The sequence below is a fragment of the Malaclemys terrapin genome, chromosome 12, assembly GCF_027887155.1.
Source record: "Malaclemys terrapin pileata isolate rMalTer1 chromosome 12, rMalTer1.hap1, whole genome shotgun sequence".
Lineage (NCBI taxonomy): Eukaryota > Metazoa > Chordata > Testudines > Emydidae > Malaclemys > Malaclemys terrapin.
Window position 1 is genome coordinate 30,594,325 of NC_071516.1, and position 238,750 is coordinate 30,833,074.

A 238,750-nucleotide genomic window follows, 5' to 3' on the forward strand; every position below is an offset into this window, starting at 1 on the left:
CTCCACCACCCCATCCTTCCTGCTCAGCCGCCCCAACCTCGCTGGGCCAGTCTGGTATTCCACCTTGGTGCCACAGTCTGCCCGGGATATCAGCTGGCAGCTCCTTCATGGAGCCAAGAGCAGGGGCATGTACCTGGAACGGTTCTTCATCCCCTCCCTGACACCTCTCCCTTCTGCGGCATGAGGGAGACCCTGGTGCACGTCTACCTGGAGTTTACCAGACTGCAGCCCCTTTTCCAGATCCTCCAGAACCTTCTCCTCAGGTTCTGGTTGCACTTTTCCCCGCACCTCCTGATCTACCCTCACCCCATCCATGGCCCCACAAAGTCACGAGACCTCCTCATCAACCTTCTCCTGGCACTGGCCAAGGTCGCCATCCACCATACCAGGAGGAGGAAGGTGCTTTGCGACTGTGGGGCCTATTTCTGCTCCTCCGTCAGATCACGTATCTGGGCAGAGTTCCTCTGGGCTGCATCCACTGGTTCCTGGAAGCCTTCGAGGAGCAGTGGGCGCTGTCTGGGATTCTCTGCTTGGTAGTCCCTTCCGGCTCCCTACTTTTGACCCTATGACCCTCACTCCTGTCCCCTGTTCATTAGTTGTCCCCCAACTTCAGTTCAGAACTTGGTTCAGTGACTCCTCCCCTTAGGCTTGGGAGGGGCCTTTAGAGCAGGATGGGCTTGCGCTCACTCTTCCCCAGATCTTCAGTAGGTACCTAACTTCCCACCCCATGTAAGTTTTTTGTGAAATGCTTATTGTCAGCTGTGGTGCAATTCTTTTTGCGATACTGACCATATCACCACTAAAGTCTGTTCTTCAGTCTCTCTAAGAGAAACACTGTCTTTGATGTAGCTGCTGCTATACAAGTTATACCCACATTGCAAACATTTACAAAACATCGTAAACATGGTAGGACTCGGGGCATGTGAGGGGCCTGCAGAAATACAGCAAAGAAGACACAAAAGAGTAAAGACCCTTCCTATAAAGCAGGGGTCTCAAACATGTGGCCTGCTGAGTTATTTCCTGTGGCCTGCCATAGGTGCCGACTGTGGGTGCTCTGGAGCTGGAGCACCCACGGGGAAAAATTAGTGGGTGCTCTGCACCCACCAGCAGCCAAGCTCCCCTCCTCCACCCGCCTCACCTCCTCCTCCCCCCCGAGCACACCACGTCCCCGCTCCTCCACTTATCTCCCAGCGCTTCCTGCTGCCAAACAGCTGTTTGCATGCTCCGAAGGGGTGGGGGAAGCCGGAATGTGGCGCACTCAGGGGAGGAGGTGGGGCTGGGGCGGGGATTTGGGGAAGGGGTTGGAATAGGGGCAGGAAGGGAGCGTGTTTTGCTGTTTGAGTGAGGTGGTTTGACATTCTGCTTTAGCTGCTGTCTGCTGAAGGTGGAAGGTTGCAGTGCTGTGGGATGAGCGATTTGGGTGGGAAGTTCTCTTCAGGGTGGCGGTTGGGTGGTTTTGTTTACTTGAATCAGATCAACGTGCCTCTATCCCACACGCTTTCAGGACAGCACCTCCTGCCTCCTGTTACAAGACGTGTGCTCACACACTGCACATGCTCCCTGCCTACAAACTGCAGCTGGCTGCTGCCTTCCCCTGCAGCATTGTCATTCTTTTGTGTACAACATGAACTAGGCGGCTCTTCCCCCACAGGAACGGTTACAACAGAACATCACCTTGTGGAAGCTAGTGTCCTCTTTGCCTTTAACCCCAGCCCAGGTGCTCAGAGCTGGGGGAGTCTCAGGGACTGCATCCTGCACATGTTGCCATAACTCTGGCCCCAGAGCCCTAGACTACCTTTAAATCAACAGACAGGATTCACAAGAGACTAGACCACCAGAGCCTAAGCTGAGACCAGCAAACTCATATCATGTAACATCAGTTTGGCTTTAAATCCTAGATTCAGGAGGTGAAAGCCAAGTGTCTTGCCCAGGCTCTCCATTTTCCCTTTCAGATCAAATCCCTCTTGGTGCCTCCAGAGTAGCTGACGGGGCAGGCGAGCCATGCTATGTTCAGCAAGCCCCCACAGGTCTCACTTAGCTGTAGTTGTTCATTTTTGACTATTCTTTTGTATCGTTGTATGAAAAGGTTTCAATCATGTGGCCCTCAAGCCAATGTACTAGTCCTCATGTGGCCCTCGTGGTAATTTGAGTTTGAGATCCCTGCTATAAAGCCTCCAAAGTACTTTCATGAATAACTCTCTGAGCCCTCACTTAAACCTTTCCCCACGCCTGGAGCCCCTCCAACATCTTGCTAATCATCATGGAAATCTGTTCACTGGGAGGATGGGGAAATCCATTTTGAGCCCTTTACCTTAATATGAACCTAACATTCACCTAATGCATGCACAACCTTCTGGTGGCTGGGCCCCAGCGGGTCTTTGGCTCAGTGGGAGAATTGTCCTTAGGAAAAATGTCAATACGTTGATAACTAGGGGAAAGCCTGGGGGAGGGGTCTGGTTTCAGAGCCTCAGGCCCTGCTCTTATAGATTCATAGATTCATAGACTTTAAGGTCAGAAGGGACCATGATGATCGTCTAGTCTGACCTTCTGCACAACGCAGGCCACAGAATCTCACCCACCCACTCCTGTAATAAACCCCTAATCTATGTCTGAGCTATTGACGTTTACATCATTGTTTAAAGACTTCAAGGTGCAGAGAATCCTCCAGCAAGTGACCCGTGCCCCAAGCTGCAGAGGAAGGTGAAAAAACCCTCAGGGCTTCTGCCAATCTGCCCTGGAAGAAAATTCCTTCCCAACCCCAAATATGGTGATCAGCTAAACCCTGAGCATGTGGGCAAGACTCACCAGCTAGACACCCAGGAAAGAATTCTCTGTAGTAACTCAGATCCCACCCTATCACAGGTCATTGGGCATATTTACTGCTAATAGTCAAAGATCAATTAATTGCCAAAATTAGGCTATACCATCTCCTCCATAAACTTATCAAGCTTAGTCTTGAAGCCAGATATGTCTTTTGCCCCCACTGCTCCCCTTGGAAGGCTGTTCCAGAACTTCACTCCTCTGATGGTTTCGTCTAATTTCAAGTCTAAACTTCCTGATGGCCAGTTTATATCCATTTGTTCTTGTGTCCACATTGGTACTGAGCTTAAATAATTTCTCTCCCCCCACCCGGTATTTATCCCTCTGATATATTTATAGAGAGCAATCATATCTCCCCTCAGCCTTCTTTTGTTTAGGCTAAACAAGCCAAGGTCTTTGAGTCTCCTTTCATAAGACAGGTGCCAATATACCCTGTCATAAATCCCAAATTGTTATTTAAAATGTTCAGATTAATCCAAAAAGTGGAGCGTACTATGGGAGCATAAACTTTGTCTCACACGGTTCATACACACACTCTTCTTACAGCCATGGTTTTGAACGCAGCCTCTAAAATTGCTCTTGCAAAGGCGTGTGTGTACAAAAACTCAGATTTGGATGTGCAAACTACATTTGCATGCATGCAGTTAGTAGGCCTCTAAGTGTCCAGAGTGAATGCACAGACACAGCTTTACACACACAAATCCACATTTTCTGTGTGCAGAAAAATGGCAGGCACCACTCAGAGTCTGCTTTGGAAAATGCCTTATTGAAAAGGTCCCTGTAGCCTGAGCCCATCTAACTGCAGGGTGAAGGCAAAGCTGTCTAGCTAGTGTCATTTATACAGAACTTTGCACCATAGCCTTTAAGCACTGATTAGCTTCAGGTTTGTAATGCCAGAGAACACAGCACCCAAGCTATTCCCTTTTCTCTCTGGAGGAAAACACAAATCCAGGCAAGTACTCTAGCAAGCTGCATTCATCTTTAATTTTAAATAGAGGTCTATGCACAATAGAGTTGGTTCCTAGATTCCTGGCAAGTCACCTATGTGGCCTCCTCACAGACATAATGTTTGGGGATCCCTACTTTACAGTACCCCAGACTTTATTGTAACCCAGAAGTACAAGAAAAGCCATCTCCACACTCCTCCTCTGCTTTCTTTAGTGCCAAAGGCTGCTGCTAAGACTCCCACGAATGGAGCAGTCACTCTGGACTTATCCAGAATGAGAGAGGGAGGGCCATGAGAGCCTCCCCTGCAGCCTCAGGTGACAGGACTCCACCTAGGAAGCTGCCATGGGTGACTAGGTCAACGTGACTATGCCTCCTGGTCTTCATAAAGCAGCTTTGCATCAAGCTAAGCCCAAGAAAAAACATCATTTCATGACAAGCCCAAGAGACCCTCATTCAAAGATTAGTTCAAAGCCTGCAATAATACCTTCAAAGAGCCACAGAGCCCACTGTCAACACACCAATGGATAATTTGAGGACACCTCACTGAAGCCTCATTGCTAGTCACAGACCCTCCATTACAGAGATGCACTAAGTACATAAGGATGAAGTCGTTTTTTTCCCCTTTGTAAAGCTGATGTTGTCACCAAGACCTTTTCTCTCCCCAGAGCTTGGGATGCAGTGTTTTCAACCTGGATGGATTCTCTGGGCCAGAAGGGCCAGTGCACCCCAGCATTTTACTGACTCACATAGCAAATGAAATCAGAATTTGCAAACATATGACCATAGTACTGTAAGGAACCTCCTGGGTCATCAAATCCAGTCCCCTGCTATTATAGGCAATGCCATCATATCATCCCATTAATCCATTTCCCAAACTCCATTCTAAGCCTAGTCAGGTTTCTTGCCCCCTACACTTCCTCTTGGGAACCTGTTCCAGAACCTCACTCCTCTGCTATTTAGAAACCATCTTCTGTTTTCCAGCCTACGTTTATTCATGGCCAGTTTATACCTATTAGTTCTTGTACCAATGTTGTCCTTCAGCTTCAATAACTGTTCTACCTTTATAGAGAGCAGTTTGTATTTATAGAGAGCATTAGATCCTCTCTCAGCCTTCATTTTGCTAGGCTAAACGAGCCACACTCTTTTAGTGTCCTCTGGTAAGAGAGGCTCTCCATTCCTCTGATCATCCTAGTAGCCTTCTCTGCACCTGTTCCAGTTTAAATTCACTCTCACCCCAGGGACCCCTCACCGATTCCCATGTCTCCTCCTCTCACTAGTGACTCTGCTTTGAGTTTATCTTCCCCAGATGCATGATCTCCTTTTCTTGGAGATGACTGTTATTTCCTCCCCCGTCTCTGATCTCTCCAGACCCCTTGCTGCTATTGCACGGCCCTGCCTGGTGTTCTCATTCCAATTTAGGACCAGCTGTGAATGCCATGAACATGCTGCTTGCTCCCTCTTCCAGACTGTTAGCAAAGCTGTTAAACAAGACCAGGCCTAACAGAGATCCCTCAGGTACCAGGGCCAGATGCCTCCTCACAGCTCACTACTTTCCCATCACTCCTTGCCTAGGCCCTGCTGCCAATGTTTAGTCCATGTGGCAGTGTTTATACCCAAGCAGATTAAAATGAATTGTGAGCAGCCTAGTTTCGTGGACCTGCTTTCCCTCAATGTGTTTATAGAAGCCTTTCTGGCTCCCCTGTCACCTCATTCCACTTTATTACCGCCTTAACCTTGTCCTGGAATTCTTAACAGAACTGGGCACTCTTTTTTGGTGCCTCTGCCTTCTCCCTTGCCAGGACAGAATTCCTTAACCTCCGGCCTTGGAGCAGCCGGTTACTGAGCCGTTTCTTGTTCCTAGCACTCTCCCTTGTCACAGGAGGTGCCAACCGTTGTGCTTTCATTGTGGTTTCTTTTACTATTCCTCAGCCAGTGAGTGGCCAGAGCGGGGTGTCTGAGGACTTTATGAATTGCTAGCAGCAGGTGACAATCCTAAACCAGACAGAGCAACAACCCCTGGACCTTAGCACGTCTTCCCTTCAGACTTCACTCACCAGATTTTTTAAAACCCATTTTATTTCGTCATTAACACACATGAACTTTCCATACAAGAATTAACAAACCTAATTCATAACTTGTATGTGTCACCGTTAACAGACCCACACTCACTACATTGAATTCCTCAGCACTTGCTTTCTGGAGTCTAATCTCTTTGTACACCAGACCGTGGGAATTACCAGCATGGATCAGACCCAAGGTCTATGGTACCCTAGTGTCCTGTCTCTGAGAGTGGTCAGTATCAGAGGGAGATGTAAGAACCATTCAGTGACCGATGTGGGCTTGTCTCATCACATTAAGTTTGCTGTGCTGTGTGCATCCTCTTTTCCTTCCTAGGATGAATTTCAAGCATTGATAATCCCTGGTTTCAAGAATATTATTTATTCTCACAGGAGAATAGGAAGACGAGGTGGATGAGGTAATATCTTTTATTGCACTAACTTCTATTGGTGAGAGAGACACAGAGCTCTTCTGCAGGTCTGGGAAAGGAACAGGAATAGAATAGGAAGGCAGGAATTGCCTGTCTAGAGATCCAGTTAGACTGGAATCCTTGTCTCCAACAGTGACCTGGACCAGATGCTTCAAAGGAAGATACAAACCTCTCATAAAGGACATGCAATAAACATGACTATGGACTATGTTTTTTTCCTACCCCAGGTAGGAACAGCCTGATCCAGAGCCCACAGAAGGCAATGGAAAGACTCCCACTGACTTCAATGGGCTTTGGATCAGGCCTTAGCAACTGGTTCACATGCTAAAGCAGGAAGGTTTCTAGCATTCATTATTTTATACCTCTGTCCCGTCTCCTCTCTTTCACCTCTTCCCTACACTAACCAGTCCTACTCCTTCTCTCCTGGGCTGGAGTTATTTCCATGCATCTAATAATTTTGGTGATGGGAGGTGAAAACTAAACCACAATATTCAAGCTGAGGTTGTGTATATAGTGGTGTAAGCCATGTTTAGTATCTCTCCATCCAACGTGGTGTCTTGTTTGTGTGTTTGACCACTGAGCAGGTACATCTCTACCCCGATATAACGCAACCCAATATAACACGAATTTGGATCTAACGCGGTAAAGTAGCGTTCCAGAGGGGCGGGGCTGCGCGCTCCGACCAATCAAAGCAAGTTCGATATAATGCGGTTTCACCTATAACACGGTAAGATTTTTTTGGCTCCCTAGGACAGCGTTCTATCGGGGTAGAGGTGTATTTTCATTGAGCTGTACACAGCAATGGCCTCGTCCTTCCCTGCATGGTTGCTGTTAGTTTAGAGCCCATGACTGTCTATGAGCAGTTCATACTGTTTCCTCCAATGGACACTACCATGCACTCGTCCACATTGACTTTCATTGGCCATTGTCTTGCTTTGTTAAATAATTCTGAAGTTCCACAGAATACTCCCTAGATGTGAGCAGTCTAAATCATTTTGTGCTATCCATATATTTTGCCAACTCCTTGTTCATCCCATCTTCCAGATCTTTAAGAAATATATTAAATACCCCTGTTCCTAGCGTGGATTCTTGGGACACCCCACTCCTGCAAACTGGCTATTTGTACATTTTGTTTCCTCTCTCTTGTCCAATCCTGACTGGACAGAGATGACATGGTCTGTGTCAGTTCCCTGTCATGGCAGTGTAACTCACAGAACCAGGTTTCCGAGGTGAATGCTCATTGATTTCTGCAAATATTCACCAATGTCCATTTCCAAAATCCCTGTTCATGCTAATTTTTTGCCAGTAAACCGCATAGTCCCAGAAAGCCAAAGGGACATAAATACGATCAGACCAAATTCATCTACAAATTCAAATTGATGTTTGGGGAAAATAGGTTGTAGGTCAGTCTGCTCTGCAGCTGTATCATTTGTATGCGGATGTCTCGTAAAATATTACATTACCAGAGTGTAAATTAAAAGGGGTATTTGGCTGTACTCAGGAAGTCCTGTGACACACACAGCAGCTGCAGGCAAAGGATGCTAAGCAATCAATGGCCCCATCACACTACTGTTGTCACTGAGCCAGGGGACTTGGTTGCAACATGGTTGTCTCCTGACCCGATTAAAACATGGTTAAAATTGTCCTTTAAAGGGAACCTAACCATGTCTGTGTGGGCAAGTTCAAACACCAAACTGCCCAGGGTTTTAACAGGTTACAAGGAATGGCTAGAGCCTATCTACACTACAGCTTATTACCACAGTGCAAATGAATCAGGAGACAGTGGTGTTGCGGCTGGGTCCACTGACCTGGTTGTAGCTGTAGACAGAGCCAATGTGTGCTAAGTGCACTGAGCAAGACGCATCAGTTAGAGACAGTGAAGGCCTGCTGGGGATGCGTTCTGAATGGCCAATAACGAAGAGCCTGTCTTCACCCCCCTGTTTATGAGATAAGCACAAGCTGGTAGCAGCCACGCTCTGATCAGTTCCTGTCGTTCCTGGACAGCGCCTGAATTCCAGCCCAGAAACTCCTAAGCAAAGACACAGGCATTTTATTGCTCTAGATTTGAACAGTGTGAAGGTCAAAAGGAAGAACAGCAGCGGAATCCCAAGAGGTGGGATATTGCTGGCATCATCTTCCTAGGGATTGAAACCAGCTGAAATCTCTACTAGAGCCAAAGATCATAGACAGCTGAGAAGAGGTATAGAGGGATTCATGTCTAACATGAAAGCTGTTGGAACCATGATGAAGCCAACTGATCAGAGGACAGCTTTATTTCTTGCAGTCGCAAGCAAGGAAGCACTTGAACTACAGAATTTGTTTTCAACTACAGACAGATAAAGAGGAAACTTTGGATTTGGATGTGTACTGTGTGCCCAGAAAACATGTGCCTTCTCGGAGTTGTGCTGTCAGCACGTAATGGCACCCCAGTGGGAGCACCAGGAAGGTTTGTAATTGATCTGAAGAACAAAACCCAGTCACACAGCCCTGGAGTTGGAGGGGAGTTATTTACTAGAGATGAAGCATTGAGAAAAGAAATGAGGAATGTTTAATGGGAAGTTAGATGATGCTGAAGCATGCAATCCAAATCCAGACAGACTGCAGAGTGCACTGAAGCCAGTGGAACTGATTTGCAAGATTTGCTGGTTAGTGTGGGTTTGAACCTATCTTTTCACATCCAAGATACCCACAAGCTAATGTGTAAGAACGGCCATACAGGGTCAGACCAGTGCTCTATCTAGCCCAGTATCCTGTCTCTGACAGTAGCCAGTAACAGCACTTCAGGGAAGCATGCAGAACAGAGTGATCCACCCTGTCTTCCCCTCTGGGCTTCACTCTGTGTCTGACCTTCAGTCCTCATCCTCCAAGGAAACCTGCACAACCCTTTCAAAAGAGGAGCCTGGGAGTTTAAATGCATAACTCTGCTAGACACTAAGGGTAGGTCTACACTTACCTCCGGGTCTGGCGGTAAGCAATCGATCTCCTGGGATCGATTTATCGCATCTTGTCTAGACACGATAAATCAATCCTGGATCGATCCCAGAAGTGCTCGCCGTCGACGCCGGTATTCCAGCTCGGCGAGAGGAGTACACGGCATCGACGGGGGAGCCTGCCTGCCGCGTCTGGACCCGCGGTAAGTTCGAACTAAGGCACTTCGAATTCAGCTATGTTATTAACGTAGCTGAATTTGCGTACCTTAGATCGAAGTGGGGGGTTAGTGTGGACCAGGCCTTTAAATCATGGACTGAACAGAGCACTGGATTTATGGCTCATTACAACAATTTGTAGACCATTAACCCCCCTTTTTGTCCTATGCCTGCAGAGGTGTTAACAGGCATGTTAACTCCTTGAATGGTCCCTTATATTGTGTGCTAACTACTTTATGCTAAACTGTCCGTTCCAGCTTGTATTTAGCCTCTCTGAGTATCTTTCCCAGACATGAAGAAGAGCTCTGTGTAAACAGGAAAGCTTGTCTCTCTCCCAAACTGAAGCTGGTCCAATAGAAGATATTACCTTGCCCACCTTGTCTCTCTAATATCCTGTGACCAACAAGGATATGACACTGCATATCTCCTGGCTTCTGGTAATCAGAGATTTAGGGTTTTCCAGAGCATGGGGTTGCATCCCTGACCATCTTGGCCAATAGCCATTGATGGACCTGTCTTCCATGAGCTTATCTAGTTCTTTTTTGAACCCAGTTATACTTCTGGCCATCACAACATCCCATGGCAATTAGTTCCATAGGTCAATTATGTGTTGTATGAAAAAGTATTTCCTCTTTTGTATTAAACCTGCTGCCTATTAATTTTCATTGGGTAACCCCTGGTTTTTGTATTGTTAAGGATAAATGTCACTTTCTGTTAACTTTTTCCACAACATTCATGATTGTACAGACCTCTGTCATATCCTCCCATAGTTGTCTCTTTTCTAAGCGAACAGCCCTAATCTTTTTAGTCTCTCCTCGTATAGAAGCTGTTCCATACCCTTGGTCATCTTTGTTACTATTCTCTGAACCTTTTCCAGTTCCACTGCATCTTTTTTGAGCTGGGGTGACCAGAAATGGATACTGAATTCAAGGTGTGGATGCACTATGGATTTTATAGTGTCATTATGATATTTTGTGTCTTATTTTTTATGTCTTTACTAATAGTTCATAACATTTTATTAGCCTTTTCGACCATTGCAATAAAACAAGTTTATTAACTACAGAAAGGTAGATTTTAAGTGATGACAAGTAATGAGGCATAAGTCAGAATTGGTTACAAGAAAATAAAAGGTAAAATGCAATTAATATCTAAGTTAACAAGCTACATGAATTCAAACCAAAGGTTTCTCTCACCACATACTTTAGCAGTCTTACTGGCTAGCTTCCTTTTTTCAAGGATGCCTCCCCAAGTTCAATGTTAATTTCCTTGTCCTTCGGGTGTTGTTGATGCCATGGGCAGAGAGAAAGGGAGAAGTATTTTGAGGTGTCTGTTCCCCTTTCTTATAAATTCTCTTTTTCTTTGAAAATCATCTCCAGTTAAGGTTCAGGAGACAGCAAGTCTGTGGGAATGGGAACCTCCAGCTGTTTCTTTGCCAAAATGTAGATTTTTCTAGCTCACACCCTTTTACCTGCCAAAAAATGGCCGATTAACCAGGTGATAGTCCATTTGATTTTCTTGACACCTGGCTGAGGTATCAGTTTGCCTTTTGTCTCTGGGGGACTGGTTTGTGCCTGCTTTTCTAAACTTGGAAGGTGTCTCAGCAAGGTCATACAGTAGAATTTTATAACTTTACATACGATGTTGCCACATGTATTTTATCATGGACAATAATGATCAACAAATTACGAGTTTTCAGGTGATACCTCACAAGGCATACTTTGTACAGCATTTATCCTAGTCTTGTAAAAAGGGTGAACTAGGGATACAGACTGTCACATTGCGGCAGGGGTCACTCATGAGGGTGTTGCTCGGTTTACCAGTGAGTCTCATTTCACAGGAATTGTTGGTATAATGCATGGCTCTCTGTGCATCTCTATAGCTGGAGGCTGCCTTGCGTCCCACAAGGGCTGCTGCTGAGCACTCCGTGTGTGCTGAGTGGAGGGAGCTAAGCCCAGCGTACTAGGCATGGGGTGTGTGTGATGCGCTGTGACGCTATCAGCAACAAAGACCTTCACTTCCAAAGTGCAGTTGGAGCACCACAGTGAGTCAATGGCACAAGGCCAGAGAGGTGGGCTGGGCTGGGCAAGGTGGGATGAACGGGCAGGGTTCTGAGATGCACAGTCGGGGACAGGGCAGAGTTTGCAGAGTGCTTTGAGAAGCTGCAGGGCAGTATGGAGCTGGGTTCAGAGGCAGGTAGGAAGCCAGTGAAGGGGTTGGAGGATGGAAGAGAGAGCAAGGGGGTGTCCGGCCACTATGTGCTGGAGTCCCAAGTTCAGAGATTTACACAGTCTACTAAAGGAGCTGTGATTCAATACCCCTGCATGACTGCACATGTCCCTAGGCAGGCCCCTGACCCATGGCTCCCTCCTTCATTAATGAAAATAATTATTTCTCACTCAAGCAGCAGTTAATTGCACCACACAGACATCCTATGTCTCTGGCCCTCATCTGACTCAGCCAATGCTGAGGGAAAATATGTAATGTACAAAGAAGAATCAAATTTCTGTGAGTCAGCCCAGCATCTCCCTGTGACACTCCCTCCCTGCGTGGGGCCCGGATCAGCATTCAGAGAGGAAGCCTCCTTTCCAAGATGCTGTAGAGAACCACGGCAGGGACCTGGGCCTGTTGCTCTGTCCCTGGGCCCAGTCCTGGTGTTTGTGACTTTCCTGCTGGAGTTTAGAGAAGGGCCAACAGCACCCTTTAGTACCCGGCCTGGGGACAACTGTTGTCCTTGCAGCGGAGCCTGACAAACGGATGGAGAATAAATGAAAGCTCCAGGGATAAAGGTTATAAATCATGCAGGAAATTAATGTAATGCAACCAGCCTGATTCTCCTCTCACCCTAACTTTACACTCATGCATGCCAATGACTTCAGCAAACTTACTCCCAGTTCACACTGGTGTCAGAGGGAGAAGAATTGGACCTGCTAACATCATCCTTTCTTAAAAACTTAAAGAGACTTTTTCCTTAGTGCAAACAAATTCACCCTCATTTGCTAGTGATAAACAGTGAGAATTACAGGCTCTGAGATTCTCTCTGTTCGGCAGGCCTGGCCCAGCCTGCCTTGGGAATGGTACTGATCTGTTAAACGAAGACCTCAGCTGTACCAGCCAGTGCCCTTCCCCCCACCACCACACTCATACCGAGCTCTCGGTCAGTTGTATTTGTTCTAACCCACCATGGAGTTTGCCCTGCTCAGATCCCCAGTCTAACAGTCGCTCATGCTCAGTTGCAGGGTGCGATGCAGAAGGCTGGTAGGGAGCAGACAGTGACAGCAACAGCCTAAAGAACCCACCACAGACGCCTGAAGTGTCAGCGCTGGGGTGTTGAAGGACATTGCACCAGCCAGAGTGACCATGGGTAACAGCATCGCAACAGGTGTCGTTCTGCAAAGTTCCTGGATATGGCTCAGTCCTACTCATCCATAAACCTCTGGGGTGGTCTGCAGGGAAGCGCCGGGTAAGATAAGGTCATGCCTCTCCTTCGGGTGCTCAAACTTTCCATTGACATGCGGTGTGCTGAGGTGTTTGTCATCCGGCACCCAGGTAGAACCCAGTGCTGTGCTGCCTCCACAGGTGACCCACCCTGTCACAAGCTTTCGCTTCGTCTGGACACGTGGAGGCAAGGGGAGATGCCCAGGGCAGAGGGCTAGGAGTGCCTCCTCCCAAATGGTGGAGACAGGCACCAGCAGCTCTGACAGTTTAAGAACATAAGAACAGCCTTGCTGGGTCAGACCAATGGTCCATCTAGCCCAGTATCCTATCTTTTGACAGAGTCTTGTGCCAGATGCTTCAGAGGCAATGAACAGAACAGGGCAATTATCGAGTGACCCTTCCCCAGTTGTCCAGTTCCAGCTTCTCACACTCAGAGGTTTAAGGACACTGGGAGCATGGGGTGGGTCCCTGACTATCCTGGCTAATAGCCATTGACAGATCTATCCTCCATTAACTTGTCTCTGTTCTTTTTTGAACCCAGTTATACTTTTGGCCTTCACAACGTCCCCTGGCAATGAGTTCCACAGATTGACTGTTCGTTGTGTAAAGAACTTCCTTTTGTATGTTTTAACATGCTGCCTATTTCATCAGGTGATCCCTGGTTCTTGTGTTATGTGAAAGGGTAAATAACATTTCCTTATTTACTTTCTCCGCACCAGTCATGATTTTATAGACCTCTATCATATCCCCCCTTAGTTATCACTTTTCCAAGCTGAACAGTCCCAGTCTTTTTAATCTCTCCTCCCATGGAAGCTGTCCTATACCCTTAGTCATTTTTGTTGTCCTTCTCTGTACTTTTTCCAATTCTAATATATCTTTTTGAGCTGGGGTGACCAGAACTGCAGGCAGCATTCCAGGGGGGCTATGGATTTATATACTGGCGTTATGATATTTTCTGTCTTATTATCTATCCCTTTCCTCATGGTTCCTAATGTTCACAGGGTTCAGCATCAGTTCCCAAGCACAACTAATTGGCTGCCCAACAAACTTGAACAAGCAATCATTGCTCCAACGGCCACAACGAAAAGGGAAAGTGAGGCAGAAAAACTCTGCCAGAAGCCGTATCCCCTCTCAGCGAGAGTGTCTGCAGCAGCCTAGCGAATCCTCTCTCAGGGGGAGGAGAGAAACAAGCTGGGCTTGCAGAGGGAGTTTAGGGGTTGAGAGCTATAAGAGCTGTAGAAATACTCCCCAGTACTGTGTGCTTTGGGTAGCAATGCTGCTGCTATAGGTTGCAGTGTGGCCTAGTCAATAGAGCTCTGGACTGGACCTGATGCTGCCGTACTGTATCAGAGAGGGAGTGCTGCATGGTCGAGCCAGTACAATTCCCAGCTCTGCCATTAGCCTGCTGGGTGACCTAGTCCTAGTCACGTTCCCTCTCTGTGCTTCACTTTCTCCATCTGTAGAATGGAAATAATGATACTGCTGCCCTCCTTTATAATGCGCTTTGAGCTCTGCTGATGAAAAGTGCTAGATATGAGCCAAGCATTACGATGCTGCTGCTGCTTTTGTGTCTGTCTCGTTAACCCACCCTTGTTCCATAGTACAACTCTCAAACTTCCTCAGTCACTCAGTGCTGTGAGCTCTGCCCTAGACGGGGCTCACATGCAGCGTTGACAGATTTGAACCTGAGTCTTGCGATAGGTGGGGTTTTCCTCAAGGCCCCGACTCCGAGGGATGGGATTCAGGAAGAAGCTCCGCTTGCGTTTTTTAAACAGCCATTGGGGGTGTGAAGGAAAGCGTGGAAACGCGACCGGGGTGTGATGCTGAAGGCTTAGAACGCAGCAGCAGCCCCACCGTTCCATTTTGAAATCTCATGATTTCTAAGTCAGTCTCGTGATTTTTGAATGCTCGTGGCTGGCAATTGCAGCACTGTCCATCGCTGATGCTCATTTCCAGGCCACTGCCAGCTCCTGGCCACGTGCCGCACTACTCCAAAGCTAAGGCCAAGGGACGCCCCTACACATTAGACCAGAGAAATACGGCTTTCACAGTCAACCTCTCCCAACCCCCTGGGCCCAAGGTGCACAGTCCTAGGCAGCCATTGCACACTCGCCCCCAGCCTGTGTAAGTCTTTGTGCCAGGTGTTGCTGAGCAGCCTGTCACAGTTCAGTTCCTATATGCTCTATCATCATCAGGTCTCCAGCCATGCCCTTCGCTCCCCAGGCCGTTCCCTGCCCCATTTCTTACCCAGGGAGCACCCTCCCCAAGAATCTCTGGACCTGCTACCCTCCTCCTCCCACTCCCCTCACTGGGATACGAGCGGAGCCAGCTGATAACAGCAAGGCAGGTAACCAGCTAGGACACTGCTTTGCTTAGTGTCTCCATTAGCCAGAGTAAATGACCAAATCCTCCCTGCACCTGCCCATTGTGCAGTGCTCACAGCTGGACTATGGAGAGCAGCCCCATGCTACTCCCCCCTCCCCCACTGCTTTGCTTGAGCCACCTGTTACCTCTTGGACTATTTGTCATCAGCTCTGTGGGGCAGGGTGCGTCTCCAGTGCCTCACACAGTGGGTCCCACCCTGGGTTACTGTAATGCAAAGAGTAAGGCAGACCCAGCCTCCAGAACGCCAAGCCATGCTGACAGTCTCCCATGTGCCCTCTGAGAAGTGCCAATACACTGACCTCCCACCAATGCAGGCAGGAGGGACAGGACCTTGCTGTACCATCCCTCCTCGCATGCAGGACCCTGACCTCTTGTACAGCCTGCTGCAGTGGGGCTCAAAGCCATGGCCCTCTGGCTTACAGAAGCAAGTGTGTGCCTACATAAGCCACATAGCCACCTAGGTTCCCAAATGGGTTTATGGGCAATTTAGAGCAGACCCAGTGGCTCAGGCCTAATGTTTCCCTCTTAATTCCAAACCTTGGGAGAGCTATAAAGAGACTGAAGGGATCTATGTTCCAATCGAAGGACTTGTAGGGTCTGTGGCAGCTCTCAGGGCACTAGGAGCTGCACATGCCTTCGCAGTGTTCATTTCACTGTCTGCAGATGGGAATTCCCTTCCGAGACAGAGCAGATACACTGAGTGTTTTACCATCAGCAGAGATCTTGGCTGCCATGAGAGCAGCAATCCCAGGACCTGCAGCTGTTCGCTGCCCATCCCAGCTCTGTCAGCTGAGGAACAAGAGCAGTGGGAGAGGGGATGGAAAATAAAGAATGCATTAGACTGAGGTATTGCAGCACTCATAGTGCCCGTGCTGGGTTTTGTCTGCCCACGTGCAGTGCAGAATTGATTGTGATCACAGGCGCTGACTTTCTAATGTGCCAGGGGGTACTCGAGCCCCGGCTCTGCCCCAGGCCCTGCCCCCACTCTACCTCTTCTTCCAAGGCCTCCCCACCCCATCCCTTCTGCCCCGCCCCACCCCTGCCCTTCCTCTTTTCCCAGCACGCCGCACCCTCGCTCTTCCCCCTCCCTCCCAAAGCCTCCTGCACGCCGCAAAACAGCTAATCGCAGCGGGCGGGAGGTGCAGGGAGGGAGGGGGAGGCGCTGATTAGCGGGGCCTACCGGCGGGCGGCAAACACTGCAGGATAAGAGCAGAGCTGATAGGGGGGCTGTTGGTGAGTGCTCAGAACCCACCATTTTTTCCCCGTGGGTGCTCCAGCCACGGAGCACCCATGTAGTTGGCACCTATAATTGTGACCCCATGTCATGACCAGGCTTGGGCAATTAGGCCTAGCAGGCGGAGCAGTGGCAGTCAGAGGCCAGGAATGGCACCCAGGGTCAGAGCCGGAGTCAAAGCCAAGGGTCAGGAACCAGGAGTCAGAGGTCCAAGAAGCAGGTCCATCACTGCCACTGACAAGGGATTCCACCTTGTTACACAGATGCTTCCTGGAGCTCCTCCTGGGCTTAAATTGGGTGTCTGGACTGAGTAGGAGCCACAGGGAAGCTGCCGGTCTGGCCTTCCAAGGCCGTGCATCCTGTGGTGTTTGTCTCCACGGGGTTTATATGATGATAGACAGGGCCCTTTCCTATCACAGCTGCAGGGTAGCAGCATGGAGGCAGACCCGGGCACTTGTCCTTGCAGAACCTCACTTCCCCATTGCTTTGCATTAATGTAAATGTGAAGTAGCAGCCAGCTCAGTGCAGCATGAGCCCTGGCAGTTCTGCATTGCTTGCCCGCCCCCAGCCACCTGCTGGGCTGCAGGTGCCCCTGCTCCTGCTACAGGCCTGTGCTGTGTGTCCGGAGCTGCACTACATCCTTCTAGCCCCACATGTGACGGGCGAGGCTGGAATGTTTCCTGGGGGTTGATTTGTGCTGGCTGGAAATGAGTCAACCCCTGAAGGTTCGGGCGCCCCCAGTAACCACAGAAAGGGCCCTGGGGATTTGTCCTTCCCAGCTTGGCTAGAGGGGAAGTATTCTTCCTGCCCTTGTCACATGACTGGAGGAGCCTCCGTATTCCTAGTTGATTCCTAAAAGAACTAACACAAACCTAAAGCTGAAGACAACCTAGTGAAGGTGAAATTCAGTGGTTTGCTGCCCTTGAGCCCACTAACAAAACGCTGGCCTATTCCCTCGGCTGTGGAGTTAGAAGGTGTTTTTGTAACAGCCTTAAGTCTCTCTTATATGATCGGGACTGCTTCCCCCCCTCCCTCCCCGGCCGCCCGTTGCCCTGATCTTCAGACAGGATGTGGACACAGCTGCCACTGCCTCCCCCAAGGCAAGGTCATAATCCTTCTCTGCCTCTAAGCAAGACTCTCCCATCACCATGGTCTGTTCCCAGGAGCCCCTGGACACTATAGGGCCAATGGCTCAGCTGGGGCAGGGAAGAGTAGTTATACTGATCTCCACACAGCAATGCACAGGGTCTGGCCCATACAATCCAAAATGTGCCCAGAGAAAAGGCCATCAAGGAGCATTAGAGCTGGTGAGACACATGGGCCCCAGCTGCTTGCCCTTCTCAGGCACCGCAACAACCTCTCGCATCACCCAGACAGGTCTTCATAGATGAGACCTGAGAAGGAAGGAAATCGGCATGTGGGTGGTAGAAGATAGACTTTGGCACAGATAACTCTTGTGAAAGTGTGTCACCTGCGGAAGGGCCGAGAGACCAGAGCAAAGTCACTCCCAGTGACTAGCACAGGATGAGATAGATAGATTAGATAGTGTAGTGAGGCGGAATGGCGTCCCTCCCCACTTGAGACCGAGGGACCACTACAGATAGATAGATAGTTAAGATTCTCAGTGCTGCACAGCCTTCGCCTTCTGTGTGGCCCTAGCCCTGGCCATTGTCTGTGTGGACTGGCCTGCACTCTGTTGCTGTGCACTCCTATCTCACCCAGGGCTAGTGAGCTGCCTGGTGCTGTCCCATGCACCGCTGTACTCTGCACAGTATCCTGGACACTGTTGTGCCTGCACAGGCGCTACTGGATGCCACGCACTGCCTGCTCGGTGCCTGTGCTCACTGCTGTCCCCCTCTCCTGCGTGAACTCCATGGTAAGCTCTGTGCCCCGGGATTCAGGGTTTGGGTCTGTGCTTGGCTCTGACCGGCTGCCACTCCTGCACAGAGGGTGAGCCCGCCTGCTGGGGGCTGTGGCTGCAGTGTGTGTGCGTGGGCAGCTCTCTTCCCATGGGACAGTCGCACACTCAGCAGTGAGCAGTGAATGTCCATGTGGTTGAAGAAGTGTCATCACCTGCACGACCTGAGGAAAGCAGCGAGGAGAAAGGGAGGCTCCCATTCCGTGAATGGGGGTCCCGCTGGGCTGCCTGGGGCTGGCTCTGGGACGTCCCATCAGCACTGGGCTCTGCACGTGGGCCATTGGTGTGGAAGCAGGCGGTGGCACAGAGGGACCAGAGGAGAAAAGGACTCTTGGATAAAAGCATCCCCTGGTGCCCTGAGTGGCTCCTCCATCTCCAGGGTAGCCTTTCCCTCTGTGCAGCTTTTCTAGCAGAGCCCGTCTCTCAGGGCTGTCGGCCTGTCACCTGGTCATTCAGAAGTGGGGGCGGACCCATTGCAACCATCTAGGGAGTACAGGGCAGAGCCTTATGCAGCAAGTGCCATTGCGCCGGGGCACGGCTATGCCATTCACCCTCTGGGAAGGCTCATTAATTCCCTTCACCCAGGAGCCAATTACCCTCCAGGAAGCTTCTTGTGTAGTGAAAGGGAAACAGGCTTTGAATAGCAAATGAGAGCTCAGGCTGATTGTACAGAGGGGACAGAGCCTTCCCTGCACCAGCACAGCACAGCTACTCACCAAAATGTCCCTGGACAGCTTTGCAATGCAGGCCTGGGGTGAGTTCTCCTTCCTCCGACCCCAGTCCCTCGGAGGCTGGCTGACACCCAGCATGCTCGCTGGCAAATATAATAATGCTGCTGCTGGTGGTGGCCTCTCCAGGCATTTTGGGCTGTTTTTATTTTAACTAAAGATGGACTGAAAGCAAAACACTGGATCCAGACCCCCATCTCCTCCCCCACACTTTGGGGAGGGAGCGTTGGTCACCAGAGCCGAATATTGCAGCTGGGCCCAACCCTGCTCTGGAATGGGCCAAACCTCAGCTCCCATCCTACCAGACTTTGGGGATGGGACATTCAGATCAGCACTCCAGCTCCATGGCAGAGGCAGCCACCTCTGGCACCAGGCCAAGAGCACAATCAGCAATGGGGGCGGCTGGGAGACTTTCATCAAGGTGCACAGTGTCCGTGTGGCCTTGGGAGGGGCGCAGGGACCTGTGGCAGGTGACTGGACCAGTGCCGGTGGAGGGGAAGGGTCAGGCACTGCTGCGAGAGCTGAGCCCATTTTTCAGTACCAAGTAGCTGGCATCCCCCCAATACCCCGCTGGGCAGGTTCCACCCTCTTCCAGTGGGGTGCAGCGCTTGATTAAGAGCAAGGCAATCACAGTCTTACTAAGTCTCACTTAAATGCCTGCTGGGAGCGTGCCAGCAAACCTTGCTCCCAGACTGAGGCTGGTGGCTGCATTCATGACCGCTGGAAGAGAGAAAGGGACGGAGCCAGGTTCCTGCATGAACCATTTCTGAGCCACCAAGAATCCACCTGAGCTGGGGAAAACCCTAGTGTGCCACAGTGAGAGACAGGATCAACATTCCCCTTGGGAGCGCTCAGACAGCACCAGGATTGTGGGCCTGGGAAGGGGTTGCCTCTACCACAGCATCAGGGAGCTTTATATTCCTCCCCACATTTGGCAAGGTGCAGGTGATTTGCTGTGGCAAGGCGGCCTGGAGAGCCCGGCTAATGCGAGACACAGAGGGGCCCCCCTCTGCAGCAGGCAGCACTGGGGCCACGTCAGCCTGGTTCATTGATTGTCTATTTTACTGTCTAGCCTTGAACTAGCTGCTCCCAAGAGAATTATTCAATAAATCTGAATTAACCGCAGGCAGCTGACTTTCTGAAGACTCAAAATGAAAAGCAATGAGCTTAACCAGCCCCCTGGGTCTTCAGCAGGCCTGGAAAACAGCCAGCCTAGAGCCTGGGTTAGACATGTCTGGTTGTGGGTGGCCGCATGAGCTTCCCTGTGCAGAGCGACAGGCCAGGCTCGGTAGCTGCTCTGCCATGGACAAATCGGCTGCAGAACACTCGTCCCGCTGTCCCTGCTGCCCAAGGACTGGCCAGATCGCCGCTGGCCCAGCATGGCCATAAGAGCCCGTGCTGCCCAACCGCAGGCTCAGGGCCAGAGAGGGGGGTCACACAGGGTCATTAAGGTTAAGGGAGCCTGGCAGGGGTTCCAGGGGACAGGGGAAAGAGGTGGGATGTCAGGAAGGGACACTGTTGCAAAGGGACTCTTTGTCCCACATCAGACACTCAGAAGAGCCTTTGCCAAAGGGTCAAGCATGCTGGTGCCCTGTCGTCCTCCTTTCCCCTGTCTCCTTGTCCCAGGGAGCCTGCATTCTGGGGTGAGAGTGAACGGGCCTGGACCAACGGCTGGTCTGGGGAGAACTGTGACCCTCCTTTCCCACAAAACATGTACACACATCCACACACACCTTGTGGTACCAACCCAATGGCCTTGTGAAACGAAAGCAACTTCTTGGGACCTGTTGCACTTCATGTCACTTTCCGAGTAAGAGTTTGTGTGATCTACTCGTTAGAGCAGGGTGCTGGCACCAGGACTCCTGGGTTCTATGCTGGACTTTGTCAATGACTTGGACAAGTCACTTATGCCAGCCTGCAGAATGGGGATCATAATGGGGCGACAGAAGGAGGGTTGGAGATAATCAGAGAATGGCTGCCCATGGCTTTCAGATCACAGGTGAGGGGCAAAAGTCACAGCAGTATCAGGAGACACTTGAACAGCTTCCCCTGCATCTGTCCATTAATTAGGCCCGTTGCCTCCCTCCCTGTCCAGACTCAAAGGGAGGGCGTCGGGATCAAGCTCACAAATCCTCTCCACAGTACCACCATTGACCCAGAGCTAAATCCCTCTGGCAGCACTTTAAACACTGCCTTTGGGGCATGGCTTTCCACTGGGACCCTGTCACGGGCAGGGTCTCATGCCCCAGCCTGGGTTTGCAGAGGCTGTCACTGTGGGTGTTAGGAACATGGATTTCCTGGGAACCTCTTTTCCTGGTAGATTCTGGGCTGGCTCTGACCCAGACACATCCCTTGAGGCTCTGGCTGGTGGCTGCAATGGGCGCTTGGCACTGGGGCACCAGACCAGGTGCCAGCAGCATGGGGAGGTGTGTCTCACTCCCCATGCCCCCCAGCTGTGCTCCCCAATGCCGCCAGTTCCTGTTAGCCCCTTCCCCTCACCATTGTGTGTCATGCTGGAGGCCTTTCCGGATGGCCACAGCATCAGACTCCAGACAATTGTCTTTCTCCGCTGCTGCCTCTAATCACTTGAGGGAGGGGGTGAGGGGGTGGCCAGTGTTATCTGATCGCCTCCCCCCTCCGCTGGGCGATGCAGCAGGCTGCCCGAATCCCATCGCCTGGACAATGACACAAACCTGGGCGCTGAATCCCTGCTCGCTCCTTACTACTGGGCAGACTGCCATTGCCATGGAAACCACCAGAGGCTCAACAGGGCCTGACTGTAGCAGGAAACCCTTTGACACGGGGGTGTTGCACATTGTGGGGCTGCTGGCATTACTGCAGGGAATGCTGATGGGGCGCCTGCCCCCCCCCCCGAACTCTCCCTCAGCCCCCTCACTACACTGAGCCTCCCCCGGATGCTGCTCCCACCAGCGCTTGACAGAAACGAACCGGGCGGCTGTGATGGAGTCAGCAACTCAGCATTAAAACAACGAGGAGTCCAGTGGCACCTCAAAGACTAACAGATTTATTTGGGCATAAGTTTTCGTGGGTAAAAAATACACTTCTTCAGATGCATGGAGTGAAAATTACAGATACAGGCATAAATATACTGACACATGAAGAGAAGGGAGTTACCTCACAAGTGGAGAACCAGTGTTGACAAGGCCAATTCAGTCAGGGTGGATGTATGCCTATGTGCCGGGGCTCTGTGCTTAAGGGCTGTGCAGCTGTCAGCCTGCCTCCAGCTCTCGCCAGAGCGTACCTGTCGCAGCACCCAGGCTGCAGCCAGGGGTTTCTGTGTCCCGTGCCATGTTACTGGAGCTGGGGGTGCCATGTGGGCACATACTATGTACTCAGAGTCCTTGCCTCATTTGTAAGCAAGGGCTGTGTTTTCATTGCACCTGCTTCTTGGGGCCAGGGGCACACCAGTATGCCCGCCCCAGCTTTGTGTGTGCCCACATGTGGCAGCCCCTTCTTCACGCAGGGGTGACTGTGCGCTTACACTACCAGCAGGCCATCTTCACATGCCCTGCTGGGCCCCCAATGGAGACCTCCCACTTGCTGTGCACTACTTGGCCCAAATGGCATCATGTGGCCCAGTGCAGCCAGCTGGGGGATGGCAGAGGAGGGCTGAAGGGATGGAGCAAGGGGCTTCCCACAGCAGCAGGGAGCATGGAGGTCCTTAGACAAATGTGTGCAATTTGGTCTGAGGGCTGGAAGCAGGTTCGGGTCATTTGTAGGCTGGGTTCCCATCCCATTAGCCCGAAGGGTGGCTGCTTGTGTCCCTGCTCAGACACCTGCTATTGCTGGCATTGTGACAAGTCCTTTCCCCTCCCGGTGCCTCAGTTTCCCCATGTGTAATGTGGGGGTGACAAAGCTGGTGACCCTTGGTGAGGATGGGAATTGCCAGAGAATTGCTTTGTGATGTTTTTGGTACTCTGCAGCCTTAGCAGAAATCTTCACTGAATCGTTCCTTCCTCCATCAAGCGTGGACACTGCAGTCCCCTCAGGTTCTCCTGGGCTGATCCAGAGCTGCTGAGTTGCAGGGTTAGCGATGAGCCCCAGCTGGGGAATGTGGGGATTATCCGCACTGGCTTGGACTAGAGCAGAGCAGACAGGCTGGGCCTGGGTTCATGTTTGGCCAATTCCTGTTCAATTCCAGACAGACCTGAATCAAAATCCCGGACACAACGTCCCCTGGCTTTGACAGGCAGCTCCATACTCTGCAATGGGCCACCCCCACCCCCAGATCTGAGCACCCCCAAGACTTGGGCCTCCTGTGGGGCAGAGTAGCCCAGCTGTTGGGGTGTCTGGGCCCATATGCACAGCAAGGCCTCCACGGCTGGCAGGCTCATTCTCAGCTCGCAGGGATGCAGCCACTTCACGGAAAGGCCACTGCCCCCTGTACCCAGGGATGGGGGAGGGGCTGGAATCCCTTTGGGGGCATGTATTACAGTGGGTGCAGCCGGAGTCACTTGAACCACCTGGTAACCTACAGGGTTCCTTCCCCTCCCTCCGTCTCTGGGGGCTCTCGCTGGTTTGAAGCTGTGACGTGACACTGTAGCTGCCCCGGGAAAAGCTGAGTCGAGCTGAGAGATACAGCATTTAAGGGGGTCCCACAAGATGCCTTCTGGCCCCACTACTTGGCGTGACAAGCCTGATGCGGCATGGGGGTCGGTGGGGCTCTGCAGTGAGCCCTCTGCCTGGCAGTGAGGAGCCAATGCACTATTTATATTCACATGCAGCGTGGCCCCAATTAAGGAGGGGGATCAAAGCTAATCCACTGCCCAGGATAGCCCAGCATGGTTCTGGCTCCAGGGCTAGCTCCAGGACACAGGATTATGGCTAACCAGATTAGCTGTGCTCAGGCAGAGAGAGGACCCAAAAGCAAACCAACAACAGAGGGGGGAACCCTGTCCCCATCTCGCCACAGGAGGGCAGCTGCTTCCAGGCTGGCATGCAGAGGGGTGGGTCCTGCCAGGGCTCCATGCCAAGGCCTGAGGAGAGCCCCTTGGGCACACGGGGCAGGGTGCCAGCAACAGGGGGAGGGCTGATGAGACTGGACTTGGGACTCTCCTTATTATAAAGCTCCTGGTAACAGGATGGCCTGGGGCTGCCCCCTCAGCCTCCTGCCAGCAACCCTGTCTGCAGCTTGGCAGAGACAGGCCTGCTGTGGGCACCCTATACCTTTAGCCACAGTTGCTAAAAGGAAATGGTCCCAACTCCTACTGCTGTCAGCTGTATCTGTGGGGGGAGGTGCAGGGGGAAGGGGAACTCACAGAAGGTCCCAGCCACTGCAGAGATACCCTCCATGGCAGTGAACAGGCTGCCTGGGAGAAACTGGCTGGGCCCATAAATACCAAGCTCCTAGCGCTAATCCTTGGCTCTTCCCTAGCATGCCTTGGCCAACCATCTCCAAGCAGGAGCATGTGGGCCAGCCATGCCCCAGGTACCCCGGAGCCCTAGAAATTTGTCTCCTTGTGGTAGAGGGGCACTGTCAGCCTGAGCTCCAGAGTGACAAGCGCTGCGAGGGGCTGCCCCCGCCCCAGCCAACTTCTGCCCTTCTACAACCAGACTCACCCCGTGCGATTCCACCCTATGTGACCCTTGGTTGCATCCAAAACATGGCCCCTCCTGCAGCACCGCGCACCGTGTGTTGGTTCCAGACTTAGGGGGATGACTGCTGTCACCAGCTCCATGCCCTGAGGTTCAGCCATTCAACACACTTTGTCACCATCATGTCGAAAGGTCCCCAGGGGAACTACCCTTAAATCAAACTCCAATACATTCTCAAGCACCATGTTTCTTACTTTGCCTCTCTGTACATTGGGATGATCAGCAATGGAAAGTGTTTCCATCGCTGTGCGCGTGTACGGAAAATCAACGTTCAGCAACATTCACGGATACAAATCGAATCCTTCCACGCCTCGTGGGAAGAGAGGCTCACCCATCCGAGGGCAGGCCCCATTCAGCTTGTGTAGTGCCGCACCCAGCAGGGACAGCAATAGAGGGGGATGCCTGCCCCAGAAAGGCCAGGGCCCATGGGATGCAAAGCATAACCTAGCCCAGGGGTTCCCAAACTGTGATACATGTAGTCCGGGAGCACACACGACATCTCTGGGAGGGATGCGGGAGATATTGTGTAATGGTGGCGTTTATTTATTTATTATTTTATTTATTGCATTTTCATAATAGGCTACTCAGATGAAGCTTTAAAACTCTGAGGGAATTTGTTATATAAAGTACGGTAGTTAATTTACTTCAAGATGTACCAAACGAGAACACAGATACACAAAGATGCTTATGTACAGAGCCCTCCCTCCAATCACCATACAGCGCGGATTCAGTTGCTCAGCAACTGTCCAGTCTTACACACGAAGTATCAGTAATGAGATAGGTATGCAGTCAGCCAGTAGAGCTGGAAGTGGGGGGACCGTACTTGGGCAGCTGGTAGAGCTGGAAGGGGATGTGATGGGTTCCCCCCAGGGTTCCACCTGAAACTGGGGTACCACTGAGCTCCCATGACCCACTAGCCTGGGCTGTCTCTTACACTGTACTGCTGTGACAAGCTGCCAGGACCTCCAGGCTCCAACCTGCACTTTCACCAGCACACATACAGGTAGGGACACACCCAGCTGCAGTTACATGCAGGCAGGCTCTCTGACCAGCCCCTGCCTGGGAAGGCTTCAGCTAGGGCACCTCCCAGCTCCTCAGGCACGCACCCCCTCTGGAGTGTAAACCCAAAATTATACCATCTTGCGCTGCATAGGGAACTGTACAGCGTAAGCTCATAAAATTCTCCCCCTCTCTCAGTGTGGAGAGGAATATACAACAGTTTTCTGCCCCAAGTTATGACTTCTACGCACTGGTTTAGACAAAGCAAAAATATGTTTATTAACTACAAAAGATAGATTTTAAGTGATTATAAGGGATAGCAAACGGACCAAAGCAGATTATCTAGCAAATAAACAAAAACGCAAACTAAGCTTAATAACTAAAGAGATTGCATATGAATAGCTGATTCTCACCCTAAGTGATGATACAAGCAGGCTGCAGATTCTTAAGGGGCAAGCTGCACTTGCTTTACAGTTTGGAATCCCCAGGTGTTCCATTCACAGGCCAAAAATCCCTTTAGCCTGGGTCCAGCACTTCCCCCCAGTTCAGCCTTTGTTCCTCAGGTGTTTCCAGGAGTCTTCTTAGGTGGGGAGTCAGTGAAGAACCACAATGATGTCACTCCCCTGCCTTATATAGCTTTTGCATATCGCAGGAACCCTTTGTTTCAAAGCTTGATTCTCACACCAGCCAGTGGAAGAATACTGACATCCCAAGATGGAGTCCAGCACCAGGTGACCTGGTCACATGTCCCTGTAAAGTCACAGCAGCCATCCCCCCACCTGCTGTTTGGAGCAGTCACAGGAAGGCTCGCCAGGTGGGAGATAAGCTTCTCCTAAGGCCTGTTGTTTCCCCTAATGGTTCATTAACCTCAATGGTCCCTTCCCAGCCAGCCTTCTAATCTGAGAGCATTTTGTCTAATGGGCGTTGCCCAGGAATAGCTACATTTGAAATAGATACATAGTCAATATTCATAACTTCGGATAAAAAAAGATACATGCATACAAATAGGATAATCATATTCAGCAAATCATAACCTTTTCAATGACACCTCACATGCCTTATCTTGCATAAAATACATCATAAATGTGATTTAACTATATCATATTAATATCACTATGAAGAATATGGGGTGCAGTGTCACAGAGGGTACCGTACATTGGCAGCCGGTAGAGCTGGAAGGGGGCACGTGAGCAGCCAGTAGAGCTGGAAGGGGGCACATGGGCAGCTGGTAGAGGTGGAAGGGGGACACAGGCAGCTGGTAGAGCTGGGAGGGGGATGCAGGCAGCCAGCAGAGCTGGTACAGGGACGCAGCCAGCGGCGGAGCTGGAAGGGGGCACATGGGCAGCTGTTAGAGCTGGAAGGGGGCACATGGGCAGCTGGTAGAGCTGGAAGGGGTACATGTGGGCAGCTTTCGTTATTAACAAGTAAGTGTCTTGCCCTGCTGATTGTGGAGAAAAGCTGGGAAATATGGCCTGAGTGCACCCTGCAGGCTCAGAGACCAGAAGGCAAAGAAAGAGAGTCCAACATTTGTGATTTTAAAAAACAAAACAAAACATGATTTTTTTAAGCCAGCTTCATGATTTTCGGTACCTGATTCAGTTTTTACACATCTGCAGTTGGCACCCACCCACTACCCCAAAACAGCTGAAAACTGCTGCTAGAATTATCAGGTGTGAAAGAGTTAACCATGTTGGGCTTTAAATAGTTATCATTAGGTGCCAGAGTTAACACCCCATTGTGATGAACAGGGGTGTTGCTCTGATTTTGTCACACAGGGGACAGAGGAGAGCCTGGCCCAGACCTGGGAAGGGCATGGGCATGGGACACTAGCTCAGCACTAGATTCTGTCCAGCTTGTGGTGTACAGAGCCATGGTGGGAGAGAGCCAAGGCTGCAGCAGGTGTCTGTTCCTCATCTGAGGCTGTCAGATGCACTTTGGATTAAGAAAATAACAAGCTCCTAACACAGATTGCAGGGTGAGCAGCGAAACAACAACATGAGCAGCTCCAGGCAGAGCCTTCTCCAGCAGCAAATCCAGCCAGTCCCTGTGAAGCCACAGAGGCAGATGCTGCAAATTTACACGAGTCAGTCTCCTTGCTGGGTAAGTTGCAAGAGGACAGACCATAGAGAGAGATGGATTCCTCCCACTGCCAGGGCTTAGAAGAGGCTGGGGGGCTTGGCCAGCATGCCCCCAACACTCCCAGTCTCTCTGATTTAGGAGGGCCACAGAAAGCTGAACAGCAAAGGCCCAGTTTCCACCCCACTGGCACCAGCGTGACACCAGTGCCACTGACTTCCATGGAGTTACTCCTTTTACACACCAGTGCAAGGCAGGACAAACAGGTCCCAATGGTGCAGGGCCCAATCCTGTGAAGGGTTCGATACCACTGACTTCATCAGGACACAAGGATGCAAGGTGAACACTGCAGAGACCGGAGCGAGGGCGGCACTGTGCCATCCAGAACTCCAGAGCAGCCCTACACCTGGCATAGTTAGACGCAACACAAGGGAATCTTCCATTGGCATAGTAGCGCTTTCATGACCTCAGGGCCAGCAATGATAGCCTTGCCTTGGGCCATGGTCACCTGGTTTAATTAGAGAGACCAGACCAGGGGTGCAGCCCAGCACACAACAGCCCCAGCATGAGGTGCATTGTTGTGGGGGGAGAATACCAAGGAAGCCCACCACAGTCATATATAACTTCCAAAAGGGGAACTACACACCCAAGGAATCTAACTAAACAGACATTAAAAGGAACAAGCACAAGAGTGAAATGTCTGCAAGCTGCAGGGAGACTTTTTTTAAACACCATAATAGAGGCTCAAATTTACGTGCATGCCCCAAATTAAAAAGAACAATAAGAAGACCAAAAAAAAAAAAAAAATGCCATCATGGCTAAACAGAGTAAAAGAAGTGCCTAGTGGCAAAAAGGCATCCTTTAACAATTGGAAGTCAAATTCTACTGAGGAAAATAGAAAGCAGCATAGACTCTGGCAAGTTAAGTGTAAGAGTATAATTAGGCAGACCAAAAAAGAATTTGAAGATCGACTAGTAAAAGTAACTCAAAATAACAACCAAAAAAAAAAAAAATTAAGTATATCTGAAGCAGGAAGCCTGCCAAACAATCTGTGGGGCCACTGGATGATCAAGGTACTAAAGGAGCACTCAAGGAAGACAAAGCCATTGTAGAGAAACTAAATGAATTCTTCCCATCCATCTTCAGTGCAGAGGATGTGAGAAAAATTCCAGCACCTGAGCCATTCTTTTTAGGTGACAAATCTGAGGAACTGTCCCAGACTGAGATGTCACTAAAGGAGGTTTTGGAACAAATCGATAAATTAAGCAGTAAGAAGTCACCAGGACCAAATGGTATTCACTCAAGCGTTCTGAAGGAACTCAAATGTGAAATTGCAAAACTACTAACTGTGGTATGTAACCTATCATTTAAATCAACATCAGTACCAGATGACTGGAGAATAGCTAATGTGACACCAATTTTGAAAAAAAGACACCAGAAGCAACCTTGGTAATTACAGACCAGTAAGCCTAACTTCAGTACCAGGTAAATTGGTTGAAACTATAGTAAAGTACAGAATTATCAGACAGATAAATGAACACGATTTGTTGGGGAAGAGTCAACATGGCTGTTGTAAAGAAAAATCATGGCTCATCAATCTACTAGAATTTTCTCAGGGGGTCAACAAGCATGTGGACAAGGGTAATCCAGTGGATATAGTTGACTTGGACTTTCAGAAAGCCTTTGACAAGGTCCCACACCAAAGACTCTTAAGCAAAGTAAGCAGTCATGTGATAAGAGAGGTCTTCTCATGGCTCAATAACTGGTTGAAAAACAGGAAACAAAGGGTGGACTAAATGGTAGGTTTTTAGAATGGAGAGAGGTAAATAGCGGGGTCCCCCAAGGATCCGTACTGGGACCAGTGCTGTTCAGCATATTCATAAATGATCTGGAAAAAGGGGTAAACAGTGAGGTGGTAAAATCTGTAGATGATACAAAATTTTTCATGATAGTTAAGTCCAAAGCAGACTGAAAAGAGTTACAAAAAGATCTCACTAATCTGAGTGACAGGGCAACAACATGGCAGATGAAATTCAGTGTTGATAAATGCAAAATAATGCACATTGGAAAACATAATCCCAACTATACATATAAAATGATGGGGTCTAAATTAGCTGTTACCACTCAAGAAAGATCTTGGAGTCATTGTGGATAGTTCTCTGAAAACATCTGCTCAACGTGCAGCAGAAGTCAAAAAAGCGAACAGAATATTAGGAACCATTAGGAAAGGGATAGATAATAAGACAGAAAATATCATAATGCCACTATATAAATCCATGGTACGCTCACATCTTGAATACTGCATGCAGATGTGGACATCCCATCTCAGAAAAGATATATTGGAATTGGAAAAGGGATAGAGAAGGTCAACAAAAACGATTAAGGAGATGGAACAGCTTCTAGATGAGGAGAGATTCAAAAGACCAGGACTTTTCAGCTTGGAAAAGAGATGACTAAGGTGAGATATGATAGAGATTTATAAAATCATGAATGGTGTGGAGAAAGTGAATAAGGAAGTGTTATTTACCCCTTCACAAGAATTAGGGGTCAGCCAATGAAATTAATAGACAGCAGGTTTAAAACAAACAAAAGGAAGTACTTCACACAACACAAAGTCAACCTGTGGAACTCGTTGCCAGGGGATGTTGTGAAGGCAAAAATATAACAGGGTTCAAAAAAGAATGAGATAAGTTCATGGGGGATAGGTCCATCAACGGCTATTAGCCAAGATGGTCAGGGATACAACCCCGTGCTCTGGGTGTCCCTAGCCTCTGGCTGCCAAAAGCTGGGACTGGACGACGGGGGATGGATCATTCGATAATTGCCCTGTTTTATTCATTCCCTCTGAAGCATCTGGCATTGGCCACTGTCAGAAGACAGGATACGGGACTGGATGGACCATTGGTCTGACCCAGTATCACCATTCTAATGTTTTTATGCTCCTTGGCCAGAGCAGGGGCCAGGGCTGGTGACCTGACACTCACCGAGCTGCAGTTCTTCAGCCTGGGGCTGCTGCTCTGCCTCAGGAAGGTGAGGGGGATGGGACACTGCATGCTTCTAGCACAGGCAGGGCCGGCTCCAGGAACCAGCTAAAGAAGCAGGTGCTTGGGGTGGCCAATACCAAGGGGCGGCAGTCCGTCCGCTATTGGAGCGGCACGTCCGGGTCTTCGGTGGCAATTCGGAGGCGGGTCCCTCAGTCCCTCTTGGAGCGAAGAACCTGCCGCCGAATTGCGGCCGAAGAGTGGAGCGGCGCGATTGCACTGCTACGGCTTTTTTTTTTGTTGCCGCTTGGGACGGCAGAAAACCTGGAGCCGGCCCTGAGCACAGGGGTGAGCAAACGACAGCCTGCGGGCCAGCTCCATCCCCTCAGGACTTTGGATCCGGTCTGCAGCGCCGCTGGCACCACGTCCCTGCAGCCCCTGGGCCGGGGGGGGCACAGGGCTCCATGTGTTGCCCTTGCCTCCAGGCACCGCCCCCCGCAGCTCCCATTGGCCGGGAACAGGGAACCGCGGCTAATGGGAATTTCACGGGAAGTACCTGGAGGTGCGACAAGGGCAGTGCATGCAGAGCCCTCCGCACCTCGAGCAGGGGCTGCAGCACTTCCTGGAGCGGCGCGGGGCCGGGGACAGGGCAGGCATGCAGGGAGCCTGCCTTGGCCCCGGTGCGCGCCACTGCCACCCCGGAGCCGCTTGAGGTAAACGGCGCCGGGCCGGAGCCCAAACCCCTCCTGCACCCTGTCCCCCAACTCCCTGCCCTAAGCCCCCTCATTCACCCCACACACCTCCTGCACCCCAACCCCCTGCCCTGAGCTCCCCGCTGCATCCTGCACCCCTGTGCACCCCAACCCCTTGGCCTGAGCTCCCTGCCGCACCCTGCACCTCTCCTGCACCCCAACCCCCTTCCCTGAGCCCCCCCATACACCCCGCATCCCTCCTCTGCCCCAATCCCTTGCCCTGCGCCCCTTCCTGCACACCGCACCCCCTCCCACACCCCACACTCCCTCCCGCACCCCAACCCCCTGCCCCGGCCCTGCATACTATTTCCCCACCCGGATGTGGCCCTCGGCCTAAAAAGTTTGCCCACCCCTGTTCTAGCATCAGCCACCTCCAGTTCAATCCCTAGCATCAGCTACCACAGAGGCAAGCCGTTCCGCACAGAGGAAGCTTGTCCTGAGCATCCGGGGCCCACAACATCCAAATCCCAGACACACCCTGCGTTCTGCGCTAGCCAGTGCTGCAGCCTGCGGAGCTCAAAGCATAGGCTTGAGCTATCTGAGCAACCTCTGTAGCTAAGCGCTGTCGTGCGGCCTGTGTGAATCACAGACATGTAACCTAACTTTTCCTCTGCCTCATCTTACATGGAATCGCTCTCAGCTGACAACGGTGTGCGTTGGTCCCATATGGTTTGCCTCTGAGCCGGGTTGCTTTCCTAGCAGTGCAGTGTGTATCAATCTCATTCGCTCGTATGTGCAGCAGTTCCCGTGTTAATGAACTAAACACAGTCCCAAGACAGAGCCTTCGGACTGGACAAAGGGAGAATGACTGTACTCCGCCTCAGTTCAGTGTGATCTGCTCACAGCGTTACCGTTTTCCTATTACCATGATGGGGAACAGTAATTATACAAACCTGCCCCATCCCCATCATCCCCTAAGAGTCAAAGCAGGGATTAGCCAGTGTCATTATAACCTGATATTAGGGTGTGACGAAGTGGGATTTTCCCTTGTTATGTTGTATGTGAGCCTATGTGTGTTTTACTATTTTGCATGAATACTGTGTGTGCCTCAGTTTCCCTACGTGCTGCACCAGTGCCTTGGTGGTGGGAATAGGGGTGTGTGACTGTGGCTGAGACCTTCTGGGGCAGGTAAGGCTGCTCCAGCTGCCTGCACATATGCTATGGCCGGTGCCCTTCGTAACCTGAGACCCAGGAAGGAGATGCAACCAGGTGAGGACCAGGTGACTCTTTACCTGGGAAGCAGGACAAAGACAAGGATGAGGAGCAACAGGGGTGTCTGAGGTCAGGTCTCTGGAAGCTAGGCAGTCTGCTTGAGGGGACTGGAAGAGGGGGAGTCCAGGGCGTCTGGCCCAGGACTCCCCAAGATGGACTTGGCTGAAAGTCAGATTTCTATGCTAACAAGTTCTGTTCTATGCTGTGTTCCGGTTGACCAATAAACCTTCCGTTTTACAATGCTGGTTGAGAGTCATGGCTGACTGCAGAGTTGGGGTGCAGGGTGCTCTGGCTTTCCCAGGAGCCCCACCCGGGCAGACTCACTGCGGGAAGTGCATGGTGTGGAAGGGGATGCTGAATGCTCTGAGGTCAGACCCAGGAAGGCCGAAGCTGTGTAAGTTTCTTGCCCTGGCGACAGTATGCTCAGAGAGATGAGGCTCCCCCAGAGTCCTGACTGGCTTCGTATGGAGTAGTTCCAGAGCATCGCCCGGTGACTCGGTGACATAGGGCCATTCAGTGACATTCATTTCCAGAAGTGTGTTGTCACGAAAGCCCCGTCTCCAGTGTGAAAGCAGCTCCCAAATGGGGCTTTCAATCCGATTAGCTGGATGAACGTTCACTATTCTGGGGATCGGGGGGCCAGGGGTGCATACCCTGGGCTGGCAACACATTCCACTGGGCCCTCGCATGGAACAGCCCCGCCCAGAGTCTCGGGGGATGAGTAGCCCACAGCATACCAGTGCTCCAGGGGCTGCTCCAGTTTGCCATTCGTGTCCTGGGGAGGGACAGGACTGGAGCAGTGTGCACGCTCAGCTGATACGCCAGGATTTGTGCACACACGGAAGCATCACCAAGCCTGGCCCGGCAGTGTCACCAGCCTGGCTAAAGATCTCTGCGATTAGCTCTGAGGGTCCCACATTTGCTGTTGTTCTGCCTGACACTTAACCCAAGTGGCAGAGAAATAAAAGCCTGGCCACAGTGGCCAGTCCCTCCTTGCCATCAGTGGAGCTCTGCCAAGCTGCACCAGCTGCGGTCCCCCATCACTGGCCCCAGATTACACCCATGGGCATCCTACAAACAGCTAGGTAACAGGTGGAGGGAGTCATGGTTAGCAATGCTGCCGCCTAGTGTCAGATAGGAGCTATGACAGCTCTGGGTAGCTGGGTAGGATCCTATTTCGGGCCCAAGGAACTCCCAAAGTGAGGCTCCTGTCCCAGATGCCTCTGTATCCTTCCTTTGGGGTGGGGTTGCCCAGAGTTCCCACCCACAAACTGGGGATCCCCTGAGATGTGTATCTCAGGGACCCCGCAGGGACACCAGGCAATGCCACTCTGGGCCCCTGCCTGGGATTTTCCAGCTGTCTCCTGTCTCCAGCACACACCTTTGGGGTCTCCCCCAATGGGGAGCTGTGAAATGCTTGGGAAAGTGAACGCAGCCTCTGGGGGGGACGATGTGCCAGCCCTCTCCTCGGCCCCTCCTCTGGCTGCCCACTGCCCTCCCTGGGGACCAGGGGAAGAGCAAACACTGGGCCCTTTTCTGTGGGAAGGGGAAGGCCTGTGCACAGGTGTCCCTCCGCACCTGCATCCCAAGATACGATTTGCACAGGGCTGTTGTTGCTGAGAGCCCAGGGCCATGCTGCGTTGTGTGTATGGTATAGACAATCGGACTCCCCCGCCATGCAGAGTCGTGTCCCTGCAGCAAAGAGCAGCCCTGCAGTTCTTGCAGCTGGGGGAATGGCAGTGATGGAGGCACTTGGGGATGGAGTACTCACTGTTTTCCCCTGTGTCACACACATAGCCAGCTGCCAGCCCTAGAGCGTCGCTCCCCCCCTGTATGGAGCTGCTGGCCGGGGCTGACTCTCACCTGCAACATGCTAGGGCACTGCACCCTGGCAGGAGCCAAGTGACAGGGCACTTCTGGATGAGGGCCACAGTGTGTGGGCCTGGGCCCTAGAGATCAGAGTGCCCTGCGACCTAGGATTCCTTTTGAACAGAAGGTGGTAGGATCAACACATCACAGTTTTTAGTTTTTCACCAAGAAACAGGCCCATTTTCAGGGGAAACACCAACATTTTGCTGCACCTGTTTTCTGAGATTTCACCAATTTAGAGAAATCAAACCAAAACATGAACCCCTGCCAACTGCACGGGGACTGGCTCACACAGCCCTGAGCCATTGATTGCCTTATTATCAGTTGCCTGGAAGGAACAGATGTTGGGGAAGATCTGACATTACAGCAGCACAAGCGCACCACAGCAGTTAAACCGCTTTTGCGCTTCAGTGTAGACGCTACCTATGCTGGCAGCTGTCCCATCACTGTCATTAATCCACCTCCCTGAGAGGCGGTAGCTAGGTTGTCAGAAGAATTCTTCCATTGACCAAGTGCTGTCCACACCAGGAGGTAGGTTGGCTTAACTATGTCTCTCAGGGGCCTGGATTTACACCTGTCAGAGACACAGCTATGCTGATGTATGTTGTCAGCATAGACCAACCCTGAACGGCAGTAGCTAGGTGGATGGAAGAATTCTTCCATCAACCTTGTGGTGACTACACCAGGGCTTAGGTCAGCTTAACTACAACTCTCAGGGGAGTGTATTTTTCACACCCTCTGAGCAACGTCGTTAAACCAACCTAACTTTTGGGTTTAGATCCGCCCCAAGTTCCTCCTTGCAGATCCAGGCGGATAGATAAAAACATTAGCAGGCACTTAACTCTACTATCACAGCAATAACCCAAGGATAGCAAATAATGCAGATGTGGAATCAGTGCTAGGGGACAACAATTCACCTTCCAGCTTGAGATATTGGCGGAGAGACAGTGGCTTCTGTAGCATATGCTGGTAGCATAGAATCATAGAAGATTAGGGTTGGAAGAGACCTCAGGAGGTCAGCGAGTTCAACCCCCTGCTCAAAGCAGGGCCAATCCCCAACTAAATCATCCCAGCCAGGGCTTTGTCAAGCCGGACCTTAAAAACCTCTAAGGATGGAGATTCCACCACCTCCCTAGGTAACGCATTCCAGTGCTTCACCACCCTCCTAGTGAAATAGTTTTTCCTAATATACAACCTAGACCATCCCCACTGCAACTTGAGACCATTGCTCCTTGTTCGGTCATCTGCCACCACTGAGAACAGCCGAGCTCCATCCTCTTTGGAACCCCCCTTCAGGTAGTTGAAGACTGCTATCAAATCCCCCCTCACTCTTCTCTTCTGCAGACTAAATAAGCCCAGTTCCCTAAGATTCTCCTCATAAGTCAAGTGCCCCAGCCCCCTAATCATTTTCATTGCTCTCCACTGGACTCTCTGGCCTGGCCTGACCTGGCCTGGGGTTAGAAGATGGACCAGTGGCTAGAATGTTAGCTTGGGATTTAAAAGAATAAGTTTCCAGTCCCTGGTATACTACAGGCTTCCTGTGTGACAATGGCCAAGTCCCACATCCTCTCTGGGCATCTGCTCCCCATCTGTACCTGGGGTGACAGCCCTGCCCTGTTGTGAGGACCAAGACATCAGGGATTGCGAGGTATCCTGATGCTGTGGTAATGAGGGCCTGTTGCAGGCAGCGCCCCCGCTCCCCCGAGTCCCTGCTTACAGAGTCCCTCCCCTGCCTGTGGCACACAAGGGGGTCTCCAAACCCAACACACCTGCTCTCACCTCTGAGAAAATCAAAGCCAAGAACCAAACGTGGTCAGTCTCTGAGGCAGGTGTGGTCACCCTTTGGGGTTCAGCGGATCTGTAGGCTCTAGTGTCCATGGTCAGGGCTTCCCTCTAGACCCCTTCTTTTGGTAGTCCCCGCTTTATACCAGGTCCATACAGTCTCTGGGGTGGCAGCGTCTGCAACTGTCTCCTCTTTGCTGCTCTGTCCCTGTGGCCAGGTGTCTCCAAGGCATGGTGGCCCTGAGCCTGCTCCACTCTAGAGTGAGGTGTCCCCTCCCCAGGCCATAGGAACCCCTTCCATAGGATTTCAAGTTCCTTGTAACCAAGTGCAGGAAAGTGACTGTGCAGATGCCTGCCCCTCCCCCCCCCCGGTTTTGTTTGGGCTGCAGTTCACCCTGTTAGTCACTGAGTGTGGCAGGGCCCTTTGCAGGCAGAGGGGTTAGCGTTCAGGTCAGCAGCACACGAAGAGAGACGAGGTTGGCATGACCCCAGCCTGCCTGGCAGAGGCAAGGAGCCTTCCCTTTGGCTCACCTAGAGCTGCTGTCTCAGTCAGGTGCTGGCTGCAGGCTGCACATGGTCCACAAGCCCAGCTGCTATCCTGCTAAGTGGTTCAGACCAGTCGAGACCCTAGTCACCAGTTGGCAAACCCAAGAGCTGCTCCTGGTTGCTGCTCCCCGGCAGGAAGCTGTTGGCGGCTTTTCAGCAGCCAGTCCATCATGTACAGGAACTTTCTGAAAATCAATTCTTCATGAAGGGGAGTGCTGGTGAATTGCCATGGCCTGAGGACATTGTTAATAGAATTTCACAATCTTTTTCCACCCAGAGGATTTGCACCAGACACTTCCCTGTGCTGCTCCGATATTTAGCACTTGTGGGATTTCAAATGGTGGTGGGTTAAAACCCCCAGACCCTCACACACAAACCAGATTAGTGCTTTGGCATGTGGACATTAATTATCCTTGATCTGTTTTGTTCCTAGTGAAGACATCCCCCAGTGGTTTCCCTGGGATCCTGCAGGAGGGCGTGAGGTGGGTTTTGATTAGCAAGGATTATCCCTGGTCTGAGCAGAGCCCCATCAGCCGTGGTGAGCACTGTGGAGAGACATTGCTGCTTCAGCTCACGATTGCCACATTCTGTATTTACATTTTTAAGCACATTTCACGCTAGGCAGAGAGCCCTGGAAAATGAAAATCTAGTGCTCCAGCCCAGAGCAGGCACAGCACAGGCAGGGGCTGGGCAGGCCAAAGAGGGGCAGTTGAGAGGGGGCTGTACCAACAGGGATATCTGCCGCTTTGGGAAATAGACTGAGACTGCCAGCTCATTTCCCTGGACAGCTAGAGTGTAACAATTTTCAGTCACAACTGACGACTGACCTAGGTTGGATTTGACTAGGGAAAAACTCCATATCCCATTCCCAGTCCCCAGCATAAGTCCTATTTATCATCCTCTGTTACGGAGTGTGGGGGAGGCAGGGCCATGCACCCCACACTTCCTGCGATTCACCATGACTCTCAGCCAGCCAGTAAAACAGAAGGTTTATTAGACGACAGGAACATGGTCTAAAACAGAGCTCGTAGATACAGAGAACAGGACCCCTCAGGCAGGGCCATCTTGGGGGGAGGGAGCCCAGACCCCGGTTCTGGGCCTCCCTCCATTCCCCCAACCAGCTCCAAACTGAAACCCCCTAAAGCAGTCTCACCTAGCCATAGACCCCAGCCTTTGTCAAGTTCCTGGGCAGAAGGTGTCACCTGGCCTCAACCCCCTCCTGGGCTCAGGTTACGAGCTCAAGTATCATCCCTCAAGTGAAGTCACACCCTGATATCCCACCACCATCTAATATTGATGCAGACAATAAGCTAGTAAAACTCCCATGCAACATTACCAGGTTAATACTCCCAGTCCCTACTCCGTCACATCCTCTAATGCAGTGGTTCTAAACCAGAAGCAGGTTTCAGGGGATCTGCCAAGCAGCCAGGGTTAGACTCCCTGGGGCCCAGGGCAGAAAGCCAAAGCCCCGCTGCCTGGGGCTGAAGCTCGGGGCCATGAGCCCCGCCACCCGGGGCTGAAGATGAAGCCTGAGCAATGTAGCTTCCCCCAGCAATTGCTTTCTTGCTACGCCCTAACACTGGTCCTGACTTTTATATGCAGAAAACCAATTGTTGTGGCACACGTGGGCCATGGAGTTTTTATAGCATGTTGTCGAGGGGGGGATCTCAGAAAGAAAAAGGTTGAGAACCCCTGCTCTATTGCACACATGGTCCTGGGCAGATGATTGAATGAGCCTGATTTCCAGGCCGAATTTGCACACCTACCATGTACACATGCTACCTCAAGTGCACATGCACATTTGGGGATTGCTAAATGCACAGGGCTAGAAAGGAATCTGTCCAGCCAGGCACGACTGCTCATGTGCGCATGCTGGGATGTGCACACAAAGCAGGTGCAGGTCTGAAAATGCAGCAAAGGCACGCGCAGTTTGGGTCTGAAAACCCCCCCGGACAGGTCGTTCCCCTCCCTGGCATCCGACACTCTGCGATGAACGTGGCCATCTTCTGAAGCACGGGGCACTGGCCACTGCCAGAGGCCGGGCGCCAGGCTAGACGGGCCATTGCTTTGCTCTGTACGGCAGTCGCTACGCTTCTTTTTGTTTGTGGAGCGTTCTCCCTGCTCTCCTGGCTTACCCCCCATCTAAAGCCTGACTGCTCTATGATCCCCCAGCTGGGCTCTGCAGCCAGGTGAGGGACCCAGGAGCTGAACGCCAGCAACAAAGTCCTGGTTTCCACATAAAGACTCGCAGAGAAAAACCGAGGGAGCTGTCGCATTGGGAAGAGGCAAGGCTCTAGCTGGCGTGTTGCGGTACCCTGGGGGGACGCTCTCTTCACCAGCTAGCGTCACAGCTCTCTGCAGAGATGTTCAGCTAGCCTCATCTCTAGAATGGCTCCACTGTAGCCATAGCAACCAGGCTGCTCTTGTGCTTCCCAGTTCTCTACAGGTGAGCACGTTCGCTTCTGCCACATTTCCTGCCATGCAAGAGGCTCTTGGGAAGAGACGCTCCCCCCTGCCCAGGCTGCTCCCTGCGGGTCGATTGCCAGTCAGTTCCCGATTTGGACCAGGAGGCTCTAGAAAGGAAAGGCAGAGATGACGGGCATTGCATTTGGGCTGACAGTGCACAGGGCCGGCTCCAGGCACCAGCTGAGCAAGCTGGTGCTTGGGGAGGCAGATTGTTGGAGACGGCATTCTGCCCAATCCTAGGGCAGCACGCTTTTGTTGTTGTTGTTGTTCTTGTTCTGCTCCGGCCGCCCTGTAGGGGGCGGCGGCGCAGAGAACCAGAGCGCCCTGCAGGGCAGTCCTCTTCCTTCCCTCCCCGCCGACCGGAGCGGAGCCCTCGCGGCAGACGGCAGGAGGCGGCACAGTGGGAGGGGTCGCATGGCAGCGCCCCTGCTGTAGCCCTGGCAGCCCGCTTCTCTCTCTCTCCCGCCCGCTCCCTCCCCCCAGCCGGTCCCCCTGCACCCGCGCTCCGGGTTTTTTTTTTTTTTTTTGCTTGGGGCGGCCAAAAAGCCAGAGCCGGCCCTGACAGTGCATCAGAGCAGCCGGGATGGCTGGAGCTGCGGCATTCTGGCAGCTCTCCACAAACTGCCTGCTGGGATGGGGAGGAGGCCTCGAAGCACCACAGCGTCCTGTGACTCTCGAGCTCCTGGGAGGCCAGACTTGTCCTTGGGGTGTAAGCCTTCTGGGGAGGGGAACGACAAACGCTCTCCCTGCACTGACTGTGGAATTGCTCTTCTGGCCAGAACATAAAAACCAGATTAGGAGTCGGCAGTTGGGGCAGGGGAGTAGGGACCGTGGTGGGAGATAAAGTGGGGCTGTGTTGAGTGGTTTGAGCACAGGACAGGCAGCCAGGAGATTGCTGAGGGTGAGCTCTGACACTTCAACCCTCTGTTTCCACTCCCCAGCTGGGAATGGTGATGATAACAGGGAACATCTCATCATCTGAAAGTCTCTGGTTGATGGATTTCAGCTCCCATCCAAATGCTGGATGGAGGGGAAAGAAATGAACCTGCACATCCCGTCCATGGGCGGGTCAGTTCGTTACCAACAGCGCAGCACTGTGAAGGTCAGTTGCGCTCGGCGAGTGCTGAGTGTGAGTGTGTGAGTGTTCTCAGATGCTGGCGGGACAATGACAGTGACATCTGGGGTCAGAACTTGTTCCTTGAGCATTTGAAAGATACCGTCACAGAGAGACACTGGCTCTTTAAGAGAGAAGAGGCCAGTGCCCCTGTGACTGGTCAGATGACCCCCGTCACTGGGCTTAAGGGAGGGCACCTGGGCTCTACAGAATAGGAGACTGGGAGAATTGTGTATAGGAGGTGCGGCTGAAGGTGTGGGGAAGGGCTGCAAGGAAGAACTGGCTGGAGTTGCTTGGGTGAAAGCTTCAGGAGACCCAGCAGAGATAGCTGAGCTTGGAAGAGAGCTGGGACAGGGGTGGTGGTGAGCACTGACCAAAGCTGGGGACCCCGAGGAGCGGATGGATCTAGGAAAAGCAGAAGGACTAGCTTGGTCAGGGGAAGCTGAGCTAGAAACAAGAGAGTTGTGGTGGAGGGTGGCTCCCCTGAGGGAGTAGGACTCACTGGCAGTGCAGCCTGGGGGGTGCAGCATTGCATGATGGGGAGTGCTTGGGGCAAAGGGCTGCGTGAAGGGCAGCAGGAGGACTAGTCAATGGGGCCCTGGACCAGGGGCCAAAGGAACCGAGGACATAGTGTTGCTGTTGACTCTTGGGTGGGTGACTTGCTGGTGATGTCCTGTAAGAGGGGAGTGGAAAACTGCTGTACTTTTAGATGTTTGCAGTGGGAACCAGAGAATAGTTTTACTGCAAGCCTTCTGGGAACTACTACACTGGTGAATCAATTATGCCCAGAGGCAGGTTTTGTATTGATCCCGAGAGACCATGCCCCTTTCACGTGTGGGGAAAAAGGGAAACTGAGGCTGGGTGCACCTGTTGTGCCCTGGCCTGACACTGGAGGGCGCTGAAGGCCAGGTTGCCCTGCCACATACCTTGACATAAAGATGCATAAGAAGGAAGCCATGGCAGCCCAGATTGCTGAGACAAAAGGTTCTGTGCCATGTAGCAGTAGCATTCTGTGGCCTTGGAAATAATGCCTTAACAAGTGTCTAGATGAGTAAACCCAATATACCTGAGCTGAACTTCTCTTACCCGCTTCCTAAACCGTTTTACATCACCAAGGCCACTGGGCTATCTTCCTATGGATAGCAGGTTACCACGGCTACACTCCACTCCTCTCTCCCCTTGGCAACATCTGTGCATAGCAACAAGGATGCGCACTCCCTCGTGTGCAGGGACGAACTTCAGCGAGCCTCTGAGCCAATCCAGTGCTTCCCAATCACAGACTTCCAAACTAGAGACCACCAGTCCGATTATTTAGCTCCTCCGACTGCCAGGGCAGGATTTCCATGCATCGCAGTGTGCGGTATATTGCCGAAGCTCATTTGAAATATTGCAAGCGATGGGGCTCCTAGATCTCAGTGCTGGCACGCTGCGTATACCTTATGGATGGCCCCTTCCACGTGACACTGTTCAGACTGCAGCCAACACAAATTCCTTTTTCAAGTGAGATTTCATGGAACAGGGGTGCAAGTCCAGGTGTACAGCATCCATTTTGCATCCCTTCATTTTAAAATTCTGTCGAAAAGAGCGATCGATGTGTCTAGCTGCAAGATCCAGTCTGCAAAGCCAGCAACACTTATTGCTTCATGTTCAGTTACTCTCTTGGCATTTAGGGCCAATTCTGGTACCTTTACTCATGGCCTACTTCATAACTAGGACCACCGATGGGGGATCAGACCCTGGCCCTTAGGATGTGCTCCATTATGTTACTTGGGTGAGCAGATGAAGGCACAATGGCTACCAGGACCACTCTTCTTTCCTGGTCTGAAAATTGGCACTAATTTGCTTTTCCCCAGTCCTTTGGTCCCTCTCAGCTGTTTTCTGCATATATGTAGAAATCCAGATGATCATAGCACCCCGCAGCTGCTCCCCTTTCTCTGGACTCCAGGCAAGAATGAAATTAATGTGAGGTTCTGTTTACACTCTGCGGTTATTTGCCGACTGCTGTCGCTTCCCCGCCCCCCCACACTTAGCCCAGCTGCACAGACATTGTTCTTCTGCTCTTAGCAGGATAGCTGGGCTGGATTTTCCCCCTAATCTGTCCCCCATCACATGCCCCAGTTCAGCAGTGCTAGAAGTGAGGGCAGGGCAGCCCTGGCTCTCGCAGGTGCTGCTGGCATTTAAACGTCATGTTGTTTAGCCCTGCTCAAAGCAGATGTTGCATGGTGGTTAAAACACTGGCGTTGCCTGCAGGGCCGGCTCCAGGCACCAACCTAGCAAGCAGGTGCCTGGGGCGGCCAATGAAGAGGGGGGCGGCATGTCCGGTCGTTCGGCGGCAATTCGGTGGCGTGGCTGTCACTCCCTCTCGCAGCGTAGGATTTGCCACTGAATTGCCACTGATCGCGATCGCAGCTTTGTGTGTGTGCGTGTGTGTGTGCGTGTGTGTGTGCGCGCGTGCGCGCTTGGGGCGGCAAAAACACTAGAGCTGGCCCTGGGTGCCTGGCATCACACTAGGACACCCCCTGAGGCAGCTGGCGAGGAATATTTTCTCCAAATCCCAGTGCCTCTAAAGCCTCCTGGAGTGGGTTAGGGGTGAGTGCCAGGGAGGGGGACGCCAGCCTTTCTCTAGCCAGAGCTTGGAATCATCTGCAGAGTCATTAGGTTACTGCAAACAGCTCAGAGACCATGAAAGCACAGACTGAGTCACTGAGCAAAGCAGCTCGTCTCCAAAAGTCTCCCGTTCCTTTCTCTGCCCAAGCCGGGCTGCCCTGGCTCGCTGGCTGCACCTCTCCTCACTCTGCTCCTTTCTGCCCTTTTCCCTTCAGCTAACCATCAACACCCCCCACCCCACCCACATTTCTGCCTCTAACCTCCTCTCTCTTTCTCCTCAGGGTCCATTCCCTTGTCTCTGCCCCCTCCCTGCGTGGCAGTACATCTCGGGGCCGCTTGGGTCACTTTCCCATTGAGAGCAGAGTCAGTGACGTGGTGTCAGGTATTTGCTTGGGGTCACAAAATATTCCCGTGTCGTGTGTCCTCACACCTGCTGGTAACAAATAACCACACAGCAACCCCCCTTGCAGAGCCCAAACCCAGGCACTGCTGCCCAACGTGTGGTACCTCCATCCCTCTCCAGTGCCTCAGCCCTGTCTTGCTTCTTCATAACCTCTGCACCTCCTTTCCTCCCTCAGCCCCTGCATTTGCTTGGGAAATGCTCAGTTCTAAGGCTGCTCACGTGGCTGCCTGGCATGGAAAGGTGGCCTGGGTATCCCACTCCTTTTGTGCAGCTGCTCTGATGGACAAAGCAATCTCAGAGCTTCGCCTGCTAGAGAAAGAGGAGCATTTTAACTCACCCAGCTCCCTTTCCTGGCCGCGGCTACTCACTGGGGTCAGTAGCTGTGCCTGTTTGGCGTTTCACCCTGAGTGTTGGCCATCAATGACTCTGTGAGACTTGTGAGAGTTGGCAACACAGTGTCTGGTGTTTTTCTTGAGGCCCCAGCTCCTGCAGACCTGTGATTATGTGAGTCTCTCAGCTTCTGTTTAGAACAAACAGTAAATTTCTAGAGTTGATGGTTGTGGAGCAAACCTTGAAAACGTGACCCGAGGACAGAACTAACGGCTCAGAAAACAAAATGAACGCCACATTTATTATTTTTAACAAACCTTCATCATTTTCAAGCTCAGTTCATGATGGTCGGGGCCTGACTCATGATTTTTGATTGCCAGGTGTTGGTGATTTACTGATGATCCCTAACGTGCAAGCTACAAGGAAACTTTGCCATAGCATCCCTGTGTCCCCTGGATCATAGAATCATCATAGAATCATAGAATATCAGGGTTGGAAGGGACCTCAAGAGGTCATCTAGTCCAACCCCCTGCTCAAAGCAGGACCAATTCCCAACTAAATCATCCCAGCCAGGGCTTTGTCAAGCCGGGCCTTAAAAACCTCCAAGGAAAGAGACTCCACCACCTCCCTAGGTAACGCATTCCAGAGCTTCACCACCCTCCTAGTGAAACAGTGTTTCCTAATATCCAACCTGGACCTCCCCCACTGCAACTTGAGACCATTGCTCCTTGTTCTGTCATCTGCCACCACTGAGAACAGCTGAGCTCCATCCTCTTTGGAACCCCCCTTAAGGTAGTTGAAGGCTGCTATCAAATCCCCCCCTCATTCTTCTCTTCTGGAGACTAAACAATCCCAGTTCCCTCAGCCTCTCCTCATAAGTCATGTGCTCCAGACCCCTAATCATTTTTGTTGCCCTCCGCTGGACTCTTTCCAATTTTTCCACATCCTTCTTGTAGTGTGGGGCCCAAAACTGGACACAGTATTCCAGATGAGGCCTCACCAATGTCGAATAAAGGGGAACGATCACGTCCCTCGATCTGCTGGCAATGCTCCTACTTATACAGCCCAAAATGCTGTTAGCCTTCTTGGCAACAAGAGCACACTGTTGACTCATATCCAGCTTCTCGTCCACTGTGACCCCTAGGTCCTTTTCTGCAGAACTGCTACCTAGCCATTCGGACCCTAGTCTGTAGCAGTGCATGGGATTCTTCCGTCCTAAGTGCAGGACTCTGCACTTGTCCTTGTTGAACCTCATCAGGTTTTTTTTGGCCCAATCCTCTAATTTGTCTAGGTCCCTCTGTATCCGATCCCTACCCTCTAGTGTATCTACCACGCCTCCTAGTTTAGTGTCATCTGCAAACTTGATGAGAGTGCAGTCCACACCATCCTCCAGATCATTAATAAAGATATTAAACAAAACCGGCCCCAGGACCGACACTTGGGGCACTCCGCTTGAAACGGGCTGCCAACTAGATATGGAGCCATTGATCACTACCCGTTGAGCCCGACGATCTAGCCAGCTTTCTATCCACCTTACAGTCCATTCATCCAGCCCATACTTCTTTAACTTGGCGGCAAGAATACTGTGGGAGACTGTATCAAAAGCTTTGCTAAAGTCAAGGAATAACACATCCACTGCTTTCCCCTCATCCACAGAGCCAGTTATCTCATCATAGAAGGCAATTAGGTTAGTCAGGCACGACTTCCCCTTGGTGAATCCATGCTGACTGTTCCTGATCACTTTCCTCTCCTCTAAGTGTTTCATAATTGATTCCTTGAGGACCTGCTCCATGATTTTTCCAGGGACTGAGGTGAGGCTGCCTGGCCTGTAGTTCCCCGGATCCTCCTTCCTCCCTTTTTTAAAGATGGGCACTACATTAGCCTTTTTCCAGTCATCTGGGACCTCCCCCGATTGCCATGAGTTTTCAAAAATAATGGCTAATGGCTCTGCAATCTCATCCGCCAACTCCTTTAGCACCCTCGGATGCAGCGCATCCGGCCCCATGGACTTGTGCACGTCCAGTTTTTCTAAATAGTCCCGAACCACTTCTTTCTCCACATAGGGCTGGTCACCTTCTCCCCATATTGTGCTGCCCAGTGCAGCAGTCTGGGAGCTGACCTTGTTCGTGAAGACAGAGGCAAAAAAAGCATTGAGTACATTAGCTTTTTCCACATCCTTGGTCACTAGGTTGCTTCCCTCATTCAGTAAGGGGCCCACACTTTCCTTGACTTTCTTCTTGTTGCTAACAAACCTGAAGAAACCCTTCTTGTTACTCTTAACGTCTCTTGCTAGCTGCAACTCCAAGTTTGATTTGGCCTTCCTGATTTCACTCCTGCATGCCTGAGCAATAGTTTTATACTCCTCCCTGGTCATTTGTCCAATCTTCCACTTCTTGTAAGCTTCTTTTCTGCATTTAAGATCAGCAAGGATTTCACTGTTTAGCCAAGCTGGTTGCCTGCCATATTTACTATTCTTTCTACACATTGGGATGGTTTGTTCCTGCAGCCGCAATAAGGATTCTTTAAAATACAGCCAGCTCTCCTGGACCCCTTTGCCCTTCATGTTATTCTCCCAGGGGATCCTGCCCATCTGTTCCCTGAGGGAGTCAAAGTCTGCTTTTCTGAAGTCCAGGGTCCGTATTCTGCTGCTCTCCTTTCTTCCTTGTGTCAGGATCCTGAACTCGACCATCTCATGGTCACTGCCTCCCAGGTTCCCATCCACTTTTGCTTCCCCTACTAATTCTTCCCTGTTTGTGAGCAGCAGGTCAAGAAAAGCTCTGCCCCTAGTTGGTTCCTCCAGCACTTGCACCAGGAAATTGTCCCCTACACTTTCCAAAAACTTCCTGGATTGTCTGTGCACCACTGTATTGCTCTCCCAGCAGTTATCAGGGTGATTAAAGTCTCCCATGAGAACCAGAGCCCGCGATCTAGCAACTTCTGCTAGTTGCCAGAAGAAAGCCTCATCCACCTCATCCCCCTGGTCTGGTGGTCTATAGCAGACTCCAACCACGACATCACCCTTGTTGCTCACACTTCTCAACTTTATCCAGAGACTCTCAGGTTTTTCTGCAGTTTCATACCGGAGCTCTGAGCAGTCATACTCCTCTCTTACATACAACGCAACTCCCCCACCTTTTCTGCCCTGCCTGTCCTTCCTGAACAGTTTATATCCATCCATGACAGTACTCCAGTCATGTGAGTTATCCCACCAAGTCTCTGTTATTCCAATTGCATCATAGTTCCCTGACTGTGCCAGGACTTCCAGTTCTCCCTGCTTGTTTCCCAGGCTTCTTGCATTTGTGTATAGGCACTTAAGATAACTCATCGATCGTCCCTCTTTCTCAGCATGAGACAGGAGTCCTCCCCCCTTGCGCTCTCCTGCTTGTGCTTCCTCCCAGGATCCCATTTCCTCACTTACCTCAGGGCTTTGGTCTCCTTCCCCCGGTGAACCTAGTTTAAAGTCCTCCTCTCTAGGTTAGCCAGCCTGCTGGCGAAGATGCTCTTCCCTCTCTTCGTTAGGTGGAGCCCGTCTCTGCCTAGCACTCCTCCTTCTTGGAACACCATCCCATGGTCGAAGAATCCAAAGCCTTCTCTCCGACACCACCTGCGTAGCCATTCATTGACTTCCACGATTCGACGGTCTCTACCCAGGCCTTTTCCTTGCACAGGGAGGATGGACAAGAACACCACTTGCACCTCAAACTCCTTTATCCTTCTTCCCAGAGCCACGTAGTCTGCAGTGATCTGCTCAAGGTCATTCTTGGCAGTATCATTGGTGCCCACGTGGAGAAGCAGGAAGGGGTAGCGATCCGAGGGCTTGATGAGTCTCGGCAGTCTCTCCATCACATCGTGTATCCTAGCTCCTGGCAAGCAGCAGACCTCTTGGTTTTCCCGGTCGGGACGGCAGATAGATGACTCAGTCCCCCTGAGGAGGGAGTCCCCGACCACCACCACCCTCCTCCTCCTCCTCTTGGGAGAGGTGGTCGTGGAACCCCCATCCCTGGGACAGTGCATCTTTTGCCTTCCAATTGGTGGAGTCTCCTCCTGCTCCCTTCCCTCAGATGGGTCATCTAGTCCACTCTCTGCATTAGTACCTGTAGAAAGAACATGGAAACGATTGTTCACCTGTATCTCCATTGCTGGTGCATGGACGCTCCTCTTTCTCCTTCTGGAGGTCACATGCTGCCAAACCCCTTCACAATCCTTCTGTCCCTGCTGCGCCTGCTCTGAATCTTCAGAACATTGTGGCCATAGAAGCATCTCCTGACGTCTGTCCAGGAAATCTTCATTTTCCCTTATGCAGCGCAGAGTAGATACTCGTTTCTCCAGCCCTCGAACCTTCTCTTCCAATATGGAGACCAGCTTGCACTTTGTACAGACAAAGTCGCTTCTGTCCTGTGGAAGAAAGACAAACATGGCACAACCTGTGCAGGTTACAACAGCTGATCGCTCACCTTCCATATCACCGTCCTCTTAAGAGCTTCCTCAACTGTTGCAGGAACTACTCAGAGAAACCTGTAGATGAAAGCCTTAGTGAGCTCTCCCCAGGCGAGCGCCCAGGCAAACTCCCTCTGTTAGCCTCTGCTGTTCGCCGCTCAGCTGGTTCACTGCTGACTGCCCTTATATACCAGTCAAGCCCACTCAAGGCCCACCTGGAACAAAGCACTCCCAAGTCACACTTTTCAAACAAACAAGCAAGCAATCAAGCACACGGTCAAACTGACCAACTGTCCCAGCAGCAGACACTCAGATATTCACCAACACAGCCCCCCTAATGCAGCACTTAGCGTACCTCCTCTCGGACAGCTCCCAGGCAAACTCCCTCTGTTAGCCTCTGCTGTTCGCCGCTCCTTAGCTGGATGGTTCTATCCATAGCACATGCTCCTTTCTGTCTCATCTGGCTCCCCACACACCCCACTTCAGCCCTCACCTCCAGGCTCCAGCATCCTATGTTGTCTCGTCTCCCCTGCCCCAAGCACCAGCCCTTGCTCTTCTCTGCATCCCTCTGCCTCTGTTTTCCCCGGCTCACTGGCCCTGGTGCCTTTGTTCAGCCAGTAGTGTCACCTTGCCTGTTTCCCATAGCCGAGCTATGGTCTCTCACTCCTCCTGCCACACAGGCCCTTGCCCTTTACTCCAGATGTCACACAGCCCCTGACCACTTCTGGGCCTTCTCACCTGCCAGGCTTCCCCCACTGCCCTGGTCCAGGGACACCAGCCCCCCATCCTCCTCCTACTTCAAAGGCCTCTGTCCTTCCCTCAATCCCTGTATCACCTCCTCCCTGAGCCCTGAGTCCTTTGCCCACCTCCCTCCAGCTCTCAGACCTAGGTCTTTCTCCCCCACCAACTCCCACCCCCATCTCCCCTGCTTGGCTCTCTGTCCTCATGCTCCGCAGTTCTGGGTATGAGGAGGATGGGGGTGGGGAGGAGGATGTGCTGTCTTGGCTTCCTCTTCCCTTGGATCTCTTCCACTGATGCTGCCAGGACAAGTGATGATGGGCCCTACAGGTGACAGGGAGGGGGGATGTTACACCTGGAGCCGGCAGACCTGCCTCAGTCGCTCCTCCCAGCCCCCATTGTTATGGTTGCTGTTCTCTGAGCTCTCTCCGGTTTCTCAGTGGCTCTGGCACTGGGGCAAGTCTTTGAATGATTTTTCCATTTTACATCACTTCAGACTCTCGCTGGGAGACTTGCCCAGAGCACTGATGAAGGAATGCGGGCACTAGGTAATTGCTGCACGCTAGGGGTACTGGGTGTAGGACCTTACACCTCCAAAAGCACAGCTTCCCCTTGCACTAAAGCGGTGCTCCCATGGCTGGTAAGGCTGGCAGGTTTCTCCCCTCAGGCTCGCATGCACAAGGCCAGTGTACGACATGTGCTGCAGAGCGCACAGGCCTCTCTGCCTTGCCTATGGAAGAGGCAGACAGCAGAGCAAACTAGCCTGCAAGTGATCGCACTTCTACAACAGAAGGGAAAATGGTACTTAGATCAATGAGCAGCCAGATCTGAGGCTCTGGCTATGAGTGCGGCATGCAGATTTAGCTTTCTGGAGACTCCAGATCAAAACCAGGTGTGCCTCTTGCCTTAAATAAAGAAGTTGGGTTGAAAGTATTCTGCCCATGTCCAAAATCATGAGAGGTAAATTTACACAGGCATGGAAATGGAATAGGATGAAAGTAGCTGTCACTATAACTCACTAAACATCTGCACACATAACATTTGGGGATGGGGGGCAGAATGTACTGCTTTCTTGGGAGTGGTTTTCACCAATACAGCCTGGCCTGCAGCCATTCCTCCTCTAGCCACCCTATCAGCTCTCGCTTGCTAAGCAAGTTTGGGTTGGATGACAACACGGATGAGCGATACCTGTCACAAACTTATGATGGTCCAAGAAGTGATGTCAGTGAGTGAGCAGGTGCCACTCTTCCTCTGAGTCAGTACTGAATTGATAGTGTTGAGAGGCATGGTGCTGCCTTCCAATTAGATTAAAGTTCCCATGTGTTCTCCACAACAATAGAGGTGTTAGCTCCAGGGTCCTGGATAAACTAAACAGCAAGTCACCTGGCTCAGGTGGGATGTATCCAAACATCTTATGAATGAAGTGGCTGTGGTGCTCACAAAACTATCAATCTTGCATGGAAATCTGCAATTGCCCCACTCCGGTGGGTAGGCTGGAGGGTAGCAAATGTTCTGTCTATTTTTAGAAACGGCTCTGTGGATCTGTAGAACCACAGACCTGTGAGACTTATTCCTGTACTTTGTAAACTGGTGACCAATTAAAAATAGAAATCTCTAGAAGGCCATGATATGACAGAGACTAAAGAGCCTGGCTTTTGCAAAGGCAAGTCACAGCTCACTCATTGATTCCTAGCTGTTAGGATTGGCAGGGACTACTGTAATCCTGCAGCTTGATCTCCCATGTCACACAGGTGAGAGAAGCCCACCCAGTAAATTCCTGCATCAAGCCCATGACCTCTGTTGAGCTAAAGCAGTGTGACATACCCAGGGTACAAGCTAGACTAGTGAGGAGCTGGATCACACCTGCACTCTAACCTGGGGTGCTGTTTACATCACTTTGCTGTTGTTGCCCCCACTCCTGGACTGCTCACAAACAGCCTCCAGCACGTAAATCACTCCCAGCTATGTCTGTGTGCACTTGCAGCCTGCCGGTCACACCCAAGCTTTTACCAGCCTGGATTATATTACAGGGTGACCCCAGCACATTCCCAGTCCCAGACTTTCCCCAGAAATATATGTTTTGTACTGCCCTGCCCTCTCCTGGACCATACAAGCTCATATACAGTCCGTCATTTTATTAATAGAAATGATATGCACAAATCTTGTTGCCCCAAATGGAGTTTCCCAGACATTTCAATTCAAATACTCTGGATTAGATAAAACAAGTAATGAGGCATAAAAGTCAGAAGTGGTTACAAGAACAATAAAGATAAAATGAAACTAGTGCCTAACTTAACAAACCATGTTCAAATCAAAGCAAAGTTTTTCTCACCACAAGCTCTCAACAGTCTTACTGGCCAAATTTCTTAGGACCCTGTCTTCTGTGTGATGGCTGCTTCCTTTGTTCCTTCTGGTGCAGTGAATCAATGGAGAGAGAGAGAGAGAGAGAGAGAAAGGAGGAGGTGGTATGGTCCATTGGAGTGTCTGCCTCTTATTTTTATAGTCCTGTCCTGCCTTAGAGAAGCATTTCCAGCTTGGAGCCTGGTGCCGAGCAGACTGTGTGGAAGAGAACCACATGCTGCATCTTTGCTAAGATGTAGATTTTCTGCCCATGCTCCTTTTCCTCTCAATGAATAGCCATTTAGCCGGTGACGGCCCATTGACCTTGTTAACACCTGGTTGTGGCATCATCTTACACTTTGTCTCTGAGGAACTGGTTTGGCCACTCCCCAGACTTGGAACATGTGTTAGTAACTCCACACAGTGGAATCTTATAACTCTACATAGAGTGTCGTCACATGTATTTTACCAGGACAATAATGATCAGCACATTATGAGTTTTCTAATGATACCTCACAAGGCGTACTTTGTACAAATTCTCCAGGGTAATGGTCTACACTGGAGCTGAATCAGCCCATTCTGCTGCATTGCCAGCTCGGGGAATATTCCATGGCAGGTGAGCGCGCCATCCAATCCCCTGTGACCTGGGCTTATCTGGGAGCCAGGAGTTCCAGCCTCACCTCTCCTGACTGCCATCTATTGATTTATTTCTATTTCAGTAGTAACCAAGAAGGCACCAATTTCAGCAGCAATAAAGTATTTGTTCATCTGGAACTTGGCCAACCATGCACCTACAGAGAGTCATTTCTGCCCCTTATCATTACAGGGAGCACATCTCCATCCCCCCCCCCGCCCCCCCATCCCCCTGACTGTGTGTTTGCAAACGTCACCACATGCTGGCTATTTCAGACCAGGGGTGGGAGCAAGGTCCAGAGCCTGGGAGCCCCACAGAGAACACCCAGACAGCCACCCCTTTTTTCATTTATGTTAATATTTCTGTACACTTCACTAAGTCCTCAAACCCCACCCTAAAAGCCCACCAAGCATTAGCCCCCACCTCCATTAGTTAGAGAGGTTAGGAAAGGGCACTTCAGGGAGAATTGGGAACAGAATCCAAGTTTCTAATCTAACAATAGGGAGGGGGAGTGACATTATGGCTGTATGTACCGGAATTTGTCCAGGTTTTTAAATTATTATTACTAAATAGGTTTATTTCATTCACCCAGAGAGAGAATAGCCTTCAAATGAGGTTTAACAGTTAAAATCTGTTCTAATTTGCTAGTTATGGTGTGACACGCAGCGAAGTCGAAGCATGGCAGCCATTTGTCACACATTTTAATTTCTGGTGTCACGTCGCACCAGGTCTGAGTGTTGAAGTCTGGTGGAAGGGATCCAGTAAGGGAGGGGGGGCTGTCATTCAGAGAGTGCAGGGGAGAGCAGGGCAGAGGAAAGCTAGAGGAGACCAATTGCCTTGGCTCCTGTCCCTCCCCTTTGAGTTCTTGGGGGCTGTGCCAATCTTTGTCCTCCAGGCTGTTGGGAAACCCTGTACCAAGTCAGCTTGTATTCAGCAGAGGGTAAATTAAGAGCCCTCATTCCAAACAGTGATGATTAAACGTTGCTCCAGAGTCCAGCCTCATAGTCCCCTGAGATATTAGCTCCATGAAATACTCCAAAGAGCAGGCCTCTCCCAGAGGATGATTGCGCTCAATAATTAAGCAGGGCAGTGCACATATCCTTCCCCTGGCCCAGAGCCTGCTGCTTGCACAGAGGACCCAGGCCAGAGATGCTAATCAGTGTCTGGGTACAAAGCTGCCTGGTTTCCCAACAGGGGAGTGACAGTGCCTGAATGCAAGGGCTGAAGCGTCAATCCAGAAGGGCTGCGACATCCTTTTCCTTTTCCCTTTTAGAATCCGCCCATGATTGCAGGTTCCGTGTTTGCTCATGGGGCCTCTTCTAACGGAGCAGCTGCTTCCCAGCTTGTCTGGGATGTTGAGCTTTCTCACTGCAGTGAAGGAGCCCCAGTAGAAATGTCCTGGGGTGGCTCAGCCATTGTCATGCTCCCCTGCACCCACCCCCAGTGGTGACAGCACAAGGCCTTTGGGATCATGCCCTGCTAGGTGCTGCCTGGGGTGGAAGCACAGGCTGAGCAGCCACAGATGGCCCTCTGCATTCTCTGTGCCGTGGAGACAATCCCCATGTTCGCAGGTGCTGAGGGTGCTGGCAGGGGATGGGAGGGGCTATCAGGGCCGGCTCCAGGCACCAGCCCACCAAGCCTGTGCTTGGGACGGCACCTGGAGGGGGGCGGCGTGGTGCGATGCTCCGGCTCCGGCCACCGGGGAGAGCGGGGCCACGGCCGGGGCTTGCCGCCCTCTCCCCGGCGCTCTGGCCGCCGGGGAGAGCGGAGCCCCGGCCGGGGCTCGCCGCCCTCCCCCCGGGGCTCCGGCCGCCCTCCCCTGCCGCGCAGGGGTGGGGGGCGGTGGCCGGAGGCTTTTTTGCCTGGGGCAGCAAAAAAGCCAGAGCCGGCCCTGGGGGCTATGTATCAGTCAGTGCATAGTGAGATGCTTCCACTGGCTGTATGCGAGGGAGAAGAGACCCCCTTGGTTATTGACTGGCCTTCAATATAGCTGAACAACCAGAACCAAGGAGAAGTACAAAAAGTGTCCACTCCCCTTGGTGATGCATCATAGGGGTCGTGTTTGCAGCATGGGTTGGTCACATTCAGTCCAAGGATGTCTCCATCTGTTTGCTAGAAAGTCCAAGTCTAATTGGGACATTACTCTAAGGATATAAGTCTTTGTTTAGGGCTAGGGTTGCCAGGTGTCCGGTTTTCGACCATTAGAAGTCCGGTTGGTGGTGCAGCAGGGGCCCAGGGCTAAGGCAGGCTCCCTGCCTACCCTAGCTCCATGTGGCTCCCGAAAGCAGGCGCCTGGTCCCTGCATCCCTAGACATATGTGTGGCCAGGGAGGCTCCATGCTCCAGCCGTGAGTGCCGGTGCCGCAGCTCCTATTGGCCAGGAACCACGACCAATGGGAGCTGCAGGGGCGGAGGCTGCAGACATGAGGGCAGTACACGGAGCCTCCTTGGCCACCCATACGCCTAGGGGCTGCAGGGACCTAGTGGCCGCTTCCTGGGAGCCGCAGCAAGTGCTGCTTGGACCCTGCCCCCCAACACCCCAATCCCCTGCCCCAGCCCGGAGTCCTCTCCTGCACCCAAACTGCCTCGCGGAGCCTGCACTCCCCCAACACTGCAACACCCTGTCCCAGCCCTGAGCCCCCTCCTGCACCCCAAACTCCTCATCTCTGGCCCCACCCCAGAGCCCGCACCCTCAGCTGGAGTCTGCACCCGCTCCTGCACTCTGAACCCCTAGCCCAGAGCCCCCTTCTGCATCCCAAACCCCTCATCCCCAGCCCCACCCCAGAGCCTGCACCCCCAGCCAGAGTCCTCACCCTCCTCCCGCACCCCAACCCCCTGCCCCAGGCCGGAGCTCTCTCTCACACCCTGAACCCCTCATTTCTGGCCTCACAAGGAGCCCGCACGTGGGCAGCAGGTATAACAGGCAAGGGGAGGCATTGCCTCCCCTAGCACAGCCGTCCCTGCCACCCGAAACCTGGACCGTGGTGGCCCCCTCCTCCCCCCGTCTCTTCCCCTCCTTGCTCTGACCCTTCCCCAAGGCTCCCACAGCTTGCTGCTTCTGCCTGGAGTCTTCCTCCTCTCCTCTCCTCTCCTCCCCTCCACCCCACCTTCTTCCCCCCCTCGGAGGTCCCCGCAGCTGCTGGCCCCGCGTGTGTATGAGAATGCGAGCGAGCGGGGAGTCAGTGGCAGACGGGGGAGGAGACGAACTTTACACAGTGAAAAACCTAGTAGCAGAGATCATGGAACCTGATAAAGAGCCATTAAAGTGGTAATGAAGCCATTAACAGACATATGCCAATGCCCAGGAAGCCTTCAGCCACATTCGCTGGCTTTTCTATTGTAGGAAAATGTGTTATTGGAACAGTTTCCAGATGATGACCCTTCTGTACCCGGAAGAAGTAACTTCTGACCTGGCTCAGGGAGGAGCTGACAGAGCCAGTGAGTTTATTTGTTGATCTAGTCATTTTATTGAAACCCAGTTTAAGTAAACGAGTCTGGCAGGGAACTCTGTGTAAGAAAGGTGATTAAACTACTGCCTTAACGCAGGCTGTCAATGACAAGCACTTTTGCAAAAGGAGAGATTAGGCTTCAGGTTGGCACAGGTAGCCTGGCTTTCTATGTCTCTCTATACAGCATACACAGAACTCCCTGCCACACAGAGGAAAATCTATCTAGCAATTCAGCTACACCTGTTGCCTGTTCAGTTCCCTTGGGGAATGTTATTAGTGCTTAAGGTGAAAAGGGGAGAGGGTGTCACGGGGGGGCAGCAGCAGGGTAAGTGACTATAACAGGATTCAAAAAAGAACTAGATAAATTCATGGAGGATAGGGCCATCAATGGCTATTAGCAGGATGGGCAGGGATGGTGTCCCTAGCCTCTGTTTGCCAGAAGCTGGGAATAGGCGACAGGGGATGGATCACTTGATGATTACCTGTTCTGTTCATTCCCTCTGGGGCACCCGGCATTGGCCATTGTTCGTAGACAGGATACTGTGCTAGACGGACCTTTGGTCTGACCCAGTGTGGCCATTCTTAGGTTCTTATGTTATGTTCTTATGTGAGGAGGCGAGCGGCAAGCCAGCTGCACAGCAGGTGCTGGTGGTGGGGGTCTCATGGTGGGCGGGGAAAGGGTCTGGCGGGAGGAGTGAGGAGGCGAGCAGAAGGTGGGCAGGGGAGGAGGTGAGCGGAGGTGGGGATCTTGGGGGGGGGAGAAGAGGTGAGTGGCGAGTCAGTGGTGGGTGGGGGCGGGGCAGAGCAGGGTGGAGTGTGGGAAGGGCTGTGGGCGGAAAAGCAGGACAAGGAGCTTGCCTCGCCCAGGGGAAGTTTCACCCACCGCCCATGAGCCCGCACCCCCAGCTGGAGCCTGCACCCCCTCCTGCACTCCAAACCCCTCATCCACGGCCCCATCCCAGACCCTGCACTCCCAGACAGAGCCCTCACCCCCCTCCCACACTCCAACCCCCTGGCCCACCCTGGTGAAAGTGAGCATGGGTGGGGAGAGCGAGTGACAGAGGGAGGAAGGATGGAGCGAGCGGGGGCGAGGCCTTGGAAAAGGGGCAGGACAGGGACAGGTCCTCGAGGAAGGGGCGGGACAGGGGTGTTCGGATTTGTGCTATTATAAAGTTGGCAACCCTATTTAGGGTCTGTCTCCCAAAGGACTGTTGCTTCTGCAAAGATTCCCCCCTCCACCTAAACCAAAATGGAACCAGATTGCTGGCACTCAAAATTAAAAAGGTTGTAGAGCAGTTTTTAAACTAAGGGCTGGGGGAAAGCCGACAGGTGCAGAGGAGCATGTAGTTCAGACAAAGACATCCCCTGGGGAGGATCTATTCATGGAGATTCTCTATGTCCTAGTAAGGAGGAGAGGATGGAAGATGATAAAATACAGGTAGGATCTGATGAGAAACAGTCAAATGAAAAAAAGTCCCATTCAATTACATCATGTAATGTCAGACAGCTAAAAAGTGACAAGTTTTTAAAGTGCTTAATATACCAATGCTAGAAGTCTAAATAATAAGATGGGTGAACTAGAGTGCCTCGTATTAAATGAGGATATTGATATAATAGGCATCACAGAAACTTGACGGAATGCGGATAATCAATGGGACAAAGTAATACGAGGGTACAAAATATATTGGAAGAATAGAACAGGTCGTGCTGGTGGGGGAGTGGCACTATATGTGAAAGAGAGCGTAGAATCAAATGAAGTTTAAAAATCTTAAATGAAACTGTACCATAGAATCTCTATGGATAGTAATTCCATGCTCTAATAATAAGAATATAGCAGTAGGGGTATATTACCGACCACCTGACCAGGATGGTGATAGTGTGAAATTCTCAGGGAGATTAGAGAGGCTATTAAAATAAAAACCACAGTTATAATGGGGGATTCCAACTATCCCAATATTGACTGGGTACATGTCATCTTAGGACGGGTTGCAGAGATAAAGTTTCTTGACACCTTAAATGACTGCTTCTTGGAGCAGCTAGTCCCGGAATCCACAAGAGGAGAGGCAATTCTTGATTTAGTCCTAAGTGGAGCACAGGATCTGGTCCAAGAGGTGAACATAGCTGGACTGCTTGGAAATAGTGACCATAATATAATTAAATTTAACATCCCTGTGGCGGTGAAAACACCACAGCAGGCCCACACTGTAGCATTTAATTTCAGAAAGGGGGACTGCACAAAAATGAGGAAGTTAGTTATACAGAAATTAAAAGGTACAGCACAAAAAGTGAAATCCCTGCAAGTTGCATGGAAACTTTTTAAGACACCATAATAGAGGGCTCAACTTAAATGTATACCCCAAATTAAAAAACACAGTTAAAGAACCAAAAATGTGCCACCGTGGCCAGGGCCGGTGCAAAGAAGTTTTGCGCCCTAGGTGAAACTTCCACCTTGCACCCCCCAACAGCCCTGCGGTAGCCCCCCACACCTCCCTGCCCTGAGGCACCCCCCCCCGCGGCAGCTCCCCCCTCGGGGAGCTGTGCGGCAGCTCCCCACCCCAGCTCACCTCTGCTCCATCTCCTCCCCAAGCACGCCGCCCCCCGCTTTAATTCTCCTCCCCTCCCAGGCTTGCAGCACCAAACAGCTGATTGGCGCCGCAAGCCTGGGAGGCGGGAGAAGTGGAGCGGCAACCGCGTGCTCAGGGAGGGGGCATAGGAATGCTGTAAAAAAAAATTGGGGGCACCACTTTTTGGCGCCCCCAAATCTTGGCGCCCTAGGCAACTGCCTAGTTTGCCTTAATGGTAGCACCAGCCCTGACCATGGCTAAACAACAAAGTAAAAGAAGCAGTGAGAGGCAAAAAGGCATCCTTTAAAAAGTGGAAGTTAAATCCTAGTGAGGAAAATAGAAAGGAGCAGAAACTCTGGCAAATAAAGTGTAAAAATATAATTAGGAAGGCCAAAAAGGAATTTGAAAAAAGCTAGCCAAACACTCAAAAAGTAATAGCAGTTTTTTAAAAAATACATCAGAAGCAGGAAGCCTGCTAAACAACCAATGGGGCCACTGGATGATTGAGATGCTAAAGGAGTACTCAAGGATGATAAGGCTATCAAGGAGAAACTAAATGAATTCTTTGCATCAGTCTTCACAGTTGAGGATGTGAGGGAGATTCCCAAACCTGAGTCATTCTTTTTGGTTGACAAATCTGAGGAACTATCCCAGATTGAGGTGTCATTAGAGGAGGATATGGAACAAATTGATAAACTAAACAGTAATATGTCACCAGGACCAGATGGTATTGACCCAGGAGTTCTAAAGAAACTCAAATTTGAAATTGCAGAACTACTAACTATAGTCTGTAACCTATCATTAAATCAGCTGCTGTACCAAATGACTGGATGTGATGTAATGTGATGCCAATTTTTAAAAAGGGCTCCAGAGGTGTTCCCAGCAGTTACAGGCCAGTAAGCCTGACATCAGTATCAGGCAAATTGGCTGAAACTACAGTAAAGAACAAAATTGTCAGACATATAGATGAACATAATTTGTTGGGGAAGAGTCAACGTGGTTTTTGTAAAGGGAAATCATGCCTCACCAATCTACTAGAATTCTCTGAGTGGATCGACAAGCATGTGAACAAGGGGGATCCAGTGGATATAGTGTACTTAGATTTTCAGAAAGCCTTTGACACGGTCCCTCACCAAAGGCTCTTAAGCAAAGTAAGCTGTCATGGGATAAGAGAGAAGGTCCTCTCATGGATTAGTGACTGGTTAAAAGACAGGAAACAAAGGGTAGGAGTAAATGGTCAGTTTTCAGAATGGAGAGAGGTAAATAGTAGTGTCCCCCAGGGGTCTGTACTGGGACCATAAATGATCTGGAAAAAGGGGTAAACAGTGAGATGGCAAAATTTGCAGATGATACAAAACTTCTCAAGATAGTTAAGTCCCAGGCAGACTGCGAAGAGCTACAAACAGATCTCTCAAAGCTGGGTGACTGGGCAACAAAACGGCAGATGAAATACAATGTTGATAAATGCAAAGTAATGCACATTGGAAAACATAATCCCTACTATACATATAAAATGTTGGGGTTTAAATTAGCTGTTACCAATCAAGAAAGAGATTTTGGAGTGATTGTGGATAGTTGTCTGAAAACATCCACTCAATGTGCAGTGGTAGTCAAAAAAGCGACCAGAATGTTGGGAATCATTAAGAAAGGGATAGATAATAAAACAGGAAAGATCATATTGCCCCATATTAATCAATGGTATGCGCACATCTTGAATACTGCATGCAGATGTGGTCACCCCATCTCAAAAAATATATATTCGAATTGGAAAAGGTTCAGAAAAGGGAAACAAAAATGATTAGGGGTATGGAACTGCTTCTGTATGACGGGTATGGAACGGCTTCCATATGAGGAGAGATTAATAAGACTGGGACTTTTCAGCTTGGAAAAGAGATGAATAAGGGGGATATGATTGAGGTCTATAAAATCATGACTGGTGTGGAAAAAGTAAATAAGGAAGTGTTATTTACTCCTTTTCATAACACAAGAACTAGGGGTCACCAAATGAAATTAATAGGCAGCCGGTTTAAAACAAACAAAAGGAAATATTTTTTTCACACAATGCACAATCAGGCTGTGGAATTCTTTGCCAGAGGATGTTGTGAAGAGCAAGACTATAACAGCGTTCAAAAAAGAACTAGGTAAGTTTATGGAGGATAGGTCCATCAATGACTATTAGCAGGATGGGCAGGGATGATGTCCCTAGCCTCTGTTTGCCAGAAGCTGGGAATGGGCGACAGGGGATGGATCACTTGATGATTACCTGTTCTGGTCTGACCCAGTATGGCCCTTCTTAGGTTCTTATGTTATGTTCTTATGTGAGGAGGCGAGCGGCAAGCCAGCTGCACAGCAGTTGGGGGGAGGGGATCTAGTGGTGGGTGAGGAAAGGGTCTGGCGGTGGGAGGGGGGGGATATTTGGCATCAGCCCCTCTTGTTCACTTTGTATTAGGTGAGTCAGGTTTTCCACTATTCCCCAAGTGGGGAGAAGTATTTTTCCCTGGTTGTTTGTTCCCAGCATTCTGGCTGCACCAAGGGTGCTGCGTGAATCCAGCTGTGCAATACCAGAACACTGAATGGCATGCATTCTGTTATCTGCTGAATCTCTTCCCTAGTGTTAAGCTAATATCACTAAACCAAATACAAAGCAAGCTGCCTCTCTGCCACCCCTCTGCAGGATAGAGCAGTGTATTACATAGATCTTCTGGTGCAAGAGGCCCCGCCCCCGATCCCCATGTCATTTTCTTGTACAAGACAAATGGAAGTGTCACGGCTTGTAGCTGTATTGTCTGCCAGTCCTCCTGTGTTCTCCCACTTTGTGCATCACTTGCCCATTTTTTCATGAAAGAACATGTGTCTGCAGGGCCTATTGTATACTAACCTGGAGATATATTTGAAATCAGCTTTCTGTGTCCTATCATTGCCGTGTCTTAGAGCTCAGCTTTTGTGTGCTCCTTTTTAGAACTGGGAGCTAGGTTATGTCTAATCTGCAAATACCGGGGAAAGGCTGGCAGAGGATTGTTCAGTTTATTTTTAATCCCCATGTAACTCATCACAGCATGTTTTTTTGTCAAGAAGTTGGTAGTCTCTTAAGATCTATCTTCTCCCGTCACTCAAAGCTATAGCTGAGTTTTGCGTTTAGGTATTAAAGTCTCCATTTCTTGCCCTGGGAGTCATAGGAAGCAGGAAAGAGCTAAATTGTCTGGGTGCCTAATCCTGTTATAATAAATAAATAATTTATCACAGATCGGTTATGGAAAACACACACACACACACCCCCCACACACATACACCTGGTCCCTAGCTCATTTCTGAGGTGATGCCCCTGGAAATGGCAGCCCATAAGATCAGTGTCCTGGGTTCATCCTGCAAATTAAAAATAAATAAAATCATTAATGCCAGCAGTGTGCATTAGATGTTCTCTGCACGCAGCAGTGTAAGCTGCTCAGCACACTCCCCTAGTGGTGATGCATTTGCACAAACAATCCATGCAACAGGCAGATCACACAGCCAATGACTTGTAAGACCTGATGATAGATAGTTGGTATCCGACAGATCAAAACACTGGATTTGTCCTGCCCCCTTGAGGATTCTGGGGAACTCTGTGAAAGATCTAGGGTTGGACATGCCCCTGAGGTTGGAGTTTGGGCAAGACACATAATTCAAAACTTCTGATTATTGATGTCCAACTTGACATACCATGAGCTGATTTTTCAGAGGTGCTGAGAACCTGCAGATCCCAGTGATTTCAGCTGGAGTTGTGGGTACATAACAGCTCTGAAAACCAGGCCTTGTATGGCCTAAATTGGGAACCCAAAAGCAGAGGTCACTTGCCTTGCCCAAGGTCTCATAGGAAGTCTATGGCAGAGGTGGGAAACAAGCCCAGATACTCTTGAGTTGCTGTCCAGTGTCTGCACCACAGACGGTAGGATTTACATAGTGCCTAGCACTATGTCCTATTGTTATTATTTATATTACCATAGTGCCTAGACATAGAATGAACCAGCTAGAGACCCAACAACCAGAATCCCTCCAAATATGACACTGTGGTGGAGCGTCTCAAAGCACTTTGAAGGGTTTAAACATATATCTGCCTTTGATTTTAAGGTGTCTGAATCCCCTAGACTGCTTTGCAAACCTCAGCCTGTTTTTACCCTTCATGCACAGCCCTTGTCTGACCCTGCTCTCACTTTTTCCTTTGGCAAGATGGGTACTTCCTGTGCTGTGCACCAGCTGGAGTCTGCCACCCTGAGTCACCAGCTGTGGCTGCCCTCCGGCCGTGAGCAGCCTATGCTGGGTAACTGAGTTATTCCTCACACCTACTCCATTTGTGTGCTTTCAGATCAAGGCTTGATTTTTACTGTCTCTATAATTTCCCTGCCTACCAACCATCCTCCCCTCTCTGTAGCTCTGCCATGATGAACAATTAGGAATCTGGTCACTTTTTACTGTCATTTATTTATATGCAAAACATTATTTTCAAAGTCGGGGCTTTTAGACAAGAGCAGTAGCACACTTTTATTTTTTAAATCCAGCTGTGTATTTCAGCCAACGCAGTACTTCAGTGACGCTCATTTCCATTTTGCTGTGCTACTTTAGCAGCCTTGCACGCATCGCTGTGGAGAAGAGTCTGTCAGGGCTCCCCATAGGAACCCCAATTTTCAGGGACTACATAACATCAGCAATAAATATTCTCCCCTGAGTGAGGGCTGCACATTCAAGGCCACCTGCTGACACAAGTGTCTTTGCTCACTAATTTGAGAAACTGATTTTTTGAGTTGCAAATAAACAAAGAACATTGCAGGTATAGTTTTAAGCACCTGTGATCATGATAAATCCCAGGGCACTTTGTGCAAGAATTTGTTGGGATGTTAACCCTGCAGTCCTAGCCAAATTCCTATTCAAATAATTCCATTCTGATTGTCTGCATTCCCTCCTCATTTCAGTGGTGGAGAAATGATTATACATTTCACACATATAGAGAAATTGCATGTGAGTTATGTAGCTTGAAGCTGTTATACTTTGATTTCCTGTATCCTGAAACTCTTTATAGACATCTAAGAATTCTGTCTCTGCACTGGCAGCAGCCATTTTGTTCTCAGAACTGCTGCAGCCTGTTGCAGAGGAGACTTACACACTGTGTTCTCTCCTGCAGACTGGATTCTTGTTTATTCTTTTTGCTGGTTTCCTGAATGTAAAATAAAAGTAGCTTTTGACTGATTAACGATGATTGTTCTTTGTGTATAGAAAACATAACACCTGGAGACTCCATATGTATTAGTGTCTAGATGCTCTAGAAATGCCAGGCATTATTACTGAATTATTGAAACCTACATTTTAAATGTCAAAAATGAGCCAAAAAAAACAAAAACACTTTTTTAACAAACAAAGAAATAAAAAAAACTGGTCCCTTCCTTGGGCATTAGAAAGAAGCCACAAGAGCACAGACTCGTGAGGCTCAATGTCTCTTTCCCCTTGCAGATCACCGTTAGGTCCCTCAGCACAGTCCGGGTGAATGCGATGCACTCCCAAAGTCTCAGTCTGAACTGGCTGTTCATGCAGTTCATAAAAATGCCATTGTGCGTTCCCTCCTGACCATGCTGGCTCCTGAGGGCTGTTAAACATCACTGAGAGGATGCACATTTATATGTTCTGGCCACGGCTCATGCTGTTGGGCTTCAGTTGTTGAACAACAGTGTCCGGTGAAAGAGTTGGCCTGGATTTAAGCCTTAACTGAAGTTTGTTTCAGTTACACAAAATCCATAACACATCTGTCTATCTAGCCAGATATTTATATTGGGCTCTCATCACTGCAGTACTGAGAGCACATATATATGGTGTTTGTGGCATAGAGGTTTTAGTATACCCCCATTACTGCTGGGTGGCAGATCCACCATTCTAGGCTATCTCACCTGAGTGCAGATAAAACTATGTCCTATGGATCCATAGGGCACATGGCCACCATCACGTACTCTGCGGGCACCGCTTGTGTTACAGAGAAATGGTTTATGAAAGTTTTAGAAAGTTTAAGAAAAATGCTTGGGACTATTCCTCACATCCCACTGCCTTTAAACAGCCAGGGAGCCCTGCACAACTTCTGAAACAATCCTAAAAGAGTTTTTCTGCACATCAGATTTTCCAGTCTTGTTATCTCTGTCACTTCCGGGGCTGGGACGGAGTGCTGGGAATTTGGGAAGCTTCCTATTCCAATGAGATAAAATGCTTGTATCTAGCTCTGTAGGTCCATGAGAGATCAGGACATGTTTATGTACAGAAGAGCAAATCCTGCTCCAGGACTGACTCTTGACAGGCAGGAGTGATTTGGAGGCAGGGGATTATTTTCCTAGATGGTTGTTTTTTTGTTTTTAGGCAGCTGTTGGAAGCTGCTTAGGGGTCTGGTTAGATTAAGTCCCAAGTGGACAGTTAGTGAGTAGATGGCAGAGGAAATGATCAAAGGTGAAGGATACAATTACTGATCACACTGCTCTGCAATTTAACACACAAATAGCATCTCTGTGTATGTACTGTTTCCCTTTTTGAGAGTAACCTTTTGGCTGAACCTATTCTGTACGAATGCAATGGTATAAAAGGACTAGCTACACCACCATCTAGTGACAGTTTAAGGTATTAGAGAGAGAAGATGGGTGAGGTAATGTATTTTACTGAAGCAACTTGTGTTGGGGAGAGAGACAAGCTTTCGAGCTTACACAGAGCTCTTCTTCAGGTCTGGGAAAGGTGGCACAGCTAAATATAAGGTGGAACAGATGGTTTAGCATCAGTAGTTAACACATATTGTGAGAGACCATTCAAGATGAAGTGGCCAGTTAACACCCCTACAGCAGTCATAGGACAAAAAAGGGTTAAAGATTGTTGTAATAAGCCATAAATCCAGTGTCTTTATTAAGTCCATGATTTTTAGTGTCTAGCAGAGTTATGAATTTAAGCTCCCTGGCTTGTCTTCTGATGGTGTTGTGCTGTTATCCTTTGAGGATGAGGACGGAGAGGTCAGATATGGAGTGATCATTTTGTGAAAAGTGTTCACCAATGGGTGATTTTGTCTTTTGTCTCTTCTCTGTGTGAGTTCATTCGAGAGCAGAGTGATTGTCTGGTTTAACCTACACAGTTGTTATTGGGTATTTAGTGCACTGGATGAGGTCCACCACATGTTGTAACAGGCATGTGTAGGACCATAGAACTTGAAACATGTTTTGTGGGGGTGTTGATCATCGGAGCAGTGGAGACATATCTGCAGGTTTTGCATCTGATGTTATAATTGGGTCTGGTCTATGATAGCTGCTTTGAGTTGTCCTGTTCTATGGAGATCTTGCTTCTGATGATGAGCTTGGAGAGGTTGTGGGGTTGTTTGAAGCCCAGAAGAGGGGGTTCAGGAAAGATTTCCTTCAGAATGTGATCCCTGTCAAATACGGGTTGTAATTGTTTGATACCCTGTATGGATTCCAGTGTGGGGTGGTAGGTGACAACTAGGGGTTTGTGATACAGGGTTTTTTTGTGTGTGTCCCTATTGAAGCAGGTTCTCTACATGACATTTTCCACTGCTATGACGATCAATACATGGAGCAGGTCCTCAAGGAATCAATTATGAAACATTTAGAGGAGAGTAAAGTGATCAGGAAAAGTCAGCATGGATTCACCAAGGGGAAGTCGTGCCTGACTAACCTAATTGCCTTCTATGATGAGATAACTGGCTCTGTGGATGAGGGGAAAGCAGTGGATGTGTTATTCCTTGACTTTAGCAAAGCTTTTGATACGGTCTCCCACAGTATTCTTGCCGCCAAGTTAAAGAAGTATGGGCTGGATGAATGGACTGTAAGGTGGATAGAAAGCTGGCTAGATCGTCGGGCCCAACAGGTAGTGATCAATGGCTCCATGTCTAGTTGGCAGCCGGTTTCAAGCGGCGTGCCCCAAGGGTCGGTCCTGGGGCCGGTTTTGTTTAATATCTTTATTAATGATCTGGAGGATGGTGTGGACTACATTCTCAGCAAGTTGCAGATGACACTAAACTAGGAGGCGTGGTAGATACACTAGAGGGTAAGGATCGGATACAGAGGGACCTAGACAAATTAGAGGATTGGGCCAAAAAAAACCTGATGAAGTTCAACAAGGACAAGTGCAGAGTCCTGCACTTAGGATGGAAGAATCCCATGCACTGCTACAGACTAGGGACCGAATGGCTAGGTAGCAGTTCTGCAGAAAAGGACCTAGGAGTCATAGTGGATGAGAAGCTGGATATGAGTCAACAGTGTGCTCTTGTTGCCAAGAAGGCTAACGGCATTTTGGGCTGTATAAGTAGGGGCATTGCCAGCAGATCGAGGAATGTGATCGATCCCCTTTAATTGACATTGGTGAGGCCTCATCTGGAGTACTGTGTCCAGTTTTGGGCCCCACACTATAAGAAGGGTGTGGAAAAATTGGAAAGAGTCCAGCAGAGGGCAACAAAAATGATTAGGGATATGGAGCACATGACTTATGAGGAGAGGCTGAGGGAACTGGGATTGTTTAGTCTCCAGAAGAGAAGAATGAGGGGGGATTTGATAGCAGCCTTCAACTACCTGAAGGGGGGTTCCAAAGAGGATGGAGCTCGGCTTTCTCAGTGGTGGCAGATGACAGAACAAGGAGCAATGGTCTCAAGTTGCAGTGGGGGAGGTCCAGGTTGGATATTAGGAAACACTATTTCACTAGGAGGGTGGTGAAGCTCTGGAATGCGTTACCTAGGGAGGTGGTGGAGTCTCTTTCCGTGGAGGTTTTTAAGGCCCGGCTTGACAAAGCCCTGGCTGGGATGATTTAGTTGGGAATTGGTCCTGCTTTGAGCAGGGGGTTGGACTAGATGACCTCCTGAGGTCCCTTCCAACCCTGATATTCTATGATTCTATGAATACCCGCACAATTCACCTTTCAAGATCCATGGTCCTACACATGCCTACCACAACATGAAGTATAAGACATCCAGTGCACTAAATGCCCCAGCAACAACTGTGTGGGTGAAACCAGACAATCACAACACTCTCAAATGATCTCATGCAGGAAAATGATGAAAGACAAAAAACCCTATCACCCAGGGGCAAACACTTTTCACAAAACGATCACTCCACAGCAGACCTCTCAGTCCTCATCCTACCTGGCGCCACCCTTAGGGACACCCCAGAGATTTATGGATTTGCAGGATTGAGCCAGATTTGGGAACTTCACTGTACGATGCCTGGTGTGACACCATCAACATGGTCACTCTGGCTGGTGCAACAGTCCTCAGTAGACAGCGTGTGTTTGATGCTGATGCTGATTTCTTTGGGATTGATATGGGAGTGAGGAGTGATATCTGGGTCATGGGACACTGTCACCTGCTCAGACCCCAAGATGTACCTACCTAAAAGGCAAGGAACTCCTATGCAGTGTCCCTGAAGGAGGTCTTACAGATTTAGATGTTAATAGTGGCTGTTTTTGTGCCTGGGGCCTCAGGAACCTAGATCCAGTGGAGTTCACTTCCCCTACAGGCCCAGTCTGTCCTGGGAAAATGATAATGTTAGAAAATGGGTTAACTCACATGTTCACATAACATGTTGAACATGACTTGGCATTTTACGTACATAGGGCAGATTGTATTTAAAAAACATGGTAGCTCGTGGGGACTAACTCTGGAGGGACTCATTTACCCACCTTTATAAACATGACCAGTCCTTGTCTGCACTAAGTGCTAATCTGTGTTAATTAGACACATTAGTGAATTTATTTCCTAACATGATGCATTTTCCCAGTGCAGACAGTCCCAGGTGTCAAGTCCGCAGGGACGGATACTGGCCGTGTGTCCCTTGTTCTGTTTTGCCAGCCTCACTGTGGGAAGCTGAGAAATCAATGCAGGTTTGTTTGCAAACACCTGCTTCAGAAGCAGCCTTCTCCATTTCAGAGCCAGAGGCCTGCCTGCTTGTGTGCCTGCAGTGCAACCAGGTGGCTCTGCTTGGCCTCATATCACAGCGCACTTGATGGCTTTGTCTAAATTCATCTCTCTCCCCACTTACCTGAGCCCATGTACTGCAGGGACTGCCTGGTCCTGTTTCTTTGCTTTCAGCTTTTACCTCAGTGGTGTGGGGAGCGATGTGGGGCCTTAAGCCTATCAGGGATTCAAGCTGTTCTGGGGCCCCTCAGATCGGACTTGAACCAAGTGGCTGAGAATATTTCTGTGAGTGGGGCCATGTTTGAGTCAAAGCTGTTTCCTAAAGCTCTTTCCAGTTCTGTAGCAGCCTCATTATTTCTGATGGTGATGGATTTCCAACTTCCCTGGGAGCCGCTGAATATTGCTGTCAAGAAAACAGCCCCGCAGGCCAGAGCCTGTCCCCAAGGTGTGTTCGTGTGGCACATATGACATATCCTGGCTGTGCACAATCTCAGTTTACTATTTATTTATTTATTTGTTTAAATAAAAGTTTCTGACCCTGGTGGCTGCAGACATCCTTCCAAAAGTGGAGTGAGTGTAACCCTAGAATCATAGAGCCGTAGGGTTAAAAGGGACTGCAAAGGTCACCTAGTCTAACCCCTGCCACAGTGCAGGATTTGTTGTGTCTAAACCATCCAAGACAGATGGGTATCCAGCATAGTCACCTACTCTGTGAGTGCTCCTGGGCTGGAGCACCCATGGAAAAAAAATAGTGGGTGCTCAGCACCCACTAGCCACAGCTGTTGCGCCAGCCCCACCGATCAGTTGTGCAGCTGGCCCTGCAGATGAGCTGTTCAGCGAGTGGAGGGAGGCAGGGAGAGGGGTTGGAGCGAGGGCGGGAAGAGGTGGAATGAGGGCAGGGCCTCGGAGAAGGGGCAGAGTGGGGTGGGAAGAGGCGGAGCAAGGGTGGGGCCCTGAGGGAAAGAGCACAGTGGGGGTGGGGTCTCAGGGCGGGGTGCGGGGTGGAGCACTAACCCGGAAAAATGAAAGTCTATGTACTCTCCAGCCTCCTTTTTGAAATCCTCCAGTGAATGAGCTTCCACAACCTCCCTAGACAGTCTATTCCATTGTCCTACTGTTTTTACAGTTAGGAAGTTTTCCCTGAGGTTTAATCTAAATCTGCTCTGCTGTAATTTGAACCCATTGCCTCTTGTCCTGCCCTCTGTGGCAAGAGAGAACAACTTTTCTCCATCTTTTTTATGGCAGCCTTTCAAGAATTTGGAGACTGCTGTCATGTCGCTCTTTAATCTCCTCTTTTCCAAATTAAACAGACCCAGTTCCTTCAGCCTATGCTCAGATGGTTGTATTCCATCCCCTTGATCATCCTTGTCACTCGCCTCTGGATCCTTTCCAGTTTCGCTACATCCTTTCTATACATTGGTGACCAAAATTGGACCCAGTACTCCAGCTGAGGCCTAACCAGCACCGAGTAAAGCGGCACTATCACCTCCCGTGACTTGCATGCTATGCCTCTGTTACTGCAACATAACATTGCATCTGTTTGTTTTTGGCAGCGGCATCACATTGCTGACTCATGTTGAGGTTGTGATCCACCACAGCTCCCAGACCCTTCCCAGCAGTGCTGCTGCCAAGCCAGTTCGCCCCCATTCTGGCCTTGGCTACACTGGTGCTGTACAGCGCTGCAACTTGCTGCGCTCAGGGGTGTGAAAACGCCCCCCCCTGAGCGCAGCGAGTACAGCGCTGTAAAGGGGTGTGAAAACACACCCCCCTGAGCGCAGCGAGTGCAGCGCAGTAAAGGGGTGTGAAAAAACACACCCCTGAGCGCAGCGAGTACAGCGCAGTAAAGGGGTGTGAAAACACACCCCCCTGAGCGCAGCAAGTACAGCGCAGTAAAGGGGTGTGAAAACACCCCCCTGAGCGCAGCGAGTGCAGCGCAGTAAAGCGCCAGTGGAATCAGAGCCTGCAGCGCTGCAAGCTACTCCCCTCGGAGTGAAGTCCTGAGTGTAGCCAAGGCCTTTGTATTAGTGTTTGGTTTTTCTTCCCTAAGTGTCGCACCTTACATTTGTCTTTGTTGAATTTCATTTTGTTTTCAGTAGCCCAGTTCTCCTATTTATCAAGATCCCTCTGAATTTTAGCTCCGTCCTCCAAAGTGTTGGCAACCCCCCAGCTTTGTGTCATCTGCAAATTTGATCAGTTTGCTCTCTATCCTACACCCAAATAATAAACACGTTAAACCAGTGCAGGGTGGGCTGCCTCAATCTGCAGCCAGCAGGGAACCGTGACTTGGGAGTTGGGGGAGTTCACCCCTCTGTTAGCGTGATTGGAATTTCAGCTCTGAAGCCCAGTGATGACACTTCAGTGTCATCATTAACTGTTTCATTTCATTTTAGCTGATGAAGGGGCAGGGGTTTGGAGAGAAGAGAACTGGGAGTTGCTACAGCAAAGGAAATGCAGAGGGAAGACTAGAGAAGACTCACACAGACAGAGCAGTGGGAGGGAAACAGAGGAAGTGAGAGGGAAGGATTAGCGGTGGCCCACAGAGAGAGCCCACTGAGTGATGAACGTAACAATGAGGCATTGAACAAACCATAGGCGTGCGCAGCACATTTCATTAGGGTGTGCACCCAGGGATTTTTTTTTTTAAAGGCGAACATCATAAAGGTTGGGGTGTTGGAGGGAGTGCGGGGTGTGGGAGGGGGTGCGGTGTGCAGGAAGGGGCTCAGGGCAAGGGATTGGGGCAGAGGAGGGGTGCAGGGTGTATGAGGGGGCTCAGGGAAGGGTATTGGGGTTCAGGAGGGGTGCGGAGTGCAGGAGGGGGCTCAGGGCAGGGGGTTGGGGTGCAGGAGGGGTGCAGGGTGTGGCAGGGGACTCAGGGCAGGGAGTTGGGGTGCATGGGGGTACAGGGTGTAGCAGGGGCCTCAGGGCAGGGAGTTGGGGGGCAGGGGGCAGGAGGGGGCTTAGGGCACGGGGTTGGGGTGTGAGGTGCAGGCAGGGGGCTCAGGAAGGGAGTTGGGGTGCAGGAGGGGTATGGGGTGCAGGCAGGGGGTTGGGGTGCAGGCAGGGGGTTCAGGGCAGGGAGTTGGGCGGTGGAGTGCAGGAGGGGTTTGGGCTCTGGCCCGGCACCGCTTACTTGCAGCCGCGCGCTCCCTGCCTGCCTGCCCTGGCCCCGGCCCCACGCTGCGCCACTCACCATGTCCCTGCGCGGCCCCGGGGGGGAGGAGGGGACACAGGGCTCCATGCGCTGCCCTTGCCACACCTCCAGGTACCTCCCCCAAAGCTCCTATTGGCCGCGGTTCTCTGTTCCGGGCCAATGGGAGCTGCGGGGGGCGGTGCCTGGAGCAACGCTCAGAGCCCTCTACCCCACCCTCGGGCCCCAGGGATGTGGTGCCGTGCCAGCCGCTTCTGAGACAGCGCTGGGCGTGCGGCACCACAGGGGGCAAATCCCGCGGGCCGGATCCAAAGCCCTGTGAGCACGCCTATGGAACAAACAATAAATACCCAAGCATTTACGTACTCCATAAATGCTGGATCCCCTTGATCTCTGAGCAAATGGCCATTGATTAATACCTGGGGGAGTAAACAACTGTGCATCTCTCTCTATCAGTGTTATAGAGGGTGGACAATTTATGAGTTTACCCTGCATAAGCTTTATACAGAGTAAAAAGGATTTATTTGGGGTTTGGATCCCATTGGGAGAGGTAACCTGCTGAGCTGTTTTTGGTTAAACTCTGCAGTTTTGGGGGCGTGGACCTGACCCCGGGTCTGTGTTGCAACACGCTAGTGTGTCTGACTCAACAAGGCAGGGTTCTGGAGTCCCAAGCTGGCAGGGAAAATGGGCTCAGAGGTAATTTCAGCACATCTGGTGACAGTCCCAAGCAGTGGACCAATGCCCCGCCAGATGGCGTGGAGCGTGGATGGGAGGGAGCCCACCTGCCACTCATCCCTGATTATCAGACCTGAGATCTTGACCCAGCTGACCCAGGTGGAGGAGGCCGATGCATAGATGGCTTGGGAAGTCTCCACCCATGCCAGGTCTCCCGGGTCCTGGGCCAGGAGAAATACCTCATCAGCAAATGCCAACAGGACCACCCACCAGTCCAGCTCCCACAACACAAACCCATCCTCCTCCTGATGAAGAGACAGATGAAGGGCTCAATAGCAATGATATCAAGCTGGCTGGACAGCGGGCAGCCCTGACGTACCCCTCAACTGCAGGGGACAGGTTTGGTGGAAGCCCAGTAGAGCAGACCACACACATTGAACAATGAGCATAAAAAAAATATTGACTAGCTGCGCATTCAGTGAGCACTGTCCAACCTGTGCACTGAATGAGGCAGGGTCCTCTGTGGAAACAGAATGTGTTAATGTGATTAAAAACTGTATCATAATACATATGGACAAGGGGGGGCAAATTAAAATTTCACAGGGAACCTTAATTCTGGCATTTCCTAACTATTGAGGGCTTGCCTTTACAACCTGGACAATGGTCCTCTAATGTCATTTGGGGTGTAACATATATTTATATAATTCTGGATGCAAGGAGATGAGGAGTGTTGTTGCAGGCTCCTTGGCTAATCAGAAATGCCTCTTGGTATGTCACCATGTGTCACCCTAGGAATGTCTCACCGCTGGTTCTATGTGCGTGTGAGAGAATCATAGAACCATCAGGTCAGAAGGGACTGCAAGGGTCATCAAGTCTGATCCCCTGCCAAGATGCAGGATCTGTTGTGTCTAAACCAGGGGTTGGCAACCTATGGCATGTGTGCCAAAGATGGCATGCGAGACGATTTTTGATGGCACGTGGCGGCGGGCTGAGCGGCTCAGCCCACCGCCGCTCTGGGGTTCCAGCTGCTGCCCCGTTGCCAGGGGCCCGGCCACCAGCCCCACTCAGTGCCCGCTGCTGGCCTGGGGACCCCCAGGGAACCCCAGGATGGCAGCGGGCTGAGCAGGCCAGCGGCTGAGACCCCGGCTGGCAGGAGTCGGCGGCCGGAACCCCAGAGTGGTGGCGGGCTGAGCGGGGCCGGCAGGGGGCTGAGCGTCTCAGTCTGCTGCCAGTCTGGGGTCCCGGCCACCGGCCCTGCTCAGCCTGCTCAGCCCAAACTGGCAGCCAGCTGAGCAGGGCCTGGGATTCTTATCTGGGGTTCCAGTCACCAGCCCCGCTCAGACCGCTGCTGGTCTGGGGTTCCATTCACTCAACTGGCAGCGGGCTGAGCAGGGCTGGTGACCGAGACCCCAGACAAGGATCCCAGGCAAGGATCACACTAAATTGATAAGATCTGCATTTTAATTTTATTTGAAATGAAGCTTCTTAAATATTTTAAAAACCTTATTTACTTTAAATATAACAATAGTTTATTTATATAATATAGACATAGAGAGAGAGAGACCTTCTACAAACGTTAAAATGTATTACTGGCATGCGAAACCTTAAATTACAGTGAACTTGGCACACCACTTCTGAAAGGTTGCCGACCCTTGGTCTAAACCATTCAAGGCAGATGGCTATCCAGCCTCCCTTTGAAAATCTCCAGCGAAGGAGCTGACAGGCCACTGGGAGAGGAGTGAGCCTCTGAGAGCAGCAGAGACAATATACATCTGGAGATGGGCACGCTGGCCCTCGGCTGAAGGGGGGACAAGGTAGACTGATAGCTCCACTAGGATGCAAAGGCAGAGGAAAGGAGATGGTGCAGCTCAAGGTCAGTTGAAAAGGGGCTGCGGCTTTTAATCTGTAATTTTAATAAATATTTTCGTGCCATCATTCCCCCTCTCTGCAAAGATACAGTTGGTCTGGCAGGTTTTATTCTTTACAACCCCCTGCCCTGGCCCTGGGGTGCTTGTTGCTGTGATTCATTGCAGGGAGGCAGCAGAGCCCTGCAGGAGATACAGCAAACAAGAGACACAGCAACTGGCTGCAGCCACTTTCTCACAGGTACCGGGGTTGGCTGGGGCTGCAGAAAGGTTTACAGCTAATACAAGCATTGCTACAGCAGTGTTACAAACAGCAACACTTACACAGACCTTCCTGTTGATCCCAAAACAACAGCCTGCAGCAAGCCTGCGCTACTGCACCCCTGGGCCACCCCACCCCAGCCAGCCTCCTCCAGCCCATCGCCCAAGGGGTACTCAGCGTGGGCAGGCTGGGGCTGGATCCTCAGATGAGGCTACACATGAGCTCATCCTGTCTGGGCTCTAGAACCACCTAGTGACCTTCCCCTCCTCAGAGCCTAGGGACACTAGCTCGTGGTGCTCTCCCAGCTCCTGGAGCAGCCGAAGAAGTCTGAGCTCTGCTGCGCTGTATGGACCCACAATGGCCAGCTCTGAAGAAGAGGCCCCGGGGAAGCCTTAGTGGAGAAATATTAACATATGAAGAGAAATGCTTCCCTGAGAAGGGGGCAGCTCAACTGATTCCCCCCCCAGCCTGCCAATAACAGGCAGAGTTCAGGCTCACACAGATCCCACAGACCCCTCCTATTTCCCCCACCCCCCGCACACACCCCAAAACCCCCTTCCTGTTCCCCCCTCGCACAGACCCAGTGGCCCCTTCCCATTCCCCCCTTGCACACACACAAACCCACTTCTATTCCCTCCTCACACAGACCCCACAACCCCCTCCCATTCCCTCCTCACAAGACCCTATGGCCCCCCTGTTACCCCCTCGCTTAGACCCCACGGCCCCTCCCATTCCCTCCTCGCACAGACCCAGCATCCCCTTCCCGTTCCCCCCTTGCACACACACACACACACACACAAACCCCCTTCTATTCCCCCCTCGCACAGACCTCAGAGCCCTGTCTTGTTCCCCCCTCACACAGAGCCCATGGCCCTCTCCCATTCCCCCTCACACAGACCCCACGGCCCCTCCCGTTCCCTCCTCACACAGCCCCCTCCCTTTCTGCCCCCCTTCGCACAGGCCCCACAGCCCCCTCTCATTCCCTCCTTACACAGACCCCACAGCCCCTCCCGTTCCCCCCTCACACAGCCCCCACAGCCTCCTCCCATTGTCCCCACCCCACACAGGCCCCACAGCCCCCTCAAATTCCCTCCTCACAAGACGCTATGGCCCCGCCCATAACCCCCTCACATAGACCCCACTGCCCCTCCCATTCCCCTCTCGCACAGACCCCAGAGCCCCCTCCCATTCTCCCCTCCCATAGACCCAGGAGACCCCTACCCGTTCCCCCCCTTGCACAGACCCCACGGCCCCTCCCGTTCCCCCCTCGCACAGGTTCCACGGTCCCCTCCCGTTCCCCCTCACACAGACGACACGGTTCCCTCCCTTCCCCCCTCACGCTGACTGCGGTCCCCTCCCAATTCCCCCTCAGACAGACCCCACGGCCCCCTCCTGTTCTCCCCTCACACAGACTCTATGGCAGGGGTAGGCAACCTATGGCACGTGTGCCAAGGGCAGCACGCGTGCTGATTTTCAGTGGCACTCACACTGCCCGGGTCCTGGCCACCAGTCCAGGGGGGCTCTGCATTTTAACTTCATTTTAAATGAAGCTTCTTAAACATTTTTAAAACCTTATTTACTTTACATACAACAGTAGTTTAGTTATATATTATAGACTTATAGAAAGAGACCTTCTAAAAAGTTAAAATGTATTATTGGCACGCAAAACCTTAAATTAGAATGAATAAATGAAGACTCGGCACACCACTTCTGAAAGGTTGCCGACCCCTGCTCTATGGCCTCCTGCCATTCCCCCCTCACACAGACCCCACCGTAGGCAACCCCCTGAAGTCCCCTAGGACAGCCCTTGGCATCAGGGACACAGGGAGGACAGACAAGAGGGGAAATGGCAGTTAGATCCTGACATTTGGAACCTCCATGGTGGGGAGGGTTAATGTGCCGTTGGGGTTGGTGTTTTCTGCTGAAGAGCTGATCCCTCCTGTCAGATCCTGCAGGGAGTCCTACACTATCCCATGGAGCTGTGCACTTCCAGCAACCCAGCTGCTTCGCCACCCCCGGCCTCCCCTTGCAGGACTCAGTACTCCAGCCACAGTTGTGGGGCAGGGGCACACAGTCCCAGCTCCACCCCAGCCCTGGGGCAGGGGCACACAGCCTGGGTCCAGCCCCGGTGGAAGGGGCGGGGCACAGACCAAGCTCTAGCTCTGGAGCTGACAGCTGAAGTCGAAGAAGTCACAGAGGTCCGGTAAAGTCACAGAATCCATGATTGCCGTGATCCCCATGACTGATTTGTATCCTTAGCAATGGATTAACTCCGAACTATCCAGTGATAATTTACAAATATTACCATGAAGTAAAGATAATACAGCCTCTGCAGAGGAGTGGTGCCCTGAGACATCAGACTCCTGAAGTGTCCTGCTGTCCCTGTGTCTTTCCTGCCCCTCCCCTGCTTAGAATCATAGAACCAGATGGGTAGAGGGGACCGCAAGGGTCATCTAGTCTAACCCCCTGACAAGATGCAGGATTTGTTGTGTCTAAATCATCCAAGACATGCTCTCCAGCCTCCTTTGGAAAACCACCAGTGAAGAAGCTTCCACAACCTCCCGAGGCGTCTGTTCCATTGTCCTAGTGTTCTTACAGAAGGAAGTTTTCCCTGAGATTTAATATAAATCTGCTGTGCTGTCGATTGAACCCATTGCCTCTTGTCCTGCCCTCTGTGGCAAGAGGGAATAATTTGCACACATTCCCACCTCGCTGGTCTGGCAGGGCCATCATTTGTGCATGTGTTTAATGGTATGCATGTGTAAAGCCAGACATAAGCCTTTGCAGGATGGAGGACTTCGACTTTACTCTCTGGAGGGCAGGTCCTGCCAGCTGTATGCTCTCTGGTAAGTGCACTCCTGTGGACGCTATCACATTGTAATAACAACAACTCTCCCTCCCACATAGATCAGAGATGGCAGCAAATACTGGATTTGTGGAATTGGAATGTTGGATATTGAATATTGGCAGAAAATACTGGACTTGTGATCAGCAACGAGCGTACTCCTGCTAGAGCCGAGCATCACATGAACATACCTTTAGCTCTGGCAGCCAAGTCCCCTAGACCCTAAAGGGCCTTGGTGAACTAGCATGAGCCCCACTCTGACAAGACATGAGCTGGCTCCATCAACAGATTTAGTTGGCTACCATAGACAGCAGCTCAGAGGCCTGGCTAGCTCAGGGCACTAGTGACGGACTATAGAGCTCTCTGTTGCTGCGGAGTCCATAGCACTCCGGTCTAACGCAATGTAGTCAAGGGTTTGGAGGTGCTAAGCTCCCACTGACTCAGGGAGAGCTGGGAATGCTCACCACCTCTAAAAATCAGACCCGTAGTGACCAAAGCCAATGGCATCTGATAGAGGTTCATCAGTCCCTATATGAAATGAGTTGGGGGGGTCTCCATCCAATGACCAGCCAACTGTCTGTATCACAGAACTAGCAGTTCAATAATTTGTCCCTTTGCTGGCTGCCTCATGAGGGCATCTGGGCATCAGCTGGGCAATGGAGCTGGGGCCCCTCCAGGTGATGTGTGAAACACATTGGCAGGGTGGTGTGTGGGGAGCTGGCAGTGCTGCTGCCCGCGTTGTACCTGCTCTGAGGGCACCGGGAAGCTCACATAGACCAGCACAGAATTCACTCAGATGAAGAAACAAATCCTGGAAGCTGAAGAACTGCAGGTTCCAAGAACTGCTTCCTGGGACAGGAGAGAGGAGCTGTCCCTTCAGGATCTCCCTTGTACACATGGGCAGGGGCAGTGCTCTAAGCTGAGCTCCCCACACCATGGCCCTGCGGAGCTCCTGCTGGTGGTTGGAAGAGCTGGAAGGTCTGTGGTGCTGCCTCGCTTCCTTTCCAGCTCAAGCCACAAAAGAGACAGGGACTGTCAAGGCTAATTCCCCACTCAGGCACTTTGAGTGCAGAAGGTGGGGCCTGCAAGGATTCTATACATTAATACTGGCCACTCCAGGCTTGTATCAAACTCCCAAGGTTACAGCTTTTCTCTGACCTTGGATTGGTAGATGCTGCAACCACCCAAGTACAGAACCTCTTTGAGAGCCCAAGAAGGTATACTTGGGAATTCCTTCCTGTGGGGTACCCTCAAGCCCTTTCACCCCCACTCCAGGGAAGAGCTGGGAAAGGAAATCAGCTGTTGCCACCAGCTAATTAAACAACATGCACAAACCTCATAAGACACACAAATCCAATTCTGTTCTTAAAAAAGATAAATTTTATTAATTAAAAAAAAAAAAGAATACATCTGGGAACTCAGACTATTGCTAGATTTTAAAAGAGCAAGTACAAGGATTAACCACCAAGAATAGCTTTCTTGAGGTCCAGCTTAAAGGTTACAAGCAAAACAAAAGCACTTGGGGTTAGCACGGAGAGATCCACAAGCCATAATGAAATAAAAGGGATAAACCTAATTGCGTCTTCCTAGCCATTATCCTGATCTACTTACATATCTGGGGTTTCACATGAGTAGTTTCTAGGTATGATACTGATGATTTTTTCATACCTGGGCCAAGCTTCTTACAGCATAGCTGCTGCCCTATCTGCCTCTCCCTGGGAGAACAACAGACCGACAAAAGGGAAGTCTTTTTTCAATTTTAAAAAGTTCTAGCCTTCCCATTGGTTCTTTTGGCCAGGTGCCCACTCACTTCCTTTTACCTATGCATAGCAGTGAGACTTTTTAACCCTTTACAGGTAGAGCAATCAGAGAACAGCTACTAAGAGGGATTTTATAGCTTCTGGCTGGGTGGGTATCCATAAAAGGGAGCTACCTCCCACCCCTTCATTTATCACAGGGATGGGGAGGAGAAAGGAAGAGGAACAGGAGATAGAGGGCTTCTTCTAGTTGCGCTCACACAGCTCTAGTATTACTGTCCTAGAGGCTCCAGTGAGGCCGTTGCTCTAGGGATGTTGTGTGATTAAGAATAGGAGGGGGGATGGGATGGGCAATGGGGAACTGGATGAGAGATGGGGGCCAGGCAGGGGGAATGGGGCCATGGGGAAGTGTGCCAGTTGGTGGGGAATGCAAGATGAGGGGTGGGCTGGGCCATGCAGAAAGGGAGGGGGTCTGGTTGAGAGAGAACAGGAATGAAAGTGGGGGCCAGCTGCTGGGGAATGGAAGGGAAGATCAGGCCAGTGAGTGTGGAGTGGAAGAGGAGCTGTATGTGAGATCATCTCTCTACAGAGCAGCGGGGCACTATACAGACAAATCTGGGAAGCTCTGCCGTTTCCTGGGTCTCTTTGTGGGGCTGACTGTATTCCGTGAGCACTGGTGTGTGTTTCTGTTGTCTCAAATAGTCTCCAGGTTGAAGCTTTCTCGGAAGTTGTCAGCAACTCTTGCTGATGCTTACAATATTTATACTGCTGTCAGAACAGCCCTCCGGGGTGGGGACTTTGCTCCTAATCACCTTAGCGTCTATTTGCCCAGGTTCACTTTCTAATTCCCTTTGCAGACTTGCTGTATTTCTTATGCCTTTAAAAAACAGAACTAAACCAAACCCCAGTGTTTCAACCACTTCTTTCTCCTTAAAAAAGTAAACCCACCTTCAGCATTCATAAGCAACCTGAGTAAGAAAGTACATGTAACCAGTCCTCCAATACCAAAGCAGGGTGCTCAGGTCAGTACCCATGTGAGACCCTACAATAACAGAGCCAGCTGCATGCAATAGAGGGAACAAGCATTGTGATTAGGAACCCAGTTTTGCTGCAGTTTTGTGAAGAGCTCTTTGAGACCACCATCAGGAAGACATTCATGTACAGTTACAAAGAGTTCAAAGCCCTTTAAACTCCTTTTTCCAATTGGAGAGAAGGGGTTTGATCTGTCTTGTAAACCCTCTGCAGGCACATGCTATCCAATGGGGCCCTGACCAGCAGAGGCTACCCACGGTTGATGAGCTAACTGCTGTACCAGGAGGTGGGAGAGCCCAGATAGAGGGAAGCAGTAAAGTCTGTGTTGTTTAGATGGGAGTGTTCTCAACAGGCCATTGGCAGGCACCTGCTTTCCCCTCCCCTGGGCAGCTCTCAGCAGTGAGCACAGCTCCATGCACCTGCTGCAGGACTCGCCCACACACCATGAAAGCTCTCCGTGGCGGCTACACTCTCCTGGTATGTACCACACCGCGTGTGCCCAGGGGAGACAGATGGGGGCTGAAACTCAGACCAAACTGCAGGCAGCTGTGCTCCATAACTTGCTTCTTTCCTTTCTGAAACAGGCTGATCAGGTCTAGCTGTAAGATGGTGCAATGACGCTAGCTCAGATTTACTGCTGCTGGGACATCGGTTACCAGCTAGATCGCATTGATTTTAACAAGGGGACCTTGTCCAGTGTGCATAGGCTGTTACCTATCAGATTGGTGTTACTCCTACTGGAGAAAGTCCTGACCCAAAACCCTGGATCCAAGTGTCCCCAGATTTGGGGGAACCAGATCCAGTCAACTCAATCTAGCTCCAAACACCCCTGGGCTACAGGAGCTGAGATCCAGAGCTTGAGTAAGAGGGTTGGGCCCATCTCTAAATCCCGGTGCTGGCTTTGAACTGTGCACCTGCAAACCTGCAACTCTCCATTACTGCTATGACAGCAGCACTGGCGGCAGGCTGGGTGCTGCACAAACACATGAGAGACACTCTCGCTGTCTCGCGGAAACTGCAGACGGAAAAGAACAGACAAAGGGGAGAAAGCAATACAACATACAGGCAGAGTGCCCTGGCTGACAGCCAACACAGGGCATAAATGTTTGGGTTGTTCTTCCTCCCCTTTAATATGGAAAGTGAAGGGTGCTTGTTAGTTACAGAGATCTGTCCTGCTCTCACTGCATCTGGTGCAAGCCTCAGTGTAGATGTAGCCTCAATGGAAAGGGGGATGATGGTGTGATAGACCCTGGTAATTTACCAGATTCACCTGCACTGGGCTGATCCCCACTTCACATCCATGTCATGTGTCTATATTAGGGGTTTGCACTATCAGTATCACTTCAGCTGTGCCGTGTCTCTAATGCAGACAGGGCCCAGCTCCCCTGGCCAAGGGCCCAGCCTGCAGCAGCCACCTGCTTTTTTAGTCACAGCCGGCTGCCCAATGTAATCTGATCCGTTTTCTTTTAAATTGTGATTCTTGGGTGCCAGGCAAGGCCAATCAAAACAAACAGGGACAATGTGGCTCTGACAAGCTCCAGCTCTGTTTACCAAACATCAGCACTGGTTCTGACCTGCATGTGAATCAACAGGGTCCCAGAGCCAGGGGTGCTGGCTTCTCACTGTGACAGGCACAGGGCCTGACTGCTCCAGGGCTCGGGCCTCTGCCTGGAACGAAATGTGATTTCAGCAGCCCAGCCGGGGTGCAAAATGCTGCTGCTTGCTAATTGTTTTCTGTTCCTGGTGCCCGTGGGATTTTCTGTCCATCCTTCACTGTGTTTTCTCCTAGTATGCGTGCAAAGGCCAGGGGAGAGAGCTGTGCCTGGGGAGGCAGGTTCTCATTAATATAGTGCAGAAAGAGAGTTGCTTTGCAAGTAGCCCAAGAAGGAAATGCTGAGGCAAGGAGAAAAGATGAGTCAGGAAAGCAACTGACTCTGCTTTCAGGCTTTAGCATAGTCCAGCTGGGCCCTGAGTCTTCACTTGAGCAGGTATTAGTGACTCTAGGAGATCTGATCTATGCGTCCTGCAATTTTTCCCTTGTTTATTTGTTTGCCTTTTCTATGGGGATGGGAACTCCCCTGAGTCAGGGAGTGAAGGTGAGTTTCTGACCAACTATCCCAGCTGGGGGAAAACAGCGCTGGGCAGTGATTTCTGCCTGACTCATGTGGCACAAGTGCTGTGAAGAGGCCTTAGATCTGCAGGGCTGAAATCTCTTGTGTAATATTGAGCAGGAAAACTATACCAAAGAGGAAACACGCCCTTCATAACTGGCCCTTCCAGACTCCGCAGATGCCCGACAATTATGCAATGTCCAAGTACTTGTCACAGCCGGTCACATAGTGTCATATAAATGTTTAATAGGCGCAGCTGCTAGTGCCACCTGTAGTAAAGGCTGTTCGACACTTTCACTGTTCTCAGGTCTCTGCTTCAGGCTGATTTAAAAACAAAAAAAACTTTCAGCTAAAATGGTCCAGCCATGTCCAAGAATAAGATTAGGGTGGGGGGAAATTTCCATGCTAAAAATATTCTTGCAATTGTTTAACTGAGATTATCTGGGGCCTCCATGAGTTAGAGCATGGCCTTGAAATCTGGTGTGTATTTGATGGCGTTGTTACCTTGGTGACAGGTATGTGCCTTTTGTTGTTGTTCTGAGTATTTGCCCAAATTAGGTCAAGTTATAAAACTATGAAAAAATCTCAGTTTGCACATGCTCATTAGAGACTTGTTAGAGTTTGGCAGCTAAATTCTCTAAGGATTCTGTCTACACTGAGCATGTTCCATTCCCTCAAAGTGCCTAAGTGCCAACTGCACAGGTGCCATCTCCAGCATGACTAAGCAGGCGCCATCCCAGGACTGCAGACGTTGAGGTGGGCTTTCCCTGCAATTGTTGCCCTACAGCTGCTAAGGCCACCATGGTGCTGAGTGCTGGAACTTTGAGCTGGGAGCCAGTGTCTCCTGTGCTCTCAATGCTCCATCTGCCAGTGCCCAGGCAGCATGGTGGGCAGGAGGAACCAGCCACATTTGAATGGGGTGAGAGGAGGCCAGGAGCAGGACCCAGGGGTGTGGGAGGAGCAGAGTGGGAGGGAAACGGGGAGTATATAGATGCTGAGGGTGGGGCAGGTTGGATAGGAGCAGAGTGGAGTGTAGGGAAAAGTCATGGGGCTAAGAGCTCTATAGGTGCAGAGAGAGCAGAAGCCAGGGGATGGGAGCAGGTGGCTGGGGGACAGGAGCACAAGGGGAGGAGGGAGGAGCAGAGACAGGCTAGGGAAACAGCAGTAGAGGGATCTACAACCACTAGATCACAGTCCCCTACAGATCCTGGAATAGAACCCAGGAGTCTCAGCCTTCCTCTTCTGTCAGCAAATAGCTGTGAAACTCACTTGTCCTCCTCTGGTCCACACAGAGGTTAACAGCCTACTGCTGCTGCTACCAGTTCCTCTGGTAGCTCAAGTATCAGAGGTCTGTGCTGTGGAGCAAAAGACCTAAGCCCTGCTGCTGACCCAAACTGGGGGTCAATATGAGGGATTTTCTGTTTTTCGGGGGGGGGTTGTCTTAAAAAAAATAGGAAATTATGCCCCCAAAACCATGTTAAAAGACTGTTAAAGTTGCCAAGTCAGGCACTCAAAAGCCAGAAAATGCCAGGATCAAGATTGCCCATGCAACCCTTATCCGGGTCCCCTGGGTGTCCGCATCCTGCATTTGAGTTGTACTCAGAAGCACCTGAGCAGCAGCGGGCAGTTTGCCCAGTGGCAATACAAAGCCTGGTGAATGCTGGCAGCAAGCCCCTTATCGAAGCCTGGGGGCGTGAGGGTGAGGGCAGGTGTCACGTTCTCAGAGGGCAGCAGTCAGCTAGGCATTGTGTGCAGGGTGCCAGCAAGTGTAACAAAATCACAGGAACAATGCTGAGATTCCCAGAGTGAGAATTATGCACCTGGCTCCCTATGTGATGAATGGGGAGACAAAGGTGTCTCACAATGCAATTCACAAAAGCCAACAGGGGAGGCAAGAAGCCACATAAACTATCCAATGGGAGAGGCCAACGAGAAGGGTGTGTGCTAAGCCCCGCCCTCTCTCTGCTTGCAATTCTCAGCTGCAAACCCTCACTTGGCAGTAGGTGCCCATGCTGTTAGCAAGAAGCCGGGGAGCAGGCCTCCAGCATGGCTTTTAGCCTAGTGGTTAGGGCACTCACCTGGAGCGTGGGAGACTCCTGGTTCAAGTCCCCCCACTGGCTGAGGGCGAGAAGGGCTATGGGGTATTCTCATGTGGGGCTCCCTCCAGGTCTCCTGTTGAAGCTGTTGCACTGGACAGAGTTGGCGTTGAGCCCTCGGGATCCATGCACACAGTGAAACAGAGCATGGTTAGTGGGGCAAGCCCAGGAGTTGGGACATGGCAGCCAGGCCCAGACTGAGGGGCGGGTCTGGCAGCCTCTTTATTCTGTGCCAGGAACAGAAAGGGACCATACAAAGGGAGAGCACTGGCCCAACACACAGCCCTATATGCCCCTCACTCCCACAGTTCCCAGTGTAGGGCAGTGATAGAGGGTGGGGCTGGGCTGGAAGGCGGGCACTTGTGTTTCAGCTATTCTGGGCTGTGGAGCAGCCCTGGGGTTGCTCTCTATCACTCCAAAGGCAGTGCTGTGTCCCGGAGCTCCCCAGACCTGGGGAAGCTAAAAGCCACCTTTGCCCCCTCTGCCTAGGGTCTGACCCACACACTGGGCCCTTGAGAGGCACAGGCTGGACCCTGCCCAGTGGGCTTAAAATGCCCCCTTCTACTGAAGGTCTCACCAGGCAGGGCGTGGGTGATGCCAGCCCATTCTCTGTGCACCAGCACTCTCCGGATGGGATGGCCAGGAGGGCCGTGGCTGGGCCCAAGGGGGAAGTGCTGCTCTTTGTGCTGGGGTCCCTTATCTCTTCCCCACATGGCGTGGGCATCTCCCCCCAGACTGGCTGCCTGGAGGAAGCCCAGCCCCTGCAGTGTGTCGAGACTGCTGAGCAGGAGGAGCCAGGCCGGGCAGGCGCGGGGGTGACAGCATCACCCCCAGAGGAGCCCTACCAGCCGGTGCTGAATGGAGAGAGCAACGTCCTGCATGGAGGGCAGGTCCAGCAGGTGAGCTCAGCGCAGGCTGCGGGCTCACCCCATTGCAGGGCTAGGTAACCTCACTGGGTCAGGCTCTGGCCAGGTGCTTGGCAGTTCTAGAACCTCCTCTGGCCTGGAGCTGGCCCCTCCACCCCATCCTCTGGACAGCTCCTCAATGGGATTGAGCCATTCCAGTGGGCACCCCAGGGCATGGAACTCGTTCCCCTGGCCAGCCCGGCCCTCCCGGCTTGGAAACAGGCTGGGCAGTGCTGCCGTGGGCTCCTGCTGTCATTTCCCTGGTTCGTAGCCTTGGATCGGCTCACCGCACAGGGCTTGCAAGGGCATTTCGTGCACCAGCACTGGGCCAGCTCGGACCACTTCTAACGCCACTGTCTCCAGAGGTCTGCCCTGTGGGATTCAGGGGACCATTCACCCCAGAGACAGTGTGTCACTGGTGAGGGTGGGTGAGCAGGGACCAGCCCCGTCTGGCTCAGGGCCCAGGGGTTTGCCGCCTGGCAGCTGGAGAGTACATCTTGGTACTTGTGAAAGGAGGCAAAGACCTGATACGGACGCACTGAGAGACCGCAAATGTGGAGTCCACAGAGCCACGTATCCAGGCACCCCGCGGAGCTGTGCCCCGTTGCCAAACGATAATAATAATGAGCAATAAATGCATCTAATAAATCATTCGCCCGACCTGACCATTACCCCTCATTCCTCCCTTCAGTGAATAGCCTTCCACCAGCTCCAGGGCAGGCCTGGACCACAGGGCGTGTTCACCGAGAGGGGTGATGTCCCGGGCAAACCCCGTTCTGGGGGTTCCCCCTTCTGGGATTGGGTCAGTGGGATTGTTCCACTCCCCCACACTGCGAACGCTCTGGCAAACATTACCCCAAACATCTCTGCTGCCCTGGAGCTGCATGGGTTCTTCACCCTGATGCCAGCAGGCCAGGAGCCGTTTGGGCTGGGCTCTCTGTGCAGATCACTTTCCTCTGGAGAAGCCCTGTCTGGGACAGGTGAGGGGGAGATGACCCCTGCAGATCCCTTTCACTGAGGCCCCTGGAAGTTGTCCCCTTGGGGGTAGGGTCTGGTCTTCCTGGAGCGTGTGTGGGAAAGGCCTGGCTGGGCCACCCCTAATGAGCCACAACGGGGGGAGCCCGCTCCTCTGCCCCCATGCTGCTCTGCCTGCAGGGCCGTGCTACCACTGGTGGGGCCCTCCAGGCTGGGAGGGGACCCAGCTGAGCTGGAAAGCTCTCAGGGGTACTAACAAGTCCTGGGGTGGGAGGGTGGAGGTGGTCTGTAGGAGATGATGCCATGAGCCAGCCTGTGCCCTGCTTCTCCCCTCCTACGGCCTACCCCTCCAGCCCTAGCAGAGCCCCTTCCATGCAGAGCCCCCAGGGAACATGAGGGGGGAGACAGAGCCCTGGAGCTGACACATGGTCAAGGTGAGGTTTGTGGGGAGGGCTCTGTGCGTGCAGCCCCCAGGGTGCCATCCAGCCCAAAGCCAGACACCCAGGAGAGGACAGCAGGGAGCGGTTGGGTGAGGGAGGTGTGGAAGTGACCGATGGGAAAGGCTCCTGCCAGAGGTCAGGGAGCAGACAGGGACCCTGGTGGGAACTGATTCCTGTGGCTCTGTTCCCAGCTGGCTCCCCACCTCCCGCCGAGAGTGACCGGGTACCCTTGGAACCTGCTCTACTGCACCGCCAGGGATGGCTTTAGCCTGAAGAGCATGTACAGGAGTATGAACAAGCTGAGCTCTCCTGTGCTGCTGGTCATCCGAGATACCGACGGGCAGGTGAGGCCAGGGAAATGGAATCGTACATTGCGCTGGGGCTGGGGTTCCCATGCGAGAGAAACATCCAGCTGCTACAGGCCAGCTCAACTCTGGTCCCTGCAGAGTAGGGCCATCCTGCAGGGTATGGCCCAGGAGCCTGGCTCCCCTTCCTGGCTGTAAGCCCCCTTCTGGGCCCAGGCATACCCCCCCTAGGGCTACCATACGTCCGGATTTTCCTGGACATGTCCGGCTTTTCGTTCTTTAAATAGCCGTCCGGGGGGGAATTTCTAAAAATCTAAAAATGTCCGGGATTTCCCCCCGGCCCTTTCCCGGCTCCCCCCATCCGCTGCAGCCTTAGCACGCCTCCTGGCCCGGCAGCTGTCCACCCCTCCCCCAGCTCACTTCCCCCTCCTCCCCTCCCCTGAACGCTCTGCCCCCCTGCTCCTCCCCCTCCCCTGCTTCCCGCGAATCAGATGTTCACGGGAAGTCTGAAAACAAGCAGGGGCAGGCGGGCAGCAGCAGGTAAGCTGGGGCAGGGGGGGATGCGAGGAGGAGGGCTCCGGGGAGGCGCGGTGTGGCCCAGTCCAGCCCTGGCCAAGCGGCTCCGGCCCCGGCCGGCCCCAGCGGCTCTGGCCCGACTCAGCTCGGGCCCCGGGGCAACGGCCCCGACCCCGGCCGAGCGGTGCCGGCCGAGCACCCCCGGCTCCGGCCCCGGCCCCAGTGGCTCCAGCCCGGCTCAGCTTGGACCCCGGGGCGCTGGCCCCGGTTCCGGCTGAGTGCGCTGGCCTGGCCCCAGCCGAGCATCTCCGGCCCGGCCCCAAGCCCTGCGACTCTGGCCAGAGCTCCGGCCGGAGCGCAGCCCGATTCCTGGGCTCTTGCTAAAGCCGGCCCTTGTCAGCGGACAGGGAGGGGGGGTTGGATGGGTCAGGAGTTCGGGGGGGGGCAGTCAGGAGGGCAGGGGAGTGGAGAGGGGTTGAGGCAGACAGGGAGCAGAGAGGGTTGGATGGGTCGGTGTTCTGGGGGTCCTGTCAGGGGGCGGGGAGCGGTTGGATAGGGCGTGGAAGTCCCGGGGGTCTGTCTAGGGGAGGGGGTGTGGATAAGGGTCGGGGCAGTCAGGGGACAGGTAGGGTTCTAGGGGGGCAGTTAGGGTGGGGGGTTCTCAGGAGGAGGCAGTCAAGGGACAAGAAGCAGGGAGGCTTAGATAGGGGGTGGAGTACTAGGGGGCAGTTAGTGGCAGGGGTCCCAGGAGGGGGCAGTCAGGGGACAAGGAGCAGGGGGGGTTGGGAGTTCTGAGGGGGGCAGTCAGGGGGTGGGAAGTGGGAGGGAGTGGATGGGGCGAGGCAGGGCAGGGGCGGGGCTAGAGCGGGGCTCCTCCCCCCCACACACAGTGTCCTCTTTTTTGATTGTGGAAATATGGTAACCCTATACCCGCCGGCCCCACACACTCTGTGCTGGCTCCCATTCCATCCAGGGCATGTCAGAAACACAAGGCAGGGAAGCTACTGCCTGGTCCCTAGGTTGGGTGGAAAACCTGCAGCCTGGTTCTGCTCTGTAACCTGACAAGTTGGCTGGGCAGAGGGTTTGTGGCCTGGAGTTGGGGTCTGTGTGGTTTATCCTGAGCAAGCTGCACTAAAGGGGATGGTGCTGAGCTCTCAGTGCATTTGCCCTGGGACTCCCAGAAGAAGCAGGCAGAGACACTGCTTCAAATATGTTTACCTGACCTTAGTGTGTGAGCTGGGGGCTGAGGAGAAGAGAGCCAGAGAGACGGACTCCTGGGAGATTCTGCACCAAAACATTAAAAATTCTGCACACAATATTTTAAAATTCTGCAAAATTCTGCAAATTTTATTTTCAAAATAACACAATAGAATCATGGCAGTTTCAATTATTTTGGTTATTTATTTCCTGTCAGCAATACAGACAACAAAAAAGACTCCCCCAGGAGTAGAGAGTTAAAGAAACCCCTACAACAGAGGTCCCCAAACTGTGGGACGTGGGCCCCAGTGGGGTGGGGAGGGAGCGCCACCCAGCCCTGGCTCCACGTCTGCTCTGGCCCTGCCCCCAACTTTGGTGCCAGCTCCCGGCCCTGCACCAGACCCCGTCCCCAGCCCTGTTGTGGCTCCGCACCCGGCTTGGGGCCCATCTGCCAGCCCTCAGCCTGGGGCGGAGGCTGGGGGTGGGGGAGGAGGTGCACCCAGCCACAGGCATGGCTGCCAGCCTCCACCACGGCCCAGCTGCGGCTCTGCTCCCGCTCCAGCCTTGGCCCCTGGCCCCAGACCCACCCTCAGCTGGGGCCCTGCCTCAGCCCCCTTACCCCTGTCTGCATACCCCCCTGGTGGCCCCACTCCTGGCCCTGGTTCCGGGTTGGGGCAGGGAGGCATGGACTGGGGGAATTACTTTTCATGAAAAATTGTGAAAAGAAAATGTCATTACATGCGATTTGGGGCCACGAGGCAATCAAAGCACGAGATGCTTGAAAATGTTACTGTAAGGTAAAGTAACAAAATCTCAGTCCCCGCACACCCTGACCCTTCCAGGGGAAGTATCCTCTGCCAACCCCTGGAAACAACCTGCCCCAGACCCAGGAAATTCTTAGCACGTTCTCATTGGTCCACTTTGTACTCCTACTTTTATAGTTAATGTAAAGGGGTGGGTTGTGAAGGTTTTTGACTTTGAATAAGGGGTCACCAATCTGAACAGCCTGAGAGATGCTGCTGTAGCCCACGGATCCCCTCTGGATCTGAAACGGAAAGGAACGTCCGTTAGTTCCAGTTCCGGGCTGTCCCTACTAAGCAGAGCAGCGGCAGGTCTGGAACGAGAAGGGTTTGTTAAGGAATTCCAGTACCCAGACTGGAGATCCAAAATGCAGAGTATGCTCAGTGCAGCCTGGCACACAACCCAGGTCCTTACAGTGGCGCTTGTCATTGTTTTGAACTGGCTGTGTGCTCTGTGCTGGCCTTGAAGAGTAACCCGGCAGCTGCAGAATCACATGGGATTTGACTATGTCAGCCTGCTGCTGAGCAAACACCAGCGGGAGTACAGATGCTGCTGACTGTGGCAGGCAGAACTGTCCTGTTCAAACATACCCGGGCCATCTGGAGAGCTTTTTGGTGTCTGCTAGTATGAAGCACTGGCAACCCATCTGTACAAACATACTAATTCCCCAGCACTGCACAGGAAGCATCCATGGGCCATGGCAAAGGCTGCAATGAAAGGCATGGTGCTGAGTCAGGGAGGGAGAGAGTTGGTAAGAAACTCTCCATAAACAGGTAAAAGCTGAGAGAGCTCCCTCAGGAGCAGAGATGAGCGCAGGAGGGGCTGGTTGGCAGGGCCCCCTGGGTAGCACTCTCCTTGGTCTGGGGGGAGAAACCCAGCCACGCCAATACATTGGTAGGAACAGAGGGGCCTTTCAGTAGCGGGGTGGGGAGTGCTGGGCTAGGGCCTGCAGAGCAGGGGGCTGGGATGCTGGAAGCAGGCCAGGGGCAGGCAGGGCACAGCTGAGGAGAGCGGGGTGGTGTAGCTGAGCTCTGTCAGGGTTTCTTGTAGTCTTTGCTGTCTCTCTGTAAACTCCGGACGTGGCCCAGGGTGCGAGTGAAACCTCCTGAACTTCTGGGCCACTAACTTCACTTGCATGCTCAAGCCCCAGGCTCTCCCCACTCTGTAGGGTCCGTGGCAGCCCCAGGATCTCCAGCCTGCCAGCCCGAGGGGCTTGTGGGATGCATTCGGAGTCCTGGGGAGTGGGAGGTGCTGGCCGACTGCTGGGGAGCACATGGGCTGTTTGCAATCAGGCATTCCCAGCAGGGCTCTCCTGACAGGCACTAGTGAGCACCCAGCAGCCCCCCGTCCTCTGGTCCGTCTCGGACGGCACCACCTTGTCTGGATTTTTATTAGAAGAAAAAGGACAAAGAAGCCGACCAGCGAATGAGCAGCAATGTCCTGCTCCAGGGCCTAGGCTAGCTGCCAGGCTGCACAACAATGGGCACCAGTCGCACTTGGAGAGACACTGCAGCAGGATCCTGCAGCCAGCTCCAGGCACCAGGGAGCTAGTGCCACGCCGGGAAGAGGCGGGTGGCAAGCAGTTCCCATAGTCCCAGGGATCGCAGGGTGGGCCTCTTAGCTACCAGCGATAGTGTCCTGGTGCCTGTGCACCTCCTGCCGCCCCCCATCCCCAGAGCCATCCAGCACCCCATGTTCCACCTGCTAGTTTCCCCAGCATCCCTTCCCACATCCATTGTGACCCTAGAGTGCTTCCCTGCTGGTTTGGCCCATCTCCAACGTCCTTGGTCTCCCCTCATCACCTGACCCCTCCTACATCCCTCCCTGACCCCCTAGGCGTGTGTTGCTCCCTGACCCACCTCTCCTCCTAGGCTAGTCCCACACCTTGCTGGAGGAGCCTTGCCCTGCCCCTAGGCATGTCCCCTGCCCCCAGATGCTCCTTTCCCCGGGTCTGCCCAGTGCACAGTGAACTTAGCCAATCAGTGAAGGGGAAACATGCCCCCAGCTGGCTCAGGGCTCAGCCAGGCCTTCCAGCACCTCCTTGACTGGGCCAGACTAGAGAGAACCCCCAGATGCCAGCCTTTTCCGCACCGCCACTTCCTGTCCCAGCTGAACCAGGGAGGGCAGAGGTGACCGGAATGTTAAACAAGTGGAGGAATTAACCCAGCATCTCTGGCGCGCACAGGTGGCAGGTCTGGGGTGACCGCACATAGCACTCATCTAGCCCTGGATAGCCAAACCTGGCATAAATCTTCCCTACGCCTCGGTACCCACAAGCCAAGGAGCAGTGCCACCCAGGTAGGGAGTGAGGGGGCCATGCAGCGCTGGAGTGCATGCTGGTTAATATACCAACCCTCCACTGTGTAGTGCCATGGGCAGCTCTGTACTCCGCACACCTGGCTCAGCCCCAACCCAGCGAGAAAACGGAGTTAACCCCTGAGAGCTCATCCCCTGTGCGCCCCCACTCACCATATCACACCCACAGCTACAGCACACATGCATCCTGCGGCTGTCCCCCCCTCCCTCCGCAGCACCCCCCTTCACCAGACTTCCCCCCCATGCTGGTAGTGGTGGGGTAGCACCCTGCTGTGCTGGGGACATGGGGGGGTAGGAGGCCAGCAATCCTAGGGGCAGTGCTTAGGCTGTGGGCCTGTGGGGTACAGGCGTGGGGAAGTGCTAAGGTAACGTCTGCTCTCTGTAGTTCACCTACAGCCAGTAACTCCTGCAGTGCACCTGGGCCAGGCTGAGCTGTTGGAGGGGATCAGATCCACTCGCAGTTCCCCACGGTTTTTGCATCCTGTGTCTGGCCCCCAAAACGCTCCTTGGAAGGGGCTGGGTCTGTTCTGGACCCATCCCCAGGTCCCCTGCCCATGGCGGGCGTTGGGGTGTGATTGTGTCTCCCTGCAGTGGCTGTCTCTGGTAACTGTACAGCCGGCTGCTCACAGCCGATGGAGCCACTCCTTCTCACACAGTCAGAGCCTGTGCTGCTGGTAATCAAGGTCCCATGTGTCAGCCCTGCCAGCAGCAATGGTCTTTGGGCGGAGCATGCGTGTACATGTAGCCACAGCCCCTGAGTAGCACGCAGACACCTGGCCTCAGGGAGCACCTGCCAGTGTCAGGGATTAGCCCAGCACTGGCTGGAGGGAGAATCCAAGGGGCGAGGCACCTTTCAGACTTGATAGTGATGGCTTTGTCCTGTCTGCTCAGCCCCTTTCCAGCTTGGCTGGACCCCGGTTACAGGCTACAGAACCTCCTCACTGAGTGATACAACCTGGAGCCACTGGTCCTCCCCACAGGACCTCCAGCATGGGATGTGGAGACGTGGAGGGGGCAGTGGTGCCATGGATTGGCCTGGGTAGTGACTGTGGGGTAACTGTTCATAATGGTGCCTAAAAGCCTGGGTGCACATTCCAGCAGCCTCAGGGTCCTAGATATCCTGCATTTGGGAAGGGAGCTGGGGCACACACAGCCTGCCCTGAGAGCTGCAATGGCTAGGAGAGGTAAAGACAGTGAACAGGCCTGCCCCGGTTACTTGCTGCTGCAGGTAACTGCAGAATTGACAGCCCCAGCAGTCGCACATCACGAGTGAGGCCTCCAGAAATCACTCATGCAATTGGTTTACAAATCAGGAGATTTTTTTAAATGTTGGATTCTTTGCCTTCCGGCTTTGTTTTGTATCTAATCCAAGCTGAGATTCTCCTGGAATCCCAGGGCTCGGGGAGCTGGGACTTTAAGGAAACCCCAATTACAGCGAAACTTGTGCTAAAACCACGAGCGCTGGCAGTGCTGTGATCTTCTCTCCTCTGCTTCCATTCCAGACGTTTGGAGCCTTCTCCTCCACCACCATCCGACTCAGCAGCTGCTTTTATGGGACAGGGGAGACTTTTCTCTTCTCCTTCTCCCCGGAGCTAAAGGTAACAGCGGCGCTCACGTTCTCGGTGGGGGGGCTTTGGAATCAGCCTGTGACGCTCTCTCCCAGGAGCGGAGACAGGGGCTTTTGCTGGCCAAGGCCCAAGTGCGGCGCAGGCCCAGGGCATGTGGGGGTGCAATCATGTGCGGGGAGGACAAGTCCACAGCCTTTCTGCTTCCTCTTCCCTGCCAGCAGTGTGCCCTTGTGGCTCTGCCCCCACCCCACCCCCAGCAGGAGCTCTGGGTCACTCAGCCGCTCTGTGGGCATGGGCGGGGGGGGATTTGGACTTCCCCTCCACTTCCACCCTAAAGGCCCCATAGTGCTGGTCAGCTGCTCCCACCTTCCTTCCCCAAAGAGTGTCACCGGTAGCCATGCTGGGAGCTGAGCCAGCGCTGGGGAGAGCATTCTGCACTCCTGGGAGCCCTGGGCCTGTGCTGGGTCCTGTGCCTCCTGGAGCACCCGCCTGGCATCCAAATGAGTCCTTAGTACTTCTCTTGCTCAGTGCTGAGCAGGCGGGAGCGTGGAGGGATCGAGAGGCTGCTGTTGTGAGGAAGGGAGCACATCACTAAGCCCCTCTTTAGCATTGCCCATCGTTAGCTCATGTCTCCTCTGACATCCATGCTCCACCCATCCCCTTCACATCCTGCGCTCTCGCCTCATACAGGGGCTTTGGGCTTGGCTTTGGCCGAACCCCCTGCAATGCACACAGCTGCTTTGTGCAACCTGCTGCACATCACACAAACCTGCAGGCCCTAGACCGCCCTGCTATGCCCGTCAGTGCCCACTGCTGCAACCAAGCAGGCTGCTCAACCAGGCCGCTCCTGGGAGCCTAGGTGAGAGGAGGCCTGGCGGGCCCAAAGTCCATGGCATGTGGCTGATTGAAGCAGCATGAGTCAGACTTGCAAAGCATCTCAGAGACAGCTTCCTTCCCAACCTGCAGGCACCGCCTGAGCTCAGCAGGGCACAGCCATTCCTTCCTCACTGCCTCTGGAAACGGCTGAGTAACCCCATCCCCAAGCCAGTCCCAGCCTCAGGGCTCCTTTACCTAGGAGGAGCGTTTAATTAATAGGAATAATTACCAGGAAGTAATTCCGCTCCTTAGTCATTAAATAGTGACTTAATTATAACAACAGACTTAAGTAACTGAATAATTCAGGCTCTGATTATGGACAATCACTTGACTTTCCTGCTAGTGACTGGCAGAGTCAGACTAACCCACGCTCCTGAGGGCGCAATCAGGCGTTGCTTGCGAGGCACAACTCCTCTGGAAGCTGAGTCTCTGAAGAACTGGGCGGAAACCTCCTCCTTGGGCCCCTACAAAGCCCTAGGGCTTGTGGCCTGGCTGGCTTCAGCGGTGTTTCCGCCTGACTTCTGGGAGGGCAGGGCCAGGCCCTAAGAAATCCCAATAGTCCATAATGCTTTTCTCAGGTCCTGACAAATCCACCCAGGTAGGTGTCACCCAGACAGGCATGCGCCACTCCCCCCACAACACTCGCTGCCCAAGCCCCGGCAGATACTGCTGCAGAGCCCCAGCCTGGGATGCCAGTTTGGTTAGGGTTACCATCCGTCCGTATTTCCCCGGACATGTCCGGCTTTTGCGTCTCTAAATAGCCATCCGGGAGGAATTAGTAACAAGGTTAAAATGTCCGGGGAGGTTTTCTCCCTCGCCTCCCTCCCTCCCTGCCATGCAGAGTGTGGCTGCTGATTGGGCGGCTAGGCCGATTGACCCACTCCCCTTGGCCTCCAGCAGCCAGAGCCCTCCCCTGCTCCCCCCTCCCTCTCTCTGTAGGCCTGTGTAACACACAAACCGACCCACGTGGAGCCAGAATGGTAAGAGGAGTCGGGGGGGGGGGGCAGTCAGGGAGCGGGGGAGTGTTGGATGGGTCCCCAGCCTCCACCTGCCATCCCCCCTCTGCGCATCCCCCCCTCCTTGGGTCCCCCCTCCCTGTCTGCCTCTCCCTTGTCTGCGTGTACTGCCAGAGCCAGCAGCAACTGCTGTCTGCTGCCCCCGGGTCCTAGTGCCCCCATCCACTAATGGGAAGACAGGCTGCTCTTATCCTGCCCTTCCACCCTAGCCCTGAGCCTCTCCAACACCCCAAACCCCCCAGCCCCAGCCCTCATCCCCACACACCCTAATTCTCTGCTCCATCCCTGAGCCCCCTCCTGCATCATGAACCCCACAGCCCTCACCCCTGCATCCCCTCCTATCCCCAAACTCCCTCCCAATCCCCCTCCCCCTTCCCACACACCCCCTCCTGCCCTCAAACTTCCTCCCAAAGCCTGCACCCCCTCCCTTTGTACCGCCTCTCACCCCCAAACTCCATCCCAGAGCCTGCACCCCTCACCCCCTCCTGCACACCCACCCCCTGCCCCAGCCCAGAGCCTGCACCCAGCACCCAAACTCTATCCCAGAACCTGCACCCCTCCTGCACCCTAATCCCCAGCCCAGGACCTGCACCCCAGACCTCCTCCCCCCACCCAACCCCCCTCCCAGAGCCTTAGGCAGGTGGGGTGGGGGGTTCTGGGCACCACCAAAATTTCTACAACCCTGCCACCCATGCGAGTGGATAAGGGTCAGGGCAGTCAGGGGACAGGTAGGGTCCGGGGGGGCAGTTAGGGTAGGGGGTTTTCAGCAGGGGGCAGTCAGAGGACAAGAAGCGGGGGGGGGTTGGGGTTCTGAGGGGAGCAGTCAGGGGGTGGGAAGTGGGAGGGAGTGGATGGGGCGGGGTGGGGCTAGGGCGGGGCTAGGGCGGGGCTTCCCCCCCCCAGTGTCCTCTTTTTTGTTTGTGGAAATATGGTAACCCTAAGTTTGGTGACTGATCAAATCAGAAGCTGCAGCCAGCTCCAGCCCTGGTGTAAGCTGCACTCACCAACATCAGAGCTGAGGTTTGCCCCTTGCTTGCCTGTGACCTGCGGTTTGGTGAATATTTCTCCTTTCCAGTCATAGGATGGCTGGACACAGCAGTAGCCAGTGCGTGCTGAGGGACGGGGGGATGGGAATACTTGTTATGTACATACTAAGAACTGGGAAAGCCACTCCCACAAATAAAACACCTTTAGTGCGTTAGAGCTAAGGTTGTCCAGGCGCAAATCCTACTGCAGTGCCTGCTAAAATACCCTCAAGTACGTTCCTCCTCACCCTTTCCCACTGTACATGCGCCCGTCTCTGTCCCTAGCACCTCACCATCCAGCATACACACACCTTAGCCTGCGCCATGCTGAGCATGCTGCTGGCATTGCCTGGCATGGGTGGTAGCTCTGGGGCAGGCGGAAAGTAGTTTGGGCTGGATTGTTGTTGTCATACTATGTTGGACTCTGGCTTTGTGTTGGGAGATTAGGAGCAGGTTAAGTACCGACGTGGCTCTGTGAAACCACTAGGAAGATTTTAGGAACTGTTTGGTGCATGAAGGTGATAGTTAGAGCTGCTTAGAAAATAGACTTTTTCCCCCCACTGAAAATTTCAACGTTCTGGTGAAAAATGTCTGAAAACTGAAAATTTCTACTCTGACTGGAGCCGCAGTGCCTCATGGGCGTTGCAGTTCAGTTGCCTAATGCTCACATTCTAGTCTATGGGCAGGGTTTTCTGACTGGACTATATCTCCCATGATGCACTACTTTCTCCCTGCTTGGTGATGGGAGGAGGTGCATAGAAGTCCCTGGCAGTGATGCATCATGCATGATGTAGTCTAGCCAGAGAGCCCTATCCATGGAAGAGGGTGGGAGCATAGGGCACCTGAACTATTACTCCCATGAGACACTGTGGTGGTATTTTGAACCAGGGTATTTTGGATTTTCGCCTCTTTTTGCTAACAAAATATTGAGATTTTCCACAGAGGCAGACACTTCATTTGCTTGAAAATCCAATTTTCTATCAAAAACAGTTTTGATGGGACATTTTTGAGCAGCCCTAGTAAAAACATCTGTGAAACAGGTTTTGTGTTGTGTTAGGCAGTCGCATTCCAGGGGGCTGCCATGTTGGATTGCCGAGCTTGGCCTCCAGGCTGCACATTTGTTGGTGTGGGGCATGGGGGCTGTATGCTACAGGGGCTGGAAAGATGGGTGAAGGAGGAGCAGTGTGTCCCAGGCAGGAACAGGAAGAATGTACCTGGGTATTTCCTAGTGTTTTAGTGAGTGTGTTGCTGGGATCTGGAGAAACCCTCATTCTCAGCAAACCAAGTGTTTTGTTTGAGGGAATGTGCCCAAATACCTGGTACGTCAGATGTTGCTGGGGCAGGGGGAAACAGCGACTGGGAAGTCCTTGGTTTTCATAATGATCTAACAAGGCAGCATAGACAAAACGCAGTAGGATGGAGGGGAGTTGGTCCAGAATTCAGGTATCTCCTGCTCCCCAACCTGCTCAGGCCCTTGGCCCTCAGCTTGTCTCACTTGGACGCTTGCTGGGCTCGTGGGGGTAATAACACATGGGAACGACCAAGCCCAGTTGCTGCCTCACCCGGAAGCAGCCGGGAACAGGGCTGTCAAACCGAGTCCCGTCTCGACTGTGGCGCAGACTGTTCTGTTGGTGAGATTCCCATTGCGTTACAGCAGCGTTATGCCAGCAGAGCCAGCGTGAAGGTGCCATAAGCCGCAGCAAGGCCCCCGTGGGGAACAATCCAGCACGCAGCTCTGGCACAGCGGTGAATTCCCCCTTGGAGTCCAGTCTTGCCTGCATGTGGGGGCCAGATCTTCCTTTGACTTCAAAATCAGCTCCTTTTCCTAAGGCCGCACGCTGGGAAAGCCAAACACAGAAGCAAAGAGAGTTTTTGTTTGTGATCCTGTACGGCGGCTACGGCTGTGTTGGGTCAGGGGTGGGGCTGCTGTGTCACATGTGGGCTGAGTGCTGGGTGGTGTGGCTAATGCAGGCCAAATTTCAGGAGAAGCCTCTCCTTGCACTAGGGCCACTTTCCTCCTCCCAGTTTGCTCTGTCTTTCTCCTTTTCTGGGGCTGGGGAACTCGGTGCACATCACCTCCCACCAGCCATTTTGACCAGCAGCACTGAAGTGAATTATCAGCCCCCAGCACAGCTAATTCAAACCCTGCACCTTATCAGCCTCATGTCCTGCCCCCATTCCCTCCCTGTGGAGTTCAGCTCCACCCCAACATTTAGGGGAATTGTCCACACCAAGAAGAGCCCTGGGCAGTTACTCATTTAACCCCTTATAGGCCTGGCGCACCCTCTGCTAAGCAAGGCACAGGAAATACTGGCTTCTAGCACGAAGTGCCACCAGGACTGGAACATGAGGTGGTTGTGTGAGAACCTGTTCTCTGGCCAGCACTGCTGACACACTTGTGACTGGCCAAAGGTGCAGTCCAATGGGGCTCTCCCTTTTCCTCGCCAGCAGTAGCATTCATCATCCTGACACATCGCCAGCCCCAGGGACCCAAAGGCATGAGTCAGCCCCCAGGGAATCATGAGAGGCTGAAAAATAACAAATGCCAGTTCTTATTCTTTGCCCCAGTATTCGGGTCACAGTCACTAGCTTTCCCCAGCCAAAAGCTGACATATTTTTAAGGAGAGCCGAGAGGCTGATGTGCTGCTGAAGTGACTCCAGGAGCTGGGGCTTGAAGAAATCAAACATCACAAGTCACTATAAAATTGTGTGCAATGGCAGTACGGCTAATGCTGACTCACAGGCGGTGGGACACATTGGGAACAAGGATATCGGCTGGCACAGCTCCCCCAAAGCGCTGCCTGCCTGCTGTGGGTAGTGACTTTGCACAGCCCCAGCGGTGACTGCAATGCCCCGGAGAGCTCCCCCTGCAGGCAGAATAAAGTAGCTTGAACAGGGGGGAGGAGCTCTCACCACTCCAGCCAGGGAGGAGGGGCACTGTGGGGTGCTGCTTGCCCTAGCCACACAGAGTGGAGGGGGAGCCACGCTCCCCTTACTATAGCCCGTGCCTACATTTTGCTAACCAGGATGCTGGAAAAGCTAGAAAAGATTCCGCCCCAAGTGTGACGTACTTCCCTGGGGTGCAACCTGGAACTGGGGTACCGCTGAGCCTTCTGTCTCACCAGCCTGGGCTCCCTCTCTCACTGTGATGCTGTGACAAGCTGCAGACCCGTCCTGGTCCTATCCTTACACAAACATTCACAGTCAGGGACACACCCAGCTGAGTTACATGAATGCTTTCACCAACCACCCATGAACCAACAATAGAGAGGCTTCAGCCAGTTCCTCCCAGCTTTCGAGCCAAGGACCCCAGAGCTGTACCATCCTGCCCTGGTCAGAAGCCTGACCAGTGTATGTTATTACCCAGGCCGCCCCTCCCTCAATGTGGAGAGGACAATGCACCAGCCTCTGTTCCTAAGCAGATTTCCCTTTGCACTTCAAACAACACACAGTTTTTAGGTTAAAATATAAAAAAAGATATATTAACTACAGAAAGATAGCTTTTAAGTGATTATAAGTAATAAGTCTACAGATCAAGGTAGATTAGCTAAGAAATAAAACAAAATTGCAATCTAAGTTCTATAAACTAGCCAGGATTTGAATCAAGCAGCGGCTCATCCTGATGGTACAAACAGTTCATCAATCTTCTATACACAGGCTGGGATTCCTCCTTTCCCACCTGGGACCACCTCCCCAGTCCAGTCTCTGTCCCTGAGGTGTTTCCTGGTGTTGAGTTGGGAGGGGGGGGGGGAGAGGCTAAGTGATGATGTCACGTCCCCCTTTTATAGCTTCTCCCATGTGGAGGGAACTTCATTTTTCCAAACAAAGCCCCCAGGAAAGTTAGTGGAAAAGTACAGGCACAAGATGGAGTCCAGTGTCACATGGCCTTGCATGCTTCGAGTCAGAGCAGGGGCCATTACCCATATTCTGGCTAGAACGTTCACAGGATGGTCCATCCGGTGGGGATAAGCTTCTTCTATGGCCCATTGTGTTCATTGATGATCCATCAACTTGAATACTCCATTCACAATCTGCTGGTTAGACTGGTTGTAAACTACCTTGTGGGAGTTACCCAGTAGAAAACACATTTGAAATACAGATACATAGTCAATATTCATAACTTCAGATACAAAAATGAAACATGCATGCAAATAGGATAACCAGACTCAGCAAACCATAACTTTTCCATAGACACCTCACATGACATATTTTGTACAAGATACATCACAATTAAATCACCATGGTAAATGTGGGGGTGCCAGGATGTTGCTTTGCAGTACAGAGCATCACACCAGGTTTTACAGTGAGCTGGTCAGGGTTGGGGAGCTGGTGAATGCAGTGCAGAGAGGATCAGTGACGCGCTAGGCTGAGTCTTGGTCAGTACTTTGGGCCAAGTAGCTCCTGGTGAGCGGGGTTGCTCCGGTGACCCTAGCAGTCATGGCAAGCCACTGCCAGGTGCTACTCAGGGGGTGTAATTAGCTGTCCCTACACCCCTGCTCTGATTGCTAATGGTTGCTTCTCCTTGCAGGTGTTTAAGTGGACAGGCAGCAACACTTTCTTCCTGAAAGGAGATGCAGATTTGCTAGTGATTGGCGGGGGCAGGTATGTAGCTGACTGGGTGGAGCTGCCTTTCCCTGGCTAGAGTTCTGGGGCCTGTTCTGCCTCGATGCTCCTCGAGACCCTTCTGCCCTCACAGCGTAGGGGAAGGCAGGGGCTGCAGTACTCCGAGTCAAGCACAGCACATCCCATCCTGAGCCAGCAGCCAGAGCAGGCGAGCGGAGTCCTGCATCCAGCCACAGGGGGTCTATGTGGATGTATCCACTCACACACACTGCCCTCCTGGAGGCTGGAGACAGACCCGGCTGCTGTTCTGAGATCTGCTGCGCTGGGTAGCCTTGGGAAGTGTAAATGACTTTGCTCATCTAGTGCTCCTTCAGCCCAGCCCAGTATAAGGAAGGAGGCTCCAGGGGAGTCGAGTGCATGATTCCTACCAGTGAATGGATCTGGCTGATTTCGCTTCTGCAACGTCCGTGCTCAGACGTGAGTGAAGGGTGGCAGAAGTGTTTGCACTGGTTGCTCTGTTCTCAGGGTATGTCTACACTTGGAGCAGGAGGTGTAATTTCCAGCTTGAGGAGACATCCCTGGGCTAGCTGTGATGGAGCTGATACACTAACACTAGAAGTGTAGGGGAGACAAGGCCATTCCAACAGGAGCGGAGACATTCAGTATTAACAGGAAGGGGGTCTTGGGGAGGCTGAACAGCCCCTCCCCCCAGTCCAAGATGAGGAGACAGGTAGCACAGACCATGAAGCTGTGCGTCCCGACAGACTGACTGCAAACCCCTCTGCTAGCACTGAACCCCCGTGTGGGGCACACATGCCCAGCCTGGTCGTGGCCACAGCACTTTGGGAGACGCTGGGCCCTTCCCTTCTGCCACAACCCAGCGCTTTGCGAGTTGCTGCGTCCCCTACCTGCCGCTGTCATCCAGCCAGTAATAACAGTGATGTACCTGACAGAACCAGTTGGCACCAGGGCTCCCCTGGAGTTAACCTTGACCAGCTAAATCGAGGCAAAACCTGCATGTACACTAGGAAGAGGACTGGGGCTAGCCAGCATGTTAGCTCACGCTGACACCCCACCCCACCTGCCTTCCCTAGCCTAGAAAAACCCACAGAAGTGAACTCAAAGCAAAAGCGCTCAGCAGCCCCACACCCTGCTCCCTCCAGTGTTCCCAGTGTGCATGGCCCTGCCCCTCCTGCCCTGGTGTTCAGCTTTCCTGGTCATGCCCAAGGAGCACAGCGATGGCTGCAGGAAGCCTTGGCGAGAGCGTGACTCCGGCTCCAGGTCCCTGCGGGTTACGCAGTCTCTCTGTGCTATTCACCCAGCCGTGAAACAAGCCCATTAAAAAGCCACTCTGCCCTGAGAAGCGGCTGTAACAAGGGGTGTTGTGGGGCTCTGAATGATTCTGTATCATGTGAAGGAAGAAGCAGTTTCTTCCACCAGCCCTGCATCCTGCCCCAGGGTCTGAGAGCCAGGCAGGGCTCTTCCCCCTTCTGCAGCCTCGCTCGTAACACAGCTGCTGCAGGGCAAGTCAGAAGCACAGGGCCCCTGTGCAGCCCATTAGCCTCCAGCAGCTCCCTCAGTGCATCTCCTTACCCGGCACGGGGCTGCACAATCGGGAGCAGCTGGGCTGGGTGCTCAGAGAGGCATCTCTAATGCTCATCAAGAGCCTAGTGCAAAGCATGGTAAAAGGGCAGCATTCATGCTGGGCCCAATCCTGGGAGGTGTTGAGCACCCTGAAGTCACTGAGAGCAGGGGTGCCTTGTGCTTGGCAGGATCAGGCCCACTAGCTGTCCTTCCACATGGGGACAGAGGCAGGGAACCCTCCTTAGCTCACAGTCAGAGAGGCCCCTGCCCTGCCTGTCTTGGCCCCAGACTTGAGCCCTTGTCTGATACTCAGCTGGGTCTTCCCTTTATTTTCAGTGGCAAATTCGGCCTGTGGCTGGACGGGGACCTGTACCATGGGGGAAGTCACCGATGTGAGACATTTGACAACGAAATCCTGTCGCCCCAGGAGCAATTCTTCATTCGGGACCTGGAGGTTTGGGCCTTGACCTGAGCCCACCACACCGGGGCCCGTGGGAACTGACTGCTTTCGAATGGACTCTGGCTGGGCCTGGCAGCTGTTCCTGGCACCCTTCCAGAGGGTGGAGCTCGGCCCCTCTTCCCCTTACGCACAGGGCTTTGCCAGCCTGTGCTCCTCTCCCCTCCCCAGCCCACACTCACGCTCCAGCGAGGGCAGCAGGGACGTTCCCACCCATTTTCCCGTCAGTGCGCTCGCCGTGGGGGATCAGAGCAGCCCCAGTGGATGGCTCCCACAAGCGCTGGATTTCAATGCAAACGGAATCTCACAGGCAACTGGGCAATTTAAAAATAAAATTCCCATGTGAAGCGACTGAGTGTTAGCAGCAGTGGAGCTGCCTGCTGGGACATGCTCTGCCAGTCAGTGCCATGAGCTTGGGAAGAGAGCTCAGCCGTTGTTCAGTGAATGAGGCAATCCCCCCTTCAAGGCAGAGAGAACAGGGGCAGCATGAGGGTATTGACATGGGCTTGCTGGGCACTGCGAGCATTTAGAGCTCCATGAGATGTGACGGCCAGGGCCCCTCCCCATCCCTGCTCTCAGAGAAGCTTATTGAAGTTAGGCCAAGACCAGTATCGGTGGTGCCTGAAAAGCTACACAAAAGGGGCACAAGGAACACACGTTTTTCTGTTGCTTGTAAGGAGATGGGCCTGAATCAAAGCCCCAATCCCAGCACCCCAAGTTGCAGGAGAGCTCAGGTCCAAACTCTGCCACTGCCTCCTGTCCCTGTAACAGGCCAAAACAAATCCCACAGCAAAATCCCTCCCGCATCCTCCTCCCATGAAGTCATGGGGCAGTGCAGGGCCTGAGCAGAGCATGGTGGCTCAGACCCAGCCTAAAGGCTGGCATCAATGCCCGGAGACTGCCACTGTGGACCCAGAGAGCCTGCAGCACTGATGAGCTGTTGGCTTGATATGGCATCAGACTTCTCACCACAGCCAGGGTGACTTGGAGCTAGCTGGAAACGGCAGCACTGCTTCCAGCCAGCTGTCTCCCAGCTGTGAACTCTGTTCAGACTCTGGAGGCTTAAAGCACATGGGATTCAGCATTTGGATCCCCTCACAGCAAGCTGAACCCCAAGAGATGAGGAGTTGGTGGCTGTCATGGACGTAGTCTATCAAGGACTGTGTGGCTCCACATATTCAAACATCAGAGTTGCTTTTAAAACTTGAAGAAATAGGCAGAAGAATCCAAATCAAACCCTCTGGGATCAGAGCAAGGGAAGCACAGAGAGGTTTACTGGGCAATGAAATGCAACACCTAGGGAATGTGATGAGGCCCCATTACTGGATACATTCAACACTCTCAAAAGGAGCTTTGGTACTTATGTAAAACCCCTTGGCAGATTCCCAGTCCCTTTCTTATCTGCCTATTAGCATCCCTTCCCCTCCAGTCTTCAAATGCAATCTTCATGTCTATAGGTCAAACAATGTTCTCTACCAGTAGCATATGATGGTAAAGTGTTGCTGGTTATCTCCTCTGCATTTATATCTTTACTTATTACTGCCTTACAATAGCTGAGAATTTGATGTCACTTTCAGACATCATGACATTGTGACAGCATTTCAGTAACATCATGCTAGGCACCGGTCTGCCACCTGGCTGCTCTGGGAACCTGCCACATGTCTCAGCACATGACACTGCTTCCTTGGCCTTCTGCTTAGCCTGAATCCTTATTTACCCTTTATGGTGCCTTAAACCTGAATTTGACTCCAATCCAAAATTATTCCTGCTCTATTATAGGGACTGGGAATAGAGCCAATGCCTCTCGTCCAGCATGAAGATCTTCCAAAGCTAAAGGGGCCTCACAGCAAATTGATGGAAAAAGTCATTCAAAATTGGGCTCCCTTATCTAACAGACTTGCTTTAGCTATGAACTCTGTCCTTTTAAGAATGCATTTGGCAATTTTCATTTTAACTGTGCATTAACTGTAGTATTGATTTTAATACAAACAATCCACGCTGCAATTCCATTAAAAAAGTTGTATTAAAATATTTGTATACATTCTTTTTCAGTCAACTCAGGCTCAGTCAATTTGAACTGTTAGATCCAGTTCACAGATAAAGTTTCACCTTTCAAAAGCAAAGAGCACGGTTCTCTCAAGCAAAAGATTTTCTACAGAACACCTTTTAAAATAGTTTCAAATAAGCAAATACGTTGAAGTGACAGCTGTGAAATGAATACATTATTCTGTATGTAATGTTTCAAGTTGCCTTGAATCACAGGGTTTTAACACAATGGTTTCACTCTTTCAGTTTTATGAAGTCAAGTACAAAAGGCTTATTCCAGAACTGTTAGAGATATGCTTCCCAAGTCAGTGAAGATTTCTGACAACAGCCATTTCATACACCTGTAGATCTGAATCACTGGTACTGCACTGAAAAGGGGGTTTGTACAACACTCCCCTCTGGTGAATACATGGGCTTGTGCATATTAAGAGAACAGCAGACCAGAAGAATTATGGCATGATCAATTCCCTTGCCTCCATCTGGTGATTATCAGATGCCATCTCTAGAAGGGACAGTTTAATCTCAGGTAACAAAACTGGACTCTCAATGAAGACTTCTTATGGCACTGATTTTGTATTCAGACCCACTAGTGACTACCATCTGACTTCTAAAGTCAAAGATTCAGAAAAAGAGGTCATATTTGTTTTCTTCATGTTTCAGGTACTACTTTAAAAAAAGGACACAAGCAACTTAAAAATCCCATTTCTGTATGAATATTTTTTTTACTTAATTTGTTTGGAGGAAAAATCTGCCTAGTTTGTTTGCCCTTTGTATTGGAAGGCCATTTGTCAGTAGTCAAATCTGGTTCCCACCCCATTTGTGCTGTATGAAAAGAATCAGGGGAAAGGACATTTAAATGGCAGGAAAAACTGATTGTAAAGCCACAAAAACACAATCTAAAAAACAGTGTTAAAAAAAAAAAAGCCACCCCTCACTGACACACTTTTCACTTCAGTAAGGCTTAAGAAATCTGAGCTATAGGCTTTGCTCTGTCAGAACATGTGACATCATGATTATCTTAAAAGAAAGGGATCTGAAATAGGGGACACAGAAAAAAAAAATGGGAAAGATCTGTACTCTTTTATCTATGTCATTTGCCCCAGTAAAGGGAGCTGGGCACTTGCTGCTCACACTTCTCTGATTTTAGGGAAGTCAAAATTGTGCTGAAGTGCAATGCTAGCTACACTACAACAACGGCAAAATATTGATTTCCTTTGGGAATTTTATGGAAGTTTGGGGTATTTCAAAAGCCTTCATTTTTAAAGGAACTCTTGCTACACAGCCCCCATACATTCAAGTCAAACACAGTGTTTGCTCTGTTCAAGTAATCACGGATCACATATAAAATTCCCCTTTGAATGTCAATGCTCGCAGGGCTTTTAAATCACTATGTTACGTACAGGAAACATACAGCAACCTAAAAAAATGCATTCTTGTAAACTTGTTCTGTAAAGCTCTTCAAGTAGGTTTTATACAATGTGCTGTTCCCTTTCAAGTATCTTTTAAAGGGATAGAAGGGACAGCGCAAAACTGTTACTGGAAAGACTTTAAATATTGCAAATAAACTCCATTTAACAAATTGGTTATTGAAAGAGTCTAGTTCTGGATTTTGAAGCTTCCCTGCGATCATTTGGACTTTGCAGTTCATCCTCATCAGGGTCATTCCAGCTTGCTTTCATTGGAGTTAGTTCAGGGGCGACCACATCACCATCCTAGAAAATCATTGAAAGGAAGTTGAGAAAAAGTTGCCGAGTTTTACAAGCATATTCTTACTTTATTTGTCTTACTGTAGGAACCAGGACTAGTTGGTGCTAGGTGCTGTACAAACAGAACAAAACAAGCAGCTCAATTTTAGGCTTATGAATAGAAAGGATGAGAACTGAGCCATAAAAGGGTCATTATCAATGACTGAAAACTTTGTAGGTAAGAACTCTGTACAAACGTACCCAAGTTGTTCAGCTGGTTCCCAAAGCTTAGTCACCAAAAATCCAGGAAGTAGGTGAGCCAGAAAATACTTAGTGTATTATCACACAAAGTGAGCCCAAAGAGGCTAACACTTGTGGCACCTTGGAGACTAAGGGTACATCTACACTACCAGCCAGATTGGCGGGTAGTGATCAATCTATCGGGGATCGATTTATCGTGTCTAGAGCAGACGCAACAAAATCGATCCCGATTGCTCTGCTGTCAACTCCGGAACTCCACCACAACGAGAGGCGGAAGCAGAGTCGACGGGGGAGTGGCAGCGGTCGACTAGCCGCCGTCCTCATGGCAAGGTAAATCGACCTAAGATACGCCGATGTCAGCTACGCTATTCGCGTAGCTGAAGTTGCATATCTTAGGTTGACCCCCCCTCCCTAGTGTAGACCTAGCCTAACAAATTTATTTGGGCATAAGCTTTCGTGGGCTAAAACCCAAATAAATTTGTTAGTCTCTAAGGTGCCACAAGTTCTCCTCGTTCTTTTTGTTGATACAGACTAACACGGTTACCACTCTGAAGAGTGAGCCCAGTAACCATCCCACTGTCCATCTGAAATTCAACTGTCCAACACTGCCACAACGAAGTGCTGAGGACCCGTGGCATACCTGTGGCATGGATTACCCACATTCAGTTTTACAGACTTGGCTATGTTTCACCTGTTAAGACACATTACTATGGTGAAATGAACTGGTGTGGTGGTTGTAAAGCTGGTTGCATGATGAAATTGATATTACATAGGGATGTTAATAGACACAGGGAAAGCTTTTTATCAATCTCACGTGCAAAGCACACTGGAGAAATTAACTCTGTTTTGCTCTCAGAACCCAGAACTGTTACAAAAGGATGAGCCCTAAGGTGACTCACATGCCCATGGTTGCAGATCATGCCTGTGGAAACCATACTGCAGTGGTTGGATTTCTGGAGGTATTGAGCGACCACCGAGATTAGCTGTGGGTACTCAGCACCCCTGGAAAACAAGCCCTGGGGCCTAGCACACTAGTTTTAAAAATGCGCAATACAAGGTATTATGCTTGGTCACACTGAAGGGATTTAAAGCTCTACATTTTTTATTAAAGGACATGAAACTGATTTGTGATGTGAGCACGTTTCTCTCAGAGCTCCTCCAGACTACATTTCATGCAGGGAAAGGTATCTGAGAAAACATCTAGACCTGAAAGAGCAGATACAGAAAGAGGGGCAGTTTAATACTAAATACAGATGAATTATTAGCATTCAAAACCAACTGCTAAGAGAAAACCTTTAATTGCTGGAAAAAAGACATCTTATCACACTGTCCGCACCCAACTTGATGGACAAGTCACACCTACTAAGGCTTACTCCAGAAAACTAGAGGTTCAATGCAACGATTTGTATATTTAATAAATGTGAAATACCTAATTTACATGCTCATTTTATTTATAATGGCAAAAATCTCATTTGCTTCCATCATATTAACTGCTCTGCTATAGTGATGGACATAAATATATCAGCTCAAAGAAACAAGTTTAGTGGGAGAAATGATAGAGGAGGGGTAGGCCAGGGGCAGCGATGCTTCTCAGCCATACCACAGAAATGCCAAGTTAGCTCTATTGATATTACAGGTGCTGCCCCAGCAGGAGTCCGAGGTTCCTATTTCCTTCAGGATTACGTTCCGTCTCTCTCAGGGACTGTTTTTGACCAACTGGCTGAACATCCCCAAGAGCTGGGACCACAGAGGTGGCTCTGACCCTGTCCCCATTGCAAAAGCCAAAACTCCATAAAGGAGCTACAGTGGGTTCCATCCCCATCATGCCCTGTGGTATCTATGCTCTGGGGTCTGACAGGCAGCAGGGGCAACAGGCTCTACCCACACACAGCAGCAGGGACCTTCGAAACCAGGAATGTTTGGAGGGTCTCTACCCTCTTCCTGTTGCCTTGTTTCCCCAGGAGATTGGGGCTCCTGAACAGGAGTCTATAAAAGATCATCAAAAAACCCCCACAAATTAAATTCTCCTGGGGAAACTGGAAGCTTTAGAGGCCTGGGACAAGCAGGAGGAACTGGTCTGAGTGATTCCTTAAAGAGATGCCATTGAGCCCCACCGTGGTGGTTTAGGGCTGGTCTACAAACAAAACTTGCACCAGTTACCAAAACCAATGCAAACCCCTTGGGTGGATGCGCTTATTTCAGGATAAAAGTGTCTCACTTCAGTTCAGTTTAAACCTGTTCCCAATCAGCTTATGATAAAAGCTACCCTTAAACTGAATTAAGAGTGTCCACACGGGTTTGCATTGGTTTAAGTTCACTGCTTTGGTTAGAACATGCAGCATTCCTGTGTAGACATGGCCTTACAAGTAAAAATCCCTAACAATGCACAGATTTTGAAGGTCCCAAATCCATGTGCCGAGGTGAGACCTCCAGGAGTAGGGACTTTTTGGGGCAAGTTCTCTGGCCTGTGTTGTACAGGAGGTCAGACTAGATGATCACAATGGTCCCTTTTGGCCTGGGAATGGATGAATCTGTGTGTAGGGGTATTTATGAGGTAGGACGTACCTGTGGTTTTGTAAAATCCATGTTCATACACCACTGAATAAAACACTTTGTTGCAGCATCTAAACTCTTCTCATCCTTTTTCTTGCAATAAACCCGGATCAGCTGCTCTGCAAATGTCTCTGGCAGAAGCCTGGAAACCTTTTGAATAGAGGAAAAGAAATTGTACTGTGTTTCTTGGAATCTAGAGCCAACCCATCAATGAACTTCAAAATATTTCCAAATACAGGTAGAAAAATGTAACTTCTCATTATAAAGCATAATGCGTACCACAAAGTTAGGGAGTTTGACTGGAAAAATTAGTCAATCTGAAGATAATGAGGAATGGATTTTGGATGGACTGTGTTAAATACTAAGATTCTGAATTCTGGTAAAACTGTACCCCACCACCATGTTATTGCAGAGAAGTGCTTCCACAACCTGTTATATGAAAATTTCCTTCAGAAGCATGTTTGGTAAGGCCTTTGGCAAAGCGATAGCTACCTGTTCTTTCGAAATCTTGACTGCCTGGCTCGGGTCAGACTTGCAATAGAAACGAACTTTATCGATAGGGTTCTGTTCTTTCATTCCATAGTCCATATTGATAACCTTGATGGAGACAACAAAAAAATGGTTACCCACCTTTTTTGTAACTGTAGTTCTTCGAGATGTTGCTCCATTCCATTCTAGGTGTGCGTGCACCCACATGCGCGGTCAGAGATTTTTGCCATAGCAGTATCCGTAGCGCCAGCTGTGGTGCCCCCTTGAGTGCTGCGCTCATGCATCAGTATATCAGGAGCCATTGGCCTTACGTCCTCTCAGTTCCTTCTTGCCAGCAACTCTGACAGAGGGGCAGGAGGGCGGGGAATGGAATGGACATGAGCAACACATCTCGAAAAAAACACTTGAAGAAAAAATGGTGCCCACCTCTTTTGTTTCGAGTGCTTGCTCATGTCGATTTCATTCTAGGTGACTCCCAAGCAGTATCAATGGAAGTGGGCTCAGAGTTCACGGTCTTGCAGGTTGCAGCATTGCTCTGCCAAAGCCAGCGATGTCTCGAGCTTGCTGGGTAAGCGCATGAGACGTGAGCACGTGGACAGACGACCAGGTAGCGGTTCTACACATCTCTTGGATTGGTACCTGCACCAGGAAGGCCACTGATGACACCTGTGCCCTAGTCGAGTGTGGCGCTACGATCGCAGGCACTTTCGCCAGCTCGTAACAGTAGCGGATGCCGGCCATGATCCAGGACGAAAACCTCTGAGCAGACGCTGGGCAACCCTTCATTCTGTCCGCCACCGCAACGAACAACTGCATTGACTTACGGAACAGCTTTGTTCTATCTATGTTGAAGGCCAGCATCCTTCTGATGTCCAGGGTGTGTAGCCTGCGCTCCTCATCAGACATATGAGGCTTTGGAATGAAGACAGGTAAATACATGTCCTGGCCAGTATGAAACTGGGAAACGACCTTGGGCAGAAACACTGGGTGCAGTCACAGCTGGACCGTATCCTTGTAGAAGGCCGTATAGGGCGGCTCCAAAATAAGTGCCCTGATCATGCACACCCTTTGGGCCGACATTATCGCAACCAGGAACAAGACCTTCCACGAGAGAAGCAGGGAGCCAGAGCCTGAAAGAGAGACCCCATGAGCCTCAACAGCATGAGATTTGGGTCCTGGGTGAGGGACCATGCCGTCATGTTGTGAGCCTTGGAACAGAGGATGGAAAGCCGAGATATCAGCTAGGTGGACCTTAATCGATGACAGGGACAAGCCTTGGAGTTTGAGGTACAGCAGATAATCCAGTATCTCCTGCAGCGGGTCCTGCTCGGCCCAAATATGCCATTCCGAGACCCAGCATATGAATCTTTTCCATTTGGCCAGATAAGTCGCTCTGGTGGAGGGTTTCCTGCTACCCAGCAAGACCTCCTGGACACAGCCCAAGCATGGCTGTTCGTTCATGCTTGGGCATGCAGCAGCCAAGCCGTCAAGTGTAGTGCCGCCAGGTTCGGCTGCAAAAGGCTACTGTGGTTCTGTGACAGCAGATCCGGCCAGAGGGACGGCTACTGAAAGGTTCAGCAGCATGCCGAACCAGTGCTGGAGAGGCCACATGAGGGCTATTAGGATAATTCTCGCCCTGTCTTGCTTGATCTTCATAAGGACCCTGTGACTCAATGGCACTGGCGGGAAGGCATACATCAGCGCCCCCAACCATGGGATGAGAAAGGCATCCGACAGGGAGCCCCTTTCCATTCCCCGGATCGAACAGAACACGTGGCATTTTCTGTTCTGCCTGGACACGAGCAAGTGCGCCTGGGGAGTCCCCCACCTCTGGAAGATTATGCTGACCACCTCCAGATGAAGTGACCACTTGTGGTGAGATGAGAAAGTCCTGCTGAGGTGATCCCCCAGGACGTTCCTGGTTCCAGGCAGGTGCGCGGCTACCGGATGAATGGCATGCCACACATAAAAGTCCCAAGAGCAGAGAGCTTCTTGACAAAGGGCCGAAGACCTGGCACTGCCCTGCCTGTTGATGTAATACATTGCGGCGGTATTGTCCATCAGGACCTGCATGCATCATCTTGCTCCTCAGGTGAGGCAAGAAAGCCTGGCAGGCCAGGCAAACCGCTCTGAGTTCCCTAATGTTGATATGGAGGGCCAGATCGTACCACAACCAGTGGCCCTGGGAGCTCAGCTCGCCCAGGTGGGCTCCCCAACCCAGGTCTGAAGCATCAGAGACAGGGTCGCAAAGGGGACTCCCAACACCAACCTGAGGTCCAACCACCAATTCAGGGACGACCTGATGTGGTTCGGCACCCAGACTATCCAGTTCAGGTTGTGCCTGTTGGGAATGTAGACGGATGCCAGCCACACCTGCAGGGGCCAAAGATGAAGTCGAGCATGGCTGACCATGTATGTACATGCGGCCATGTGGCCCAACAGCCGCAGGAAGGTATGAACCATGGTGAGCAGGTGGTTCTTTACATGGGAGATCAGGTCTATCCGACATGGCCTGAAAACGCGCTCCTGGAAGGCAGGCTCTGGCTCGCATGGAGTTGAGAACCACCCCAATGAACTCTACTCCCTGGACGGGCGTTAAGATGGATTTTTTTCTTGTTTATTAACAGGCCCAGGTCGCGGCAGGTGGAACGCACCAGATTAAGGCTCCTCTGCACTTGCTCACGAGATGGGCCCTTGATGAACCAGTGGTTGAGACATAGGAAGACCTGGACCCCTCGACATCTCAGGTAAGCAGCCACTGGCACCATATGTTTTGTGAACACCCTTGGGGCCGATCAGAGGCCAAAGGCTAGTACTGTGAATTGAAAATGGCGTCCGCCCACTATGAAACTGAGGAGGCGCCTGTGACCTGGGAATATGGAAATAAGCGTCCTTTAAATCGAGGGCAGCATACCAGTCTCCCAGATCCGCGGAGGGGATGGAGGAGGCCAGGGAGACCATATGAAACTTCAGCTTTTTGAGAGACTTGTTGAGGCGACGCAGGTCCAAGATGGATCTGAGACCCCCTTTTGCCTTGGGGATTAATAAGTAGCGGGAGTAAAACCCTTTTCCTTTCATGTCCTGAGAGACCTCCTCCACCGCCCCAGGCGCAGGAGGTTCTCAACCTCTTGAACAAGGAGTTGCTCATGGGAAGGGTCCCTGAAGAGAGTTGGGGGAAGAGTGGGGGTGGGGGGGAAGAGTGGGGGTGGGAGGGAGGGGCAGCCAAAAATTGCAGGGTATAGCCCCGAGATACTATGTCCTGCACCCAGCGGTCCGAGGTGACTCACGACAAGACCGAATGGTAGGGACAAAGATGGTGGAGGAAAGAACAAGGTGGATCTGGAAAACTGACCAGGGCATCACTCTCAAGAGCTCCTTCAAAACGAGCGCTTCTGACCCCCTGTGCTGCTTTGCCAGGCCGGGCTGCGCGATAGAAGGAGGAAGGGCAGCGAGGACTAAAACTTGTGTCTCTATCCCTTCTCCTTGCAGACCCATCAAGGCTGCCAAGGTCTTGGTGGCAGGGGCAGCTGGAACTGCTTCTGTGAAGACTGCGGCATATGTATGACCAGTGAGCGAAGGATGGCCCGAGTGTCCTTTAACCCATGCAGCCTTGCATGCGTCTATTTAGAGAAGAGACCGTTCCCAGCGAACGGGAGGACCTAAATCATGGGCTGCATCTCTAGGGAAAGACTGGCGGTTTGAAGCCAGAAGCTGCACCTCATAACCACTGCCGCCACGACCACCCTAACTGCTGAGTCTGCTGCATCCCACACCATTTGGAGGGAGCACGTAGCTGCCGCCATGCCCTGCTGTACCAGGGTTCTGAATCTTGAGCCAAACCCTGCAGGAGGGACTCCTTGAACTTACAGAGGGAGTCCCATAAGTTACAATTTTATCTGCCCAAGAGGGCCTGATGGTTTGCCACCCAGAATTGCAGCCTGGCAGTGGAATACGTTTTTCTCCCAAAAAGGTCCAGTCTTTTGGCCTCTATTTTTGGTAGTTGAGCTGGTGTGCCCCTGCTTATCTTTTTCGTTGGCCACAGAGACCACCAGCGAGCCTGGAGGAGGGTGGGTATAAAGGTACTCAAACCCTTTGGCTGGGACAAAGTACTTCTTTTCAACCCTTTTGGAGTTGGGAGAGCTAGAAGACGGGGTTTGCTAGAGGCCTTGGCAATTTTGAGGACCCTGTCACATCCTGGTCGGTGCTGCAAACTGTGCTCCGAGGCAGCAGCAGATGAGCAGTGCGAAAGGGGCATCGTCATGACTGGCACGCCCCATGCACTCCAATAAGGCCACTGTTGTGCTGGCCACTGGCTATACTGCCAATGTGGTGCCGATGTCGACGTGGCCTCTCGTGCCCAATCGCGCTGGTGGAGTCTGGGCGAGGGGCTGAACTGCCCTTCCGTGCCAGAGGAATCCTCTTCCGGTGACCATGGTGGAACCATTGATGCCTGCATCTGCCTGCTGACCGTTGCCACCAGAGACCGGTGCCTGGAGTAAGGGGATCGGTGCCGATATCGAGGGGACCGGAGTTGTGACAGGGAGCGCTCCCAAGGGACAGGCGACTGAGATCGGCAGCGAGAGGACAACCAGGGGAGGGCGAACGGTGCCAGTAGTAAGGGGATTTGCACCTCCCCTTAGGCAATCTGCATTGAGATGGTGGAGACTGCGATCGCGGTGACCGAGGGCGAGCCTCGGAGGAGCTTGGCTACAACTCCAGAGATCTGGGGCGAGAGGAGGAGAGCGCTGCCTTTTCTCGGGGAATTGGTGGCGCTCCACTGCCCCCTGAGGGGTCTTAGCGGCTGGCTTGCCTTCATAGGGAGCCTTTGCTGTTTCCTCCGGCACATACGGTGCTGGTGGCATGGGCGGACGTCTCTGCTCTCTTGGCGCAAGGGGAGCTTGGGAAGGCATTGATGCTGTCAGGAGTTTGGGTCCCCTATCACTCCCAGGAGTTGGTGGTGGAACTTTTAAGCGGCTAAGGGCCCCAACCAGGGAGGCACATACATATGGCTCCAGAGTTGCTGGGTGGCCAGAAGTGGGTCCTTTGCCCGATGTCCCATGGCCCTTCTTGCCCAGTGCCAGGGAGCCCTTCTTTTTTTCTTTTTGGGCACCAGTGCTGGGGGTGCACTGAGGCTGAGGTATTAGGTGAGTCTTGGCAGGAAGGCTCAGAAGCCAGGTGGAGAGCAGCCTCCATGAGGAGAGACTGCAAACAAATATACTGCTCTGAGTCCTGGGTAGAAAATGTTTACAAATACGACACTTGTCCTTCACATGTGATTCGCCCAAGCACTTGAGGCAGCTGCTGTGGGGGGTCACTTATAGGCATAGGCCTGTTATAGTCCACACAGGGCTTAAGCTCCAGAGACTAGGGCACGCCCCGCCTGGGGTGAAGTCCCTGCTGGGACTCTAAATTCTAACTACACTTAACAACTACTTAACACTAACTACTATAAACAAACTATTTACAAGGCCCTACAGCTCGAAGTCAGAAGAGACAAAACCGCTAGCCCTTGCTATGCAAGGAAAGGCACCCCAACTAACCATCATGGGTGGTCACAAGGAACTGAGAGGGCGTAGGGATGCCCGCACCTGACATACCGACGCATGAACATGGCACTCAAGGGGGTGCCACAGCCGATCATACAGATACTGCTAAGGCAAAAATCTTCAGCGACCGTGCAGATGGGCACGTGCACACCTAGAATGGAATCGACATGAGCAAGCACTCAAAGAATACAACATATTTTTGGGTAGCTTTCTAGACTTGAGATTACCAAGATTCTAACAAAACAGACACTATAATTATTAGTAGTTAGAAAATAGCAAGGATTATTCTAAAATAATTGGAGTTAACTACAATAGTTAATCTTTATGAAAAAACTAAAATTTGTCTCAACTGTTTCATGAAATTAGTTTCACCGATGTGATGAGCTTCAAGAAATTTGTATCACCTTAAAAGTGACCTGCAATCAGAGAGGCGTCCAGCAAACAGAGTTGAGAGAAATCTAAAGTGATTTACAAATTACCTTTCAGACATGCTTCAGATCTGTCTATATGTAGTGGTAGCCCTTAAATTTTAATTTTACCTTGATAACTTGACAGTGCTGCCACTAGAATATTTTTGGCAGTTGAACCAAGACAATTTTAACACACCATTGCTTCCTCCATCCAGTACATATAATTTTCCTGTTTGCTTTCCAGAATATCTGAATTAAGAAAACAGAATTTTTAGGGTGGAGAGGAATAGGCACAGAAGGCGAGAGGAGAGACCAAATCAATTTCAGCAGTGAAATACTCGCAGAGAAGCATTTCCCTTTTTCCAATGACTCAGATGTAAATTAAGACAATTTGAGGACAATGGGATTACATCAGTGTGCCGGAGGGCAGCAACTGGCTTGCAGAACCTTTAGTACTGGTGGAAATGCATAGAGCAGGAAGACCTCTGGTTGCAGGACTGGCAGTTACAGGACACATTTTACGTGCAAACGCAGTAAATAGGATATGGAAAAACAAATGTTAAACCCTAATGTTTTTTTTTTTTTAAGCAAAGTTAACTTTTCCAAGTAGAGCTGCTCTGAAAGAGTCTTGACCAAGGTCACACTGCCTGTCTGCAGGAATAATGGCTTATAGGAAGACATATTCCAGGCACAAAGATGTGTCTGGATATTGCACAACCCAAGGGATAAGGAATGCTTCAGTCTCTTTCTACGTGCAGATGTAATACTTCAGTTACATTGTCTTTGTTCCAAGTCTTTGGTAGCTATCCATTTTCAAGGTCTAAATATTCCAGGAGGAAACTACCCCCCCCCCCCCCACACCAAAGTGCAAGTCTACCACCACAGGAGCAGAGCCAGCAATGGAACAGCTAAAAAAAGTAACTAAATGTTTTCCTAACATTACTTTTCCATTGCCACAGGGATGTTACATGACGACAAACTGGAGAGTGAAATGGTCCATGCAATCCCTGGGAAGAGAGGTGTCCACGAGATAATCTTTTAACACATGATCCACATTATGAAAAAAATGGAGAACCCTTGATCTATAGGCTTCAGGAGTAACACATACAAGGAAACTGCTAGGCACCAGATACTAACTGCATACTCCACGCAGGGATGGGAATGCACTGAGGGTTACCTTATGCCTTATAATGTCCCTGAATTGTGCAATTAGAGCATGAATTGGACACACTGCTTTCTTATTTTGAATATAAAGTGTACTCAGCTTTATGTGCAAACTTTTGCATGGTACACTTGGCCCTTTGTGATACAGAAATGAAGACAGAGTATGTTTTACACTAAGTTTGCTATGAAAGGACACACTTACGTCAACTATAAAGTCTTCAGCATTCAATTCAACATCCTGAGGTGCATTCTTTGGTCTGGAAGCAACAATGTGAGCTGGCAGCATGTCATACTGATCCTGAGAAAGAGCGAACACTTAATTCTATTCAAGCACTTCCAGTTCCAGACTTGGGCAACTGAACCCATATATCTGGAGAGAACACTGTCATACAACCAGGCTGGTTGAGATAAGGCTAGATTACTTTACTACTTAAAATACCAGCATTTTTAATGTAAACAATTCACCTTTGAAAAGAAAAGTTCAAGTGAAGATTTTCACCTGCATTAATTGACCAGGACTACAGCTGAAGATTGGTCACGTGACCAGGTGAAGCTATACAGAAAGTGCCTCAGCAGAGGGAATAAAACCAGCATGAAAGACTATAACTTTGCGGTATGTACGTTTTCCGTGATAACTGTGGGACTTTTAGCCAGAGATACAATCTACTATGTTGGTGGTTTTAGATGGGCCCTTAGAGAGCCACAAAAATCTTTAGTGCCTAGGGCAATCTACTAGCTATCATATAGAAAGAAGTTTACCTGGGGGGGGGAGGGGGGTCCTACAGTGCCCTGAACATGTGCCTTTAAGCACATTATCCATGTTCCTATTAAACGGGTCAACTTCCTCAACTCATTCTACACAGGAAAACAGACACACAATATTTCTTACAGAGTTTGTTTGCAATATTGACAATGGATACAAGTATGTATTACATAACTGCTGGGAATCTGCCTGTTTCTGCTGCTATCAGGGCATCATCACACAATGAAGGCAAGAGCTGTTGAAGAGAGCTCTTACTCCCAAACAAACTTAATTTAATACAAGAACTGTTAGATGTAGTTACCTATAACACTTTTTAAACAAGCATCTCTAGGATGAAAGCCATCCTTTAAAAGTAAAAGACAATGGTTTGGAATTTGAATTTCTTTCCAACCAGATAAATTCTGACTTATGAACTATTATAGGTGGAGTTGATAGGAATGCCTAGGATTAAAATTGCCCAACACATCCCACTATAAGACACTGTTCTCAGGAGTTTATAAAACTTTGCCAAACTAACCATTTGGGCTGAAATTCTCCCTGCCGGGTGTCTCCCTCAGACTGAATTTGTTTGGAAGGTTTCAGCAAAAAGGGTTCAGCTGTTACTGAGACTAGGGAAAAATGTCATTCCCCCTACGCCCTCCCCTTGCCCAGTTAAAAACTGTATAACCGTTTTGTTTGAGAAGCTCTTGCACCTCCAGCCTTTGAAGGAAGAGCGTGAAATTGGGGAAGGTGGGTGGGTGGAGAGGGGACTGGGGGGGAGGAAGGGGTGACGACTCTGGTGTCAAGGATAGGCCTTTTGCTGTTCCTGACCACAAACTGACCACAATTTGATCAAGTTATAAACCTCTGAAAAATCTCTTTGCCTGTGCTTAGTAGAGACTGGTTAGAGTTTAGAACCTAATTATATGAAGATTCTGTCTGAACTGAGCATGCTCCAGATCAGGGTTGCAGAGGCTAAGCAAGACTTGTTTGCAGTTGCTACTGCCAGTTGCTGGGGACTGTTGTGGCACCAGGCATCAGAACTAAGAGCTGAGAATCTCTCCCCTGTGCTCTCAATGCTTCCATTGCTGGCACCCAGGCAGTGAGGAGGTAGAAACTGCCTGACTGGAATGCAGAAAAGACAAAGCATTGACCTGGGCATGGCAACGGAGAGGGTTTACTGGTACTGGGAGCTGGCAAAGTTGTAGGGGCAGACAAGGAGACTGGGACTGGGTAGGCAAGAAAACTGGGACAAGCAGCTGAGGGGTGGAAATTAGTAATTCTGTCTTCATGGCAAGGTTTGAATTGTGTGAAATAAATAAGGCCTGGAAACCACACACTGATGGATGAGAAAACAAAATGTTAAATAAGGTCTCATTTAGTGAGCATTGTCCATGCACTGAATGAGGGAGGGATCCCATGGAAAAAATAGTATTTGACCATGTAATAAAAGACTGTATCATACATAACACATACACAGAAAGAGTAATTTCTAACATGATTGATTGACTTTGCAACCTTAACTTTTAATTTAATGTATGTGTAATTTCCTAGGCTTTTAAAAAAGCAAAGTGTAAAAGAAATGTCATCATGTAGCATCACATTGATAGTCAGACATTTCATCAGCTTTAAACTTTTAGATCTACCACACAGACCTCTGCCACTTGAGCTAATGATAGCAGTAGTAGGTTGTCATTCTCTATGTCGACAAGCACTAGGGCGATGAGATATTTTGCCAGTGGGCTTCACAGATTTTGCTGACAGCAGACAAATGAAGAATCTCTGGAATTTTGGGTCCAAGTCCAGGTTCTGTAGGAGTGTGCTTTAATGGTCACAAACTATTGTCCAACCCCTCCGGCTGCAAGCATTACCCCTTCTACTCTGTCCCCTCCAACCTATCCTTGTCCCCATCCGGTCTCCTAACCTCAGGCTCCTCTTCATTCTTCTCCCCAAGCCACTGGCTCTCAGTCTCTCCCTCCTCCCCCCAAAATTTCAGCCAGTCTCCCCCCTCATCCCCACAGGCTCCTTATTCCAAACTACTCTCTTCTCTGTTCCCCAGGACTGGCTCTTGTCCCTCAGCTGAATTTGGGTCAGACTGTTTCCTTCTCCATGCTACTTGGGAGACAGAAAAAGGAGTACTTAGAGCACAGGACAGTCTCCCTGCTCTCAGTTCCGGTGCTCAGAGGCCCCTGGCAGCAGCCATTGCACGCGAAGTCCTGCTCAGCCCCTACAGTCATGGGCTGGAGTATGCTCAGAAGAGGCAGAACCTTTGGACAAATTTGTGCTCAAAGTAATCAAGTCTCTACTGAGCACGTGAGAGTCAAGATTTTTCAAAGGTTTTTAAGTTGACCCATTTGGGCAGTTTTTCTCCAGGGAATCTCCCTTGCCAATTTTCAAATCCCTTCACCAAAGCATGCGTGCAATAGAGCTTATCAATAATAGGGTTACCATACGTCCGGTTTTTCGGCAATCAAACCCCCATCCGGGGGGAATTGCCAAAAAGCCGAACGTGTCCGGGAAAATGCCGGCCGGGCACTTCCCCTCCCGCGGCGGCTCTGCTCCTCCCCTGACTCTTCGGCTCTGTTTAAGAGCCGAGCACTACGGGCTTTGGGCAGCCCCCATGCCTCCGGACCCTGCGCCGCCGGAGCCCAGGAGGGAAAGTGCCCGGCCGGGGGCGCAGGGTCCGGAGGCATAGGGGCTGCCCGAAGCCCAAGCGCTACTGGCTTCACGATTTGCCGGGCAGCCTCCAGACCCTGCGCCCCTGGCTGGGCGCTTCCCCTCCCGGGCTCCAGCTGCGCTGGGGAAGCGCCGGCCGGGGGCGCAGGGTCGGGGGGCTGCCCGGCAAACCGTGAAGCCAGTAGCGCTCGGGCAGCCCTTTCCGCGTGGCTGGGAGTGGGAGGGAGGAGGGGGCGGAGTTAGGGCGGGGCTGGGGTGGGAAATGGCCGGGGCCAGGGCCCCGTGGAAGGTCCTCTTTTTTTATTTGTTAAATACGGTAACCTTAATCAATAAAGTAGCTGAAGGGTTTTTAAAATAAAAAAAACTGGGCAAAACATTTTCATCTACTCTTATTCTCTGAAACAACCACATAATTTTTGCCGGAATTTTCTAAACTAGTTCAGACAGTGGCAGATGCCCAGCATGCAAAATTTCAGCCCAAACAGTTTAAGTTTGGCAAAGTTATAAACCAATGAAAATAGTGTTTTATAATGGGACATACAGGGCAACTTTAAATATCGGCAGCACTACCAGCTTAGTCTAGAATATTTCAGTGTACTATATTAAATTGATACTGACTGTTTTTGAAATAAACAGCTATGCTGAGCTTGAGAAGTAGATAGTGACTAAGGTTGAGAATTTACACCCCTGAAAGTCAAGAAATTCAGAAGTTATATCTCACATGAATGTAAACTCAGCCATACCACTAAAGCCACTCTGACAACAACTTGGAGCAAAAATTGCACCAGAGTCTCATTACTCTGCTGAATGGTTTTACTGTTTCCTTGCGTTCAAATGTTCTCATGGTTTTTTGGCCCAAGTGATGCTTTTTGACATACAATTCCCTATATTTTTGCAGAACACATGTTATTTCAAATAAAAATATCCTGAAATAGTCCTCAGCTCAGCAGCTGATCTTTTTTATCCAAATCTCTTATCCTTCCCCTGGTTTCTTCCATGTAACAGCCCTTCCCATACTTACTGGCTGCGTTTTAAAGAAGACAGGCAATTTACCATTGGCCCAGGCAGTTTTAGGAATGATAGTAGAATAGAAACAAATCATCAGAATAGTCAGAAGTGCATATTTAAAAGAGGCAGCAGAATTTGGAGCCCTCTATCAATAGAGATTGGATTGAGAATGCCGTTTACCTCTGTAATTTCTTTTCCTGATTCAGTACGAGTCTCTCCCAAATACTTATATAGATCGCGAAGCTCTATTTTATGCAAAATGTCTCGTGCCTCAGCCAGCTCTTTATTACTAGAGTACAGAATCTCCAGAAAGATGTTATCTGTCAAAGTTAAATACATTTCATTTACATAGCCATGTATCCAATTGTTACAGCAGAGAGAAGCTGTGCATCTATATACATATATCTATATAGAAAGCCTAACCCATGTGCCAAGAAATGAAAACACTATTTTCAAAGAGTTACCCAACACACTAACCTAACAATTTCAGTTACTTTCAGAATAGTGTGGGCTGCCACAGGCTTTTCACAATACTATTAGCATCAGATTGAAAGAAGAGGTTTCCTGACTTCCCAACCCCAGGACGGAAAGTTTAACAGCTTCAGTGTTAACAACCTTATGAACGGGTATAGAGATGAACGGGTATAGAGAGGGAGAGGTGGGACACACCCCCTCCCCGCAACAGAGGGGGCAAGGAGAGGCAGCACAGCCAGAAGGGAAGAGGCGGGGCCAGAGTCTCTCCGCTTCTGGCTACGCTGCTCTCCCCCAGCCTCCGAAGCAGCTGCAACTCCGGGGCTGGCAGGCTGCAGCCGTGCTGCTCGGCCCCGCCCGCCAGAGAAGGCTGCCACCCAGGCGCCGGAGCATGCTGCGGCCATGCCGCCTGGCCCAGCCCACTGGAACAGGCTGCAGCCACGCTGCCTGGTCTGGCCTGCCGGAACAGGCTGCAGCCGCGCTGCCCAGCCTGCCGGAGCAGCTCCAGCCAGGCCAGACACATCCTCCCCTGGCCCTCCCCAGCTTCTCCCCCCCCAAAAATTTCCCCACCAGTTGGTGTCCCGGCCTGTCAGGGTAAGCAGCTGGCGGGATGGGACACTTTGTTTACTTAGGTTTACCGCCGTGCCTGCGGATGCTCGAGGTAAACAAACTATCTCAGCCCGCCAGCGGCTTATCCTCATGGCCCGTGAGCCAAAGTTTGCTGAACTCTGAATTATAGGGTTGGCTTATGAACGGGTCATAAAAATTTTCTATTTTTACTTATCCATCTTGCGGGGGGAGGGGGAGGGGGGGAGGAGAGGGGGTCGGCTTATAAACCAACTGGCTTATGATCGAGTATATACGGTAGTTTTATTATATACACAGATACAATGTTTCTGACCATGGATGCTGGCAACCAAACTCCATTTCTAACCCCCCAAACAGCAAACTGCACACTAGTGCAAACAGTGCCGGATACATTTTTACCTGAGACATGCTTTCCAAACAGCAGGGGAATAACTGGTTCTTTGATATGCATTGTCTATATGTATAACATATTTCCCCCCCACACTGTTGGTAAGAATGCGTCCCGCAGACTTGTGCTTGGATTCTTTCAGGTAGCAGTGTCTGCGAGGGGCTGTGCCTGTACCCTGAGAATCCTAAAGGGTGGGTGACCCCAACAATCCCCTCAGTTCCTTTGCCAATACAAAATCCTGTTCCTACCCAACAGGAAGTACAGTATCAGGAAAAGGAGGGTAGGTCGTGTAATATATGGACAATACATCTCAAAAAACCACAATTGCTGTAAGGTAAGTAACTATTTCTTCTTCAAGTGCTTGTCCACACAGATTCTACTCTTTGATTCACAAGCAGTGACCCAGATCACAGGATGTGGATGCTAGGAGTCTATCTGTAATACAGCTGTAGCAAAGTGAGCATCAGATCTTGATGATTCTACTATGGAGTAATGTTGCATAAGTGTATGCACAGAATTCCACCACCAGAACACTTCTCAAAGAAGCTGCTTGAGCCCTGGTGGAGTAGACTGTTGTCCTCAATGGGGGGTCTAAAGGAGCTATTCCATAACATAATTTAATGCAAGTAAAAATCCAATTCCGTCAACTCTGAATATATATAGCCTGATGTGCAAAAGCTACAATTAACCAAGGTGAAGCCACGAATGGCTTAGGCCTATCGAGATGTATTGTGGGTGCTATCCTACTTAAGGTATGAAGTTTAGCTTTTCCCTTGTTGGAATGTGGCTTGAGGAAAGAACACAGGCAGGTGTATTAGTTGATTCAGATGGCAGTCAGAGACAACTTTTGGTAAAAATGTTGGGTGAGCCCTTAAGGTCCCCCTGTCCTTAAGAAATATTGTGTATGGGGGGCCCACCATGAGTGCTTGTAATCTCCCACCCTTCCAGATGATGTTACTGCCACTAGGAAGGCTAGTGACAAGTGGAAGAGGAAACACAGCCAGGGGCTCAAAGGATGCATTAAACCCATTGGTAGGTTGAGATCCCAAGGAGGGGGAGACTTCCTGAATAGTGGAATATATGCACATAAGTGCCTAGCTACTGCGGGGTGTGAGAATGTTGAGTGACCCTGCATGGGAGGACGGGAAGCTAAAATGGCTGCTATGTGGATCTTAAGGGAACTTCTAGACAATCTTGAATTCCTCAAGGACAGGAGGTATTCCAGTATATCAGGTATCTGAGCTTGAGATGAAGGTAACTGATGTTGATGAGTCCAACAGTGAAGCTTGGCTTCTGTTGTCAGTTGGCCTGCGTGTGTGTGCTCTCTCCCTATGCTGTACCAACCCCGTACAGACAGCTGGCCCAGCAGACCTCGACAGCACTTCTAAGACCACAGACACTCAGTTCGGTGATCAAGGAGCTCAGGCAGGTTTATTGCCCTCAAGACACAATACTAGCACCTGGCAGACTCTCCGGGGACACTAACACATGAGTGCCCAGTGGCAAGGACTCAGCTCAGTCAGCAACGGGACTTTCCACTGCACCCTAGGCCAGACAGAGACACCCCTCCTATGATTTCTCTTTTATACACTGATACAAACAAGTTACGTATTACTCTTCTGATGTGGTTAGTTACCACCCTACACTTTGTACCTGTTGGTTCAAACAAAACATCTCCATTCATTATTCATGTTAAGTATTCTCACACCTCTTGTCAAACTAACTGTAATGGGCTATCTTGATTATCACTACAAAAGTTTTTTCTCTTAATTAATTAGCCTCTTAGAGTTGGTAGATCAACTCCCACCTTTTCATGTTCTCTGTATGTGTATATAGATCTCCTTACTATATGTTCCATTCTATGCATCCGATGAAGTGGGCTGTAGCTCAAATAAATTTGTTAGTCTCTAAGGTGCCACAAGTTCATTACCCTGTCATCCTGACCTTATCTTTAGGCGGGGTCAGTGTGGACCATCTTCGGGAAATGTGTTTATACCACAACTTTATATCGGGATGTGCTTGTATTAGCCTTCTGGGATGTATTTATGTGAATACCTAGTTCCCAGTACTTCTTAGGAATGCCTGTGTTTTAGCAACGCCAGCCATATTCTTGCAAAGTTCATGTACTGGACAGAAAATTTTTAAGCGGGCATTTGCTTTGTAACAGGGCCTGACTGTTGCTGATTGTGGTTCTTGCACCAGGCCCCGTGTTCCAGGCTCTCTTTCTACTACAGCTTCCATTTGGCTGAGTAAGCATGCCTCGTTGAGTCTTCTCTGCTGTGGTTAAGAATATGTTGTACTTCTGATGAGCAGCTCCTCTCTAGTGCTATTAGCCAACCAGCATCCATGCTGTAAGGTACAGGGAAGTTTGATCCAGATGGAGGATCTGCCCCTCCCTTTGCAATATCACTTATGGCTGAAGAGGTAACTGGACTGGAGGTCAAATGGAGAGATTCACGAAGTCTGAGAAACAGAACTGCTTCAAGCCAGATGCCAGCATGGTCATCTTGGTGGAATCCTGTCTCAGTTTCCCAATGACTCCTGGGATTAGTGGAATTGAAGGGTATGCATACATTAGATCCAGAGCATCCGACAGAGATCCCTGATCCTGGCCTCCTCTGGAGCAGAACTTGAGACATTTTTTTGGTCTGTTGCATATAGATCTATAGCAGGTAGACCTCACCTGGTGAATGTGTCCTGAATGATCATATGCTACAATGACCATTCATGGTTGCTTGAAAACTGTCTGCTGAGGTGATCTGCCAGAACATCCTGCCAGCCTGCTAAAAGCACTATGGGAGTAATCTCATGTCACAGGCATCAATTCCAAAGGTAATTTGCTTCTCGACAAAGAGGGGTGAATCCTGCTCCCCCTTGCCTACTGATATGAAACACTGCTGTAGTGTTGTCAGTCATGATCAGAAAAGTTAAACCTCTCAGAGCTTGTAGGAATGCTGTACAAGCTCGATGAACAGCCCTTAGCACTAGGATGTTTATATGTAACTAGGCTTCCTGAGATCATAAACCTGGTGTCAGAAGAATGCATAGGTGGCTCCCCATCCAGCCTGGAGGCATCTGTTACCAGAGTCTTCTATGGCAATGGTGCAGAGAAGGACACTCACTTTCATACTTTTAGAGGATCCTTCCACCAGTTCAATGACAGAACTTCTGGAAGGACCTGAACCTTTCATCTTTAGGTGTCTGTCAACCACCCTTATATGCATCAAAGGTGAAGTGTGGCATGCTGAGTTATGTAGATGAAGGAAACCATGTGCCCCAGAAGTCTGAGACGTTCTTACACACGTCTGAGGTACTTGTAGGTGGTTGACCAGATTTATTATGGCTTAGAGTCTGCCCTAGGGCAGACAGATCATTGCTGTAATAGAGTTCAGAACTACACCTATAAATTCTATCTTTCGAGCAGAAATTAACACTGACTTCTTGCTGACACTGTCCCCTCAGGAGGCAAAAAGACAAAGAGTCGGCTGTATGGAGTTGGTCACCTCTTGCAGAGACTTTCCCCAAGTAAGCCAGTTGTCTAGACAGGGGCAAACCTGGACTTCTCAATTCATCAGGTAAGGTACCACTGTCACAAAGTGTTTGATAAATACCCTGGGCACTGTGGATAGACCACGTAGCAGGATTCTGTACTAGTAGCACGAATTGCCCACCTGGAACCTTAGTTATTTCCTGTGGTCAGGTGGATTGCTATATGAAAGTCAGTATTCAGGGGGTCAAGAGCTGTGTACCAGTCCTGTGGATCAAGAGAGGGAATTATAGAGGCCAGGGTAACCATCCTGAGCTTGAATCTGAATGAAGGTGTTCAGCTGTCTCAAGTCCAGAATAGGGCAATATCCCCCTTTTTTCCTTAGATAAAGTAATGGGAATAAAAATTCTTCCCCTTGTACTCTTCAGCTACTACTTCTACTGCTCAGAGATTTAGAAGCGACTGCACTTCTTGATGCAGCATACTGTCTGAGAGGGATCCCTGAAAAGGGATAAGGAAGGTGGGTGAGTGATGGGGAGAGTCTGGAATTAGATGGCATATCTCATCTCTATGATTTCTAGGACCCAGCGGTCCATAATGATGGTGTTCCAGACCCCATGAAAACAAAGCAAATAGTTCCTTAACTGTAAGGACATAAAATAAAGATCCAGCAGGGGTTGTATGTCGCTCTTGACCAAGGAGACAAATTTGCTGCCTCCAAGTTGCTGCAAGATGGGAAGATGATGCAGTCTAAACAGATGAATTCCTCCTTTGAAACAGCTGATGCAGATGGTCTGAGCTGTGCAAAGTAGGGTTGCCTGGAGTATGGCTGAGGCCTGATTTGCTTCCTTTTTGAAGCAAGTATTCCAGAGACCTGAGGGTTACTCTAGAGTCTTTCAGAGGATGATCAATCCTTGGGTTAAGAAGGTGCATCCACCACACAGCAGATCTTCTACTGTTTGCACCTCTTTTGGGATGCCAGATTGGAACCAAGAGGACCCTTCTCATTGCAACTGAGGTGCCCATAGATCTGGGTGCTGTGTGGAATGCTTGAAGATCAGTACATATCAGAAGCCGCGCCACCAAGATTTTAATTCCTCTGAGGTCAAGAGGGATCATGTCAGAAAATTGGGAGATAAGAGTCCCAATTTAGTTAGCCATTTCATCAGTAAAGACTGATAACTGGCAATCTTCATCTGCAGGCTGGTTGATGAGTAATTTTTGCATCTGAATAAATCTAATGTTTTGGGATCCTTGTCTCAGGTTGTTGATTTTGGCAGACCTTGATGCTTTGTCCTCTTATGGACTTGCTGCTCCAATCAGTGAGCCAGACACCGAGTACAGAATTGCTCAAAGGCTGTTAGGAGCACCTGTCAACACCAATTTGCCTGTTTGGTGTCGGCACCAAGGAAGCAGACATTTGCCAAAGCAGATTGGCTGGCTCCAAAAAGCCCTCACTGATGGGAACTACAAGGTGCCCTGGCATGGAGGTATGTAAAATATCCAGGAGCTTGCAAGACTTGTCCTGGACAACTTCCACTGGAATCTCTACTATCTCCACCATCCTGAAAGGTCTTATTGATGAATACTGGATGTTGAAGGCAGCACAGCCTCATCAGGAGATGGAAATGATTGGTCCGATCATCAGTTTGGAAGTCCTCCCCAGAGCCCTGCTCCTGGAATTGGTGCCTGATGCTCCCCAGTGAATGGTGGAGAGGGAAACCTAGCCCTACACTGGGCGGTAGAAGCTGGCTTCCTGGCAGGTTGTAATCCCCATGATGTCCAGTATGGCCAAAGTTGTTGGGTAAGGATACAGTCCAGGGGACCATGGCCGTTAATACCAAGTAGTAGTATCTCCTAGAATTCTTAAGCCTTGGATAATAGCAGTGTGCTCAAGAACCCCTTTTTGATGTGTCAGGGTCAAAGAACCTAGATCCCAGGGAATGAGATGACACCATCTCCCAGGAAGGAGATGGAAACACCTCCCTGCTATTGTCTGAACCAAAAGAGGAGCAATTCTAGTTGGGGTTTTAAGCAAATCCTCAGCATGCTGTCTACTTGGTAACGCAGGTTTGCTCAGTACCCAAGTAGCAGCAGTTGGTAACACAGATGAAAGTTTAACCACTGACAACAGCAGTAATTCTGGTTCTACAGAAAGTGTTAACACTGTGAAAAATTCAATACCAAGACTGTCGGCGCTTGCAGGAGTCCGTACCACAGTGGTCCTACTGAAATTCAGGGATGGTCTAGACAGTATTTGGTCCTGCCATGAGGGCAGGGGACTGGACTCGATGACCTCTCGAGGTCCCTTCCAGTCCTAGAATCTATGAAAATATTGGTACTGGGGCCTCCATGCTATCAATACAAGGTGATATATGGTGTTCTAAGAGAGCTAGTATGGGGGCATGGTGACCTGAGGAACCCCTTCCTGGGCCTTGAACTACCTAGGTCAATGGAAGATTCTTCTGTCAACCTAACACTGCCTACACCAGGGACTAGGTGGTCTTATCTAAGTCTCTCAGGGGTTTGGATTTTTCATACCCGAGAGATGTAGCTATGCCCATGTAACTTTTCAGTACAGACTAGCCAATAAGCTTGTGACAAATGGACTAGCAAGCAAATTGTAAAACAGGTGTGAATTATTGATTTAAGGATATTTACTTGGTATATTTTGACATATGATGTTGATAATTTGTGTTTTAAGAGTTTATAAAGCTTTAACTTTTTGAATCCCAATGTTAGTTTCAGTTGGATTTCAGTTTGCATAGTTTGGTGGGGGTAGTGTCTTGTGAGAGAATCTGAGCCATTGATCACAGATCAATCTTAATGGGGGGCTTCCCTAATTAGCAGGCCTATAAAGGCTGCCAGCCAACTAGCCAGAGGCACAAGAGCCAGCAAATCAGAGCTGAAAACAGGGCAGTTTGGGAGAGGATGCCCGTGTGTTTCTTCCCCCACTGATATTTCTTGACAGGAGCTTAGGAGGGGAGGCTAGGACATCTACAGAAACAGCAGTGATAGTGACCTGAATAATGGGAGAGACAATAAAGATAACTGAATGAGGAAGCTGTGGCATGTACATTATTCTGGAGCAGGTACCTGAAAGGTGCTCCATTTGTACGAAGTGCTGCCTGACAGATCTGACAGAAGAGAAGATCCAAGGTTTGGAGCTACAGCTAGAAACGATGACTGAATTTTGAAAGGGATTTGAACGGATGATGGAGGGAACGAGAGAGGAGGCTAAAGGGAAACCTCAAGATTTGCAGATGCAAGCTGGACCAGAGAACTGTGAGGGTAGACTGCTAGATGAGGAAAGTGGCCAGTGGAAGCATGTGACTACAAGAATGAGGCAGAGGCAAAGATCGGCTGGCAAAAGAGAAATAGAATTGAGGAACAGGTTCGTTAAGTTGGAAAGTGAATGGGAGAAGCAGGCAACAACAGAAAATGGGACAGCAAGGAACAAGGGAAGAGTGGCTAGTCCTACAAGAAAAGGGGCTGAGATAATGGACATAGCCAGAGTTTGGAGCCACAGGAAGATAGAGAATGACTCACAGAAGACTGCAAGTGAGAACAGAAGACAAGATGACTTGTAGCTAGAAAGAACAAAAGAGGGAAGGCCAGAGAATCGCACCGAAACCAGGAACCGACAGGCCTACATGACTGGGGATTCCCTGGTAAGAAGAACAGACAGGCCTGTCACCCGTGCTGATCTGGATAACAGAAGGGTGCGCTGTCTGCCGGAAGCGAAGACACAGGATGTGGACCTGAGGGTGTAATACAATCCTAATAGGAACAGGAAAGAATCCACTGATTGTCCTTCACATGGAGACAAATTATACTGCTGGATTCTCACTGGGGTGAATCAAGGAACACTGCCAGGCTGGAGAAGACGCTTAAAGAAATGGAGGCTCCGGTGATCTTGAGTGGGATTATATCTGTCCCTAGAGGACGAGAGTGAAAGCGAGATAAGACGATGATAAATAGATGGCTCAGGCAATGGTGCTATAAGGAGGGCTTTGGAATGTTCGACCACATTCATGGAGGCATTCATGGACAGAGGACTGTTCTCATGGGATGGACTCCACATGAGAAGGGAGGGAAATAGCCTTCTGGATGGAGATTGGAACAACTGATTAAAAAAGCTTTAAAACCAGAAATTCAGGGGAGAAGGTTGGGAGAGACCTATGTAATCTTCATGCCTGATTATAAGGAGGAGGAAATCCAGTAAAAAACGATACTGCAATGGAGAAAGAAACAATAGAGGGTAGGAAAGCGGACAAGATGATGAAAGAGTGTCAATATCAATTACATTAACAGGCAGATAGGTGATACTGGCAGTAGAATGACCGTATCCAATTGGGTGAGGAATCTGGGCGAAGCCAAGCAGAAACAACTAAAGTCAGCATGTCTGTATGCCAATGCAAGAAGCCTGCATAACAAAATGGAGGAACTAGAACTACTCGTGTGAGAAGTAAAACTAGATATCATAGGGATAACAGAAACATGGAGCCTGCATCCCAAGGGGGAATAAATTCATAGGGAAGGGCTGTAGACCAAACTGGATGAACAAGCATCTCAAACAGGTTATTAAAAGAAAGCAGAAAGCCTACAAGGAATGGAAGAAGATGGATCAGCAAGGAGGCCATGGAGAGGCCCTGCTCAAGCAGAGATAGGACTGTGAAGCTCTCCGAGCAAAGAAGCCTGAGAGAAAACCCTTAGAAATCAGGACAGAGACTGAGAAACTGTCTAGACAAGGAGGACTGGGAGAGACCCTGCTCAAACAGGGAATAGGCAGAGATCCCAGAAGGTGATGGGACCAAGTGGGATTGAACACAGGGAATGCAGCAGCAGCAGCAACTATTAAAGGGAAGCAGTATGTAACTGTGGTTTATACAGTCCCTGGGTTGGGACCCGGAGTAGTGGCGGGCCCAAGGGCTGCTGAGGAAGTGGCCTAAGCCCCAAGAAGGGGATAAGACACTGTACTAAAAATCCAAAAAAGGGGCTAGAATTTAAACAGTCCCTGAGACACGGTTGAAGACCCCAGAGAAGGCCAACAATTTGTTGGACTTTGTTACCACAGAAGGGGTTCATTCATGCGTTTTGACTCTGTGAAAATTGGCCGGAGAGCTGAGCTACCAAAGACCTGCCTGACGAGGTTAACAGCCAACAGGGGCAGCTGGGAGCAGAGAAAGGAAAGAGTGCAGGATAGCACCCAGCGGACAAGAGGAGGCACTCACAAGAAGTGAGTGCACTATGTCACAAGAGGGAAGTGTTATTACCTTTATACAAGGCACTGGTGAGATCTCATCTGGAATACTGTGTGCAACCATGTTTAAGAAAGATGAATTCAAACTGAGACAGGTGCAGAGAAGGACTACTAGGATGAGAGGAATGGAGTACCTACCTTATGAGAGCCGCTTGGCTTGTTTAGCCTAACAAAATGAAGGCTCAGAGGAGATACAATTGCACTCTATAAATTAGGGCTGTCAAACAATTAAAAATAATTATCACAATTAATTGTGAGATTACAAAAATAGTCATAATCAATCACAATTTTAATTGCACTCTTAAACAATAATAGAATACCAGTTTAAATTCAGCATGGAAGCATGTCCTCTAGAATTGTGGTCAAAGCATGAAGGGGCATGTGAACATTTAATATACCTGGCACCATAGGCGCCGACTTCCCCTCTGCCCGGTGGGTGCTCGACCCCCTCCCCCACCCCTGGCCCCGCCTCCATTCCACCCTTCCCCAAAATCCCCGTCCCGCCACCTTCCCCCGAGTCCCCACCCCTGCCCTGCCTCTTCCAATGGAGGCCTCCCCTGAGCGTGCCGTGTCCCAGCTCCTCCCTCTCCCTCCTGGAAAGTCCTAAACGCCACCAAATAACTGTTTGGTTGCGGAGGGTGGGGGTTGAAAGTGCTGGGGGGTGGGGGAGGAAAGAAGCGAGGAGGGGGGAGCTTGGCTGCCAATGCATACGTAAATACCTTGCAACACTGGCTACAACAGTGCCATGCGAATGCCTGTTCTCACTTTCAGGTGACTTTGTAATTAAGAGGCGGACCGCATTATCTCCCGTGAATGTAAACAAACTTGTCTGTCTTAAAGACTAACAGATTTATATGGGCATAAGCTTTCGTGAGTAAAAACCTCACTTCTTCGGATGCATAGAGTGAAAGTTACAGATGCAGGCATTATATACTGACACATGGAGAGCAGGGAGTTACTTCACAAGTGGAGAACCAGTGTTGACAGGGCCAATTCAATCAGGGTGGATGTAGTCCACTCCCAATAATAGATGAGGAGGTGTCAATTCCAGGAGAGGAAAAGCTGCTTCTGTAGTGAGCCAGCCACTCCCAGTCCCTATTCAAGCCCAGATTAATGGTGTTGAATTTGCAAATGAATTTTAGTTCTGCTGTTTCTCTTTGAAGTCTGTTTCTGAAGTTTTTTTGATGATAGTGACTTTTAAATCTGTAATAGAATGACCAGGGAGATTGAAGCGTTCGCTTATGTATGTTACCATTCCTGATGTCCGATTTGTGTCCATTTATTCTTTTGCGGAGGGACTGTCAGGCCAGTCCTCGCTTACAGACAACCCCCCAACCTGAAGCAAATACTCACCAGCAACTACACACCACACCACAGAAACACCAACCCAGGAACCTATCCCTGTAGCAAACCTCGTTGCCTACTCTGTCCCCATATCTACTCTGGCAACAGCATCAGAGGACCCAACCACATCAGCCACACCATCAGGGGCTCATTCACCTGCACATCCACTAATGTCATATATGCCATCATGTGCCAGCAATGCCCCTCTGCCATGTACATTGGCCAAACCGGACAGTCCCTCCGCAAAAGAATAAATGGACACAAATCGGACATCAGGAATGGTAACATACATAAGCCAGTAAGTGAACACTTCAATCTCCCTGGTCATTCTATTACAGATTTAAAAGTCACTATCATTGAACAAAAAAACTTCAGAAACAGACTTCAAAGAGAAACAGCAGAACTAAAATTCATTTGCAAATTCAACACCATTAATCTGGGCTTGAATAGGGACTGGGAGTGGCTGGCTCACTACAGAAGCAGCTTTTCCTCTCCTGGAATTGACACCTCCTCATCTATTATTGGGAGTGGACTACATCCACCCTGATTGAATTGGCCCTGTCAACACTGGTTCTCCACTTGTGAAGTAACTCCCTGCTCTCCATGTGTCAGTATATAATGCCTGCATCTGTAACTTTCACTCTATGCATCCGAAGAAGTGAGGTTTTTACTCACGAAAGCTTATGCCCATATAAATCTGTTAGTCTTTAAGGTGCCACCAGACTCCTTGTTGTTTTTGTAGATACAGACTAACACGGCTACCCCCTGATACTTGTCTGTCTTAGCAATTGGCTGAACAAGAAATAGGACTGAATGGACTTGTAGGCTCTAAAGTTTTACTTTTTTTTTTTTAAACATAGCACTTAAAAACAACACAAATTCTACATTTGTAAGTTACACTTTCATGATAAAGAGACTGCACTAAAGTACATAAATGAGGTGAAGTGAAAAATATTCTGGTTTTATTTGCACTGTAAAAAGATAATTGTAAAGTGAGCACTATACAATTTGTATTGTGTTGTAATTGAAATCAATATATTTTGAAATGTTGAACAACCAAAAATATTTCTAATAAATTAAAATTGGTATTCTCTTCTTAGCAGTGCAATTAAAACTGCGATTAGTTGTGACTTTTTTAATCTAGTTAATTTGTTTTATGTTAATCGCTTACGTTAACTGCGATTAATTGACAGCTCTACTATAAATAGGGAGGGAGAGGAGAGGAGCTATTTAAGTTAAGGGCCAATGCTGGCACAAGAACAAATGGATATAAACTGACCAACAAATGTAGGCTTGGATTTTGACAAAGGTTTCTAACAATCAGAGGAGTGAAGTTCTAGAACAGCTTTCCAAGGAGAGTATTGGGAGCAAAAACCTAATTGGCTTCAAGGCTGAGCTTGATAAGTTTAAGGAGGGGATGGGTATGATGAAGCTGCCTTCAATGGCATACGCCCTATCTGTGACTACTATCAAATATCTCCAAAGACCAGAGATGGGACACTAGATGGAGAGGCCTCTGAGTTACTACAAAGACTTCTCCATCAGGTGCCCAGTGGGTGGGTCTTGCCCACATGCTCCAGGCTTAAATGAGCACCATATTTGGGGTCAGGAAGGAATTTTTCTTCAGGCCAGGCTGGAAGAAACCCTGCAGGTTTTTCACCTTCCTTTGCAACATGGGGCACAGGTCACTTGCTGGCCTGAATTAGAGTAAATGGTGGATTCTCTGTAACTTGAAGTCTTTAAATCAAGATCTGAGGACTTCAGTAACTCACCCAGAGGTTATAGGCCTATATCACGAGTGGGTGGGTGAGGTTCTGTAGCCTGCAATGCACAGGAGATCAGACAGATAGATCATCACGATGGTCCCTACTGGCCCTAAAGTCTACGAATCTTCTGTCAGTAAATGTACACTCCACCACCCATAATTGTGAACTGTGAAAATTTAAATAGATAAAGATCTACCTGCCCAAATTAAAAAAAAAAAAATCAAATTCTGCCTCGCCTACTTATAAACACAGATACCCCATGTAAGCTGGCACGAACATGTCACCATCAGGGAAAGCTTACCTGTTAGCTTAGTGTAAGCTTCCATATCCTCCATTGCTGTAGAAATCTTGTAGTGTTTTCCACCAGTGCCCTCTATTTTAATATAGGGATCTGCTTTTAGGAAGGCATCTGTAATCCTGTTTTGAGACATAGGATATGGATTTAGGGTTTTTAAAAGAGAAAATGAAAAGCCACAAAGTTTACAAATAAAGTGACCATTAGCTAATAAGCATTCCAAGCACGAAGCCAAAAGAAGTCAGTTATACTGTAACATTTCACATCTCCTGTTGCCTAAACCGGGCTCGTAACTGGGTGAGTCAATGCAAAAGCTGAAGCAACCAGACAGTAAATAAATAACTGAGCTTTCGACTAGTTAATAGAGTGCTTTCACTTAAAACCCTCATAATTCTGATGAACTAGAAATCTGCCATTATGCAGCGTTTCCGACTGCATGTTTGACATTACTGTTTGGTTGACTGTAGGAGTATGGAAGTCAGTGGCCGATGCTCAGACTGTTATAATGTAGAAGTACTGCACAGCAGAACACACTTCGTGGTGACTAAATAGCTCCATGAATTAATAACTAAGTTGGATGAATGTTTGTAAAACATTTTTTGAGGTAAGCTGCCAGGTAAGTTCTATGTATTAGTGCATCAGTCTGTCAGAGCTATTCACCCACTGCATGTGGCAAAACGTTATTTAAAAATACAGTTTTTCTAAAATAGTCAGGCTCTTCCTAAATTTTAACAGTTCAAAGATTTCCAGTATCTAAGGACAAAAAGACAGTATGAAAAGGACATCTGCTTTATTACTAGGCTTGATCAATCTGCTGTCAACTGGTTATCAGTGTGATGGGGGAGAGTTCTTATTTCCTTCATTTTTTTTTATTTACATGTATGAACAAAAGCACAACCACCACCATACTGCAGAACTTTAAATGCTTATTTTAAAATTAAGTCTTGAGTAACTCAATGGAAATCAGCTGGATTTTACACCACTTCATACCTTATTGATTATTTACATATTCCAAAATGGATTTAACATAACATTTTAAGACTAGTAAAGTTCAGAGGAGAGAAGCTATTTCTAGTAATTGGAAATCTATTGGGTTCAGATTGATTTTTTTTTCTTTATATAGACAATCTAGAACCAAAAAAGGCAGAAGGCTATATAGCCAAATTTCCTTGGTGTGATGAATGACTAAGGCATGCTCACAGATTAGGGTACAGATAGGGTCCTGTAAAACTACATATTCAAAATTTCATTTGTGCCTTTTACAGAGGCAGAAGGACGTGCTTGGTTTCACAGAAATCCTAACTCTACAGGTTTTCATTCATCTCAGCAACTCAACATCAATAAAGCTAAGATTTTCTCCCAGACATTTTTAGTAAAAGTCATGGACAGATCACGGGCAATAAAAAAAAAATTCATGGAAGCCCTTGACCTGTCCCCGACTTTTACTAAAAATATCCATGACAAAAAGGGGAGCTGTGGAGTCCCCATACCGCCCACAGTGGCTGGGCAGCTGCGGGGGCCCCGGCTCAGAGTTCAGGTCCCCCTGCCACCATCGACAGCTCAGAGCTCCATGGTCCCCCTGCCACCATTGGTGGCTCAGAGCTCCTAGGGGCCCCCACCACCCATGGTACCCCCAGCACCTGCAGTGGCTCAGAACTCCGGGGGGCCCCCAGGGGTACCCAGCAGCTCCTGGCCACTGCAGGGACCCTGCAGTTCCCAGCCACCACAGTCTGTTCATGGTTAAGGCTATGATTTTCAATCAAAATACACAATGGACACTTACATTGTTTCAATGATGTTGCCAACCTTGTGCTGGTAAGCTCTGCGGTGCAAACAATTCCGTGTATGGAACATGTCATACAGATTTCCAACCTCCTGCAACAAAAGATGAAGTTACCTTTCGTTTGTATATTGACTCAAGTCAACTGGATACTGCACTGAGGATTCAAAGAAAGTAACTGTCACAGTTCAGTTTCCACTGTACAACGGAATGGGTGATTTTCACTATTCTGAAGTCAGGAACAGCGTCTACACCTGGATTTGTAATAATGCAAGTACAGTCCCATTTTTACTGTGCTTTTTCCACTCTAGCTTCTGTAGTTGCGATTAAAGAGATTGTAAGGTGACTGATCAACAAAGAGGATACATTTTGAAAATAATTTTGAAGGTATCAAATACTACATTCTAAACAATGCAACAGAAAAGAGATATGCAAACAGTAAAGAAAATAACCTCTCAACTAAAGGAGATTAATTTATTATTCAAACTGACTTAATAGCTCTGAACACTCTTCTGCAATCCTTGGCTACCACTCTAGTATTGAGAGGCACGCTGCAATATCTGATGGTATAAACACATACACGTTATAATACAATATACGTACACACAAACCTCATACATGGAGGAAACAGCCATGTGGTAACTTGCAGAGGCACATGATAAAGTTATCCACATACCTATAAGTGCATCAGCTTCCCACTACCCATCTTGCTGAGATTTATTGTTTTCTCAGAAGTCCCACTAGATTCTACTCGGTCCTGTAAGCAGACACCCAGGCCTTGCAGGTTCTATGTTGCATAAGTAAGGCCCTACCAAATTCATGGTCAATTTCATAGTCATAAGATTTTAAAAATCTGAAATTTCAGGATTTCAGCTATTTAAATCTGAAATTTCACGATGGTATAATTGTAGGGGCCCTGACCCAAAAAGGAATTGTGGGGAGGTTGCAAGGTTATTGGGGGGTGGGGGTGGCAGTACTGCTACCCTTACTTCTGCGCAGCTGCTGGCAGCAGCGGTGCCTTCAGAGCTGGGCAGCTGGAGAGTGGAGTGGCTGGCCGGCTGCCACCAGCAGCAGCGCAGAAGTAAGGATGGCATGGTATGGTATTGCCATCCTTACTTCTGCGCTGTTGCTGGCGGCGGCTATGCCTTCAGACCTGGGCTCCCGGGCAACAGCCACCAGTCTCCAACCACCTAGCTCTGAAGGCAGTGCAGAAGTAAGGGTGGCAATACTGCAACCCCCCTAAAATAACCTTGTGACCCCCCCCCTGCAACTCCCTTTTGGGTCAGGACCCCTAATTTGAGAAACGCTGGTCTTCCCCATGAAATCTGTATAGTATAAGGTAAAAGCACACTGAAGACCAGATTTCACAGTCCATGACGCGTTTTTCATGGCCATGAATTGGTAGGGCCCTATGCATAAGTAACTGGAGAAGTGAGGGAAGTAAGTTTTGTGCTTTTAAAATGTTTTATCTATTTTTGATGTTATGGTTTTAATTAGGTGTAACTTTGTTTCTGTTCTATAAAGTTTTCAACAAAAAGGATCAATACCGTAGAATAAGACGGTTACTCACCTTTGTAACTGTTGTTCTTTGAGATGTGTTGCTCATATCCATTCCAATTAGGTGTGTGCGCGCCGCGTGTACGATCGTCGGAAGATTTTTACCCTAGCAACACTCGGTGGGTCGGCTGAGGGGCCCCCTGGAGTGGCGCCCTCATGGCGCCAGATATATGCCCCTGCCGACCCAGTGCCCCCTCAGTTCCTTCTTGCCGGCTACTCCAACAGTGGGGAACGAGGGCGGGTTTGGAATGGATATGAGCAACACATCTTGAACAACAACAGTTACAAAGGTGAGTACCATCTTTTCTTCTTCGAGTGCTTGCTCATATCGATTCCAATTAGGTGACTCCCAAGCCTTACCTAGGCCGTGGGGTCGGATTTAGATGTCGTGGAGTGAAGGACAGCTGAACCAAATGCCGCATCCTCCCTGGACTGCTGTACTATGGCATAGTGGGAAGCGAAAGTGTGCACAGATGACCAAGTTGCTGCCCTACAGATCTCCTGTATGGGCACATGAGCCAGAAAGGCAGAGGACGAAGCTTGAGCCCGAGTGGAATGGGCAGTGAGTCATGGAGCTGGGACACCAGCCAGGTCGTAACATGCACAGATGCATGATGTAATCCAAGACGAGATTCGCTGCGAAGAGACCGGAAGGCCTTTCATCCGGTCTGCCACTGCTACTAACAGTTGGGACGTGTTTCTGAACGGCTTCGTACGTTCGATGTAAAAGGCAAGAGTCCTGCAAACGTCCACGGAATGTAGCTGCCGTTCCCTTCGCGAAGCATGCGGCTTTGGGAAGACCACCGGGAGGAAGATGTCTTGGTTGACATGGAAGGCAGACACCACCTTAGGGAGGAAGGCGGGGTGTGGTCGCAGCTGTACCTTGTCCTTACGGAACACCGTATACGGTGGGTCCAATGTGAGGGCCCTAAGTTCTGAGACTCATCTCGCCGATGTGACAGCAATGAGGAAAGCTGTTTTCCAGGACAGGTACAGAAGCGAGCAGGTGGCCATCAGCTAGAAGGGGGCACCCATGAGTCTAAATAGGACCAGACTGAGGTCCCACATAGGGGCCGGCTGACGAATTTGTGGGTACAAGCGTCCTAAGCCCTTGAGGAACCTGCTTTCCATGGGACTGGAGAAGACTGAGCGCCCGTTCTCGCCCGGGTGGAAGGCTGAAATCGCTGCTAGGTAGACTCTGATAGATGAGACAGCTAGGTCTTGCTGTTTCAAGGACCAGAGATAGTCTAGGATGGTAGGTATTGTCGCCCCCATAGGGACAGTGTTGTTTAGGGCACACCAGCAGGAGAAGCGCTTCCATTTGGCCAGGTATGTGGACCTAGTGGAGGGCTTTCTGCTCCCCAAGAGCACTTGCTGCACCAAAGTGGAGCAACACAGCTCGGATTGAGTCAGCCATGCAGCATCCAAGCAGTCAGGTGGAGGGACTGCAGGTCTGGATGACATAACCTGCCGTATTTCTGAGTGATCAGGTCCGGCCACAATGGTAGAGTGATTGGTTTGGTCACCAACAGATCGAGGAGTGTGGTGTACCAGTGTTGTCTGGGCCACGCTGGAGTGACCAAGATTAAGCGGGCCTTGTCTCTGCGTAACTTCAGAAGGACCTTGTGGACGAACGGAAACGGAGGGAAGGCATAGAGCAGGTGGTCTTTCCACAGCGTCAGGAAGGTGTCTGACAGGGAGCCCGGGGAACGTCCCTGGAGGGAGCAGAACACCTGGCACTTCCGATTCTCGCGAGAGGCGAAAAGGTCTATGTGGGGAAATCCCCACCTCCGGAAAACAGAAAGAATAACATCCGGACGTATTGACCACTCGTGAGCCAGGAAGGACCTGCTGAGGCGATCTGCTAAGGTGTTCTGGACTCCTAGGAGAAAAAAAGACGCCACCAGGTTGATTGAGTGGGCTATGCAGAATTCCCAGAGATGTATGGCTTCCTGACAGAGGAGGGACGACCGCGCTCCGCCTTGCTTGTTGATGTAAAACATGGCTGTTCTGTTGTCTGTGAAGATTCGCGGAATACCTGACACGCCAGGTGTACTGCTTTCAGTTCCCTGACATTGATGTGCAGGGTTATTTCTTGTGCAGACCAAAGACCTTGTGTGTGAAGGTCCGCGAGGTGAGTGCCCCAGACCAGAGATGACGCGTCCGTGGTGAGGGCTAGAGAGGGCTGTGGGGCATGGAATGGCATCCCCCCGCAAACAAGGCTGGGGTTTAGCCACCAACCCAGAGAGGATAAAACCTCCATCGGCACCGTGAGTACTGTGTCCAAACTGTCCCGGCCTGGATGGTACACTGACGAGAGCCAGGTCTGAAGCCGGCGGAGGCGTAGTGTGGCATGTCTGGTCACGAAGGTGAACAAGACCATGTGGCCCAGAAGACTGAGACACGTGCGTGCTGTCGAGGTCGGGAAGCTTTGGAGGCTGTGGATAATGGTCATCATGGACTGGAAGTGGGCCTGTGGTAGGCACGCCCTGGCGAGATTTGAGTCCAGGACTGCCCCAATGAAGTCTATTCTTTGGGTTGGCTCCAAAGTGGACTTTTCAGCGTTGAGCAGCAGGCCCAGTTGCCTGAAGCAGGTCATGACGAACTGAACATGAGACCGCACCTGTAGCTCTGACCAAACCCCGAATGAGCCAGTCGTCGAGGTACAGAAACACTTGGATCTGATGTCTGCGGAGCCAGGCCGCTACGACAGCCATACATTTTGTGAAGACCCTTGGTGCTGTGGACAGGCCGAACGGGAGGACCGTAAATTGGAAATGCTGCTGTCCGACCACAAAGCGAAGGAACCGCCTGTGCGGTGGGTAAATCGCTATATGGAAGTACGCATCCTTCATGTCGAGGGCAGCGTACCAGTCTCCAGGATCCAGGGAAGGGATAATGGTTCCCAGGGTAATCATGCGGAACTTCAACTTTAGCATGAATTTGTTGAGTCCGCGTAGGTCCAGGATGGGCCGAAGTCCCCCCTTTGCCTTGGGGATTAGGAAGTAGCGGGAGTAAAAACCCCTGCCCTTCAAGTCCTTCGGTACCTCTTCCACCGCTCCAACAGACACGAACACTTGTAACTCCTGTAAGAGGAGATGCTCGTGAGAAGAGTCCCTGAAGAGGGACGGGGAGGGAGGGTGGGAAGTGGGGGGGCCGAAACAAACTGAAGATGGTATCCAGTTTCTACCATGCGTAGGACCCAGCGGTCTGAAGTTATGCAGGACCACGCAGGGAGGAAACAGGAGAGGCGGTTGGAGAAAGGTAGGGAAGGATCCTGGAAGGAGACTGGTGCTCCGTCCTCGAGCGCAGCTTCAAAAGTTTTGTCTGGGCCCCGCTGATGGCCTAGGGGGGCCCTGGTTCTGGCCTGCTTGCGAATCAGATTGTCACCTCCTATTGCCACGACCACGCCTTCTAGAGAAGTCTTGCCGCGGTCGAGGGTTAGGGTAAGTGTGCTGCGGCTGGGGCCGGAAGGGCCTGTGTTGCGTCACTGGGGTATGCATGCCCAATGAGCACATGGTGGCCCGGTTATCCTTCAGACTTTGCAGTCTGGGATCAGTTTTATCTGAAAAGAGATCTTGGCTCTCAAAGGGCAGGTCCTGTATAGTCTGCTGCAGTTCCGGTGGAAGGCCGGACGCCCGTAGCCATGAAATGCGGCGCATAGCTACTCCCGAGGGTAGGGTTCTAGCTGCCAAGTCAGCTGCGTCTAAAGACGCCTGCAGGGATGTCCTTGCCCACCTTCTTGCCCTCTTCCAGCAAGGCCTCAAACTCTTCCCTGGACTCCTGGGGAACCAACTCCTTGAACTTCCCCATCGAGTTCCAGGTGTTATAGTTATAACGGCTCAGGAGGGCCTGCTGGTTAGCTACCCTGAGCTGTAAGCCACCAGTTGAATAAATCTTGCGCCCAAACAGATCCAGGCGCCTAGTGTCCTTGGACTTAGGGGCGGGCACTTGTTGGCCATGCTTCTCCCTCTCGTTTACAGACTGTACAATGAGGGAGCAAGGTTGGGGGGTGCACATACAAATACTCAATCTTTAGAGGGCACCATGTATTTCCTCTCCACCCCTCTGGCTGTGGGAGGGATGGACACCGGGGACTGCCAGATAGTATTGGCATTAGCCTGAATGATCCTAATGAAGGGTAAAGCTACCCGCGTGGGGGCATCGGCTGACAAAATGTCCACCACAGGGTCCTCAACTTCTGTCACCTCCTCCACCTGCAGGTTCATGTCCTGTGCTACCCTACGCAGCAGGTCCTGGTGCACACGAAGATCTATAGGTGGAGGGCCAGAGAAGAACGTGCCTGCCACGGCTTCGTCAGGCGAGGACAAGGAAGACAATCCCTGGACTAGTGGGTTCTGGGGAAGGTCAGGTTGAGGAGGGTCCGGTTGCCCTAGGTCCACGTCAGTAGGGACATCAGTCTGTTCAGACAGCAGGGCGGTCGCCTCCGAAGCTATCGGGGGAGGACGGCTAACAGTGGCCTCAGGTACTCTAGTCTCCGAATGAGCCGAGCGAGAAGTGCCTGAGGGGACACCTTGGGCTTGGTGGTATGCTCAAGGGGTCCAGAATGACCATTGTGGGGGACCATGGTCGGGATCCTGTCCTTCATCTGGCCCCTGGTTAGTGCCATCCACGTCCTGGCCCTGGACGTTATAGCTACTCGCCGCTTGGGATGACGTCGAATTAGGACGAGAAAGCCAAGGCGGTGCCGAACACGCTTGCTGCGTTGTACTGTCACAGTCTACCAGTGCACCCCTGGGAGCTGGGGACCAGTGCCGGGGCCCGGAGTGGTACTGTGATTGGGACCGGGACCGACGGTCATAACGGTGCCGGGAGGCCAATCTGGATCTGGACGAAGACCGACGGTGCGGGCGGTGCCACGATCTGCTGCGCGATGATCGGTGCCGCGATCGGTGCCGGGAGCAGGATTGGTACCGATCGTACCGGGAGGGGGACCTTTGGGAGGTGGAGCGGTGCCACGAGTGCGACCGGCGCCGAGATGGAGATCGGTGCCTGGACTGCGAGCGGTGCCGAGACCGGGACCATCTGCGGGACCAGGACTAGGATTGAGAGCGGTGCCGAGCTGTCTTGCTCTGTGATGGAGGTCGCATGAAAGTGGGCTTCCCTATGGATGGGACAGTCCGCACAGGCGGTGCAGGAGGCTGAGACGGTGCACGCTCAGTCAGCGCAATCCGGTCTCGAGCGGTGGAGAAGGTCTCCGGAGTGGATGGTAGGCCCAGCTCAACCACGGTGTGCCACCGGGGAGCTTATATGCACCGGACTCAACGGCGCTTGCGGCACTGGAATTGACGGTGCCAGAGTTGGCGCCTTCGTGTTGTGATCCAGCACGGGTTGCTGTTCCCCAAGGCCGCGGGCGGCGCTTGTAATTGGGAAGGAGCAGCAGGTGGTTTGTGCTGCTTCTTGGGCCGCAGAGACAGCGAGCGGCGCTGCATCTGTACCGGTGCCAGAGACGTCCGGTGCCAAGGGACCTTGCTGGTGCTGGGTTGCTCCGGTGCCGGAGGCGAGCTTCGGAACGCCTGGTCTGCGTGCAGTACCGAGGGCACCGGGCTAAGTGCTGCTTCCATCAGGAGCTGTTTTAGACGGAAGTCCTGCTCCTTTTTTGTGCGAGGCTTGAAAGCCTTGCAAATGTGGCACTTGTCAGGCTGATGAGCTTCCCCCAGGCACTTCAAAACAGGAGTCGTGGGGGTCTCCAATGGGCATCCGCTTGAGACAGGCCGAGCAAGGCTTGAAATCCGGAGACTTGGGCATGAGCCCTGGTACCAGGGCGGTGGAACAGGGATAAACCCAGTTTCCTCAACTTATATACACTATATACACAAAACTTACTAAGAACTACTCTAAAACTGCTAAAACTGTTAAACTATACTAAAGATCTATCTATAACACAACGAGTAAGCTAGGGATGTGGAGGTCAGCTATGCCGCTCTCCACACTTCCAACGACCGTCACAGGCGGTAAGAAGGAACTGAGGGGGCGCTGGGTCGGCAGGGGCATACATCCAGCGCCATGAGGGCGCCACTCCAAGGAGCGCCTCAGCTGACCCATCGAGAGTTGCTACAGTAAAAATCTTCTGACGATCGTGCACGTGGCGCGCGCACACCTAATTGGAATCGATAGGAGCAAGCACTCGAAGAACTTATTCTTTTCTGCTCTGCTGCTTCCTCTAAATCAGGGGTGAGCAAACTCCGGCCCGCAAGACCGTCCTGCCCGCCCCCCGAGCTCCTGCCCCAGGGGGCTAGCTCCTGGCCCCTCCCCTGCTGTCCCCTCTCCCCCGCAACCTCAGCTCCCTCGCTCTGCCGCCTGAACAATGCTCTGGGCGGTGGGGCTGTGAGATCCTGAAGCAGTGCAGCTGCATGGCGGTGGTGGCAGCGGCGTGGCCCAGCTCCAGCCAGGCAGCACGGCTGTAGCGCCGCCAACCACCGGTGCTCCAGGCAGCGCGATAAAGGGGCAGGGAGCGGGGTGGGGGGCTGGATAGAGGGCAGGGGAGTTCGGGGTGGTGGTCAGGGGGCGGGGGTGTGGATGGTGGTCGGGGGGGGACAGGGGGTTGAATGGTGGCAGGGGCCCTGGGGGGCAGTCAGGAAGGGGGGGGTTGGATGGGGTGGCAGGGGGCAGTCAGGGGCAGGGGTTCCAGGGGCAGTCAGGGGACAGGGAGAAGGGGTGGTTGGATGGGGCAGGGGTCCCAGGGGGGGCCGTCAGGGAACAGGGAGGGTTGGATGGGGCAAGAGTCCCGGGGGAGGTGGGGGAGGCGGGCCACGACCCCCTCCCCTAACCAGCCTCCATACAATTTAAGAAACCCGATGCAGCCCTCAGGCCAAAAAAGTTTGCCCGCCCCTGCTCTAAAAGATTTCTGAGGTTCTGGAGGCAGAAGGAATGAGTGTTTCATCTCCATATTATAGGCTACACATAAACGAGGTTTCTGTGTCAACCAGGAGATCAGAGCTCCATTACTTGCTCACCTTGCAGACTGCTCAACTAAAAGTCCACAATACTTCTGGAGCTACACTGACATGAGGAAGTTACTCACCTTGTGCAGGCAGTAACGGAGGTTCTTTGAGATGTGTCCCTCTGTGGGTGCTCCACTTTAGGTGTTGAAGTGCCCCTGCACTCGTAGCTGGAGATTTAAGGTAGCAGTGCCCAGTTGGGCCACACATGTGCAGTCCCCATCTCGCACTGCCTCAGGCTGTTAACTGATGCTGTGCAGCCAACCCTCCTCCACTTCCTTCTCTACTGCAGAGTCTGTATAGGATAAAACTCGGAAGCAGAGGGGAGGAGGGAAGGTACTGGAACACCCACAGGGACACATCTCCAAGAACCTCCGTTACTGCACAAGGTGAGCAACTTCCTCCTCTTCTTCTTCTTCTTCGAGTGCTGTCCCAGTGTGTGCTCCACTTTAGGTGACTTTAGAGCAGTGCCCTCTGAAGGAAGGAGGGGGCTTCGGAGTTGAAGTCATAGTGGATGAGAGCACTGTGTGAGCAAACAGAGTGTCAGAGGATACGTGCTGTAGCAACTCATAGTGTTGTGTAAAAGTGTGCAGTGAAGTCCAGGTTGCGGTTCTGCACATTTCCCCAATAGGGATGTTGTTGAGAAAGACTATCAATGTTGAGAGACTCCTAGTAGAACGTGCGCAGATCCCTGTAGGAGGTTGTCACTAGTACTGGAGATAGCAAAGTTTGATTCAGTCTGATATCCATTTGGACAGGCGTTGTTTAGAAATGGTGTCCCCTTTGGATCGATCTATTAGTGATGGAAAGAAATAGTTTTGGAGACTTGCGCAACAAGATTTTAAAAATTTAGGATGTGGTCTGACATATTTTATCTTTAAAAAAAGATAGTATAGAGTGGGTCAGCCATGACAGCAGCTAGTTCTCCCACACGTCTGGCTGATGTAATGGCCACTAGAAACGCAACCTTCATAGACAGGTGTAATAAGGAGCTTGTAGCTAAGGACTTGAAAGGGGGTCCGGTGAGGACGTGGAGGACCAGACTGAGGTCCCTTGGTGGGGCATGTTTTCTCACGTCTGGATGGAAGTTCAAGAGGCCCTTCAAGAAACATGTGGTGATGGGGTGTGTGAAAATAAAGAATCCGTCAATTTTATGATGAAAAGCCATAACGGCTGACAGGTGGACACGGACTGAGGGTATAGAAATTCCAGTTAGTTTGAATTCCAGTAGGTGGTCTAGAATAAGGGATAAAGAGGCCGACACAAGTTTACGTTGGCACCATGATTCGAAACGTTTCCACTTGTGTGTGCGTGCGCCGGGTAGTTTTCCTATGGCTGTTTAACAATAGGCTCTGTAATTCTGTAGAACATGTCATTTCAGATCCTAGGAGCCATGGAGTAACCATGCTTTGAGTTGAAGTTTGTGGGGATCCAGATGTAGGATGCGGCCTGCGACAGGAGTCAAGGCAGAGGCAGGAGCTTGTGCGGTGGACAGACTGCCATGTGGGTACAGTATGGATACCACATTTGTTGTGTCCATGTGGGGGCTACTAGAATCACTCTGTCCCCGTCCTGTTTTATCTTGTAGAGTACTCGGGATATGAGGAGGATGGAGGCATTATACTTGATGAAGAAGACATCGCCGAGAGAGTGATGGCCAAGTCCTGCCCTGGAGCAGAATCGGGGGCATTTGGAGTTTCGTGAGGCTGCAAAGAGGTCTATCATTGGGAGCTCCCACAATTGGAAGATTTCTTGGATGGCCCACGTGTTCAGCTCCCATTGGTGGTCTTGATAGAACCTCCTGCTCAGAGCATCTGCCATGTTGTTTTGGCAGCCAGGTAAGTACAATGCTATCACATGGACGTTGTTTGAGATGCACCATTCCCAGAGGTGCATGGCTTCCATGCATAGGGAATGTAATCGTGCTCCCCCTTGTCTGTTTATGTAGACCATACTGGTGACATTGTCCATGAGGATCTGTATCATTTTGTTTCAGATCAATGGCAGGAAGTGTGAGCAGGCACTGCGAACCACGCAAAGTTCCAGCAGATTGATATGAAGTTGGGACTCCGCTGTAGACCAGCAGGCCTGTACAGAATGCGTCTGTAGGTGTGCCCCCCAGCCTATGAGGGACATGTCCGTAGTAATGGTAATGGCAAGCGGATTCTGTATGAAGGGCATTCCAGCGCAGATGTTGTTTGGGTTGGTCCACCATAACAGGGAATCCTTGACAGCATTGGGCATGGTGAGGAGTTTGTGCATGCTGTGCCTGTGAGGGACGTACTGTGTCCGTAGCCAGGCTTGAAGATAGCGCATGTGTAACCTTGCATGATGGACGACACAGGTCGGAGCGGCCACGTGGCCTAGAAGCTGTAAGCACGTCCTGGCAGAAACCTGCGGTCTGTTCCGTGCTGCTGAGACTAAGGTAGCTAGAATCTGAAAGCATTTTATTGGAAGGTGTCTCAGGGCTGGACTCACTGGTGCGGCGCCGCCTGTCGGATGTCCTGGGAATTGGCTCTTCGACCGAGGAGCGCCCTCTGCAGGCCGGTGTCCCGCTTGCCGCTAGGCCCGAGTCCCTCTTGGACCCCGGTGCCCCTCTCATGCCGGGGTGCTGCCCCCTGGTGTTGCCCCTCTCCGGGGAACCCCCACCCTCTATCCCCACCTCACCTCAATCTATAGCCACTGCCAGTCATCACCTACCCCCCATTCCCTGGGGCAGACTGCAGCATAAGTGCCACTCATCACTGGCAAAGAGGGTTTGGACCTGCTGCCTCTGCCTACCCTTGGGCTGCCCTCTGCAACCCCAGGACACTTCTTTGGCCTTTAACAAGGCCTGCAGCCTGGGGGTTTTCCAGGCTGGAACTCCCCCGCCCTGCTCCACTCTAGATATCTTTTGTCACCTCCCAGGCAGCCAGGCCCTTCTCCTTCAAGAAGCTAGAGAGAGACTGTCTCTGGCTTCTGGCCCCAGCCCTCTTATAAGGGCCACTTGGGCCCTCATTAAGCCAGCCGTGGCCTGATTGGGGTGTGGCCCCCAGCTGAGGCTGCTTCCCCCAATTAGCCCCGCTTTTCCTTCCCTGCCACAGCCCTCTCCCCAGGCTGTTTTAAGCCTTTTAAGGCAGGAGTGGGTGACCACCCAGCTACAGAAGGGAAGAAGTTGCTTTGAGGGAGTGAAGGTCTGCCCCAATCAATCTCGGGCGCTGGACTGATGTTAGGGTTGCCTTTTGAAAGTTTATTTGAAGACCTAAGGAGGTCAAGAGATGGATCATAAGTTGGGTGGTCTGTATGGCTATCTGCAGTGTTAGTGCTTTCAGCAGGCAGCCGTCCAAGTACGGGAATATCATTATGCCCTCTCTGCATAGGTGGGCCGCTACTATGGCGAGTACTTTGAAAAATACTGTCGGCGCAGTGGAAAGGCCAAAGGGTAGGACTTTGTACTGAAAATAGTCCTGTGCTATTGTAAAATCGCAAAAATTTCCAATGCGATGGGTGAATGGATGTGTGAAATTACATGTCCTGGAGGTCAAGGGCTGAGAAGCAGTCCTTCCTCTCTAATGCTGGGATTATTGTGCTTAGCGTGAACATTTTGAATCTTTGTATTTTTATAAATTTGTGTGAGTCGCCTTAAGTCTAGAATAGGTCTCCAACTTCCTGTCTTTTTCTGCATGAGGCAGTAGTAAGAATAGAATCCTTTCCCTCTGTACTCGGCTGGTACGGATTCCACAGCTCCCAGGGATATAAGATGGAAGGGGGATGGGTAGGGGGTTTGGAGGTAAGGGGGATGGAGTAACCAGTTTTGATGATTTCCAATACCCGTCTGTCCTTGGTGATGGAATTCTAGATGGGGTAAAATGGGATTAGGCGATTTCCAAAGATTTTGCCATTGGGAGAGGATGCCAGCATTGAGAGCGATGGGGTTCTCGAGCCCTCGACCAAGATTTCAAATCTGCTGTCTGGAGGTTGATGGCTGGGAAGCAGTAGTCGAGGAGGCAGATTGCCTTCTCCTGGGTGTTTTCTGTCTGCGGCTCTGCTGGTCGTAGAACCTGTTGTGCTGAGTGTACGAAGGGGTTCGGAATCGCTGCTGAGTTTGGTAATTGGTTTGTCGTCTCTTGTTCCTAGATGTGTGGATACCTAGGGATCATAAAGTGGCCCTGGAGTCTTTCAGTGTGCGTAATGACTCGTCCGTCTTGTCTGTGACGAGCTTGGCACCGTCAGACAGTAAGTCCTCTACAATGGACTGTACTGGCTTTGGAAAGCCAGACAGGTGAAGCCAGGAAACTCCCCTCATAACGACCGCTATGGCTATGCATCTTGCTGTGGAATCAGCAGAGTCGAGGGTGGCTTGAAGCGCTGTTCTAGTGATGAGGTGACCCTCCATAAGGATGGCTTTGTACGGCTCTCTTTTGTCTTCAGGAATAAAGTTTGTAAATTCAGAAAGGCTGGCGTAGTTATTGTGATCGTATTTTGCCAACAGGGCCTCATAATTGGCAATTCTCAATTGTAACATTGCAGCCGAGTATGCTTTGCGACCGAACAGATCAAGTCATTTCCAGTCTTTATCATATGGGGTATGCCTATAGTGCTGTTGCTTGCCCCTTTCATTTACTGAATCTATAACCAACGAATTTGGTACTGGATGTGAGAAGAGAAATTCAGTGCCTTTGGCTGTTACATAATATTTCTTATCAGATCTTTTACAGGTAGGTGGAATCGCTGCTGGGGTTTGCCAGAGTAATTTGACAGGATCCATAATCACCTCATTCACAGGGAGGGCGATTCTGGATGAAGTGGATGTATGTAGTATGTCCACTAACTTGTGGCGCAATTCCTGGACCTCTTCCAGAGAAATGTCAAGGGAAACCACCACTCTCTTGTAGAGATCCTGAAACTGCCTGAAATCCTCCATTGTGGTAGGAGGCATAATTGTGTCACCCGGCGAGAAAGAGGAAAAATGAGTGTCAGCTATGACATCTGGGTCCGAAAATTCCTCCTGTTCTTCGATCCCCTGTTCAGGGACACTAGGAGGTGCGTGTGAAAGCAGCATAGGTGGTTGGTGTGCACCAGTTGTGAGCAGAGTGTTAGGTATTCACTGCTGCTGTTGTTGGTATGGTTCCCACGGTTGCCAGAATGGCCGTTGTGGTTGGAATGGCATAGGAGGCATCCAAGGCTGGCTGAACCAGGGTTGGTTTGTAAAGTTTGCAGGGAAGCCAGTGGCTGGTGGTTCCGGTGTGGCAGGATTAAATTACAGGAAATGAATGTTGAGGCGAGCCTATCATATCCTCTTCTCCTTCGTCCTCCCCACTATAGCAGTGTGTAGACAACTGTGGAGAGCTGGGCTGGGAAAGAACCCTGTGTATCAAGGCGCCATCGGTACTGAGGAGGGGGAGACAGATACCGATGAGATAGATAAGTCTCTGTGGTGCGGGAGTTGCTGTGATGAGGTACCGGTGTGTGACGGGGAACATGGTACCCGTATGCTGGATTGTACTCACAGCTGTCTGGCTGAAATTCATAATGCCAACAGTAGGTGGCAGCATGAGCGCTGAAATGCTCAGTGCCGAGGGTTTACTGGCTACTGTAGGTGCCAAGAGGTGGGGTTTAACTTTCCCCTTAGCACTTGCGGTAGAGCTCGAGTGTTTAAGGAGCTCTATGCTTTTTGGCATCGTCAGTGCCAGTGCTGTCGGTACTGGGAGTGCTTTGGGCACCCAGGAATGTGTGGGTGCTGGGTTTTGGCACTAGGGAACTGGCTGAGGCTTTTGACATTAGTAAGGAATTCTTCATGTGGGCAAAGGTGGAAATGACTGTATTTGGGGAGGGAAGGGCTTGAACTACTAGTTCTCTTCTCAGCCATGAACAATCAAAACTTGTATTTCTAAAAGTGAAATCTTAGATTCAAGAAGTTCCCCAACACAAGTAGATTTCGCAAGTTACACAGCTCAAGCATGGTAGAATACATATGGCCCTGAGAATAATTAGTTGAAAGGAATTGCTGAGAGTGGTTGGAATCCTTGCTGGATCCCTGAACCTAGAAAGTCAAGGAGAAATACCACCCCCTCAGACAAGGCATAATTTGGCAGGAAAGGGGATGTCTGTTTCCCAGCTACTCTTGTTCACAAAGCTGTGCTACTTGTAGCAATGCTGGGAAAGAGACAAGAAAAGTAGCAACTGGTGGATGGCTTCCAACCTACCCTCTATCTTCAAGACTGGCTGGCTATGATTTTAATCCCACCCAAAAGCCAACTCACCAACTGCTCTCCCTGGTACTAGATATAAGGGTGACTGGCTGGCTGGCAGTGTGAGATGGACAGACCAGCCCAAGAGCTCCAGCTTCTCAGTCAGACCTCTTTAAAATACTGCTACACATCCAGCCCTTTCCCCCCAACGAGAAGGGTGGCAGCGGGAGCTGCTCCTACCCCTCCCACCTTGTGTTACTTTTGACAGCATCTCCTGGGGCAGTGACTACTTCCTCCCAGCTCCCATTCCTGTTAAGCACCCTACCTAAGACAGCAGTTTATCCATTTTTGGTTCATGACTCAAAGCAGCCAAAAAATTCACACTGTGGCATCACTTTGTGTGTCCCCCCAGGGGCATGGGGTGGGATGCTAATGCTGGAGGCACCTCCCCACGTCCCTGCATTGTGCTCAGCTCCAGGTCTGTGCACTCACTTTACTACAAAAGGCTCTGAAGGAAATGTTGGAAGCAACAAGAGAAAGGGGAGGGAATGAGCTACTTCTTCAATTCCTTACCCAGCTTCCTCAGGCTCCCATCAACCCAGGGATTCTTGTTGCTTTCCTTTCTCCACAAGTACGCTAGCAAACCTACTCGGCTCCCGCATGCAACCCACTTCAGGGCTGCATTCCGTTAGCTGAGCAGCACTGACCCCATGGTCATTTTATTACAGGTTATGCTTTTCAATCTGCTGCTACAAGGGTATAATACTTCACAAGTTAACATCCTCTGTTCTCCCCCATGCAGTTTACCTTGTCACGGGTACAGATATGCTTCTTGTTTTTCACTTCACAGACCCGAGCGAATTTAAGGAAGCGCTTATAATCAAAATTATTCTGGATTCCTAAGTGATGGCAATCCCTAAAAGTATTCCAGAGAGAATGAATTAAAAGCATTCAATAATGAAATTTTACTTACAGTAAAAGCAGCAGCATTGGGCAATTTTTTTTTTAGGATTATAATAAAAGTAAAATCAGGAAGATTTGTACCTAGCAAAGTAATCCCATTTGTCAACATCGATGCCATTTCTTTTGTTAGCCACTATCTCATAAAGGAAGCTTTTCTCTTCTGGTCGACCACGGTATGGCCACTGGAAAATCAGAACAGCTTATTCAGAATAGGTTAACTCATGGTCAGCAGCAATTTCAGAATGCGTTTATAGACGTCAGAAATACATTTTGATTTTGCACATGACAGTATGGATAAATACATTAAATCAGTAGTTTTGATGAAGAAAATCTGACAAAAAGAAATAACTAACTTTCAGAAACCGAGTTTGTGACATTAGTATCTAGAGCTGGTGTTTAAGCAGCAAACTCCCCTAACATGATTAAATGGGTACAAGAGTGCTTAATTTGCAAGTTATACTGGAATTAAGGAAAATCTGCAGCTTTAAGCCACTTGATAGAAGTTTATAGTGATGACAGTTTGTGTCCCCGCTGGCTCCTCCAAGCTGACACAAGCTGCCAACCATAAGAAGAGGAGAGAGAGTCTCTCTACTGTTCAAATGCCAGGGATGACTATTTTGGAAAATTTGCACCCTTCAGTCTAGGGCCAGATGCACTCAAGAAGTCAGCCATTAGCAAGCACTGGAAAAAAAAAAAAAAAATCAGAGAATGTCAGTTATTGTAAGATGCACGGTTCATGTATATTAATATTTCTTGTGAGTTTAACCAAATACTATCCTTCATGGCAACTTTAAAATTCCGTAAAAAGATCCTGAAAAAAGGAAATGCAACTAAAAAATGTTTTGCTTTTATGTTGTCTATTTATCAGTCTGTTTTTTCTATTTATAACATAAGCTCTGTGGGGCAGGCACCAGTGTCTGTATACTGCCTATTACCAAGAGAATCCTGATCTTGATGGTGGCCTCTAAGAATTACTGTAATACAAATAATTATCTGTAAACGCCAATGTTTGTCACGACAAAGCTGAATCTTTGAATTCTATTTTGTATCAAGCTGTCAAGATAGAGGCTTTCCATTTATTGTATATGTTTTTTGTGTAAGCCTTTGTAATTTGCTGCAGTGATTGGAATCTCCCCTACTAGAACAGTTTCCCTTTAAAGGAATAGTCTGATCATCACAGAAGCATGCTGGTAGGATGTCTAGATTCTAGTTTCAGCTCTGCCAATGATTGAATGTATAACTTTGGGCAAGTCACTCAACAGCTGTACTTCTGTGTCTTCAACTGCATAACAGGATAAGACTTGGCTGTTTCGCTGGGTTATGAATATTAATAAATTGTAAACTCTCCTTCCTTGCCTAATACGATCACATCACTCCCTTCTCTGAATCCCTCCACTGGCTCCCCAATCACCATTTCATCAAGTTTCCTTTTGGTCACCACACAAGATTTTACACAATTCTGCCCCTTGCTCTGGTCAAGCGTCCTCTGCTTCAGTACTTCCAGCCTTGTTCACCTGTTTGTCAGCCTCTTGCTGAATCACCTCCTTGTGGCTCCCTATGCATGACAGAACTCCAAGCTCATCAAGGCCCCTACCTTGTCCACATGTAAGTTCCCATTAAAGATCCAATTCAACAAAGTTGTTTACCATGAACAAGTTGACTTGTATACAAAAATTGTCTCATTTCCTTTCCCTGTAGCTGTCTACATATCAATCTGGCCTTAGATTTTGAGCTTCTTGGAGCAGGGACTGTAATTCTTGAAGGTTTGAGTGCCTAGCATATCAGTGAATCCACCAACCGCTAACAATCCACAAACAACAATGCACTCTGCACTTTGAGATGCTTGGATGGAACATGCTCAAAGTAACGTTATGACAACTTTTCACACTGACCTCCTAACTTTAGTGTCTGGAAGTGTCCCAGAAACTACACAGATAGAGCTTAAAACGAGAATAGCAGCAAAAATTATATTTTTATTTCACTTAAATTGAAGAGCATTTAAAATAACTTCCACAGAAGCAGCGAACTGACTTACCAAACCCCGACATGGGGTTTTATCTAGGGGTCCTCCTATTTGTTCTTTGATGAAGTCCATATCTTCTTTCAGGACAAAACCATAATCTTCCATGACTTTTTCTAGCCCATTGGAAGTAATCAGGTGTTCAAACATCTGAACAGAAGCAGTTTCATGCTGCAGAAAGTATGTATAAATGTTACTTTATCAACACACACAAGCTGCTATCAGACTTAGCCAAAGTCAAATGTCTGAGCTGGGAATAGAGTAACTTCAAGTACCTGTTCTAGCCACTGGACCAGGCTGTCTTCAAGAAATGCAAAAAGTTAAGGTTCTCATACTAATATCAACTTGTCCACGGTGCATGTATGTCAAATTTTGACTATTGGGCTGTTAAGCATGTATTTTAATATCCAGGAGGTTCAATGCTGGGAAAGTTACTATACTAAGAAAGGTAATTTTGATATTGACCATCTTCATTTTCCGTTAGCTTAATTTTCCATTTCTCATGTATTAGCACAATGAGGGTTGCAGAGAATATAGAGAAACATTTTTGTTACATTTAAAAAAAAATTCCAAAAAGTACTAGAAAACCTTTCAATTTTTTAAAATTGAAATCTAAATTTTGAACATACTTTTACCTTTTTAGATTAGATTTCTGTCTACAGTTAATATTTTATGCCTATAAAATCTGGGATGTGGGCAAAGCTACCCCATATACATTAAGGGACTATGCCAACTTGGAACTACCCCCAATGCTCCTCTCAGTCCCTCTTGCCCCAGGCTCACGTGAAGAAAGACCAGCCAGGAGTATGTGCAAAGAAAAGGAAAATTCCTTCTGCTCCTCCCCAGCTTGGATATTATGAGACAGAATAAAAACACCAAGGGTATCACCATGATTGGGAGAGAGAAAGCTTTTTTGAAATTTAATCAAGGTAAATATGTTGTCACTCAGATTAGAACACCACTGTCTGCTCACAAAAGCAGGCACTATTGACTGCTCATATATTTAAAGGTGAATTACCTTTTCCTTTCAAAAAATATTTAAGTGGCATATTTCACTTGCATATTGTTCTCGGTGTAAAATACTTGCCTTCCATTTCAGACCTGGGCGAGCAAGTGGAATAAATCTTCCATCAAACATGTGTGAAAATGGTCCATGACCTTAAAAATAAGAGTGTACAGGCTTAATCTGAAACATGTTTGTCAGTAAAAATGTAAGTAGGAACTGTGTGAATTTGTATTCTCTCATTTCATTGTACTGCTCTTCACAGAATGGGAGAATAAGATTCAAATGCAGTAAGTACACTATACAAACGCAGACGGAGTAAGAATAGATACAGCAACTTTACAGGGACTGTTCTTCAGATAGGAGATTAAACTAAAGGTCCTTCTGTCCATCTTCATCCTTTCTCCCTTCTGTCCAAGTGGAAATCAAAGATCCTAGCACACTTTCCAAGAAGCGTCAGAAAAACTGCAGTGTTCTGGCTAATCACTGCTTCAACTCAATAAACCCAGAGCTAATATCCAGTGTTGCGAATGAGCTCCAGTACTGCTGAGCACACAGGAGGTGCTCTGTGTCAGCAATGCAGTGGATGAGCAGCGTAAAATTTAAAGATGTATTAAACATCTGGAAAGCAATTAATAGTTATTACTTTTCGGGGAAGGGATAGCTCAGTGGTTTGAACATTGGCCTGCTAAACCCAGGGTTGAGAGTTCAGTCCTTGAGGGGGCCACTTAGGGATCTGGGGCAAAATCAGTACTTGGTCCTGCTAGTGAAGGCAGGGGGCTGGACTTTGAAGGTCCCTTCCAGTTCTAGGAGATAATAATATATGGAGATATACCTATTAATAAATAATAATAATAATAATAAAAAATTAACACTTTCACTTTGAAATGTTACTAGATAAGTCAGAAGGGATATAGAATGTTGTAGCTATGTTGATCCCAGAATATTAAGACAGACAAGGTGAGTGAGGTAATATCTTTTATTGGACCAACTTCTGAGAGACACAAGCTTTTGAGCTTACGCATAGCTCTTCTTCAGGTCACTTCAGAGCTCTGTGAAAGCTCAATAGTTTGTCTGGCTTATCAACAGAAGTTGATCAAATAAAAGATATTACCTCACCACCGTGTCTCTCTGAAGGGATAGAGACATTCAAACCATCCATGGAAGAATCACACATACCAAATTTCAATAATAATTTGAAGGGGTGGACAGTGACCCAGTGTGACATACCAGGGTACAATTCAAACCAGTGGGGAGCTGTGTCACCTCTGCCCTGCAACCCTTGGTGCCTTACAATACCTTACTGGTAGTAGCTCCCACCTAGATAACTCACAAACAGCCTTCAAGAAACACCCTCAGTGTCTGTGTGTAACTTCAGTTTCCCAGTTAAACCCTGGCTCTCACCAGCTTTGTTTATACTGCACAGTGACCCCAACACTCTCCCAGGCCCAGATTTTTACCCAGACATGTATGATTGTACTGCCCAGCCCTCTCCTGGGCAGTACAAATATATTAAGTTTGTTAATCTTTTAAGGGAATAATATGCCAGTTTATTACTTTAAATAGAGTTACCCAGACACTTCGACTTAAACACTGTGATTATATAAAACAATAAAAAAAGTGTATTAACTACAAAGAGAGATTTTAAATGAGTACAAGTAATAAGACATAAAAGTCAGAAATAGTTAAAAGAAAAATAAAGACAAAATGCTTACTAGTGCCTAATCAACTATATTTGATTCAAGCAAAACTTCTCATCACATGTTCCAGCAAGGTTACTGACCAAACTCTTCAGGTCAGGACCTCTCCCCTTCCCTCAGTCCAATGGCTATTTTCCTTTGTCTTCTTAGGTGTGATGCCAGAGACAGACAGAGGAAGGGTGTCTTGGGGTGTTCTCCCTTGCTTTTTATAGTTGCAATTACCCTCTTGAAAAACATTTCCAGCTGAGAACCAAGAGACAAAATGTCTATGTGGAATGATGATCCCTGCTCTTTTTTCCCCCACCTGTTTGAGCTTTCTTTGTTTTCCCTTCCTGCTTGGAGTCTCTGTTTACTGCTTAAATGCAAATTAAGGCAAGCACACATTCCTTTGTGTAGGACAGACCTATTTGCCAACTTCTGCTTGGACAGGGCTGTGTGGTTTGGAACAGGTCTTAACATCATCATACAGGTGAATCTTATAACTTCACATACAGCATTGCCACACATTTTATTAGGACAATACTGAGAAGCAAATTATGAGTTTTTAAATCATACCCACATACCTTGTACGAAGATATAGCATGTAGGGGATGAATATATGGGTGCATTCAGTCACACCCAGCAACCACTTAAGCTACCAAACAATTGTTCTAAAGAGCTGCTTACCCAAATCGTGACAAAGTCCAGCAATCTGAACACAGAGAATATCTCGCTGGTTTATTTCCAACTCTGGCTGTCTTTCGTGTAATGCCCGGACTAGACATCCTGCCAGATAGCCTACCCTGTTCCAGGCAGAAAATATGAGAAAAGTTAATAATTTGAGGTTTAGTAAACAAACAAGAGAAATTGCCAATTCAACTCTGCCTTAGCTATTGTAAACCATAGCTCTAGTGCAGTAGAGAGCAGCAACAGATGCTCAAAACCTAAACTTCAGTCCAGTTATGGAAGCTAGTTACTTCCTTTTGTAAAACCTACACCATAGAAAAAAAATATTTGAAGGAAACAAGCAACAGATTTCACATCCAAGGAGTCCTCACCTCAAGAATTCCATCCCGACCTCATAAGAATACACTTTGATTACAGTAATCTCCTCTTTGGACTTTATTCTCTCCTCTTCCCACTTTAGTCAGTCAAAATTGCTGCTACCAAAGTCATCTTCCTCTTGTAACTCCAACTCAAACCCTTTCAATGGCTTCTGTCGCCTACCACAAAGTCAAAGTCCTTTTCCTCATTTTTAAGTCCCTGCACAAGCTTGCTCCTGCTTAGATCGCTGCCCTTATTTCCTTCAACTCCTCCAAGCTCCACAGAGACATTGGAATTGTTTACACCAGTCCATCCAATCCAGTACCCGGACGATGGCCAATAACCAGATGCCTCAGAGGATGCAAAAATCATCACGGTGGACAACTAGGGAATAACCTGATTATGGAAGTTCCTTCCTAACACAAATCAGTTATTGACTGGCTTATGCCCTGGAGCATGAGTTTATATCCCTTATTTTGAATCCTATTTTATGCAACTGTAGACGTTCTCATTATCCACAGGAATACCTAACCATTTTTTAATTCTTCTGACCTCTTGGCCCTAATTATATATTGCGGCAATGAGTTTCATAGGTTTATTATGCATTATAGAAGAATATTTCTTTTTATCAACTTTACATTTGTCATTCAATCTCATTGAATGACCCCTTATTCTTGTTATGAAAAAAGGGAAGGATTAATGCATGATCTACCTTCTCTACATATTATTACCTCTATCATATCCTCTCATCTCTAAACTGAAGTACCACCATCTTTTCACTCTCAGACAGAAGTTTCTCAAAGCCTATAGTAATTTTTGTTGCCCACCTCTAGAAACAAACCTCAAGTAACAATTCAGACAGTGTATACTCATTGTCTAAAATGCTAGTTTTAAGTTCCAACTAGACACAATACGCCAGACCAGCCTTACAGTCACTCCAGATTGGTGGAAAGGAAGAGAACCTTGGCAGAGAAATCAAAATGGAGGAGATTTATATGCATGAGAATATTGCCTTACCCCAAGGAGTGTTCAAAGCGGTTGTGCGATGCTCCTGGGAAAACATAGTAAGTGCCTCCCAGCTGTTTTATATATCGCAGGCGTTGAAACTGAGGAGTGTCAATGATTCGAACGAGGAGAGGATGTATTTCAATATGGCCGTGAATAGGATCATTAAAAACCTAGAAAATTTCAAACACCATTGAAACTAAGGTTTAAAAATATGACCTACAAAAAAGGGAATGGGTTTGCCTCTCTATGATAAAGGAAGTCTGAAAAGTTGTCAAAACTTTAAAAAAAAAAAAAAAAAAACATTAAAATTCAGTTCTTGTCTATCCTGGAAAATGCCATAGTACTGGAGAATAGTGAAGTTATGACATTAAAAGAGTTACAGCTAAATAACAGAGGGTAAGGGATTTCCAGCCAGCCAGTTTAAAACCTTGTTGATTCCTATTCAACTCAAATTCCTAACACATGGGGAAAAAGGATGTATTATTGTAGAGTCAATGTACCTACTCTGTCAATTAAAGTAAGAACCCACACTACATTTCTCAGACAAGAGTCCACCAGCAACATACCAGGAAAGAGCAGACTTGGCATTGCTTGCTTTTAGAAATACAAACAGAGTCCACAGGGTTAGGAAGGACAGCAAGCAGAGAATAATTATCCAGGCAAAAGCAGCAAAAAAATGCAACTCCAACTTGTTAAGTTTTTTATAGATCACCTTTAAGTAAAATTATACATTTTAGAAACATTTGGGTAACGAACTACAAAAGATACAAAATTTAAATACTTTATAAATCTGCACATTCATTCTGCCAAAGCAAAAGGTAAAGACTTAATTATGAATATTTAAGTAAAGCAGACTGAGGCAACAAAAAGGATTACTATTTAATTTCAGTATCTCTGTACAACCACTCTTTTAATATTAATGCTCTTTCTCTAGATGTGCCTTCTATGATAATTATGATACAGCAGGGCCAGGGAGCAGTGGGAGAGTGGTAGAGGGGAAATATATAAACCCTAGGCTAATTAAAGCAGGGTTTTCCATAGACTAGGGAGGGTTGCTACAGGTTAATTGGAGCACCTGTAGTCAATTAAGACCTGTCAGGAACCTAATAAAACCCCCTGCTTCAGGTAGTCAGGGTGTGCGAGGAAGGAGAGAGGACTCAAGTTTGGAGGTGTGTTGCTGACAATTGAAAGACCAGAGAACAAGAGAAAGGGAGACCCTGCCCCAACAGGGCAGGCAGACTCCCACCCCCAGCATCAAGGACCCAGGGTAGCCCTACCCAAGGGGGAAGAGAGTAAGAAACCTGCAGGGGTTGAGAGGGGCTGGGGCTCAGAGTGAGGCGCAAACCCAGACCCCTTCCCCACCACCTTCCCGGGCCACTAGCAGGGCCCTCGGCGCCCCAGGAGCAGAGGCAAGAGGTAGCATCTTAGCCCCCTGCCAAGAAAAGCATGGAACGCACCATACCAACATCGGCCATTTTGTCACATAATACTAAATGGGGAGCTGCAAGAAGCTATTTCACTGATTGGAAAGGACTCAGCTGCACAATACCATTGCAAGTACAGAAACATGCTCAGATATGTTAAGCAGAGATTCTATTTTTATCTTCCTTTGCTTACTTTTATATCACGTAAATATAATTATTCCAACAGCACATTACCTTGAGATTCTTTATGTAAATAAAATTAAAACAGTTCCTCAAATGACACTGGGGGGGAATTCAAGTCCCACCTTCAAAGTAGGAATAAAATCCTGAGAGTTTAGATCCTGGTTCCAGATCAACATGACATTACACTTACCTTCATTATATCAGCACAATTTTGATCTAATTTTTGCAGGCAAACAATCAATTTCAATCTCAAGTCCAAGGGTCTGGAAATATCAAGAAGATTTGAAAATTACTATGAATTGAAAAGCAAAATAACTAACACTAATTTAACTATTTGCGAAGCTGCTTATAAAAATTCATTATTTTTTACCACATTTGCTGTAGTAATACAAAATAGCAATATGCACTTCTACTATGGCTTTCAGGAAAGCATCTCAAACAATTTTAAAAACCTTCATTTATAAAAGCTAGCACCTCACTGAGGTTAAGATAGGCAAGGAAAATAAACCACATGTATACCCATAAAAATATGGTTTGCAAACAGTGAAGGTTGCTAAATCCACTTGTTCTACAACTCAAAACCATGAACACAAGGAAAATGAAGGTTACTTAGCTGTAAACAGAGTTCTTCGAGATCAGCCTCTTCACATTCACTTCTGGGATCATGGCACCAATGCCATGAGCTTCCAGAACCTTCTCAAAAGCAGTCACTATTGGGGCCCACTCACCCCCTCCTGCTCCCTTGCATACTGAAAGGTTCTGAGTGTACAAAAGGGTGAGTGGCTCCAACCACCAGTCAGTTCCTTCCACTAATTCGGGAATTCTGAAGAAGGACGGAAGGTGGTCAGGGACTGTTACTAGGCAGAGGCTCATCTGAAAGAACTCTGATTACAGGGTATGTAACCTTCATTTCCTCAAGTGGCCTGTGTATATTCCCACTTGTGGGGATTCAGCAAGTAGTACAACCCTCAGGAAGGTGGGCTGAGGAGTTTTAGGTAAAAAAGCACAGCAGCACTGTCAAAGAAAAATCAGCTCTGGATGCCAGGTCAAGAGTGAATAGAAGCGACTGATCTTGCTCTCCTAAAAGAAGTCTTAATGAAGGAAAAATTTTCCCAACACACACATATCTGCAGTATCAGTCATTCAACATGATGTGATTAAGACAACATGACAGCATGCCATGGATGCTGCCTTTGTCCTGGATGAGGACTGAATTCCAAGAAGATAAAACCCTGTCAGGTCACGTTAGCTGTGATTGACATAGTGTGATAAATGGACAATCTTTGGACCTTGATGGATTGGCTCCTCAGTTAAGCTCCATTTCGCCAAGTGATGGGAGAAACTTGTAGATAAGCTCTGAATATGCAAATGTATGATTATGTTCAGGGAGACAGGTAAGGAGGCCCGGGAACATACAGACACTCCAGAGGTCTGAGAGAGATGGAAATCTCAGACACTTTAAGACTGTTGGGACAGAGATGTGAGCAGGACCACTTGTTCAGTAAAAATGCAACTTGAAGGAGATAGTTACTGAGATACATGCCTAATGGCTAAACTATCAAGAATGGCATCTTCATTTAAACAGTCTAAAACCACCACCAAGGACTTAATCAGGTCCACTGCCCAGATGAGAGATCTCTTTCAAGACAGCAGGTTTGACTGATCACAAACTCTTGTTTTTCTGTTAGACCTCAGCATAAATCAATCAAGAAACCAAGCAATCTAGAGTCAAGGTGTTGACCAGAGAAACTATGAACCTCGGTGAAGATTCCTGCCTTATCTCACAGGCAGTAGACCCAGCTGTTTGGAAAGCAGGACTTTATGGATATTAATAGCATACACCATGATACTGATGACAAAATTGCCCATCTCGAATCATAGCTAATGACATCAACTTGGTACCAATTGGACCAATATTCAAAAAACCTCGTAACAAGTTCCTGCTCTTGGTGTAGGAAGAAAGTGCTATATTGATGTTACGACTTGCTTGTCTTTGGATCAGAACCATACACAAGCAGAGTACCTCAAACCTTTTCCCAGGGATATTTACCCCACCTGTAGAACAAGATAATATACAATAGACCCTTTGCACTTGTACTATTGAGTGAAAACCTCTTTTCAAATATGCTATCAATACATCATTTTTCCTTGGTAGATGAGATACTGGAGACATTCAATGACGACACTGAACTGTATGAACAGGAAATTTCCTGGATACAACTGACTAGAGCAGCGGTTCTCAAACTTCATTGCATCACGACCACTTTCCTAGCACAAAAATGAGTACACAACCCCAGGAGGAGGGACCAAGACCTGAGCCTGCCTGAGCCCACCACCCCGGGCAGGGGGCCCAAAGCCAAAAGGCTTCAGCCCCAGGTGGGGGGGGGCCTGTAACCTGAGCCCTGCCACTCAGGGCTGAAGCCTTTGGGCTTTGGCCCCGGCCCTGGGCAGTGGGCTTGGGCTTCAGCCCCAGGCCCCAGCAAGTCTAATGCCAGCCCTGGCGACCTCATTAAAACGGGGTCACGACCCACTTTGGGGTCCTGGACCCACAGTTTGAGAACAGCTGGACTAAAGCAAACCCCTCTTTGGTGGTCTGTGTAATACATTCCCATACTGTTGTCCATCAGAATTAAAACAGATTCAGATTTTATGAGGGGAGAAAAGCTATGCAAGTCAAAGAAACAGCTCTCAGCTCTGGTACCTTTATGTGGAGCCACATCTCCCACCGAGATCAAAAACCTTGGAGTGGATGGAAATCAAGGTGAATAATCCCTTATACCTTCTAGGACTATTACTGTATGTGGCAGGAAAATAAGGGAACTCCCTGGAGGACATGTTCTCCCCCATCTTACGAAATAAAGCATCTGAAATGTACTGAGACATTGTGACTCAGGTGTTCCTAATGTCAATAAAAACTGGTAAAGTAATGAAGAGCCATGCTGAGGCCACAGATATAGCCTGGTATTAGAGCTATCATGTAACTGCACCAGTAAGGAAAGTGTGCATTTTAGGAAAGTTTGGAGGTCTGGAATATATCAAGGCTTCAGTGACCACATGTCTTCTAAATAGTACGAAAATAGCCTTGTTTATGCAAATTATTAGGGAGAACTATGTGGACACTCTATTGAGGTTCAGATCTACACACAAAGAGACACTCAACCATTCAGGAAGAATAATTATGACAGTCAGGAATTTAATGGAACACCTGCTGCCATAGAAAGACCAAGGGGTAAGGTACAGTTTAGTTTTATTGACAGAGGCCAGCTCTGACTCCACAGGTATGTGTAAAGAGACAAACGTGACTAAAGTACAGGAGGGGACTCTTACATTTCTGAAAATTAGAAAGCGCTCTGTCTCTGGAACCCAGAGCCAAATACAATGAACCTCACTGTCCACATTATATGATAGGTAGCAAATCTCATTCACATTGTGGCCAGGAAACAAACCTCATACACCATTAAGTGTAGATGATGGCTGTTTCAATCATTAGGAGCAACTGTTCCTGCCAAGACTGAAGAAATCAAAACTATGTATACTGAGACCTTATGAGATGCTGGGCCAAATGCTCCATTGAACCCATGTGGTCCTTGGTTCCAAAGAAGGCTTAGTAAAGCTAAGGATGAGTGCCCCTCTGTGTTTCTACTACACATAAAAGGGACTACCAAAGACACTACCCAAACCCAGACAGACACTTTGTCTTCCATAGTGGAGCCAGAAGCACACCTGGAAAGTCTCCTTCCTGACTTAGAACCACAAACTAATTATAACTGATTGTAGGTAACCCAGAGACCAATAATATGCTAACAAAATTTCCTCCTATGAGAGATCAGAGGCACAGATTCATTAGCATGTTTATGATGTCTGATTCAAGGAATATCAAAGTGGTTCTCATAGCCTGTCATATCAAGCTCTAAATCTGAAATAGGACATACAGCACTTTGTATCTTCTCTGCAATGCGCCTTTTAATTCTCTGAAGGATTCCAGGTATCCTGTTGTCTTTGCATTCAAGGGTCTATAGGTGGTCCTTATTGGAGCATCAGATGGATCCTGTGACACCATATCTCCTACAGAGGCTGTGTAGCAAAGAAGTCTTCAGATCCATGAATTTCAAAATCAACAGAACTGAGATGGGTATAGTACCCTCCCATCCCATGAGATTCTCCGAACCTGGCATCAGTTCTTAGCCTGTCAGATTCATAAATCCAGTCCAGGGCAGCTGAATGAGCCCTTAGGGATGGGATGGGAGCACAGGAGAACCTCAACAGTTCATACCCACTGTCACGCTGTCTGGAGTGGCTCACAACTGAGTGCGCCCATCTCAGGGCAGACAGTCAAAAAACAAGGGGAGACATCCCAAACTGCTAGTATATTCTATCATTAGATTTCACCATTCCAGTAACAAATGTGAACTCCTGGATCACTATACCAGTCTAATCATGGAGTCACAGACACTCCCCTTAGACCCTCCAGCCTATCTTGTCACCCAGACAAACTGAACTTTATGATAAAAGGTTATTAAAACCAAAAATCATATCACATTAGATTACTCCCAATCCCAAACAGTCACTTACCCCAGATCAATTTGGTACTCTAGATCTCACATGAAAGACAATGCTGGCAACCAATTCTCTAGTAAAACTAACTAAAGATGTATTAGCTAAGAAAAGAAATATGAGTTATTGATGGATTAAAGCAGGTAAAATATATCAACAGGTGAGTCAAAGTTCGTAAATCTAAAATGATAGCAGAGATGTAGTGATCTGCCAGTTTCCCAGAAGTCTTTTCACGGTTACCCAGAATAACTCTGAGAATCTTTGTCTTCTTGTTCAGTTATTCCACCCTTATCAATTAAGTTCTGGAATTGGGCTCTATTCTCCTGAGAGAATGGGTCTTTGAAGTTCAACAACGTAGCAAAATACTATTTCACCAATTATGCGAATAGGATCTAGTGGTTAGCAGTTCTGAATCGGAGCATGTCATGGAGAAAACTTTTCTCCCTATGAGGGCAAGGCATTTAGCGTACTGTCCAAAAGTGTCATCTTGGGGTGTTGCAGCCTGCATCTCTCAGTAGCTCCTTGAACCACCACCAGAGTTGCTGGGTGTGAACAAAAACTCTACTACTACAGGTGGATTGAAACAGCACCTCTCAGTCTTTTTTGGGGTGGGAATGCAGGAGGCAGGAATGTTACCTTGGCTGGGTCTATAATAACCTTGTTGACCAGGACGGCCGCTTGGCTAGGACCAGAGGATTGTAATGAACTACAACAGTTCACGTTCAGATTCTTGAACCTCTTAGAGCTGGATCTGGAGCTTGGACACCACTCTTTGTAAGAGCTCCTCATATTACTTGTGATCATCCGGTGGAGACAAAGATGGGGTGACTACCTCATTCAAGGAAAACAATGAAATAGCTGCTAGATCGGTCTTATCCGCTGGATCCAGCTCCACTTCCTCACAGTCCAAGAAACCTGGTTGGTGTTGGCTTGGAAAGGGTAGATAAGGTGCGCACATGGAACCGGAATGCCAAGACCCCAGTAATGTCAGTCTAAGGGGTCAACCAGTTGGGGTGGAACCCAGGGCACTGGGAACACTCATCCCTTAGAAAATCATATCTGGCTGGAGAATGGAACCTCAAGCTTCTGTCCAGACTCACTATGTAGGGTTGAAGTCTCATCTGGGTCCTCCAACTTACCATATGAGAAGGTTGGTTCTCAGTTGACCAGCTGAACCATTGGTACCAATGGATGGGTACTCAGGTTTGCAGATGGAAGAGGAGAGCAGACCCATGTCCTCAAGGTGGCATCTTCTTCTGATGTAACAATGTCTCTCTCTAAAGTCAGATTTGAAATGAGATTGAGGACAAAGGAAAGCAAAAACGTCTCTGGGGAGATGTAGGTCTCAGACTGCTCTAGAGTGCAGGATGAACCAGTGGTGCTTCCCTGGTCAGAGTAGATGTCTCATCCCTTTGGGGCCGTGCTGGTACTGGTGCAGAGTCTGAACTGCATGTTGAAGATAACGGTGGTGCATGCCTAACTTTTCATTTATATATTGCAGCCAAGATTGGAAATGCCAGCAAACAGAGGTAGTGTTATCTGCTTGTCATTTCCCTGTAGGGTTGGGCGGGGGGGTGGGGCATGTGGAGCAGTTCATGTACAGAGGGATGTGCCTTGGGTCCTCCTGAGATCTCCATGAAACTTTCATGAAGTTACTCTGCAATCCTCTCCTGAAGATTTCTAGGGATGGCTGCCTTATTTCTTCCTTCATGGTAGGACACTTTCCCATGCTGCTCCACAGTGACTTTTGCTGGCACCACTGGGCTAGTGGCATATGGGCCCCTACAGCTTCAGGACATCAGTAGCAGCTGTGCTCTTTGCCTTTGTTACCCTCAGAAGTGAAAAAAATCAGCTAAAATCATAGCGCTACCAAAAGCGCACATTCATTGTAATTGAACAGGACCACAGAACTCATAAGTTCAGTGGAAAATACATAGTAATTATACACACAATGTAAGCACCACATAATACATAGGCTCATTGAAAGACTGTGTGATATTCAGTAATGTACATTCAAATTCCTAACACTCCCCAAAACTTCTGGGGAGGTACAGCACATTAATGTACCTGATCATTAAAGTGCTCTTTCAAGGACTCCATCAGCTGAACAGCTTTGTGTTCAGCTCTTCTAACTGCCCTCGTGTATAGCTGTTCAAACACAGACAGCCACTCCACCTCCACCTTGAGAGCAACTTTCCCCCCTCTGCTTCTCAAATATTATGCAAGATAGGCAGCTATAGCCATTGGGATAATTAGATTTTAGTGAGAAAATACATGCGTAACCACTGTCATTCTGCACCAGCTGAGCCGGTAGCTGAATCCTCTTAGTACTGTTGAGGTGGCCGGTGTACGGCTTCATGAGCCGGATCACTATCGGCAGTTCAACATTGGCAGATTACCATTGGCAGTCAGGAAAAACTGTCTCTGCTTGCAGCTTTCTGTTCTTAAAAACCCAAGCATCATTCATCTTCCTTGACCAGCCCCCACTGGTAACAGTGAAGCATCCCCAATGATCCATTAGCACTTGCATAACCATTGAAAAGCAGCCCTTGTTTTCTATTGATGTACTTTGTGGCAAGATGGGTTGGGGCCTAAATACAGATGTGTGTGCCATCTATCAAGCCATTACAGTACAGAAGCCTCAGAGCTGCAGATCTATCTATGATGTCCCACACATTGCTGAGAGCCAGAGTCCTGCATAGCAGATGATTAGTACCCTATACATTTGCATGAAAATAGCCCCCACTGTGGATTTTCCAACTCCAAAATGATTTCCCATTGACCTGTGGCAATCCAGCATTGCACCACTTGCTTTTCAGCAGGCAATGTAGCTCTCATTCTGGTGCCATGCATTGGAGGGCTGGTGCAAGTTCTGCACACAGTTTCAGGAACATGACCTTTCCTATTTGAAAGTTCTGCAGCCACTGCTCGTCATCCCAAACATGCATTACAATGCAATCCACCAGTCAGTGCTCATTTCTCAGTATTCAACCTCAAGATATACATTTTTAACAAAGCTAAGGTCGGGGTAGGTGAAGACGAAGAGAAAACCTCTAACCTAGAGAAGGATCCAGAACCCCAAAAAAAAGTTGCCATTCCAACTTTACCTGTGTACGTGATGAACAGCTATACTATGACAGATACAAACAGATGTGTCCAGTGGAGTACAATCCAATTGACACCACACATATACTACAATTTGTATTGGGGAGAAAAAAAAAAAAAAAAAAGAGAAAAAAAAAAAACTTTGTTAATGCAGAGCTAAGGTTGCCTGGTAATAGCTCCAGAATATGGAGGTCAGCAAAACCTCAGATTTCTGAAAACCAGGAAGTAGTGTTAAGGTAAATGCCCAAGCAAACTTAATTCTGACCCCTTGGAACTGGCAATTGCCACTGAGAATTATCTGCATGCGTTCCAACTGCATTCACCATGTTTCGTGTAGCTGTACTGAATGGTGGAGGAATTAGTTGCAGCAACATGGAAGAATTGTGATTGTGATATGAGATCTGGGTCTGAGTTCCTCTCATTTGTGTTACCAAAGGAAAGAGTTCCACATATACCTTGGGGTTCCAGTCTGCTTCTTTTTAATACAGAATTGTACAGGTTGTATCAGTAGCAGGGCACTGGGGTCTTCTTGCCATGGATATTGTCAGTCATGAAGTAGGATTGTCTAGCAGTCTGTGGATTTAGTGATGGGTAAGGGAAAGCATAGGTTTTGCGCACAGGATACTGCAAGAGTGAAGGGGTTCTAAAAGGGTATGAAGGAGCTGTTAAATTTTACAGCTGTAAATACAGTGTAGTATTCTGTTGGGGGAAGAGGCTCAGTGTTTGAGGATAAGGCAAGAGTAGGTGGTGCCTGTCCATTACAGTGAAAAGTCAGAGTGCAAGTACATGTGTTGTGGTTGTTTTGGGGCATCATTCAAAGAGGGCAGAGTTAAGGTTGTCTAGGCGTTTACATATTAACTATAATTCCTGGTTTTCAGAAGTCTAAGTTTTGCTGACCTTTATGTTCTGGAAGTGCACAAGCCATCACCAGGCGACCTTACCTCTGCATTAACTAATTGTTTTGCCATTTCATTTCCTAGGTGTGTGGTTTTTTTTTTTATTTACACAGAAAGAAAAATGTTTGTTGGCAGGTGTTAATGGTCATTTAGACAACTGTAGGCCTCATGTAGGTTTGCAGCTGATATGCTACTGTGGCCAGGCAATAATCAAAAGACCTAGCTTTTATGCAGTGATTTCCATCAGTAGATCTCAAAGAACTTTACATCATTATCCTCATTTTACAGCTGGGAAACTGAGGCACGGAGCTGAAGTGGCTTGCCCAAGGTCACCCAGCTGGCCAGTGACAGAGCTACGAATAGTTCCAGTCTAGTGGTCTTTCCACTAGGCCACACAGTTGTGATGCGATTCCTCAGTGCTCCTCCCCACTCCTGTATGCTTTTGATACAGAGGAATGGTGATAATGGTCATACTTTGAAATAGTTAGGGCCCTACCAAAGGCACATCGATATTGGTCAATTTCACGATTGTAGGATTTTAAAAATTGTAAATTTCATTATTTCAGCTAATTAAATCTGAAATTCCACAGTGTTGTAATTGTAGGGGTCCTGACCCAAAAAGCAGTTGTGAGGGGGAGGGCTCACAAGGTTGTTTTTTTGTTTTTGTTTTTTTTTGGGGGGGGGGGGTTGCAGTACTGCTATCTTTACTTCTGTGCCGCTGCTGCCGGCTGTGGTGCTGCCTTCAGAGCCGGGCAGCTGGAGAGCAGCGGCTGCTGACTGGGAGCCGAGCTCTGAAGGCAGAGCCACTGCCAGTAGCACTACAGAAGAAAGGATGGACTGGTATGGTATTGCCACTCTTCTGCGCTGCTGCCTACAGAGCTGGGCCTTAAGTCAGCAGCTGCCACTCTCCGGCCAACCAGCTCTGAAGGCAGCAGCACTTAAGTAAGGGTGACATGGTATGGCGGGGCACTGCCTTCAGAGCTGGGTGCCCAGCCAATAGCAGCTGCTCTCCAGCCACCCACTTCTGAAGGCAGTGCAGAAATAGGAGTGGCAACACCGCAACCCCCCTAAAATAACTGTCACCCCTCTGCAACTCCCTTTTGGCTCAGGACCCCCAATTTGAAGTCTCCCCTATGAAATCTGTATAGTATAGGGTAAAAGCACACAAAACACCAGATTTCATGGGGAACCACCACATTTCACAGTCCGTGATGTGTTTTTCATGGCCGTGAATTTGGTAGGGCCCTAACCATAGTTGTCACAGTAACATTACACGTGAGAGATGACTGATGTTTCTCTTACTCTCCACCTCTGCCCCACAACACATAGGTCAATGACTCTCAACCTTTCCAGACTACTGTACCCCTTTCAGGAGTCTGATTTGTCTTGCAAACCCCCAAGCTGCACCTCACTTAAAAATGACTTGCTTACAAAATTGGACCTAAAAATACAAAAGTGTCCCAGCGCACTATTACTGAAAAATTGCTTACTTCCTCATTTTTACCATATAATTATAAAATCAATTGACTGGAATATAAATATTGTATTTACATTTCAATGTACAGAGCAGTATAAACAAGTCATTGTCTGTATGAAATTTTAGTTTGTACTGACTTCGCTAGTGTTTTTTCTGTAGCCTGTTGTAAAATTAGGCAAGTCTCTAGATCAGTGGTCTCCAAACTTTTTTGATCGTGCACCCCATCAGTAAAATAATTTTTGAGCACACAGCCCCTGCTCCCGCCCGAACCGTCAAACCAAAAAAAAAAAAAAAAAAAAAGCCGCTCAGACTCCCAGCCAAACTACTGGGGGGGGGGGAGGGGGGAGCAGGATCCCAAAGGATCCTCTTGCTTAGTTTAAAAATGCCAGAAAAATCTTAAGAATTTATGGTGGCGTTTTGTAATTTCTTAAACTTATCTAATTAGTTTTGATTAAAATTGAATACAAAACTATCATACTGCTGTTTATTGGAGGATTAGATACTGATCCCCTTACTCAGCTCTTCTGTTTTGTAGCATCACTGATCGTAATGGGGCTGTTCTTAGAGTAAGGTGATATGCAACATGAGTGAGGGTGTCAAAATTAGGACATACTAGCTTTTGTTTTAACCGTATCATTAACAAAAGGACAACAGAACAGATTTATGATGAATAGTTCACTTCTGAAATTCACCATTTTGTACTATCAAGTAGAATTGTATTCTTAGAAGCTGTGTTCCTTTCTCAGGTATTTCCTTTATGGGGTTTGAATCTAAATATACTGCATGATGTGGCAATAAATTGTCAGCACTGCAGAAATGTAGTCCAAATGTAGCCGAACTGCCGAGTGGGGGGAGAAAAGCCGCTTGGACTCCCAGCCGAATTGCCGAAGGGGCGGGGGGAAGCGGCGCTGCTCTGGCAGCGCTCCTCCTGCCACCCACCCCGAAGGATCCTCTTGTGCACCCCCTGGGGTGCGCGCACCCCACTTTGGAGACCACTGCTCTAGATGATTTGATGTATCCCCTGGAACACCTCTGAGTACCCTCAGGGGTGCGTGTACTCCGGGTTGAGAACCAATGATGTAGGCCCCTTCCCACCCCACTCCAACATTTAAGCTCCCCCACCCCTTCCCACCAAACCATTAGTTGGCACCATAGAAACCATTAGCAAAGAGCAGCTTCTTATAAGCTGTCTCCTGTCCTATGCTGCTCTATACACAGAACAGGCAACAGCTTACTGGGGGCCACACTCTATCAGTTATGTAGCTCAAGCTGGGCCCTTCATTCCTGCTACCTACCTCCAGCTGGGACTCCTTCCCCTGCTTCAGCCAGGCTTCCACAGCCATATCCCACAGGGCCACGCAGTCCGCCCCTCCTCCAAACTGGGTCCTTCCCCCGCACTTTGGCGAGCCCCTCTTTCCCCACACAGGGTGAGATGTATCCTAACTATTCATTTTCTGGAATTCATATTTTTAAACGTGCATTACCTTTAGTTCCTCCACCCCAGGCCCCAGCTCTTATGGAGTGGCAGGGGAAGGAGCTCAGACACCCCAAGATTCCGGAACACACAGCAAGAAGGGAGATGGACTCAAACCCCTGAACAGCGCGTACAGCTTCCCCAGATCCCAGCAAATACAGGGAAAGGGAGAATTCAGGGCTGACAGGTCCCCCTATTCCTAAGCCCCCAGCTAGCTTCTGCTATCCCTCACATTCTCCGACCCCTTCAGTCTTCTTCCCTCCTTCTCCACCAGTTCCTACCTCCTTTCCCTTCCAGTTCTATGAAATAGGTAGGTATAGCTCTAAAATACCCTTACCCAAGCCCCCAACTCTTCTTCTCTTCCCTGTCACCCATTCCCATTTATCCCTGTTGAAATAATTTTCATAGTAAGTTTATTAATGTTTATCAAGACTCAGTTTCCACACCAGCACTTCTTTATTAGTTCATTGGTCACTTGGTGATGGTTACAACCAAAATATCAATATAAGAATATACAATATTATATTCTATATCCTAGCAATAATATAAGCATTGTCCAACATACTTACAACAGGATCAGGCCTGGGAGGTACATTCCCATCATTGTGTAACTCCAGATGGGTAAGGAAAACTTTGACAAAGAAACCCCTAGAAAAACCTTGCTTTTTATACACTATAATACATGTGATGTCATTGGCTAATGTCCAATACCCAGCAAAGACAGTTGAGGCAGTTTAGGGCTACACTCTGCTCTCTTCAAGGTTTTTTTCCTTTTCTCACTTTGCTATATTTTTCCCTAGCTACTGAACTAAACATTTATTTCTAAGCAAACATATATAATCAATTATTTAGTGCACCTGGTACTCAGTTAACCATATTTCTTTTATTTCTATTGCTCAACCCAAACCTTAAATAAGATAATGCTGGTATTTAAAGGGCACTACAAACTTATAACAATCTTTCTCAAGAGTTGCACAGGGCTTCAGCTTCCTCGACGATGGAATGCTGTTCCAGGAAGAAGAATTGCTGAGAACACATGGGGTTCCACCTACCAAGGAAGGGAAGAGAATCTTCGGCTACAGACTGGCTAACCTAGTGAGGTGGGCTTTAAAGTAGGTTTGATGGATAGCAGACAAAAGCCCACAGATAAGTCCAGAACATGGACACATAGGTGAAGGATTGGAATCTGCGGGGGCAATCATAGCAGGGGCAAAGAAGAGTCAAAGAAATAGAGAGGAAATCTAATGAACATCTTAGATATCTCTATACTGATACAAGAAGTATGGGGAATAAACCGAAAGAGCTAGAAATATTAGTGAATACTCAAAATCAAGGCCGGCTCCAGCTTTTTTGCCGCCCCAAGCAGCGAAGGGGGGGTGGGAGGGGAGAGAGAAAAAAAAGAAAGCCACGATCGGCGGCACTTCGGTGGCAGCTCTACCGTGCCACTTCATTCTTCGGTGGCAATTCGGCGGCCAGTCCTTCCCTCCGAGGGACTGAGGGACCCGCCGCTGAAGACCCGAACGTGCCGCACCTTTCCATTGGCCGCCCCAAGCACCTGCTTCCTGCGGTGGTGCCTGGAGCCGGCCCTGCTCAAAATTATGACATAAGTGGCAGCACAGAGACTTGCAGGGGGGATAATTCACTTGACTGGAGAATATTGGTATAGAAGAGTACAGGAAGGAGAGGCAGGAAAAAAGGGAGGAAGTGTTGCCTTGTACATCAAAGATGTATACACTTGCATTGAGGTTGAGATAGAAGTGAGAGGCAGACCTGTTGAAAGTCTTGGGGTAAAAATAAAAAGAAAAACAAGGATAATGTCATGACATGAGTAACCTACAACTGCTAGAAGCCTGGTATAATGATCTCAGCCCTAGTTTGATCTCTACTTGTTACCAAAGAAAGGTTTCCGGAATCTCTCAACTTTTAAGAAAAGCTGGGTTGTTTATTTATGAGGTGCTGTATCTCAGGAGCCCCATGGTGAATGGTCCCAAATCTGAATTGCTAAAATAGAATTCCATGCCCCTAGGAGGGGCACCAAGTTTCAAGGAAATCTGTGGGGTTGTCTACACTTAAAACCCTTCAGCATTGCAGCTGCACCGCTGTAGCTCTTCAGTGAAGAGACTACCTTCAGAACCCTTCCCGTCAGCCTAGGCAGTGTCTACACTGAAACATTACAGTGGTGCAACTGTAGTGTTTTAAGTGTAGACAAGCCCTTAGAAGGATCAAGCTTTAAAAAGAAAACTGGTCTTAATCTAACTATAGCAAAGCTATAATAATGGATTTAAGAAGAGTTTTGAACAATGCAAAAAAGTACACTGACACCATCTTAGAGAGTAATTCTGCTTAGACAATAGTGTCATTGAGAAGGACCTCGGGGGTTATACAAGGCAACGGAATGAAAAGGAGTTATCCAACACTATTTTTTAAAACACCGTGTATAAACTCAGACTATCCTGAGTGAAACAGGCAACAATTAACATGCTGTATCTAGTAATGGTTAGAGGTGTACCATGTTCAGTTTAAGGCATGTCAAAAATGACATGAAAATTCAGGGAATGCTAAAATTGACTGGAAAAATAAGCCTATATGAAAAAAAGTTAAGAGTAGGGCATGGTTAATCTGGAGAAAATAGCAGTGACAAGACACATGGTAACTATCAACAGAAAAGAGCAGCTATAAAGAGGACAGGAACTAAAGAATCGGATTTGTAAATGAGACCTGAAATAACAGTTATGGGCTTAAACCTAAAGCAAAGAAAAGTTAAGTACAATTTAAGAAAGCTTGTCTCACGTCACCAAGTGTACCAAGGAAAGTAGTGGAGTTACCACAAGAAATACCCAAGGCTGAGACTTGATACTTGCCAGGGATAGTTCAGGATCCCATCACAATATACAGGGAGGACTAGAATATCTATCTACCAATCCCAGTCCAGCTCCAATGATTTCCATCAGGCTCAGTCAACTGATACAGAAAGTAATATTCCAGTTCAGTGAGCAAAGTCAGAAGTGCCATGACTGCACTGCCTGCTTCAGAAAATAAAATCAGGCACAGATATAAAGTTACAATGTCAACAAATTAATGGCTCCTTGATAGGGATGATCAAAGATGCTGAAGGTTTCAAACCTATTATTTTATCAACTGAGATTTGCCAATTGTTATAGAACCTTCAGGTCCAATAGTCTGCCTCAGAGAATCCTGTGCTGAAGAGGAGATAAAGGGTGGGGCAGGATACCCTTTGGTGTTCCTTTACAACACAATGAAGCAAAAAATGCCTGAAACATTTTTCTTCCATTTATTTAAAAATACTGAACACATCAGCCAGATGGCGGAGAACCACACGGCAATTCTGTGGGTTCATTCTATATCATACAATACTTAAATACAACTATTCACAAGCCCTGTCCATAGTAGCGCAAAAAAAATTTGCTAGATAAAAACATGCTCAAAACAACTCACTAACAAAGTTCTGGAAGAGCTGAGCATGAGGACTATGCTCAGATATGGCTGTGCTTGCACTGTGGTAACTGGAATTTATGCTACAGTGTGAACAGGAATTTCCCCTTCTCACAGCATACATGCAGTACAGGCTAGCCTCTCCCGCAAGCAGAGTCTGAGCAAGGACAACTTGGATCTCAAGTGAATTTAAAAACAAACAAAAAATTATAGGCGCCCTCCTTCCAGGGGAAGCTGCTGATTTGATGTGACCCACATTCAAATATCCTAGAAATACTGCCTGGTCAGCAGAGGCAGCCCAAAACTGGAAATGAAAGCTGGTTTCTGAACTTGATTTTCTTTTAAATGCCAATGAAAGGCAGCTGTGCCTCTACTGCACTACAGAAAGAGCATCCAGAACTAGTAACTTGCACCCTTCCCAAAGTGCAGCATGGGCACAACTGGATGAGCAGAGCCAGAAGAAGAGTTCAGTGAAGTGATTGGCTGGGTGTCTTTAGTTACCCATTTCTTCTGCATGCCTGTGGAAACTGAAGATGGGGGCAGTTTTCAATTTTAGCCTCACACTGATATACTAATTGGTCCTCGTGCAATGAAGTACACATGGAAGGATGCTTTCCCACCCCTACTACCATTTAACAAGCTGCAGGTCCCTTTAGAATCATAGGGTTAAAAGGGACTTGCAAGAGCCAAGATGCAGGATTTGTTGTGTCTAAACCATCCAAAACAAATGGCTATCCAGCCTCTTTTGGAAAACCCACAGTGAAGGAGATTCTCTCGAAAGGGAACAGAATATTGGCATCAAAAGGTTCTGTGACAATGAGAAAGTCTGAAGAATGTGTTAATCCAGCAGCAGAAAACCCATGAAGAGGAGAGAGAGGGAACAGGAGGGAAGAAACCTGATCGCATCAGAGATGTGAAAGTGAATTGAGGAAGGAAAGTGTGGTTTGTTTCTTGCCCCCTGGCCCATTTGCTTATTTTGTCCTTTACAAATAAAACCCATTCAGAAATGTCAAAATTAGTCTTCCCTTGTTTTGTAGAAGCATCTCAAAACATCTGAACCTTGTCTGTACTAGTCAGAGCAGCAGTACTACCGCCTCTCTGCGGAAACGCACTAAATCTGAGAGCATAGATCACTCATGTAGAGTGTTTGGGGCTAAAGACCAGAGTTTATAATGTAAAAGCAAACAGAAAAAAAGCTTTCCTCCACCATCCAATACAGCTACCCCCAAAACAGTAAGTAAATGCAGCTGGAGAGCATACACCTAACTACCAGTGTGTGTTGCCAACCAAGGGGGTGCAGAGTTACGGTTGCATGAGCATGTATTCCTTGGTTTTCACAAGTTTGATTTTTGCTGAATTTGACATTTTGGGAGGGCACAAGCTATCACCAGCCAACCTTACCTACAGTAATGTAGGTTTTTTTACCAATTATTATGAATAAGGTGATGTGGCGGCTAATCACCAAAAGCCAAGGTGAAAGAATTTAAATCTGCTTTTAAGTCTTTTTACTAAGACTTCTTTTGTTATCAGAAACAAAACATGAGTCACAAAGAAGAAGCATAAGGACAATGTGCCCTAGCAGGAAAGGACTTCTTATAAAACTATATAATATAGCATTCATTTCTCCTAGACACTGAATTGGAGACTGGGGCCTGATCTACACATAGCTTTTGTAGAGGTATAACTTTTTTTGTTTAAGAAGGTGATTTTTTTTTAATGGAAATACTTATACCAATACAAGCCATACTGTGGAGGTAGTTATACTGATATAAGGTGGCTTATATTGGTACAGCCTATTCCCCTTCCTAGATAAGATTAAGGACTGGTCTACCCAGTAAAGTTTAACCAGGTTTTTGTCATATATATATTTTTTTTAAACACAAAAAACCTGTGAGAAAAACAGTGTTAAATTTGCAAGTTAGGCACTCAAGTTAGGAAATGCCAGAATTAGGGTGCTAATGCAACCAAATTCACCTTTCTTGAACTACAGAACCATTATAATTACATGATCACATACTACTTTTTCCATAGGACTCCTACCTCATTCCATGCAAAGAATGGAAAGTGTTCACTGGTAAGGCAGTTACATGTTGCCCTGGAGAACTGGATTCTATCCCTGCTTCTGCCACAGAGTTCCTATGTGATGCTAATCGAGATCACTTTAACAGGTGGTCACTCAGTGCATTCATTTCATTTTCTGAAGGCCTTCCTCATTTCCTGGGTTTTCTCCTTGTTGTTCAGTGCATGGCTTCAGGCTTTATTTACTGCACACTCTTCAAATCTTACTCTGAAGATACCATTATTAATTTCCTCATGGACTTTTCTCTGGTGCTTATCACTATAGTATCTGAGTCCTGCACAAATATTAATTGATTTTCACAACACTCTTCTGAGGTGAAGAGTTGGTATTATCCCCCATTTTATAGATGGGGCAGAGAGATTAAGGTCAAAACTGTCCACTAATTTTGGGTGCCTAATTTGAGTTACCCAAGACCTGATTTTTCAGAGAACTAGGAATTAGTGTGTTCAACACCTAACTCCCAGTGTCTGCAGTTTCAGGTGCGAGTGCTCAGCACTTCTGCAAATCAGATGCAAGGGTCTCAAATCAGGCACCAGATGAGGATCACACAGTGAGCACCTGTGAACCGTTTGGTATACGTCACTTGCCCAGCACCACACAGGAACTCTGTGGCAGAGGGAGAGATAGAATCCCATTCTCCAGGGAAGTATTCAACTGACCAACTTTGAGACCATCTCACTGCTGTAATCCTCAGCCTCATTCATTACACACTCTCCAACTTCAGTAAGAAATGAAGTAGGAGTCTTAAGTCTGGTCTATACTACCCGCCTGAATCGGCGGGTAGAAATCGACCTCTCGGGGATCGATTTATCGCGTCCCGTTGGGACGCGACAATCAATCCCCGAATTGGCGCTCTAACTCCACCAGCGGAGGTGGTAGTAAGCGCCGCCGACAAAAAGCTGCAAAAGTCGATTTTGCCGCCGTCCTCACAACGGGGTAAGTCGGCTGCGATACGTCGAATTCAGCTACGCTATTCACGTAGCTGAATTTGCGTATCTTAAATCGACTCCCCGCTGTAGTGTAGATGTACCCTTACAGACAACAGCCTCCTTTACAGTATAAACCTGATTCATCCCCAGAACAGATCCTGCCTGTTCACTGAATGAGCAGGGATCCTATGAAAAAAAAATGTGTGATCATGTAACTAAAGATTCTCAGTTCGTAAAGTGCTTTGAGATCCTGGAATTACAAAGGTGTTATATTAATGCAAAGTACAATCAGTGTATATCAAGGTGTTGTTTGGATGCACAAATAACTTTAAAGTCAGTTTTGTTTTTAATCGAGTGTTAAATTCTAATTTGTTTGTTTAATGCTGTCCACTAGCCACCCCATTTAAACATGCCTCCTAAAGTTTGCACCCTCTCCGCTGAGCCATACACATGGAATATACCAGCATCCCCACACTTGATAATATATATACACAACTATACCTCTACCCCGATATAACGCGGTCCTCAAGAGCCAAAAAAATCTTACAGTGTTATAGGTGAAACCGCGTTATATCGATCTTGCTTTGACCTCGAGCATTTCCGTTATTAGTAGTCAGCAAATCAAGCTGGGTAGGGAAGGTTGTGCCTCCCCGCCCCCATCCGACCCCTCACCTACTTCCCGACCCAACCCCCCCACTCCTTGTCCCCTGACTACCCCCTCCAGAGACCCCATCCCCTATCTAAGCCTCCCTGCTCCTTGTCCTCTGACCGCCCCCTCCAGACGCCCCCCCATCCCTAATCACCCCCAGAACCCCACTCAACCCCCCTGCTCCAACCCCTATCCACACCCCTGCCCCCTGACAGGCCCCCCCGGGACTCCCACACCCTATCCAACGCCCCTGTTCCCCGTCCCCTGACCGCCCCACCCCCAGAACCTCTGAACCATCCAACCCCCCCGCTCCCTATCCCCTGACCGCACCCCGAGACCCTCTGCCCCTTATCCAATTCCTCGGCCCCGGCCCGGCACCCTTAACACGCCGCTCAGAGCAGCGTATCGGAGCCAGACACGCTGACGCGCTGATCCGCCGGAGCGTGCAGCCCCTCCCCCCCCCAGAGCGCTGCTTTACTGCGTTATATCTGAATTTGTGTTATATCAGGTTGCATTATATTGGGGTAGAGGGCTACAAATGAATAACCCAAATTATGTTCCAGATATCTCCGTATGCATCTTTAACCTGTTCTTCTTGCAAATGTTTTTCACATCTCTTTTATAATAGTTGTGATAGTTATACGTTCTGCCATAGGGCACAATATTACCCCCAAATAATGTAACAGTCGCAGAACAAAGGCAGCTGCACATAAAATGACATCCTCAATCAGTTTTTAGCTCTGTTTAACAATTGGCTCATATACCTCTTTTCAAATAATTACAACCCCTATTTTTGATCAAGAAGTATTTTATAAAATGTACACACTTTTACACATCACTCCAAGAAATGAAACACCTTGATATGCTGACAGCCTTGACATGAATACCTGAAATTACACAATAGCAAATAAGACATGAGCTAACCAAGACAAGATACTGAAATATCACACCACAGGAATCAAAAGGACAACATTTGCAATCAATCACCTGATGACTTTTCTTCCCCAAGATATAGTATTAAGCCTTGGTTAGTTTCAGTGAAGATCAGCACCAACAGATCCTTTATACCACCGCCATCGTTTTTGTTTAAGGCATAGACAAAACTTAGGACAGTTAAACAAAGCCAATGATGAGAAATAAAGATCCCAGAGTAATTAAATGACCAAAATTTCTCAGACAGGAAACGTTCTCAAAAATTCACTTAGCTCATGTTACTATATCAGTAAAAGTTGTTCTTACCCAACTCCTAGGTCTTTAAGTTCAGATTTAGTGAGGTAAGGCAGCACTGCCCCGGTGATTTGATTTTCTGAAGAGTTAAAGAAACAACTGTTACTTCTAGGCTTTCGCATAAGTATTTAAGCTTCTGGAATACTTTACAATGGAAGTATTTACGCATTGCTGTCTAACATTTACTTTAATTTAGCTAAATAATCCACTTTATAATAGTATCCTTCTAAAATATCCAGATCTCATTTATGAACCACATGTAGGATGAGATTTCAGATCTTGACATCTGAAACAAGTGCCTCCACTTCAATTTTACTAAAGCTCTAAGTTCTTGAGGGGGAAAAAAATCATATTCATATGCAGTTAAGCAACAATGATAGTGTCCAGCCTTGGTCAAATCAAAACTCCAGATAAGGTCAAAATTGTAAGATTTGTAAAGTATTTTCTAATATAGTTATTACATTTTCTAAAAGTTCCCCATTTATAATGCCACACACAATATCCTTTTCACCCATTTGTTACTTTATTTTAAAAATTCACTTAGCAAAACATTTGGCCCTCAATGTTAGACAGAGCCTAAATTCACATACAAATTAATCAGCAGCAAGGAGTATTTTGACCAACATCAACAATGGAAGTCGTGGGACCTTTAGATTAACAGAAAAAAATCAAAAGAGCTAGAGTCTGTATTGTTGAATTATTAAGTATTACACATTTCCATAATGTTTACATTATGGTAGTGTCCAGAGGCTATTTGGGATCAGGGCCTTGTTGGCCCTGAACACACAGAGGTAGATTCCAGTCCCCAAAACCTTATAATCTAAGTGGACAAGCAACATACAAAGGCAGACAAACAACTTTTTTTACATACATCTGGTTTTGCTTTGCATAAATATGTAATTAACTATCAACTTTCCTCAATTGCCCCTCAGACTAGCCATCGTATATTGGCTGTTTTATTGCAACATATTTCTTGTGGTAAAAGTAGATCCTGAGAAGGGAAGGGAAAAGAAGAGAATGAATTTAAAAATTTTATTAAGATGATGTTTAAAAAAAAAAAAATAGTGAACAGAGTTTGAGCATAGAAGCTTCTGGTTATCAGGGAATAACATACAGATTATCAAGGGTGCAAAATTTGGTTTAAGATAAAGTGGCATGAGGAATACATAATCTGCAATATCCCCGATTGGGGGTAAAAGGTTGATGGGTCAAAGATATGAGGGTATGTAGTTCATAAAGTGGCTATGTTCGGGTGTGGAGTATAATGAGTGGATATGATGATGAGGATGAATTGACCCTCATTTGGTGAGATTTAATGTTTAGGGAGTTTATGGTTCCAGTTCATATAATACAACGGAGAAGGTCACTTGGTCCCTTTCTCGTAGTGGGAGAATGATGTCACTCTGGCTCACACCTCCTGGTACTGTCGGTGGCTGGTGATGTGCTCGATGTAGATGTCCCTGGGCCATCGGATGGCAGTAACTCCATAGACTAGCCTGGAAGGTGGCATTCCAAGTAAAAAAGAGGTGATGTCAAAGAAAGCACAGAGATGCTTATGGAAGAACAGACAAGTAGATGGTCCAGGCTGGGAAAACTGGTAGAGTGGAGTTCAATACAATGGGAGGATTACATAAACTCTTCAACACTATGTTTAAGGATCACCATATAAAACCCTAAAACAGAACAGTAAGAATAAAGCTATGAAGGGCCTTGAAAGTTAGGGCAAGAAGCTTGACTTTAACATAATGGAACAGTATTGTGTTTGCATGTTGATGTAGCTGTGTTGGTTCCAGGCTGTCAGAGAGACAAGGTAATATTTTTTATTGGACCAAATTCTGTTAGTGAAAGAGACAAGCTTTTGGTAAGGTATTCAAAGAGGTTGATGTGATCAGAGCAAAAAGCAGTGAAGGTGAAATCAGCACAAACATCAAGGGTTAGGCCTAGTCTGCAAACTGAGTTTGTGCCAGTACAACAACATCAGTTAAGGGGTATGATTTTTTACCGATTAATACTGGCACAATCCATAGGGCTTGTCTACACTACCAAGTTTTGTTGACAAAACTTATGTCAAAACCGAAGAGTCGACAAAACAAAAATTGCCAAAGGGTGTTCACACTTGCTCCCTCCGTCAACAGACCATGTCCACACTGGGGACACCGTCATCGACAGGGTAAGCAATGCACCGTAGGTATGTATCCCACAGAGCAGTGTTGTGGGAAAGAAGAGCTGATCCCTGAGCATCTTGGGATTCTCTCCGAGTTCTCCCACAGCCCCCTCAGCTGCTGAAAGCAGCATCATGAGTAGCTCTGTGAGCGCTCCGTGCTGAGGAATGGCAAAGCAGCATAGCAGTCTGTCCCCCTCCCCCTGCAGCAGCAGTCTGCCTGCTGGTGTGTTCCTAGTGCCAGGCAGAACAGGAGCATTCCAATGATTTGCTCTTGGTTTGTTCCCCAAAGGGAGCAGCACACAGATACTTCCTTGAGCTTTTAAAAGGGAGGGATGCACGCCTGCAGGGCAGCAGAGATCAAAACATTGAGCAGAGCAATCAGGGCAGGCATTGTGGGATACTGGCGGAAGCCAGTTCTGTCCACAAAACAATCAGCAGTATCTACACTGACTCTTTGTCAACAATAAAAAGGGAAAAGAAAAGACAAAAGTCTCTCATAGGGGTGGAAGTTTTTTGTTGCCAAAACTGGGTGTTTTTTTGCAACAAAAGTCCCATTGTAGTGTGTACGCTCTTGATGTTTTGTTGCCAAAAGGCAGTTTTGGGGGACAAAACTTGCCAGTGTAGACAAGCCCTTAGTGCGGACGCTGTTATACTGGTATAACTTATTTATCTTCCTGTATTGGAATAACTATATTGGGATAAAATACTTTACCATCGATATATCTGTACCAAGACTGGGGGGATGGGGGGGGGGTACAACTTTAACTATAACCCTGAAATTAAAGTGGTACAACTTCCTAGTGTAGACATTGCCTCAGGCCAGGAATTTAGATCAACTCAGCTACATCGCTCAGGAGAGAGAAAAATCCACCTCCAAGTGATGTAGTTAAACTGATTTAAATCCTAGTGTAGACGGGGGGTAGGTCGATGGACAAATTCTTCCATCGACCGCGTTACCACTTCTTGAGAAGGGAGATTAATTACAGTGCCCCTTGCTGTAGTACAGGGGTTCTCAAACTGGGGGTCAGGACACATCAGGGAGTTGCGACATCATTACAAGGGGGGGGTCGTGAGCTGTCAACCTCCACCCCAAACCCCGCTTGCCTCCAGCATTTATAATGGTGTTAAATATATTAAAAAGGGTGTTTAATTTATTAGGCTTGCAATGTGAAAGGGGTCAAGTATCAGGGGGTAGCCGTGTTAGTCTGTATCTACAAAAACAACAAGGAGTCTGGTGGCACCTTAAAGACTAACAGATTTATTTGGGCATAAGCTTTCGTGAGTTAAAACCTCACTTCTTACTCACGAAAGCTTATGCCCAAATAAATCTGTTAGTCTTTAAGGTGCCACCAGACTCCTTGTTGTTGATGTGAAAGGGGTCGCCAGTAAAAAAGTTTGAGACCCACTGCTGTAGTAAGTGTCTACACTGAAGTGCTACAGCTTTGTGGCTGCAGCATTTCTAGTGAAGAGAGAGCTTCAATTTAGAAAGAAAATGCAGATACTCAAACTACAAACTCAGGGTAACGGGATATTTCTCTTAAAGTTATCATCAGTAAAAGGTCTGGTCTACCCTAGAAAATTAGGTCATAACCATGTCACTCGGGGTGTGAAAAACCCGCACCCATGAATGACATAGTTAAGCTGACAAATCCATGTCAGACAGCACTTGGTTGTCCGAATAATTCTTCTGCTGACCTAGCTACCGTTTCTCAGGGAGGCGGATTACCTATGCCACCAACAGAACCCCTCCCATCAGCATGTGTAGTCTCTACACTGAAGCACTAAAGTGGCACAGCTGCGCCTGTGTAGCCTTTTAAGTATTAAAAAAAAAAAAAATCATCAATGTTAGTTATTTAAATTGATATTGGGCTTAATACCCCCACAAAAAAATGTGGAGGAGTTCACATTTCTCAAGGCTATTGCCTCAGGCTGCCTACAGACTCAGAAGGAAAACAATTCTTTAGCTGCATTTGGAAGATTTTACTAAGGCCTGATCTACACTACAGAGTTAGGTCGACATAAGGCAGTTTACATCGACCTAACTCTGTAAGCATCTACACTAAAATGTAGCTCCCACCAACGTAACTCACCCACTATGCTGACTTAATAACTCCATCTCTGCAAGAGGCAGAAGAGCATTGCTGGCATACGATGGCGTACATTGGCCAAACCGGACAGTCTCTACGCAAAAGAATAAATGGACACAAATCTGATATCAGGAATCCTAACATTCAAAAACCAGTAGGAGAACACTTCACTCTCTGGTCACTCAATAACAGACCTCAAAGTGGCAATTCTTCAACAACAAAACTTCAAAAACAGACTCCAGCGTGAAGCGGCAGAACAGGAATTAATTTGCAGACTAGATACCATCAGATTAGGCCTGAATAAAGAATAGGAGTGGTTGGGTCATTACAAAACCTAAACTTAATTTCCCCAATACTAATTTCTCCCTACTGTTACGCACATCTTCTTGTCAACTGTCTGTAATGGGCCACTCTCTTACCACTTCAAAAGTTATTTCTCCTCCTTTGGTATCCTGCTGTTCATTGATTTATCTTGTTAGACTGACTTAACACTTGGTAAAGCAACCCACATCCTTTCATGTATTTATACCTGCTCCTGTATCTTTTACTTCTACTCTGAAACACTTCATCAGATGTATGCAGCTGTGTTAGTCTGTATCCGCAAAAAGAACAGGAGTAATTGTGGCACCTTAGAGACTAACAAATTTATTTGAGCATAAGCTTTCGGGGGCTAAAACCCACTTCATCGGACGCACGCAGTGGCAAATACAGGATATGGATATACATACATACATACATACACACACACACAGAGAGAACATGAAACAATGGGTGTTACCATACACAATAGAGTGATCAGTTAAGGTGAGCTATTACCAGCAGGGGAGAGAAAAAAAAAAAACTTTTTGTAGCAGTAACCAAAATGGCCCATTTCCAGCAATTGACAAGAAGGTGAGAGGAACAAACAGTAGGGGGGAAGAATAAACATGGGGAAATAGTAGTTTTACTTTGTGTAATGACCCATCCACTCCCAGTCTTTATTCAAGCCTAATTCAATGGTGTCCAGTTTGCAAATCAATTCCAATTCAGCAGTCTCTCATTGGAGTCTGATGAAGTGGGTTCTAGCCCACGAAAGCTTATGCCCAAAGAAATTTGTTAGTCTCTAAGGTGCCACAAGGACTCCTTGGGTTTTTCTTAGATCGGTCAGTGTCACTGTAGATACTGCATTGCTGAGATCCACTGTTGCTGCCTTTCAGAAGCCTTCCCACAGTGCCTTACACTGACCATTAAATTAGTGCAAGCACTCCTGGTGAGGACAAGAATTAGCGACACAAGAAGCACAGTGTGGGCATGCAAAAGTCAATTAATTACTGTGGTGGCTGGACTTCGACATAACTTAGGTGGACTTAATTTTGTACTATAGACTTGCCTTAGACAACTTTAAACGTCAGTTTAAATCACACAGAAACTAATGGAGCCCAGTATAGCTCCATCAGCGTGCCCAATCCTGGCTAACATCAAGCCCTATATATATATATAGTGTGTAACAGCAATATGCAACGAAAGCCCGGCGCTTGCGAAGATGTGGTACGGGCTGTTTTCTCTGGGGGGTTGGGGGGTTTCCCTGTGGCTCCAGCACAGTAAGAAGTAACAAGTCAGCTAGGGCCGGACACAGGCTTGCAGCACGGAGCCAAACGTTGCCCGGGTGGGAACGGAGCGCGGCCGGCGCTGTCTGGTTTCTAATCGAGGGGCTCAGGCGGAGACACGGCGCGGCGGCGAGCTCCACCCAGCGCCGCACTCCGCCCAGCTGGGCTGGCGGCTCCCCGCCCCCGCCCGACTCCCCGCGCCCACAGCGCCCCTCCGCCCGCAACACCAGCCGAGCGGCCCCCCCAGACCTCCCGCAGGGGCCAGCCGCCCCGGGCGGTACCTCGGAAGCAGCGCAGCAGGCCGGGCTCGCTAAAGCCGTTGCGGCAGAGGAAGTCGCAGACCTGCTCGGTGCCCCAGTGCCGCGGGTGGGGCCCCTCTGGGCCCATGGCCCACCCGGCGCAGACCCGCTTCTTGGGGGTGCAGAACCCATCGGGAGGGCTGGCGGGCCGACCACGCTTGGCGACGCCTCCGGCCACGGCTGCCCCTCTCCGGCTCATCGCCACAGCCGCCGGCTCCAGCCCGCCTACCCCCGCGCAGGCGCGCAAGGCGCGCTCGTTCGCGCTCACCAGGACCGACAGGCGGGCCCAGCCTATTGTCGCGACTTCCGCCTGTCCCCGCCCGGGGGAGGGGCAAGGCCGCCAGCACGGCCGGGACCGTTCGGAATGGGGGGGCGTCAGGGCGCGCTGTGCTCGACTCCGCCTCGTTCGTCGTCGCAGCGACCGACACCCCCACGTCACCGACAGTCCCCACGTCAACGACACCCAACCCGTTCAGTCACTGACACCCTCGGTCACTCACACCCCCTTCACCTGTCAGTCACCGACACCCCCCTCCTGACGCTCCCCGGCCACCCTGCCTCGCGCTCCTCAGTCACCGACACCCCTCTCCTGACGCTCCCCGGCCACCGTGCCTCACCCTCCTCAGTCACCGACACCCCCCTCCTGACACTCCCCGGCCACCCTGCCTCACCCTCCTCAGTCACCGACACCCCCCTCCTGACACTCCCCGGCCACCCTGCCTCACCCTCCTCAGTCACCGACACCCCCCTCCTGACACTCCCCGGCCACCCTGCCTCGCCCTCCTCAGTCACCGACACCCACCTCCTGACACTCCCCGGCCACCCTGCCTCACCCACCTCAGTCACCGACACCCCCCTCCTGACGCTCCCCGGCCACCCTGCCTCACCCTCCTCAGTCACCGACACCCCCCTCCTGACGCTCCCCGATCACCCTGCCTCGCGCTCCTCAGTCACCGACACCCCCCTCCTGACGCTCCCCGGCTACCCTGCCTCGCCCTCCTCAGTCACCGACACCCCCCTCCTGACACTCCCCGGCCACCCTGCCTCGCCCTCCTCAGTCACCGACACCCCCCTCCTGACACTCCCCGGCCACCCTGCCTCGCGCTCCTCAGTCGCCGACACCCCCCTCCTGACGCTCCCCGGCTACCCTGCCTCGCCCTCCTCAGTCACCGACACCCCCCTCCTGACACTCCCCGGCTACCCTGCCTCACCCTCCTCAGTCACCGACACCCCCCTCCTGACGCTCCCCGGCCACCCTGCCTCGCGCTCCTCAGTCGCCGACACCCCCCTCCTGACGCTCCCCGGCCACCCTGCCTCGCCCACCTCAGTCACCGACACCCCCCTCCTGACGCTCCCCGGCCACCCTGCCTCACCCTCCTCAGTCACCGACACCCCCCTCCTGACACTCCCCGGCCACCCTGCCTCGCCCTCCTCAGTCACCGACACCCCCCTCCTGACACTCCCCGGCCACCCTGCCTCGCCCACCTCAGTCACCGACACCCCCCTCCTGACACTCCCCGGCCACCCTGCCTCTCCCACCTCAGTCACCGACACCCCCCTCCTGACACTCCCCGGCCACCCTGCCTCACCCTCCTCAGTCACCGACACCCACCTCCTGACACTCCCCGGCCACCCTGCCTCGCCCACCTCAGTCACCGACACCCCCCTCCTGACACTCCCCGGCCACCCTGCCTCGCCCTCCTCAGTCACCGACACCCCCCTCCTGACGCTCCCCGGCCACCCTGCCTCACCCTCCTCAGTCACCGACACCCCCCTCCTGACGCTCCCCGGCCACCCTGCCTCACCCTCCTCAGTCACCGACACCCACCTCCTGACACTCCCCGGCCACCCTGCCTCGCCCACCTCAGTCACCGACACCCCCCTCCTGACACTCCCCGGCCACCCTGCCTCGCGCTCCTCAGTCACCGACACCCCCCTCCTGACACTCCCCGGCCACCCTGCCTCACCCTCCTCAGTCACCGACACCCCCCTCCTGACGCTCCCCGGCCACCCTGCCTCACCCTCCTCAGTCACCGACATCCCCCTCCTGACGCTCCCCGGCCACCCTGCCTCACCCTCCTCAGTCACCGACACCCCCCTCCTGACGCTCCCCGGCCACCCTGCCTCGCGCTCCTCAGTCACCGACACCCCCTCCTGACGCTCCCCGGCCACCCTGCCTCACCCTCCTCAGTCACCGACACCCCCCTCCTGACACTCCCCGGCCACCCTGCCTCGCGCTCCTCAGTCACCGACACCCCCCTCCTGACACTCTCCGGCCACCCTGCCTCGCCCTCCTCAGTCACCGACACCCCCCTCCTGACACTCCCCGGCCACCCTGCCTCGCGCTCCTCAGTCACCGACACCCCCCTCCTGACACTCCCCGGCCACCCTGCCTCGCGCTCCTCAGTCACCGACACCCCCCTCCTGACACTCCCCGGCCACCCTGCCTCGCCCTCCTCAGTCACCGACACCCCCCTCCTGACACTCCCCGGCCACCCTGCCTCGCCCTCCTCAGTCACCGACACCCCCCTCCTGACGCTCCCCGGCCACCCTGCCTCGCCCTCCTCAGTCACCGACACCCCCCTCCTGACCCTCCCCGGCCACCCTGCCTCGCCCTCCTCAGTCACCGACACCCCCCTCCTGACACTCCCCGGCCACCCTGCCTCGCCCTCCTCAGTCACCGACACCCCCCTCCTGACACTCCCCGGCCACCCTGCCTCGCGCTCCTCAGTCACCGACACCCCCCTCCTGACACTCCCCGGCCACCCTGCCTCGCCCTCCTCAGTCACCGACACCCCCCTCCTGACACTCCCCGGCCACCCTGCCTCGCCCTCCTCAGTCACCGACACCCCCCTCCTGACACTCCCCGGCCACCCTGCCTCGCCCTCCTCAGTCACCGACACCCCCCTCCTGACACTCCCCGGCCACCCTGCCTCGCCCTCCTCAGTCACCGACACCCCCCTCCTGACACTCCCCGGCCACCCTGCCTCGCGCTCCTCAGTCACCGACACCCCCCTCCTGACACTCCCCGGCCACCCTGCCTCGCGCTCCTCAGTCACCGACACCCCCCTCCTGACACTCCCCGGCCACCCTGCCTCGCGCTCCTCAGTCACCGACACCCCCCTCCTGACACTCCCCGGCCACCCTGCCTCGCCCTCCTCAGTCACCGACACCCCCCTCCTGACCCTCCCCGGCCACCCTGCCTCGCCCTCCTCAGTCACCGACACCCCCCTCCTGACACTCCCCGGCCACCCTGCCTCACACTCCTCATTCACCGACACCCCCCTCCTGACCCTCCCCGGCCACCCTGCCTCACCCTCCTCAGTCACCGACACCCACGCCTGACACTCCCCGGCCACCCTGCCTCACCCTCCTCAGTCACCGACACCCCCCTCCTGACACTCCCCGGCCACCCTGCCTCACCCTCCTCAGTCACCGACACCCCCCTCCTGACACTCCCCGGCCACCCTGCCTCACCCTCCTCAGTCACCGACACCCCCCTCCTGACACTCCCCGGCCACCCTGCCTCACCCTCCTCAGTCACCGACACCCCCCTCCTGACACTCCCCGGCCACCCTGCCTCACCCTCCTCAGTCACCGACACCCACGCCTGACACTCCCCGGCCACCCTGCCTCACCCTCCTCAGTCACCGACACCCCCCTCCTGACACTCCCCGGCCACCCTGCCTCGCCCTCCTCAGTCACCGACACCCCCCTCCTGACGCTCCCCGGCCACCCTGCCTCGCGCTCCTCAGTCACCGACACCCCTCTCCTGACGCTCCCCGGCCACCCTGCCTCGCGCTCCTCAGTCGCCGACACCCCCCTCCTGACGCTCCCCGGCCACCCTGCCTCGCGCTCCTCAGTCGCCGACACCCCCCTCCTGACGCTCCCCGGCCACCCTGCCTCGCCCTCCTCAGTCGCCGACACCCCCCTCCTGACGCTCCCCGGCCACCCTGCCTCGCCCTCCTCAGTCGCCGACACCCCCCTCCTGACGCTCCCCGGCCACCCTGCCTCGCCCTCCTCAGTCGCCGACACCCCCCTCCTGACGCTCCCCGGCCACCCTGCCTCGCGCTCCTCAGTCGCCGACACCCCCCTCCTGACGCTCTCCGGCCACCCTGCCTCACGCTCCTCAGTCACCGACACCCCCCTCCTGACACTCCCTGGCCACCCTGCCTCACACTCCTCAGCAGGGCCAGCTTTAGATCAATTCAACCAATTCCCCTTGTTGGTGTCACTAGGCATCACCCTAGGTAACTCGGGGGATTGGAAGACCCGAGAGTCGATGAAGACCCCCCGCTCTAGGCCAAAGTGAATCAAAGCCCCTGAATGTTAAACTTTACTAACCTCACAGGCCAGCAGCTGGGAAGCAGTAGTGATAAGGGAAACCTACATGCTTCTAGCTGAAGGACAAGATTACTTGCAGAAAGAAACAGTGAGAACAAGCTGCACAGCCAAGGTCGTGTAATGTAGCCAGAGGGAGAAAGGGGGAAAGGTGGGAATGGAGGAGGGGGGGTGAGAAAGGGCGGGGAAAGAAGGGAAAGGGTTAGCTGCAAAATGTATAAAAGTTAAAGGCCACTTATGTTGGTGTGCTTGATTTGAGACGTGCCTGTCTCCTTGCACCACTTTGAGATCTCAAATAAACTTTGATTGCTTCTCCACCCTGGTGTGTTTATTGGCGTGACGCACACCGGGCAACGGACCCCACTGTTGCTGTCCTCGGGCACTCTGTGCCGGCAACACCCTGAATCAGGCCCCGTGCCCAAGCCCCGGTACAGCGTACCTGTGTGGCCCGGCTTCCACAGGGGGCAATTTAAAGGGCCTGGGGCTCCCAGCAGGGGCTGGAGCCCCAGGCCCTTTAAATTGCCACCAGAGCCCCACCGTTTCCCCAGGGCTCCCGTGGCTATTTAAAGGGCCGGGGCGGTAGAAGCAAGGGAGCCCTGGGATAGCAGGGGCTCAGGGGCTATTTAAAGGGCTGGGGCTCCAGCTGCCTCTGCTGCACCCTCTACCCGCAGCCTGCCCCTGATGCACCCCCTGCCCACACCAGCCCTGTACCCTCTGTCCTGCCCGCAACAGCCCCACACCCCCTGTCTTGCCCGCACCAGCCCCGCACCCCCTGCCCTGCCTGCAGCCAGCCCTGCACCCCCTGTCCACAGTCAACCCTTGCTGCACCCTCTGTCCTGTCTCCAGCCAACCCCTGCTGCACACCCTGCGGCCGTGTCTGAAGCCAGCCAGCCCCACACACACCCCTGCCCGCACCAGCCCTGCACCCCTGCCCTGCCCGTACCAGCCCTGCACCCCCTGCCCTGTCCAGCCAACCCCTGTCGCACCCCCCTGCCTGAAGCCAGCCAGTTGTGCACTCCTCTGTCTCCAGTCCTGCCAACCCCTGCAGGGCCAGCTTTAGGATTTCCACGGATTTCCCCGAATTGGTCCCCACGCCTAAGAGGTCCCCGCGCAGATCAGGCAGCGTCCCTGCCTGAAGCTCTCCCGGAAGCAGCAGCTGTTGCTGCTAGGCAACCAGAGATGCTGGCCGGCAGAGGGCTAGGGCTGAGGCAGAGGCAGCGAGGGCTGTTGCAGGTCAGGAGGGGGGCAGAGGGGAGAAGGCACATGTGCTTTGCAGCCTTCCCAGCTGGAGCTCCGGACGGAGCGTGGTAGCCCCATGGCCCCGTGACCCCAGCTGGAGCTCCGGCGGAGCGCAGCAGCCCCGCAGCCCCACGACCCCGGTCGGACCTCCGGCCGGAGTGCAGCAGCCCCGCCCTCCCAGCCAGACCGCGGCAGCCCCACAGCCCCACGACCCCGGCCGGAGCGCGGCAGCCCTGCAGCCCCGCGACCACAGCAGGAGCGCCGGCCAGAGCGCGGCAAGCCCCGTGGCTCCCCTTCCCCCAGCCGGCAATCGGAAGTGCAGCCCCAGGAATCGTGTCCCGCACTTGCTAAAGCCGGCCCTGAGGACACCCCTCAATAACCAGCACCCCCCAGTCAGCAATCGCCCCCAATGACATCACATAGTCACTGATATTGCCACCGACACACTCAGCTCCAGCCCCACAAAATGCAAGGCACCATACCAACACTGACACCCCAGTCCCCACAGGCACTGACACCCTGATGCTCCCACAAGGGTTGCCATTATTGTATTTCAAAAATATGGCACAAACATCACATGTTCCTAGTCTTGTATTAAGGCTCTGGGGGTAAGTCCTTTTTCCTCCCCTGTCCTTCCTAGGGGTTTTCTCTCTCCGGTTCTGAGTGCTGCAGGGAAACCAGGACCTCAGGCTCTGGGCCAGGCAGCCGCTGCGACTACTGTTCAGGTGCCATGCAGATGCGGGGATCGGAGTCAGAGGCTGCAGTTGCTGGTCTCTGCCGGCTGCAGCACTGTGGGCCACCAGGGGTTGGGGCTGTTAGAAGGGGTGTGTACTGAAGGGAGGCAGCAGCTGGAGGAGGCATCACTGCAACCAGCAGGGGCGCCATTTCAGATTTCAGTGGGAGGGGCAACTTTCAGCAGGGCATCAGGGCCATATTTGAGTGGCATTGTGACCCCATGGCCAGGTCAAGTTGTCAAAGTGCCAGCACACTGCTCCCTTTTGGATTTCAGATGCTGGAGAGATGTTTCAGATCGCTCTAGGAGCAGCATCCTCATCCCTGGTTGAAATATAGGATAAAAAGCATCCCATATGGATTTAGTACAGGACAGGCAATTTTTTATTTATGTAAGGAACGCCCTTTATAATATGGATTGTTGGCAACCTTAGCCCCCTACTGACACTAACATGTCCACAGTGACACCTTTAGTGCCCTGAGGGACACTGACACATACACAGACATTGAGACTCCTGACATCCTCACAGACACTGTCACTGCAAAACCAACACCCCTGATGCATGCCTTCAGGGACTTCAAGCTCCCTGCAGACGTTGATGCCCCCAGGGACACTGACACCCCCAATATGATTGTAGTAAGTGAAGGCAACATAGTGAAGGCCTAATGAAGGCCCAGTATGAGGCCTGAACCAAACTAAAGTAATGGTCAAGGCTTTGCTAGCATAGAAAGCAAAGTTAAGCTGTGAGCAAGAGGCAGGCCCTGCTCACAGAAGCTGGCAAGGAAAGGGCTGATGTTGCAGAAATACATAATCATTTAGCATAGTCACAGTATAAACATGGTACCAAGACATACCATACGGGAACATTCCATAGATAACATGGAACAGACCGACCCATCCCAATGACAGGGGCAAAAGGGTAAAATGATGGATAGAGTTGTTTTGATCGAACCAACAGGTACAAGGTGCGAGGCGGCACCTTACTGCATAGAGGGGTTGTACCTTGCTACGTAGAGGGGTTGCACCTCAATACGTCAGGAGTGATGTGTAACTTGTTTGTACCTGTGTATAAGAATGTGTCCCTGGGGTGGTGTCTTTGTCCGGCTGAGGGGGCAGTGGAAAGTCCCGCCACTGAGCTGAGGCCATTGCCGAGCGGCACTTTCTAGCAGTATGCCCGGTAGACTAAGTAATCTACGGGGAACTGAAATTGTGTCAGGGTCGCAATAAACCTGGCCGAGGTGCCTTTGTACCTTACTAAACTCTGTGGTTATTGGGGGTTCTCGTCGGGTTTGCTGTGTCAGCTATCTGCGCAGAGCTGGGGCAGCACACAGAGGGAACACGCACGCAGCCGAGTGATATCAACAGGAGAAAGCAGAAGCACCACACCGGTAGCCTCTCACAACACTGGTGACCCCGACCGCTGATCTGGTGAGTAAGCAAAACTGCCGTGGCAAGAATCACTATCTAACATGGCAGTAAACCTCGAGCTAGGGAACCCCCTTATTCCCTCCCTTATGATCCCCACGGAGTTTGATGATTGTTGGACCCGCTGGATTGCCAGTAAGGGGGGTCCATATGAATTTAAAAAAGAGAGTGGGGAAACATGGACTGGCTTATGTAGAGCGATGGTAGAAACTGAGGCTCTGAGAAACAGTAATAAGAGTAAAAAAGCAAGAATTTTGCAACTTATGTCTCTGGCAGTGAGATGGCTCAGGCAGCATGCTGGAATGCTGGCCAAACAAGTAACAGAAAAAACAGGAGAAGTAGAAGAGGTAACCCGGGCAGTTGAGCACTGGAAAGCCCAAGCTCTGTTAGCAGGGCAACAGGCGGTCCAAACTCATGATATGCTCGAGCAAATGAAGCAGGAAAATAAAAAATTGGAAACAGCTGTAGAAAACCTGCAGAAGCAAAAAGCACCGTCCCCTGGGGTTCAGTGTTCTTCAAGTGCTTTTATAGTGCCTGAGGAGTGGGGACAGAAATGGAAACAGGTGGCTCTTGCCAAGTTAAGAGATGGAACATGGGACAGTTGGGATAGATGCTGCAATGGGGACATGTGGAATGACTCTGTTAAAACATCCTGCCATGACCCATGGGCAGGGGCTACCGCACCGCAACCGCCACCGTATGATGCAAGCCAGGTTTTCGGCAAGCCCTCCCCAAAACCTAGATCAATTCCAGTAAAGACAGGAGAAATGGGTGAAGATGGGACTATAAGCCCCGGTGAAAATCATATTGCCCCCTTTACCCTTGATAAAACCCCACGCACTCCCCTAAATAGCCCCCCCACTTTAAGGTTATGGGATACAGTAGAAACTGAAGCAAAAAAATTAGCTGACCATTTAAGAGAGCAATGGCCCGCCGTGCCTATGAAGACAGGGAAAAAGATCACGAATATAAAAGTGCCCTTCCCTTACAAAGGGAGAGTAGTGCAATCCTAAAAAGGGCTGCTCTGTCACCTGGGGTGTTGCCAAGCTTCCCCACTGCCTTTGGGTCAGGGATTGGCGACCAATGTCCCAGGCTGCCTGCGTGCATCCTTGTGGCTATGACTGTCAGTAATCATCTTCTCCTGTCACTTTGCCACTCCCCCATCACCACAGGACTTTTGAAAAGAGATGTGCGGGAATGATGTGGGCATGAGGTTGATTAAAATGGGAGAGTCATTGCACTGAACAATCCCATTCTCTCAGCTGCTGAAGGTTGGCCCAGTGGCACAGACTGTTGCAACTGGAGGCTTCTTTAGCTGCATTGTATATCCATGACTTCCATGGGTGGCAGGTTTGTAGAAATTTTGGTGGTGCCCAGAACCCGCCCCCCCAAACTTGGCCCCCCACCTGCCTAAGACTCTGGGAGGGAGTTTGGGTGAGGGGAGGAGGTCTGGGGTGCAGGTCCTGGCCTGGAGATTAGGGTGCAGGAGGGGTGCAGGCTCTGGGATGAAGTTTGGGTGGGGGAGAAGGTCTGGGGTGCAGGCTCTGGGATGGAGTTTGGGTACTGGGTGCAGGCTCCGGGCTGGGGCATGGGGTGGGTGTGCAGGAGGGGGTGTGGGGTACAGGCTCTGGGATGGAGTTTGGGTGTAGGCTCTGGGCTGGGGGTGGGGGCGTAGGAGGGGATGAGGGTTGCAGGCTTTGGGAGGGAGCTTGGGGGTGGGAGGGGGTGCAGAGGGAGGGGTGCAGGCTCTGGGAGGGAGTTTGGGGGCAGGAGAGGGTGTGTGCAAAGGGGGAGGGGGTGCACACTCTGGGAGGGAGTTTGGGGATGGGGTGCAGGGGTGAGGGATGTGGGACTGAGGATGAGGGGTTTGGGGTGTGGGAGGGGGCTCAGGGCTAGGGCAGATGGTTGGGGTGTGGGGTGAGGGCTGAGGATGAGGGGTTCATGATGCAGGAGGGGGCTCTGCTGGGGCAGAGGATTAGGGTGTGGGGGGATGAGGGTTCTGGCTGGGGCTGGGGTTGAGGAGTTTGGGGCATTGGAGAGGTTCAGGGCTAGGGCGGAAGGGCAGGGTAAGGGCAGCCTGCCCCGCCATTAGCAGTTAGGGGACACTAGGGCTCTGGGGCAGCAGACAGCAGTTGATGCCGGGAGCTGGTGTAGTGTAGGATACCACTCCGCATAGAAATGTGCTACACCAGCAGCACAAGCAGGCACGGGAGAGGCGCGCTGCTTTTTTTCAGGCAGGGATGCGGCGGGGCAAGGGGCGAGTTGGCCCCACCCCTGCACCGCCCTCACCCCACCCCCATTCCACCCCTTCCCCAAAGTCCCCGCCCCACCCTGTCTTTTTCCACCCCAGCCCCACCCCCTTCCTACCCCCATTTCACCCCCTTCCCCCAAGTCCCCGCCCCTGCCCTGCCTCTTCTCCACTTCCTCCCCTGAGCGCGCCACATCCCCGCTCCTCCCCCATCCTCCCGGAAAGTCCTAAGTGCTGCCAAACAGCTGTTAGATGGTGGGAGGGCAGGAAGTGCTGAGAGAGGGTGGGAGGAGGGGGGACATGGTGCGCTCAGGGGGAGGGAAGCTTGGCTGCCGGTAGGTGCACAGCATCTGCTTAGGTGCACAGCATCTGCTAATTTTTCCCCGTGGGTGCTCCAGCTGTGGAGCCTAATGTTAAGGCCCAGGAGCACCCACAGAGTTGGCGCGTATGTGTGTGTTTGCTTTATTTACTCAGTAATCTACTTTGATCTATTTGCTATCCCTTATAATCTATCCTTTGTAGTTAATAAACTTGTTTTTGTTTTCATAACTGGGGGGCAAAAAGCTGTGCATATCTAACTCCACATTGAGGAAGGGAGCGAATTTCATGAGCTTACGCTGTACAGTTTTCTGTGCAGCGCAAGATAATTCGATTTTGGGTTTATACTCCAGAAGGGGTGTACACTTAAGTGCTGGGCAAGTGTACACTTAAGAAGCTGAGTCTTCCCATGCAGAGCTGATCTCCATGTCTGTGTCTTTCTGCAGCTGGGTGTAGCCCTACCAGCGTGCGTGCTAGCAGAGGCTTGAGGGCTTGGCTCAGCAGGGCAATGTAAGGGAACCCAGACTGGTGGGGGGATCAGTGGTTCCCCAGTACATCAGGTGGCACCTGGGGGGGGCAACCCATCACAACAACCAGGCCCTAAAAAGTCCTATGAACATACCAACAGAAAGGGAGAGATGGGTCAAGCAGGGATCTCACTCATGCCTAGGTCTTGCTCTCAGCCCTGTAGCAAGGTACAGGCAGGTAAGAAAATGACCTCACATAATTGTGTGAACTCATATCAGCTCTGCAAGACAATGCTGGTGAGGCCGGGACCTCACAGAGGCCTGTGCACTGACATCAGCCCAATAGGACAAGGGTACTGGTAGATGTGTCAAGTGATACCAGACACCTCTGTGTTCTTGGGGAACCAGGGTGCAGTATCCAGCCTGACTCATGAAAGACACCCCCCTCCCCACCCCAGCTTCTGCTTAAACCAAAACCCATCAGAGGGGAAAAAAATTGCAGAGAGCAGTGAAGGGCATTGGGAGACACACCTAGATCCCTCCTGACAAGGGTGACAAGATTAAGACATCTCCTTTAGCATACAGAATGGAGAGCAGAGACAACTCCCCTAGCCTCATCTGCATGAAAGATGGGACAGGAAGACATCTCAATTTACATACAGAATGGAGAACAGAGAACCACACTGAATTCTGGGACCAGAAAAAGCAGGGAAGCACTGCATCATGGGAATCTCTGCTCCAGATGCTAATGAACCTATGTCTGCACATACCCAGCTCAGCAATTATCAGACCAATTCTAGTAATGAATCCTTAATTGATATCCAAATACTGAAGCACTCTAGTTGCATTGTGAGCTCCCTGGAAGAAAACACAACCCATAGCCAAGAGTGATCAGCTCCTATTGTCTAGTTTAAAGAAAACCCTTGAGTCATCAGCTTACCTATAAACAAATCTATTGTTCTCCCTTGAACAATTGTATTTTTTCTACAAAAATCCCTACTCGCCCTCTAGTCAGGGTTCTGATGCTTAGATCCAAACTATGCATCAGTTCCACTGGAACTCCATCTTTTCCTGACTGATCGTGCTGGGGCTCTGCCTGTCTCCTGCTCTCAGGACCCTCCGCTACCAGGGCCGGCTTTAGGCCAATTCCACCAATTCCCCCGAATCGGGCCCCGCGCCTAAGAGGGCCCCGCGCCCAGTGGCAGGGCCGCCGGAGGGGAGGGGAGAGGAGAAAGAAGTGGCCGAGAATCCCTTCCCTGGCTAGAGGCTCCTTTTTAATTTTTACTCACCCGGTGGCGCTCCGGGTCTTCGGTGGCTAGGGTGACCAGATCACCCAAGACAAATATCGGGACGTGGGGGGAGGGGGGGGATGACGCGGGGGGGGGGGTGTGGCGGGGGGGGGCAAAAAAAAAAAAACCTTCCTCCGCAAGCGCTGGAGGGAGGCCCGGGAGACTCAGGGGAAGCGCGGGGCCGGGGTGAGTAAGAGTCTGGCCTGGTCCCGAGCAGGCAGGACTCAGTTGGGCGGTAGGGCGAGGAGGGGGGCGGCCCGCGGGGCCAGGCGGCGGCTGTTCTCACCCCCGGCCAGCGGGACTCGGGAGCAGCCGCTGCTGCAGCTCCCACTGCCGCGGGGGAGGAAGCGGCCATGGCGCTTGGCGGCTGCGGCTCTGGCGCCCCCGAACCCCCCGAGCCGGGGCCTGCTGCGGGGACCCAGCAGCGCGCACGCTGCGCCCAGCCCCTGGCCAGTCGCGTCTGGGCTGCTGCCCAGCTGGTGCTATCCCGCGGCGGCCCCGGAGTGGGGGCAGCAGGCCCCAGCCCCCCCGTCCCGCTCGGGTCCCGCAGGGGAATGAATGGGGCTGGGCTGCCGATGCCTCCGCCCCGGGGCCACCACGGGATAGTACCAGCTGGGCAGCAGCCCAGACGCGACTGGTCAGGGGCTGGGCCCAGCGTACGAGCTGCTGGGTCCCCGCAGCAGGCCCCGGCTCGGGGGGTTCGGGGGCGCCAGAGCCGCAGCCGCCAAGCACCATGGCCGCTTCCTCCCCCGCGGCAGTGGGAGCTGCAGCAGTGGCTGCTCCCGAGTCCCGCTGCCCGGGGGGGGAGAACAGCCGCCGCCTGGCCCCGCGGGCCGCCCCCCTCCTCTTCCTACCACCCAACTGAGGCCTGCCTGCTCGGGGCTAGGCCGGACTCTCACTCACCCCGGCCCTGCGCTCCCTCTGAGTCTTCCCGGCCTCCCTCCAGCGCTTGCGGAGGGAGGAGGAATGGTGAGCCCGGGGAAGAGGCGGGGATTCGGGGAGGGAGCCAATCGGGGGAGGAGGGGGCGGAGTCGGGGTTGGGGGTGGGGATGCGAGCACTTCCGGGCTCTAGGCTCCGGGGCATTTCCTTGTTTGTCCAGTGTCCCGACCGCACGTCGGTCGGGACGCGGGACAAACAAGGAAATATCGGGACAGTCCCGATAAAATCGGGACGTCTGGTCACCCTATCGGCGGCACTTCGGCAGCGGGTCCTTCACTCGCTCCGGGTCTTCGGCAGCACTTCGGCAGCAGGTCCTTCAGTGCCGCCGAAGACCCAGAGCGAGTGAAAGACCCGAAGACTAGGAGCGCCGCCCGGTGAGTACAAGCCCCACGTGTTTTTTTACGTGGTTTTTTTTTAGTCATCCCTGCCGGGGCCCTGTCGAAACTGTTCGAATCGGGCCCCGCACTTCCTAAAGCCGGCCCTGCTGGCTATGCCTCCTCCTAGGGGATGCAGGGACGTGCTGGCCACTTCTGGGAGCCCTGCGGAGCCAGGGCAGGCAGGAAGCCTGCCTTAGCCCCGGTGTGCCATTAACCAGGAGCCGGCTGAGCGCCGCCTGGCCGGAGCTCGCACCCAGAAACCCTGCCCCAGGTCGGAACCCCCTCCCACACCCAAATTCCCTCCCAGACCTCACACCCGGCACCCCAACCCCATGCCCCAGGTCGGAACCCCCTCCCACACCCAAATTCCCTCCCAGACCTTACACCCGGCACCCCAACCCCCTGCCCCAGGTCGGAACCCCCTCCTGTACCCTAATCCTTCCCAGACCCCACACCCCCACCCGCACCCCAATCCCCTACCCCAGCCCTGAGCCCCCTCCCGCACCCAAACTCCCTCCCAGAGTCCGCACCCCAACCCTCTGCCCCAGCCCGGATCCCCCTCTGGCACCCCAAACCCCTAATCTCCAGCCCAATCCCAGAGCCCGCATCCCCACCGGAGCCCTCACCCCTCCCTGCACTCCAACCCCCAACTCGAGCCCAGTGAAAGTGAAAGTGAGTGAGGGTGTGAGAGCGAGCGATTGAGGGAGGTGGGCTGGGCTGGAGTGAGTGGGGGTGAGGCCTTGGGGAAGGGCATGAAAGGGGTTGGGTCAAGGGCGTTTGGTTTTGTGCACGTAGAAAGTTGACAGCCCTGCTTAAGGACCTTTGAAAAGCAGCCTCCTTAGCACCGCTCCTGATACCAGGGGCCAAGGCGCCCCCGGACATGAGAACCACAATAGGCCAGAGCAAAATGCTGCGTTAGAAATCGGAGCTCAGGCTGCCAAGCGAACGATAGCTGACAGACAGGAGATGCGGGAATTCAGGTTGTGCCTTCAGCCAGCAACTGGTGTTCATCCGTTTGCACCACACACACACCTGTAGGCAGGGCCACTATTTCCTTGTCTGTCTGCCTGTTTAGCGTCTCTCGGTCCTTACTGTGCCCATCACCGTGGTGTCTGAGTGGCAAACCAAGGGTTTGACGTGTGCATATGAAACTGCCTGACTGGAAGGACGTGGTTTGGTGTGGATCAGTGACTGCTGGGGCGATTGGTGGCAGAAGGCTCTGAGGGCCTGGCTCATTCCGACCTGGCTCATTCCAATGGCTTCTACAGCTGACAGCAGCCCAGTCTCCTGCCTGGGTCCGACGCAAACCAGGAAGTAAAGACCACGGTTAATAAGAACAGCTGAAAAGATCATTTTCGCTGAGCCCAGCCCTGCACAGATTTCCAGCTTAGGTTTGCATTTTCAGCAAAAGTCCTTCTTGATTATTTTCTCCTAACCCCTTTGTGCCTCCATAATAGCCAGCCACCCCGTCAGTCGCATCCTGGGGCGGTCCAGGGACAGCGTGTGTGCGTGTATGTGTACGTCTGTACATATGTGTATGTGTACATGTGTGTATGTATGTGTGTACGTGTATGTGCACATGAGTGTGTGCACGTGAGTGTGCGTGTGTATGTGTGTACATGTACCCCAGTCAGATGTATACATCTGGATTTCCTTTGAAAGAATTTTCAAATTGAGCTGATCAAGTGCAATGGCAAAGCACCCAATTCCTCTGCCCCCCAACTGCCTTCGCTGCTTTTACGTACAACCTGCTCTGCTGGCACCTCTGACTCCTGAAAGCCCTAACGCTCCAGGGGAGCAGGCCGTTACCTGCCCTGCCCTGGCTGCCCCGGGTGTTACCTCGGAGGGAATCGTTCCAGATTCCAATGAGTGGCAGGTCCAGGGAAGAGCCTTATCTGGGGGGAGGCTGTACCAGACCCGCCCGACCCAGGCAGGCTCCCAGGTACTCTCTGCTCGGGGCTGATAAGGCTCCTTACTAGTTTCTCTCCAAACAAATTCCAGTTCAAGACACCTGAGAGCTCCACAGCAGGGCAGCATCTCCAGAGCGCAGCAGGGCGGGGGTTAGGGGGAGCAGTCGGTAGCAGCACCTGCCCCTCGTACGGCAGGAGCGAGAAGTGCCAGCCACGTGCTGCCTCCATCCCCAGAGGCCAGGTGAGAGTGAATTCCCACGTCCCCGCACGAGTGGTTCCGTCACTATTCTACACTTACATGGATTTCCAATGTCAATGTTTCTAACATCAGCTTTGCCAGCTCTCCTTACACCTTTGTCTGCTTGAGCAAAAACCTGAAATGCAGCTACCTCCTCCTGCTGGGTGACTATAGACCTTAATGACAGACCTCGGAACTGCTTAGTCAAGCTGATTAGCTGCAGCCCCTCGGGTTGCCTGCCAGGCCACAAGTCATTTCTGTGCCTCTTCCCTGCTCCTTCTCAGCATTTGAACATCATTTGACTAGTGTGAACAAGAGTCTATACTGGGGAGAGCCCAGGGTGAGAGAGTCACTAGACTCTTGTCAAGGCTGCTTCCCCACTCTGAACTTTAGGGTACAACTGTGGGGGCCCGCATGAAAACTGCTAAGCTTAACTACCAGCTTAGATCTGGTCCACTGCCACCATTCCCAAGTGGATTCCCTTCCCTGGGAAGCCTCGAGAAACCTTTCACCAATTCCTTGGTGAATACAGATCCAACCCCCTTGGATCTAAAAACAAGGAGAAATTAACCATCCCCCTCCTTCCTCCCACCAACTCCTGGTGGATCAAGTTCCAAACCTCTTGGATCTTAAAACAAGGAGAAATCAATCAGGTTCTTAAAAAGAAGGCTTTTAATTAAAGAAAAAAGGTAAAAAACATCTCTGTAAAATCAGGATGGAAAATAACTTTACAGGGTAATCAAACTTAAAGAGCAATAGGCCAGAGCAAAACGCTGCGTTAGAAATCGGATTCAAAGTACAGCAAACAGAGGTAAACACTCTAGTAAAAGGTACATTTACATGTTGAGAAAACAAAGTAAAAACTAACACGCCTTGCCTGGCTGTTTACTTACAAGTTTGAAATCTGAGAGACTTGTTCAGAAAGATGTGGAGAACCTGGATTGGTGTCTGGTCCCTCTCAGTCCCAAGAGCGAATGACTTCCCAAACAAAGAGCACAAACAAAAGCCTTCCCCCCACCAAGATTTGAAAGTATCTTGTCCCCTTTTTGGTCCTTTGGGTCAGGTGTCAGCCAGGTTATCCGAGCTTCTTAACCCTTTACAGGTAAAAGGATTTTGGAGTCTCTGGCCAGGAGGGATTTTATAGTACTGTACACAGGAGAGCTGTTACCCTTCCCTTTATAGTTATGACAACTCTGGTTATACAGTGCTCTGTATACATCTGTGAAGCAGGAGTGCTGAAACCCCAGTCACAGACGGGGTCCAGCCCCAGAGAGCGCCAGCCTGGCCCTGGGGGGTGGGGGTGGGAGGGCGACACGGAGAGCAGTTTGGTCCGATGGAGGGCACTGCTGCCAGGTGGCTCATGGGGAGGGGCGGGGGTGGGCTGTGGCGTATGAAGAGTTCAGGTTGTTTTGGAAGGGGAGGGGTAGCCATGTTCAGGGGGGAGTTGGGGTGTGGGTGGGACCTCAAGTTGGGGGGAATGGTGCAGGGGAACCCTGGGTTTGGCAGGGAGCCCCCAGTCAGCAAAACGGCTGAGCGAGCTGGTTGCCCGGGACAGGCTGAGGATGTCCCGCTTGCAGCGTCATGCTCCAGCCTGGCGAGGGATGGCTGGCTGGGGAGGGCACCAAGCGCAGCCTGCAATGGGCAGAGTGGGGGGTGGGGGTGGCTCCCAGCACGGACAGCGGAGATGGGAGGCGGTAAGGGGAGAGGTCAGTGCCCTGGGCAGGGGGATCCCCCGCTCCCCCACTGCAAAACAGCACACCCCCACCTCACCACCAGCAACCGAGATGGAGGGGACAGCTTAGTGCACGGGGGGGCAGGGTCCCTGATACTCCCAACTGCAAAATAGCAACCCCCTCCCCCCTGTCTGCACCCCAGATGCTGAGGAGGGAGGAGGAAACCTTCCAGCTGCACCTCAGCGGCTCCCAGCTTCCCTCCCCCTGAAAACATCCCTCTTTCCAAACCTGCCCCCAAACCCCCTCCTACGCACTCTCTCCACGCAGGATCTGTCAGGAAGGCCAATTAGACAGGGCCTTGTGTCCTGGGGATGCACTGAAGGGCCATGGTCAGGAAGGGAATGGAAAGATGCAGTTGGGGGAGGGGCAATGCCCCTTCACATTCCCCCCCATCTTCACCCCTGCCAGTGGACCAGCCAGGACTACGTCATGGCCCATCTTTGGGCTACAGCCCACGATTTGGGAGCCCTGCCCGAGGGTGAACTTCATTAGGCCCAGCTGACTTGTTCTTTAGCCTGTTCTTTCCCTGTTCGGGGTGCTCCTGCCCCTGGCTGTTAGCATTAATGGTGTTCAGCATCTGGTCACAATGAACTTTGATTGAAGTGAAGACTGAAGCCAAACAGGCAGGAAATGCTCAGAGATGCTCAGAGGACGTCAGCCTGAAAGATAAATACACTGCTAGGAGCTGGATTATACCATGTTATGGGTGGAGTTAAAATCTCATTGACACAGCTATGAGGATGCACTCTTCATTTAAGACAGCTGGAAGCAACAGGTAAGGGGGCCTCGTGTAGAACAAGCCATGATGGCGTGTGCACAGAAACTAGCCCCAGGTGGGCAGAGGATGCCACCGAGCATTGTTCTGAGCTGGTGCGTGTGTGAAAGAGACAAGCCGGGCAGTGCAGCCAGGACACGGAGGCAGAGCAGGAAAGTCGAGCAGAGCCTGTCAGCATGGTGTGATCGTGGGAGGAGCATAGAGAGCTTTTGGGCCAGGTGCTGGCTAAAGAGGCTTGGAGCTGAGAGCAGGGAGGCTAATCCCTGCTGTTGGCTCCTGCTGTGTTTGGAGAAGCAGGACTCTGTATGTTCCTTGTCAATAAACAAGACATCAAAAAATTACCAGACTCCACTGCCAATTTCTGCTCCCCACTGGAACATCCCCAGGGCCCCAAACTTTGACTAGCCCCTTGGGTTGAAGAGGGACACCAATATCTTTATTGTGTGGTTTTGTTGCACGTCTATCTAATCTCAGTGGTTTATCAGCAACTAATTACTGTTGCAATGTTTTCTCATGTAATAACCATATTTATTAAAAACACAGAGGCCAGGTTTTTGAACCCAAACTCACCACTGCTAATACATGCAGGATTCAGATGTAAAGTCCTGGCTTTGAGTCATCCCTCATTTAAATGCTCAATGACAGTTGCTAGAAATCCAGTGTCATGATTCATTGATCACTAATGCCAAGGGGCAGTGGCAGGGCTGGGAGAAGCAGAGGTAAATGTGGGTCTAAAGTCGTAGTGAGTGACATGGCTTCCAGCGAGGCAGAGTGGAAGCGGGGGTCCAGTTATACACACCAATCACACTCTTTGTGTCATTCGAACGCACCGGCGGGGTCAGCTCTCAGCGTTTATTCCAGGGGATTTACCGTGCAGAAGCCAACAGGGAAGGGGGTGAGTAGAGTGGAGGCATTGCAGGGTCTGCACTGATTAGGTGGGGGATGGCGCTCAGTGTCTGATCTAATATGGTCTCCCCTTCTCAGCGGCGCCGGCTCCCAAGGAGGATGGGCTCCTCCTGCCGGACCCAGCACACATCTGTTGGCTTAACCAGGATGAGGGAAGACTTGCACTCCCCACTTTTACAGAACCCTGCCCAGTAGATGTAGCCTTTCCCATTGAGCAGGACGTTCTGACACTTGTCGTACCACCAGCCTCCATAGCTACTTGCGCAATTCCCACTGGTCTGGTCCTGATCCTTGTCACTTGTGCTGAACTTCATGTTGTCGTGTATGCCCCCCAGGCCGGAGTGGTAGGTGGTGAGATAGTCCTTGCCGTCCCCAGAGTACCTGCCCAGCCTCAGAGGGTACCCGCTGGGCTCATCCTCGACACTGATGATGTCGTACTCTGTGTAGCGGGTGTTGTTGGATTTGTCCTCCACGACAAAGCGGACCTTGTAGATGTTCTACCGCGTGAGCAGGGACAGGTACTCGTTGCCCAGCCAGTAATCCTGCTGCACGTTCCCAAAGCCGTACTTGTAGGTGCTCCAGGACTCCTTCCAGGTGATCTCTGTGTTGTAAGAATTTCTCTGGACAACGGTCCAGCCTTTGCCTTCGGTGTCCATGTCACACCACACCACTCGAGGGGGAGAGCCTGCCGGCTGGATGACATGGACCCCTCTGGGGCTGTCCCTGGGGATGTTGCTGCAGTCTTTGGGGAACCCTGAAATGCCACGAACATCAGGTTAAGGGGGTAGGTGGGGGGGGGGGGAGAGAGAGCGCTAGCTAGCTCTCTCAAATCAGCCTGTGGTAACTGGAGCCTGGGTTTTTAGAGGCAGGTCCTGTGTATTTCATAATACTACAGCCACAGAATCCGCCCCGGCCATTCCTGGCCACAGAATCCGGCTCCAGATCTTACACTTTCATTTTACCAATAAAATAAAATAAGAATAGTTTCTTGCTCTGCTGGTTTTGAAGAAACCTTGAGGAGATGAGTCAAGTGTAAACCAAGGCTCTGTATCCTTCCTGCGTCCGTACTGCTGAAGAAATCGTTTCGGGTGGGTGGGGGAGATGCTGCCAGATCCATCTCAGTGAATGTTAATTATGAAACCCATCAGTGACAATTTAAATGGGATTTTTCAAAGAGCCTAAGGGAGTTGGACACCCGACTCTGATTGGAATTCAGTGGGATTTAGGCACCCAACTCCCTGTGGTGCCTTTGAAAATTCCAGACATCCTATCGAGGGGCTTGTCTTTGGGGAGAAATTGTCCCGAACTATCCTGGTAGAATGAGAGCACTGTGGTTATACTGCCCCTCCCCTCCCCAGGGTCCTTCCTCGAGCCTGAGCCCCCCAGCTCCCCTACCCCCCAGACAATCCCCCTGTGTGCCCCAACAGCTCTGCCCCCCTCCCCCATATGAGCCAAGCGGGAGGAGCTGCTGAGCTCTGCGGGGGCAGGGGCTCAGGGCCACCTCTGGAGCTAGCTCGGCCCCTGGCCTGCCTGGGCAAGCCCCTGAGCAGCTCCCAGAGCCGCTGGAGGTGTGGGGAGAAGGGAATGAAAACCCCTGACAAGGAGGAACTGACTCTCTCTGCTGCCTGGACTCTGGGGGCAAGGCTTCTAGGCATGAGCGAGAGATCCCCAGCTGTTAGCCGGGGCTAGCCCTAGTATAGGAGTTGGTGAGATGGAAGGGTAGAACTCCCAGCCAATTTGGGGGGGTGCCTGGTTCCCACACGCTGCCCTGCGGTTGGCACCAGCGCTCTTCAGTCACTGCCGGCAGCTTGGCAGCCGTTACCGGAGAAAGGGATAACGAAACTGTGGAAAGCAAACAGGCAGTCGAGCAGCACCTCCCCCACCCCGGCTGGCCCATTCCCAGGCGCTGGAGGCCTCCGAATGGGAGTAGTGGGCTCACTAGCGCAGGCCGGCCTTGCGATCCCTTCGGAGAACTCAGCGTTTCTTTGGGCCCAGCGCTGGCGGGGGGGCGGGAAGGTGCATTCAGTGGATAAGTGGATCTAGGGGTGACCCCGGCATGGGGGAGAGGAGCAGAATCAGGCCCACGATGCCCTGATCTCGGATATGGCAGATGATAGAAGCTTTCCGACGGGTTCTCTACTCACCCCTCTCGACCTTCTTGTGGTCCAGGGCCTCGTTGCCCTGCACGGGGGCTACGCCAAGGAGCGCCATCATGGACAGCGCAGACAGAAGCAGGAGAGAGCTGGACTGGAACCCTGCAGGGGACAGAAACCGCTGGACATGAGACCAGGAGAGAGTTTCACAAGTGCCTAAATCCCACTAGAACTCACTGGGATTTAGGCACTTAAGTGACTTAGCCACTCTTGAAAATGTTACCCTTAGACGCTAAGGCCAGAGTTTTCAGAGGGCTCAACTACTGGGCCAGATTTTCAGAAGAGCTCAGCTCCCAGGTAGGCACCGCAGGACATGGCTGCATGTTCAAAGGGGCTCAGCATGGGCAGGGTGGGCCCAAGTCTCTGGAGACGGGGTGAAGCCCACCATTCACCTCTCCCCCGGCCCGGCCACTGTCTCCATCTCTGCAGCCGGCCCTATTAGCACACAGCTGGGACCCAGCTGCATGGTAAAAACCATTCAAAGATTGCGGCTCCGATTGCCTGGCTCCCGGATCCCGGGCGGGTCAGGGCCGGCTGGAGCGCTCCCTGTGGTGGGGAAGGAGCTGCCGCCTCTCTCCCCGCACTGCACCGCTGCAAGGGGAGTGCTGCTCGGAGCAACCTCCTCCGTCCCAGCTCCCCCCGTCCACAGTCACTACCACCAGCCGGAGGGCAGTGCCCGCTCACCCACACATAGACAGCAGCTGGGCAGCCTCCGGCAGGGCTCAGCCCCCCTCAGATGAGTGCCAGGTGAGAGGGGCCCAGAGCGCAGAGCTGCTGTGTGCCCCACGCCAGGCATGCTGCCCCCTGCACTGCAGCCCAGCAGCCGAAAGGGGGACACGCTGCTGACACTGCAGCTGTTCTGTGGGCCCAGCTCAGGCCAGGCTTAAAGTGGGCAGAGTTGCCAGGGGCCACAGTCCTGGCCAAAAAGAGTTCAAAATGGAGCCGGGTCGCTGAGGGGTGCACTGTAAGCGCTGCCCTAGCAAGGGCATGGCCATTTATTTCAGCCGGGATTAACATAGACACCCCTCCCCCTCCCCACACATGCTTTTCCCAGGCCACCTTCAGCACTCAGCGCAGGGATTCACAATGACCTTGCCGGGATCAGCAGCCCAGAGCAATCCAGACTCTTGGACAGAAACCGGCTCATTCACCCCCCGCTCCGCCCCCAGGTATATCTATCCCGGCCCTGGTATTACATCTTGTGTAGCTACAGCCCACATAACGCAGAGCACGGCATATGCAGCCCCCAATGGTAAATAGGTTGAGAACCCTACAGCAGAGGCTCACGTGTGAAGCTCCAGAGGTCCCAAGTTTGATTATAGCTGCTGCCGGCCCATGACAGGTGCAAAATGGCAGCTTTTTGTGGGGTGAGGCGGTGTGGGGTGGGGCGGGCAGGGTGTGTGTGTGTGTGTCAAACCAGAACAGGCTAAAGCCGCACTGGAGTCCGGCACCGTGCTTTCTGTCAGCCATCATTGTATTCATGTGGTGTTGCAAAGTTAGAAAGTCCACAACTAACCCCAAAACGTGCAAATGAATTAGAGAGAGAGAGAGAGAACACCGTGTAAACGACACACCGAAACACACTGTTGCAATGGAAACACTTTGCCCAGACATGATCCCCAGACAGATTTCATTGGAAACACCTTCTTTTTGGAGCTGCCTGGACCCCAAATTCTTCAGACAATGCCACAGCCCAAGTAACTGTGACATGCTGCCAGCAATCTTAGGTATCCTTGTGAGAGAGAGGAGAGAGGCGTAACCCCATGGCAGGCAAAGGGTTAAAGCTTTAAAGGAGAAGGATTTCAGTGAGTCTGACAAGCCAGAACTACAATGTTTGGAACCGAAGTGAAATAACAATCTGGAGTCACTCATCCTTGAAAACACGCCTCCCCTTCTCCTGACGCCCCAGAGGAGCGGGGACGCTGCCAGCTAGCAGCCGTTCACACACTCTAATAGTCTAAGACACAGAGGGCCTGAGTTCGACCTGTGACCTTGGAAAACTCATTACACTGCACCATACCTCAGTTTCCCCATTTTTAAAACATGGATTATGCTAGTTCCTTTGTGTTCTAAAGTACTTTGGCCCCAATGCCCAAAGGTACCTGGGGCTGGGCAGGAGGATTCCTGCCTAGGGTCCAGCAGAGCGCTGGGCAGGGGATCCCCGCCAGGCTCCTGGTACTCCATGGCCCCGGGGGCACTCTTTACCCACCAGGAGGCACTGCCACACTCCTAGCTAGCCAGGCTCATGCTGCAGCATGCACTTGCTGGGGGAAATGCTGCTCCGTTTCAAAGGAAAAGCAGCATGTACCTCACTGCGCCCCCATCCCTTGTGCCTCGGCCAGGCAATGTCGGGAAAGCAGAGGATGCACCAGGGCTCCCCTCCCCCTTGTGCACCTGCCCGGGCTGAGGGGCAGCACTGAGAGGAGTGCAGGCTGCCCCTCTCTATGCGGTAGTTACTGCGTCTGTCTGGGCACGTTCCTTCCTGTGCCCGGGCACTCAGGGCACATGGTGTCCCACAGGGGCCACATAGCATGCCCTGCCACTGCACCTCCCCCACGTGCCCACACCGCCTGGGGCTCTGGTGCCCACCACCAGGCTCTGGCCCTACATCTCCAGGCTGTGTGAAATACTGGGCATTTCAATAAAACTCACCCATCCCGACGCTGCAGCTGAGCGGGCAAGTTAGCAACCTGAAGCGTCCCCCACTTCCACATCAGAAACCAGAGCCGGGGCTCCATGCCTTTATGGGGAAAGCGCCACTCCACACCCAGCTTATCTTGCTTTCTCAACTGCTGGCCTCAAGCCTGGCCTGTGGGCAGGGAGGGAGCCCCCTCTGGAACGTCTGCCCATCCTTTATTTACCGCAGATACCAGATTTCTTGGGCTCCCTCCCTTCTCCCCGAGAATGCCAACGTTTCTGAAGCCGGGCAGGTGTGAGCCAGGGATTTAATTTCTCAGTGGGACTCTGCGGCATTACTGTATCATCGGCCTTCCAGACGAAGGACGCACTAAATGGAGAGGATCAAGCCAGAGGAGATGGCAGGAACGGGGGTTGTGCAGAACGTGATGGGGGTGTAACGCTTGTGCCAGGTGGTATTGGCAGTGACAAGGACAAGAATCAGGATCTCGGGGTTCCTCTTAGCATTCAAAGCAGAACCAGCTGGAGCGCCCCTCCCAGAAATCTGGGAAACTGACCAGCACGCCCCTAACAGGCAGCTGTTGCCCCGTTGCGAGCACTGAGTCTGTGTCTAACACACGAGAACTTTTATTTAGAGGAGAAAGAAACGCAGCATGAACTGGGGAAACCACCACAAGAGTGACTCAGCAGTATGTGAACTGTGAGTGAAACGCCCGCCCTACAATCTATTGGGCAGCAGCCCCTTGCCTCAGTTTCCCAGCTTGGGATGAGAGAGTCCAATGGACGAATGTCCCTTTGGCAGACCCCTCCCATTTTCCCTCTGCTGTCCCCTTACCCAGTTTACGGGCCCAGCTCAGCAGAGTTTGAGAGTTCAGGGGGAGTTCGGGGGGGGGTTCGCCTCCTGCCCCAGGGAGAGAAGGGGTGGGCCAGGGATGCCTCTGCCTCTGCTCTGCACCGCTGCTGCTCCATGCTGCCGTCTCTGCCTGGAGCTGCGATGCCATGCTGTGAGGGGCCTCCAGCCCGGAGTGAGTCCAGCTCTTAGTGATTTCCCTGGCTAGGGGGAACCTCGCTGCTGCTCCCCCCTGTACTGTCTTTCACCACAGCACCGGCTCTATCGTGCCCAGGCAAACCGGCTTCACAGTGTTTTCAGCTCTAGGGACCACTGAGAAGAAACCAGGACTTCCAGCTGAGTCCAGTCAACTCTGTCTTTAAGCACTGGGCAGACCCAACGTTTTGTAGGCGCCTTTCACCAAACCCACACACCCGGTGGGAACCCCTCTCCCCACCCCCCTCGGACTTTCAGTTCCATTTGGTATCACTAACCCCTGCTTAGCACGTGCGGTTACAGAGACTGAACACCCGCTCCCGCCATTGTCCCGACAGGTCACGGCTGGGTGAGGAGATACCTGAGTGGGATGGGCTGGAGCGAGACTGCGCTGCTGCTGCATCTGTCCCACAGGGAAGAGGATCAAACTGGATTCATTCAGTGACTGTCAAGGCAGCTGCTCTCTGTGTCCCAGCTCTCTGGCTGGGATACAGGGGGCAGGAACTGGTGCATTAGAGGGAACAGGTCCACGTCTGTATAGTTCTGGAAAAGAGCACCCAGGCGGTTCACCCGCATGCACGCTTCTCGACCCTGCAACTTGCCAGCACCTGGCACACGCCATTGAAATGTGCAACAAAGGACACGAGATGGGACCTGTTTATTTTGTTGAACGTGGCACCAGTTTGCTTAGTGTGATGTGCTCCAGTCTGCTCATTTGGGGACCAGGTTTTGGGATGAGGGGGAGTTTGTGCTGTCAAACAAACAACGAAAGAATCTCCCACATGCAATTCATGCTGCCTCCTCCCCCCCGCCCGCACACCCCGAATGCCAGCTGCAGCCAGCCCCATAAGTCTGGCTGCCCCAACAAACTGGTAAAGCAGCTTCCAATGGATTCTGGCTGATTCTGGCTACGCATCTGTGACGAACTGGGACTGTTCTTACTGTGGTCTTTGAATGCTGACTGGGGAGTGTGGCTAGGATAGTCTGCATTGGGGGATGGGAGACTGACTGGAGAATACCTGAGAACCCAGGAAGGGGTGAGAGGCCAGGTGACACCTTTGCCCAGGAAACTGAACAAAGGCTGTGGGAGGGGTTGCTGAAGGGAGAGTTTCAGGAGCTGGCTGGTGGAATGGCTGGGAGGCAGACAGGGCTCTGACCTCCCAAGGGGGCTGGGGTGCCCGAGGACCCCAAGATGGACCTAACTGAGGGGGTCCTGTTTTCTGTGCCTGCGGGACCTGTCTTGAACTGTGTCCCTGTCGCCTAAATAAACCTTCTGCTTTACTGGCTGGCTGAGAGTCATGGTGAATCGCAGGAAGCCGGGGGTGCAGGGCCCTGAGTCCCCCCACACTCCGTGACAGGATCACCCCCATCAGCTGGGCGTGCTGGGCCGACCCCATGCACAACAGGGGCAGCAGCGCAGCCGCCCTCACGCTCTGATTGTGACTAGGGATTGTGGGGGCTTCTCACCTGTCCCATGGAAACGTGGCCAAAGGCGCCAATTGTCCCTTCATCAAAATGGCGCCATCTCCCACTGCTGCCAGCGGGGCTGAGGCCTGCGCGAGGGCCGCCCCGTCCCCACGCTCTGTCTGCATGTGGCAGGCAGGCTGCCCTCCTGACGCTGGATGCCACCTCCCGCTGGGCTCCAGGAGGCTGAAGCCGAGCCCACAGGCAGACTGGCTGCGGCCATGGTTCAGGGCCTGGGCAGCGCATGGGGACGGTGAGGGGATGTGGGGGGAAGGCTGATCGGGTTGCAGGGGGATGTGGGGTAAGGATGGGGGCAGGCTGAGGGGGACAGAGGGATATGGGCATGAGGGAGACAGAGTGTGCAGGGAGAACGCTGACAGGGGTAGTGGGTGTGGGGGGCAGGGAGAAGGCTGAGGGGGCCAGGGAGTGTGGGGGGCAGGGGGAAGGCTGAGGGGGGCATGGGGATGGGGCAGAGGGGAGGCTGAGGGGGTTGGAGGTGATCATGTGGGATATAAGAGCGGCTGAGGGAGGTGCAGGGGCATGTGGGAGCAGGGGGCAGAAGAATGTGGGGGAAGGTTAAAGGGGCCGGGGTTTGGGGATCCGAGGGAGGCTGAGGGGGGTACAGGGGGGTGGGGACAGGAAGGAGGCTAAGGGAGGCAGGAGGAAGGCTCAGGGAGATGTGGGGGGCAGGGGAGAGGCTAGGGTTTGTGCGCAGAGGACAGTGCTGGGGCTGGCAGATGGGGGGATCATGGCAGCTCTCCCAGACAGGGAGGTGGGGTGGCCTTCCTCTCCCAGCAGCCGGGGCTGGGCCGTGCTGCAACGTTCCCAACTCTCAGGCAGGGCTGGCTCTAACTTTTTTGCCGCCCCAAGCAAAAAAAAAGAGTGCCGCCCTCCATAGCGCCGCCATAACACACGCCCTCAGCACCGCGACGCCACCCCCCTCCCGCGGAGCGCTGCGTAGCCGAACACCCCGCCCCCCGCGAAGCGCCGCCGAACACAAACCCCTCCCGCGGAGCGCCGCCGAACACCCCCCCCCGCAGAGTGCTTCCGAACACACCCCACCCCCGCGGAGCGCCGCACCGCCGAACCCCCCAGCCCCCCGAGGAGCGCCACTCATCCAAACATCCCCCTCCCGCAGAGCGCCGCCAAACACCCACCCCCCGCGGAGCGCCGCGGAGCCGAACACCCCCCCCCTGCGCGGAGCGCCGCCAAATGCCGTGCCGTTGAACCCCCCCCACCGAGCGCCACCGAACACCCCCCCCCCGCGGAGCGCCGCGCCGTGCTGCTGAACCCTCCCACCACCACACATATCTCCCACTGAGCGCCGCGCCGCCAAACACCCCACCGCCGAGCCGTGCTGCCAAACAGCGCCCCCGTTCCCGCGGAGCGCCACGCCGTGCCGCCACCCCCCCCACGGAGCACTGCTGCCGAATCCCACCCCCCAGTGCCCCCTACACGCCCAACCGACGAAACAAAAACAACCCACCCCACCCCCAGCGACCAAACTCCCCCCCCCAAAAAAACCCACCACCCCAAGATTGGCCGCCCCTTACCAGGTGCCGCCCCAAGCACGTGCTTGGTCGGCTGGTGCCTGGAGCCGGCCCTGCTTTCAGGGGCTGAGTGCGAGTCCCGGGCTTTGGGCACCAACAGGAGGAACTGCCGTGATAGTGGGAGAATCTCCTCTGATGCCGTGATGTTCAGGGCTGGGCCTGCGGGCAGAGCTCTGTGCGAGAGCCCCGCGGCTGAGGGCACAGACCTGCCCTGCTCTCCCCGCGTGTCTGACCCCATAGCAGAGAGGGTGCCAGGGCAGGGCACGGGGGACCTCAGCAGAGGAGAGGGCGGCGGGAGGCAGAGGAGTGTTGCTGCTGGGTGCAGACAGTACCAGGCAATGGCTGGCAGTTCCCCTGCCTTACGGGGAGGAGAGGGGAAGTGGAGTCTCCATCGGAGCAGCCAGCAGGAGCTGGGCATTACAGGCTGACTTTTCTACCTGAGATGATCACACCCATTGGCCGGGGAGTCAAAAGCCGGATGTAAAAACATGCTCTGATTTGTTTTCTTTTTAGAAAAAGGAACCCACCAGCCTCACTGTTCCTTCTCCCCGCTCTGGTGAATACTGGGTCAGCCGCACGGACAAGCCAGTCTGCTGCCTTGCTTCAGGGCTCAGTTTCTTCTTCAGCTGAGGAGAAAGGAACCATGGAACAGCAACGTAACGTCACAGTCCCTTTCCCCACCTGTCCTGTGGGGTCTTCTGGCCTTTAGAGCTACTGGTCAGGGCCTCCCCCAGTCTGCGGGGGGCCACAGGGCCTGCTGGCCTCCTCGCAGCCTCTGCTGAGGCTACAGGAGAGAGGCCTCTTCAGTTTGCAGAAAGAAAGAAATCTCTGGGGTGAGCACACAGCAGATGTCTGTTTTCCCAGGGCCAGATGCTGCCACCTTGTCACTGGAAGGGCCCGTGTGACCTCTGACCACAGATGAGGGAGAACGCCCAGCCTGGCTAGACAGATTCCTTCGTGCCATGGCTGGGGACAGAAGCCTGCAGCCAAAGCTCACACTGCAGGAAACAACCTGCAGAGGCCTTTCATCTCCCCAGGGTCAGACGTCACCACTAGGAGAATGTGAGCGCCGGAGCACTGGGGGAGCTGGCCTGAGATGGCATCCCAGGGCACAACCACCTGTGTCAAGTCCATTCTGATTCCACGCTCAGCAGAGATGCAGGGAGCTATGCGGTCAGGAGAGGCGCTGGTCAGAATTTGCCAGTGGAACTGTTTTTCCATCAGAAATTGCCAGCTTGTCAAAATCCAAACGTTTCGTGGGAACACGTCGATGTGGACAAACCTTCAGACAGAAAGCAGGCAGGTTTCGCACGGAAAGCTGCTTTCCTCCCTGCCAGCTCACCCGCCTGCCCACCTGCTTGACAGGCTGATGGGGGGCCTGGGCTTCCAGGCTGCTGAGAGAAGCCCTGGCTCCCAAGATCCCAGGGTCCCCGAAACCCTCTCCTCGCAGGGGTAATGTTCCGGTTACTGCACAGCTCTAGGAGGAGGGGAGGTATCCGATGCCCCACAAGCCACCAATCCTCCCTGCCAAGGTCCCAGTAACTACGATAGCCTGTGAGAACATCCTAACCTTTAGGTCACTTTCCCTGCCAGGTGAAAGGGTGCGAGCTGGACCCCTCCCTGCCACCAGAGTCCAGCACTGCCGAGAAAGCCAAGTGTGGATTAAACTAAGCCCCTGGTTAACCCTTTCCCAGAGGGATCCAGAAGCCACTGATAATTGCAGGCTACATGGTGACCTCTCTCTCAGGTCACTCCCCCATCCTGGAATAGGGGTCGGTGAGTCCTGGACAAACGCCGTTCAGCTGGGAACATGCTCCCCCTTCTCGTGCCGAGGACTACATGAGATGGGTGTAGTGGGCACTCCCGATAAAGGGGACAGTGTGACAGCTGCCTTTCAAATAGGCCGCAGGCATGGGGGGGCCACAGCACCCAATTCCTCTGCCCCCCCAACTTTCTTCGCTGCTTTAACGTACAATCACAACCTGCTCCACTGACACCTCTGAGTCCTGAAAGCCCTAACGCTCCAGGGGAGCAGGCCGTACCCTGCCCTGCCCTGGCTGCCCCGGGTGTTACCTCGGAGGGAATCGTTCCAGATTCCAATGGGTGGCAGGTCCAGGGAAGAGCCTTATCTTGGGGGAGGCTGTACCAGACCTGCCCGACCCAGGCAGGCTCCCAGGTACTCTCTGCTCGGGACTGATAAAGCTCCTTAGCAGTTTCTCTCCAAACAAATTCCAGTTCAAGACACCTGAGAGCTCCACAGCAGGGCAGCATCCCCAGAGCGCAGCAGGGCGGGGGTTAGGGGGAGCAGTCGGTAGTAGCACCTGCCCCTCGTACGGCAGGAGCGAGAAGTGCCAACCTCTCTGCACAGAGCAGCAGTGTTTAGCCTGGGCCAGACGTGCTGCGGTGATGGGTAAGAGCGGGCTCGGAGAGCCAGAGGGTCTGTGGGGCAGCGCTGGGCCCTTCTGCTCCGCACTAGGGCCGGGTGGGCGTGTTCAGCTGGGATTGGAACCCACCAGCACTTGTGGGTGCGAATGTGGGGCTGGAACGCAACGTGGAGTGATCCCACCTCGCCCGGGGGCGACTGGGGGGGAAGGGCAGAGAGACACCTGGGCTGAGACCCCAGCTCCAGGGAGACAGTCACCCCGGCCCAGCCAGGTTAAATTGCCCAGCTGTGTGACAGCCCCCACATCCCCGAGGGGTCCCCCCCCCCGGTATGTCACAGCAGGGTAATGTGCGTATTGAACGGCAGGGGTTGCCAGAGACTGGCTAGGAGAGGCCTTTGGGGATGTAGGAAGCAGCACTAAGGTACATGCCAACCTCCCTACAGAGGAGGGGCCGTGCCCCACAGGTGTGGGGCAGGGAGCTGGGACACTGCGCGGTGGGTCATTGTCTGGCCCAGGCCCTTCCTAGCCGGAGGCCGAGGCCGAGGCATTTCCTTCAGGTCACCTTCCGCTGCAGCTTGGCCACGGGCCCCCATAGCCACTAGCCCAGCCAGGGATCCCAAGTGGGGATTGTCACGGCTGGCTCCTCACTGCCGCCAGCAGCTCTTCACTGCCAGGGAATTCCTGAAATCCTGTGTGCCCCTCCCCCACCCACCTCCTGGGGCTCTGAGTGCCCCCCCAGACAGCCCCCCAGGCTCTGAGTGCCCCTGGTCAGTCCCTCCCCTCAGCCCCACCTCCCAGGTCTCTGAGTGCCCACCTAGCCCCACCCTCACCCCATGATTCCCTTCCCTGGGACTCTCAGTGCCAACACAGGCCCCACCCCACAGGCCCCCTCCCTGCAGCTCTCTGTGCCCAGCCACACCGCACCCCTCAAGGCCCCCCTCAACGGAGCTCTAAGTGCCTACCTAGCCCTCACCCCCCCTATAGGACCGCCCTCCCTCGGAGTCTCAGTGCCCACCCAGGCCCCACCCTTCAGGTCCCTTCTCCCAGGGCTCTCAGTGCACCCCCAGCTCCAACCTCCATTTTCCCTTTCTCTCACCCACTCTCCCGCCCTCCCCTGCCCGGTTATTTCCATGGCACAGGTGTGTCTGTGGGGCCGGAACATTTCTCCAGGGCGAATCCCAAACTCCTCAGCACCCGCCCCCCTCCTGGGAGTCTCTGTCCCAACGGAGCCGGTTCCTAGCGTCTCCTCTCTGCCCCATGCATTCCTGGCCGGTGGCCGGCTGCCCAGCCAGATTGATGGGTGAGGGCGGCAGTGCCAGGCTGTGCTGGGCGAGGCGGGAGGGTCCAGCAGTCCCAGCTCTTGGTTGTGCCGTTCCCGGGCAGAGGGAACTGGGAGTCGCGGCTCCTGAAGGGCGGGTTTGTGTTCCCAGCTTCTTACCGGCTCTTCCCTTTTGCAGCTGCCCGGTGCCCTCGTCTCCTGCTCCTCACCGGCCTGCTGGCCCTGTCAGCCCCAGTTCTCACCCTGGAAATACACAACCTGAACATCTTAAAGGGACCCACCCATGCAATCAGGAACTTCCACCCAAAGCACCTGAAGGCAGGTGTGTCATGTGTCTGCTTCTATAGCCCTCCCCTCTGGCCCTAGGGGTCCCTGCCAGCCCTGGGGCCCCAGGACATCACTCACTGGCTGCCTGGGGATTATGGAGGCCTGAAGCCACTGGGAGAAATTACAATCCAACCGTAGCTCTCTATTCAAACCACGCTGAGCTCTTTGGCGGTTTGAGGGAGGGGAGGGAGGGAGGGAGGGAGGTTCGGGGGGGCACAGGGGCTGGCCCATTGCAGTGCAGGGAGCAGCACGGGACAAAGCCAGGAGGTGCTGGTTGCCTTGGGCAGCAGAGGGGGCGCGGAGGAGTGAACTGGTGCAGCCCGGGCCCAAGCCAGGCAGGGGCAGACGGGATGAGATGGGGGTGCGCAGGCAGCAGGGCGACTGGTGCAGAATTAACACAGAGCTCGAGCTAGGCAGGGCAGGGCTGTGCAGAGCTCGAGGGGAGGCGCGGGGGCTGGAAGCTGCTGCAGGAGGAGCTGCAGAGCCAGGGAAGGGACTGGAAGGCACAAGGTGGTGTGGGCAGAGCCACGGGAGCGGGCGGTGAGTTTGGTGGCTGCATTTGGGCCAGACTGGAGGGGAGCAGACGGGAGCCAGGTAGAGCAGTGAGGGGGAACCTGGGTTAGTCTAAGGCATGACACCCGCACTGGACAGATCAGCAGCAGTGCTTTGTGGGCTGGCCCTGCCTTTGGGGATTGGCTGGAGATGGGCACACAGGAGAAGCTGGCCTCCCACCCCGTCCCTCAGAGCCCTGGCTGGCTGGAGAGCTGGCAGGAAATCCTGCCTCTCCCGCCTGCTGCCAGCCCTTCTCCCACCCTTCGAGAAGGGGCTGTCGGAGAGACATGTGCTGTCCCTGCGGGGACACAGCAGGGCCCAGGGGAGCCTGAGCTCAGGGCTGGGAGCTGGGCCCAGGGAGCCGCCCTGCGCATGTGCGAACGGGCCCTGGCCCAGAGGGAAGGAGCCTGTTGGTGCCCGATGCAGGCAGAGCCTATCAGGCCTCTGGGATTGGTGCCCGGCCCCCTCCTGCTGATGGTTCTTGGCAGCGACGTGGGGCTGTGGCCAAGCTGAGGAGGGTACCAGGGTGGGTCTCTGCTCTAGAGGGATTCTGGGTGAATTCCTACCTCCTCAAGGGTGTCAGAGTTTGGAGCAATCCAGCAGGGAGAGGCGCCCCAGTGCCCAGCGGATAACTGAGGCCTACAGCTGGGCCAGCGGAGGGACAGGGAGGCGAATGTGCTGAGAATACGCCCAGCTGTGGAGCTGGGAATATCCTCTGTAAAGCCCTCACGTCACTCAGCTCTCTCCTCCCCACACAGATCAGGGGAAAGGGAGCCTCCGGCGCAGCAGAGCCAGTGACATGCGGGTAGCCCAGGGTAAGTGGTAAGTGTGTCCCGCTTGCATTGTCACCCCTCACAGGGGTGACACACACACACACACACACAACTGCAGAGATCTGGGAGCAGAGTGCCAGCGGTGAGAATTCCCTCAGGCACAGCTATGGGGACATCAGTCTGGCACGAGGCTAGAGACCAGAGCTCACCTCCAGGACTCCTCAGCGCAGCCTGATCTGGCCAAGATGCAGCTGCTATTCCTCGGCAGAGGAGTTGGGAAGGAGGCCAAGGAAAGATTTTATGGAAACTCCACTGTGATCGTAACTCTGAGCGGGGTTTTTTTCCATGAGGTTTTGTTCTTGACAACTTGTCTCGTTTTGCCCACAGCCTGGCCCAAGGACTGCAGCGAGATAACCTGGAACAGGGTCAGTGGCGTCTTCGTCATCCAGCCCACAGGACTCCACCAATTCGAGGTCTACTGTGAGCTGAACAGCACCAGTGAGGGCTGGACGGTCCTCCAGCGGAACCGGCACGACACACAGATCACCTGGGCTGAGTCCTGGAGCACCTACAAGTACGGCTTTGGCAACGTGCAGGATGACTACTGGCTGGGGACGGAGTACATCTATCGGATCGCCAAGCAGAAGGTCTACCAGGTCAGGTTTGTCATCCACGATTCATCCGGCACCATGAAATACGCAGACTACAACCTCTTCAGTCTGGAAGACGAGTCCAAAGGCTACAGGCTGAGGCTGGGCTCTTACACTGGGACTGCAGGGGACGCCATGGCCCCAAACAATCCTAGCACCGTGCATGACAACATGAAGTTCTCTGCTAAAGACCTGGATCAGGACACTTCCGGTGGGAACTGTGCGTCTAGCTATGATGGGGGCTGGTGGTACTCGGCTTGTCATTCTGTTCGACTGAACATCAAAGGGAGCATCACTTGGGGTAGTTTCTGTAGTGGGAACTGCCAAGCCTCCGCCATCCTCATCAAACCAGCGTCCTACTGTTAGTCACCCCTTCCCCACCCTCCTGTCTGCAGTGAGGCCAACCCCTCCTCCACGAAGGGAGGGAAAAGGGTCAGAGTGTGTCATGGCCAAACCTCCCGCCCGCTCTCACAGGCCTTGCTGGGGGAAGTATCAGGGTTACCCAGGAAACGGGGCCACTTTCCTTCTCCTCTCCCTCCCTGCAGACTTTCCAAGCTTTTCTCCACTGGGCCTTTCTGCGCTGGGCTGACTCCCGTGCACCAGCGTTCAGCTGGAGTGACTCTTCCACGTCATTTTAGCTCGGCGATGCGATGAGCAGGCCTAGAGGTCACTGGAAAGGTGAAATCCCAAGCATGGTGGGAGCTTCTCAAACACCCTCTGCATGGCCCTGCCTCGGGATCCAGGCTTTAGAATAAACACACACTTCTAAGCAGTGAGGTCTGGAGCTGGTAACTCTGTGCCCTGCTGTCACTGTCTCTCGGGGTGCTCCCATGGGCACCACGCTGCTGGAGAACATGCCTGGCATTACCAGGTTCACAGGCAGGGCATACGGGGCTGCTGGGATGGGCCCTTTGTTCCCTGCCAGAGTAAATCTCCAGGCCACCAGCCCTTCCGTTTGGGGTTGGGGGGAGGAGAGACTGGGGCCAGAGGGATTTTCTGGGGGAGGAGAAAGAGGAGACGTGAGCGGGAGGAGAGACTTGGGCCCTTAGTGCTGGGAGAGGGGAGTCCTTGGGCCCCCTGCCCTCCGGACCACATCCAGAGAGCGTGTAGGGCAGAGGCAGCGTCCATCCCACTCCCACTGCAGGCGGAGCCGCTCCTCGCCTGAGACTGAAGGCTCTGCCCGCAGCTCTGCCTGGCCACGTGCAGACCCCTGGAGCAGGAGCGCAGTGCTTGCCTCATACCAGGGCATCCTTTGGCAGCCCCCATCTATGGGGTATCACGCTGGGCCTAAATGCTGCGGCCAGGTCCCTGGATTCTGCAGCACTTCGTTTCAATTAAAGAATGGTGCCCAGGTGCTGGGTCCGAGGGCATCTTCGTGGGGTAGGACCCTGCTGGCTGGAGCCATGTGCTAGCAGGGACCAGGTGGGGAGGCCCCAGACCACTGGGCTGAATGCATCCCACTGCTTGTGTGGTAAGATGCAGCCTGTTTCCCCAGCTAGCACATGGTCCCATGGCAGCTTGCACACTAGTTAGTTAGGAGTCTGGCCGCACCCCTTGGTGGAGGACAATGCCCCTATGGGTGGCCCGCAGGCCTGGTGCAAGGACTGGTCCCTTTCCCTAGTGCTGTCTGGACCCAAGGTAGGAACCCTGCCCCACTCCTGCACAGACAGGGGGAGGGGAGGAAAGAGGCCCCTGGTGCTCCCATGCCACCTGGCACAGGGCCTGGCTCTTCATCTCTACATCCGTCCTGCCCCTGCAGTCAGCGGGGCCCAGTTCTCTGAAGGGATCAGTGCCCCCTCCCTCGGCATCACCGTGGAGCTGCTCCGTGTGACACCATCATTCAGCTTGTGCCGATCAATCCTTTCATAGGAAACATTTGAAAATGCTTTGAAATCTCCCGGCTCCCTCCCAATCCGGGGCTCCTGGCCGGCCCCTGCCTGTCGCCACGGGCAGGTTCTCACACTCCCCTCAGAGCACACGGGGGGATGGGGACCTGGGACGTTAGACAGTGGTCTGGCCAGCGAAATCCCTGTTCTTTGTTCCTGAGCCGCACCTGGCACTGATGCCAGTCCCATTCCCAGGCCGTGAGGTTACACGCAAGCTGCCAACAGAAAAGGGGCATGTTCATCTTCCCTCTTCAGCAGCATTGGCTGATCGCACTGCGCCCTGCAGAGCCACAGTGAACCAGGGACGCTGGCTGGGCAGCACGGGGCGTGGGCTGGGCCCTGGGAGACAGGCCATGGGCGGAGCAGGGGTGGGGGCAGGCAGGGCTAAGCAGGGCTCTGGAAATCTGTGGGGAGGATGTCTGTATGTAGGGGGATGGACGGGGGAGCCTGACTGTGGGATTGGCCTGAGCTGGGAATCTGGGCTGGGCAACAGTGACTGTCTCCACAGCAAGGCAACTAGGGCTTCCCATAGGGCTGTGCCAGGGAACAGAGGCTGCAGCTTCAAGCAACCATGCAGGGGACTCCCCAGAACCACAGCTTCCCCCACAACCCTGGTCCAGTCCTCCAGACACTCCTCCCCCAATGCTCTTCTCTCCCATAATTCCCCTTACCCCGGTCACCACCTTGCCCCCACATTCCCAATCACCCCGCCTGGCTCCCCAGCTCCCCTCCGCTCTGGGCTGCTGTGAGCGCGGAGCAGCGGAGCGTGCTCTTAGGTGGCTGCTCCAGGGGGCACTGTCCTGGCAGAGGGAACTGGGAGTCGCGGCTCCTGAAGGGCGGGTTTGTGTTCCCAGCTTCTCACCGGCTCTTCCCTTTTGCAGCTGCCCGGTGCCCTTGTCTCCGGCTTCTCACCGGCCTGCTGGCCCTGTCAGCCCCAGTTCTCACCCTGGAAATACACAACCTGAACATCTTAAAGGGACCCACCCATGCAATCAGGAACATCCACTCAAAGCACCTGAAGGCAGGTGTGTTGTCTTGTCGTCACATTCCCAGCTTTGCCCAGCTGGCAGAGCATTTGTGGCTCCCAAGCGCTGTCTCTGTGTCTCACCCGACATTCATCCAGCAGGGATGGGGAGTAGCTTGTGGCTGTGGTCACCGTGTGATTGTTTTCAGTGGCCCCTTGGCCTGTGGTTTGGGGTCCGGCCCTGCCAGCATCTCTTGAAAACTTACAGGAGCCAACCCCCCTCCAGGCCAACCATCTTTGTGGGTGTCTGTCCCCGTGGGGGTGGGAGGGAGGACAGGCCAGAATCGCCGGGCCATGAGGCTGGGGTCAAGTCAGAACATTAGTTATATGCCCAGTGCTCGGCCCTCGGCTGACAGTCAGATCCAGGGTGTGCCCAGAACAGGGCGGCCCGGGTGGGCTCCATGTGGCCAGGAGATCACACACGCATGTGTCCCTGGCACTGGTCACACAGACGCTGAGCTCCCCCAGGATAACAAACCTGCGGGATTCCAACCCCATTAGACACTGTGGGACACAAGCAAATCAGCAGCATGGACCCACCCAAAGACGGAGGACAGATAATGATAACACGACTCAGACAGTAATAACAGCAACCCGTGACATCTTCCTACTGCAGCGTTACCCGGAGGCCCCAGTTGTCACGGAGCATGGGGGAGTCAGGGCCCTGCACCCCCCACTTCCTGCAATTCACCGGGACTCTCAGCCAGCTGGTAAAACAGACGGTTTATTAGATGACAGGAACACAGTCCAAAACAGAGCTTGTAGGTACAGAGAACAGGATGCCTCAGTCAGGTCCATCTTGGGGGTAGGGGGCACAGACCCCGGTGCTGGGCCTCCCTCCGTTTCCCCAGCCAGCTCCAAACTACAACCCTCCGGCCTTTGTCTCAATCCTGGGCCAGGAGGTCACCTGATCTCTTTGTTCTCCAACACCTTCAGTTGGCACCTTGCAGGGGAGGGGCCCAGGCCATCAGTTGCCAGGAGACAGGGTGTCGGCCATTCTCTGTGGAGACCCCTGCACACCCCTGCCCTCTCGGGCTCTGCAACAATCACACCCTTATCCCATCACCTAGATACTTAAGAAATGCATAGGGGAAACTGAGGCACCCTCAGTATTCAGAGAAAACATTAAGACCATTCCCACTTTGTCACACCCAGTCTGTAGGCAGGGTGCCTGGGACTGGACACTGCACCCCCAGGGACAAGAGGACAGGCCCTGTGGCAGGGAACTCATGCTCTAGGGTCACAACACCCCACAATGGGCAGATGAAGCAGGTAAAGGGGGTGGGGTGGGGATGGGGTGCAGGAAAAGGTTAAAGGATCTCATTTAGCGCAGAAGGCTGGAGGCTTAGCTCACTCACAAATCAGGGCCTACGACAGAGGGTTGGCAGGTGTCGGGTTTTCGACGAGAACGCCTGCTCGAAAAGAGACCCTGGCAGCTCCGGTCAGCACCGTCCACCGGGCCATTAAAAGTCTGGTTGGTCGGTGGCGCAGAGGGGCTAAGGCAGTCTCCCTTCCTGCCCTGGCTCCGCGGGACTCCCGGAAGTGGCCGGCACGTCTCTGCAGCCCCTAGGCGCAGGGCGATCAGGAAGCTCCAGGAGATGGCCTCATCCCGAGTGCCGGCTCTGCAGCTCCCATTGGCCGGGAACCACGGCCAATGGGAGCTGCAGGGCCTGTGGGCGCAGGCAGCACACAATGCTGCCTGGCCATGCCTCCTCCTAGGGGCTGCAGGGACGTGCTGGCCACTTCTGGGAGCCCTGCAGAGCCAGGACAGGCAGGGAGCCTGCCTTAGCGCCGGTGTGCCGTTGACCGGGAGCTGGCTGAGGTAAGCGCCGCCTGACCGGAGCTCGCACCCAGAAACCCTGCCCCAGGTCGGAACCCCCTCCCACACGCAAATTCCCTCCCAGACCTCACACCCAGCACCCCAACCCCCTGCCCCAGGTCGGAACCCCCTCTTGTACCCTAATCCCTCCTAGACCCCACACCCCCACCCGCACCCCAATCCCCTACCCCAGCCCTGAGCCCCCTCCCGCACCCAAACTCCCTCCCAGAGTCCGCACCCCAACCCTCTGTCCCAGCCCGGATCCCCCTCTGGCACCCCAAACCCCTAATCTCCAGCCCAATCCCAGAGCCCACATCCCCACCGGCGCCCTTACCCCTCCCTGCACTCCAACCCCCAGCTCCAGCCCAGTGAAAGTGAGTGAGGGTGTGAGAGCGAGCGACTGAGGGAGGTGGGCTGGACTGGAGTGAGTGGGGGTGGGGCCTTGGGGAAGGGCATGAAAGGGGTTGGGTCAAGGGCGTTTGGTTTTGTGCAAGTAGAAAGTTGACAACTCTACTTAAGGACCTTTGAAAAGCAGCCTCCTTAGCACCGCTCCTGATACCAGGGGCCAAGGCGCCCCCGGACATGAGAACCACAATAGGCCAGAGCAAAACGCTGCGTTAGAAATCGGAGCTCAGGCTGCCAAGCGAACGATAGCTGACAGACAGGAGATGCGGGAATTCAGGTTGTGCCTTCAGCCAGCAACTGGTGTTCATCCGTTTGCACCACACACACACCTGTAGGCAGGGCCACTATTTCCTTGTCTGTCTGCCTGTTTAGCGTCTCTCGGTCCTTACTGTGCCCATCACCGTGGTGTCTGAGTGGCAAACCAAGGGTTTGACGTATGCATATGAAACTGCCTGACTGGAAGGACGTGGTTTGGTGTAGATCAGTGACTGCTGGGGCGATTGGTGGCAGAAGGCTCTGAGGGCCTGGCTCATTCCGACCTGGCCCAGGCTAAATGCTGCTGCTCTGTGCAGAGAGGCTGGCACTTCTCACTCCTGCCGTACGAGGGGCAGGTGCTGCTACCGACTGCTCCCCCTAACCCCCGCCCTGCTGCGCTCTGGGGATGCTGCCCTGCTGTGGAGCACTCAGGTGTCTTGAACTGGAATTTGTTTGGAGAGAAACTGCTAAGGAGCCTTATCAGCCCCGAGCAGAGAGTACCTGGGAGCCTGCCTGGGTTGGGCGGGTCTGGTACAGCCTCCCCCAGATAAGGCTCTTTCCTGGACCTCCAAAATTGTGACTGTCCTTATAAAATCAGGACATCTGGTCACCCTAGCACAACCCCAGGGACTGGCGGGGACCCACACACGTGAAACGGAGCTCATTAATAACCGATCAACAGCATATATGATGCAATGTACATAATATATAATTTTATTATTTATATGGTTATGGAAAGTAAATACATGGAAGAAATGAAAGGCTTTTTATTACATTATTTTTTTTGTTAGTCATCCCTGCCGGGGCCAAGCCAAAAATGTTCGAATTGCGCTCCGCCCTTCCTAAAGCCGGCCCTGCACTAGAGAGAACAGGAGGATTCAGTCAGCAGGGGCTGCCGATCTGTCCCATTCACCAGGGCTGCCATCCTGCGGCTTCAGCATTAGTGCCTGGGGTGACTTGGGGAAAGGTCTCAACCTCCCCACATCCCATTTCACTGCTGCCAGAATCCCTCCTGCGGCCCCCCCCCCGCTACAGTCCCCTCCCTACCCAACCTGGGTGGGGCTGGAGGAGAGGGGTCTGAGAACTTGAGCTGTGGATTGGAGGTGGAACAGCTGTCAGGGGCACTGAGGGGGAGGTGGCAGGAGCTCCCCATACAAGGAGGGGGGTTGCCACTGGAGGTCACTAGGAAGGACAACAAGACTCCATCCTGGGGGTCAGGAGGGGGAATCCATCCCTCAGGGGTGGGCAGGAGCTGGGTGGAAATGCTGCTGGTTCCAGGGGCCGTTAATCCCCCCTGATTCCTCGGAGGCGTCTGAGTCTCAGACAGGTTCTCGTTCCCTTGCAGCAGGAGGACGTCACGGCCAATGTGATGCGCCAGCTCCGTATCATGCGGCACTTGCGCCAGGTGCCCGAGGCGCTGCAGGGCCTGTGCCTCTGAGGCCACCAGCAACTCCCGCTCCCTGCTGCAGGTACTGCTCTGGCTCTCTGTAAATAGGGAGCTAGTAGAAGGGGAAATGGAGCCCCCTGGCACTCACAGAAAGCTGATTACAGAATGAGCCCGAACTGAGAGGCACCATATCCGCCCCCGTAAAGAGCCAGACTTCAGGGGTGATAGCAACAGGATTGAGAACAAGGTAGGAAGTTCAGAGCAGCAAGGAAAGCCTGGAGGGGAACTTGAGAAGAGAGGTTGGAAAAGTGCAGCAAAGAGAAAGGTGCAAACCTAGCTGTTGGGTCCAGGGGCCTGAGCTGCTATCAATGTCAGGGTGGGACTGGGTTCCTCTACCGGCCCCAGAGGAGGCGGCGTACACGCAACTGGAGAGGGTTCCCAAGACCAGCAAGGGGGCTACAGGCTGAGCAAGTGCCCCAGCTATGGCAGAAGGACTTCTGTCTGTGGAAAGACCTCTTTGGACTTTTAGTGTGAGGCAAGCTGGGCCCCAGAAGGGTGGACTAAAGGTGGTGACCTGGCCAGCGTTACCAGGCAGAGAAACTGCCCTGGTGCTGGAGCGACCATGGATGGGGGGACGCTAGCCCAGCCAGAGGGCTGTGATGCCATGCCTGGCTGCCGCGGGGCACCTAACGATGAGTAGATTCATTTATGATTGGCATAGTTGGCAGGATTGAGTTCCCCCTGTGATCTGTGAGGGAAGTCTTGGTTGCTGAAGGAATCATAGAATATCAGGGTTGGAAGGGACCTCCGGAGGTCATCTAGTCCAACCCCCTGCTCAAAGCAGGACCAATCCCCAGACAGTTTTTTGCCCTGATCCCTAAATGGCCCCCTCAAGGATTGAGCTCACAACCCCGGGTTTAGCAGGCCAATGCTCAAACCACTGAGCTATCCCTCCCCCAAGCAGGTGTATCAAGGGACCAAGCTGGTCGCTGGATTTCCCACTTCAGTTCCAGGGACTGGCTAAGCAGATCTAGGGGTTTCTCCAGCAGCTCCTAGAAAACCAACAGACGCAGAAGGAAATGCAGGTGCAGCTACAGACGCAGCAGCAGCAATACCTGTGAGAGATCCTGCAAAGGGAAATCAACCCAGGGTCTGCTATGCCCATGGACAAAAAGAGCAGAGAAGGAGAGCATGCCTGGGCTGTGCTGAGAAGGTTAGCCCAGGGAGAAGGGCATGAGAAAGGGTACAAGCGTGGCCTAATGCCAAGATGGGAGCAAGAGTTCTTTGTTTTGGGAGCAGAGAAGCAGGCCATATCTAAAGACACGGCCTGCTTAGGAAATTGCTGAGTGGCTGAACGAGGGGCCAGAGCCCTAAGAAGTTAGAAAGAAAGGAGAAGGTGTCCTCTGACACAAACCCCCATGAGGCAGGCAAGGTGGAGGTGGCTGGGGTGGCCATGGACCTTGCAGACCCTCCACCAACACACCCTGTCGGGTGCTGCAGGGAGATGAAGGACGAAATGATTGGCCCAGAGATGAAGCAGACTGGAGGAGGGACAAACACAAGGGTGGAGCAGTCCATGGTGGGTTCTCAGTCCCTGACCGAAAAGGTTTTGGCATATGCAGCGGCAGTAGCAAAAAGGCAACAGAAGACGCTAAAGGCTTCAGAAGAGGCTCTGCAAGCAGCTGTTCATGAGACTGAGTGGCTGCAGGAAGAGCGTCGGGATACTGCAGAAGAGAAGGTTTGCCCCGAGCGAGCTGGCAGTGGAGCTGCAGACACTGCGCACAGGCTGTACAAGCGCACAGCCGGTGACAGCGATGAGATGAGGAGGGATGAAGCTTGGAGAAGAATAGAACTTGCCCCCGCGTGGGCCAGGTTCTAAGGAGGAGAGTATATAATGGGGGGCTTGGCCTGTGGGCTATAAAGCCTGGAGCTAGGCCAAATGGATTACAGAGTGAGGTCCAGCTGAGGGGAAACCGCAACAAAGGTACAGGAGCAGGCCTAGCTGTTCGGTACAGGGCCTTGGGGCAGAACCTAGAATCCAGGGTAGGACTGGTTCTCCCACAGTCTCTAAGGAAGGGGATGTACAGGGCCATAGAAAGGGCTACCAAGGCCAGCAAGGGCAGGCCGAGCCAAAGTCAGGCTGAGGAAAAGCCCCCAAGGGACAGAGGATCTTGTTTCAGTTAAAGACATTTTTTGACTTTTCGTTTGGGATGAGCGCGACCCAGGAAGGAGTGGACTAAAAGATGGTCACCTGGCCGAAGGGTTGAGTTCCCAGCCAAAAACCTGCTGGCGGGCGTGCTAGCCCAAGAAATCTGTGACCCCAGGCCTTGAAGGAAGGGGCACCTATCGGTGAGTGAACTCTGTTACAAGCCTGCTTCCATTGTGGAAACAGCCTGGTATTGGAGAGTGGTGGGGATGGCCTGTGTGCGAGGATGGCTGGAGGGGTCATACAGGAGGGGCAGCAGCGTCCAGTGAGATCAGGGAACGGGTTGTCTGCAGTCCTGCCACTGAGCGGTAACGTGATCCTGGCCAGGTCACTCTCCCACCTGGTGCCTCACTTTCTCTGTCTTTGAAATGGGGCTCATCCCGACCCACATTAAGAAAGGGTTTTATCCTCTGCTCTTGCTTCCCAAATCCCTGCCCTCCTTGCCCCAGACAGGCCTCTGCCCTGTTGCTCAAACTCCCATGCACATGTTAGGGACTGTGTCACCCCCGCAAATGCAAGGTCTCATGTACAGTCTCCTGCCAGCAAACTGAAGCTGCCACTAGATCCAGAATAGGAATCACAGTTCCTGTGCGCTGCCCTGAATGGAGTCTAGACCCTGGGCATGGGGAAGGCCAACGCTCACATCCAGGTAGATCATCAACCTACTCCTCTGTCCCAGGAGCAGGAAGGCTCTTCGGTAGCTGGAGCTGCTGAGTTGGGAGTGTGGTGGGCAGAGATGGGAACAGGCCATAGGATGAATCAAGTGTCAGGGGGAGACTCCCTGTGTGTGGGAGATGATGTTGCCCCTCTGTGGGGAATCCCTTCCTTGCAGATGCTGGGCTTTGGGTGCTGGACTCTGCCAGGAAGCCCAGCTCCCATCCCTAGCAGCTTGGCTGTTCCCTACACTGCTGTGCACCAGGCCCTCTGCAGAGAGCTGCTCTGGGCAAGGACTACAGAGCCTGCTGTCATACTGGCAGGTGTCACCCCAGGTTCCATAATCCTGACCCCTGGTCTCCCTCCGCTGGCAGGCTCTGAGCAAGGCCTGCCCAGAGAACATGGATGACGAGCTCTCGATCCTGCTGACAGCACCCCCCAGCACAGACAAACTCCAGCACATCTTGGAGGTGAGCAGAATGGGGAGGGGCCGAAGTGGTTTTACCTTAGCCCTGGGGACTCCTAGAAAGAAGAGACTGGAAAATCCATGTTTCTATTGGATCCTTCCGAGTATGCATTCGTGATATAAGCTCACTGGGTGACCTTGGGGTAACTCACTTCCCCCTTACGGCATCAGTCTTCTCCACTATCAAATCTACACTGGGGAAGAAGGACAGAAGCCCCGACAGCCACCTTCACCTCTGGGTGTCTGGTCCTGGGAGCCGAAACCAACTGGACTATCTGCCCCATCTCCTAAACTGCCCTGTCTTTCCCTCCTAGGGCCTGGTCCTTAGTGCTCAGCCTGGCCCCTTCCCAGCTTGTCCCTGACCTTTAAAGGACTCTCCAAGCCCCTCCCATGCCTGCTTCCCTTGGGGTCTCTCTCCTGGCTGAGCACAGGCTGCCCTTCTATCTCTCAGCAGGCCTGGGTCCTAGTCACAGGCTGCGTCTTGTCACGTGACCCCCACACTTATTCCCTTCACCCTAGGGAGCTGCATCACCTGGGCCAGGTGCAGTTGAGCTCCAACCCCTTTTCTGGCCATCTCACCCAGGGACAGGTTGAAACTGGTAACCTGTGGGTAACAGTAACTGGTTGCTCACAAAGGTGCTGAAGACACAATGGAAGAGGAAATCCTTTGGCCTGGATTGAAATTATTCCAACTGAAAGTGAATGAGAGAAAATAGGTTCAGAGTTCTCTTCCTAGCAGCAGAATATGTAGTGATTGATAGAGGTTCAGGTCAGAAAGGACCATTCTGTGCATCTAGTCGCCTCTCCTGTATAACTCAGGGCCTAGAATGTGACCAAGTGGTTCCTTCAGCCAACCATAGCATGGGACTTAGCCAGAGCACGTCTTTTGGAACGACATCCACATGCAGGAGAGCCAGCTGGCTACCAGAAAATCTCTCTTCTGCAGTGACGTGGGGTTAAGGGACATGGAGGAAAAGATATGGCGGCTGTGACTAAACTTAGAGCAGGGTGGGAAACGGAGACGCAGTTGGGACCTGTCTACACTACAGGTCTGTCGTGCATTTGTAATCTGCTGACCCCCACATGTTGTTCAGAGGCTATGGACAACACAGCTCCTAAAGGTATGTTTGTTCTGTGCTTATCCCCTATGTACCAGCAGGGCTGGACGGCATTTCTCCCAATGCAAGGTCCTATACGTGGCAACAAGGCACGCCGGCCACACCTCCAGAATGGGGACGTGTATCCAGGAAAGCGGTGACTCTGAAAAGGATTTAGGGGCCAGAGTGGAGAAGCCACTCAACATGAGCTCCCAGTGTGATGCTGTGGTGAACAGGGCTAAAGCCATCATTAGACGTTGGAGCAGAGCCGTGAGTAGGATAGGGAGGTGACACAGCAGCAGTGAGACTGCTATTGGAATACTGCCTCCAGTCTTGGTGTCCTCCTTTGAAAAAGATGGTCCTAGAAATTGGAGCTGGGGCAGCAAAGAGACACCAAATGTTCTGAGGGCTGGAGAAAAATGCCTTCTAGTGAGCTATTGAAAGAGCTCAACCTGTTTAGCTTATCAAAAGAAGATTGAAAGGTGACTTCACTGAAGTGTTGAAATGCCTTAATGGAGAGAAAATATTGGGTATTAAAGGGCTCTTTAATCGAGCAGAGAAAGGCAGAGCAAGACCCAATGGTTGGAAGGTGAAAAGAGACAAATTCCTATGACAAATAAGGCACAAATATTCAACAGCGAGGATGATTGACAACAGGAAGAAGCTACCAAGGAAAGTGGTGGATTCTCCAACTCTTGATGTCATTTAAGAAAGACTAGATGCCTTTCCGGAATGTGTTTGCCCCAAAAGTAGCTATTGTGGTAGACAGGAGGCCTGTGATATGCAGGGGGTCAGATTAGATGCTCTAATGGTCTCTGCTACCCATAAAGTCTACTCATTTCTGAGAAACCGAGTGTAGCATTGGGAGCAGCCTCTGTTTATTAAACAATCAGTTCCCTGCTCCAAAACAGTCCTGACTCCCAGTTCCCTGCTCCAATCACTCCAGCGGAGCACACTCCCTCTCAAAGCAGGGGGACCGGACATGAGGGCCTGGTTGTAATTGCCAGCTGTGGGAGGGAGTGTGCAGCAGTGGTTAGTGAAGGGGCCTGGAAATAAGGACTGCTGGGTCTATTGGAGAGTGTCACTAGGAGCAGTGCATAAGATGAGGTGTCCTATCATGTTTACTCAGATCAGATTAGGACATAATAGAATGGCTGAAATAGTTTATTTTATTTGTATTGTATTATTTTGCAATTGTTAAGAGCAGCAACTACTTAGCTCAGACTGAAGCATCTTATCTAATTTTTGAGATCTAAGTGTCTCCTCTTTGAGTGCCACGAGACAATTTAACACATTGTGACAAAGAATTTTCATTGCCACTTGTCATGATTTCAAGAAACAAACTGGTTTAGTTTGAATAGGATTTTCGGTCAGAAACGGTTTCAATGAAATTTCCCCACCATCTCGATTCCTGGACTCTGTCTCTGCCTTTCTGGGGGGGCGTTGCTGTCTGTTAGAACAGGAGTCTGATTTGGATAGGGATAGAGACCTCTTCAATGTTTTTAATGAAGTAAATACTAATGGGAATTGTGTGATCATGGGAGACTTTAACTTCCCAGATATAGACCGGAGGACAAGTGCTAGTAATATAATAGGGCTCAGATTTTCCTAGATGTGATAGCTGATGGATTCCTTCACCAAGTAGTTGCTGAACCAACAAGAGGGGATGCCATTTTAGATTTGGTTTTGGTGAGTAGTGAGGATCTCTTAGAAGAAATGGTTGTAGGGGACAGCCTTGGTTGGAGCGATCATGAGCTAATTCAGTTTAAACGAAATGGAAGGGTAAACAAAATTAGATCTGTGACTAGGGTTTTTTTTTTTTTCAAAAGGGCTAACTTTAAAAAATTAAGGAAATTAGTTAGGGAAGTGGATTGGACTGAAGGACTTGTGGAACAGATGGATCAGACTGAACAGGTTCCAAATCTCTCGGAGGCTCTTACCTTCTAAACAGGGACGTCTGTTTTCTAGTAAAATCAGGAAAAGGAAAGGAGAAAACTCAAAAGAGGTTCCTCCTGGCGCTCACGTACGTGACCCCTAATACTCTCTCAGTCCTCAAAGAGAGACCTCGAGAGGGAGACTTGCTGAAGGAAAGCTACAGGGGACTCAGAGGTTTCCCTGGCCCTAAGCCCCTGTCCTGCCTGGCTGATGTCAGCATCTCTCTGTGAGGTCACCACCTCCCCAGCACCTTTGACCAATAGTCTGAGGTCCTGCAAAAGGCCTTTGTGATGTCACTGTCACACCCACCCCTCCCCTGCAGTGCTAATGTCCTGCCACAGGGCAGACACTTTGGAGGTTTGAGGTACTCCCTGTGGATCACCCCGCTCAATGAGTGTTCATTCTAGGAAGCAAGCCGGCTAGACAGTAAAACAGCAGAGGCTGCTCCCAATGCTACACTTGGTTTCTCAGAAATGAGTAGACTTTATGGGCAGAAGAGACAGTTAGAGCATCTAATCTGACCCCCTGCATATCACAGGCCTTTCTGCACCATATGGGGCAGGCAGAGCTCTGCCTGGGCGCAGGGGGAATGGGATGGGGGTAGATCAAGGAAAGGTGGGAGGGGAATGGGTGTGAGGGAAAGAGCTCCTGTCCCAGATGAAGGAATTTGGGGGCCGAGGAAAGGACCCTGCTCCACAGAGAGGGGAGAGTGTTTCTGTGACTGCCAGGGGGCTCCATTTCCCCTTCCACTAGCTCCCCATTTACAGAGAGCCAGAGCAGTACCTGCAGCAGGGAGCGGGAGTTGCTGGTGGCCTCAGAGGCACAGGCCCTGCAGCGCCTCGGGCACCTGGCGCAAGTGCCGCATGATACAGAGCTGCCGCATCACATTGGCCGTGACGTCCTCCTGCTGCAAGGGAACGAGAACCTGTCTGAGACTCAGACGCCTCCGAGGAATCAGGGGGGATTAACGGCCCCTGGAACCAGCAGCATTTCCACCCAGCCCCTGCCCACCTCTGAGGGATGGATTCCCACTCCTGACCCCCAGGATGGAGTCTTGTTGTCCTTCCTAGTGACCTCCAGTGGCAACCCCCCTCCTTGTACGGGGAGCTCCTGCCACTTCCCCCTCAGTGCCCCTGACAGCTGTTCCACCTCCAATCCACAGCTCAAGTTCTCAGACCCCTCTCCTCCAGCCCCACCCAGGTTGGGTAGGGAGGGGACTGTAGCGGGCGCGGGGGCAGGAGGGATTCTGGCAGCAGTGAAGTGGGATGTGGGGAGGTTGAGACCTTTCCCCAAGTCACCCCAGCCACTAATGCTGAAGCCGCAGGATGGCAGCCCTGGTGAATGGGACGGATCGGTAGCCCCTGCTGACTAGGGTTACCATACGTCCGGTTTTTCCCGGACATGTCCTGCTTTTCGGCAATCAAACCCCAGAATTGCCGGAAAGCCAAACATGTCCGGGAAAATGCCGGCCGGGCACTTCCCCTCCCGCGGCTGCTCTGCTCCGCTCCTCCCCTCTCAGACTTTAAGAGCCGAGCTGCCCGAGCCAGCGCTACTGGCTTCAGGCAGCCCCCCCCCGCCTCCGGACCCCGCGCCGCCGGCCAGGCACTTCCCTTCCTGGGCTCCAGCTGAGCTGCTCTGCTCCTCCCCTCTCAGACCTTAAGGCTCCAGCTGCGCTGGGGAAGCGCCGGCCGGGGGCGCAGGGTCTGGGGGCTGCCCGGGCCCGGCAAACCGTGAAGTCGGTAGCGCTGGGGCAGCCCTTTCCCCATGGCTGGGAGTGGGAGGGAGGAGGGGGCGGAGTTAGGGCGGGGAAGGAGCGGAGTTGGGGCAGGGCAAGGGGTGGGGAAAGGGGCGGGGCCAGGGCCCGTGGAGGGTCCTCTTTTTTTATTTATTAGACATGGTAACCCTACTGCTGACTGAATCCTCCTGTTCTCTCCAGAACGGGTCCAGCCTTGCCAGCAGCAGGACAAGCGTCCCCTGCCCATGTGCCTCAGCCCGGCCTGGTCAGATGCCATCACCCGTCAGTCCTTGGCCTCCCAGGCTGCCAGTGATGGGAGCAACTCTGGGTGGTGGCTAGGGTGACACAGAGACCAGACCACTAAGAATTGGGTGCGGCCCTGTGGGACAGGAGAGTCTCGCAGAGGGCACTTGGGGGACTCTCCTGCCCTTCCCAAGAGCGATAGCACCCTGTCCTAAGAACATAAGTCTGGGATGAGGCAAAGCTTGTCATTAATTAGCCTGGCTAAAGAGCTGGGTGGAGCTGCTCCGTGGACAAGCTGGCTCGCTCCTGCTCATGGAGGTGAATTCATCTCCCTTCCCAGGAGCACCTGCTCTCCCTTTCATTCCCCACCAGGCTCCTTGTGCCAGGCCAGCGAATGGCCACAGGATGGGAATGAGGCCTGGGCCCCGCCCCAATCTCCTGAGTCTAATGCAGCTGCTCACCTTGTCCCCCATCAGCTGCTGGGTTTCCCCCAGGAGGGAGTAGGTGACAGGGAGAGAGACACACACACATTTGTCCTTCTGGTTGCAGGGTTTGTGTCCTTCCAATCCCATTGGTGGCTGCACAGTGGGCAGAGTCCTCGCTGCGTGCCCGGCCCAACAGAATTGCAGGGCGTGGTGTGGAACACAGAAAGAGATAGAGAGACTCATCCTCCAGCCGGGGTCAGTCTGAGAGAAATTGGCTGGGGTCCCAGTCTCACTCTTCTAGCGGGTGCCATTTCCCAGCTGGGTTCCTTACCCCTCTGGTGCAGCAGCAGCTGGTAGAGCCGGTAAACCACCTCCTTGGCCTGCCGGCTGATGTCCTTGGCTGGGTCACTGACGGACAGAGCCAGCTGTGCCATGTGGTGACCCATCCTGGGGAATTCCGCTGAGTTCTAATGGACAGGAGAGAGAGAGGGGACTCCATCAGCATTTTCCTGTCAGCTCCCAGTCCCCCCCGGGCCAGGACTCTCCTTCCCCTCAGCCCCTCTGCAGGAGATGCTAGAGGATAGGAGCTAGAGCCAGACCCTTAATTTCCTCTGCCCCCAAGGAAGCCTGGAGCACAGGGCTGTGGGCAGGGCCCTCCATGAGGACTTGCTTCCCCAGCTGCTCCAGGATGACAGGGAGGCATGAACCTGGAGCACAGTCCCCTTAAAAGCCCAGAGTCACCACTTAACTAGGACAAGAAGAACTTGACTCAAGCCAGGCTCACTCTCTGCTCTGACTCTGCCTCCCCAAGAGGAACATTCCTAACCCACAGCCCCTGCAGCAGCAGATCCTACAGCCTGTCGGAGCCAGCCCAGCTACCCCTGGAGTCAGGAAGCTGGGGTCAGAGGTCACTTACGTCAAACTCAGGGAGGGTGATGGTGGATCTGAGCAGGGCCGTGCTGCTCTTAATGGCCCTGGCTCTCTCTCGCGGAACCCTGGACACGATCCAGTAGTTTATGTGCTGTGGGGAAAGGAGGCATTGCACTGACTGCCCTGACCAAGGATGCCCACTGGGGGCCCGGCTAGGAGGACAGACTGGAAAATGGATCTAAGAGTGAAAGTTAAATTGCCCCCACCCCTCTCACCGGGCTCACCTCCAACATGTACTGGAGCCTGTCGGTGTCTGGGGACTCTGCCAGCCGGTTCCCCAGCATGGTGTCCAGGAGGTCTGGCAAGACCCTAGGCAGATCCTGAAAGCAAGGGAGAGCCGTGGGTCAGAGTTAGGGAAACTGGGGCTACACCTGCCACAGGATGGGAAGAGGGGTCTCTGGGAAGCACTGGTGAGACCGCCAAACACATATCCTGGCCTCTCTCATTCACATCCCACTGCAGGCAATTAGCAAGGATTCATGGCAGGAGGACAGCTGGCTCTTCAATCCATGACTTTAGCATGATCTACCTGCACTTGGGTGGTGTCCTTACCAAAATGTTGTACTTAAAGTACTGCACAGGATCTTTTCAGGGGGAATAAGACAAAACGCCACATTTATTAGTAATACATGTATTCATTAACACTGTATTATATGCATATAATATATTACACTTACACTCACACACACACACAAACACACTCCGTCTTGTTGTTACCAATTAGTTGCTCCCCTTAACTTCACTGGCCAGGTGAGTTAGATGGGGGAGGGGGTGGAGCCGGGCTTCTGCCGATCCAGATCGATGCTCCCATGTTGACAAGACGAGACCCGGGGTCCTGTGCAAGACACCTCACTTTTATAGCAGCTTTCCTCTTATGCAAATCTATACCAGATTCAAACTCTGTGTCTGTGTCCATTGGTCCTTTGTGCTGCTTTCTTTTGAGTGTTGTCCCAATGCTGCAAAGAGGGTGTTTCCAAAAGAAGGTGCTTGCTTCTAACCCCCGAGGCCGTCCGTATGTCTGCTTGTTTTTAATGAGGCCACTTGACACGTATCATTGTCCTTGGGTCTGGCTCCCAGCCCCTTTCCAACAGTCGAAGCTGTCTGGAGGTGCTGCCTTCCATGCCTTCCTCATTCACACCTCATTCATTCAACAGGGCAATTGATTAAGAGTGGGGGGCGGAGAGCTCTTGTTCTACTGCTAGCAAAAGAAATTTTTCTTCTATCTTATTCTATTCTTAGGGGCTATATTATACCAAGGGCAATGCAAAGTTTCTAAATGAGGCTTTGATACAAAGTTCCATGAAAACAGAGATTACACGTGGGTAGACCCACCACAAGGTTATATGAAGAGGCACAATGTAAAGTCATATGAAAATTATCACAGATTTATCTACACAGGATGACAGCTGGCTCTTCAATCCATGACTTTAGCATGATCTACCTGCACTTGGGTGGTGTCCTTCTCCATGCCCAGGGTGAAGACGGCGTGCAGGGCAGCTCGGAGGAGGTGGGTCTCCAGCTCTGGCTCCAGGGCAGGTGTCATGGTGCTGGCAAGAGAGAGGAGCCGATATTAGACTGTGCAATGCGGGGATGGGACTGGCACCAACACGCAGGTGAAACTGCAGCGAAATAGGCACAGGCTGGCAAGAAGGGAAACTGAGGCACCGAGCCAGGGAATGATAAGGCCAAGGTTTCTCAGACAGACAGTGGCAGGGCAGGAATAGCCCCTGTTCCCTGGACCCTGCTGCCCCTCCTGTATCTGATCCTGGGTGTGAGCCTCTCCCCAAAGCCGTTGCAATGTTACTGGAGTGAAAAGAACAGCCCAGCCAGGAGAGAGTGAACCTTCCCCGCACCTCTGCCAGAGGAGCCACCCTTGGGCGGTGACCTGGGAGTGGGAGGGGCAGTGACTCCCAGCCCTGGGCCTGAGCAGCACTGGGGTTAGGGGAACCGGGCCGGAGGGTCTCGGTACCTGAGGTTGCCCACAGCAATCAGGGAGTTAGCGAGGACGGCGCCGGGTGGAGAGTTATCAGGCAGCTCCTCAATGAGCTTCTGTGAGACCCAAAGGAGACAACGGAGCGTGTGAGATTCGGGCCACACTGACACTTCTCAGTGAGGAGATTACACAGCCAGGGCCCCACACAGCCAGCAGGATCCCCCCACTTACCTCCCGCTCCTCCGATTCCTGCCCAATAGTGACCACTCTCCGAATTTCTCCCGTCTCTTCTCCCCAGTCTTCAGCCCCAGCAATCCCTGCCCTCAGCTGCCCCTCCAGCACCAGCCATCCCCCATCCATTGGCCTGGGGAGACCCCTGCCCCTCCC

At 51.3% G+C, this 238,750-nt stretch overlaps 3 protein-coding genes and 1 pseudogene across 6 annotated transcripts; 2 read left to right on the forward strand and 2 right to left on the reverse strand.

Annotated features, from left to right (window-relative positions):
* The first annotated feature begins 79,914 nt into the window (after window positions 1-79,914).
* TLDC2 (TBC/LysM-associated domain containing 2) lies at window positions 79,915-104,286 on the forward strand. Its single transcript, XM_054045334.1, has 6 exons — window positions 79,915-79,981; window positions 84,446-84,610; window positions 86,223-86,375; window positions 92,669-92,764; window positions 100,180-100,253; window positions 102,135-104,286. Exons 1-6 carry the CDS (start codon window positions 79,949-79,951, stop codon window positions 102,268-102,270), a joined length of 657 nt encoding a protein of 218 aa, XP_053901309.1. The 5' UTR covers window positions 79,915-79,948; the 3' UTR covers window positions 102,271-104,286.
* On the reverse strand, window positions 104,260-186,462 carry SAMHD1 (SAM and HD domain containing deoxynucleoside triphosphate triphosphohydrolase 1). 3 transcript variants are annotated; one of them, XM_054045330.1, is made up of 16 exons: window positions 186,193-186,462; window positions 180,087-180,153; window positions 160,421-160,493; window positions 158,633-158,793; window positions 157,259-157,374; window positions 154,977-155,047; window positions 153,905-154,060; window positions 151,951-152,051; window positions 151,714-151,822; window positions 136,221-136,312; window positions 134,444-134,559; window positions 121,016-121,155; window positions 116,612-116,707; window positions 109,293-109,397; window positions 108,813-108,950; window positions 104,260-106,013 (listed from the first exon to the last, which is right to left on the reverse strand). In XM_054045330.1, the coding sequence occupies exons 1-16, from the start codon at window positions 186,407-186,409 to the stop codon at window positions 105,885-105,887; spliced, it is 1,887 nt and encodes a 628-aa protein (XP_053901305.1). In that variant the 5' UTR covers window positions 186,410-186,462; the 3' UTR covers window positions 104,260-105,884. The 3 variants fall into 3 exon arrangements, with proteins under 3 accessions (XP_053901305.1, XP_053901308.1, XP_053901307.1); XM_054045333.1 differs by lacking the exon at window positions 186,193-186,462 and adding an exon at window positions 179,704-179,734 and having other exon boundaries at window positions 180,087-180,129; XM_054045332.1 differs by lacking the exons at window positions 180,087-180,153; window positions 186,193-186,462 and adding an exon at window positions 179,674-179,732.
* Window positions 186,463-202,384: 15,922 nt separating this feature from the next.
* On the reverse strand, window positions 202,385-210,809 carry LOC128847073 (fibrinogen-like protein 1-like protein; annotated as a pseudogene).
* Window positions 210,810-216,178: 5,369 nt separating this feature from the next.
* On the forward strand, window positions 216,179-220,735 carry LOC128847072 (fibrinogen-like protein 1-like protein). Of its 2 annotated transcripts, XM_054046396.1 has the most exons (4): window positions 216,179-216,408; window positions 217,840-217,983; window positions 219,299-219,355; window positions 219,701-220,735. In XM_054046396.1, the coding sequence occupies exons 1-4, from the start codon at window positions 216,405-216,407 to the stop codon at window positions 220,327-220,329; spliced, it is 834 nt and encodes a 277-aa protein (XP_053902371.1). In that variant the 5' UTR covers window positions 216,179-216,404; the 3' UTR covers window positions 220,330-220,735. The 2 variants fall into 2 exon arrangements, with proteins under 2 accessions (XP_053902371.1, XP_053902372.1); XM_054046397.1 differs by lacking the exon at window positions 219,299-219,355 and having other exon boundaries at window positions 216,180-216,408.
* Window positions 220,736-238,750: the final 18,015 nt, after the last annotated feature.

Bases quoted from the DNA above. Each gene is read 5' to 3' on its own strand.
- TLDC2 (XM_054045334.1), top strand. From the start codon at position 79,949: ATGAAAGCTCTCCGTGGCGGCTACACTCTCCTG. The intron at 92,765-100,179 runs GTAACAGCGGCG...TTCTCCTTGCAG, and splicing joins CCTTCTCCCCGGAGCTAAAG to GTGTTTAAGTGGACAGGCAG. The intron at 100,254-102,134 runs GTATGTAGCTGA...CTTTATTTTCAG, and splicing joins CTAGTGATTGGCGGGGGCAG to TGGCAAATTCGGCCTGTGGC.
- SAMHD1 (XM_054045330.1), bottom strand. From the start codon at position 186,409: ATGAGCCGGAGAGGGGCAGCCGTGGCCGGAGGCGTCGCCAAGCGTGGT. The intron at 136,313-151,713 runs GTAAACTGCATG...CTTTTGTTGCAG, and splicing joins ATATCTGTACCCGTGACAAG to GAGGTTGGAAATCTGTATGA. The intron at 121,156-134,443 runs GTAAGCTTTCCC...TAACTTTGACAG, and splicing joins AGCTTACACTAAGCTAACAG to ATAACATCTTTCTGGAGATT.
- LOC128847072 (XM_054046396.1), top strand. The intron at 217,984-219,298 runs GTGTGTCATGTG...CTCCCCACACAG, and splicing joins CCCAAAGCACCTGAAGGCAG to ATCAGGGGAAAGGGAGCCTC. The intron at 219,356-219,700 runs GTAAGTGGTAAG...TTTTGCCCACAG, and splicing joins TGACATGCGGGTAGCCCAGG to CCTGGCCCAAGGACTGCAGC.